This window comes from Ranitomeya imitator, chromosome 10, assembly GCF_032444005.1.
Source record: "Ranitomeya imitator isolate aRanImi1 chromosome 10, aRanImi1.pri, whole genome shotgun sequence".
Taxonomy (NCBI): Eukaryota; Metazoa; Chordata; class Amphibia; order Anura; family Dendrobatidae; genus Ranitomeya; species Ranitomeya imitator.
In genome coordinates this window covers 146,465,862-146,717,814 of record NC_091291.1, presented here as the reverse complement: position 1 = coordinate 146,717,814, position 251,953 = coordinate 146,465,862, and the positions used below count along the sequence as shown (strand labels likewise).

General features: G+C 51.8%; 3 protein-coding genes across 27 annotated transcripts; 1 reads left to right on the top strand and 2 right to left on the bottom strand.

The window, feature by feature from the left end:
* The first annotated feature begins 9,240 nt into the window (after window positions 1–9,240).
* On the top strand, window positions 9,241–226,457 carry ARHGAP32 (Rho GTPase activating protein 32). Of its 25 annotated transcripts, XM_069742872.1 has the most exons (25): window positions 87,538–87,772; window positions 99,736–99,850; window positions 122,374–122,480; window positions 126,527–126,614; window positions 163,949–164,035; window positions 166,530–166,667; window positions 167,952–168,044; window positions 168,124–168,246; window positions 168,317–168,394; window positions 172,283–172,364; window positions 179,991–180,041; window positions 181,962–182,036; window positions 187,249–187,398; window positions 189,468–189,570; window positions 189,653–189,797; window positions 190,053–190,135; window positions 210,845–210,973; window positions 211,459–211,604; window positions 212,114–212,315; window positions 212,664–212,818; window positions 212,896–212,970; window positions 213,552–214,480; window positions 214,523–214,586; window positions 222,535–222,950; window positions 224,087–226,457. In XM_069742872.1, exons 1-25 carry the CDS (start codon window positions 87,678–87,680, stop codon window positions 226,322–226,324), a joined length of 5,967 nt encoding a protein of 1,988 aa, XP_069598973.1. In that variant the 5' UTR covers window positions 87,538–87,677; the 3' UTR covers window positions 226,325–226,457. The 25 variants fall into 25 exon arrangements, with proteins under 25 accessions (XP_069598982.1, XP_069598976.1, XP_069598984.1 ...); XM_069742875.1 differs by lacking the exon at window positions 87,538–87,772 and adding an exon at window positions 9,247–9,439 and having other exon boundaries at window positions 210,845–210,952; window positions 213,552–214,586; XM_069742876.1 differs by lacking the exon at window positions 87,538–87,772 and adding an exon at window positions 9,309–9,439 and having other exon boundaries at window positions 126,530–126,614; window positions 210,845–210,952; window positions 213,552–214,586.
* On the bottom strand, window positions 19,863–21,917 carry LOC138652275 (protein starmaker-like). Its single transcript, XM_069743044.1, has one exon. It carries the CDS (start codon window positions 21,915–21,917, stop codon window positions 19,863–19,865), a length of 2,055 nt encoding a protein of 684 aa, XP_069599145.1.
* Window positions 22,428–24,641, bottom strand: LOC138652274 (fibril-forming collagen alpha chain-like). Its single transcript, XM_069743043.1, has one exon. The coding sequence runs from the start codon at window positions 24,639–24,641 to the stop codon at window positions 22,428–22,430; it is 2,214 nt and encodes a 737-aa protein (XP_069599144.1).
* Window positions 226,458–251,953: the final 25,496 nt, after the last annotated feature.

The window sequence follows — 251,953 nt, the reverse complement described above, 5'->3', positions numbered from 1 at the left end:
GGGGTGATGATGGAGGTGGTGGTACATTATATACAGGGGTGATGATGGGGGTGGTGGTACATTATATACAGGGGTGATGATGGAGGTGGTGGTACATTATATACAGGGGTGATGATGGGGGTGGTGGTACATTATATACAGGGGGTGATGATGGGGGTGGTGGTACATTATATACAGGGGTGATGATGGGGGTGGTGGTACATTATATACAGGGGTGATGATGGAGGTGGTGGTACATTATATACAGGGGTGATGATGGGGGTGGTGGTACATTATATACAGGGGTGATGATGGAGGTGGTTGTACATTATATACAGGGGTGATGATGGGGGTGGTGGTACATTATATACAGGGGTGATGATGGAGGTGGTGGTACATTATATACAGGGGTGATGATGGGGGTGGTGGTACATTATATACAGGGGTGATGATGGGGGTGGTGGTACATTATATACCGGGGTGATGATGGAGGTGGTGGTACATTATATACAGGGGTGATGATGGGGGTGGTGGTACATTATATACAGGGGTGATGATGGGGGTGGTGGTACATTATATACAGGGGTGATGATGGGGGTGGTGGTACATTATATACAGGGGTGATGATGGGGGTGGTTGTACATTATATACAGGGGTGATGATGGGGGTGGTTGTACATTATATACAGGGGTGATGATGGAGGGTGGTGGTACATTATATACAGGGGTGATGATGGGGGTGGTTGTACATTATATACAGGGGTGATGATGGAGGTGGTGGTACATTATATACCGGGGGTGATGATGGAGGGTGGTGGTACATTATATACAGGGGGTGATGATGGGGGTGGTTGTACATTATATACAGGGGTGATGATGGAGGTGGTGGTACATTATATACCGGGGTGATGATGGAGGTGGTGGTACATTATATACAGGGGTGATGATGGGGGTGGTGGTACATTATATACAGGGGTGATGATGGGGGTGGTTGTACATTATATACAGGGGTGATGATGGGGGTGGTTGTACATTATATACAGGGGTGATGATGGGGGTGGTGGTACATTATATACAGGGGTGATGATGGGGGTGGTGGTACATTATATACAGGGGTGATGATGGAGGTGGTGGTACATTATATGCCGGGGGTGATGATGGGGGTGGTGGTACATTATATACAGGGGTGATGATGGGGGTGGTTGTACATTATATACAGGGGTGATGATGGGGGTGGTGGTACATTATATACAGGGGGTGATGATGGGGGTGGTGGTACATTATATACAGGGGTGATGATGGGGGTGGTTGTACATTATATACAGGGGTGATGATGGGGGTGGTTGTACATTATATACAGGGGTGATGATGGGGGTGGTGGTACATTATATACAGGGGTGATGATGGAGGTGGTGGTACATTATATACAGGGGTGATGATGGGGGTGGTGGTACATTATATAGCAGGGGGTGATGATGGGGGTGGTGGTACATTATATACAGGGGTGATGATGGGGGTGGTTGTACATTATATACAGGGGTGATGATGGGGGTGGTTGTACATTATATACAGGGGTGATGATGGGGGTGGTTGTACATTATATACAGGGGTGATGATGGGGGTGGTGGTACATTATATACAGGGGTGATGATGGGGGTGGTTGTACATTATATACAGGGGTGATGATGGGGGTGGTGGTACATTATATACAGGGGTGATGATGGGGGTGGTTGTACATTATATACAAGGGTGATGATGGGGGTGGTTGTACATTATATACAGGGGTGATGATGGGGGTGGTTGTACATTATATACAGGGGGTGATGATGGGGGTGGTGGTACATTATATACAGGGGTGATGATGGGGGTGGTTGTACATTATATACAGGGGTGATGATGGGGGTGGTGGTACATTATATACAGGGGTGATGATGGGGGTGGTTGGTACATTATATACAGGGGTGATGATGGGGGTGGTGGTACATTATATACAGGGGGTGATGATGGGGGTGGTGGTACATTATATACAGGGGTGATGATGGGGGTGGTTGTACATTATATACAGGGGTGATGATGGGGGTGGTGGTACATTATATACAGGGGTGATGATGGGGGTGGTTGTACATTATATACAGGGGTGATGATGGGGGTGGTGGTACATTATATACAGGGGTGATGATGGGGGTGGTGGTACATTATATACAGGGGTGATGATGGGGGTGGTTGTACATTATATACGGGGGTGATGATGGGGGTGGTGGTACATTATATACAGGGGTGATGATGGGGGTGGTGGTACATTATATACAGGGGGTGATGATGGAGGTGGTGGTACATTATATACAGGGGTGATGATGGGGGTGGTGGTACATTATATACAGGGGTGATGATGGGGTGGTTGTACATTATATACAGGGGTGATGATGGGGGTGGTTGTACATTATATACAGGGGTGATGATGGGGGTGGTGGTACATTATATACAGGGGGTGATGATGGGGGTGGTGGTACATTATATACAGGGGTGATGATGGGGGTGGTGGTACATTATATACAGGGGTGATGATGGAGGTGGTTGTACATTATATACCGGGGGTGATGATGGGGGGTGGTGGTACATTATATACAGGGGTGATGATGGGGGTGGTGGTACATTATATACCGGGGTGATGATGGAGGTGGTGTACATTATATACCGGGGGTGATGATGGGGGTGGTGGGTACATTATATACCGGGGGTGATGATGGGGGTGGTGGTACATTATATACCGGGGGTGATGATGGGGGTGGTGGTACATTATATACAGGGGTGATGATGGGGGTGGTGGTACATTATATACAGGGGTGATGATGGAGGTGGTTGTACATTATATACCGGGGGTGATGATGGGGTGGTGGTACATTATATACAGGGGTGATGATGGGGGGTGGTTGGTACATTATATACCGGGGTGATGATGGAGGTGGTGGTACATTATATACAGGGGTGATGATGGGGGTGGTTGTACATTATATACCGGGGGTGATGATGGGGTGGTGGTACATTATATACAGGGGTGATGACGGGGTGGTGGTACATTATATACCGGGGGTGATGATGGGGGTGGTGGTACATTATATTCCGGGGGTGATGATGGGGGTGGTGGTACATTATATACAGGGGGTGATGATGGGGGTGGTGGTACATTATATACCGGGGGTGATGATGGGGGTGGTTGTACATTATATACAGGGGTGATGATGGGGGTGGTGGTACATTATATACAGGGGTGATGATGGAGGTGGTTGTACATTATATACCGGGGGTGATGATGGGGGTGGTGGTACATTATATACAGGGGTGTTGATGGAGGTGGTTGTACATTATATACCGGGGGTGATGATGGGGGTGGTGGTACATTATATACAGGGGTGATGACGGGGTTGGTGGTACATTATATACCGGGGGTGATGATGGGGGTGGTGGTACATTATATACCGGGGTGATGATGGGGGTGGTGGTACATTATATACAGGGGGTGATGATGGGGGTGGTGGTACATTATATACCGGGGGTGATGATGGGGGTGGTTGTACATTATATACAGGGGTGATGATGGGGGTGGTGGTACATTATATACAGGGGTGATGATGGAGGTGGTTGTACATTATATACCGGGGGTGATGATGGGGGTGGTGGTACATTATATACAGGGGTGTTGATGGGGGTGGTGGTACATTATATACAGGGGGTGATGATGGAGGTGGTTGGTACATTATATACAGGGGTGATGATGGGGGTGGTGGTACATTATATACCGGGGGTGATGATGGGGGTGGTGGTACATTATATACAGGGGTGATGATGGGGTGGTGGTACATTATATACAGGGGTGATGATGGGGGTGGTGGTACATTATATACAGGGGTGATGATGGAGGTGGTGGTACATTATATACAGGGGTGATGATGGGGGTGGTGGTACATTATATACAGGGGTGATGATGGAGGTGGTGGTACATTATATACAGGGGTGATGATGGGGGTGGTTGTACATTATATACAGGGGTGATGATGGGGGTGGTGGTACATTATATACAGGGGTGATGATGGAGGTGGTTGTACATTATATACAGGGGTGATGATGGGGGTGGTTGTACATTATATACAGGGGTGATGATGGGGGTGGTGGTACATTATATACAGGGGTGATGATGGGGGTGGTTGTACATTATATACAGGGGTGATGATGGGGGTGGTGGTACATTATATACAGGGGTGATGATGGAGGTGGTTGTACATTATATACAGGGGTGATGATGGGGGTGGTTGTACATTATATACAGGGGTGATGATGGGGGTGGTGGTACATTATATACAGGGGTGATGATGGGGGTGGTGGTACATTATATACAGGGGTGATGATGGGGGTGGTGGTACATTATATACAGGGGTGATGATGGGGGTGGTTGTACATTATATACAGGGGTGATGATGGGGTGGTTGTACATTATATACAGGGGTGATGATGGGGTGATTGTACATTATATACAGGGGTGATGATGGGGGTGGTTGTACATTATATACAGGGGTGATGATGGGGGTGGTGGTACATTATATACAGGGGTGATGATGGGGGTGGATTGTACATTATATACAGGGGTGATGATGGGGGTGGTTGTACATTATATACAGGGGTGATGATGGGGGTGGTGGTACATTATATACCGGGGTGATGATGGGGTGGTGGTACATTATATACAGGGGTGATGATGGGGGTGATTGTACATTATATACAGGGGTGATGATGGGGGTGGTTGTACATTATATACAGGGGTGATGATGGGGGTGGTGGTACATTATATACCGGGGGTGATGAGGGGTGGTGGTACATTATATACCGGGGGTGATGATGGGGTGGTGGTACATTATATACAGGGGTGATGATGGGAGGTGGTGGTACATTATATACAGGGGTGATGATGGAGGGTGGTGGTACATTATATACAGGGGTGATGATGGGGGTGGTGGTACATTATATACAGGGGTGATGATGGGGTGGTAGGTACATTATATACAGGGGTGATGATGGGGGTGGTGGTACATTATATACAGGGGGTGATGATGGGGGTGGTGGTACATTATATACCGGGGGTGATGATGGGGGTGGTGGTACATTATATACAGGGGTGATGATGGGGGTGGTGGTACATTATATACCGGGGTGATGATGGGGTGGTGGTACATTATATACAGGGGTGATGATGGGGGTGGTGGTACATTATATACAGGGGTGATGATGGGGGTGGTGGTACATTATATACAGGGGTGATGATGGAGGTGGTTGTACATTATATACAGGGGTGATGATGGGGGTGGTGGTACATTATATACCGGGGGTGATGATGGGGGTGGTGGTACATTATATACAGGGGTGATGATGGGGGGTGGTGGTACATTATATACAGGGGTGATGATGGAGGTGGTTGTACATTATATACAGGGGTGATGATGGGGGTGGTGGTACATTATATACAGGGGGTGATGATGGGGGTGGTTGTACATTATATACAGGGGTGATGATGGGGGTGGTGGTACATTATATACCGGGGGTGATGATGGGGGTGGTGGTACATTATATACAGGGGTGATGATGGGGTGGTTGTACATTATATACAGGGGTGATGATGGGGGTGGTGGTACATTATATACCGGGGTGATGATGGGGGTGGTGGTACATTATATACAGGGGTGATGATGGGGGTGGTGGTACATTATATACAGGGGTGATGATGGGGTGGTGGTACATTATATACAGGGGTGATGATGGAGGTGGTTGTACATTATATACAGGGGTGATGATGGGGGTGGTGGTACATTATATACAGGGGTGATGATGGGGGTGGTTGGTACATTATATACAGGGGTGATGATGGGGGTGGTGGTACATTATATACAGGGGTGATGATGGGGGTGGTGGTACATTATATACAGGGGTGATGATGGAGGTGGTTGTACATTATATACAGGGGTGATGATGGGGGTGGTGGTACATTATATACCGGGGTGATGATGGGGTGGTGGTACATTATATACAGGGGTGATGATGGGGGTGGTGGTACATTATATACAGGGGTGATGATGGAGGTGGTTGTACATTATATACAGGGGTGATGATGGGGGTGGTGGTACATTATATACCGGGGGTGATGATGGGGGTGGTGGTACATTATATACAGGGGTGATGATGGGGGTGGTGGTACATTATATACAGGGGTGATGATGGGGGTGGTGGTACATTATATACAGGGGTGATGATGGGGGTGGTGGTACATTATATACAGGGGTGATGATGGGGGTGGTGTACATTATATACAGGGGTGATGATGGGGGTGGTGGTACATTATATACCGGGGGTGATGATGGGGGTGGTGGTACATTATATACAGGGGTGATGATGGGGGTGGTGGTACATTATATACAGGGGTGATGATGGGGGTGGTGGTACATTATATACCGGGGGTGATGATGGGGGGTGGTGGTACATTATATACAGGGGTGATGATGGGGGTGGTGGTACATTATATACAGGGGTGATGATGGGGGTGGTGGTACATTATATACAGGGGTGATGATGGGGTGGTTGTACATTATATACAGGGGTGATGATGGGGGTGGTGGTACATTATATACCGGGGGTGATGATGGGGGTGGTGGTACATTATATACAGGGGTGATGATGGGGGTGGTGGTACATTATATACAGGGGTGATGATGGAGGTGGTTGGTACATTATATACAGGGGTGATGATGGGGGTGGTGGTACATTATATACCGGGGGTGATGATGGGGGTGGTGGTACATTATATACAGGGGTGATGATGGGGTGGTGGTACATTATATACAGGGGTGATGATGGGGGTGGTGGTACATTATATACAGGGGTGATGATGGGGGTGGTGGTACATTATATACAGGGGTGATGATGGGGTGGTTGGTACATTATATACAGGGGTGATGATGGGGGTGGTGGTACATTATATACAGGGGTGATGATGGGGGTGGTGGTACATTATATACAGGGGTGATGATGGGGGTGGTGGTACATTATATACAGGGGTGATGATGGAGTGGTTGTACATTATATACAGGGGTGATGATGGAGGTGGTTGTACATTATATACAGGGGTGATGATGGAGGTGGTGGTACATTATATACCGGGGGTGATGATGGGGGTGGTGGTACATTATATACAGGGGTGATGATGGGGGTGGTGGTACATTATATACAGGGGTGATGATGGAGGTGGTTGTACATTATATACAGGGGTGATGATGGGGGTGGTGGTACATTATATACCGGGGTGATGATGGGGGTGGTGGTACATTATATACAGGGGTGATGATGGGGGTGGTGGTACATTATATACAGGGGTGATGATGGGGGTGGTGGTACATTATATACAGGGGTGATGATGGGAGGTGGTTGTACATTATATACAGGGGTGATGATGGGGGTGGTGGTACATTATATACTGGGGGTGATGATGGGGGTGGTGGTACATTATATACAGGGGTGATGATGGGGGTGGTGGTACATTATATACAGGGGTTGATGATGGGGGTGGTTGTACATTATATACAGGGGTGATGATGGGGGTGGTGGTACATTATATGCCGGGGGTGATGATGGGGGTGGTTGTACATTATATACAGGGGTGATGATGGGGGTGGTGGTACATTATATGCCGGGGGTGATGATGGGGGTGGTGGTACATTATATACAGGGGTGATGATGGGGGTGGTTGTACATTATATACAGGGGTGATGATGGGGGTGGTGGTACATTATATACAGGGGTGATGATGGAGGTGGTGGTACATTATATACCGGGGGTGATGATGGGGGTGGTTGTACATTATATACAGGGGTGATGATGGAGGTGGTGGTACATTATATACCGGGGGTGATGATGGGGGTGGTGGTACATTATATACAGGGGTGATGATGGGGGTGGTGGTACATTATATACAGGGGTGATGATGGAGGTGGTGGTACATTATATACCGGGGGTGATGATGGGGGTGGTGGTACATTATATACAGGGGTGATGATGGGGGTGGTGGTACATTATATACAGGGGTGATGATGGAGGTGGTGGTACATTATATACAGGGGTGATGATGGAGGTGGTGGTACATTACATACGGGGGTGATGATGGGGGTGGTGGTACATTATATACAGGGGTGATGATGGGGGTGGTGGTACATTATATACAGGGGTGATGATGGGGGTGGTGGTACATTACATACGGGGGTGATGATGGGGGTGGTGGTACATTATATACAGGGGTGATGATGGGGGTGGTGGTACATTATATACGGGGGTGATGATGGAGGTGGTGGTACATTACATACGGGGGTGATGATGGGGGTGGTGGTACATTATATACAGGGGTGATGATGGAGGTGGTTGTACATTATATACAGGGGTGATGATGGGGGTGGTGGTACATTACATACGGGGGTGATGATGGGGGTGGTGGTACATTATATACAGGGGTGATGATGGGGGTGGTGGTACATTATATACGGGGGTGATGATGGGGGTGGTGGTACATTATATACAGGGGTGATGATGGGGGTGGTGGTACATTATATACAGGGGTGATGATGGGGGTGGTGGTACATTATATACAGGGGTGATGATGGGGGTGGTGGTACATTATATACCGGGGTGATGATGGAGGTGGTGGTACATTATATACAGGGGTGATGATGGGGGTGGTTGTACATTATATACAGGGGTGATGATGGGGGTGGTGGTACATTATATACAGGGGTGATGATGGGGGTGGTGGTACATTATATACAGGGGTGATGATGGAGGTGGTTGTACATTATATACAGGGGTGATGATGGGGGTGGTTGTACATTATATACAGGGGTGATGATGGAGGTGGTGGTACATTATATACAGGGGTGATGATGGGGGTGGTGGTACATTATATACAGGGGTGATGATGGGGGTGGTGGTACATTACATACAGGGGTGATGATGGGGGTGGTGGTACATTACATACAGGGGTGATGATGGGGGTGGTGGTACATTATATACAGGGGTGATGATGGGGGTGGTGGTACATTATATACAGGGGTGATGATGGAGGTGGTGGTACATTATATACAGGGGTGATGATGGGGGTGGTGGTACACTATATGCCGGGGGTGGTCTTTATCCTTGTTGCTAGGTTACCGCCTCGGCCCCCGCAGGTGACGCTGTAGGGGGCGGGGATTGTGGCCGCAGTGAAGCCTCCGGTGCCCGGTGCTGCCTCTTCCCCGCTCCGGTGCTGCTGTGGGAGTGTCCCGGATTGTGGCCGCTCCCGGGGGCGGATTTGGCCCGGACCCTCCTTCCTCCGAGCCGCGGGCTCCGTCATCGTGTGACCTGAGGGAGCGGAGATGAGGCGGTGACTGCGGGGCCAGGTGAGGAGCGGGGCGGCCGCAGGTGAACGATGGGCCCCGGTCTGGGCCCTACAAGGGCGAGTCACAGGGGCCAGAACCGGGGTCTGTATGGAAGAGGCGTGCTATCTGTGCTCTTACATGGGACTGCGGGTTGTATCTATTACACTGTGTGCTGTTACATGGGACTGCTGGTAGTATATATTACATTGTGGTGTTACATGGGACTGCTGGTAGTATATATTACATTGTGGTGTTACATGGGACTGCGGGTTGTATCTATTACACTGTGTGCTGTTACATGGGACTGCTGGCAGTATCTATTACATTGTGGTGTTACATGGGACTGCGGGTAGTATCTACTGCATTGTGTGATGTTACATGGGACTGCGGGTTGTATCTACTACACTATCTGTGCTCTTACATGGGACTGCGGGTTGTATCTATTACACTGTGTGCTGTTACATGGGACTGCTGGTAGTATCTATTACATTGTGGTGTTACATGGGACTGCGGGTTGTATCTATTACACTGTGCTGTTACATGGGACTGCTGGTAGTATCTATTACATTGTGGTATTACATGGGACTGCTGGCAGTATCTATTACCTTGTGGTGTTACATGGGACTACGGGTAGTATCTACTACACTATCTGTGCTCTTACATGGGACTGCGGGTAGTATCTATTACACTGTGGTGTTACATGGGACTGCGGGTAGTATCTACTGCATTGTGTGATGTTACATGGGACTGCAGGTCTGCTACATCTGTCTGTCAGTGGGAGTAGTGGCGGAGGCTGTAGTGGCGGAGGCTGTAGTGGCGGAGGCTGTAGTGGCGGAGGCTGTAGTGGCGGAGGCTGTAGTGGCGGAGGCTGGAGGCTGTAGTGGCGGAGGCTGTAGTGGCGGAGGCTGGAGGCTGTAGTGGCGGAGGCTGGAGGCTGTAGTGGCGGAGGCTGGAGGCTGTAGTGGCGGAGGCTGTAGTGGCGGAGGCTGGAGGCTGTAGTGTCGGAGGCTGTAGTGGCGGAGGCTGTAGTGGCGGAGGCTCCCTTCCTGTGGAGCAGAGGTGCGGCACTGACGGTACACAGAGGTGCGGAGCGTTTGCTTTCTCCTTCCCCTAAGAACGTGCAGCAGGTCCGTGGCTCGGCCATTGTTTGCCTTCTGGTCCAGCTGTGACGTGGTGGAGGCCACGGATTATGGGCTTGTCTGTGGGGAATGGGGGCGGTGTAGGGCGCTATGTAGGATGCTGTGATGGGACACTGGGGGGACGGTGAGGGGCGTTGTGTGGGGGCACTGTATGGAGGTGCGGTGTGGGGACAATTTTGGGTGCTGTGTGGAGGTGCGGTGTGGGGACACTGGGGGGACGGTGAGGTGCGGTGTGCGGGGCTCTGTGTGGAGGCGTGGTGTGGGGACACTTTTGGGTGCTGTGTGGAGGTGCGGTGTGGGGGGGCTCTGTGTGGAGGTGTGGTGTGGGGACACTGGGGGGACGGTGAGGTGCGGTGTGGGGGGCTCTGTGGAGGCGTGGTGTGGGGACACTTTTGGGTGCTGTGTGGAGGTGCGGTGTGGGGACACTTTTGGGTGCTGTGTGGAGGCGTGGTGTGGGGACACTTTTGGGTGCTGTGTGGAGGTGCGGTGTGGGGACACTTTTGGGTGCTGTGTGGAGGTGCGGTGTGGGGGGGCTCTGTGTGGAGGTGCGGTGTGGGGACACTTTTGGGTGCTGTGTGGGGACACTTTTGGGTGCTGTGTGGAGGTGCGGTGTGGGGGGCTCTGTGTGGAGGCGCGGTGTGGGGACACTTTTGGGTGCTGTGTGGGGACACTTTTGGGTGCTGTGTGGAGGTGCGGTGTGGGGGGCTCTGTGTGGAGGCGCGGTGTGGGGACACTTTTGGGTGCTGTGTGGAGGTGCGGTGTGGGGGGGGTTCTGTGTGGAGGCGCGGTGTGGGGACACTTTTGGGTGCTGTGTGGAGGTGCGGTGTGGGGACACTTTTGGGTGCTGTGTGGAGGCGCGGTGTGGGGACACTTTTGGGTGCTGTGTGGAGGCGCGGTGTGGGGACACTTTTGGGTGCTGTGTGGAGGTGCGGTGTGGGGGGGGTTCTGTGTGGAGGCGCGGTGTGGGGACACTTTTGGGTGCTGTGTGGAGGTGCGGTGTGGGGACACTTTTGGGTGCTGTGTGGAGGCGCGGTGTGGGGACACTTTTGGGTGCTGTGTGGGGACACTTTTGGGTGCTGTGTGGAGGTGCGGTGTGGGGGGGGTTCTGTGTGGAGGCGCGGTGTGGGGACACTTTTGGGTGCTGTGTGGAGGTGCGGTGTGGGGACACTTTTGGGTGCTGTGTGGAGGCGCGGTGTGGGGACACTTTTGGGTGCTGTGTGGAGGTGCGGTGTGGGGGGGCTCTGTGTGGAGGCGCGGTATGGGGACACTTTTGGGTGCTGTGTGGAGGCGTGGTGTGGGGACACTTTTGGGTGCTGTGTGGAGGCGTGGTGTGGGGGGGCTATGTGTGGAGGTGCGGTGTGGGGACACTTTTGGGTGCTGTGTGGAGGCGTGGTGTGGGGACACTTTTGGGTGCTGTGTGGAGGTGCGGTGTGGGGGGGCTATGTGTGGAGGCGCGGTGTGGGGACACTTTTGGGTGCTGTGTGGAGGTGCGGTGTGGGGGGGCTCTGTGTGGAGGCGCAGTGTGGGGACACTTTTGGGTGCTGTGTGGAGGTGCGGTGTGGGGGGGCTCTGTGTGGAGGTGCGGTGTGGGGACACTTTTGGGTGCTGTGTGGAGGCGTGGTGTGGGGACACTTTTGGGTGCTGTGTGGAGGTGCGGTGTGGGGGGGCTATGTGTGGAGGCGCGGTGTGGGGACACTTTTGGGTGCTGTGTGGAGGTGCGGTGTGGGGGGGCTCTGTGTGGAGGCGCGGTATGGGGACACTTTTGGGTGCTGTGTGGAGGCGCGGTATGGGGACACTTTTGGGTGCTGTGTGGAGGTGCGGTGTGGGGGGGCTATGTGTGGAGGCGCGGTATGGGGACACTTTTGGGTGCTGTGTGGAGGTGCGGTGTGGGGGGCTCTGTGTGGAGGCGCGGTGTGGGGACACTTTTGGGTGCTGTGTGGGGGGGCTCTGTGTGGAGGCGCGGTGTGGGGACACTTTTGGGTGCTGTGTGGGGGGCTCTGTGTGGAGGCGCGGTGTGGGGACACTTTTGGGTGCTGTGTGGGGGGCTCTGTGTGGAGGCGTGGTGTGGGGACACTTTTGGTGGCTGTGCAGGACCTCTCTGCTGCCAGAGCTGGTTTTCTAGCAGCGTGTACAATGTGAGGCTGGAAGAATATGGAAGTGTCAGGCGTGGATTTCCTGGTTACAGGTGCATCACCTGTGACAGGGCTCTGTGACACTATGGATCTACGAGCCGGCGATGGCACGTGGTCTGTGGTGGTTGTTTCTGAGCAGTGGTAACTCCTGACCCGTCCCCCGTGGCTTATGTCCTGTGATGTCCCCGTGGCCCCAGGCTCTGTGACACTGTGGAGCTACGAGCCGGCGATGCTGCGTGGTCTGACGGTGGTGGTTGTTTCTGAGCAGTGGTAACTCCTGACCCGTCCCCCGTGGCTTATGTCCTGTGATGTCCCCAGGCTCTGTGACACTATGGATCTACGAGCCGGCGATGCTGCGTGGTCTGTGGTGGTTGTTTCTGAGCAGAGGTAACTCCTGATCCGTCCCCGTGGTTTGTGCTCTGTGGTGGGCCCGGGCTCTGTGACACTATGGATCTATGAGCTGGCGATGCTGCGTGGTCTGTGGTGGTTGTTTCTGAGCAGTGGTCACTCCTGATCCGTCCCCGTGGTTTGTGTCCTGTGGTGGCCCCGGGCTCTGTGACACTATGGATCTACGAGCCGGCGATGCTGCGTGGTCTGTGGTGGTTGTTTCTGAGCAGAGGTAACTCCTGATCCGTCCCCGTGGTTTGTGCTCTGTGGTGGCCCCGGGCTCTGTGACACTATGGATCTACGAGCCGGTGATGCTGCGTGGTCTGTGGTGGTTGTTTCTGAGCAGAGGTAACTCCTGATCCGTCCCCGTGGTTTGTGCTCTGTGGTGGCCCCGGGCTCTGTGACACTATGGATCTACGAGCCGGTGATGCTGCGTGGTCTGTGGTGGTTGTTTCTGAGCAGTGGTCACTCCTGATCCGTCCCCGTGGTTTGTGTCCTGTGGTGGCCCCGGGCTCTGTGACACTATGGATCTACGAGCCGGTGATGCTGCGTGGTCTGTGGTGGTTGTTTCTGAGCAGAGGTAACTCCTGATCCGTCCCCGTGGTTTGTGCTCTGTGGTGGCCCCGGGCTCTGTGACACTATGGATCTACGAGCTGGCGATGCTGCGTGGTCTGTGGTGGTTGTTTCTGAGCAGAGGTAACTCCTGATCCGTCCCCGTGGTTTGTGCTCTGTGGTGGCCCCGGGCTCTGTGACACTATGGATCTACGAGCCGGCGATGCTGCGTGGTCTGGGGTGGTTGTTTCTGAGCAGAGGTAACTCCTGATCCGTCCCCGTGGTTTGTGCTCTGTGGTGGCCCCGGGCTCTGTGACACTATGGATCTACGAGCCGGCGATGCTGCGTGGTCTGTGGTGGTTGTTTCTGAGCAGAGGTAACTCCTGATCCGTCCCCGTGGTTTGTGTCCTGTGATGTCCCCGTGGCCCCAGGCTCTGTGACACTATGGAGCTACCAGCCGGCGATGCTGCGTGGTCTGGGGTGGTTGTTTCTGAGCAGAGGTAACTCCTGATCCGTCCCCGTGGTTTGTGCTCTGTGGTGGGCCCGGGCTCTGTGACACTATGGATCTATGAGCTGGCGATGCTGCGTGGTCTGTGGTGGTTGTTTCTGAGCAGTGGTCACTCCTGATCCGTCCCCGTGGTTTGTGCTCTGTGGTGGGCCCGGGCTCTGTGACACTATGGATCTATGAGCTGGCGATGCTGCGTGGTCTGTGGTGGTTGTTTCTGAGCAGTGGTCACTCCTGATCCGTCCCCGTGGTTTGTGTCCTGTGGTGGCCCCGGGCTCTGTGACACTATGGATCTACGAGCCGGCGATGCTGAGTGGTCTGTGGTGGTTGTTTCTGAGCAGAGGTAACTCCTGATCCGTCCCCGTGGTTTGTGTCCTGTGATGTCCCCGTGGCCCCAGGCTCTGTGACACTATGGATCTACGAGCCGGCGATGCTGCGTGGTCTGTGGTGGTTGTTTCTGAGCAGAGGTAACTCCTGATCCGTCCCCGTGGTTTGTGCTCTGTGGTGGCCCCGGGCTCTGTGACACTATGGATCTACGAGCCGGTGATGCTGCGTGGTCTGTGGTGGTTGTTTCTGAGCAGAGGTAACTCCTGATCCGTCCCCGTGGTTTGTGCTCTGTGGTGGCCCCGGGCTCTGTGACACTATGGATCTACGAGCCGGCGATGCTGCGTGGTCTGGGGTGGTTGTTTCTGAGCAGAGGTAACTCCTGATCCGTCCCCGTGGTTTGTGCTCTGTGGTGGCCCCGGGCTCTGTGACACTATGGATCTACGAGCCGGCGATGCTGCGTGGTCTGGGGTGGTTGTTTCTGAGCAGAGGTAACTCCTGATCCGTCCCCGTGGTTTGTGTCCTGTGATGTCCCCGTGGCCCCAGGCTCTGTGACACTATGGATCTACGAGCCGGCGATGCTGCGTGGTCTGGGGTGGTTGTTTCTGAGCAGAGGTAACTCCTGATCCGTCCCCGTGGTTTGTGCTCTGTGGTGGCCCCGGGCTCTGTGACACTATGGATCTACGAGCCGGCGATGCTGCGTGGTCTGGGGTGGTTGTTTCTGAGCAGAGGTAACTCCTGATCCGTCCCCGTGGTTTGTGTCCTGTGATGTCCCCGTGGCCCCAGGCTCTGTGACACTATGGATCTACGAGCTGGCGATGCTGCGTGGTCTGTGGTGGTTGTTTCTGAGCAGAGGTAACTCCTGATCCGTCCCCGTGGTTTGTGTCCTGTGATGTCCCCGTGGCCCCGGGCTCTGTGACACTATGGAGCTACCAGCCGGCGATGCTGCGTGGTCTGGGGTGGTTGTTTCTGAGCAGAGGTAACTCCTGATCCGTCCCCGTGGTTTGTGTCCTGTGATGTCCCCGTGGCCCCAGGCTCTGTGACACTATGGATCTACGAGCTGGCGATGCTGCGTGGTCTGTGGTGGTTGTTTCTGAGCAGAGGTAACTCCTGATCCGTCCCCGTGGTTTGTGTCCTGTGATGTCCCCGTGGCCCCGGGCTCTGTGACACTATGGATCTACGAGCTGGCGATGCTGCGTGGTCTGTGGTGGTTGTTTCTGAGCAGAGGTAACTCCTGATCCGTCCCCGTGGTTTGTGCTCTGTGGTGGGCCCGGGCTCTGTGACACTGTGGACCTACAGATGAGACGCCAGCAGGTAGTGGAGAGGCTGTGACCTTAGTGCGGGGCCGTATGTCGCAGGCCGTGGACCTTATACATGGAGGCTGTGGATGTTATATGTGGGGTCCGGCTCTGGTGCCAAGACCTCGATGTTCTGCTCCGCGCCATTCTTACCCCTTGCTCAGTGTCCTCCAGTTTGTGGCATCATGTTTTGTACTCTAGTCACATCCAGAGCTGCGGGTTCGGCCTCTTTCGGCGGCTCTCCCAGTCCTGCCGTGCTGCGGTTGGGAATCTTCTTGCTTTCTTTGGTTGCCTCCTCTTGTTTTGTGAGCGGTTTGTGGGAATCTTTCACTGCTGCCTGTTCCCAGCATTTTCTTCTCTGCAGACCCCATTGTGTCGCGCCCCCCTCCTCGTATCGGCTTTCTCTTCTGGGCTCCTCTCACTGAAAAGCATTCAGAGACCCCATAATAAAGCGTGATGGCAGCAGCTGAATGCAGCACTCTGGACAGAGGCGGCGGGCGCAGGGGCAGGCGGGCGCAGGGGCAGGCGGGCGCAGAGCGTTAGGCACGCTGCCTGCTCCTGAGATCTGGGCAGTGGGGTGGCTGATCTGCTATTGGGATGTGCCCTGGTGGGCGTCTGGCCCTGGTGGGCTGGGATTTCCCGCACCTCTGGCTCCTGCTTGTCACTGGTGGGCACTGATGACCTGCTGCGCAATACCTGCTGAGATCTGCACAGCCGGAGGATCGTGGTCTCAGCGGGTGACACAGTATTTTTTAATTAAACCAAAAATTAAGAATTTATTAGAAAACGCTTCTCAGTGGGGAGCGGGGAAGTGAAGGGGCGCAGGGGCAGCGCTTCTCCCAGCGCCGGCGTGTCCTTCGCTCCTCCGCAGAGTGACCCGGACCGGATACTCCCGGACCCTGCTTCTCCTCTCAGACCCTGCCGTTCCCACGCTCCTTTCTCCCCTTCCTCCTGCCTTTTCTTCCTCCTCCTATCACAGCCCCAGGGTTTCTTGGTGCTGGAGGTCTCTACCTTTGCTCCCTCCGTCCTCTGCTGCCGACCACCTCTGCGGTCCTGACAGACATGGAGTCAGAGCAGCTGACGGTCCGGCTGGTCTGTCACACTTCTTTTGAGGCGGACGTCTGCAGACAATCTCATCATATCTGGCTCTTTACCTTCTCTGTCCTCAAAGCCTTCCTGTGTGGGATTTCTGGTGCTGGCCATACACTGCTGCGTCTCCCCTAGCCCCCCATGCACACTTGTCTCAGCTGAGCGAGGGAGGAATGTGAATAATCAAGTTATTATTATTTTTTCCATTCACCTCCCAGATTCTTTCTTCTCAGCTGTGTACAGGGGTCTGGAGCTGCACACAACTTGGGGTGTCATGATGCGGATGAGGCCTCAGTCAAACATCTGGAAGTCATGTATGTGACACATTATACATTGGTCGTGTATGCGCCATGTATTTCTTTAGTCCTCCTGGCAGTGGCAGTGTCGCCGTCATGCTTTTCTTTAGTCCTCCTGGCAGTGGCAGTGTCGCCGTCATGCTTTTCTTTAGTCCTCCTGGCAGTGTCCGTGTTGCTGTCATGCTTTTCTTTAGTCCTCCTGGCAGTGGCAGTGTCTCCGTCATGCTTTTCTTCAGTCCTCCTGGCAGTGTCGCCGTCATGCTTTTCTTTAGTCCTCCTGGCAGTGGCAGTGTCTCCGTCATGCTTTTCTTCAGTCCTCCTGGCAGTGTCGCCGTCATGCTTTTCTTTAGTCCTCCTGGCAGTGGCAGTGTCGCTGTCATGCTTTTCTTTAGTCCTCCTGGCAGTGGCAGTGTCTCCGTCATGCTTTTCTTTAGTCCTCCTGGTAGTGGCAGTGTCGCCGTCATGCTTTTCTTCCGTCCTCCTGGCAGTGTCGCCGTCATGCTTTTCTTTAGTCCTCCTGGTAGTGGCAGTGTCGCTGTCATGCTTTTCTTTAGTCCTCCTGGCAGTGTCGCTGTCATGCTTTTCTTTAGTCCTCCTGGCAGTGTCGCCGCCATGCTTTTCTTTAGTCCTCCTGGCAGTGGCAGTGTCTCCGTCATGTGTTTCTTTAGTCCTCCTGGCAGTGGCAGTGTCTCCGTCATGTGTTTCTTTAGTCCTCCTGGCAGTGGCAGTGTCTCCGTCATGTGTTTCTTTAGTCCTCCTGGCAGTGGCAGTGTCTCCTTCTTGTGTTTCTTTAGTCCTCCTGGCAGTGGCAGTGCCGCTATCATGCTTTTCTTTAGTCCTCCTGGCAGTGGCAGTGTCGCTATCATGCTTTTCTTTAGTCCTCCTGGCAGTGTCTCCGTCATGCTTTTCTTTAGTCCTACTGGCAGTGTCAGTGTCGCTATCATGCTTTTCTTTAGTCCTCCTGGCAGTGTCTCCGTCATGCTTTTCTTTAGTCCTCCTGGCAGTGGCAATGTCGCCGTCATGCTTTTCTTTAGTCCTCCTGGCAGTGGCAGTGTCGCTATCATGCTTTTCTTTAGTCCTCCTGGCAGTGACAGTGTCGCCGTCATGCTTTTCTTTAGTCCTCCTGGCAGTGTCTCCGTCATGCTTTTCTTTAGTCCTCCTGGCAGTGGCAGTATCGCCGTCATGCTTTTCTTTAGTCCTCCTGGCAGTGTCAGTGTCGCCGTCATGCTTTTCTTTAGTCCTCCTGGCAGTGTCGCCGTCATGCTTTTCTTTAGTCCTCCTGGCAGTGGCAGTGTCGCCGTCATGCTTTTCTTTAGTCCTCTTGGCAGTGTCTCCGTCATGCTTTTCTTTAGTCCTCCTGGCAGTGTCCGTGTTGCTGTCATGCTTTTCTTTAGTCCTCCTGGCAGTGTCGCCGTCATGCTTTTCTTTAGTCCTCCTAGCAGTCGCAGTGTCACCGTCATGCTTTTCTTTAGTCCTCCTGGCAGTGACAGTGTCGCCGTCATGCTTTTCTTTAGTCCTCCTGGCAGTGGCAGTGTCGCCGTCATGCTTTTCTTTAGTCCTCCTGGCAGTGTCGCCGTCATGCTTTTCTTTAGTCCTCCTAGCAGTCGCAGTGTCACCGTCATGCTTTTCTTTAGTCCTCCTGGCAGTGGCAGTGTCTCCGTCATGCTTTTCTTTAGTCCTCCTGGCAGTGTCGCCGTCATGCTTTTCTTTAGTCCTCCTGGCAGTGGCAGTGTCGCCGTCATGCTTTTCTTTAGTCCTCCTGGCAGTGTCTCCGTCATGCTTTTCTTTAGTCCTCCTGGCAGTGTCCGTGTTGCTGTCATGCTTTTCTTTAGTCCTCCTGGCAGTGTTGCCGTCATGCTTTTCTTTAGTCCTCCTAGCAGTCGCAGTGTCACCGTCATGCTTTTCTTTAGTCCTCCTGGCAGTGTCTGTGTTGCTGTCATGCTTTTCTTTAGTCCTCCTGGCAGTGTCGCCGTCATGCTTTTCTTTAGTCCTCCTGGCAGTGGCAGTGTCGCCATCATGCTTTTCTTTAGTCCTCCTGGCAGTGCCAGTGTCGCTATCATGCTTTTCTTTAGTCCTCCTGGCAGTGACCGTGTCGCCTTCATGCTTTTCTTTAGTCCTCCTGGCAGTGTCTCCGTCATGCTTTTCTTTAGTCCTCCTGGCAGTGGCAGTGTCGCCGTCATGCTTTTCTTTAATCCTCCTGGCAGTGACAGTGTCGCTGTCATGCTTTTCTTTAGTCCTCCTGGCAGTGACAGTGTCGCTGTCATGCTTTTCTTTAGTCCTCCTGGCAGTGTCTCCGTCATGCTTTTCTTTAGTCCTCCTGGCAGTGGCAGTGTCGCCGTCATGCTTTTCTTTAGTCCTCCTGGCAGTGTCTCCGTCATGATTTTCTTTAGTCCTCCTGGCAGTGTCGCCGTCATGCTTTTCTTTAGTCCTCCTGGCAGTGTCAGTGTCGCCGTCATGCTTTTCTTTAGTCCTCCTGGCAGTGTCTCCGTCATGCTTTTCTTTAGTCCTCCTGGCAGTGTCGCCGTCATGCTTTTCTTTAGTCCTCCTGGCAGTGGCAGTGTCTCCGTCATGCTTTTCTTTAGTTCTCCTGGCAGTGTCGCCGTCATGCTTTTCTTTAGTCCTCCTGGCAGTGGCAGTGTCTCTGTCATGCTTTTCTTTAGTCCTCCTGGCAGTGGCAGTGTCGCCATAATGCTTTTCTTTAGTCCTCCTGGCAGTGTCGCCGTCATGCTTTTTCTTTAGTCCTCCTGGCAGTGGCAGTATCGCAGTCATGCTTTTCTTTAGTCCTCCTGGCAGTGTCAGTGTCGCCGTCATGCTTTTCTTTAGTCCTCCTGGCAGTGTCTCCGTCATGCTTTTCTTTAGTCCTCCTGGCAGTGGCAGTATCGCCGTCATGCTTTTCTTTAGTCCTCCTGGCAGTGGCAGTGTCGCCATCATGCTTTTCTTTAGTCCTCCTGGCAGTGCCAGTGTCGCCGTCATGCATTTCTTTAGTCCTCCTGGCAGTGGCAGTGTCTCCTTCACGCTTTTCTTTAGTCCTCCTGGCAGTGGCAGTGTCGCTATCATGCTTTTCTTTAGTCCTCCTGGCAATGGCAGTGTTGCCGTCATGCTTTTCTTCAGTCCTCCTGGCAGTGTCAGTGTTGCTGTCATGCTTTTCTTTAGTCCTCCTGGTAGTGTCAGTGTCGCCGCCATGCTTTTCTTTAGTCCTCCTGGCAGTGGCAGTATCGCAGTCATGCTTTTCTTTAGTCCTCCTGGCAGTGTCAGTGTCGCCGTCATGCTTTTCTTTAGTCCTCCTGGCAGTGTCTCCGTCATGCTTTTCTTTAGTCCTCCTGGCAGTGGCAGTATCGCCGTCATGCTTTTCTTTAGTCCTCCTGGCAGTGGCAGTGTCGCCATCATGCTTTTCTTTAGTCCTCCTGGCAGTGCCAGTGTCGCCGTCATGCATTTCTTTAGTCCTCCTGGCAGTGGCAGTGTCTCCTTCACGCTTTTCTTTAGTCCTCCTGGCAGTGGCAGTGTCGCTATCATGCTTTTCTTTAGTCCTCCTAGCAGTGTCAGTGTCGCCGTCATGCTTTTCTTTAGTCCTCCTGTCAGTGGCAGTGTCGCCGTCATGTTTTTCTTTAGTCCTCCTAGCAGTGTCGCCGTCATGCTTTTCTTTAGTCCTCTTGGCAGTGTCAGTGTCGCCGTCATGCTTTTCTTTAGTCCTCCTGTCAGTGGCAGTGTCGCCGTCATGCTTTTCTTTAGTCCTCCTGGTAGTGGCAGTGTCGCCGTCATGTTTTTCTTTAGTCCTCCTGGCAGTGTCAGTGTCGCCGTCATGCTTTTCTTTAGTCCTCCTAGCAGTGTCAGTGTCGCCGTCATGCTTTTCTTTAGTCCTCCTGTCAGTGGCAGTGTCGCCGTCATGCTTTTCTTTAGTCCTCCTGGCAGTGTCAGTGTCGCCGTCATGCTTTTCTTTAGTCCTCCTGGTAGTGGCAGTGTCGCCGTCATGCTTTTCTTTAGTCCTCCTGGCAGTGGCAGTGTCGCCGTCATGCTTTTCTTTAGTCCTCCTGGCAGTGGCAGTGTCGCCGTCATGCTTTTCTTTAGTCCTCCTGGTAGTGGCAGTGTCGCCGTCATGCTTTTCTTTAGTCCTCCTGGTAGTGGCAGTGTCTCCGTCATGCTTTTCTTTAGTCCTCCTGGCAGTGTCGCCGTCATGCTTTTCTTTAGTCCTCCTGGTAGTGGCAGTGTCTCCGTCATGCTTTTCTTTAGTCCTCCTGGTAGTGGCAATGTCGCCGTCATGCTTTTCTTTAGTCCTCCTGGTAGTGGCAGTGTCTCCGTCATGCTTTTCTTTAGTCCTCCTGGCAGTGGCAGTGTCGCCGTCATGCTTTTCTTTAGTCCTCCTGGTAGTGGCAGTGTCGCCGTCATGCTTTTCTTTAGTCCTCCTGGCAGTGGCAGTGTCGCCGTCATGCTTTTCTTTAGTCCTCCTGGTAGTGTCAGTGTCGCCGTCATGCTTTTCTTTAGTCCTCCTGGCAGTGTCGCCCTCATGCTTTTCTTTAGTCCTCCTGGCAGTGTCGCCGTCATGCTTTTCTTTAGTCCTCCTGGTAGTGGCAGTGTCGCCGTCATGCTTTTCTTTAGTCCTCCTGGCAGTGTCGCCCTCATGCTTTTCTTTAGTCCTCCTGGCAGTGTCGCCGTCATGCTTTTCTTTAGTCCTCCTGGCAGTGTCGCCGTCATGCTTTTCCTCCTTCGTGAACAGATTGGTTAGGTTAATGACGTGATGGTAATGGTGGACGAGGAGGAGGAGCGGCGACATCTGCCCCATCATGGCCGCCCTGCACAGCAATCACACGGACGGATCTGTGACCCCAGTGTGCCAGGTCCAGGGCGTCTCTGCTGAGGTTCAGCCTCCATCCTGGAGGGGACGCTCTGGTCTGCTGCTGCTGGTAGCCCTGATGGATCCTCTGCTCGGGGGGCTGTGTGTGATGTTCCAGCTTCTGATCCTCTGGGGATATTTTGTGGACCCCCGCAGGGCCGTGGAGGGAGGATGGCGGCTTCTTCCTGGCAGCCCTCCAGCCTCCGCTTTTGCTGATGTGATATTTTCTCCTTGCAGAGCATCATGTAGTAATTGCTGCAGAGCCGCTGCGCCTTTCTCACCTCGGAGCCGCAGTTTGTTGACCGCTCATTTACTTGCATTGACTGTTAATAGTCAGAAGTGTCTCAGACTGGTGGGAAGATTCCCCAGAAGCCCCTGCCGTATCCTCCGCAGAACCTCTTGGCTGATCAGGTTTATAGTCGGCAGTGCTCCCCACATTCTGATATACGATGGCGTCGTTTATGGCAGCGCTGTGTGTGACTGTGTGAACTGTGCCGGTGAGAGACGAGTGGGATCAGTCGCTGAAAAGCCCCCACTATAGCGGCGGACGCCCCCCAGCCCCGGTCTGTCTCTGCGGCCCCCCAGCCCCGGTCTGTCTCTGCGGCCCCCCAGCCCCGGTCTGTCTCTCCGGCCCCGGTCTGTCTCTGCGGCCCCCCGGCCCCGGTCTGTCTCTGCGGCCCCCCAGCCCCGGTCTGTCTCTCCGGCCCCGGTCTGTCTCTGCGGCCCCCCAGCCCTGGTCTGTCTCTGCGGCCCCCCAGCCCCGGTCTGTCTCTGCGGCTCCCCAGCCCCGGTCTGTCTCTGTGGCCCCGGTCTGTCTCTGCGGCCCCCCAGCCCTGGTCTGTCTCTGCGGCTCCCCAGCCCCGGTCTGTCTCTGTGGCCCCGGTCTGTCTCTGCGGCCCCCCAGCCCTGGTCTGTCTCCGGCCCCGGTCTGTCTCTGCGGCCCCCCAGCCCCGGTCTATCTCTGCGGCCCCCCAGCCCCGGTCTGTCTCTGTGGCCCCGGTCTGTCTCTGCGGCCCCCCAGCCCTGGTCTGTCTCCGGCCCCGGTCTGTCTCTGCGGCCCCCCAGCCCCGGTCTATCTCTGCGGCCCCCCAGCCCCGGTCTGTCTCTGTGGCCCCGGTCTGTCTCTGCGGCCCCCCAGCCCTGGTCTGTCTCTGCGGCTCCCCAGCCCCGGTCTGTCTCTGTGGCCCCGGTCTGTCTCTGCGGCCCCCCAGCCCTGGTCTGTCTCCGGCCCCGGTCTGTCTCTGCGGCCCCCCAGCCCCGGTCTATCTCTGCGGCCCCCCAGCCCCGGTCTGTCTCTGCGGCCCCCCAGACCCGGTCTGTCTCTGCGGCCCCCCGGCCCCTGTCTGTCTCTGCGGCCCCCCGGCCCCTGTCTGTCTCTGCGGCCCCCCGGCCCCGGTCTGTCTCTGCGGCCCCCCGGCCCCGGTCTGTCTCTGCGGCCCCCCGGCCCCGGTCTGTCTCTGCGGCCCCCCGGCCCCGGTCTGTCTCTGCGGCCCCGGTCTGTCTCTGCGGCCCCCCGGCCCCGGTCTGTCTCTGCGGCCCCCCGGCCCCGGTCTGTCTCTGTGGCCCCGGTCTGTCTCTGTGGCCCCGGTCTGTCTCTGTGGCCCCGGTCTGTCTCTGTGGCCCCGGTCTGTCTCTGTGGCCCCGGTCTGTCTCTGTGGCCCCGGTCTGTCTCTGTGGCCCCGGTCTGTCTCTGTGGCCCCGGTCTGTCTCTGTGGCCCCGGTCTGTCTCTGTGGCCCCGGTCTGTCTCTGTGGCCCCGGTCTGTCTCTGTGGCCCCGGTCTGTCTCTGTGGCCCCGGTCTGTCTCTGTGGCCCCGGTCTGTCTCTGTGGCCCCGGTCTGTCTCTGTGGCCCCGGTCTGTCTCTGTGGCCCCGGTCTGTCTCTGTGGCCCCGGTCTGTCTCTGTGGCCCCGGTCTGTCTCTGTGGCCCCGGTCTGTCTCTGTGGCCCCGGTCTGTCTCTGTGGCCCCGGTCTGTCTCTGTGGCCCCGGTCTGTCTCTGTGGCCCCGGTCTGTCTCTGTGGCCCCGGTCTGTCTCTGCGGCCCCCTGGCCCCGGTCTGTCTCTGCGGCCCCCTGGCCCCGGTCTGTCTCTGTGGCCCCGGTCTGTCTCTGTGGCCCCGGTCTGTCTCTGTGGCCCCGGTCTGTCTCTGTGGCCCCGGTCTGTCTCTGTGGCCCCGGTCTGTCTCTGTGGCCCCGGTCTGTCTCTGTGGCCCCGGTCTGTCTCTGTGGCCCCGGTCTGTCTCTGTGGCCCCGGTCTGTCTCTGTGGCCCCGGTCTGTCTCTGTGGCCCCGGTCTGTCTCTGTGGCCCCGGTCTGTCTCTGTGGCCCCGGTCTGTCTCTGTGGCCCCGGTCTGTCTCTGTGGCCCCGGTCTGTCTCTGTGGCCCCGGTCTGTCTCTGTGGCCCCGGTCTGTCTCTGTGGCCCCGGTCTGTCTCTGTGGCCCCGGTCTGTCTCTGTGGCCCCGGTCTGTCTCTGTGGCCCCGGTCTGTCTCTGTGGCCCCGGTCTGTCTCTGTGGCCCCGGTCTGTCTCTGTGGCCCCGGTCTGTCTCTGTGGCCCCGGTCTGTCTCTGTGGCCCCGGTCTGTCTCTGCGGCCCCCTGGCCCCGGTCTGTCTCTGCGGCATGGCGTCGGTGACGCTGGGGCTGCTGTGGGGCGAGCTCGTGTACGTTCTGGGTGACATTGGGGATGCGCAGGGCATAATATGGCTAGGCCTCATGCAGTGCGGGTAGTCTCTCTGCCCTAAATTTGCTGGCTCGTCCTCCAGTCCCGTGGCTTGTCTTATGTGGGGGTCTTGTGAACTACCCGGTATTTTTTTTCCTCCTAACTATTGCCATTTTATTGGGAATTGATGAGTGGACTCTCCATCTGCTCTGCTGCCTTCTATCCTCATTGCTAATGAGGGGAACCCCCAGTGGAGACCCCGATAATTGCCTGTAATTACCATCACGGAGTCCTGGAATCAGGGGAAATCTCCTGTGTTTTATCAGTGAGGTTCCAGGATAATGTGTGATATTGATTTCTGCTCTCGTGGATCCATTTCACTCATTGATCTTAGCGGATGTCCCGGCGGCTGCTCGCCCCGGCCATCACGTGATGCATCCTGGTCATGTATTCATCACCGTGTACAGTGGCATCAAATCATCTCTATAAGTCCTAGCGTTACAGCATTTCATCCTCAGCTTGCTTAACTGTAACAGTAAATGTGACCAGGGGTGCCCAAACTTTTACATGCCACTATACTTAAAAGGTCCAGTGTGATGGATCGTACAGGGGATGGGGTGTGTCGACCTCACTGGGGAGGGGAGAGAATGACCCAGCAAGGATCGGCTCTCTGGCGCCACCACTTACCCCAGGTCAGTCAGGGGACCGCACCGACGGCAAATAGTCACCGGAGAAGCTTCCCTTATAGGTACGAGTTACTGAGGTGCTCCCAGTGAGGGGGGATATATATCACCAGTCCAGGCTGGGGATACATATATAAGCCTCCCAGCTGTCACTGTCACAGTTCTTCGCTAACACAGTACGGTATGCTGCCACCAGTTCCTTGTTAGATATCAGCCCCATCCGACAACAGGCTTGTATCGGGTCAGAAACCAACCCCGGGTAGCGTATAATATCCAGCCGAGCGTGCGGATTCGTGAATCGAGAAAAAAGAGCAGCCCAAGACTAATTTTGTATTTAATCGCCGAAAGGCGCACTAGAAAGATAGAGGTATATATATGCTAGAACCATATACAAGTTTACAATCTGGAGTGTAGTACAAGGGTAGGATACAGATACATTACAATTACAGTGTTATGTAGCATGTGACCACAGGGAGGCGCTGATGAATTACAGGTCCAAATCTTTGTTACGTAATTCTCTGACTGCATCAGCTAACGGGCCTTCTGCCAGTAGGAAACTTGAGTCCAAAATGAGGAGCTGCCTATTATTATGCTCCCTCCCACACGCTGTGCCAACCCCTATGGATATCCATAACTTTCCACCCAAAGCTCTAAGTGGGTCGGTGGCGGCGTTACTGGGTTCTGCTGGATTTTATTTGTTCAGGGAGACCAAATACAGCTACCGTATTTAATTTCTGGTAGCTATGCTTTATAACTCAATAACGCAGAGTTCTAGATGTGGCTGCATGGTATGGGCTTGTGGGGAAAGAAATGCAGATTCCGATTACCGGTATGTGCTCGGCTAGGTTCATAGATATTGCATTCTTTTATTGTAGCCAATTTTCTAGATTCAATATCTCAGGGCCTTGTGCTGTTGAGCGTGGAATCTGCGGTGCCAATATGTCAGCCTGAGTCCATCAAAGGAAGCCAGTGGGCCGGTAACTGCACAAGAGTTCACTCCCCTGTGATAATTGCTGGACTTGGTCCTGGGGGACACAGGGCCTATGCCTTTTGGCCCCCCGGGGAGAGTTTCAAAGGCCTTTTTGTTTGAGCTAATTAAAAAAAACCCATTGGTCTGCACTGTCCAAGACAAGTGCCTTCCCTGGATATGAGGTCCCAATGTTTGATGTGTATTTGACTTCCCTTTTGGCCTGGGGGGGAATGCCAAAGGTGGCGGCTGAGTTTGGGAGCAAGGATTTTGGGCCAAACTGTATCTGATAGGGAATTCCATCATCTGATATCAGTTAGATATCATTTTCCCATATCTTACATCCTGTCCAGACAGAAAGCTGAATAATGTTAGACCTGATGAAGCTGTGATACTTACTGTGCCAATCCGTATCAAAATATCTGTATAATACTTTGTGAAAGTTTCCTATCCGATATTGAAGATTGGCTCCTGTACGATAGAGAACATTGTGCAGCTTGTGATCCGACTTGTTAAAGTGGAAGGTCGTGGGCATTTGGGGTGTCGGCGGTGGGCACCTGGCCATCAGCCCCTGGTACATGACCTTGCCCTACGTGTGCGTGTCCCTCCTGCCTTTCCCAGCAGAGGTTTGGGTACGTACACTGCTGACCCCTGGGCTGGGAATTGATGACGGCTGTGAATAATTAATAAGTCTCTTACATTACAGGAGTCATCAGTATATAATACGAGGGCGGCTCTCGGGCATCCGAACTACAAGGCTCAGCCAGCACTCTGCATTGTGTTACTATACAATCCCGTGACAACAGCGCAGAGATGTATAATAATGAGTCTGACCAGCCTTCAGATGTGAAGAGCCTGAGAAATCCCTCTCAGAAGGAAACTAGTAAATGTTCAGCAATGTGAGAGAGACAATAACCCCCCGTAATTCTCATAAGCCCCCCGGATCGCTCCATGGCCGGCTTCACATTGGAGTAGTGTTGTCCCAGTGTGCGGAGCGCCGGCTGTGTCTCCAGCCACAATGATGGTATTGAGAATGAGGGGCCCTGGCCGGATAATGAGCTATTGACAGTGGTGCCCCCCGCTTCTACCAGCCTGGACCCTCATTTACATGTTTGCTTTTCAGCTTCACATCTGACACACAGCAATGAGACCTCATTGTCCTAGTGCAAGAAAGAGTGAGCCAGACTGTGCGAACGTGAAAGAGGATCCGTCGGTCGCCGTGTCCGGGAGCGTCGGGATCCGTGTCCGGGAGCGTCGGGATCCGTGTCCGGGAGCGTCGGTCGCCGTGTCCGGGAGCGTCGGGATCCGTGTCCGGGAGCGTCGGGATCCGTGTCCGGGAGCGTCGGGATCCGTGTCCGGGAGCGTCGGGATCCGTGTCCGGGAGCGTCGGGATCCGTGTCCAGGATCCGTGTCCAGGAGCGTCGGTCGCCGTGTCCGGGAGCGTCGGTCGCCGTGTCCGGGAGCGTCGGTCGCCGTGTCCGGGAGCGTCGGGATCCGTGTCCGGGAGCAGGAGGACGACGACGACAGAGGAGCCTGGAGGAGGAGGAGGACGACGACAGAGGAGCCTGGAGGAGGAGGACGACGACAGAGGAGCCTGGAGGAGGAGGAGGACGAAGACGACAGAGGAGCCTGGAGGAGGAGGAAGACGACAGAGGAGCCTGGAGGAGGAGGAGGCCGACAGAGGAGCCTGGAGGAGGAGGAGGCCGACAGAGGAGCCTGGAGGAGGAGGAGGCCGACAGAGGAGCCTGGAGGAGGAGGAGGCCGACAGAGGAGCCTGGAGGAGGAGAGGACTGGACCTCTAGCGCAACCTGAATATCGGCCCTTTAACAAGCCATGTCGCATGACTTAGGATAAAAGCCAAACCAGAATCTCCATTTACAGACATGTTTCTGGGGCACTGCCCCTCATCAGTGCACAGCAGAAGATGTGATTGGGCTGTATGAGATGCCTCTGACAGGAGTCTAAGGGTCTGTGGAGAGTGACATGGCGGTCGGTGTAAGGAGACTTCTAGGCCGTGCAATGCTCCACTGGGAATGTACAAATACAAATATGCTGCTCACAGGGTAATTTGTGGGATCTATTAGGATCCTCTGGGATCTTCTCCGCATGTTCTCATCTCTGTCATAGGTGAAGGCTCTCGGTCACCTCTGACTCCCGGATTTTGTCTTTCAGGTTCAGCGTTAAATTAGTCAGTGGATAGGAAAGTGCCGGAAGCCATTTCTGCTCTCATTTAGCGTCTCCCACAGGAACTGTCTTAATTGGATCTTTCTTACCCGTCCGCCTCTGATCCGCATTCACACAGCTGCTTACAGGAGTTTCTAGGACGGCGCTCCCGGGAAGCTTTTGTTTCTTTCATGTAAAAGGTACAAACGGATTTGACCTTTTATAAAACCTATTTTTGAGAAACTGCAGATTGTGGATGATGGGAGTGATATATCTCAAAGATTGTAAGCAGGATACAAGGCGTATGCTTCACCTTATATACAGAGGGATACAGGGCGTATGCTTCACCTTATATACAGAGGGATACAGGGCGTATGCTTCACCTTATATACAGAGGGATACAGGGCGTATGCTTCACCTTATATACAGAGGAATACAGGGCGTATGCTTCACCTTATATACAGAGGGATACAGGGCGTATGCTTCACCTTATATACAGAGGGATACAGGGCGTATGTTTCACCTTATATACAGCCGGATACAGGGCGTATGCTTCACCTTATATACAGCGGGATACAGGGCGTATACTTCACCTTATATATAGCGGGATACAGGGCGTATGCTTCACCTTATATACAGCCAGATACAGGGCGTATGCTTCACCTTATATACAGAGGGATACAGGGCGTATGCTTCACTTTATATACAGCCGGATACAGGGCGTATACTTCACCTTATATACAGCCAGATACAGGGCGTATGCTTCACCTTATATACAGAGGGATACAGGCCGTATGCTTCACCTTATATACAGCCAGATACAGGGCGTATACTTCACCTTATATACAGAGGGATCCAGGTGCGTATGTTTCACCTTATATACAGAGGGATACAGGGCGTATGCTTCACCTTGTATACAGCCGGATACAGGGCGTATGCTTCACCTTATATACAGAGGGATACAGGGCGTATGTTTCACCTTATATACAGAGGGATACAGGGCGTATGCTTCATCTTATATACAGAGGGATACAGGGCGTATGCTTCATCTTATATACAGAGGGATACAGGGCGTATGCTTCACCTTATATACAGAGGGATACAGGGCGTATGTTTCACCTTATATACAGAGGGATACAGGGCGTATGTTTCACCTTATATACAGAGGGATACAGGGCGTATGTTTCACCTTATATACAGAGGGATACAGGGCGTATGTTTCACCTTATATACAGAGGGATACAGGGCGTATACTTCACCTTATATACAGAGGGATACAGGGCGTATGCTTCACCTTATATACAGCCGGATACAGGGCGTATGCTTCATCTTATATACAGAGGGATACAGGGCGTATGCTTCACCTTATATACAGAGGGATACAGGGCATATGTTTCACCTTATATACAGAGGGATACAGGGCGTATGCTTCACCTTATATACAGCCGGATACAGGGCGTATGTTTCACCTTATATACAGAGGGATACAGGGCGTATGCTTCACCTTATATACAGAGGGATACAGGGCGTATGTTTCACCTTATATACAGCCGGATACAGGGTGTATGCTTCACCTTATATACAGCCGGATACAGGGCGTATGCTTCATCTTATATACAGAGGGATACAGGGCGTATGCTTCACCTTATATACAGAGGGATACAGGGCGCATACTTCACCTTATATACAGAGGGATACAGGGCGTATGCTTCACCTTATATACAGAGGGATACAGGGCGTATGCTTCACCTTATATACAGAGGGATACAGGGCGTATGCTTCACCTTATATACAGCCGGATACAGGGCGTATGCTTCACCTTATATACAGAGGGATACAGGGCGTATGCTTCACCTTATATACAGAGGGATACAGGGCGTATGTTTCACCTTATATACAGAGGGATACAGGGCGTATGCTTCACCTTATATACAGAGGGATACAGGGCGTATGTTTCACCTTATATACAGAGGGATATGTGACGCCCAGGAGACCGGGATACCCAGCACCGGACCAATGGAGTCTGTCTCTTGAGGGGGATGTCACGGGTGGCTTGACCCGGTGCTGTGGCCTCAGGCAATGCACAGTGTAAGGGGTATCGTGAGGGGACAGGCACTTACTTGATCAGCAGCAGGTTCTCCCAGCGGTGACGATCCCGATCCTGGATAGATGGCTATTGTCCAAATGAAAGGCTGAGGCACTGAAACGTTTAACCAGTTTACTTTAACATAAAAGGATTTACAACCAGTCCTGTCACCGGAGTCTGTATGGGAACTCTGAGTTACTTTGACCCTGCCGGGGTCTTCGCCTCTTATTGTGCGCAATTTCTGTGTGGCCCTGCTGCTGTATGTGAACTGGCTGCCAGCCCAATCTGTCCCCTCCGGGTCCTGGTTCGACGGGCAACCCGAGTCTTATTATCGGCTTACCCCCTCCGGGAGTACCGCTGAACTCTGTGTCTGTTGCTGCGTCCGGCCCTAGTGAAGCTGATATCGCCTCACGTTTTTCCGGTTGCTGTATTATATGTAATGAATACAGCCACGGATCCGGTATCCGTCTTTGCGCCTGTTCTGGGTAGTGATTAATGCTACCCGGTTCTCACAATGTCCCTTTTCTCTATCCCTCTTCTCCTCAGGCCGGTGATTTAGGCCTGGTAACAGTCACAGGGCTGTTAGAGATTCAACTGTATGACCTCTCACTTTCAGCTCCTTGGCCCAACTGCCATTTCTTCTCTCAGACCAGAATGGATCAAGGGGAGTCTCTGGAGCTCCCCCTTCTGGCCGGAGGTGGTAGTGCAGTTTTGCTAGCTCAGTATTTGTATTTATTGTCAGTAACTATTTTTGTGGCAAATACCCCTAGGGGTGCCACATTCCCCCTTAGTTAAGAACAGTACTCCGGGACTGTGGGACAATAACATTTTGAAATAACAATTAATATGTACAGAGTCTTAAAAATGAAAAGTTACAAAAATCACTCAAAGAAACAAAAATAGAGTTCTGTAAAAAGTCACTTCAAATAGCGTCCATTAATACAGTCCTATCCTTGAAGGTACTAGGAAAGGCACTGCACTTTGTGTCCAGGAATTTAGTTCCATTTTTCCAACGGAGTTGCCAATATAAAGTCTAAAGAAAGTTCAAAAAGAGCAAAAAGCAAAGTTCAAAAAGCAGTCTTTCCGGAGCTTTGATTTAGTGCCTCCGGGCTGATAAAAAGTTCAAGAATATGCAATAAGTTCATACAGACAAGTCTCTGTAGGTACTGGGCTTAAACATTGCAGACTGATAACAATGACTATACTACACTTTCTGTTTAACTATATACGGCATAACATATATACAATTCACATTATGAGCTTTATAGTTGGTAATCTGCATACCTGGCCGGTAATTGACCCTGGGTATTACGCTGTGATCTACGTAATAGCGGTGTCTCTTCATGTGGTGTACTACTGTCTACTGCGGATGTAGTATCTGCCCGCTCTGCTAAAGATAATTCCACGACTATGGAGTTGGCAAGTCCACCGTGAATGGGATTACTCTGACCAGGAATCTGTTCTTCCTGGCCTGGAACCTCCTGTAGTACGGGGTCAGCCTCTTCCTGTCTTGGGACTTCTGGTATTGGGTTCGGTGTTGGGTAAAAGGCCACCATGGGAACCACTACTGCACCATGGTATGTTAGTAGGGTTTTGGGAAAGTCTCCTATACAGGTGTGATACACTTCCTCTTCTTTTTCCTTTACTGGTTGAACCTGTATGGGTTGAATAACTTCTGGTTCTGGCTGGACAACGTCTGGCTCTTTCAATGCTTCCGGACATAATTTAAGATTGTCTCTTGACACTAGTACAGATGTTAAGCCTCCGTTTTTGCTAATGAGACACATTTTAGGATTATCCACTCTTGTTGGTAAAACTGTGTAGGGTACGGCTTCCCACTGATTGTCCAGTTTATTGGTTCGACGATTTCTCTTGAGCACTTGGTCACCCGGTCTTAATGGGGTCGCTAGAGCATTCTGGTTGAAAGTTCACTCTTGTCTTTCTCTAGTTTGCTGAAGGCTTCTTTCCACACTCTCTTGCACTTGGCGATACTGCTTTTGCCGTATGATATCCCAATTGGAGTCTTGAACTTCTGCGTCTGGTTTCAGAATTCCCATTTCTAGATCGATTGGTAATTGGCCGGGTCTTGCACGCATAAGGTAAGCTGGGGTGCAGTTGGTGGAGCTCACCGGGACATGATTATACAGATCCACCAAGTCAGGCAATTTCTCTGGCCATTGATTCCTTTCTGTCTCAGGTAAAGTCTTTAGTAGGTCTATTACAATATGGTTCATCTTCTCGCATAAGCCGTTTGTTTGTGGATGATAGGCCGACGTCCGGATCTTTTTGCAACCATACATATTACAGAATTCTCTGAAGATCTCTGATTCAAAGGCTGTACCTTGGTCGGTGAGAACCTGTTCCGGATATCCATGGAGTCTACAAAAGTACGTTTGGAATGCTTTGGCTGCTGTTTTTGCTGTCAGATCTTTTACGGGTACTACTACCAAGAAGCGTGAATAATGGTCCACGATGGTCAAGGCATAGACATAGCCGGACCGGCTTGGTATTAACTTCACGTGGTCTATGGCTACAAGTTCAAGTGGTTGTTTGGTGATTATGGGCTGCAGTGGTGCTCTTTGGTTCTTTTGATCGTTTCTTCTGAGGTTGCACGGGCCACAATTTCTGCACCACTGTTCGATTGATTTTCTCATCCCGACCCAATAAAATCTTTCTCTTAGAAGTACTTCTAACTTTTTCCAACCGAAGTGACCAGCACCATTATGGTAAGCTTCGAGGACCATCTTCACATCTTGTTTAGGCACGATAATCTGCCAAACCAATTCATGTGTTTTCGGATTGGTGTACCTTCTACAGAGCTTCCCTTGATACAGGAACATTTTTCCTCTCTCTTTCCAGAGTTGATGTGTCTCTTCTGGGGCATCCTCATCGGGATATGCACTTTGCTCAGTTAACAGTTCCTTCACCAACTTCACAGCCGGATTGCTGTCTTGGGTGTCAGCCCATCTATGGTGTGCTAACAGATTAAAATTCACCTCTTGTTGTTTCTGATAGGTACTTGACTGATGATGTTTTGCCTTGGGATGATGGAAGGCTGGTAGTTCAATTTCTTCAAGCTCCCCCATTTCTTCTTCTACATCTCTCAAGTGTGGCATCCGGGATAGGGCATCAGCATTTCCATTCTTGCGACCTGCTCGATACTTGATCTTGAAGTTGTAATTAGATAACCGGGCTATCCATCGCTGTTCTAACGCACCTAATTTGGCTGTGTCCAGGTGGGTCAACGGATTGTTGTCAGTATAGACAATAAATTCTGCAGCGGCCAGATAGTGTTTGAAACGTTCAGTCACAGCCCAAACTACTGCCAGTAGTTCCAATTTGAAGGAGCTATAATTTTCTGGATTTCTTTCAGTAGGCCGGAGCTTTCTACTTGCAAAGGCGATGACTTTCTCCCGACCTTCTTGCTTTTGTGACAGCACCGCTCCTAGTCCCACATTACTGGCATCGGTGTAGAGGATGAAAGGTTGATGGTAATCTGGGTATGCCAGAACCTCTTCTCCGGTTAGTGCCTTCTTTAGTTGTTCAAAGGAGTCTTCCCTTTCGTCGTTCCACTGGAAAGGAGGGTTTCGGTTTGAAGGTTTCTTCGTCTGCCCTACCAAGGTGTCTTGCAAGGGTGCTGCCAACTTGGTAAATCCTTTTATAAATCTGCGATAGTAACCCACCAATCCCAGGAATTGCCTCACTTCTTTTGCGCTGGTAGGTCTCGGCCAATCCCTTATGGCGGTTATTTTCTCGGGATCCGGTGCTACTCCCTCCGAACTCACGATGTGTCCCAGGTACTGTACCTTTGGCTTGAGAAGGTGACATTTGGATGGCTTGATTTTCATGCCATACCTGGATAAGGCTTCGAACACTTCTGCCAGGTCTATTAAGTGTTGTTCGTAAGTCTTTGAGTAGACGATCACATCATCTAGGTACAGGAGGACGGTCTCGAAGTTCTTGTGTCCGAGGCAGCATTCCATCAGCCGCTGGAAGGTACAGGATGCGTTGCAGAGTCCGAACGGCATGCGATTAAATTCACTTAGACCCATTGGTGTGGTGAATGCCGTCTTTTCCTTATCTCTCTCAGCCACAGGGACTTGCCAATACCCGCTTGTTAAGTCTAAGGTGGAAAAATAATTAGCAGATTTCAAAGCAGTCAAGGACTCTTCTATCCTAGGCAAGGGGTAGGCGTCTTTATGGGTGATGTTATTAATCTGCCGGTAGTCTACGCACATTCTCATGGTTCCGTCTTTTTTTTTGACAATCACCAGAGGGGCCGCCCAGGGGCTACAGCTGTCTCTTATTACCCCGGCCTGTTTCATCTCCCTCAGCATATCTTTTGCACATTGATAGTGAGCGGGCGGTATGGGTCTATATCTTTCTTTTATTGGGGGATGGTCACCGGTGGGGATTGTGTGTTCTACCCCTTCTATCCGTCCGAAGTCCAATGGGTGTTTACTGAAGACTTGTTCATATTCCATCACTAGCCTATACACCCCTTGTTTTTGATGGGTAGGTGTTGAATTTATGCCCACGTGTAGCTGTTGGCACCAATCCTCCATTTCTCCACCTGAGCCATTGCCTTCCACCTGACAGGTTGGTTCTAAGGGCTCAATGGTTGTGATGGCATTGTTGTCAACAGTATATAGCTTTGCCACTGTAGCATACCTTGGCAAAGTGACACCTTCCTCTCCACAGTTCAAAAGTCGTACCGGCACTCGTCCCCGGTGTACCTCGACTATCCCTCGTGCTGTGAGTATAGTGGGCCTGCTGTCGGTGTACACTGGTTCTATTATGGCTTGATAATCTCGTCCCTTAGTACCAATGGCTGCTCTACACCATACCAGCATTTCTGTTTTTGGTGGGATTACAATAGACGTTGGATCACTTACCCTCACACTGCCGATTTCTCCACCTGCAACTTCTACCTGTTGCCTTAACATCAATACTTTTATTTCCCTCCGGAGAACTCTCTGCTGGCAGGATTGGGCAGTTTCAGCAATTTGCTGTAAGACAGAAATGACTTCGGAAAAGCAGTTCTCTAACACATTCATTCCTATCAATACAGTTGGTTCACAGTTCCGCCGGTCAACATCAACAACAATTATACCCTGCTTCTTCAATTCTACTTTACCAATCTTTATGTTCATCTCCCTGAATCCTAGTTTCGGTACCAACTTACCATTACTGGCCCATATATCTAGTTCAACATCAGAGGGCCCTTTATCAATATCTGCATCAGCCCAGTACCTCTTATAAAGGATATACGGTATAGATGAAATCTGGGAACCTGTGTCCAGCAAAGCGTTGAGGGGAATTCCGTCCAGCACGATCGGGATAATGGGTCGTCCTCCGATGTACCTGTCGTGCCAGGGTGTTGGGCCTTGAAAGTTCATTCCTGCGAAGCGGCCCGCATTCCCAGGGGATTCCCGTTTAAATCACAATCTCGTGCAAAGTGGCCCGGCTGCTGGCAACGGCGGCAAATGGGCTGTCCATCCGGTTGGTAGCGGTCGCGGGGTCGTCCTCTCCATGTCGGGTATCTCCGGGGTCTCATCCATGGAACATCTTCTCTACGGTTTGCCAACTCCATCTTGGGTCCTCTCATCTCCTGCATGGTTTTAGCCATTGAAGCAACAACATCAGTTAGAGTCAAGCTTTTGTTGAAGAGCCTCATTAGTACTGGGCCCCAGGGGCTTAGCAATGGCCCCAGACATAGCTGATGTCACTGGCACTCCCTGTTGTTGAGGTGCCTCTGCCATGGGTTGCGCAGGATCCTGATCCCGAGGTGCCTCTGCCAGCTGGAGACGTATAGCGCTCTCCTTTAATTGGGCAAATGTCAATTCAGGGTTCTTAAAAACAAGCATGCTCACATGCCCCCGGTGAGAAGGGGTGTAGAGTCCCTCAATAAATTGATCTCTTAGCAGTTTATCCGCTCCGGTGTTAAAAATGGGTTCAGCCAGTGTAAGTGATTTAAGGGCTTCCTGCAGGTTTAAGGCAATTTCACGCCCTCATTAGCTTTTTGTTTGCAACTAAAGAATCGTATTTTAGCTTTGCTGCTGGCAGTGGTTTCAAATGTAGCTTTTAATCCAGCAAATATGCGTTCAACAGTGCCTTTTAGATCAGCTGCCCATGCTGTGACTTCTCGCTTAGCATGGCCACTTAACTGCATCATCAGGAGACTAACACGCTGAACTTCACCGACAGGGAACATGTCAAAATGGGCCAGCATCTTTTCTCTGAAATCGTCAAGGGTATTAGGCTCACCTTCATACATTGGAAGCCATGGGCCACCCGGGGTATATGGCATCAGCACCGGCATGATGGGCACCACTCCTTGCACCGCTGCGCTACCGGACTCTCTATCGACACTCTGTCTTTCAGCTGCATTAACGTTGCCGGGTGCTGCGGCGTCTCCGTGCTGCGACATACTGTGCCCCCTTAGTTAATCCGGACCCTTCCGGTCCTCCGCTTCCGTCGGGATAGTGTAGATTCGTTCCGCTGTGCAGCAGGATCGGTTTTCCCCTTGATCTGACGTCAGAGCGCTCAGCTTGGTGCCGCCCACAATGACACGCCCCCTGCTGCTCCCACCCACCGCGCTCTGTAATGGCGGATTCTGAAGTTTTTCAGTTAGACTGGGGCTCAGGTGATGGCGTAGCTCAATTAACAGTCTCGTGCCTAACGGTTATGAAGTGATTACCTCAGGGGATGGCGGCGATCTTTACTCCATTATAACCAATGGGGAAAAGTCACTTTCAATAGTTTTCAATGGAGAATGGATTTTTCTTTAATAAAGTCAATTTTCAAGATTTTTCATCCAAGTTTTCACAATTTTGGACTCCAATCATGGCACACAATACCCGGTATACGGGCTGGCTGAATCCTGTTCGTGACGCCAATTGTGACGCCCAGGAGACCGGGATACCCAGCACCGGACCAATGGAGTCTGTCTCTTGAGGGGGATGTCACGGGTGGCTTGACCCGGTGCTGTGGCCTCAGGCAATGCACAGTGTAAGGGGTATCATGAGGGGACAGGCACTTACTTGATCAGCAGCAGGTTCTCCCAGCGGTGACGATCCCGATCCTGGATAGATGGCTATTGTCCAAATGAAAGACTGAGGCACTGAAACGTTTAACCAGTTTACTTTAACATAAAAGGATTTACAACCAGTCCTGTCACCGGAGTCTGTATGGGAACTCTGAGTTACTTTGACCCTGCCGGGGTCTTCGCCTCTTATTGTGCGCAATTTCTGTGTGGCCCTGCTGCTGTATGTGAACTGGCTGCCGGCCCAATCTGTCCCCTCCGGGTCCTGGTTCGACGGGCAACCCGAGTCCTTTTATCGGTTTACCCCCTCTGGGAGTACCGCTGAACTCTGTGTCTGTTGCTGCGTCCGGCCCTAGTGAAGCTGATATCACCTCACGTTTTTCCGGTTGCTGTATTATATGTAATGAATACAGCCACGGATCCGGTATCCGTCTTTGCGCCTGTTCTGGGTAGTGATTAATGCTACCCGGTTCTCACAATGTCCTTTTTCTCTATCCCTCTTCTCCTCAGGCCAGTGATTTAGGCCTGGTAACAGTCACAGGGCTGTTAGAGATTCAACTGTATGACCTCTCACTATCAGCTCCTTAGCCCAACTGCCATTTCTTCTCTCAGACCAGAATGGATCAAGGGGAGTCTCTGGAGCTCCCCCTTCTGGCCGGAGGTGGTAGTGCAGTCTTGCTATCTCAGTATTTGTATTTATTGTCAGTAACTATTTTTGTGGCAAATACCCCTAGGGGTGCCACAGATACAGGGCGTATACTTCACCTTATATACAGCCGGATACAGGGCGTATGCTTCATCTTATATACAGAGGGATACAGGGCGTATGCTTCACCTTATATACAGAGGGATACAGGGCGTATGTTTCACCTTATATACAGAGGGATACAGGGCGTATACTTCACCTTATATACAGAGGGATACAGGGCGTATGCTTCACCTTATATACAGCCGGATACAGGGCGTATGCTTCATCTTATATACAGAGGGATACAGGGCGTATACTTCACCTTATATACAGAGGGATACAGGGCGTATGCTTCACCTTATATACAGCCGGATACAGGGCGTATGCTTCACCTTATATACAGCCGGATACAGGGCGTATGCTTCACCTTATATACAGAAGGATACAGGGCGTATGTTTCACCTTATATACAGAGGGATACAGGGCGTATACTTCACCTTATATACAGAGGAATACAGGGCGTATGCTTCACCTTATATACAGCCGGATACAGGGCGTATGCTTCATCTTATATACAGAGGGATACAGGGCGTATGTTTCACCTTATATACAGAGGGATACAGGGCGTATACTTCACCTTATATACAGAGGGATACAGGGCGTATGTTTCACCTTATATACAGAGGGATACAGGGCGTATGCTTCACCTTATATACAGCCGGATACAGGGCGTATGTTTCACCTTATATACAGAGGGATACAGGGCGTATGCTTCACCTTATATACAGAGGGATACAGGGCGTATGCTTCACCTTATATACAGAGGGATACAGGGCGTATGCTTCACCTTATATACAGAGGGATACAGGGCGTATGCTTCACCTTATATACAGCCGGATACAGGGCGTATGCTTCACCTTATATACAGCCGGATACAGGGCGTATGCTTCACCTTATATACAGAGGGATACAGGGCGTATGCTTCACCTTATATACAGAGGGATACAGGGCGTATGCTTCACCTTATATACAGCCGGATACAGGGCGTATGTTTCACCTTATATACAGAGGGATACAGGGCGTATACTTCACCTTATATACAGAGGGATACAGGGCGTATACTTCACCTTATATACAGAGGGATACAGGGCGTATGTTTCACCTTATATACAGAGGGATACAGGGCGTATACTTCACCTTATATACAGAGGGATACAGGGCGTATGCTTCACCTTATATAGAGCCGGATACAGGGCGTATGCTTCACCTTATACACAGCGTTATCTTGTTCTCTCATCACACGGTATTTATATGCTGGGTATACATGTTGTTATATAAGGTATATATTGTGCAGTACATGGACCCCCTGTTTTTGGGCAGGGTGCCCCCGCGGACGCTGTCTTGCTCGGCCTCGTGCTGTAATGGGGCTGAGTGTATGAATATTACATGATGTTGTGACCTAATCTCTCACATCGCTCTCTGCTGTTTACAAGCCCCCAGTCCGGTCTGGCGGCCATTAGATAGAGCTTTGTAGCCTAGTGGCCATCACCTGTGGCCCCGTAAGGGCAGTTCTCATTATCGGAGGGCCGCTATGTGCAGCATAGATGTGGTTCTGCTCATTTTGGACCCTACGTAAGACCGAAACAACCTGAACATATTCCCTGCTGTAAGTAAAAGCAATGGTGCGTAAAAAGAACACGTAGTAAACATTGTGTCTGATCAAAAACCATAAAATCCCTCGCACCCTACGAGGTCCTGGCCTCTAATATTAAAGGGATTAGAATATTAACAGGGCAGACAAAGTACACCTGCCCTGGAGCCGCAGCGTGAAGACGAGAAGAGGCCGTGATCGTAAGAAGATGGGACGCCCGGACCGGACCGCCCATCAGACCGGACCGCCCCTGGGTGAGTATAATCTAACCTCTTTCAGGTAACATCGGGGGTTTATCTGCAGCATTACAGAATGCATTACAGAATGCTGGAGATAAGCCCTGATGCCGGTGGGCTTAGCTCACCTTCGATTTATTTTGGGGGTGACAGGTTCCCTTTAAAGCCTTACTGCCGGTATTGCAGTGCACTATTGCCTATACTTCCAGCTGTATTTGTGTCTCCGGTTCTGTCTGGCCAGTGTGAACACGCTCCTGCACGCTGGATATATACCAGCCTGTACTCCCCATCATTTGTTTTGCTTTTAAATTTTGGACCTTGCAGACCTGCATGAAGATCTAGCGTCATAAGTTTTAGATTCCAGTTTTCTGCCCCCATTTGGTGACTGTATACAGTTGTGTGACAGTGTTTGCTCCCTCCCTATTCTTGTACATTTTACCTTTTTTTTTTTCTCCACAAATTTTACTTCAGACCCCATTTTTTTTGCAAAGGTAACAGGAGAAAATAGACCCCAAAATTTATTGTGCAATTTTTCTTGAGTATGCCGATACCCCATATGTGGAGGAAATCTACTGATTGGGCTTATGTCAGGTAGCTTTACCCTTTTTTCTCAGCGCCGTTAAAAAGCGTATCCACAGTCAAGGGGTGAAATGTCTCAGATCTCCAAACAAATGTAAATATTAGACAAAGATAATACAAGTAATCACACAATGCATTTTAGAAATGAAGGTTTTATTTAAGGGAAAAAAATCCAAACCTACAGGGCCCTGTGTAAAAAAAATAAAATAAATAAATAAAAAGTGCGTGCACCCCCCTGTCACGATAATGTATAAAATTGAGTAGGATTTTTCATTTTTCCTGTTAGCACACATGCTGTGGGCTCTGACCCCCTTTCTCTCTGTGCTTCTGCCTTGTGATATATGTGTCTGTGGGTGAACCCTAAACCTCTCATTCCCTCTCCCCACAAGAATTTTTACGACCTCTGAAGCTGCAGTAGACAATCCTCCCATCTAGTACCAGCTGGAACTAGTATAGTCTCTCTCTCTATCTTTTCTATTATAGTGAAATATTGGGCCACCGACTTAGGCTAGAAAAATAAGAAGTCCATATTGCGAATTTCCATCGGTAGATCTGTCAACCACTGTAAGCGCTAGCAGCTAAACACAACAAGTACAAAGTGCGGATTTCTCCGAAACCGTGTGGAACAACTTGTATGAATTTGATATCAATAGAAAGCTAATTTCAATATCAGATGAATGATACATGTGTTGTGACTCTGCTAGATTCGCGAGCCAAGCTATGAGAATTGTAAGTATTGCTGGTACAATCTGTAACTTTGAGGAGAGGGGAGGGAGCAGACAAACCAGCCCCTTTAGTGATGTCACAAGCCCGCAGGTATAAGTTACTGCACTCAACCCAGCCTTCTTTCTTGCCTGGGATTTCACTACAGAAAGACCTCTGATGCACTGGGATATTTGGCTCCGCCTACCAGCATGGTTATATAGGATGATCTGAGCGCATGTAACTTAATTTCTGTTTTAATCCCTGTTTATTTTGTGATTGCCTTGTACATATTTTGTCTCACATTGTAAAATCTTTCTAAATCTTTTATAAACACTGCCTAATCTTTTGGATTAAACTATAAAACTACTAGTTCGTATTCATGTTCTATGCAAATTTTTCACGTACCTGAAGTAATTACGCTACTAATTTGGGTTGGCTCGAACCTTTCTCTTTGAGAAATCTGAGCTGGTGGCAGCGAAGTGTGTTCTGGGCTAGGCAGGTGAGCTGGCAGCGACGGAACGGGGTTTATAAGCTATTGTCTGGCTGAGGCCTGAGCATTTATAATTCCCTCGCTGCAGCGTGCCTGCTAGCCAGTCCACAGGGAAGCGCCCCGTCTGGCAACTAATTATCCGAGGCGTAGGTCCCTGACTGATACAACCTACAAAGGAGTCCTTCGAGCCACCAAAGGACATCCCCCCCCTAAGGAGCTGAGACCATATGAACCGAACACAACAACGGGTAAGATAAGGTACAGAATTATACCATTAGATAGAAGGTCATAATTCATTAAAGTGACAATGCACAATAATCCATACCGAACAGGGGAGAGCTATAAATCCGTAATCTTATTTAGGAAAACATCACAAAAGATTAAATACACATAAGAGACAGCAGCAATAAATGGTGAAATAGCAGCTAAAAGATGGGCGCCTCAGATGGTATAAAAGGCGCTAGAAGATAACACATATATCGCTGTTGCAGACCCCACTACAACATATGCACCAATGCCATGAATGGACAAAACAGCGAAAAATAATCGCTCCCATATAGTACTGAGTATATGAGCTGACACTTTATGGCGCTGAACATCCCAGGTCCTAAGTGGATGTGATATTGTACAATAGTATACAAGGAAGGTGATAGACGTTATGCCAAAACTGGCTCATAACCATTACCTTGGGCTGTCATGGCAGAGGAGTGCGGGCGTGCAGCAGGATGTGGAGAGCCTCGACGCGCGTTTCACCGCCTTGGCTTCGTCAGGAGGTGTGGGTCCCTGACTGACCTGAGGGTAAGGCGGGCACCGGAGAGCTGCAAGTTTCGAAGCAGAACTGGAAAGAGGGATATGCATAAATCCCTGCAGTTTGTGATATTGTAGCAGCAGTGGGATAACTAAAATAAACCCTTGCGGTAAATTGATAGGTCAATAGCATTGTTTGTGTTTTAATCACAATGTAGCAGTGGAGGGATAACTAAGATAAGCCCCCTGCACATGTGATAGCCGTGTGCTGGCCAAAGGTCGCCCACGATCCGTGACCTATTGGTGTCAGCACGGTGGGAATTGTGACACCCCCATCTCTCCCTTTAATACATACATTAACTGTGGTCTATCACATCTTTGGGAAGCGGAGATCTGTTTCTCTAGCCACACCCAGGCCTAATTACTGCCACACCTGTTCACAATCAAGAAATCCCTTAAATAGGACCTTCTTGAGAAAGTGAAGTAGACCAAAAAATCCTAAAAAGCTAGACATTCATGCAAAGAAATTGTGGAACAAATGAGCAGCAAAGTAAAAAAAAAAAATGTATTAGTCTGTACAAGGTTATGAAGCCATTTCTAAAAGTTTGGAACTCTAGTGAACAACAGTGATAGCTATTATCTACAAATGACAAAAACATAAAACAGTGGTGAACCTTCCCAGGAGTGGCCGGACAACCAAAATTACCCCAAGAGCGCAGCAACGACTCATCCAAGAGGCCACACTAACCCGCAGGACAATGATCCAAAACACACAAGCAAGTCCACCTCTGAATAGATTAAGAAAAGCAAACTTAAGACTTTGGAGTGGCCTAGTCAATGTCCCGACCATAATCCAATTGAGATGCTGTCCTGACCTTAAAATGGCGGTTCATTCTCGGAGACTCTCCAATGGGGCTGAATTACAACAATTCTGTAAAGATGAGCGACCGCAATCCCCCCAGAGCGTTGTGAAGACTCATTGCCGGTTATCACAGACGCTGGATTGCAGTTGTTGCTGCTAAGGGCCCAACCAGTTATTAGGTTTAGGGGGCAATCACTTTTTTTTCACACAGGGCCCTATAGGTTTGGATTTCTTTTTCTCTTAATAATAAAGACCTTCATTTATAAACTGCATTTTGTGATTACTTGTCTTTGTCTAATATTTACATTTGTTTGGTGAACGGAAACATTTAAGAGTGAGAAACATGCAAAAGAATAGGAAATCAGGAAGGGGTGAATACTTTTTCACACAGCTGTACTCTTTTTCCTGTTGTTTATTATATTCAACTAGACTGTGGCCCGATTCTAACGCATCGGGTATTCTAGAATATGCATGTCCCCATAGTATATGGACAATGATGATTCCAGAATTCGCGGCAGACTGTGCCCATCGCTGATTGGTCGAGGCAACCTTTATGACATCATCGTCGCCATGGCAACCATTATGACATCTACGTCGATACTGTGCCCGTCGCTGAATCAGAAACGTGAGATGTCTACGTCCTTTATGACATCATCGTCGCTGTGCCCGTTGCTGATTGGTCGAGGCCTGGCGGCCTCGACCAATCAGAGACGCGGGATTTCTATGTCGATGCTGTGCCGGTCTCTGATTGGTCGAGGCCTGGTGGCCTCAACCAATCAGAGACGCAGGATTTCCAGGACAGACAGACAGACGGAAAAACCCTTAGACAATTATATATATAGATGTATTTTGTACTGTTATTTTAACTAATAAATGATGTTTATATTGGAAACTTCACCTCCGAATGTTTCTCTATTGGTATATATGCGTATGCGGAGGATTCTATTTCCCTTCTTTATCTTGGTTGTTTTGATTTGTATATGAGGGGTTCTCTTTCAGTGTATACCTATCCACACAGAGCCTATCCACTGCATTGACCCTTAAGGGGGTTGTCCCACAAATGAAGTAGATTTTAATTGATCTTAGAATAAAAATAAGTACCGTGACACAATTGGATGTGTTTAACAAAAAAAAAAATCTCTTGGGTGTGTGCCTGCTTTGTCCTGTGTAATGGCTGTGTCTGACCCTGCAAAGCTGCTCCAGTCCATGGTGTGAACACAATGCCGCTCTGGGCTAGGCTTCATTTACATGATTATTTCAGAACAGTGACATTTTTACCCAGCTCCCTCGATGCTTCCTCTCAGCGTCGCTGCTTGTCCTGTATGAGCGGTCACGTGGTGCCGCTTATTACAGTGATGAATATGCGGCTCCACCTCTCATAGGGCTGGAGCCACATATTCATCACTGTAATAAGCAGCACCACGTGACGGCTCATACAGGAAGAGCTGCGACGCTGAGAAGAAGCATCGAGGGAGCTTGGTAAGTATTTTAATGCCAGCAGGCGGGCGCACAGGGGGAGCGAGGGGGGAGATTACTGGGAACTTTATTTTAACAAAAAAAAAAAAAGATTTTTCATTCCTTCGCTCCAGCGAACGCTGCTGGGAAGAAGGAATGAATTCTGGATTCAGCACCCAAAGCAGGGGACAGCGCTTACTGTAGTGCTGTCTCCTGCACTGTGCATGTGGTACCCAGTCGGCACACGGACGGCACACGGCTGCCGCACGTGTGCCACACTGATGTGCCACGTGAGGACACGGACACGGATAACTCCGGTACCGGAATTATCTGGACGTGTGGGACAGGCCTTATTGTGTCTGTTTGGTTTTGCCTCTACCATCCTCCCTCTCTGATATTATGGTATCTCGGAAGCACCTGATTACCAATATGTGGTACCTCATTGGTCTTTTTGCGCCCTGTGTATCTTTATAGGGTCATTTAGGGAGAGGGGATCGCCATCTGAGTGTGCAGGATTGAGGGGGCCAACCTCCGCTGCTAGGCAGAAAGGCAATAGGAACATACTAGGGATTGTTTTCTCTTCTCCTTCCCCCACCCATACTAATAAACACAGACTTTTTGTTTTTTTGTTGGGGTAAAACTATACTGTGCTATTATGCAAATTTTATTATTGTATTAAAAGTTGTCTTATAGGAGCTATTTATAATTTGGTGCTATTCGGTCATTTGATTTCATCATCATTCTGCCAGCACTATAGAAGCTGGAACTTACTTTTCAATATTCATTTTTTTTTTTTTTTTTGTACAACTGCCTTGCATGGAATGAATATCCACCTCTGTTCTGTGACTGTATGCTGATCGACAGACCGCAGAGCGGAGACACAAAGCCCTGCCCCCAAATCCTATATTTGGACAAGGCCCCACCCTCACTTACTATATTTGGACAAGGCCCCACCCTCACTTACTATATTTGGACAAGGCCCCACCCCCACATCCTATATTCAGACAAGGCCCCACCCTCACTTACTATATTTGGACAAGGCCCCACCCTCACTTACTATATTTGGACAAGGCTTCACCCTCACTTACTATATTTGGACAAGGCCCCACCCTCACTTACTATATTTGGACAAGGCTTCACCCTCACTTACTATATTTGGACAAGGCCCCACCCTCACTTACTATATTTGGACAAGGCCCCACCCTCACTTACTATATTTGGACAAGGCCCCACCCTCACTTACTATATTTGGACAAGGCCCCACCCCCACATCCTATATTCAGACAAGGCCCCACCCTCACTTACTATATTTGGACAAGGCCCCACCCTCACTTACTATATTTGGACAAGGCTTCACCCTCACTTACTATATTTGGACAAGGCCCCACCCTCACTTACTATATTTGGACAAGGCTTCACCCTCACTTACTATATTTGGACAAGGCCCCACCCTCACTTACTATATTTGGACAAGGCCCCACCCTCACTTACTATATTTGGACAAGGCCCCACCCTCACTTACTATATTTGGACAAGGCTTCACCCTCACTTACTATATTTGGACAAGGCTTCACCCTCACTTACTATATTTGGACAAGGCCCCACCCTCACTTACTATAGTGTGACATGGCTCCACCCCCACATCCTATATTCAGACAAGGCCCCACCCCCACCTCGTATATTGGAACAAGATCTCACCCCCACATCCTATATTGGGACAAGGCCCCGCCCCCACATCCTATATTCAGACAAGGCCCCGCCCCCACCTCCTATATTGGAACAAGATCTCACCCCCACATCCTATATTGGGACAAGGCCCCGCCCCCACATCCTATATTCAGACAAGGCCCCACCCCCACCTCCTATATTGGAACAAGATCTCACCCCCACATCCTATATTGGGACAAGGCCCCGCCCCCACATCCTATATTCAGACAAGGCCCCGCCCCCACCTCCTATATTGGGACAAGGCCCCGCCCCCACCTCCTATATTCAGACAAGGCCCCGCCCCCACCTCCTATATTCAGACAAGGCACCGCCCCCACATCCTATATTGGGACAAGGCCCCGCCCCCACCTCCTATATTCAGACAAGGCCCCGCCCCCACATCCTATATTCAGACAAGGCCCCGCCCCCACCTCCTATATTGGGACAAGGCCCCGCCCCCACCTCCTATATTCAGACAAGGCACCGCCCCCACATCCTATATTGGGACAAGGCCCCGCCCCCACATCCTATATTGGGACAAGGCCCCGCCCCCACATCCTATATTCAGACAAGGCCCCACCCCCACCTCCTATATTGGAACAAGATCTCACCCCCACATCCTATATTGGGACAAGGCCCCGCCCCCACATCCTATATTCAGACAAGGCCCCGCCCCCACCTCCTATATTGGGATGGGGTCCAGCCCTCAATTCCTGCTGTCAGATCACACTTGATACCAGGCAGTGAACAGTGATGTACACAGAAGGGAGCCACCTAGTGGCTGGTTTTCTTGGAGTTCTTTCTATAGATTGTCCTGTCAGGGACCGTGGTGCAGGGCAGTCTGGGCCTCTTGTGGCGCCATATCTTTGGTATTTTCCCGCCGTGGGTGCTGCTGCCTTGCTTGGCATTTCTGCCCTTTCTGCAGTTGTGATGTCCTCCATACTCTGTTACCTGCAGAACATCGCGGGCTTGATCAACCTGTGCTAACCTGTGTGGCAGCATTGTAGTTCTTTCACTACACAGTAATGTCGGCAGTCCCCATGGAGGGTCCTTGGCCTGATTAGACTCCAGCCCCTGTTCCCGCTCCTCCCTCCATGAATTAATCTCCATTTCATGCTTGACATCGTGTTGTCATTCTGCACAGTGTAAGCTGCACTCTCTGTGCACCGTGTCACCCCGTGCCGTGTAAGCTGCACTCTCTGTGCACCGTGTCACCCCGTGCCGTGTAATCTGCACTCTCTGTGCACCGTGTCACCCCGTGCCGTGTAATCTGCACTCTCTGTGCGCCGTGTCACCCCGTGCCGTGTAATCTGCACTCTCTGTGCACCGTGTCACCCCGTGCCGTGTAATCTGCACTCTCTGTGCACCGTGTCACCCCGTGCCGTGTAAGCTGCACTCTCTGTGCACCGTGTCACCCCGTGCCGTGTAAGCTGCACTCTCTGTGCACCGTGTCACCCCATGCCGTGTAAGCTGCACTCTCTGTGCACCGTGTCACCCCGTGCCGTGTAAGCTGCACTCTCTGTGCACCGTGTCACCCCGTGCCGTGTAAGCTGCACTCTCTGTGCGCCGTGTCACCCCGTGCCGTGTAAGCTGCACTCTCTGTGCACCGTGTCACCCCGTGCCGTGTAAGCTGCACTCTCTGTGCACCGTGTCACCCCGTGCCGTGTAAGCTGCACTCTCTGTGCACCGTGTCACCCCGTGCCGTGTAAGCTGCACTCTCTGTGCACCGTGTCACCCCGTGCCGTGTAAGCTGCACTCTCTGTGCACCGTGTCACCCCGTGCCGTGTAAGCTGCACTCTCTGTGCACCGTGTCACCCCGTGCCGTGTAAGCTGCACTCTCTGTGCACCGTGTCACCCCGTGCCGTGTAAGCTGCACTCTCTGTGCGCCGTGTCACCCCGTGCCGTGTAAGCTGCACTCTCTGTGCACCGTGTCACCCCGTGCCGTGTAAGCTGCACTCTCTGTGCACCGTGTCACCCCGTGCCGTGTAAGCTGCACTCTCTGTGCACCGTGTCACCCCGTGCCGTGTAATCTGCACTCTCTGTGCACCGTGTCACCCCGTGCCGTGTAAGCTGCACTCTCTGTGCGCCGTGTCACCCCGTGCCGTGTAAGCTGCACTCTCTGTGCACCGTGTCACCCCGTGCCGTGTAAGCTGCACTCTCTGTGCACCGTGTCACCCCGTGCCGTGTAAGCTGCACTCTCTGTGCACCGTGTCACCCTGTGCCGTGTAAGCTGCACTCTCTGTGCGCCGTGTCACCCCGTGCCGTGTAAGCTGCACTCTCTGTGCACCGTGTCACCCTGTGCCGTGTAAGCTGCACTCTCTGTGCACTGTCGCCCCGTGCCGTGTAAGCTGCACTCTCTGTGCACCGTGTCACCCCGTGCCGTGTAAGCTGCACTCTCTGTGCGCCGTGTCACCCAGTGCCGTGTAAGCTGCACTCTCTGTGCACTGTCACCCCGTGCCGTGTAATCTGCACTCTCTGTGCACCGTGTCACCCCGTGCCGTGTAAGCTGCACTCTCTGTGCACCGTGTCACCCCGTGCCGTGTAAGCTGCACTCTCTGTGCGCCGTGTCGCCCCGTGCCGTGTAAGCTGCACTCTCTGTGCGCCGTGTCGCCCTGTGCCGTGTAATCTGCACTCTCTGTGCACCGTGTCACCCCGTGCCGTGTAAGCTGCACTCTCTGTGCACCGTGTCACCCCGTGCCGTGTAAGCTGCACTCTCTGTGCACCGTGTCACCCCGTGCCGTGTAAGCTGCACTCTCTGTGCACCGTGTCGCCCCGTGCCGTGTAAGCTGCACTCTCTGTGCACCGTGTCACCCTGTGCCGTGTAAGCTGCACTCTCTGTGCACCGTGTCGCCCCGTGCCGTGTAAGCTGCACTCTCTGTGCGCCGTGTCACCCCGTGCCGTGTCGCCCCGTGCCGTGTAATCTGCACTCTCTGTGCACCGTGTCACCCCGTGCCGTGTAAGCTGCACTCTCTGTGCGCCGTGTCGCCCTGTGCCGTGTAATCTGCACTCTCTGTGCACCGTGTCACCCCGTGCCGTGTCACCCCGTGCCGTGTAATCTGCACTCTCTGTGCACCGTGTCACCCCGTGCCGTGTAAGCTGCACTCTCTGTGCACCGTGTCACCCCGTGCCGTGTAAGCTGCACTCTCTGTGCGCCGTGTCACCCCGTGCCGTGTAATCTGCACTCTCTGTGCACCGTGTCACCCCGTGCCGTGTAAGCTGCACTCTCTGTGCACCGTGTCACCCCGTGCCGTGTAAGCTGCACTCTCTGTGCGCTGTCACCCCGTGCCGTGTAAGCTGCGCTCTCCATGCCCCGTGTCGCCTTGTACCGTGTAAGCTGCGCTCTCTATGTACCATGTAAGCTGTGCTCTGTGCGCCGTGTCGCCCCCTACTGTGTAAGCTGCGCTTTCCGTGTGCCATGTAAGCTGTGCTCTGTGCACTGTCGCCCCGTACCATGTAAGCTGCGCTCTGTGCTCCGTGTCGCCCCGTACTGTGTAAGCTGCGCTCTGTGCGCTGTCGCCCCGTACTGTGTAATCTGCGCTCTGTGCGCTGTCGCCCCGTACTGTGTAAGCTGCGCTCTGTGCGCTGTCGCCCAGTACTGTGTAAGCTGCGCTCTCCGTGCGCCGTGTCGCCCCGTACCATGTAAGCTGCTCTCTGTGCACTGTTTCCTCGTGCCGTGTAAGCTGTGCTCTCCGTGTGCCGTGTTGTACCATGCCATGTAAGCTGCGCTCAGTCTGCCGTGTTTCCCTGTGCCGTGTAAGCTGTGCTCTCCGTGCGCCGTGTAAGCTGCGCTCTCCGTTTGCCATGTTGCACCGTGCCGTGTAAGCTGTGCTCTCCATACACCGTTTCGCCCCGTGCCGTGTAAGCTGCGCTCTGTCTGCCGTATTGCCTGTGCCGTGTAAGCTGCTCTCTCTGTGCCGTGTCGCCCCGTACTGTGTAAGCTGCGCTCTCTGTGCACCGTGTCGCCCCGTACTGTGTAAGCTGCGCTCTCTGTGCGTCGTGTCGCCCCGTACTGTATAAGCTGCGCTCTGTGCGCCGTGTCGCCCAGTACCGTGTAAGCTGCTCTCTGTGCACTGTTTCCTTGTGCCGTGTAAGCTGCGCTCTCCGTGCGCCGGGTAAACTGCGCTCAGTCTGCCATGTTGCCTCTTGCCGTGTAAGCTGCGCTCTCCATGCACCGTTTCGCCCTGTGCCGTGTAGGCTGCGCTCTCTGTCTGCCGTGTTGCCCCGAGCCGTGTAAGCGGTGCTCTCCATGGGCTGTGATGCTCCGCACAGCCATGATTGCGGCAGAGAAGCGGAATCTCGCTGTTGTTCTGAAAACTTCCTATGTTTCTTGGTCATATCCGCTCTTACAGCAGCGGCTGCATCCTCAGTGGGTTCATATGAGCTTCATCAGTCCACAAAATGGGAGCCGTGCCCGTCTATGCAGTCATGTGAGGAGCGGCAATAGCACCGAGGCCACCACAGATGATGGAGGTGTAATCGCATGACGGGAGGACATCACCGAGACGCTCTGGACAGAGCGTACATTACCGATCTCTAACCACGTCTTTCATGCCGTGGTTCCTGTTTTAGCGCAATGTTACTGCAAACTGATTTTTTTTCTTTTTTTTTTATTCTCTGCATTTTTGTTTTTCCCAGAAAATAAAAAATAAAAAGCTGAGTAGCATCATGAGCAAAGCGTCCCAAATCCAGGAAGCGACCATCACACATCTGCACTTGTCTGAGCATTTGCATAAAGCGACAATGTAACTAATTAGACATCTGCTGGGAAATAAGCAACAATTCATACGCACCATAGAGTTACAGCTCATGAAGCAACATTCTGCATTTCATCATCAATTAGAGCACAAGTCCTGCCTGTCCTTCTAATGCTTCACGTTAGTGTAGGAGAGACGTGTGGTTACAGTCACCTTTCATCTCAATGTTACAAAATGTATTCATAATTCTTATAATATTCTCATTCTTAGTTACCTCCTGTACTATACCGCAGAGCTGTGCTCACTATTCACCAGGAAAGGAGATGACCAGACTAGGGCACCCTAAAAGAAAAGCTCTCCAGAGGAGAGCGGCCCTCCGTGCGCCCAGTCTCCCATTCCGCATAGGAGAGACCGGCCAGCCGAGACCAGCCAATGAAGGCGCCCACCCTGTTGTACACCTCTGTGTTGAAGGGACAATGAAATGGGAAGTGGTCCATGCTTTCCAGCACGGTAATACAATGCTCCCGGGGACCTTTCCTGTCCTCAGATCTACTACACTTCAGATTGTCCCTCACACACAGTTTCCCATGGGTCAGCGCCAAGCCAAGTTCTAAAACTTCAAGGGTATCGTGATAGAATTAAAAAAACGCAAACCCACTCCAAGATCCCAACTTGGGCAATCCCTGAACGCCAGAGGCCTCTGAAAATTGGTCAACAGAATCCTATTATCAAGGAGTTTCCTTGGAAGAGTCCTGATCTCCCACATCCCCAGACCCCACCGATGAATTACCTTCAGAAACAAGGTAGCGTAAGCCGGAAGATGTCCATGCGGTGTGCGAAGATCCTTCACTTGCCCTCCTGTCTCCCATTCCTGGAAGAAAGGCTGAAACCATCCCCTACAAGAGAATACCCACGGAGGAGCCCTCTCTTTCCAGAGGTTTGCAATATTGATCTTAATGAAGGTATCCACAAGGAATACCACAGGGTTGACCATACCCAACCCTCCTAGTCTCCTCGTACGGTAAGTAACCTCCCTCTTGACCAGGTTCAGTCTATTCCCCCATAACAGTTGGAAGAACAAACTGTAGACCCGAGTCCAGAGAGATTCCGGCAAGATGCACACACTGCCCAAATAAATCCGTAACGGGAGCAGGTACGTTTTGATGAGGTTTACTCTTTCCCTTAGGATCAAAGACCAACCCTTCCATTGGTTCACCTTCTGAGTGGCGATCTCTAGCCTGCTGTCCAAATTTTGTTTGGTTTAATCTCTTTGGCCAAATTTGATGCCAAGGACTTTTGCAGAGACTTTGGGTCCTGGAAGGGTGTCCGGGAGATCAAAACCAGGATCTCCTCCTCCCAGCCAGAGAATCTCACGCTTATCCTGGTTGATCTTGGACCCGGATGTCTCTGAGTAGCATCTACCTCTGACATTGCCACCCTGTCTCCTCACGAGAGGAAACAAAAACAGTGACATCATCGGTGTACACCACCACCCTCCAGAGTGGCTTCCAATGCTGCATGGTCCATCCCGATCCAACCCAATGGTCTACGTTCCATCCTCCTAAGAAGTGGGTCACTCGCAAACATGTACAGCAGCGGGCTCAAAAACGATCCTGGCAAACACCAGACCCAACCTCAAAAGAGCTGCCAATCCAACCATTCACAAGCGGGAAACTCTGCCCCACCGTACAAGGTCTTAAGCCAATCAACAAACCCCCCCGGGCAGGCCATATGTTGTGAGTTCTGTTTTTGGGCTCCCTCTGGTGGTTACTGATGGTACTGGGTGACTTGTCTTTCCTGGGTTTCTGGGTTCCACCTGTTCCATCAGCATATGGGAGTTTCCTATTTAACCTGGCTTTGCTGGCATTTCCTCGCCGGTTATCAATGTATCCAGTGTGTCTTGTTACCTCTGCTCCCTGCTCCTAGAACCTTCTGGACAAGCTAAGTTTGGTTTTTCCTGTTTTGTGTTTTGCTTAATTTGGTTTTTAGTCCAGCCTGCAGATATGTGATTCTCTGCTGCTGGTTGCTCTAGTGGGCTGAAATTGCTTTTCATGTACCATGAGTTGGCACATGAGTTCAAGTAATTTCAGGATGGTTTTTTGAAGGGTTTTTCGCTGACCGCGCAGTTCACTTTTGTATCCTCTGCTATCTAGCTTTAGCGGGCCTCATTTTGCTGAAACTGTTTTCATACTACGTATGTGCTTTCCTCTCATTTCACCGTCATTATATGTGGGGGGCTGCTATTTGCTGTGGGGTATTTCTCTGGAGGCAAGAGAGGTCTGTGTTTCTTCTGATAGGGGAAGTTAGATCTTCGGCTGGAGCGAGACGTCTAGGATCATCGTAGGCACGTTCCCCGGCTACTTTTATTTGTGTGTTAGGTTCAGGGTCGCGGTCAGCTCAGGTTCCATCGCCCTAGAGCTTGTTTGTATCTGTGCTTGTCCTTTTTGTGATCCCCTGCCATTGGGATCATGACAGTATAACCGGCCCACAAAGTGTTAATTGTATTGGCTGAAGTAGGAGGATAAGTAGTCTGAGGAAGTTTTTTTTTTTTTTTTCCCCCTCAGAGTTTGCTGCCTAGCCTTATTGCAGCCTGGCTACTTCCTCCTCCTCTTAATCTTTGAATGGCTCTGATCTCAGCTGTTTATCATGGACGTCCAGAGTTTGGCTTCCAGCCTGAATAATCTTGCCACTAAGGTTCAAAATATACAGGATTTTGTTGTACATGCTCCTATGTCTGAACCTAGAATTCCTGTCCCAGAGTTTTTTTCTGGAGATAGATCTCGTTTTCTGAATTTTAGGAACAATTGCAAGTTGTTTCTTTCTTTGAAATCTCGCTCCTCTGGAGACCCTGCTCAGCAAGTCAAGATAATTATATCTTTCCTGCGGGGTGACCCTCAGGATTGGGCATTTGCATTGGCACCAGGGGACCCTGCGTTGCTTAATGCAGATGCGTTTTTTCTGGCATTGGGTTTGCTCTATGAGGAACCTAACCAAGAGATTCAGGCTGAAAAAGCTTTGTTGGCCCTCTCTCAGGGGCAAGATGAAGCAGAAATTTATTGTCAAAAATTTCGGAAGTGGTCGGTACTTACTCAGTGGAATGACTGCGCTCTGGCTGCAAAGTTTAGAGATGGCCTTTCTGAGGCCATTAAAGATGTTATGGTGGGGTTCCCTGCGCCTGCTGGTCTGAATGAGTCTATGACTATGGCTGTTCAGATTGATCGGCGTTTACGGGAGCGCAAACCTGTGCATCATTTGGCGGTGTCGTCTGAACCGTCACCTGAGATAATGCAATGTGATAGAATTCAGTCCAGAAGTGAACGGCAAAAGTATAGGCGGAAAAAAGGGTTGTGCTTTTATTGTGGTGATTCAGCTCATGTTATATCAGCATGCTCTAAACGCACAAAAAAGGTTGATAAGTCTGTTGCCATTAGTACTTTACAGTCTAAGTTCATTCTGTCTGTGACTCTGATTTGTTCATTATCATCCATTTCCGTCGATGCCTATGTGGATTCAGGCGCTGCCCTGAGTCTTATGGATTGGTCATTTGCCAATCGCTGTGGGTTTAGTCTGGAGCCTCTGGAAGTCCCTATTCCTTTGAAGGGAATTGACTCTACACCTTTGGCTATGAATAAACCTCAGTACTGGACACAAGTGACCATGCGTATGACTCCCGTTCATCAGGAGGTGATTCGCTTCCTGGTACTGTATAATTTGCATGATGTTCTAGTACTTGGTCTGCCATGGTTACAAACTCATAATCCAGTCCTTGACTGGAAATCAGTGTCTGTGTTAAGCTGGGGTTGTCAGGGGGTTCATGATGATGCACCTCCGATTTCTATCGCTTCATCTACTCCTTCTGAGATTCCTGTGTTTTTGTCTGACTATCGGGATGTTTTTGAGGAGCCTAAGCTCAGTTCGCTTCCTCCTCACAGGGATTGCGATTGTGCTATAAATTTAATTCCGGGCAGTAAATTTCCTAAAGGTCGTTTGTTCAATCTGTCAGTGCCAGAGCATACTGCTATGCGGGATTATGTTAAGGAGTCCTTGGAAAAGGGACATATCCGTCCATCTTTGTCCCCTTTGGGAGAAGGTTTTTTTTTCGTGGCCAAGAAAGATGGTTCCTTGAGGCCTTGTATAGATTATCGTCTTTTGAATAAGATTACCGTAAATATCAGTATCCTTTGCCATTGTTGACTGGTTTGTTTGCTCGCATTAAGGGGGCTAAATGGTTCACTAAGATTGATCTTCGGGGTGCGTATAATCTTATACGAATAAAGCAAGGTGATGAGTGGAAAACCGCATTTAATACGCCTAAGGGCCATTTTGAGTATTTGGTAATGCCTTTTGGACTTTCTAATGCTCCTTCAGTCTTCCAGTCCTTTATGCACGATATTTTCCATGAATATCTGGATAAATTTATGATTGTGTATTTGGATGATATTTTGGTTTTTTCTGATGACTGGGAGTCTCATGTTCAGCAGGTCAGGAAGGTGTTTCAGGTGCTGCGGGCCAATTCCTTGTTTGTAAAAGGCTCAAAGTGTCTCTTTGGAGTCCAGAAGATTTCTTTCTTGGGGTATATTTTTTCCCCTTCTACTATTGAGATGGATCCCGTCAAGGTTCAGGCTATTTGTGACTGGACGCAGCCTACATCTCTTAAGAGTCTACAGAAGTTCTTGGGCTTTGCTAATTTCTATCGTCGTTCTATAACTAATTTTTCTAGTGTTGTTAAGCCTTTGACGGATTTGACTAAGAAGGGTGCTGATGTTGCTGATTGGTCTCCTGCGGCTGTGGAGGCCTTTCAGGAACTTAAACGCCGGTTTTCTTCTGCTCCTGTGTTGTGTCAGCCAGATGTTTCGCTCCCTTTTCAGGTTGAGGTTGATGCTTCCGAGATTGGAGCGGGGGCGGTTTTGTCACAGAGAAGCTCCGATGGCTCAGTGATGAAGCCATGCGCGTTTTTTTCTAGAAAGTTTTCGCCGGCTGAGCGGAATTATGATGTTGGTAATCGGGAACTTTTGGCCATGAAGTGGGCATTTGAGGAGTGGCGTCATTGGCTAGAGGGTGCTAGACATCGTGTGGTGGTCTTGACTGATCACAAAAATTTGATTTACCTTGAGTCTGCCAGGCGTCTGAATCCTAGACAGGCTCGTTGGTCACTGTTTTTCTCTCGTTTCAATTTTGTGGTTTCATACCTGCCAGGTTCAAAGAATGTGAAGGCGGATGCTCTTTCTAGGAGTTTTGTGCCTGACTCCCTTGGAAATTCTGAGCCCTCTGGTATCCTTAGGGATGGGGTGATTTTGTCTGCTGTCTCCCCAGACTTGCGACGTGCTTTGCAGGAGTTTCAGGTGGCTAAACCTGATCGTTGTCCGCCTGAGAGACTGTTTGTTCCGGATAATTGGACCAGTAGAGTCATCTCCGAGGTCCATTCTTCTGCGTTGGCAGGTCATCCTGGAATATTTGGTACTAGAGACTTGGTGGCCAGGTCTTTTTGGTGGCCTTCCTTGTCGAGGGATGTGCGTTCTTTTGTGCAGTCTTGTGAGGTTTGTGCTCGGGCTAAGCCTTGCTGTTCTCGGGCCAGTGGATTGTTGTCACCTTTGCCTATCCCGAAGAGGCCTTGGACGCACATTTCCATGGACTTTATTTCGGATCTCCCTGTCTCTCAAAAAATGTCCGTCATCTGGGTTGTGTGTGATCGCTTTTCTAAAATGGTTCATCTGGTACCCTTGCCTAAGTTGCCTTCCTCCTCTGAGTTGGTCCCTCTGTTTTTTCAGAATGTGGTTCGTTTGCATGGGATTCCTGAGAACATCGTTTCTGACAGGGGATCCCAGTTTGTGTCTAGATTTTGGCGGACTTTCTGTGCTAAGATGGGCATTGATTTGTCCTTTTCGTCTGCATTCCATCCTCAGACGAATGGCCAGACTGAACGAACTAATCAGACCTTGGAAACTTATTTAAGGTGTTTTGTTTCTGCTGATCAGGATGACTGGGTTACCTTTTTGCCGCTGGCCGAGTTTGCGCTTAATAATCGGGCTAGTTCTGCTACCTTGGTTTCTCCTTTCTTTTGTAATTCGGGGTTTCATCCTCGTTTTTCCTCTGGTCAGGTGGAACCTTCTGATTGTCCTGGAGTGGACATGGTGGTGGATAGGTTGCATCGGATTTGGAGTCATGTGGTGGACAATTTGAAGTTGTCCCAGGAGAAGGCTCAGCAGTTTGCTAATCGCCGTCGCCGCGTGGGTCCTCGACTTCTTGTTGGTGACTTGGTGTGGTTGTCTTCTCGTTTTGTTCCTATGAAGGTCTCTTCTCCTAAGTTCAAGCCTCGGTTCATCGGTCCCTATAGGATCTTGGAAATTCTTAACCCTGTGTCGTTTCGTTTGGATCTCCCGGCATCGTTTGCTATTCATAATGTGTTTCATCGGTCGTTGTTGCGGAAGTATGAGGTACCTGTTGTTCCTTCTCTTGAGCCTCCTGCTCCAGTGCTGGTGGAGGGAGAATTGGAGTATGTTGTGGAGAAGATCTTGGATTCTCGTGTTTCCAGACGGAAACTCCAGTATTTGGTCAAGTGGAAGGGTTATGGTCAGGAGGATAATTCTTGGGTGGTTGCCTCGGATGTTCATGCTGATGATGTGGTTCGCGCTTTTCATAGGGCTCATCCTGGTCGCCCTGGTGGTTCTTGTGAGGGTTCGGTGACCCCTCCTCAAGGGGGGGGTACTGTTGTAAGTTCTGTTTTTGGGCTCCCTCTGGTGGTTACTGATGGTACTGGGTGACTTGTCTTTCCTGGGTTTCTGGGTTCCACCTGTTCCATCAGCATATGGGAGTTTCCTATTTAACCTGGCTTTGCTGGCATTTCCTCGCCGGTTATCAATGTATCCAGTGTGTCTTGTTACCTCTGCTCCCTGCTCCTAGAACCTTCTGGACAAGCTAAGTTTGGTTTTTCCTGTTTTGTGTTTTGCTTAATTTGGTTTTTAGTCCAGCCTGCAGATATGTGATTCTCTGCTGCTGGTTGCTCTAGTGGGCTGAAATTGCTTTTCATGTACCATGAGTTGGCACATGAGTTCAAGTAATTTCAGGATGGTTTTTTGAAGGGTTTTTCGCTGACCGCGCAGTTCACTTTTGTATCCTCTGCTATCTAGCTTTAGCGGGCCTCATTTTGCTGAAACTGTTTTCATACTACGTATGTGCTTTCCTCTCATTTCACCGTCATTATATGTGGGGGGCTGCTATTTGCTGTGGGGTATTTCTCTGGAGGCAAGAGAGGTCTGTGTTTCTTCTGATAGGGGAAGTTAGATCTTCGGCTGGAGCGAGACGTCTAGGATCATCGTAGGCACGTTCCCCGGCTACTTTTATTTGTGTGTTAGGTTCAGGGTCGCGGTCAGCTCAGGTTCCATCGCCCTAGAGCTTGTTTGTATCTGTGCTTGTCCTTTTTGTGATCCCCTGCCATTGGGATCATGACAGCCATATCTCTGAAGGATGGAGGAGAGGTACTTGTGATTAACCCGATCCAATGCTTTTGTCTGGTCCAGTGGCAGCATGTATCCCTTCCAGTGACCAGCCCTACCCTGCTCCACTGCCTCTCGGACACAGACACAGCACTAAATGTGCTTAGGTCTGGAATAGAGAAATGCTGGGCCTCCGAAAGGCGTCAGGGTGCAAATTTCACCAGCCGATTAAACAGCACCTTTGTCAGAACCTTCCTGTCTACATTGAGAAGTGCTATGGGATGCCAATTCTCAATGCAAGATGGGTCCTTACCCTTTGACAAGATGATCAGAGCAGACCTCCTCATTGACTTCGGCAGAGTGCCCGAGGAAAGACACTCATTGAATACCTCAGTCAAGAGGGGAACCAAAACGTCCTTAAAGGTCTTATAGAATTCAGATGTTAAGCCATCTGGACCGGGCGATTTATTTGGGGCAAGCCCTTCAATCGCCAACTTAACTTCTCTTCCCTGATCATCTCTGTCAAGAGAGGGGTCTACCCCTGCTTCGGGGACTGCTTCAGCCAGGAAAGCCAACATCTCATCCCAATCAAGATCCCTCTTCCCCAAGAGGTGCGAGTAGAAGGATCTGACAACCTCTAGGATCCCTGATCTGGATCGCCTCAGGGACCCCGTAGTGTCGACCAGTCCTGTAACCACTTTACTATTCACTGACATCTTGCAGTTTCTGTAAAGGTCGGGTGAGAGGTACTTCCCGTAATCCCTCTCAAAAACCAAATATGCATGTCTACTTGTGAGATGTCAGTACGATAAAGATTTCACTGTGGAGATCTCTTCGCGGCTACCTTCAGTTGAGACAAGACGCTTGAGTTTCCTCCTCAGACCCTAATACAGGCGGTACCTGCTCAGACTCCTGAGGCTCGAGGGCTGACCGAAGAATCTTGACACTTCTTCCTTGAATATCCCCATCACTCTGATTTACTAAAACAAAGATCCAGTAATGGTACCTGGCTCTGAAGAAAATCCTCAAAGGACTGTCTTATCTCCGCTTCTTCCAAGAGAGACGAATTGAGCCTCCAAAAGCCTCTTCCCATCCAGAACAGTGGTCGGAGAACTCCACCTCAACAACAGACACTGCTGAAGAGACAGCTTCCTCCTTTAAATAATACCTGTCTATTTTATGCCTACAGTTACCTGTATGATAGGTGTGTCTGCATGCAAATTGAGATTCTGGTTTGACTATTATCCTCAGTCATGTGACAAGGCTCGTTAAAGGGTCGACATTGACTGTTAAGATTAGTGCCACCTATTGGAAGTAGCAGAGTTCTAGTCCTCTTCCTCTCTGAAGAGACAATTTGCATATTTCCCAGAGGAGCATTGCGGCTTTAAGTCTCCTCACCTCGACATGCTTAACATGTCACTCTCCGCAAGGAGAAACGATACTTCTTGGATCCCTGTATGATAGGTGAAACCCTCCTGGTCTGGTGTGTGTCGAATGTGGATATCCACCAGGCGAGCCTCACTAGCTATACTATTAAGGGGCGATGCAATCGTAAGTCAGCTTGTCTCTGGAACCTCCTCTATCTCGAGGCCTCTTGACAGTGTTTAAGTCCCCTCCAAAGAAAACCTGTCGACTTGTAAAAAGGTAGGGCTTGATCCTCATAAAGAGACACTTCCTGTCCCACTTAGATTGGGGACCATAGATGTTAATGAGCCGGAGCTCTTGTCCCTTCATGAGGACATCTAAGATCAGGCACCTCCCCATTTCTAACTCAATAACCCGTCGGCATTCCACCGATGTGGTAAAAAGGACCGCCACTCCGCTATACGGCTCGGCCGCAAGAGACCAATAAGAGGGCACTCTCTTAGGTTTAAACACATCTGCCATGTTTGGCTGCCTGGTCTCTTGCAAAAACAAAATGTCAGCCTGAACCTGGCTAAGAAAATCAAAGGCCACAAATCTAGCTGTATTTGACTTTATGCTGACGACATTCATGGATGCCAGCGTCAACGGAGTGGGTACCGCCATCATTGGCGATTGAGTTAGATGGCTTTCTTCTTCCAACTCCCCTTATCCTCTGCCTCAGAGGAGGACTCCTTCCCCCTCTTTAACAACACAGAGGTGTCCATTCCCACATGTTTTTTTCTTTTATATCATCCTTGTGATCCTGTGTGAGCCCAGCCGAAGCTGGAACCTCCTCCTCCGCTCCCTCCTCAGAGGAAGAGATCTTCTCAAGGGCTTCGAACTGGTTAGAAAGACCAACCAGAGTGGAGTCAGTTTTTCATTCCTTAGGTACCTTGGTCAGAGCAGGGGAATCCTCCCTTCTTTCTCTTCTTTTTGGTGTCGAGCTTACGCTTGTCCTCTAGCTACTGCTTGTTATCCTCATGCTTATTTTCATAATGGAAGGACTGTGAGGAAGTGGTGCTTACCTCCCTGTGGATTCTTCTGACCTCCTCATCCAACTCATCATCCCTCGGGGCCCCAGCAGCAGGACTGGCGCTCAGGACAGGGGCTGCCCCAGTAGCCCGGGGCGTCGCTCGGCTCCCTTTCCTGTCTGCGCTTGTCTAGATGTCTCAGCTGGGCAGGCAACTTTTTATTGCTTTTCCTCCCTGGCCATTCAGCTCCCTCACCCCTGCTAGTCCCTTCCCCAGCATAATCAACCTCACGGCTTTCACCCATCGGAGTCACACGACTGCATTAGCGAAGGAGCAAGGGCAACGGCTGTATGGGTGACCTAACGCACCACACAGGTGGCACCTAATCTCCACACAAGATGCAGCAAGATCGCCGATATCCCCACACAATGCACATTTTTGCGCTGTGCAGTTTGCACTTGTGTGGGGTCGCCGCATCTGTGACAGAACTTTGGTTGCCCCTTGTAGAAGACAAGGATATAATCCCTACCCAGGAAGGCAGTTGATGGAATGTGGGCAACTGTACCACCTGAACGCTTAAGTTTTACCATAAACGTCCAGGCCCCTATACCTAACTTTTCGCAGTTTTTCTTTGGCACTTCTACCACGTCTCCATAGCGGCCAAGCCACGTCTTGATATCGTTACAAGTCATCACGGTCACTTTCTTGACTTGGTTTTGGCGAGACACCACCTGAATGGCAAAATCTTGCCAGCCGGGCTCATTTTTTGCCAACTCCTAGTTCGACCAGAAGAGCTCAAGCCCCTCCGGCCGAACAAAGCTGACATCAAACTCAGGTGTGGAATAGGGATGTATCAAGGTGTAGATGTCAATCGCCTTGAAGCCCATCCTCAGCAGGAACTCCACAACTTTAGACCTTGGAGGACGCGCATCACTGCCCCTCCACTGAAGACGGACCACATTCCTACGCACACTACCCGGCCCGGCTATTGGGAGGGTCCACACTGTATCCCCCCTCTTTGCTCTCGGAAAGCCCCGAGGCCATGCCTCTCTATCCAGAAGGATAGATCAACCTCTCAACCCTCTACCATTAGTGATCTCTCCCCCTTCTTTAGAGCCTCCAAAAGACGCCGCTGCAACATGCCATCCCCAGAGCCCGGAGACTAGGAGTACACCCTATTTTCCCCAGAGGTGACAGTGGCATAACTCTTTACTGGTGCTGCCACCATTGGGGGGGGGGGGGGGGGCAACTAGACCATTGACCACATCAACACCAACAGTATCACTATTACCCACCTCCATAACACCCTCACCAAACCAGCAACCACACCACTAGACAAAGAATTTTCCTCATCCATACCCACCACCACATTTACTCCTGCTGGACATATGTCATCAGGGGGTGACGTTTTGACCACCGCATCATCAGGCACAAGGGGCTGAGTCTCCACAGCACTGTAGGCGACCTCACCCCTGGTTTTGTGTGTCCTCCGCATCCACCTGGCTCTCAGGCTGCAGCCCCATCTGCCTTTGCTCTCTGTTATCAACCATTTCGCTAAATCTGTCCTCATTCATTAGTTTTTTTTTCTTGAAAGGACCACTCTTCTCTCTTATGAAGGCTTTTCTTACCTCCAATTAATTTATTTTATGTTTTAGTCTCCTTACGTCTTCCTGGGTTTGGAGGCACTTGCAGCTTTAGCACTTGTGCAGCGCAGCTCCTCCCGGAGCCTTCTCAGTTTCTTACTCGCCTCTTCATACTCATGGAGGTGGCTCATGACCCGGGAGGCATAGGTGGACACAGACTCCCGGGGTCTCTGCAGCGCCCAACCCTCCTCAGTGAGGTCGGCTTCACCTCCGTGAGCGCTCAGATTTCCTCCGGAAGGACCGCTATCTTGCACGCTAGCAGGCGTCTCCTGCATGATGGAAGCCTTGCGGCTCATCTGGGTCTCTGAAGACCTGGGGGGAATAGGAGCCACATTGCTGCGACTCCTGGTGAAGCGTCTCACCCCCGAATCTTCTGATGTGCAGGCTGGTTGCTGGTTCCTTCTGCCCCCCGCCAGCCTGGTCCGGGAAGCAGAAGCCTGGGACTTGGCTCCATCGCTCATACCAGGAAACCCACTTCCTCTCTGGGTAAGGCTGGGTTCCCATTGCGTTATGGGATCGCGTTTAACGGACAGCGTTGCATGGCGAAATTAACGCCGTGCAACGCGTCCGTTAGCGCGCCCATTCAAGGCAGTGGGAACGCGCATCGCTAGCGCGTGCCATTTTCGGCACGCGCTAGCGATGTGCCGGTGTTTTGTAGCGCGCCGCGGACGCTGCTTGCAGCGTCCGCGGCGCGCCCGAGGTCCGTTCCCCGCTCTGGCAGATCAGGGATCTGTGAGAGCGGGGACGTTAAACGCGACCCCGAAAATCACATTGCGTTAGCGCAACCCGCTAGCGCTTAGCGCTAAACGGATTGCTCTAACGCAATCTGAACCTAGCCTAAGAAAGAGAGCAGGTCCCCAGGCAAGAGGTAGTGGTTCTATGGAGCTCAGGAGCAGACAGCAGGTTCAGTGGCGAATGCTCCCACAATTACCACATTGAGCAGCAGCTGAGCAGACCTGCACTCACTATTCTGCTGTTGCAGTCACTGTGTACATACATTACATTACTGATCCTGAGTTACTTCCTGTATTATACTCCAGAGCTGTACTCACTATTCTGCTGGTACAGTCACTGTGTACATACATTACATTACTGATCCTGAGTTATAGCCTGTATTATACTCCAGAGCTGCACTCACTATTCTGCTGGTGCAGTCACTGTGTACATACATTACATTACTGTTCCTGAGTTACCTCCTGTATTATACCCCAGAGCTGCACTCACTATTCTGCTGGTGCAGACAATGTGTACATTACATTACTGATCCTGAGTTACATCCTGTATTATACCCCAGAGCTGCACTCACTATTCTGCTGGTGCAGTCACTGTGTACATACATTACATTACTGATCCTGAGTTACTTCCTGTATTATACTCCAGAGCTGTACTCACTATTCTGCTGGTACAGTCACTGTGTACATACATTACATTACTGATCCTGAGTTACCTCCTGTGTTATACCCCAGAGCTGCACTCACTATTCTGCTGGTGCAGTCACTGTGTACATACATTACTGATCCTGAGTTACATCCTGTATTATACCCCAGAGCTGCACTCACTATTCTGCTGGTGCAGTCACTGTGTACATACATTACATTACTGATCCTGAGTTACCTCCTGTATTATACTCCAGAGCTGCACTCACTATTCTGCTGGTGCAGTCACTGTGTACATACATTACATTACTGATCCTGAGTTACCTCCTGTATTATACTCCAGAGCTGCACTCACTATTCTGCTGGTGCAGTCACTGTGTACATACATTACATTACTGATCCTGAGTTACCTCCTGTATTATACTCCAGAGCTGCACTCACTCTTCTGCTGGTGCAGTCACTGTGTACATACATTACATTACTGATCCCGAGTTACATCCTGTATTATACTCCAGAGCTGCACTCACTATTCTGCTGGTGTAGTCACTGTGTACATACATTACATTACTGATCCTGAGTTACATCCTGTATTATCCTCCAGAGCTGCACTCACTATTCTGCTGGTGCAGTCACTGTGTAACATAGTAACATAGTAACATAGTAACATAGTTAGTAAGGCCGAAAAAAGACATTTGTCCATCCAGTTCAGCCTATATTCCATCATAATAAATCCCCAGATCTACGTCCTTCTACAGAACCTAATAATTGTATGATACAATATTGTTCTGCTCCAGGAAGACATCCAGGCCTCTCTTGAACCCCTCGACTGAGTTCGCCATCACCACCTCCTCAGGCAAGCAATTCCAGATTCTCACTGCCCTAACAGTAAAGAATCCTCTTCTATGTTGGTGGAAAAACCTTCTCTCCTCCAGACGCAAAGAATGCCCCCTCGTGCCCGTCACCTTCCTTGGTATAAACAGATCCTCAGCGAGATATTTGTATTGTCCCCTTATATACTTATACATGGTTATTAGATCGCCCCTCAGTCGTCTTTTTTCTAGACTAAATAATCCTAATTTTGCTAATCTATCTGGGTATTGTAGTTCTCCCATCCCCTTTATTAATTTTGTTGCCCTCCTTTGTACTCTCTCTAGTTCCATTATATCCTTCCTGAGCACCGGTGCCCAAAACTGGACACAGTACTCCATGTGCGGTCTAACTAGGGATTTGTACAGAGGCAGTATAATGCTCTCATCATGTGTATCCAGACCTCTTTTAATGCACCCCATGATCCTGTTTGCCTTGGCAGCTGCTGCCTGGCACTGGCTGCTCCAGGTAAGTTTATCATTAACTAGGATCCCCAAGTCCTTCTCCCTGTCACATTTACCCAGTGGTTTCCCATTCAGTGTGTAATGGTGATATTGATTCCCTCTTCCCATGTGTATAACCTTACATTTATCATTGTTAAACCTCATCTGCCACCTTTCAGCCCAAGTTTCCAACTTATCCAGATCCATCTGTAGCAGAATACTATCTTCTCTTGTATTAACTGCTTTACATAGTTTTGTATCATCTGCAAATATCGATATTTTACTGTGTAAACCTTCTACCAGATCATTAATGAATATGTTGAAGAGAACAGGTCCCAATACCGACCCCTGCGGTCCCCACTGGTCACAGCGACCCAGTTAGAGACTATACCATTTATAACCACCCTCTGCTTTCTATCACTAAGCCAGTTACTAACCCATTTACACACATTTTCCCCCAGACCAAGCATTCTCATTTTGTGTACCAACCTCTTGTGCGGCACGGTATCAAACGCTTTGGAAAAATCGAGATATACCACGTCCAATGACTCACCGTGGTCCAGCCTATAGCTTACCTCTTCATAAAAACTGATTAGATTGGTTTGACAGGAGCGATTTCTCATAAACCCATGCTGATATGGAGTTAAACAGTTATTCTCATTGAGATAATCCAGAATAACATCCCTCAGAAACCCTTCAAATATTTTACCAACAATAGAGGTTAGACTTACTGGACTATCATTTCCAGGTTCACTTTTAGAGCCCTTTTTGAATATTGGCACCACATTTGCTATGCGCCAATCCTGCGGAACAGACCCTGTCGCTACAGAGTCCCTAAAAATAAGAAATAATGGTTTATCTATTACATTACTTAGTTCTCTTAGTACTCGTGGGTGTATGCCATCCGGACCCGGAGATTTATCTATTTTAATCTTATTTAGCCGGTTTCGCACCTCTTCTTGGGTTAGATTGGTGACTCTTAATATAGTACATACATACATACATTAATATTATAATATAGTACATACATACATACATTACATTACTGATCCTGAGTTACATCCTGTATTATCATCCAGAGCTGCACTCACTATTCTGCTGGTGCGGTCACTGTGTACATACATTACATTACTGATCCTGAGTTACCTCCTGTATTATCCTCCAGAGCTGCACTCACTATTCTGCTGGTGCAGTCACTGTGTACATACATTACTGATCCTGAGTTACATCCTGTATTATACCCCAGAGCTGCACTCACTATTCTGCTGGTACAGTCACTGTGTACATACATTACATTACTGATCCTGGGTTACATCCTGTATTATACCCCAAAGCTGCACTCACTATTCTGCTGGTGCAGTCACTGTGTACATACATTACTGATCCTGAGTTACCTCCTGTATTATACTCCAGAGCTGCACTCACTATTCTGCTGGTGCAGTCACTGTACATACATTACATTACTGATCCTGAGTTACCTCCTGTATTATACTCCAGAGCTGCACTCACTATTCTGCGGGTTCAGTCACTGTGTACATACATTACATTACTGATCCTGAGTTACCTCCTGTATTATACTCCAGAGCTGCACTCACTATTCTGCTGGTGCAGTCACTGTGTACATACATTACATTACTGATCCTGAGTTACATCCTGTATTATACCCCAGAGCTGCACTCACTATTCTGCTGGTGCAGTCACTGTGCACATACATTACATTACTGATCCTGAGTTACATCCTGTATTATACTCCAGAGCTGCACTCACTATTCTGCTGGTGCAGTCACTGTACATACATTACATTACTGATCCTGAGTTACATCCTGTATTATACCCCAGAGCTGCACTCACTATTCTGCTGGTGCAGTCACTGTGTACATACATTACATTACTGATCCTGAGTTACCTCCTGTATTATACTCCAGAGCAGCACTCACTATTCTGCTGGTGCAGTCACTGTGTACATACATTACATTACTGATCTTGAGTTACCTCCTGTGTTATACTCCAGAGCTGCACTCACTATTCTGCTGGTGCAGTCACTGTGTACATACATTACATTACTGATCCTGAGTTACCTCCTGTGTTATACCCCAGAGCTGCACTCACTATTCTGCTGGTGCAGTCACTGTGTACATACATTACTGATCCTGAGTTACATCCTGTATTATACTCCAGAGCTGCACTCACTATTCTGCTGGTGCAGTCACTGTGTACATACATTACATTACTGATCCTGAGTTACCTCCTGTATTATACTCCAGAGCTGCACTCACTATTCTGCTGGTGCAGTCACTGTGTACACACATTACATTACTGATCCTGAGTTACCTCCTGTATTATACTCCAGAGCTGCACTCACTCTTCTGCTGGTGCAGTCACTGTGTACATACATTACATTACTGATCCCGAGTTACATCCTGTATTATACTCCAGAGCTGCACTCACTATTCTGCTGGTGCAGTCACTGTGTACATACATTACATTACTGATCCTGAGTTACATCCTGTATTATACCCTAGAGCTGCACTCACTATTCTGCTGGTGCAGTCACTGTGTACATACATTACATTACTGATCCCGAGTTACCTCCTGTATTATACTCCAGAGCTGCACTCACTCTTCTGCTGGTGCAGTCACTGTGTACATACATTACATTACTGATCCCGAGTTACCTCCTGTATTATACTCCAGAGCTGCACTCACTATTCTGCTGGTGCAGTCACTGTGTACATACATTACATTACTGATCCTGAGTTACCTCCTGTATTATACTCCAGAGCTGCACTCACTATTCTGCTGGTGCAGTCACTGTGTACATACATTGCATTACTGATCCTGAGTTACCTCCTGTGTTATACCCCAGAGCTGCACTCACTATTCTGCTGGTGCAGTCACTGTGTACATACATTACATTACTGATCCTGAGTTACCTCCTGTATTATACTCCAGAGCTGCACTCACTATTCTGCTGGTGCAGTCACTGTGTACATACATTACATTACTGATCCTGAGTTACATCCTGTATTATACCCCAGAGCTGCACTCACTATTCTGCTGGTGCAGTCACTATACATACATTACATTACTGATCCTGAGTTACATCCTGTATTATACCCCAGAGCTGCACTCACTATTCTGCTGGTGCAGTCACTGTGTACATACATTACATTACTGATCCTGAGTTACCTCCTGTATTATACTCCAGAGCAGCACTCACTATTCTGCTGGTGCAGTCACTGTGTACATACATTACATTACTGATCTTGAGTTACCTCCTGTGTTATACTCCAGAGCTGCACTCACTATTCTGCTGGTGCAGTCACTGTGTACATACATTACTGATCCTGAGTTACCTCCTGTGTTAAACTCCAGAGCTGCACTCACTATTCTGCTGGTGCAGTCACTGTGTACATACATTACATTACTGATCCTGAGTTACCTCCTGTGTTATACCCCAGAGCTGCACTCACTATTCTGCTGGTGCAGTCACTGTGTACATACATTACTGATCCTGAGTTACCTCCTGTATTATACTCCAGAGCTGCACTCACTATTCTGCTGGTGCAGTCACTGTGTACATACATTACATTACTGATCCTGAGTTACCTCCTGTATTATACCCCAGAGCTGCACTCACTATTCTGCTGGTGCAGTCACTGTGTACATACATTACATTACTGATCCTGAGTTACCTCCTGTATTATACTCCAGAGCTGCACTCACTATTCTGCTGGTGCAGTCACTTTGTACATACATTACATTACAGATCCTGAGTTACCTCCTGTATTATACCCCAGAGCTGCACTCACTATTCTGCTGGTGCAGTCACTGTGTACATACATTACATTACTGATCCTGAGTTACCTCCTGTATTATACTCCAGAGCAGCACTCACTATTCTGCTGGTGCAGTCACTGTGTACATACATTACTGATCCTGAGTTACATCCTGTATTATACCCCAGAGCTGCACTCACTATTCTGCTGGTGCAGTCACTGTGTACATACATTACATTACTGATCCTGAGTTACCTCCTGTATTATACCCCAGAGCTGCACTCACTATTCTGCTGGTGCAGTCACTGTGTACATACATTACATTACTGATCCTGAGTTACCTCCTGTATTATACTCCAGAGAAGCACTCACTATTCTGCTGGTGCAGTCACTGTGTACATACATTACATTACTGATCCTGAGTTACCTCCTGTATTATACCCCAGAGCTGCACTCACTATTCTGCTGGTGCAGTCACTGTGTACATACATTACATTACTGATCCTGAGTTACCTCCTGTATTATACTCCAGAGCAGCACTCCCTATTCTGCTGGTGCAGTCACTGTGTACATACATTACATTACTGATCCTGAGTTACCTCCTGTATTATACCCCAGAGCTGCACTCACTATTCTGCTGGTGCAGTCACTGTGTACATACATTACATTACTGATCCTGAGTTACCTCCTGTATTATACTCCAGAGCTGCACTCACTATTCTGCTGGTGCAGTCACTGTGTACATACATTACTGATCCTGAGTTACCTCCTGTATTATACCCCAGAGCTGCACTCACTATTCTGCTGGTGCAGTCACTGTGTACATACATTACATTACTGATCCTGAGTTACCTCCTGTATTATACCCCAGAGCTGCACTCACTATTCTGCTGGTGCAGTCACTGTGTACATACATTACATTACTGATCCTGAGTTACCTCCTGTATTATACCCCAGAGCTGCACTCACTATTCTGCTGGTGCAGTCACTGTGTACATACATTACATTACTGATCCTGAGTTACCTCCTGTATTATACCCCAGAGCTGCACTCACTATTCTGCTGGTGCAGTCACTGTGTACATACATTACATTACTGATCCTGAGTTACCTCCTGTATTATACTCCAGAGCTGCACTCACTATTCTGCTGGTGCAGTCACTGTGTACATACATTACTTCTCCTGAGTTACATCCTGTATTATACCCCAGAGCTGCACTCACTATTCTGCTGGTGCAGTCACTGTGTACATACATTACATTACTGATCCTGAGTTACATCCTGTATTATACCCCAGAGCTGCACTCACTATTCTGCTGGTGCAGTCACTGTGTACACACATATATCTTTTTATGTATAATTTCTGTGTTGATGTGATGAGCCCCTGTAAAGTCGCTGCTGAGCTGTTCTTTTTCCCTCTGTGGGAATCCTGAATATCGTAGACATGTGTTAACACGATCATGAGGCTTCGCGCACTTTTTGATTTCCGTGAGATTGTAGACTTGCTGGTCGGTGAGACTCCATATTGCAGAGATCTGTGTGTTGGAGAGTGGAGTGAATGTGACCCCGTGATATAGGATGAAGCGTTAGGCTACTTTCACACTAGCGTTAACTGCAATCCGTCACAATGCGTCGTTTTGCGGAAAAAACGCATCCTGCAAAAGTGTTTGCAGGATGCGTTTTTTCTCCATTGACTAACATTATGCGTGTTGTGGCGGACCGTCGGCCGTAAAAAACGTTCTGCCCTTGCTTCCCCGCACCTCACAATGGGGCAGCGGATGCGCTGAAAAGCAGCATCCGCTGCACCCGTTGTGCGGCGGAGACAACGCTAGTGTCGGTAACCTCGGCCCGACGCACTGCGACGGGCCGAGCCCGACGCTAGTGTGAAAGAAGCCTTATTCATCTTAGTTTTTCTTCGTCCTCCAATCAGAGCTGCAGTCAGTGTAAATGTTGTGCTTGGTCTGGGGTTGCCATAGAATCGTCAACAATCCAGCAGATTTGTGCTTGGCCGTGTCATGTGACCCCTGGTCAAGGGAACAGTGCCACATATGCTACCATGGCAACCCCAGAGCAGGCATGGTATCGCCAAGGATTCGTAGGATCAGTCGGGTGCATCCCTGAGTGGTCAGGAGATCCGCTGAGTGGTCAGGAGATCCGCTGAGTGGTCAGGAGATCCGCTGTCCGTGATCGTTCCCATTTCACACCTTTCTTCTCGCTGCTGACGCCACAGATTTGTATCTCCGTCTTGACTTCTTATTATCTCGCCAGAACCAAGGCTCTCCCTCGATTTCCTGTCACATCCGCCTTTTTTTTTCATTATTTTAGCATCTCCTCGTTTTCCTGTCAACAATTATTAGGATTCTCATCATCTCGTGCCCGTTCTCCGCGGCTTCATCCAAGTGGAGCAGAGGAACAGATCAGGATGGATTAATTCATGGGACGCTGTCTCCGATCCTGGTGACGTGCAGATGCGCCGCGTGTGATGATCTGATAAATCATTGTGTCTGGACCGTCCCTGCCGGCAGTCGGGCGATGAGCCGCTTTTTTTATTATTTTTTTTAAGTATCATTTTGTTTTTTTGTTTTTTAACATGCAGCAACAATAAGACAATTCATTGCCAATGTCTGTCCGTGATATGGTAACACATGAAAGCAGAATGTGTATGAGGCGCACAGCCGCCCGTCACCTTGTGGATCTTGTACCATGTGTGGTGTCTTCTTGGCCCTATAGTATCTCTGCGCTGTGCTCTCGGCCCTGTAGTATCTCTGCGCTGTGCTCTCGGCCCTGTAGTATCTCTGCGCTGTGCTCTCACCCCTGTAGTATCTCTGCGCTGTGCTCTCGGCCCTGTAGTATGTCTGCGCTGTGCTCTGGGCCCTGTAGTATCTCTGCGCTGTGCTCTCGGCCCTGTAGTATCTCTGCGCTGTGCTCTCACCCCTGTAGTATCTCTGCGCTGTGCTCTCACCCCTGTAGTATCTCTGCGCTGTGCTCTCGGCCCTATAGTATCTCTGCGCTGTGCTCTCGGCCCTGTAGTATCTCTGCGCTGTGCTCTGGGCCCTGTAGTATCTCTGCGCTGTGCTCTGGGCCCTGTAGTATCTCTGCGCTGTGCTCTCGGCCCTGTAGTATCTCTGCGCTGTGCTCTCGGCCCTGTAGTATCTCTGCGCTGTGCTCTCACCCCTGTAGTATCTCTGCGCTGTGCTCTGGGCCCTGTAGTATCTCTGCGCTGTGGTCTGGGCCCTGTAGTATCTCTGCTCTGTGCTCTGGGCCCTGTAGTATCTCTGCGCTGTGCTCTGGGCCCTGTAGTATCTCTGCGCTGTGCTCTGGGCCCTGTAGTATCTCTGCGCTGTGCTCTGGGCCCTGTAGTATCTCTGCGCTGTGCTCTGGGCCCTGTAGTATCTCTGCTCTGTGCTCTGGGCCCTGTAGTATCTCTGCGCTGTGCTCTGGGCCCTGTAGTATCTCTGCGCTGTGCTCTGGGCCCTGTAGTATCTCTGCGCTGTGCTCTGGGCCCTGTAGTATCTCTGCGCTGTGCTCTGGGCCCTGTAGTATCTCTGCGCTGTGCTCTGGGCCCTGTAGTATCTCTGCGCTGTGCTCTGGGCCCTGTAGTATCTCTGCGCTGTGCTCTGGGCCCTGTAGTATCTCTGCGCTGTGCTCTGGGCCCTGTAGTATCTCTGCGCTGTGCTCTGGGCCCTGTAGTATCTCTGCGCTGTGCTCTGGGCCCTGTAGTATCTCTGCGCTGTGCTCTGGGCCCTGTAGTATCTCTGCGCTGTGCTCTGGGCCCTGTAGTATCTCTGCGCTGTGCTCTGGGCCCTGTAGTATCTCTGCGCTGTGCTCTGGGCCCTGTAGTATCTCTGCGCTGTGCTCTGGGTTCTGTAGTATCTCTGCGCTGTGCTCTGGGCCCTGTAGTATCTCTGCGCTGTGCTCTGGGCCCTGTAGTATCTCTGCGCTGTGCTCTGGGCCCTGTAGTATCTCTGCGCTGTGCTCTGGGCCCTGTAGTATCTCTGCGCTGTGCTCTGGGCCCTGTAGTATCTCTGCGCTGTGCTCTCACCCCTGTAGTATCTCTGCGCTGTGCTCTCGGCCCTGTAGTATCTCTGCGCTGTGCTCTCGGCCCTGTAGTATCTCTGCGCTGTGCTCTCGGCCCTGTAGTATCTCTGCGCTGTGCTCTGGGCCCTGTAGTATCTCTGCGCTGTGCTCTGGGCCCTGTAGTATCTCTGCGCTGTGCTCTCGGCCCTGTAGTATCTCTGCGCTGTGCTCTCACCCCTGTAGTATCTCTGCGCTGTGCTCTCGGCCCTGTAGTATCTCTGCGCTGTGCTCTCACCCCTGTAGTATCTCTGCGCTGTGCTCTCACCCCTGTAGTATCTCTGCGCTGTGCTCTCGGCCCTGTAGTATCTCTGCGCTGTGCTCGCGGCCCTGTAGTATCTCTGCGCTGTGCTCTCGGCCCTGTAGTATCTCTGCGCTGTGCTCTCGGCCCTGTAGTATCTCTGCGCTGTGCTCTCACGCCTGTAGTATCTCTGCGCTGTGCTCTCACCCCTGTAGTATCTCTGCGCTGTGCTCTCGGCCCTGTAGTATCTCTGCGCTGTGCTCGCGGCCCTGTAGTATCTCTGCGCTGTGCTCGCGGCCCTGTAGTATCTCTGCGCTGTGCTCTCGGCCCTGTAGTATCTCTGCGCTGTGCTCGCGGCCCTGTAGTATCTCTGCGCTGTGCTCTCGGCCCTGTAGTATCTCTGCGCTGTGCTCGCGGCCCTGTAGTATCTCTGCGCTGTGCTCGCGGCCCTGTAGTATCTCTGCGCTGTGCTCGCGGCCCTGTAGTATCTCTGCGCTGTGCTCTCGGCCCTGTAGTATCTCTGCGCTGTGCTCTCGGCCCTGTAGTATCTCTGCGCTGTGCTCTCACGCCTGTAGTATCTCTGCGCTGTGCTCTCACCCCTGTAGTATCTCTGCGCTGTGCTCTCGGCCCTGTAGTATCTCTGCGCTGTGCTCTCGGCCCTGTAGTATCTCTGCGCTGTGCTCTCGGCCCTGTAGTATCTCTGCGCTGTGCTCTCACCCCTGTAGTATCTGCGCTGTGCTCTCACCCCTGTAGTATCTCTGCGCTGTGCTCTGGGCCCTGTAGTATCTCTGCGCTGTGCTCTGGGCCCTGTAGTATCTCTGCGCTGTGCTCTGGGCCGTGTAGTATCTCTGCGCTGTGCTCTGGGCCCTGTAGTATCTCTGCGCTGTGCTCTGGGCCCTGTAGTATCTCTGCGCTGTGCTCTGGGCCCTGTAGTATCTCTGCGCTGTGCTCTGGGCCCTGTAGTATCTCTGCGCTGTGCTCTGGGCCCTGTAGCATCTCTGCGCTGTGCTCTCGGCCCTGTAGCATCTCTGCGCTGTGCTCTCACCCCTGTAGTATCTCTGCGCTGTGCTCTGGGCCCTGTAGTATCTCTGCGCTGTGCTCTGGGCCCTGTAGTATCTCTGCGCTGTGCTCTGGGCCCTGTAGTATCTCTGCGCTGTGCTCTGGGCCCTGTAGTAGAACTGTTTTTTGACAATGTTTAATGGCTTTAGAAATGTTCTTGCCTATGTTAGTGCGACCTCTAAAACATGATGGATGTCAGATATTATGTGGCATTTATTAATACAAGCATGAATGATGGGAGTGATGGGGAGATTAGATTGTGAGCACCTAAGGACGAGGATAATGGGAGTGATACATGATGGGATGTGGATGACTCGAGCGATGCATGATGGGATGTGGATGATTTGAGTGATGCATGATGTGATGCATGATGGGATGTGGATGATTTGAGCGATGCATGATGGGATGTGGATGATGGGAGTGATGTGTAGAAGTTGTTAGTAATTGGGATATGCCTGAGACTGGCCGGTGCCCCTCCCCCGGTGTCAGGTGGGTGTAATGCGGGGGGCACAGCGTGGCCCCTTTGCAGTCAGGTAGCTGACCGTGGTGCATCCCGTTCCTCCTGGGCCTCCTGCTTGCACCAGTGCTGGCTGTAACCTTCCTGATCTGACATGTCCCCTAGACTTCGGCCGCACTTTTCCACCTCTTGGGCTCATTTTGCCCGGGTCCTCGTTTTGTTGCCAGAGCCCACACAGATATTGCCATCGTCATAGTGACGGGCTGTTTGGCGCGGGAGGACTGCCGGGGCTGACGCTTCATTAGGCCGTGGGTGTCCGGTGGGGTGCGATGGATTCGCGGATGAATCAGCAGCCTCGTATATCCAGGCTCACTGTGCTGCTGCTTTCACTCGTTCTTCATCTTTCACGTTTTTTTTTGCTCATTAAATCTGTTCCAGGTTGTAATGAATGGCGGAGACGTCTCATCCGTGGTGTTACTATGTGTAGGACGCGGTGTCGCTGTGCTCTTGCCTGCCTCCAGTGCGCCTTCCTGCACTTATCTGATCAGCTGTGCATGGTCAGTGGTGGACAGCGGTAGGGTCCTCGTGTAGCGCCCACTATAGACGTGTCGTGCCTCGCCCTAGATGGTGGCGAGAAGCCGAGTCGCCTCTTCCAGGTTGTAGCGAGGTGCAGAGATGTTCATCTTCCTCTGTTTAGCTCTGGTGGTGGTGTCGCAGGCTGGAGGGTTGTTGCAGGCTGGCAGTGGTGGGGTCGCAGGCTGGCGGGATGTCGCAGGCTGGCGGGTTGTCGCAGGCTGACAGTGGTGGGGTCGCAAGCTGGAGGGTTGTCGCAGGCTGGCAGTGGTGGGGTCGCAGGCTGGCGAGGTGTCGCAGGCTGGCAGGTTGTTGCAGGCTGGCAGTGGTGGGGTCGCAGGCTGGCGGGATGTCGCAGGCTGGCGGGTTGTCGCAGGCTGACAGTGGTGGGGTCGCAAGCTGGAGGGTTGTCGCAGGCTGGCAGTGGTGGGGTCGCAGGCTGGCGAGGTGTCGCAGGCTGGCAGGTTGTCGCAGGCTGGCAGTGGTGGGGTCGCAGGCTGGCGAGGTGTCGCAGGCTGGCAGGTTGTTGCAGGCTGACAGTGGTGGGGTCGCAGGCTGGCGAGGTGTCGCAGGCTGGAGGGTTGTTGCAGGCTGACAGTGGTGGGGTCGCAAGCTGGAGGGTTGTCGCAGGCTGGCAGTGGTGGGGTCGCAGGCAGGCAGGTTGTTGCAGGCTGACAGTGGTGGGGTCGCAGGCTGGCGAGGTGTCGCAGGCTGGAGGGTTGTTGCAGGCTGACAGTGGTGGGGTCGCAAGCTGGAGGGGTGTCGCAGGCTGGCGGGGTGTCACAGCTGGCAGTGGTGGGGTCGCAGGCTGGCGAGATGTCGCAGGCTGGAGGGTTGTCGCAGGCTGGCAGTGGTGGGGTCGCACGCTGGTGGGGTGTCGCAGGCTGGCGGGGTGTCGCAGGCTGGAGGGTTGTTGCAGGCTGACAGTGGTGGGGTCGCAAGCTGGAGGGGTGTCGCAGGCTGGCGGGGTGTCGCAGCTGGCAGTGGTGGGGTTGCAGGCTGGCGAGATGTCGCAGGCTGGAGGGTTGTCGCAGGCTGGCAGTGGTGGGGTCGCAGGCTGGCAAGGTGTCGCAGGCTGGAGGGTTGCAGGCTGGCAGTGGTGGGGTCGCAGGCTGGCTGGTTGTCGCAGGCTGGCAGTGGTGCGGTCGCATGCTGGCGGGGTGTCGCATGCTGGCGGGTTGTCGCAGGGTGGCGGGGTTTCGCAGGCTGGCGGGGTGTCACAGGCTGGTGGAGTATCACAAGCTGGCGGGGTGTCGCAGGCTGGAGGGTTGTTGCAGGCTGGCAGTGGTGGGGTCACAGGCTGGCGGGGTGTCGCAGGCTGGCGAGGTGTCGCAGGCTGAAGGGTTGTTGCAGGCTGGCAGTGGTGGGGTCACAGGCTGGCGGGGTGTCGCAGGCTGAAGGGTTGTTGCAGGCTGGCAGTGGTGGGGTCACAGGCTGGCGGGGTGTCGCAGGCTGGTAGTGGTGGGGTCACAGGCTGGCGGGGTGTCGCAGGCTGGTAGTGGTGGGGTCACAGGCTGGCGGGGTGTCGCAAGCTGGTAGTGGTGGGGTCACAGGCTGGCGGGGTGTCGCAGGCTGGTAGTGGTGGGGTCACAGGCTGGCGGGGTGTCGCAGGCTGGAGGGTTGTTGCAGGCTGGCAGTGGTGGGGTCACAGGCTGGCGGGGGGTCGCAGGCTGGAGGGTTGTTGCAGGCTGGCGGGGGGTCGCAGGCTGGAGGGTTGTTGCAGGCTGGAGGGTTGTTGCAGGCTGGCGGGTTGTTGCAGGCTGGCGGGTTGTTGCAGGCTGGCGGGGGGTCGCAGGCTGGAGGGTTGTTGCAGGCTGGCAGTGGTGGGTCACAGGCTGGCGGGGTGTCGCAGGCTGGTAGTGGTGGGGTCACAGGCTGGCGGGGTGTCGCAGGCTGAAGGGTTGTTGCAGGCTGGCAGTGGTGGGGTCACAGGCTGGCGGGGTGTCGCAGGCTGGTAGTGGTGGGGTCACAGGCTGGCGGGGTGTCGCAGGCTGGTAGTGGTGGGGTCACAGGCTGGCGGGGTGTCGCAGGCTGGTAGTGGTGGGGTCACAGGCTGGCGGGGTGTCGCAGGCTGGTAGTGGTGGGGTCACAGGCTGGCGGGGTGTCGCAGGCTGGTAGTGGTGGGGTCACAGGCTGGAGGGTTGTTGCAGGCTGGAGGGTTGTTGCAGGCTGGCGGGTTGTTGCAGGCTGGCGGGGGGTCGCAGGCTGGAGGGTTGTTGCAGGCTGGCAGTGGTGGGGTCACAGGCTGGCGGGGTGTCGCAGGCTGGTAGTGGTGGGGTCACAGGCTGGAGGGGTGTCGCAGGCTGGAGGGTTGTTGCAGGCTGGCAGTGGTGGGGTCACAGGCTGGCGGGTTGTTGCAGGCTGGCGGGTTGTTGCAGGCTGGAGGGTTGTTGCAGGCTGGCGGGGGTCGCAGGCTGGCAGTGGTGGGGTCACAGGCTGGCGGGGGGTCGCAGGCTGGAGGGTTGTTGCAGGCTGGCGGGGGGTCGCAGGCTGGCGGGTTGTTGCAGGCTGGCGGGTTGTTGCAGGCTGGCGGGTTGTTGCAGGCTGGTGGGTTGTTGCAGGCTGACAGTGGTGGGGTCGCAGGCTGGAGGGTTGTTGCAGGCTGGAGGGTTGTTGCAGGCTGGCGGGTTGTTGCAGGCTGGCGGGTTGTTGCAGGCTGGCGGGTTGTTGCAGGCTGGCGGGTTGCAGGCTGGCGGGTTGTCGCAGGCTGGCGGGTTGTCGCAGGCTGGCGGGTTGTCGCAGGCTGGAGGGTTGTCGCAGGCTGGCGGGTTGTCGCAGGCTGGCGGGTTGTTGCAGGCTGGCGGGTTGTTGCAGGCTGGCGGGTTGTTGCAGGCTGGCGGGTTGTTGCAGGCTGGCGGGTTGTTGCAGGCTGGCGGGTTGTTGCAGGCTGGCGGGTTGTTGCAGGCCAGCGGGGTGTCTGAGTTCTCATTTCTACCTTTATGAAAGCCGCATCAGGTGGGATAAGTGGTCTCACATGTCGGGGGCTCATCCTTTATCTGCACACTGCAGCTTTCCCGTAAGCGATCAGTAGACGGCCCCTCCACCATCCATCCCGCCACCTTCCCTCCTGCACCGATGGAGGGTCCCCGATAATGTTTTCTGCCTGGCACTTGTATCGGTTTCTGGGAAAGCTGGGTGGTCTTCCCATAGAGATGGTCGTTGATTCCACGAGCGCCATCTCCTGGTGTCTCATAAGCAGAGGATATTGGGGCTTCTCCCAGCCGTTCATCCTCCTCTTCTGCATCTCGGTGCTCGTCCCTGAGACAAATCTGCCAGTCTTTGCTCTTATTTTATTCCCGCTCCTCCCGATTATTCCGGGGCTTTTTATGGTCCTGAGCGTCCCTCCTTGTTATCTATGCAGAGCAGCTTAGGACGCCCCCAGACAATCCTGTGGCCCCAGCGCCTTGGTGACCCCAGTGCCTCGGTGACCCCAGTGCCTCGGTGACCCCAGTGCCTCGGTGACCCCAGCGCCTCGGTGACCCCAGCGCCTCGGTGACCGGACTCGTATGTGCCTTCCACACCCAGCAGCTCAGGCTGCAGATTTCAGGTAGTGCTGCCCTAGGCAACATCACTGTCCTGCCTGTAGGGGGCGCTCTGGAGAACAGGGGTGATCAGCACTGAAATGTTAATGCTCCTCCTGCATGTAGTGTATTATGGTGTCACCGCCTCGCCCTGGTGTCCGACATGTCCTGGGCCGCCCGCTGAACCCGGCCGGGGGGGAAGACAATTGCCACTTAGGTTTAATACAAGTAAATTGCTCTGAAATGAACGTAAATGGAGGTGTAATTTGTACAGAGGCGGCCGCTCCCCGTCATTCTGAGTCAGTGCAGATCTGTACTGTCAGCACGGATCACGGCCTGGATCCCTCCATAACGACCACATGATTGAGTCATGGCCTGATCCCATCACTACGACTGATCCCGGATCACAGCCTGGACCCCTCCATAACAACCACATGATCACTACGACTGATCCCAGATCACAGCCTGGACCCCTCCATAACAACCACATGATCACTACGACTGATCCCAGATCACAGCCTGGACCCCTCCATAACAACCACATGATTGAGTCACCGCCTGATCCAATCACTACGACTGATCCCAGATCACAGCCTGGACCCCTCCATAACGACCACATGATCACTACGACTGATCCCAGATCACAGCCTGGACTCCTCCATAACAACCACATGAGCACTGAGCTCCTCTCTCCTGCAGCCCCCTGAGCACTGAGCTCCTCTCTCCTGCAGCCCCCCGTACACTGAGCTCCTCTCTCTGCAGCCCCCAGTGCACTGAGCTCCTCTCTCTCCTGCAGCCCCCCATACACTGAGCTCCTCTCTGCAGCCCCCCATGCACTGAGCTCCTCTCTTCTGCAGCAGCCCCAAACACTGAGCTCCTCTTCTGCAGCCCCCCATACACTGAGCTCCTCTCTCTCCTGCAGCCCCCCATACACTGAGCTCCTCTCTCTCCTGCAGCCCCCATACACTGAGCTCCTCTCTCTGCAGCCCCCCATACACTGAGCTCCTCTCTCTGCAGCCCCCCATACATTGAGCTCCTCTCTTCTGCAGCCCCCCATACACTGAGCTCCTCTCTTCTGCAGACCCCCATACACTGAGCTCCTCTTCTGCAGCCCCCCATACACTGAGCTCCTCTCTGCAGCCCCCCATACACTGAGCTCCTCTCTGCAGCCCCCATACACTGAGCTCCTCTCTATGCAGCCCCCGTGCACTGAGCTCCTCTCTGCAGCCCCCCGTACACTGAGCTCCTCTCTCTCCTGCAGCCCCCCGTACACTGAGCTCCTCTCTCTGCAGCCCCCCATACACTGAGCTCCTCTGCAGCCCCCCATGCACTGAGCTCCTCTCTGCAGCCCCCCATACACTGAGCTCCTCTCTGCAGCCCCCTGTACACTGAGGTCCTCTCTCTGCAGCCCCCCGTACACTGAGCTCCTCTCTGCAGCCCCCCGTACACTGAGCTCCTCTCTCTGCAGCCCCCCATGCACTGAGCTCCTCTCTCTGCAGCCCCCCATACACTGAGCTCCTCTCTGCAGCCCCCTGTACACTGAGGTCCTCTCTCTGCAGCCCCCCGTACACTGAGCTCCTCTCTGCAGCCCCCCGTACACTGAGCTCCTCTCTCTGCAGCCCCCCGTACACTGAGCTCCTCTCTCTGCAGCCCCCCGTACACTGAGCTCCTCTCTCTGCAGCCCCCCATGCACTGAGCTCCTCTCTCTGCAGCCCCCCATGCACTGAGCTCCTCTCTCTGTAGCCCCCATACACTGAGCTCCTCTCTCTGCAGCCCCCCATACACTGAGCTCCTCTCTGCAGCCCCCGTACACTGAGCTCCTCTCTGCAGCCCCCCGTACACTGAGCTCCTCTCTGCAGCCCCCATACACTGAGCTCCTCTCTCCTGCAGCCCCCCGTACACTGAGCTCCTCTCTGCAGCCCCCCATACACTGAGCTCCTCTCTGCAGCCCCCCATACACTGAGCTCCTCTCTGCAGCCCCCCGTACACTGAGCTCCTCTCTGTAGCCCCCCGTACACTGAGCTCCTCTCTGCAGCCCCCCGTACACTGAGCTCCTCTCTCTGCAGCCCCCCGTACACTGAGCTCCTCTCTCTGCAGCCCCCCGTACACTGAGCTCCTCTCTCTGCAGCCCCCCATGCACTGAGCTCCTCTCTGCAGCCCCCCATGCACTGAGCTCCTCTCTGCAGCCCCCCATGCACTGAGCTCCTCTCTCTGCAGCCCCCCATACACTGAGCTCCTCTCTGCAGCCCCCCGTACACTGAGCTCCTCTCTGCAGCCCCCATACACTGAGCTCCTCTCTCCTGCAGCCCCCCGTACACTGAGCTCCTCTCTGCAGCCCCCCATACACTGAGCTCCTCTCTGCAGCCCCCCGTACACTGAGCTCCTCTCTGTAGCCCCCCGTACACTGAGCTCCTCTCTGCAGCCCCCCGTACACTGAGCTCCTCTCTGCAGCCCCCCGTACACTGAGCTCCTCTCTGCAGCCCCCCGTACACTGAGCTCCTCTCTGCAGCCCCCCATACACTGAGCTCCTCTCTGCAGCCCCCCATACACTGAGCTCCTCTCTGCAGCCCCCCATACACTGAGCTCCTCTCTGCAGCCCCCCGTACACTGAGCTCCTCTCTGCAGCCCCCCGTACACTGAGCTCCTCTCTGCAGCCCCCCATACACTGAGCTCCTCTCTGCAGCCCCCCATACACTGAGCTCCTCTCTGCAGCCCCCCGTACACTGAGCTCCTCTCTGTAGCCCCCCGTACACTGAGCTCCTCTCTGCAGCCCCCCGTACACTGAGCTCCTCTCTCTGCAGCCCCCCGTACACTGAGCTCCTCTCTCTGCAGCCCCCCGTACACTGAGCTCCTCTCTCTGCAGCCCCCCATGCACTGAGCTCCTCTCTGCAGCCCCCCATGCACTGAGCTCCTCTCTGCAGCCCCCCATGCACTGAGCTCCTCTCTCTGCAGCCCCCCATACACTGAGCTCCTCTCTGCAGCCCCCCGTACACTGAGCTCCTCTCTGCAGCCCCCATACACTGAGCTCCTCTCTCCTGCAGCCCCCCGTACACTGAGCTCCTCTCTGCAGCCCCCCATACACTGAGCTCCTCTCTGCAGCCCCCCGTACACTGAGCTCCTCTCTGTAGCCCCCCGTACACTGAGCTCCTCTCTGCAGCCCCCCGTACACTGAGCTCCTCTCTGCAGCCCCCCGTACACTGAGCTCCTCTCTGCAGCCCCCCGTACACTGAGCTCCTCTCTCTCCTGCAGCCCCCCGTACACTGAGCTCCTCTCTCTGCAGCCCCCCGTACACTGAGCTCCTCTCTCTGCAGCCCCCCATACACTGAGCTCCTCTCTGCAGCCCCCCATACACTGAGCTCCTCTCTCTCTGCAGCCCCCCATACACTGAGCTCCTCTCTCTGCAGCCCCCCGTACACTGAGCTCCTCTCTCTGCAGCCCCCCGTACACTGAGCTCCTCTCTCTGCAGCCCCCCATACACTGAGCTCCTCTCTCTGCAGCCCCCATACACTGAGCTCCTCTCCTGCAGCCCCCATACACTGAGCTCCTCTCTCTGCAGCCCCCCATACACTGAGCTCCTCTCTGCAGCCCCCCATACACTGAGCTCCTCTCTCTCTGCAGCCCCCCATACACTGAGCTCCTCTCTCTGCAGCCCCCCATACACTGAGCTCCTCTCTCTGCAGCCCCCCATGCACTGAGCTCCTCTCTCTGCAGCCCCCCATACACTGAGCTCCTCTCTCTGCAGCCCCCATACACTGAGCTCCTCTCCTGCAGCCCCCCGTACACTGAGCTCCTCTCTCTTGCAGCCCCCATACACTGAGCTCCTCTCTCCTGCAGCCCCCCATACACTGAGCTCCTCTCTCTGCATCCCCCTGTACACTGAGCTCCTCTCTCCTGCAGCCCCCATACACTGAGCTCCTCTCTCCTGCAGCCCCCCATACACTGAGCTCCTCTCTCTTGCAGCCCCCATACACTGAGCTCCTCTCTCCTGCAGCCCCCATACACTGAGCTCCTCTCTCTGCAGCCCCCCATACACTGAGCTCCTCTCTGCAGCCCCCCATACACTGAGCTCCTCTCTCTGCAGCCCCCCGTACACTGAGCTCCTCTCTGCAGCCCCCCGTACACTGAGCTCCTCTCTCTGCAGCCCCCCATACACTGAGCTCCTCTCTCTGCAGCCCCCCGTGCACTGAGCTCCTCTCTCTGCAGCCCCCCATACACTGAGCTCCTCTCTCTGCAGCCCCCCGTGCACTGAGCTCCTCTCTCTGCAGCCCCCCATACACTGAGCTCCTCTCTCTGCAGCCCCCCATACACTGAGCTCCTCTCTGCAGCCCCCCATACACTGAGCTCCACTCTCTCTCTGCAGCCCCCCGTGCACTGAGCTCCTCTCTCTCTCTGCAGCCCCCCGTGCACTGAGCTCCTCTCTCTCTCTGCAGCCCCCCATACACTGAGCTCCTCTCTCTCTGCAGCCCCCATACACTGAGCTCCTCTCTCTGCAGCCCCCCCGTGCACTGAGCTCCTCTCTGCAGCCCCCCATACACTGAGCTCCTCTCTCTGCAGCCCCCCATACACTGAGCTCCTCTCTCTGCAGCCCCCCGTACACTGAGCTCCTCTCTGCAGCCCCCCATACACTGAGCTCCTCTCTCTCTGCAGCCCCCCGTGCACTGAGCTCCTCTCTCTCTGCAGCCCCCCATACACTGAGCTCCTCTCTCTTCTGCAGCCCCCCATACACTGAGCTCCTCTCTCTGCAGCCCCCCGTACACTGAGCTCCTCTCTGCAGCCCCCGTACACTGAGCTCCTCTCTGCAGCCCCCCGTACACTGAGCTCCTCTCTGCAGCCCCCCATACACTGAGCTCCTCTCTCTCTGCAGCCCCCCGTGCACTGAGCTCCTCTCTGCAGCCCCCGTACACTGAGCTCCTCTCTGCAGCCCCCCCGTACACTGAGCTCCTCTCTGGAGCCCCCCGTACACTGAGCTCCTCTCTCTCTCTGCAGCCCCCCGTGCACTGAGTTCCTCTCTGCAGCCCCCCGTGCACTGAGCTCCTCTCTCTGCAGCCCCCCGTGCACTGAGCTCCTCTCTGCAGCCCCCCGTACACTGAGCTCCTCTCTGCAGCCCCCCGTACACTGAGCTCCTCTCTCTCTCTGCAGCCCCCCGTACACTGAGCTCCTCTCTCTGCAGCCCCCCGTACACTGAGCTCTCTGCAGCCCCCCGTACACTGAGCTCCTCTCTCTGCAGCCCCCCGTACACTGAGCTCCTCTCTCTGCAGCCCCCCGTATACTGAGCTCTCTGCAGCCCCCCGTACACTGAGCTCCTCTCTCTGCAGCCCCCCATACACTGAGCTCCTCTCTCTGCAGCCCCCCATACACTGAGCTCCTCTCTCTGCAGCCCCCCATGCACTGAGCTCCTCTCTCTGCAGCCCCCCGTACACTGAGCTCCTCTCTGCAGCCCCCCGTGCACTGAGCTCCTCTCTCTGCAGCCCCCCATACACTGAGCTCCTCTCTCTGCAGCCCCCCGTGCACTGAGCTCCTCTCTCTGCAGCCCCCCATACACTGAGCTCCTCTCTCTGCAGCCCCCCATACACTGAGCTCCTCTCTGCAGCCCCCCATACACTGAGCTCCACTCTCTCAGCAGCCCCCCGTGCACTGAGCTCCTCTCTCTCTCTGCAGCCCCCCGTGCACTGAGCTCCTCTCTCTCTCTGCAGCCCCCCATACACTGAGCTCCTCTCTCTCTGCAGCCCCCATACACTGAGCTCCTCTCTCTGCAGCCCCCCCGTGCACTGAGCTCCTCTCTGCAGCCCCCCATACACTGAGCTCCTCTCTCTGCAGCCCCCCATACACTGAGCTCCTCTCTCTGCAGCCCCCCATACACTGAGCTCCTCTCTGCAGCCCCCCATACACTGAGCTCCTCTCTCTGCAGCCCCCCATACACTGAGCTCCTCTCTCTGCAGCCCCCCGTACACTGAGCTCCTCTCTGCAGCCCCCCATACACTGAGCTCCTCTCTCTCTGCAGCCCCCCATACACTGAGCTCCTCTCTCTCTGCAGCCCCCCGTGCACTGAGCTCCTCTCTCTCTGCAGCCCCCCATACACTGAGCTCCTCTCTCTTCTGCAGCCCCCCATACACTGAGCTCCTCTCTCTGCAGCCCCCCGTACACTGAGCTCCTCTCTGCAGCCCCCGTACACTGAGCTCCTCTCTGCAGCCCCCCGTACACTGAGCTCCTCTCTGCAGCCCCCCATACACTGAGCTCCTCTCTCTCTGCAGCCCCCCGTGCACTGAGCTCCTCTCTGCAGCCCCCGTACACTGAGCTCCTCTCTGCAGCCCCCCCGTACACTGAGCTCCTCTCTGGAGCCCCCCGTACACTGAGCTCCTCTCTCTCTCTGCAGCCCCCCGTGCACTGAGCTCCTCTCTGCAGCCCCCCGTGCACTGAGCTCCTCTCTCTGCAGCCCCCCGTGCACTGAGCTCCTCTCTGCAGCCCCCCGTGCACTGAGCTCCTCTCTCTGCAGCCCCCCGTACACTGAGCTCCTCTCTGCAGCCCCCCGTACACTGAGCTCCTCTCTCTCTCTGCAGCCCCCCGTACACTGAGCTCCTCTCTCTCTCTGCAGCCCCCCGTGCACTGAGCTCCTCTCTGCAGCCCCCGTACACTGAGCTCCTCTCTGCAGCCCCCCCGTACACTGAGCTCCTCTCTGGAGCCCCCCGTACACTGAGCTCCTCTCTCTCTCTGCAGCCCCCCGTGCACTGAGCTCCTCTCTGCAGCCCCCCGTGCACTGAGCTCCTCTCTCTGCAGCCCCCCGTGCACTGAGCTCCTCTCTGCAGCCCCCCGTACACTGAGCTCCTCTCTGCAGCCCCCCGTACACTGAGCTCCTCTCTCTCTCTGCAGCCCCCCGTACACTGAGCTCCTCTCTCTCTCTGCAGCCCCCCGTACACTGAGCTCCTCTCTCTCTCTGCAGCCCCCTGTACACTGAGCTCCTCTCTCTCTCTGCAGCCCCCCGTACACTGAGCTCCTCTCTCTGCAGCCCCCCGTACACTGAGCTCTCTGCAGCCCCCCGTACACTGAGCTCCTCTCTCTGCAGCCCCCCGTACACTGAGCTCCTCTCTCTGCAGCCCCCCGTACACTGAGCTCCTCTCTCTGCAGCCCCCCATACACTGAGCTCCTCTCTCTGCAGCCCCCCATGCACTGAGCTCCTCTCTCTGCAGCCCCCCGTACACTGAGCTCCTCTCTGCAGCCCCCCATACACTGAGCTCCTCTCTCTGCAGCCCCCCGTGCACTGAGCTCCTCTCTCTGCATCCCCCCATACACTGAGCTCCTCTGCAGCCCCCCGTACACTGAGCTCCTCTCTCTGCAGCCCCCCGTACACTGAGCTCCTCTCTGCAGCCCCCCATACACTGAGCTCCTCTGCAGCCCCCCGTGCACTGAGCTCCTCTCTCTGCAGCCCCCCATACACTGAGCTCCTCTCTGCAGCCCCCCGTACACTGAGCTCCTCTCTGCAGCCCCCCGTGCACTGAGCTCCTCTCTCTGCAGCCCCCCGTACACTGAGCTCTCTGCAGCCCCCCATACACTGAGCTCTCTGCAGCCCCCCGTACACTGAGCTCTCTGCAGCCCCCCGTACACTGAGCTCCTCTCTCTGCAGCCCCCCATACACTGAGCTCTCTGCAGCCCCCCGTACACTGAGCTCTCTGCAGCCCCCCGTACACTGAGCTCTCTGCAGCCCCCCGTGCACTGAGCTCCTCTCTCTGCAGCCCCCCGTACACTGAGCTCCTCTCTCTGCAGCCCCCCGTGCACTGAGCTCCTCTCTCTGCAGCCCCCCGTACACTGAGCTCTCTGCAGCCCCCCGTGCACTGAGCTCCTCTCTGCAGCCCCCCGTGCACTGAGCTCCTCTCTGCAGCCCCCCGTACACTGAGCTCCTCTCTGCAGCCCCCCGTGCACTGAGCTCCTCTCTCTGCAGCCCCCCATACACTGAGCTCCTCTCTCTCTCTGCAGCCCCCCGTACACTGAGCTCCTCTCTCTCTCTGCAGCCCCCCGTACACTGAGCTCTCTGCAGCCCCCCGTGCACTGAGCTCCTCTCTGCAGCCCCCCGTGCACTGAGCTCCTCTCTCTGCAGCCCCCCGTACACTGAGCTCCTCTCTGCAGCCCCCCATACACTGAGCTCTCTGCAGCCCCCCGTGCACTGAGCTCCTCTCTGCAGCCCCCGTTATCCCGGCGGGAGGGGTTCTGCCGGAGCCGCCTGTGCCTGCCTGGGCTTGCCGCGTTGTGGGCAGGTATGTGACGGAGGGGCAGAGCCAGGAAAGCGCAGGATCCCGCTCGGCCGCCGCCGTGTCTGTGCTGCCCGGTGTGGACGCGCGGTGCTCGGTGTCGCTGGAGACGTCGGTGCCTCCTCCGCCCGGACCGGGAGCCGCTGAGCGCCCGACCCTGGATGCCCGGCAGACGGCGGCGCGGCATGAGCGGCCCCGGGGGATAGTGGCCGGCAGCATGGAGGGAGGGACCGGAGCCTTCCTGGCGCTCCCCGCTCTGCAGGCGGCCCCGTCCTCGGTGGGCAGGATGGCATCGGGCGAGGAGCTGGAGAGGTGAGCGCTGGAGCCGCACATGGACCCCCAGTCATAGAGTAACGGGGGGCTGCACCTGACGGTGACACCGCGATCTCTGCTGCGGGGAGCCAGGGACTGTACCTGTGTAATGATACGGGAGGGGGCAGTATGGGGGTCAGAAATGGGTGTAATGATGGCTGGGGGCAGTATGGGGGTCAGAAATGGGTGTAATGACGGCCAGGGGGCAGTATGGGGGTCTGAAAGGGGTGTAATGACGGCCAGGGGGCAGTATGGGGGTCAGAAAGGGGTGTAATGGTGGCTGGGGGCAGTATGGGGGTCAGACATGGGTGTAATGACGGCCAGGGGGCAGTATGGGGGTCAGACATGGGTGTAATGGTGGCTGGGGGCAGTATGGGGGTCAGACATGGGTGTAATGACGGCCAGGGGGCAGTATGGGGGTCTGAAAGGGGTGTAATGACGGCCAGGGGGCAGTATGGGGGTCAGAAAGGGGTGTAATGGTGGCTGGGGGCAGTATGGGGGTCAGACATGGGTGTAATGATACGGGAGGGGGCAGTATGGGGGTCAGAAATGGGTGTAATGATGGCTGGGGGCAGTATGGGGGTCAGAAATGGGTGTAATGACGGCCAGGGGGCAGTATGGGGGTCTGAAAGGGGTGTAATGACGGCCAGGGGGCAGTATGGGGGTCAGAAAGGGGTGTAATGGTGGCTGGGGGCAGTATGGGGGTCAGAGATGGGTGTAATGACGGCCAGGGGGCAGTATGGGGGTCAGACATGGGTGTAATGACGGCCAGGGGGCAGTATGGGGGTCAGAAAGGGGTGTAATGACGGCCAGGGAGCAGTATGGGGGTCAGAAAGGGGTGTAATGGTGGCTGGGGTCAGTATGGGGGTCAGACATGGGTGTAATGACGGCCAGGGGGCAGTATGGGGGTCAGAAAGGGGTGTAATGGTGGCTGGGGGCAGTATGGGGGTCAGACATGGGTGTAATGACGGCCAGGGGGCAGTATGGGGGTCAGAAAGGAGTGTAATGGTGGCTGGAGGCAGTATGGGGGTCAGACATGGGTGTAATGATGGTCAGGGGGCAGTATGGGGGTCAGAAATGGGTGTAATGATGGCTGGGGGCAGTATGGGGGTCAGACATGGGTGTAATGGTGGCTGAGGGCAGTATGGGGGTCAGAAATGGGTGTAGTGACGGCCATGGGGCAGTTTGGGGGTCAGAAAGGGGTGTAATGGTGGCTGGGGGCAGTATGGGGGTCAGATATGGGTGTAATGACGGCCAGGGGGCAGGATGGGGGTCAGAAAGGGGTGTAATGGTGGCTGGGGGCAGTATGGGGTCAAAAATGGGTGTAATGACGGCCAGGGGGCAGTATGGGGGTCAGACATGGGTGTAATGGTGGCTGGGGGCAGTATGGGGGTCAGAAATGGGTGTAATGACGGCCAGGGGTCAGTATGGGGGTCAGAAAGGGGTGTAATGGTGGCTGGGGGCAGTATGGGGGTCAGACATGGGTGTAATGACGGCCAGGGGGCAGTATGGGGGTCAGAAAGGGGTGTAATGGTGGCTGGGGTCAGTATGGGGGTCAGACATGGGTGTAATGACGGCCAGGGGGCAGTATGGGGGTCAGACATGGGTGTAATGGTGGATGGGGGCAGTATGGGGGTCAGACATGGGTGTAATGACGGCCAGGGGCAGTATGGGGGTCTGAAAGGGGTGTAATGGTGGCTGGGGGCAGTATGGGGGTCAGACATGGGTGTAATGGTGGCTGAGGGCAGTATGGGGGTCAGAAATGGGTGTAGTGACGGCCATGGGGCAGTTTGGGGGTCAGAAAGGGGTGTAATGGTGGCTGGGGGCAGTATGGGGGTCAGATATGGGTGTAATGACGGCCAGGGGGCAGGATGGGGGTCAGAAAGGGGTGTAATGGTGGCTGGGGGCAGTATGGGGTCAAAAATGGGTGTAATGACGGCCAGGGGGCAGTATGGGGGTCAGACATGGGTGTAATGGTGGCTGGGGGCAGTATGGGGGTCAGAAATGGGTGTAATGACGGCCAGGGGTCAGTATGGGGGTCAGAAAGGGGTGTAATGGTGGCTGGGGGCAGTATGGGGGTCAGACATGGGTGTAATGACGGCCAGGGGGCAGTATGGGGGTCAGAAAGGGGTGTAATGGTGGCTGGGGTCAGTATGGGGGTCAGACATGGGTGTAATGACGGCCAGGGGGCAGTATGGGGGTCAGACATGGGTGTAATGGTGGATGGGGGCAGTATGGGGGTCAGACATGGGTGTAATGACGGCCAGGGGCAGTATGGGGGTCTGAAAGGGGTGTAATGACGGCCAGGGGGCAGTATGGAGGTCAGAAAGGGGTGTAATGGTGGCTGGGGTCAGTATGGGGGTCAGACATGGGTGTAATGACGGCCAGGGGGCAGTATGGGGGTCAGAAAGGGGTGTAATGGTGGCTGGGGGCAGTATGGGGGTCAGACATGGGTGTAATGGTGGCTGGGGGCAGTATGGGGATCAGATATGGGTGTAATGATGGCTGGGGGCAGTATGGGGTCAAAAATGGGTGTAATGACGGCCAGGGGGCAGTATAAGGGTCAGAAAGGGGTGTAATGGTGGCTGGGGGTAGTATGGGGATCAGGCATGGGTGTAATGACGGCCAGGGGGCAGTATGGGGGTCAGATAGGGGTGTAATGGTGGCTGGGGGCAGTATGGGGGTCAGACATGGGTGTAATGATGGCCAGGGGGCAGTATGGGGGTCAGAAAGGGATGTAATGGTGGCTGGGGGCAGTATGGGGGTCAGACATGGGTGTAATGATGGTCAGGGGGCAGTATGGGGGTCAGAAATTGGTGTAATGACGGTCAGGGGGCAGTATGGGGGTCAGACATGGGTGTAATGATGGCTGGGGGCAGTATGGGGTCAGAAATGGGTGTAATGACGGCCTGGGGGCAGTATGGGGGTCAGAAAGGGGTGTAATGGTGGCTGGGGGCAGTATGGGGGTCAGACATGGGTGTAATGACGGCCAGGAGGCAGTATGGGGGTCAGAAAGGGGTGTAATGGTGGCTGGGGGCAGTATGGGGGTCAGACATGGGTGTAATGATGGTCAGGGGGCAGTATGGGGGTCAGAAATTGGTGTAATGACGGTCAGGGGGCAGTATGGGGGTCAGAAATGGGTGTGATGACAGTCAGTGGGGCAGTATGGGGGTCAGAAAGGGGTGTAATGGTGGCTGGGGGCAGTATGGGGGTCAGACATGGGTGTAATGGTGGCTGGGGGGCAGTATGGGGATCAGATATGGGTGTAATGATGGCTGGGGGCAGTATGGGGGATAGAAATGGGTGTTATGATGGCTGGGGGCAGTATGGGGGTCAGACATGGGTGTAATGATGGCTGGGGGCAGTATGGGGTCAGAAATGGGTGTAATGGCTGCCAGGGGGCAGTATGGGGGTCAGAAAGGGGTGTAATGGTGGCTGGTGGCAGTATGGGGGTCAGACATGGGTGTAATGACGGCCAGGGGGCAGTATGGGGGTCAGAAAGGGGTGTAATGGTGGCTGGGGGCAGTATGGGGGTCAGACATGGATGTAATGACGGCCAGGGGGCAGTATGGGGGTCAGAAAGGGGTGTAATGGTGGTTGGGGGCAGTATGGGGATCAGACATGGGTGTAATGATGGTCAGGGAGCAGTATGGGGGTCAGGAATTGGTGTAATGACGGTCAGGGGGCAGTATGGGGGTCAGAAATGGGTGTAATGACAGTCAGTGGGGCAGTATGGGGGTCAGAAAGGGGTGTAATGGTGGCTGGGGGCAGTATGGGGGTCAGACATGGATGTAATGACGGCCAGGGGGCAGTATGGGGGTCAGAAAGGGGTGTAATGGTGGTTGGGGGCAGTATGGGGATCAGACATGGGTGTAATGATGGTCAGGGAGCAGTATGGGGGTCAGGAATTGGTGTAATGACGGTCAGGGGGCAGTATGGGGGTCAGAAATGGGTGTAATGACAGTCAGTGGGGCAGTATGGGGGTCAGAAAGGGGTGTAATGGTGGCTGGGGGCACTATGGGGTCAGACATGGGTGTAATGATGGCTGGGGGCAGTATGGGGATCAGATATGGGTGTAATGATGGCTGGGGGCAGTATGGGGGTCAGAAATGGGTGTAATGATGGCTGGGGGAAGTATGGGGGTCAGAAATGGGTGTAATGATGGCTGGGGGCAGTATGGGGATCAGATATGGGTGTAATGATGGCTGGGGGCAGTATGAGGGCCAGAAATGGGTGTAATGATGGCTGGGGGAGTATGGGGGTCAGAAATGGGTGTAATGATGGCTGAGGGAGTATGGGGGTCAGAAATGGGTGTAATGATGGCTGGGGGCAGTAGGGGGTCAGATATGGGTGTAATGACGGCCAGGGTGCAGTATGGGGGTCAGATATGGGTTTAATGATGGTCAGGGGGCAGTATGAGGGTCAGCCATGGGTGTAATAAAGGTCAGGAGGCATTATGGGGGTCAGACTTTGGTGTAATGATGGTCAGGGGCAACATGGGGGTCAGACTTTAGTGTAATGATAGTCAGGAGCAGTATGAGGGTCAAACATGGGTGTAATGATGGCCAGGAGGCATTGTGGAGATAAGATATGGGTGTGATGGTGAACGGGACATTATGGGGGTCAAACATGGATGTAATGATGGTCAGGGGCAGTATGGGGGTCATACATGGGTGTGATGATGTACAGGGGGCAGTATGGGGGTCAGATATGGGTGTGATGATGAACGGGGCAGTATGGGGGTCAAGCATGGGTGTAATGACGGTCAGGGGGCAGTATGGGGGTCATACATGGGTGCAATGATGAACAGGGGGGTTATACATGGGTGTGATGATTGTCAGAGGGCAGTATGGGGAACATACATGGGTGTGATGGTCAGGGAGTCAGTATGGGGGTCAGGTATGGGTGTGATGATGAACGGGGAGTCAGTATGGGGGTCATACATGGGATTTATGATGGTCAGAGGCAGTATGGTGGTCAGATATGGGTGTGATGATGAACAGGGGGCAGTATGTGGGTCAGATATGGGTGTGATGATGAACAGGGAGTTAGTATGGGGGTCAGATATGGGTGTAATGATGGTCAGGGGCAGTATGTGGGTCAGATATGGGTGTGATGATCAACAGGGAGTCAGCATGGGGGTCATACATGGGATTTATGATGGTCAGGGGCAGTATGGTGGTCAGATATGGGTGTGATGGTGAACAGGGGGCGTTATGGGGGTCAAGCATGAGTGTAATTTTGAACAGGGGGTCTGACATGGGTTCATGCCTGTAGGGGCAGTGTGAGGGTCTGCCACGGTTGGCCAGTTCAGTCAGTGCTGATGTTTCTGATGTAGCTGCAGGATATGGGGCGAGGGCGGTGTGTGGCCCCGTTCTCCACGGTGCAGAGCGCCAGTGAGCTCCTCCGCTGTGCCAGTCCTCCTGGTAGGCAGCGCCATTCACAGTGATAATTGGGTCTGGTAATTCATCAGTGCGGCCCCCTCAAGCAGGAAGGTGAATGGGACCCTTTTTTCTTTGGTGCCCCCTTGTGTCACCTGTGTGGGGTGTCGTCTCTTGGCGTTTTCTGTCTCCGTGTGGCCGCGGAGTCGTTCATTGTGACTAATAGATGATGAGTCTGTAATTAGTGGTTTCCTGTAAGAATAGCGGCAGCGTGTCGGCACATGAGAGGGGAGCGCAGGAGCTGCCAGCACTGAGGATCCCGCTGTGTCCGGACCCCTGGGTATCTCTGACCCCCTGGTGTGTGATCTCGGAGAGGCCTGTGGATACCCGCCACTGTCTGCCAGCGGGGTGGCATGTCCTAGTTATGACTGTTCTGAGTATTTTGGGCTTTTGCCTCGCCCTGAGGTTGGTCGGGGGGATTCTGTCCTGTCCTCTGCACATGGTGGGCTTGGATCTTTGTCAGGAAAGTGACTAATGGTGTGTGACTTGTGGAGCGCTTGTCTGTGCGGTCACTTTCCTAATTATCTGGGCCCCTCTGCAGCATAACCCGACCTCCCAGTGCAGATGCCCCTGCCAGTCTCTGGGCCTTCCCTCAGGTCATGGGGTACCCGGAGGTTTCTAGGGTTATTCTCACCTAATGTTACATTTTATCTCTTATTAAATAACTGTTCTGTTCTCAATTATGGAAGGATTTGCAATTTTATAATTTAGGACTTGTTACCTAGGTTACCGGCCACTTCAGTCTCAGTGATGGCTAGTCTCAGAGCTGCTCCCCGGCAGGCAGGATGATGGGCGCCAGTGTGATCCTGAAGATCCGACAACCATCTATATTCACTTCCCGCTGCCGCGACGTTTTAGTCAAGTCAGTGCTGCTGATGTTGTCACGTGACCGCTGCAGCCAATCAGTGGCATCTCTCATCAATATTCCATCAGAGTGGGCGATCGATTAGAGTGCTTGTGTAAAAGGGGCTCTGATCCTGGCTGTCTCGAGACCCCCAGCATGAAGCTGTTATTGTGAGTGCCCACCATGTAATACCCGTGAAATCAGCTGTTTGCCAGGAGAAAGTGTCCGTCCACGAGGCCGTCCAGGCCCAAAGCCCGAGGCTGCACTACTGCAGGCGGCCGTGAGGAGCAGCTCCGCAGCCTCATCAGTATCTTCCTAGCGGTGGCAGCGCGGGTTACTGTGCGGACTGTGATGGGTTTGTGACGTCGCTCTGCAGCACAGATGTCCTGTGTATGTGGCAGCGGGTGACATGATTGCCCGGGTACTGGGCTGCAGGGTCTGTGTCCATGGCTCTGTCCTCCTGGTACATGGGGACCCTCCGGTGGTCCGGACACTGGCAGCGGGTGACATGATTGCCCGGGTACTGGGCTGCAGGGTCTGTGTCCATGGCTCTGTCCTCCTGGTACATGGGGACCCTCCGGTGGTCCGGATGCTGGCAGCGGGTGACATGATTGCCCGGGTACTGGGCTGCAGGGTCTGTGTCCATGGCTCTGTCCTCCTGGTACATGGGGACCCTCCGGTGGTCCGGACGCTGGCAGCGGGTGACATGATTGCCGGGTACTGGGCTGCAGGGTCTTTGTCCATGGCTCTGTCCTCCTGGTACATGGGGACCCTCGGGTGGTCCGGACGCTGGCAGCGGGTGACATGATTGCCCGGGTACTGGGCTGCAGGGTCTGTGTCCTTGGCTCTGTCCTCCTGGTACATGGGGACCCTCCGGTGGTCCGGATGCTGGCAGCGGGTGACATGATTGCCCGGGTACTGGGCTGCAGGGTCTTTGTCCATGGCTCTGTCCTCCTGGTACGCGGGGACCCTCGTCCGGACGCTGGCAGCGGGTGACATGATTGTCCGGGTACTGGGCTGCAGGGTCTGTGTCCTTGGCTCTGTCCTCCTGGTACATGGGGACCCTCCGGTGGTCCGGATGCTGGCAGCGGGTGACATGATTGCCCGGGTACTGGGCTGCAGGGTCTTTGTCCATGGCTCTGTCCTCCTGGTACATGGGGACCCTCCGGTGGTCCGGATGCTGGCAGCGGGTGACATGATTGCCCGGGTACTGGGCTGCAGGGTCTTTGTCCATGGCTCTGTCCTCCTGGTACGCGGGGACCCTCGTCCGGACGCTGGCAGCGGGTGACATGATTGTCCGGGTACTGGGCTGCAGGGTCTGTGTCCATGGCTCTGTCCTTCTGGTACATGGGGACCCTCCGGTGGTCCGGACACTGGCAGCGGGTGACATGGTTGCCCGGGTACTGGGCTGCAGGGTCTGTGTCCATGGCTCTGTCCTTCTGGTACATGGGGACCCTCCGGTGGTCCAGACACTGGCAGCGGGTGACATGGTTGCCCGGGTACTGGGCTGCAGGGTCTTTGTCCATGGCTCTGTCCTCCTGGTACATGGGGACCCTCGGGTGGTCCAGACACTGGCAGCGGGTGACATGGTTGCCCGGGTACTGGGCTGCAGGGTCTGTGTCCATGGCTCTGTCCTTCTGGTACATGGGGACCCTCGGGTGGTCCGGACGCTGGCAGCGGGTGACATGATTGCCCGGGTACTGGGCTGCAGGGTCTGTGTCCTTGGCTCTGTCCTCCTGGTACATGGGGACCCTCGGGTGGTCCGGACGCTGGCAGGGTGCCACAGCAGAGTGCTGGCATTCTGGCCATTATGAGGCTTGCGGTAAGTGCCAGTGTCTGTGCCCTCTTGCTGCTTTGTCCTGGTGCATTGTAGCTGGAGGCCCATGGGGCAGCTGTGACGGGCGGCACATAACGGCCTCATCCAGCTGCTGCTCTCCAGATCTGCTGTCCCCAGAATGCAGCGTCCAACAATGGGGCCTTGTTCACACACAATGTGGAAGGAATGTGAGGAGGAGACGCAGGAATCTGTACAAAAGCCATTCACAGGGGAGAACAAAGGCGGCTCCACGGTCCTCATAATGGAGCCACGTCCTGATCATTTGTTTCTGTGGATGTGTGAGCCTGTGCAGGCACACCGTGGGGGGTACGAGGCACACCGTGGGGGGGTACGAGGCACACCGTAGGGGGTGCGAGGCACACCGTAGGGGGTGCGAGGCACACCGTGGGGGGTGCGAGGCACACCGTGGGGGGTGCGAGGCACACCGTAGGGGGTGCCAGGCACACCGTGGGGGGTGCGAGGCACACCGTAGGGGGTGCTAGGCACACCGTGGGGGGTGCGAGGCACACCGTAGGGGGTGCTAGGCACACCGTAGGGGGTGCGAGGCACACCGTGGGGGGTGCGAGGCACACCGTGGGGGGTGCGAGGCACACCGTGGGGGGTGCGAGGCACACCGTGGGGGGTGCGAGGCACACCGTGGGGGGTAGGAGGCACACCGTGGGGAGTAGGAGGCACACCGTGGGGGGTACGAGGCACACCGTGGAGGGTACGAGGCACCTGCAGCCTCCATCCGCTGAGGGGGTCACCTGGCAAATACAACCTGCGATTATTGGCTGCTTTTGTTTTGCACCAATTAGATTCCTCCCTTCATTCAGAAAAGGTCTTATAAAGAACACAAGAAGCCTCGTGATTGGCTGCCGGCACAGTGCTCGCTTCACCTCTCCTCGGGTTTTAGTCTGCTTCTGTAGTTTTCGGGATTTGTCGTCTCTAAAAAGAAGCGAATTGCGACATTCTGGAGCTTGTGCTGCGGAGCGGAGACCAGGCAGCGACTGACGGAAACGCGCCTTATCCACACTGGTAAAGGCTTTGGCTACAAATGATTTTTCAGCTCCATCCGTTTTTCCCTTACACAAGTGTCAACTGCATAAAGTAGTGAGCTGCAGTCACAAGTCTGGAGGCTTCAGAGCTGAAATCTCCCACATTCCTTACTTATTCAATTTCTATATCATAAGTGACTCACAGGAGCAAAGTTTTTTGAGGTTTATGTTCACAAATGATTGGAATAGTTTTAATTACAACCAGCAGAATAGTGAGTGCAGCTCTGGAGTATAATACAGGATGTAACTTAGGATCAGTAATATAATGTATGTACACAGTGACTGCACCAGCAGAATAGTGAGTGCAGCTCTGGGGTATAATACAGGATGTAACTCAGGATCAGTACTGTTACTATAATGTATGTACACAGTGACTGCACCAGCAGAATAGTGAGTGCAGCTCTGGAGTATAATACAGGATGTAACTCAGGATCAGTAATGTAATGTATGTACACAGTGACTGCACCAGAATAGTGAGTGCAGCTCTGGAGTATAATACAGGATGTAACTCAGGATCAGTAATGTAATGTATGCACACAGTGACTGCAGCAGCAGAATAGTGAGTGCAGCTCTGAGGTATAATACAGGATGTAACTCAGGATCAGTAATGTAATGTATGTACACAGTGACTGCACCAGCAGAATAGTGAGTGCAGCTCTGGGGTATAATACAGGATGTAACTCAGGATCAGTAATGTAATGTATGTACACAGTGACTGCACCAGCAGAATAGTGAGTGCAGCTCTGGAGTATAGTACAGGAGGTAACTCAGGATCAGTAATGTAATGTATGTACACAGTGACTGCACCAGCAGAATAGTGAGTGCAGCTCTGGAGTATAATACAGGATGTAACTCAGGATCAGTAATGTAATGTATGTACACAGTGACTGCACCAGCAGAATAGTGAGTGCAGCTCTGGGGTATAATACAGGATGTAACTCAGGAGCAGTAATGTAATGTATGTACACAGTGACTGCACCAGCAGAATAGTGAGTGCAGCTCTGGAGTATAATACAGGAGGTAACTCAGGATCAGTAATGTAATGTATGTACACAGTGACTGCACCAGCAGAATAGTGAGTGCAGCTCTGGAGTATAATACAGGATGTAACTCAGGATCAGTAATGTAATGTATGTACACAGTGACTGCACCAGCAGAATAGTGAGTGCAGCTCTGGAGTATAATACAGGATGTAACTCAGGATCAGTAATGTAATGTATGTACACAGTGACTGCACCAGCAGAATAGTGAGTGCAGCTCTGGGGTATAATACAGGATGTAACTCAGGATCAGTAATGTAATGTATGTACACAGTGACTGCACCAGCAGAATAGTGAGTGCAGCTCTGGAGTATAATACAGGATGTAACTCAGGATCAGTAATGTAATGTATGTACACAGTGACTGCACCAGCAGAATAGTGAGTGCAGCTCTGGGGTATAATACATGATGTAACGCAGGATCAGTAATGTAATGTATGTACACAGTGACTGCACCAGCAGAGTAGTGAGTGCAGCTCTGGGGTATAATACAGGAGGTAACTCAGGATCAGTAATGTAATGTATGTACACAGTGACTGCACCAGCAGAATAGTGAGTGCAGCTCTGGAGTATAATACAGGATGTAACTCAGGATCAGTAATGTAATGTATGTACACAGTGACTGCACCAGCAGAATAGTGAGTGCAGCTCTGGAGTATAATACAGGAGGTAACTCAGGATCAGTAATGTATGTACACAGTGACTGCACCAGCAGAATAGTGAGTGCAGCTCTGGGGTATAATACAGGATGTAACGCAGGATCAGTAATGTAATGTATGTACACAGTGACTGCACCAGCAGAATAGTGAGTGCAGCTCTGGAGTATAATACAGGATGTAACTCAGGAGCAGTAATGTAATGTATGTACACAGTGACTGCACCAGCAGAATAGTAAGTGCAGCTCTGGAGGATAATACAGGATATAACTCAGGATCAGTAATGTAATGTATGTACACAGTGACTGCACCAGCAGAATAGTGAGTGCAGCTCTGGAGTATAGTATAGCATGTATCATAGGGCATAAATAGTGACTCTTCTAGGGAGAGCTGCAGCCATGGTGTTCCCTTCACTCCTCTTTTTTGGTGGTCTCGGCGTTTCTTGCTCCTGGAGGGGCTTCACCTGTGTGAATGCCGGTAATTGTCCGATATTCGGGGCGCTGTGCCGTCTCTGACCTGATGATAATGAGGCAGACTGGACCGGGTGCAGTGGAGCGCAGCCTTAGACCTGGCTCAGCCGCACTGCATCTTGCGCCCATCCAGGGGGTCTTCGTGCTCTACATGACTGTGGGGGGCGTCTTTTGGAAGCAGCAGGTTTCCATCATGTTGGGGTCTGCGTACATGGACGTTTTTCTCTTATTTTCTACCTGACATCTGCATGTTTTGGAGTCTTTTTTCTTGTCATTCATTGATGTGTTGTAGTGAGGGAAGTCGTGCAATCTGCAGTGAGCCGCAGACGAGGCAGCGGGGGGATTTTGGGTTGTAGCCCCCTTCCGTCATGTGCTGGTAGCAGCCATGTCCGGCGTGGCACAAATGTTCCTTTCTGATCCTCGGAGTAGACTATGGTTTATCTCCATGCGTGTTGGAGCTGACAGTGAGGGGCCATAAGTCGGGTCCTCGCCCCCAGTCCGTGTGTGTGTGCGGCCCATGTGCTGCAGAGCGGCCCATGTGCTGCAGAGCGGCCCATGTGCTGCAGAGCGGCCTATGTGCTGCAGAGCCGCGACCTGTCATCATCTCCTGTTACTGATCAGCCGTCTCTTCTCCTACAGAATAATGAAGTCCTCGCTGCACTTAGAGGAGGAGGACGACGACTTTGTGCCGGAGCTGCCCCGCAGTATTCACCCCCGGGAGAGGCCGGACTGGGAGGAGACCATCAGCGCTATGGTGAGTCCATCATCCACGGCCATTATTATTCCCCCGGAGATTGGGAGCAGGAAGCTGGCGGGAAGAGACGGCCATCGCCCCGGGGACATTGTTCAGATTCTCCTGTGCTGCCCGGAAATGAGATGTTTCTCCATGAGCAATACACCGGGCATAATGTACCCCCTACTGCCCGCCTGTGATACATTGTACCCCCTACTGCCCGCCTGTGATACATTGTACCCCCTACTGCCCGCCTGTGATACATTGTACCCCCTACTGCCCGCCTGTGATACATTGTACCCCCTACTGCCCGCCTGTGATACATTGTACCCCCTACTGCCCGCCTGTGATACACTGTACCCCCTACTGCCCGCCTGTGATACATTGTACCCCCTACTGCCCGCCTGTGATACATTGTACCCCCTACTGCCCGCCTGTGATACATTGTACCCCCTACTGCCCGCCTGTGATACATTGTACCCCCTACTGCCCGCCTGTGATACATTGTACCCCCTACTGCCCGCCTGTGATACATTGTACCCCCTACTGCCCACCTGTGATACATTGTACCCCCTACTGCCCGCCTGTGATACATTGTACCCCCTACTGCCCGCCTGTGATACATTGTACCCCCTACTGCCCGCCTGTGATACATTGTACCCCCTACTGCCCGCCTGTGATGCATTGTACCCCCTACTGCCCGCCTGTGATGCATTGTACCCCCTACTGCCCGCCTGTGATACATTGTACCCCCTACTGCCCGCCTGTGATACATTGTACCCCCTACTGCCCGCCTGTGATACATTGTACCCCCTACTGCCCGCCTGTGATACATTGTACCCCCTACTGCCCGCCTGTGATACATTGTACCCCCTACTGCCCGCCTGTGATACATTGTACCCCCTACTGCCCGCCTGTGATACATTGTACCCCCTACTGCCCGCCTGTGATACATTGTACCCCCTACTGCCCGCCTGTGATACATTGTACCCCCTACTGCCCGCCTGTGATACATTGTACCCCCTACTGCCCGCCTGTGATACATTGTACCCCCTACTGCCCGCCTGTGATACATTGTACCCCCTACTGCCCGCCTGTGATACATTGTACCCCCTACTGCCCGCCTGTGATACAATGTACCCCCTACTGCCCGCCTGTGATACAATGTACCCCCTACTGCCCGCCTGTGATACAATGTACCCCCTACTGCCCGCCTGTGATACATTGTACCCCCTACTGCCCGCCTGTGATACAATGTACCCCCTACTGCCCGCCTGTGATACATTGTACCCCCTACTGCCCGCCTGTGATACATTGTACCCCCTACTGCCCGCCTGTGATACATTGTACCCCCTACTGCCCGCCTGTGATACATTGTACCCCCTACTGCCCGCCTGTGATACATTGTACCCCCTACTGCCCGCCTGTGATACATTGTACCCCCTACTGCCCGCCTGTGATACATTGTACCCCCTACTGCCCGCCTGTGATACATTGTACCCCCTACTGCCCGCCTGTGATACATTGTACCCCCTACTGCCCGCCTGTGATACATTGTACCCCTCTCCGTGTAGCTGAGCCGCCTGTGATACATTGTTCCCCTCTCCGTGTAGCTGAGCCGCCTGTGATACATTGTTCCCCTCTCCGTGTAGCTGAGCCTCCTGTGATACATTGTTCCCCTCTCCGTGTAGCTGAGCCGGCTGTGATACATTTTACCCCTCTCCGTGTAGCTGAGCCGGCTGTGATACATTGTTCCCCTCTCCGTGTAGCTGAGCCGGCTGTGATACATTTTACCCCTCTCCGTGTAGCTGAGCCTCCTGTGATACATTGTTCCCCTCTCCGTGTAGCTGAGCCTCCTGTGATACATTGTACCCCTCTCCGTGTAGCTGAGCCGGCTGTGATACATTGTACCCCTCTCCGTGTAGCTGAGCCTCCTGTGATACATTGTACCCCTCTCCGTGTAGCTGAGCCGGCTGTGATACATTGTACCCCTCTCCGTGTAGCTGAGCCTCCTGTGATACATTGTACCCCTCTCCGTGTAGCTGAGCCGCCTGTGATACATTGTTCCCCTCTCCGTGTAGCTGAGCCGCCTGTGATACATTGTACCCCTCTCCGTGTAGCTGAGCCGCCTGTGATACATTGTACCCCTCTCCGTGTAGCTGAGCCGGCTGTGATACATTTTACCCCTCTCCGTGTAGCTGAGCCGCCTGTGATACATTGTTCCCCTCTCCGTGTAGCTGAGCCTCCTGTGATACATTGTACCCCTCTCCGTGTAGCTGAGCTTCCTGTGATACATTGTACCCCTCTCCGTGTAGCTGAGCCTCCTGTGATACATTGTACCCCTCTCCGTGTAGCTGAGCCGCCTGTGATACATTGTACCCCTCTCCGTGTAGCTGAGCCGCCTGTGATACATTGTACCCCTCTCCGTGTAGCTGAGCCGGCTGTGATACATTTTACCCCTCTCCGTGTAGCTGAGCCGCCTGTGATACATTGTTCCCCTCTCCGTGTAGCTGAGCCTCCTGTGATACATTGTACCCCTCTCCGTGTAGCTGAGCCTCCTGTGATACATTGTACCCCTCTCCGTGTAGCTGAGCCGGCTGTGATACATTGTTCCCCTCTCCGTGTAGCTGAGCCTCCTGTGATACATTGTACCCCTCTCCGTGTAGCTGAGCCTCCTGTGATACATTGTACCCCTCTCCGTGTAGCTGAGCCTCCTGTGATACATTGTTCCCCTCTCCGTGTAGCTGAGCCGGCTGTGATACATTGTTCCCCTCTCCGTGTAGCTGAGCCTCCTGTGATACATTGTACCCCTCTCCGTGTAGCTGAGCCTCCTGTGATACATTGTACCCCTCTCCGTGTAGCTGAGCCTCCTGTGATACATTGTACCCCTCTCCGTGTAGCTGAGCCGCCTGTGATACATTGTACCCCTCTCCGTGTAGCTGAGCCGCCTGTGATACATTGTACCCCTCTCCGTGTAGCTGAGCCGGCTGTGATACATTTTACCCCTCTCCGTGTAGCTGAGCCGCCTGTGATACATTGTTCCCCTCTCCGTGTAGCTGAGCCTCCTGTGATACATTTTACCCCTCTCCGTGTAGCTGAGCCTCCTGTGATACATTTTACCCCTCTCCGTGTAGCTGAGCCTCCTGTGATACATTGTACCCCTCTCCGTGTAGCTGAGCCGCCTGTGATACATTGTTCCCCTCTCCGTGTAGCTGAGCCGCCTGTGATACATTGTTCCTCTCTCCGTGTAGCTGAGCCTCCTGTGATACATTGTACCCCTCTCCGTGTAGCTGAGCCTCCTGTGATACATTGTACCCCTCTCCGTGTAGCTGAGCCTCCTGTGATACATTGTACCCCTCTCCATGTATACGTTGCCCCGTCCCCTCCGCCCAGTTTGCGGCCCGTGCAGGACGTGGCTGTGGTGTCGGCTTTCTGGTCCATGATGGCGCACGCGGCTCTTGGATGTAATGTCGGCCTGTGCACACACCGCATCGCTTCTTCTCTCCGCTCACTTCTAGAGCTGCGTTCACCGGCCGCTGGGGCGCAGTGCATTGTGGGAGCACAGCTTACATCGGCCTTCTCGGTGCGGCGGCCATTTACTAGATCCCCGGGACGACCTGTAATAACTGGGATCAGGTGGAATCCTTTTTCCATTCACCGTAACTGCGGCTGCAGGAGGGAAAGTGCCACCAACATTGGTAAAGTCACCGGTATGGAAGGTGGACAGAGATTACTGGTTTTACCGGTTTCATTTTTTTTCTTTGGAAAAAGTAAATTTGTTGCTTTGTCAGTTCAGTCTCTGGATCCAGTGTGTGTGATCCGGTCTTTGTAGAACCAGCCAATCAGGGGCATTTACAGTGTGGTGACTCGGTGATGCCACAAGCACGGCACAGGACCATGGAGACCACGCACGCAGCAGCTACGCTGGACCATCGGCTCTGGATTTGGGGGTGGGGTGTAAACTTTTTTTTTTTTTTTTTTTTTTAACCACACATCCGCCTGTGATGAACGTGAAAATATTCTTTCTACTCCCTTTAAGCAGTTGTTGCTTCATTTCCAGCCGCTGCACGGGGCGTTCACTGCACTGTACATCCATACAGATGTGGCCAAAAGTATTGACACCCCTGCCATTCTGTCAGATAATACTCCGTTTCTTCCTGAAAATGATTGCAATCACAAATTATTTGTTATTATCTTCATTTAATTTGTCTTAAATGAAAAAAACACAATAAGAATTGTCCTAAAGCCAAATTGGATATAGTAACATAGTAACATAGTAACATAGTTAGTAAGGCCGAAAAAAGACATTTGTCCATCCAGTTCAGCCTATATTCCATCATAATAAATACCCAGATCTACGTCCTTCTACAGAACCTAATAATTGTATGATACAATATTGTTCTGCTCCAGGAAGACATCCAGGCCTCTCTTGAACCCCTCGACTGAGTTCGCCATCACCACCTCCTCAGGCAAGCAACTCCAGACTCTCACTGCCCTAACAGCAAAGAATCCTCTTCTATGTTGGTGGAAAAACCTTCTCTCCTCCAGACGCAAAGAATGCCCCCTTGTGCCCGTCACCTTCCTTGGTATAAACAGATCCTCAGCGAGATATTTGTATTGTCCCCTTATATACTTATACATGGTTATTAGATCGCCCCTCAGTCGTCTTTTTTCTAGACTAAATAATCCTAATTTCGCTAATCTATCTGGGTATTGTAGTTCTCCCATCCCCTTTATTAATTTTGTTGCCCTCCTTTGTACTCTCTCTAGTTCCATTATATCCTTCCTGAGCACCGGTGCCCAAAACTGGACACAGTACTCCATGTGCGGTCTAAGTAGGGATTTGTACAGAGGCAGTATAATGCTCTCATCATGTGTATCCAGACCTCTTTTAATGCACCCCATGATCCTGTTTGCCTTGGCAGCTGCTGCCTGGCACTGGCACTGGTCAGATTCTCTGGTCAGATGAGACAAAAGTAGAGCTTTTTGGGCAAAGGCATCAACATAGAGTTTACAGGAGAAAAAAAGAGGCATTCAAAGAAAAGAACACAGTCCCTACAGTCAAACATGGCGGAAGTTCCCTGATGTTTTGGGGTTGCTTTGCTGCCTCTGGCACTGGACTGCTTGACCGTGTGCATGGCATTATGAAGTCTGAAGACTACCAACACATTTTGCAGCATAATGTAGGGCCCAGTGTGAGAAAGCTGGGTCTCCCTCAGAGGTCATGGGTCTTCCAGCAGGACAATGACCCAAAACACACTTCAAAAAGCACTAGAAAATGGTTTGAGAGAAAGCACTGGAGACTTCTAAGGTGGCCAGCAATGAGTCCAGACCTGAATCCCATAGATCGCCTGTGGAGAGATCTAAAAATGGCAGTTTGGAGAAGGCACCCTTCAAATATCAGGGACCTGGAGCAGTTTGCCAAAGAAGAATGGTCTAAAATTCCAGCAGAGCATTGTAAGAAACTCATTGATGGTTACCGGAAGCGGTTGGTCGCAGTTATTTTGGCTAAAGGTTGTGCAACCAAGTATTAGGCCGAGGGTGCCAATACTTTTGTCTGGCCCATTTTTGGAGTTTTGTGTGAAATGATCAATGTTTTGCTTTTTGCTTCATTCTCTTTTGTGTTTTTTCATTTAAGACAAATTAAATGAAGATAATAAATAATTTGTGATTGCAATCATTTTCAGGAAGAAACTGAGTATTATCTGACAGAATTGCAGGGGTGTCGATACTTTTTGCCACAACTGTAGCTGTCCGGACACACTGAGAGCGGAGCCTTCAGCCTCGATCGTGTCATGTAGGCGCCGGCCAGGAGGTCACGCTTGTGACCCTGCAGTGGACACCCTGCCGCCATCTCTACCGCTCTGGTCTGACGATTGGTGCGGCACGATGGGACCTGGGTTCCCGCTTCTTCTGCTCCTTCCATAGTCTCCTTTGTGGCTTTGGCTGTCGCTTGTTTAACCGTGAAATCTGGGACAAGCGTCTGCTCCTGAGCGACATCTCCTGCGTCCTGCTGTAATAATGTATAATGATGGGCGCCGCTGTGTGCCCCGCACTGTCCGCCACCTCCCTGCAGCTTCAGCGTGCGTCTGCTCCTGAGCGACATCTCCTGCGTCCTGCTGTAATAATGTATAATGATGGGCGCCGCTGTGTGCACCGCACTGTCCTCCACCTCCCTGCAGCTTCAGCGTGCGTCTGCTCCTGAGCGACATCTCCTGCGTCCTGCTGTAATAATGTATAATGATGGGCGCCGCTGTGTGCACCGCACTGTCCTCCACCTCCCTGCAGCTTCAGCGTGCGTCTGCTCCTGAGCGACATCTCCTGCGTCCTGCTGTAATAATGTATAATGATGGGCGCCGCTGTGTGCACCGCACTGTCCTCCACCTCCCTGCAGCTTCAGCGTGCGTCTGCTCCTGAGCGACATCTCCTGCGTCCTGCTGTAATAATGTATAATGATGGGCGCCGCTGTGTGCCCCGCACTGTCCGCCACCTCCCTGCAGCTTCAGCGTGCGTCTGCTCCTGAGCGACGTCTCCTGCGTCCTGCTGTAATAATGTATAATGATGGGCGCCGCTGTGTGCCCCGCACTGTCCGCCACCTCCCTGCAGCTTCAGCGTGCGTCTGCTCCTGAGCGAAGTCTCCTGCGTCCTGCTGTAATAATGTATAATGATGGGCGCCGCTGTGTGCCCCGCACTGTCCGCCACCTCCCTGCAACTTCAGCGCGCGTCTGCTCCTGAGCGACGTCTCCTGCGTCCTGCTGTAATAATGTATAATGATGGGCGCCGCTCTGTGCCCCGCACTGTCCGCCACCTCCCTGCAACTTCAGCGCGCGACTGCTCCTGAGCGACGTCTCCTGCGTCCTACTGTAATAATGTATAATGATGGGCGCCGCTCTGTGCCCCGCACTGTCCACCACCTCCCTGCAGCTTCAGCGCGCCTCTGCTCCTGAGCGACGTCTCCTGCGTCCTGCTGTAATAATGTATAATGATGGGCGCCGCTGTGTGCCCCGCGCTGTCCGCCACCTCCCTGCAGCTTCAGCGCGCGTCTGGGGACCAGGAGGACGGAGTTTGGTGCTGGCATTCGCTTTTCCCACTTTAAGATGAGATGCAAGTTTATGAAGGAAAGGAAAATATGGTAAAAACAGCCGACTGCCAATAGAATGTGGGCTTTTTTGAGCGTGTGGAGATTTTGGGGCATATTCACTGTGCACTTTGTCACCTAATGATGATTTGGACACTTTTCGCTGCTCATTTTGAGGGGATTATACAACCCGTCTGTCAAACCCAATTCCTCATTGTGAAAAGTCGGAGAAAGCACAAATATAATCGATTTTATAATAGGTAATTATTTATTAAATATTCAATGAAGGCAAAAATAATGAAACTCAAAGTAACCTCTGATGTGAGACACATTTTGTTACAGACTCCATTAATCACACCCAGTCCATATACTACATATTTAATAGTAAATCCATGAAGCATATTGCCCCTGAAGAAGTGTGGACAAAACGTGCGTCGGGGTGGAGGGACACTGCACGGACGCCACTCACCCAGTAAGTATACACATTGAGGTTCATGGCTTGCATTCTAGCGAGTTGTGGCGTTATGCCGTTATAATAGTAGCGCCTGCTGACCCATAGACCTCATATTGTGAGCAGTTTAGGTGTAATACCATTCTGTCCGTTATTTGTGGACTTGGGTTTATAGTGGTTTCCTTTCCTCAGCACTTGCGCTTTATTTCAGTGTAGTTCCATCTGTTTCTAGCTCATTTTATCCAATTTCGGCTGCTTTCCTCCCTTAGAAATGTATGCAATATGCTGCATGGATTTTTTGTATACGGACTGGGTGTGATTAATGGAGTCTGTAACAAAATGTTTGTCTCACATCACAGGTTACTTTGATTTTCATTATTTTTGCTTTCATTGAATATTAATAAAGAATTACCTATTCTAAGATCGATTATTGTGTTTGTGCTTTCTCTGACATTTCACAGCCGGGTTATATAATTGCACGCTGAGCACATGACCATTTATTTGGATCTTTGATTGATATAGCCCATTTTGAGGGGATGTAGAAAAGAGGCGTCGGAAATGAGTGACTTAAAATGGCATCAATGCGGCAATGGCCGAACTTCAGTGCAAAAATAAGTCAAACCGTGAGTGGTGTAAGGTGTCTGGTCACTGCTCACTGCCCCATGCACATCGGCGGGCACAGAGGAGAGAGGCGCTGGGATGGCGGAGCGACGGACGGGCATTTCGTGTGGTGGGAGACAAATGATCAATGTGTCGTCCTGCCGGCTCCGCGGTGATACATTTCTGCTGGTTTGTACGGTCTGGGATCTCTGGGAGGTTTCCTGGGCTGAGCAGCAGTGGACAGCAACCCCCATCCTCCGCCTTGTCATGTATTGGGTACACTGTTACACTTTGTTCTCTGTCCTCCATTATTTGCATGTCCAGCTTCAGGGTCCTCCGTCGCTGCCCTTCATCCCCGCTCCAGTCCGCCGTCGCTGCCCTTCATCCCCGCTCCAGTCCGCCGTCGCTGCCCTTCATCCCCGCTCCAGTCCGCCGTCGCTGCCCCTCATCCCCGCTCCAGTCCGCCGTCGCTGCCCCTCATCCCCGCTCCAGTCCGCCGTTGCTGCCCTTCATCCCCGCTCCAGTCCGCCGTCGCTGCCCTTCATCCCCGCTCCAGTCCGCCGTCGCTGCCCTTCATCCCCGCTCCAGTCCGCCGTCGCTGCCCTTCATCCCCGCTCCAGTCCGCCGTCGCTGCCCTTCATCCCCGCTACAGTCCGCCGTCGCTGCCCTTCATCCCCGCTCCAGTCCGCCGTCGCTGCCCCTCATCCCCGCTCCAGTCCGCCGTCGCTGCCCCTCATCCCCGCTCCAGTCCGCCGTTGCTGCCCTTCATCCCCGCTCCAGTCCGCCGTCGCTGCCCTTCATCCCCGCTCCAGTCCGCCGTCGCTGCCCTTCATCCCCGCTCCAGTCCGCCGTCGCTGCCCTTCATCCCCGCTCCAGTCCGCAGCCGCTGCCCTTCATCCCCGCTCCAGTCCGCCGTCGCTGCCCTTCATCCCCGCTCCAGTCCGCCGCCGCTGCCCTTCATCCCCGCTCCAGGCTGCATGGACCCTACAGGCTTATGTGTGGGGTGTACTAGATTTGTGTTATGAGAATCCAAAAAATTGTGGCGCTGTGTAGAAAAAACAGTTACACAAGGTGAAATAAAACCCCGGTCCGTCAAGTTCAACTTTTCTCCACCAATTATACAATTTTTTCACTAAATTAACTACAACCCACAAAGGCACAGAGAACAGATTACCGCCTGTAGAAGTCGGTGGTGGCATCACCAAACCTTTGTGCACGGCCCGTGTCCCACCACATTGTACCCGGGTTGTGGCGCATTATGTAGCATCGTCTCTTCTCACCACAGTCTGTAAACGTCGGGGAAGTGAGCGGACAATTGCTGGGGACGATTGCTGGCGTTTTGGGAGAGGAAAGCTGTCCTGTTGGTGAAAGGTCTGGACTGCTGTGGAGCCGTGCGGCTGTGATGGGGCGGTATGGGGTTCACAATCCTGCACCCGGGATGGTATGGACCCATATGTGGGGTCTTCCCTGAAATAGACATTGGCTGGATGGAGCAGATGTCATTCTATCACCTGTACTGTATATAACGCTCAGCATTAATGTCCCTTCTCATGTATGTGCTGCCCCTGCCATAGGCACTCATGCCCCCGATACATCAGAGATGTGAACTGTGTGCTGATATCAAGATTGATAGTCCCTCTCCCTCTCCTCCATAACAAGCTGGATGGTCCCGCTCCTCCATAACCAGCTGGGTGGTCCCTCTCTCTCATCTATAGAAAGCTGGGTGGTCCCAGTCTCTCCTCTATAACAAGGTGGGTGGTCCCTGTCTCTCTCATCTATAGCAAGCTGGGTGGTCCCTGTCTCTCCTCTATAACAAGGTGGGTGGTCCCTGTCTCTCTCATCTATAGCAAGCTGGGTGGTCCCTGTCTCTCCTCTATAACAAGCTGGGTGGTCCCTATCTCCTCTATAACAAGGTGGGTGGTCCCTGTCTCTTCTCTATAACAAAGTGGGTGGTCCCTGTCTCTCCTCTATAACAAGCTGGGTGGTCCCTGTCTCTCCTCTATAACAAGCTGGGTGGTCCCTGTCTCTTCTCTATAACAAGGTGGGTGGTCCCTGTCTCTCCTCTATAACAAGCTGGGTGGTCCCTGTCTCTCCTCTATAACAAGCTGGGTGGTCCCTGTCTCTCCTCTATAACAAGCTGGGTGGTCCCTGTCTCTCCTCTATAACAAGCTGGGTGGTCCCTGTCTCTCCTCTATAACAAGCTGGGTGGTCCCTGTCTCTCCTCTATAACAAGGTGGGTGGTCCCTGTCTCTCCTCTATAACAAGGTGGGCGGTCCCTGTCTCTCTCATCTATAGCAAGCTGGGTGGTCCCTGTCTCTCCTCTATAACAAGCTGGGTGGTCCCTGTCTCTCCTCTATAACAAGCTGGGTGGTCCCTGTCTCTCCTCTATAACAAGCTGGGTGGTCCCTGTCTCTCCTCTATAACAAGGTGGGTGGTGCCTGTCTCTCCTCTATAACAAGGTGGGTGGTCCCTGTCTCTCCTCTATAACAAGGTGGGTGGTCCCTGTCTCTCATCTATAGCAAGCTGGGTGGTCCCTGTCTCTCCTCTATAACAAGGTGGGTGGTCCCTGTCTCTCCTCTATAACAAGCTGGGTGGTCCCTGTCTCTCCTCTATAACAAGCTGGGTGGTCCCTGTCTCTCCTCTATAACAAGGTGGGTGGTGCCTGTCTCTCCTCTGTAACAAGGTGGGTGGTCCCTGTCTCTCTATAACAAAGTGGGTGGTCCCTGTCTCTCCTCTATAACAAGGTGGGTGGTGCCTGTCTCTCCTCTATAACAAGGTGGGTGGTCCCTGTCTCTCTATAACAAGGTGGGTGGTCCCTGTCTCTCCTCTATAACAAGGTGGGTGGTGCCTGTCTCTCCTCTGTAACAAGGTGGGTGGTCCCTGTCTCTCTATAACAAAGTGGGTGGTCCCTGTCTCTCCTCTATAACAAGGTGGGTGGTGCCTGTCTCTCCTCTATAACAAGGTGGGTGGTCCCTGTCTCTCTATAACAAGGTGGGTGGTCCCTGTCTCTCCTCTATAACAAGGTGGGTGGTCCCTGTCTCTCTATAACAAAGTGGGTGGTCCCTGTCTCTCCTCTATAACAAGGTGGGTGGTCCCTGTCTCTCTGTAACAAAGTGGGTGGTCCCTGTCTCTCCTCTATAACAAGGTGGGTGGTGCCTGTCTCTCCTCTATAACAAGGTGGGTGGTCCCTGTCTCTCTATAACAAGCTGGGTGGTCCCTGTCTCTCTCATCTATAGCAAGCTGGGTGGTCCCTGTCTCTCCTCTATAACAAGCTGGGTGATCCCTGTCTCTCCTCTATAACAAGCTGGGTGATCCCTGTCTCTCCTCTATAACAAGCTGGGTGGTCCCTGTCTCTCCTCTATAACAAGGTGGGTGGTCCCTGTCTCTCCTCTATAACAAGGTGGGTGGTCCCTGTCTCTCTATAACAAGCTGGGTGGTCCCTGTCTCTCCTCTATAACAAGCTGGGTGGTCCCTGTCTCTCCTCTATAACAAGCTGGGTGGTCCCTGTCTCTCCTCTATAACAAGGTGGGTGGTCCCTGTCTCTCCTCTATAACAAGGTGGGTGGTCCCTGTCTCTCCTCTATAACAAGCTGGGTGGTCCCTGTCTCTCTCATCTATAGCAAGCTGGGTGGTCCCTGTCTCTCTCATCTATAACAAGCTGGGTGGTCCCTGTCTCTCCTCTATAACAAGGTGGGTGGTGCCTGTCTCTCCTCTGTAACAAGGTGGGTGGTCCCTGTCTCTCTATAACAAAGTGGGTGGTCCCTGTCTCTCCTCTATAACAAGGTGGGTGGTGCCTGTCTCTCCTCTATAACAAGGTGGGTGGTCCCTGTCTCTCTATAACAAGGTGGGTGGTCCCTGTCTCTCCTCTATAACAAGGTGGGTGGTCCCTGTCTCTCTATAACAAAGTGGGTGGTCCCTGTCTCTCCTCTATAACAAGGTAGGTGGTGCCTGTCTCTCCTCTATAACAAGGTGGGTGGTCCCTGTCTCTCTATAACAAGGTGGGTGGTCCCTGTCTCTCCTCTATAACAAGGTGGGTGGTCCCTGTCTTTCTATAACAAGGTAGGTGGTCCCTGTCTCTCCTCTATAACAAGGTGGGTGGTCCCTGTCTCTCCTCTATAACAAGGTGGGTGGTCCCTGTCTCTCCTCTATAACAAGCTGGGTGGTCCCTGTCTCTCCTCTATAACAAGCTGGGTGGTCCCTGTCTCTCCTCTATAGCAAGCTGGGTGGTCCCTGTCTCCTCTATAACAAGCTGGGTGGTTCCTCTACTTCTGAGGCTGCAGGACACGGTGTCTTTCGTTTCCATAAAGGATTTCATTGTTTCCTCTGACCACAGAACAGTTCTCCGTTTTGCCTCCATCCATTATAAATGAGCTGTGGCCAGAGAGGACTGCAGCATCTCTGGATTGTGCTGATATTCGGCTTCTTCGTTACATGATGCAGGTTTCTATTACATTTGTGGATTGTTCACGGACCATGATTTCGGGATTGTTCCTGAGCCCATGCAGTGATTCGTGCCTGGATTTGGCCCAGTATGGCCTTAGGACCATTAGATCACGAGCCTCTCCTACTAAGCGTCGTCTGTTCTCCCTTCTGCACACGGATTTCCCAGAATATCTGAATTTTTGGTGGGGTATTAAGTGCTGTAGATGGGGATATTCACTTTTCTGAAATCGTTCCACTGTTTTTAGCCGCAGTTCACAGATCGGTCACCTCTGACCATTTTGGCTTCGGAGAGACTGACTCTCACCGTGACTTGCCCCGCCGGCTGTAGTTCGTTGGCGCCATTTACTTTTCCAACCTTTCGTTATCCTGTCAATACTCTGAGATGTATCTCCGCCATTGGTTTCTGAATGACTCATTTATCAGGCGTCCGATCTGTTCGGTGTGATAAGATGTGAACATTATACTGGTTTTCTCTACATTTTCACAGAGGAAGAACTGATTAGGAATTGGGATTGTGAGATGTTGGGGGTTGTGATGTTCTGTGTAATGTTTTATGATGCTGCATGAGTAGTAGTTCCGCTTGGGTGTTGTGGTTCTTGTGTGGTTGTGTCTCTCATCTCCCGTCCTTTATTTGTTGTGATGATATAATTAGCGTTTCCTCGCCCTGTGTGGTTTATTGGTAGGTGGGACGGGCGATGATGCCGCAGTTCACGCACCATGGGTTTGTATCTGCTTTTATTGGCATCAGGAGCTGTTGATGGCGACGCTGGGAAGGTCCTGATGGTTCGGGCTTCGTCCTGTGCTGTGAATGTCTTCATGGTGACGGTGTACCCGTAGCGGTGCAGAGATCTGTTCACGGAAACTTTACATGGCGCTCGTGAGGAATCTGCCGCCTCTGCAAATAATACCAAGGAGGCTACATGTGCCCTATATTCACCAGCCACAAGTGCAGCATTACTGACGATCATTTCATTAATAAGAGGTCGCTGACATCTGCTGCTGCTCTGGGCTGTAATAAGAGGTCGCTGACATCTGCTGCTGCTCTGCGCTGTAATAAGAGGTCGCTGACATCTGCTGCTGCTCTGGGCTGTAATAAGAGGTCGCTGATATCTGCTGCTGCACTGGGCTGTAATAAGAGGTCGCTGACATCTGCTGCTGCTCTGCACTGTAATAAGAGGTCGCTGATATCTGCTGCTGCTCTGCGCTGTAATAAGAGGACGCTGATATCTGTTGTTGCTCTGGGCTGTAATAAGAGGTCGCTGATATCTGCTGCTGCACTGGGCTGTAATAAGAGGTCGCTGACATCTGCTGCTGCTCTGGGCTGTAATAAGAGGTCGCCGATATCTGCTGCTGCACTGGGCTGTAATAAGAGGTCGCTGACATCTGCTGCTGCTCTGGGCTGTAATAAGAGGTCGCCGATATCTGCTGCTGCACTGGGCTGTAATAAGAGGTCGCTGACATCTGCTGCTGCTCTGCACTGTAATAAGAGGTCGCTGACATCTGCTGCTGCTCTGCACTGTAATAAGAGGTCGCTGACATCTGCTGCTGCTCTGCACTGTAATAAGAGGTCGCTGACATCTGCTGCTGCTCTGGGCTGTAATAAGAGGTCGCTGACATCTGCTGCTGCTCTGGGCTGTAATAAGAGGTCGCTGATATCTGCTGCTGCTCTGGGCTGTAATAAGAGGTCGCTGATATCTGCTGCTGCACTGGGCTGTAATAAGAGGTCGCTGACATCTGCTGCTGCTCTGCACTGTAATAAGAGGTCGCTGATATCTGCTGCTGCTCTGCGCTGTAATAAGAGGACGCTGATATCTGTTGTTGCTCTGGGCTGTAATAAGAGGTCGCTGATATCTGTTGTTGCTCTGGGCTGTAATAAGAGGTCGCTGATATCTGTTGTTGCTCTGGGCTGTAATAAGAGGACGCTGATATCTGTTGTTGCTCTGGGCTGTAATAAGAGGTCGCTGATATCTGTTGTTGCTCTGGGCTGTAATAAGAGGTCGCTGATATCTGTTGTTGCTCTGGGCTGTAATAAGAGGTCGCTGATATCTGTCGTTCTGGACTGTAATAAGAGGACGCTGATATCTGTTGTTGCTCTGGGCTGTAATAAGAGGTCGCTGATATCTGTCGTTCTGGACTGTAATAAGAGGTCGCTGATATCTGTTGTTGCTCTGGGCTGTAATAAGAGGACGCTGATATCTGTTGTTGCTCTGGGCTGTAATAAGAGGACGCTGATATCTGTTGTTGCTCTGGACTGTAATAAGAGGACGCTGATATCTGTTGTTGCTCTGGACTGTAATAAGAGGACGCTGATATCTGTTGTTGCTCTGGGCTGTAATAAGAGGTCGCTGATATCTGTCGTTCTGGACTGTAATAAGAGGTCGCTGATATCTGTTGTTGCTCTGGGCTGTAATAAGAGGACGCTGATATCTGTTGTTGCTCTGGGCTGTAATAAGAGGACGCTGATATCTGTTGTTGCTCTGGACTGTAATAAGAGGACGCTGATATCTGTTGTTGCTCTGGACTGTAATAAGAGGACGCTGATATCTGTTGTTGCTCTGGACTGTAATAAGAGGACGCTGATATCTGTCGTTGCTCTGGACTGTAATAAGAGGACGCTGATATCTGTCGTTGCTCTGGGCTGTAATAAGAGGATGCTGATATCTGTCGTTGCTCTAGACTGTAATAAGAGGACGCTGATATCTGTCGTTGCTCTGGGCTGTAATAAGAGGATGCTGATATCTGTCGATGCTCTGGGCTGTAATAAGAGGACGCTGATATCTGTTGTTGATCTGGACAGTAATAAGAGGACGCTGATATCTGTTGTTGATCTGGACAGTAATAAGAGGACGCTGATATCTGTCGTTGCTCTGGACTGTAATAAGAGGACGCTGATATCTTTCGTTGCTCTGGACAGTAATAAGAGGACGCTGATATCTGTCGTTGCTCTGGACAGTAATAAGAGGACGCTGATATCTGTCGTTGCTCTGGACTGTAATAAGAGGACGCTGATATCTGTTGTTGCTCTGGGCTGTAATAAGAGGACGCTGATATCTGTCGTTGCTCTGGGCTGTAATAAGAGGATGCTGATATCTGTCGTTGCTCTGGGCTGTAATAAGAGGACGCTGATATCTGTTGTTGCTCTGGACTGTAATAAGAGGACGCTGATATCTGTTGTTGCTCTGGACTGTAATAAGAGGACGCTGATATCTGTCGTTGCTCTGGGCTGTAATAAGAGGACGCTGATATCTGTCGTTGCTCTGGGCTGTAATAAGAGGTCGCTGATATCTGTCGTTGCTCTGGACTGTAATAAGAGGACGCTGATATCTGTTGTTGCTCTGGACTGTAATAAGAGGACGCTGATATCTGTTGTTGCTCTGGACTGTAATAAGAAGACGCTGATATCTGATGTTGCTCTGGGCTGTAATAAGAGGACGCTGATATCTGTTGTTGCTCTGGGCTGTAATAAGAGGTCGCTGATATCTGTTGTTGCTCTGGGCTGTAATAAGAAGACGCTGATATCTGTTGTTGCTCTGGGCTGTAATAAGAGGACGCTGATATCTGATGTTGCTCTGGGCTGTAATAAGAGGACGCTGATATCTGTTGTTGCTCTGGGCTGTAATAAGAGGTCGCTGATATCTGTTGTTGCTCTGGGCTGTAATAAGAGGTCGCTGATATCTGTTGTTGCTCTGGGCTGTAATAAGAGGTCGCTGATATCTGTTGTTGCTCTGGGCTGTAATAAGAGGTCGCTGATATCTGTTGTTGCTCTGGGCTGTAATAAGAGGTCGCTGATATCTGTTGTTGCTCTGGGCTGTAATAAGAGGACGCTGATATCTGTCGTTGCTCTGGGCTGTAATAAGAGGACGCTGATATCTGTCGTTGCTCTGGACTGTAATAAGAGGACGCTGATATCTGTTGTTGCTCTGGACTGTAATAAGAGGACGCTGATATCTGTCGTTGCTCTGGGCTGTAATAAGAGGTCGCTGATATCTGTCGTTGCTCTGGACTGTAATAAGAGGACGCTGATATCTGTTGTTGCTCTGGACTGTAATAAGAGGACGCTGATATCTGTTGTTGCTCTGGACTGTAATAAGAGGACGCTGATATCTGTCGTTGCTCTGGGCTGTAATAAGAGGACGCTGATATCTGTTGTTGCTCTGGGCTGTAATAAGAGGACGCTGATATCTGTTGTTGCTCTGGACTGTAATAAGAAGACGCTGATATCTGTTGTTGCTCTGGACTGTAATAAGAGGACGCTGATATCTGTCGTTGCTCTGGGCTGTAATAAGAGGACGCTGATATCTGTTGTTGCTCTGGACTGTAATAAGAGGACGCTGATATCTGTTGTTGCTCTGGACTGTAATAAGAGGTCGCTGATATCTGTCGTTGCTCTGGACTGTAATAAGAGGACGCTGATATCTGTCGTTGCTCTGGGCTGTAATAAGAGGACGCTGATATCTGTCGTTGCTCTGGGCTGTAATAAGAGGTCGCTGATATCTGTTGTTGCTCTGGGCTGTAATAAGAGGACGCTGATATCTGTCGTTGCTCTGGACTGTAATAAGAGGACGCTGATATCTGTTGTTGCTCTGGACTGTAATAAGAGGACGCTGATATCTGTCGTTGCTCTGGGCTGTAATAAGAGGTTGCTGATATCTGTCGTTGCTCTGGACTGTAATAAGAGGACGCTGATATCTGTTGTTGCTCTGGGCTGTAATAAGAGGACGCTGATATCTGTTGTTGCTCTGGACTGTAATAAGAAGACGCTAATATCTGTTGTTGCTCTGGGCTGTAATAAGAGGACGCTGATATCTGTTGTTGCTCTGGGCTGTAATAAGAGGACGCTGATATCTGTTGTTGCTCTGGGCTGTAATAAGAAGACGCTGATATCTGTCGTTGCTCTGGGCTGTAATAAGAGGACGCTGATATCTGTCGTTGCTCTGGACAGTAATAAGAGGACGCTGATATCTGTTGTTGCTCTGGGCTGTAATAAGAGGACGCTGATATCTGTTGTTGCTCTGGGCTGTAATAAGAGGTCGCTGATATCTGTCGTTGCTCTGGACTGTAATAAGAGGACGCTGATATCTGTCGTTGCTCTGGGCTGTAATAAGAGGACGCTGATATCTGTTGTTGCTCTGGGCTGTAATAAGAGGACGCTGATATCTGTTGTTGCTCTGGACTGTAATAAGAAGACGCTAATATCTGTTGTTGCTCTGGGCTGTAATAAGAGGACGCTGATATCTGTTGTTGCTCTGGGCTGTAATAAGAGGACGCTGATATCTGTTGTTGCTCTGGGCTGTAATAAGAAGACGCTGATATCTGTTGTTGCTCTGGGCTGTAATAAGAGGACGCTGATATCTGTCGTTGCTCTGGGCTCTCTGCACGCTTCCCTCCGAATAGCGCGATGCGATCACGTTGTTCTGATGGTCTCCATGGAGACCCCTGGCACCAAGATGGCCGCCGGGTCCTGCAGGGAAGGTGGCTTGTGATTGGTCGCCGGCATGTCTCCCTCCCGGCCGGTCAGATCCTGATATGATGCTCTGCGGTGCAGTGTTGGATCAGGATCTCATGTTATGCAGCGATGTCCCATTGTACGGTAATAAAGTAAAAAAAAAAAAATTATAATGTGTAAAAATATATTTTTTTAAAAGATCCCCAAATAAAGAAAAACAAAGTAAATATTTTACCAATAAATACATTAATGTAAATAAAAAACAATAGAAGTACACATATTTAGTATCGCCGCGTCTGTAACAACAACCCGACCTATAAAATTGTCCCACTAGTTAACTCCTTCAGTGAACACCGTAAAAAAATAAATAAAAAATGAGGCAAAAAACAACGCTTTATCATCATACCGCCAAAGAAAAAGTGCAATAAAACGCGATAAAAAAGACAGATGTAAATAAAAATTACAGCCGAAAACGTCATTTTGTCCTGCAAAAAACAAGCCGCCATACAGCTTCATCAGCATAAAAATAAAAAAAGGTATAGCTGTTAGAGCGATGCAAAATAATTTTTCTATAAAATCATTTTTGTGTTAAAGCACCAAAACATAAAATAATGATGTAAATGTATCGCTGTAACCGTACTGACCTGAAGAATAAAGCTGCCCTATTAATTTTACCACACGCGGAACGGCATCAAAACAAAAAACAATTCCTGAATTGCTGTTTTTTGTTCATTCTGTCTCCCAAAAATTGGAATAGAAAGAGACCAGAAAGTGTCATGTGCCTGAAAATGGTACCAATAAAAACGTCAGCTCGTCCCGCATAAAAGAAGCCATAACACGGCTCTGTCGGCCGAAATATGAAATAATTATATCTCTCAAAATACGGTGATGCGCAATAAAAAGCGTCTTTTAGTGTGTGACAGCAGCCAAACATAAAAACCCGATATAAATCTGGTATCGCTGTAATCGCACCGACCCGAAGAATAAAGTCGACTAATCACTTATACCGCATGAGGAACGGCGTAAAAAATAAAACCAATTCTCACATGCTGTTGATGTTTTAATTCTGCCTCCCAAAGATCGCAATAAGGCTCGGCGCACATCTATCCTGCGCTCTGCGCTTACACCGGGTTTCCGTGTAAATCTCAGAAATACGTGATTCAGACAGAACCTCTGGCGGAAGATTCCCTATAATGAGGCAGATGGGGGCACTGTGGGCGCCATGTGCATGCTCAGGAGAAATTGCACAACAAATTATATGGTCCATTTTCCTTTGCAAAAGTAAAAAAAATAAAATAAATTAGGTCTAAAGGAAAATTTTTGTGAAACAAAAGTAAATGTTTATTTTTTCCTTCCACATTCCAAATATTCCTGTGGAGCACCTGAAGGGTTAATAAACTTTGTGAATGTGGTTTTGAGCACCTTGAGGGGTGCAGTTTTTAGAATGGGGTCACTTATGGGTATTTTCTATCATATAGACCCCTCAAAGTCACTTCAAATGTGAGGTGGTCCCTAAAAACATGGTGTTGTAAAAATGAGAAATCGCTGGTCAACTTTTAACTCTGCTGAGTTCCTAAGAAACAATCGTTTCCCAAATTGCGCTGATGCAAAGTAGACATGTGGGAAAAGTTATTTATTAACTATTTTGTGTGATATAACTATCTGTGTGATTTAAAGGAAAAAAAATTCAAAGTTTGAAAATTGTGAAATTTTTGCCAAATTTTGCGTATATTTGTGAACAAAATAAAGTAATATCAAAGAATGTGACAAGAAGTAATTCTCAGAATCATCAGGATCCAGAGTTATTACCTCATAATGGGACAGTGGTCAGAATTGTAAAAATTGGGCCGGTCAGGAGGTGAAAACCGTTTAGGTCTCAAAGGGTTAAAGAAACCACATTTCCAACTGGGGGAAATAGTGATTGGAGCTGCAGCAATGGAGGATGATGGTGGGGCTGTATTGTAAGGTCACCACTGGAGGAAGCTCACCGAGGCGGACATTAACCTGCAGCGTCCATAGTCCGATGAGAAGCCGCCTGTGACCCCCTCGGCTTGGCTGAGCAGTCGCCCCAGACCCAGTATCACTCTCCCCATAGGAACCCATGATCTCACTGCAGCCTGTCACACTGCCCTGGTGGAGGTCTGCTGCCCCCTGCTGGCGAGTGATCACCACTGACCTGGTGGAGGCCTGCTGCCCCCTGCTGGCGAGTGATCACCACTAACCTGGTGGAGGTCTGCTGCCCCCTGCTGGCGAGTGATCACCACTGACCTGGTGGAGGTCTGCTGCCCCCTGCTGGCGAGTGATCACCACTGCCCTGGTGGAGGTCTGCTGCCCCCTGCTGGTGTGTGATCACCACTGACCTGGTGGAGGTCTGCTGCCCCCTGCTGGCGAGTGATCACCACTGCCCTGGTGGAGGCCTGCTGCCCCCTGCTGGCGAGTGATCACCACTGACCTGGTGGAGGTCTGCTGCCCCCTGCTGGCGAGTGATCACCACTGACCTGGTGGAGGTCTGCTGCCCCCTGCTGGTGTGTGATCACCACTGACCTGGTGGAGGTCTGCTGCCCCCTGCTGGCGAGTGATCACCACTAACCTGGTGGAGGTCTGCTGCCCCCTGCTGGCAAGTGATCACCACTGCCCTGGTGGAGGCCTGCTGCCCCCTGCTGGCGAGTGATCACCACTGCCCTGGTGGAGGTCTGCTGCCCCCTGCTGGTGAGTGATCAGCACTGACCTGGTGGAGGTCTGCTGCCCCCTGCTGGCGAGTGATCACCACTAACCTGGTGGAGGTCTGCTGCCCCCTGCTGGCGAGTGATCAGCACTGACCTGGTGGAGGTCTGCTGCCCCCTGCTGGCGAGTGATCACCACTGACCTGGTGGAGGCCTGCTGCCACCTGCTGGCGAGTGATCACCACTGCCCTGGTGGAGGTCTGCTGCCCCCTGCTGGTGAGTGATCAGCACTGACCTGGTGGAGGTCTGCTGCCCCCTGCTGGTGTGTGATCACCACTGACCTGGTGGAGGTCTGCTGCCCCCTGCTGGTGTGTGATCACCACTGACCTGGTGGAGGTCTGCTGCCCCCTGCTGGTGTGTGATCACCACTGACCTGGTGGAGGTCTGCTGCCCCCTGCTGGCGAGTGATCACCACTGCCCTGGTGGAGGTCTGCTGCCCCCTGCTGGCGAGTGATCACCACTGACCTGGTGGAGGTCTGCTGCCCCCTGCTGGTGTGTGATCACCACTGACCTGGTGGAGGTCTGCTGCCCCCTGCTGGCGAGTGATCAGCACTGACCTGGTGGAGGTCTGCTGCCCCCTGCTGGTGTGTGATCACCACTGACCTGGTGGAGGTCTGCTGCCCCCTGCTGGCGAGTGATCACCACTGACCTGGTGGAGGTCTGCTGCCCCCTGCTGGTGTGTGATCACCACTGACCTGGTGGAGGTCTGCTGCCCCCTGCTGGCGTGTGATCACCACTGCCCTGGTGGAGGTCTGCTGCCCCCTGCTGGTGAGTGATCAGCACTGACCTGGTGGAGGTCTGCTGCCCCCTGCTGGCGAGTGATCACCACTGCCCTGCTCTCATCTTCTCCCATGGGCTGTGCGATGGACGGGGGTTCATCTGTTGTCGCACATTGGGCTGTCATGGCTTCCCTTATTAAAGCATTACTATCTTTTAGTTCATGGTTGATAGAGTAGTCAGATGGAAAATACGCTGGAGGCGAGGAACTTCATACAGAACTCTGTACCGTATATGTGGACTGTACTAATCCTATATGCCGTGAGGAATACATCGGGGTATGTTCACACAAGGTTTCTGATATGGAAAATATTCTGTGTCATAAAAAGGAAGGAAAAAAAGTTTCAGATTTCAAAAGTTTTAATCACAAGTTTTTATATGTTTTTTTTAAAGGATTTTGCTCCAGGAAAGCATAGTAACCCGCACCGCACCTTCCATGATATTATTATCGCGTCATCCGCCACGTGGTTTGATTAGATGTTTTTAGACTTGGATGTTTTAACTTGTGAAGGACCATTAGTGTTCAGCGCCTCCTCTCAAACAAGAAAGAGGCCGGTGCCCCCGACTCCAGAGGGGTCCGCGGGGTCCTATGTGTTGGACATAGGGTGGAGCAGTGGTCAGGGGCCCGTGCTCCGCTCCTCGTCTGCATTACTTTGCTGCTGGTCACCTTTTGCTATACTGGGTTTATTTATTTTTTTTGTCACGTTCTTCAACCATTATTGAGCTGATAGTGTTGGACCTCAGGCCCGGTGCGGAGCGGTGCACGTCAGGGCAATGTGCTGTGTGCGGTCAGGTCCTGCCCACGGTGTACATGGTGCTGGCCGGAGCAGCACTCGTGGCGTGGATCTCGATTCCTTTGTGATTACAGATCCTATTGTTCCCTTTAACCACGTGACACACGATGGCCTCGTCCCATCTCAGCCATAATCTCTCCTGGTGTCGGCGTGTTTCCAAAACCACAAGTGCTGGTCTGTTAATTAGCAGATATTAAGTGGTTTCTAATGACGCGGTTTCTTCTTCCTGGCAGGCACGAGGAGCTGACATTCCGGTTCCTGGAGACCTTCCCATTGCCACGGAGCTCCCGACCAGATCCGGCAGTCACACCGCAAGCATGAAAGTCAAGAACGTGAAGAAGTGAGTTGTGTGTGTAATGCTGCGACGGCTTCGATGGCGGCATGTACAGTGTGCCCCGGAGGACGGTGGTCTATGAGGGCACAGTACGGGCCAGTACGCAGCGACTGAGCGGCCTCCATGTGGCGGGGGCAGAGTGACGGTCACCTAAGAGCTCGTTCACATGTTGCGTTTTTGCTGCTTTTTTTTGTGTGCGTTCTTCAGTCTAAAACCCCCCAGCGTTTTACAATAACTGCAAAATAAGAGATTTCTAAATTCTCATTCACTTGGTGCATTTTTTTTCACCCATTCAGTTGAATGTATATGATAAACACATCGGAGACGCAGGTAATGCACGCAGTGGTGCTGCTGCCGAAGAAAAGGCTGCCGAAAAGCAACGTGTGAACATCTGTAAATTGGGGTCTGCTAAACTCTGTGGCGTACAGTGATTATTGCCATGTAAGCCCTAAGCTGGCCAGTGGCGCCCCCTGTTGGTGCCAACTCAGCGTTTCATAATTTCTTTAACCCCTTTCTGACATCAGACGTAATATTCTGTCCATGTCACCTGAGACAGTTCGACCATGGGCAGAATATTACGTCACTGCAATCACCCGCGGTCACGGGGGCCCGTGGACGATCACCGCCGCGTGTCAGATGATTCTGACAGCTGACACCCAGCAAACCGGCTCTGCATGCATGTGCTATGACTGTGACACGCCGCGATACATGCAGCTGCGGCACCCATCAGCTGATCGAGCGGCGCGATCCAGGAAGCCAGGTTTCCTCTGCAGCTTATTTGGCAAGAGTTATAGTTTGAAGAATAAGAGGGAACCTGAGCATCTCTAATGAATACTCCCATCCGCCGCTCCTGCTGTCACTGTTATTAGCAGCAGGGGTAGGCTGATGGGAGAAATAGTCCCGTCAGCTGCCGCCTGCTGTCTCTTTTATCACTTAAATGTAACTCTCATCATTCTCCCCTGCTCGCACTGATCGCCGGCAGAGCAGAATGATGAGAGCCGTGTTCAGCACCCGGCACCGGGGAACAGCGCTTACTGTAACGCTTCTTCCCCGGCGCCGATGCGCGTCACACAGATGACATCCATGTGTTATGTGTATGCACGTGTGCTGGATGTTTTTTTGCCCGTGCTGACATTAAAAAAGCGGACATGTCAGCGTATTTTGCCCTCGGACACACGGTCCATGGAAACACACACACATGTGCACAGACCCATTTACTTGAATAGGGAAGTATCGCTCCGTTCCTCCCGAGTCTCTCAGTATGGCTAAGTAATACTGTACAGCTACATATGGGGTATTGCCACGTTCAGTAGAAATTATGGGACAAATTTTGGTGCCATTTTTTTACCCACTTCTTGTGTAAAAATGTAAGATCTGGGGCTAAAAGAAAATGTTGGTGGTAAAATGTAGTTATTTTGTCTTCACTGCCCAATGGTATAAAATTCTGTGACACACATGGTGTCAATATGATGACTGCACCCCTAGATGAATTCATTGAGAGTAGTTAGTAAAGCGGGGTCACTTATGGGGGGGGGTTCTGCTGTTCTGGCACCTCATGGGCTCGACCAGTGGGTCATGGCACCTGCAAACCGTGACAGTAAAATCTGACGCTCCTTGCCCTCTGAGCTTTGCACTGTGCCCGAAAAATATTTCCCAATTAGATGTAGGATATTGGCGCACTCAGGAAAAAATGGACCTCAGTTTGTTGTAACAAAAATTCCTATTAGCCATTAGAAAAATTTAAAAATTAGGGCTAAAATAACATTTTAGTGGTAAACATGTAATTTATTCTTTCTTCACCGCACAATGGTATAAAATTCTGTGAGGCACATGTGGTGTCAATATGATCACTGCACCCCTAGATGAATTCATTGGGGAGTGTAGTTTGTATAATGAGTTCACATATGGGGGGTTTCTGTTCTGGCCCCTCAGGGGGCTCTGCCAGTGTGACATGGCACCATCAATCCAAACCAGCAAAATCTGACCTCCAATATGGCCTCTCTTCTCTTCTGAGCTTTGCACTGTGCCTCAAAAGTAGTATTCCCCCACATATGGGGTATCAACGTACTCAGGAGAATTGCTCCGCAATGTTTGGGGTCCAATTTCTCTTGTTACCCTTGGTGAAATAAAAAATAGGGGGCGAAAAGATAATTTTTGTGGAAAAAATATGATTTTTTTTTATTGTTACGGCTCTACATTATAAACTTCTTTGAAGCACTTGGGGGTTCAAAGTTCTCACCACACATCTAGATAAGTTCCTTGGGGGGGTCTACTTTCCAAAATGGTGTCACTTGTGGGGGGTTTCAATGTTTAGGCACATCAGGGGCTCTGCAAACGCAACATGGCGTCCGATCTCAATTCCAGTCAATTTTGCATTGAAAAGTCAAACGGCGCTCCTTCCCTTCCGAGCTCTCCCATGCGCCCAAACAGTGGTTTACCCCCACATATGGGGTATCAGCGTACTCAAGACAAATTGTACAACAACTTTTGGGGTCCATTTTCTCCTGTTACCCTTGGGAAAATAAAACAAAGTGGATCTGAAGTAAATTTTTTGTGAAAAAAAAAAAAAAAGTTAAATGTTCATTTTTTTTTTTTAAACATTCCAAAAATTCCTGTGAAGCACCTGAAGGGTTAATAAACTTCTTGAATATGGTTTTGAGCACCATGAGGGGTGCAGTTTTTAGAATGGTGTCACACTTGGGTATTTTCTATCATATAGACCCCTCAAAATGACTTCAAATGAGATGTGGTCCCTAAAAAGAAATGGTGTTGTAAAAATGAGAAATTGCTGGTCAACTTTTAACCCTTATAACTTCCTAACAAAAAAAGGTTCCAAAATTGTGCTGATGTAAAGTAGACGTGGGAAATGTTATTTATTAAGTATTTTGTGTGACATATTTCTGTGATTTAAGGGCAAAAAAATTCAAAGTTGGAAAATTGTAACATTTTAAAATTTTCGACAAATTTCAGTTTTTTCCACAAATAAACGCAGGGAATATCAAAGACGTTTTACCACTATCATGAAGCCCACACCATAAGGACTCAGCCTTCCCAAAACCTGTGTGATAACAAGTGCTCGAGCACACGTACCTATATGACTGGCGTTCTACTCCAGCCCTGTGTGTGTGTGGCCCCTCCACAATGTGCTGGGTGTGGGGGCTCATCAGTAGTTTGCCGCCGCGCTGCCCTTGCCTGTACCTGTGGGGGCTGTGCTCATCAGTAGTTTGCCCCCCCGCGCTGCCCTTGCCTGTACCTGTGTGACTGGCGTTCTGCTCCAGCCCTGTGTGTGTGCGGCCTTTGCACAATGTGCTGGGTGTGGGGGCTGTGCTCATCAGTAGTTTGCCACCGCGCTGCCCTTGCCTGTACCTGTGTGACTGGCGTTCTACTCCAGCCCTGTGTGTGTGCGCGGCCCCTGCACAATGTGCTGGGTGTGGGGGCTGTGCTCATCAGTAGTTTGCCACCGCGCTGCCCTTGCCTGTACCTGTGTGACTGGCATTCTACTCCAGCCCTGTGTGTGTGCGGCCCCTGCACAATGTGCTGGGTGTGGGGGCTGTGCTCATCAGTAGTTTACCCCCGCGCTGCCCTTGCCTGTACCTGTGTGACTGGCGTTCTACTCCAGCCCTGTGTGTGTGCGGCCTTTGCACAATGTGCTGGGTGTGGGGGCTGTGCTCATCAGTAGTTTGCCCCCGCGCTGCCCTTGCCTGTACCTGTGTGACTGGCGTTCTACTCCAGCCCTGTGTGTGTGCGGCCCCTGCACAATGTGCTGGGTGTGGGGGCTGTGCTCATCAGTAGTTTGCCCCCGCCTGTACCTGTGGGGCTGCTGCATCCTGCTCGTGCATTTGTCGCACAGGTTTTGGGGGAAGGCTCCATCCTTGTGGTATGTGTTGTTGTTATTTTTTCTATATTAGCTGTTTTTGACCCTAACATGAAGTACAATATGTCGGGATCCGTGGAAGCTCCAGAGTTATAACCTCATAAAGGACAGTGGTCAGAAGTGTGAAGGGTCCGAGCGGTCAGGACGTCACTCACTGTTCTCCTTTGTCTCCTCCAAGCAGAATATCCTTCACTAAGGGACACTTCCCGAAACTGGCCGAGTGCGCTCACTTCCACTACGAGAACGTCGACTTCGGCAGCATTCAGGTAAAACTCTCATCCTCCACTTATATTTCAGTTATATTTGCATTGCTCCGAAAACACATTGATTGTTACACTGGCTTCAGGGTCTGTGTGATAAATTACTTTGTGATCTCCCGGGGTCGGGGATGATGGGAGTAGCTATATACTGTGAGCTCCCGGGGTTATGGATGATGGGAGTAGTTATATACTGTGAGCTCCCGGGGTCCGGGATGATGGGAGTAGCTATATACTGTGAGCTCCCGGGATCGGGGATGATGGGAGTAGTTATATACTGTGATCTCCCGGGGTCGGGGATGATGGGAGTAGTTATATACTGTGAGCTCCCGGGGTCAGGGATGATGGGAGTAGTTATATACTGTGAGCTCCCGGGGTCAGGGATGATGGGAGTAGTTATATACTGTGAGCTCCTGGGGTCGGGGATGATGGGAGTAGTTCTATGCTGTGAGCTCCCGGGGTCAGGGATGATGGGAGTAGTTATATACTGTGAGCTCCCGGGGTCGGGGATGATGGGAGTAGTTATATACTGTGAGCTCCTGGGGTCGGGGATGATGGGAGTAGTTATATACTGTGAGCTCCTGGGGTCGGGGATGATGGGAGTAGTTATATACTGTGAGCTCCCGGGGTCGGGGATGATGGGAGTAGTTATATGCTGTGAGCTCCCGGGGGTTATGGATGATGGGAGTAGTTATATACTGTGAGCTCCCGGGGTTATGGATGATGGGAGTAGTTATATACTGTGAGCTCCTGGGGTCGCGGATGATGGGAGTAGTTCTATGCTGTGAGCTCCTGGGGTCGCGGATGATGGGAGTAGTTCTATGCTGTGAGCTCCCGGGGTCGCGGATGATGGGAGTAGTTCTATGCTGTGAGCTCCTGGGGTCGGGGATGATGGGAGTAGTTCTATGCTGTGAGCTCCTGGGGTCGCGGATGATGGGAGTAGTTATATACTGTGAGCTCCTGGGGTCGCGGATGATGGGAGTAGTTCTATGCTGTGAGCTCCTGGGGTCGGGGATGATGGGAGTAGTTCTATGCTGTGAGCTCCTGGGGTCGCGGATGATGGGAGTAGTTCTATGCTGTGAGCTCCCGGGGTCGCGGATGATGGGAGTAGTTCTATGCTGTGAGCTCCTGGGGTCGGGGATGATGGGAGTAGTTCTATGCTGTGAGCTCCCGGGGGTTATGGATGATGGGAGTAGTTATATACTGTGAGCTCCTGGGGTCGGGGATGATGGGAGTAGTTATATGCTGTGAGCTCCCGGGGTTATGGATGATGGGAGTAGTTCTATGCTGTGAGCTCCCGGGGGTTATGGATGATGGGAGTAGTTCTATACTGTGAGCTCCCGGGGTCGCGGATGATGGGAGTAGTTCTATACTGTGAGCTCCCGGGGTCGGGGATGATGGGAGTAGTTATATACTGTGAGCTCCTGGGGTCGGGGATGATGGGAGTAGTTATATGCTGTGAGCTCCCGGGGTCGCGGATGATGGGAGTAGTTCTATGCTGTGAGCTCCCGGGGGTTATGGATGATGGGAGTAGTTCTATGCTGTGAGCTCCCGGGGGTTATGGATGATGGGAGTAGTTCTATGCTGTGAGCTCCTGGGCTCGGGGATGATGGGAGTGTACAGCAGTGGATCGCCATCATGGTGAGGATGGGTGCTCGGCGTTGTGATCTCGCGGATCTCCCTGTATGGATCCTGTGATCGCTCTCGTCCCTCCCTGTGCTGCCATCTTGTATGTATTGGGTGCGCAGACGGGTTGTGCCCCCCGAGCCCGGCAGCTGGCGCCCCCATATCTAGTGAATGCCATAGGTCATTGCACCGGGCGGCTTCTCTATAAGAAACTGATCTGATGAAGAGCAGGAAGTTCTGTGTCCGGGCGCTCGGCCCTAGTGGCCGATTACTGGGGATGTACTAGAAATCCCAGCATGTGGCTCTGGAACCACTGCCCCTGCCGAAGAGCAGACGAGCCCTCAGATACCATCAGAGCGTCCTATAATTGGAGCAATGGCTGCAGATGACAGGACATGCTGGGAGTTGTAGTTTCATAGAGGCTGTACAGAAGGCAGGTGGGGACATTGAGGTGGAGCGTGTGGTTCGGTGGGGGGCTCCTGCTGCCCCGATACCTGCTCTATGTACGTACATGATGGGCCGGACTCATACTGACACTCCTCTGCTCTCTGTGGCCATTTAATGCTTTGGATGATGTCATGATGCTGCAGTTTCACTTGCGACCATTAGGGGGCAGTATAAGAACACAGAACTGATGATTAACTCTTTCTGTGTGACTGGATGGAAGAGCTGAATGATGTCATACAGAGAACGTGGAGTGACTGTCACCATGACAGCAGAGTTCACACCTGAGGACGCTCATATGCTGGGGTCTCACAGGGGCCCCTCCTGGATAATCCATCACTGGGCGCCTATCAGCTCTGCATTGTCCCCAGAGACACGTGAAGTGAGCTCTATACTGTAAGAGCGGTCACACTATAGAGCTCTGTACTGTAAGAGCGGTCACACTATAGAGCTCTATACTGTAAGGGCGGTCACACTATAGAGCTCTGTACTGTAAGAGCGGTCACACTAAAGAGCTCTGTACTGTAAGGGCGGTCACACTATAGAGCTCTGTACTGTAAGAGCGGTCACACTATAGAGCTGTGTACTGTAAGAGCGGTCACACTATAGAGCTCTGTACTGTAAGAGCGGTCACACTGTAGAGATCTGTACTGTAAGAGCGGTCACACTATAGAGCTCTGTACTGTAAGAGCGGTCACACTATAGAGCTCTGTACTGTAAGAGCGGTCACACTTTAGAGCTCTGTACTGTAAAAGCGGTCACACTATAGAGCTCTGTACTGTAAGAGCGGTCACACAATAGAGCTCTGTACTGTAAGAGCGGTCACACTATAGAGCTGTGTACTGTAAGAGCAGTCACACTATAGAGCTCTGTACTGTAAGAGCGGTCACACTATAGAGCTGTGTACTGTAAGAGCGGTCACACTATAGAGCTCTGTACTGTAAGAGCGGTCACACTATAGAGCTCTGTACTGTAAGAGCGGTCACACTATAGAGCTCTGTACTGTAAGAGCGGTCACACTATAGAGCTCTGTACTGTAAGAGCGGTCACACTATAGAGCTCTGTACTGTAAGAGCGGTCACACTATAGAGCTGTGTACTGTAAGAGCGGTCACACTATAGAGCTCTGTACCGTAAGAGTGGTCACACTATAGAGCTGTGTACTGTAAGAGCGGTCACACTATAGAGCTCTGTACTGTAAGAGCGGTCACACTATAGAGCTGTGTACTGTAAGAGCGGTCACACTATAGACCTCTGTACTGTAAGAGCGGTCACACTATAGAGCTGTGTACTGTAAGAGCGGTCACACTATAGAGCTCTGTACCGTAAGAGTGGTCACACTATAGAGCTCTGTACCGTAAGAGTGGTCACACTATAGAGCTCTGTACTGTAAGAACGGTCACACTATAGAGCTCTGTACTGTAAGAGCGGTCACACTATAGAGCTCTGTACTGTAAGAGCGGTCACACTATAGAGCTCTGTACTGTAAGAGCGGTCACACTATAGAGCTGTGTACTGTAAGAGCGGTCACACTATAGAGCTCTGTACTGTAAGAGCGGTCACACTATAGAGCACTGTACTGTAAGAGCGGTCACACTATAGACCTCTGTACTGTAAGAGCGGTCACACTATAGAGCTGTGTACTGTAAGAGCGGTCACACTATAGAGCTCTGTACCGTAAGAGTGGTCACACTATAGAGCTCTGTACTGTAAGAACGGTCACACTATAGAGCTCTGTACTGTAAGAACGGTCACACTATAGAGCTCTGTACTGTAAGAGCGGTCACACTATAGAGCTCTGTACTGTAAGAGCGGTCACACTATAGAGCTCTGTACTGTAAGAGCGGTCACACTATAGAGCTCTGTACTGTAAGAGCGGTCACACTATAGAGCTCTGTACTGTAAGAGCGGTCACACTATAGAGCTCTGTACTGTAAGAGCGGTCACACTATAGAGCTGTGTACTGTAAGAGCGGTCACACTATAGAGCTCTGTACTGTAAGAGCGGTCACACTATAGAGCTCTGCACTGTAAGAGCGGTCACACTATAGAGCTCTGTACTGTAAGAGCGGTCACACTATAGAGCTCTGTGCTGTAAGAGAGGTCACACTATAGAGCTCTGTACTGTAAGAGCGGTCACACTATAGAGCTCTGTACCTTACTGTTCTCCTGATTGATGCATCTCTCCTTCGTGTTCCTCTGATATTGGCATCTCTCCTTCGTGTTCTTCTCATATTGGCATCTCTCCTTCGTGTTCTTCTGATATTGGCATCTCTCCTTCGTGTTCTTCTGATATTGGCATCTGTCCTTCGTGTTCTTCTGATATTGGCATCTGTCCTTCGTGTTCTTCTGATATTGGCATCTCTCCTTCGTGTTCGTCTGATATTGGCATCTCTCCTTCGTGTTCTCCTGATATTGGCATCTCTCCTTCGTGTTCCTCTGATATTGGCATCTCTCCTTTGTGTTCTGATATTGGCATCTCTCCTTTGTGTTTTTCTGATATTGGCATCTCTCCTTCGTGTTCTTCTGATATTGGCATCTCTCCTTCGTGTTCTTCTGATATTGTCCTCTCTCCTTCGTGTTCGTCTGATATTGGCATCTCTCCTTCGTGTTCTTCTGATATTGTCCTCTCTCCTTCGTGTTCGTCTGATATTGGCATCTCTCCTTCGTGTTCTCCTGATATTGCCCCCGCTATTCCCCGGCCTCTCCCCTCTGTCAATCCCTGCACTGGCTCCCCATCACCCAGAGACTCCAGTACAAAAGCCTAACCATGACATATAAAGCCATCCACAACCTGTCTCCTCCATACATCTGTGACCTCGTCTCCCGGTACTTTCCCGCACGCAACCTCCGATCCTCACAAGATCTCCTTCTCTACTCCCCTATTATCTCCTCTTCCCACAATCGCATACAAGATTTCTCTCGTGCATCCCCCCTACTCTGGAATGCTCTACCACAACATATCAGACTCTCGCCTACCATCGAAACCTTCAAAAAGAACCTGAAGACCCACCTCTTCCGACAAGCCTACAACCTGCAGTAACCACCGATTGACCAAACCGCTGCACGGCCAGCTCTACCCTCACCTACTGTATCCTCACCCATCCCTTGTAGATTGTGAGCCCTCGCGGGCAGGGTCCTCTCTCCTCCTGTACCAGTTGTGACTTGTATTTTTCAAGATTATTGTACTTGTTTTATTATGTATACCCCTCCTCACATGTAAAGCGCCATGGAATAAATGGCGCTATAATAATAAATAATAATAATAATAATAATATTGGCATCTCTCCTTCGTGTTCTTCTGATATTGGCATCTCTCCTTTGTGTTCTTCTGATATTGGCATCTCTCCTTCGTGTTCTGATATTGGCATCTCTCCTTCGTGTTCGTCTGATATTGGCATCTCTCCTTCGTGTTCTCCTGATATTGGCATCTCTCCTTCGTGTTCCTCTGATATTGGCATCTCTCCTTCGTGTTCTCCTGATATTGGCCTCTCTCCTTCGTGTTCCTCTGATATTGGCATCTCTCCTTTGTGTTCTGATATTGGCATCTTTCCTTTGTGTTTTTCTGATATTGGCATCTCTCCTTCGTGTTCTTCTGATATTGTCCTCTCTCCTTCATGTTCGTCTGATATTGGCATCTCTCCTTCGTGTTCTCCTGATATTGGCATCTCTCCTTCGTGTTCTGATATTGGCATCTCTCCTTTGTGTTTTTCTGATATTGGCATCTCTCCGTGTTCTTCTGATATTGGCTTCTCTCCTTCGTGTTCTCTTGATATTGGCATCTCTCCTTCGTGTTCCTCTGATATTGGCATCTCTCCTTCGTGTTTTCCTGATATTGGCATCTCTCCTTCGTGTTCTCCGGATATTGGCATCTCTCCTTCATGTATGTCTGATATTGGCTTCTCTCCTTCGTGTTCTCTTGATATTGGCATCTCTCCTTCGTGTTCTCCTGATATTGGCCTCTCTCCTTCGTGTTTTCCTGATACTGGCATCTCTCCTTCGTGCTCGTCTGATATTGGCATCTCTCCTTCGTGTTCCTCTGATATTGGCATCTCATCTTCGTGTTCTTCTGATATTGGCATCTCTCCTTCGTGTTTTCCTGATACTGGCATCTCTCCTTCGTGTTCTTCTGATATTGGCATCTCTCCTTCGTGTTTTCCTGATACTGGCATCTCTCCTTCGTGTTCTTCTGATATTGGCATCTCTCCTTCGTTTTCTTCTGATATTGGCATCTCCTTCCTGTTCTTCTGATATTGGCATCTCTCCTTCGTGTTCTCCTGATATTGGCATCTCTCCTTCGTGTTCCTCTGATATTGGCATCTCTCCTTCGTGTTCCTCTGATATTGGCATCTCTCCTTCGTGTTCCTCTGATATTGGCATCTCTCCTTCGTGTTCTCCTGATATTGGCATCTCTCCTTCGTGTTCGTCTGATATTGGCATCTCTCCTTCGTGTTCGTCTGATATTGGCATCTCTCCTTTGTGTTTTCCTGATATTGGCATCTCTCCTTCCTGTTCTTCTGATATTGGCATCTCTCCTTCGTGTTCCTCTGATATTGGAATCTCTCCTTTGTGTTCGTCTGATATTGCCATCTCTCCTTCGTGTTCCTCTGATATTGGCATCTCCTTCTTGTTATTCTGATATTGGCATCTCTCCTTCCTGTTCTTCAGATTTTGGCATCTCTCCTTCGTGTTCGTCTGATTTTGGAATCTCTCCTTTGTGTTCGTCTGATATTGCCATCTCTTCTTCGTGTTCGTCTGATATTGGCATCTCTCCTTCGTTTTCCTCTGATATTGGCATCTCTCCTTCGTGTTCCTCTGATATTGGCATCTCTCCTTCGTGTTCTCCGGATATTGGCCCCTCTCCTTCGTGTTCATCTTATATTGACATCTCTCCTTCTTGTTCTCCTGATATTGGCATCTCTCCTTTGTGTTTTCCTGGTATTGGCCATCTCTTCTTCGTGTTCGTCTGATATTGGCATCTCTCCTTCGTGTTCTCCTGATATTGGCATCTCTCCTTCGTGTTCGTCTAATATTGGCATCTCTCCTTTGTGTTTTCCTGATTTTGGCATCTCTCCTTTGTGTTCACCTGATATTGGCATTTCTCCTTCGTGTTTTCCTGATATTGGCATCTCTCCTTCGTGTTCGTCTGATATTGGTATTTCTCCTTCGTGTTTTCCTGATATTGGCATCTCTTCTTCGTGTTTGTCTGATATTGGCATCTCTCCTTCGTGTTCTTCTGATATTGGCATCTCTCCTTCGTGTTCTCCTGATATTGGCCTCTCTCATTCCTGTTCTCCTGATATTGGCATCTCTCCTTTGTGTTTTCCTGATATTGGCATCTCTCCTTCGTGTTCTTCTGATATTGGCATCTCTCCTTCGTGTTCTCCTGATATTGGCCTCTCTCATTCCTGTTCTCCTGATATTGGCATCTCTCCTTTGTGTTTTCCTGATATTGGCATCTCTCCTTCGTGTTCGTCTGATATTGCCATCTCTCCTTCGTGTTCCTCTGATATTGGCATCTCCTTCTTGTTGTTCTGATATTGGCATCTCTCCTTCGTGTTCTTCTGATTTTGGCATCTCTCCTTCGTGTTCGTCTGATATTGCCATCTCTCCTTCGTGTTCGTCTGATATTGCCATCTCTCCTTCGTGTTCGTCTGATATTGGCATCTCTCCTTCGTGTTCGTCTGATATTGGCATCTCTCCTTCGTGTTCCTCTGATATTGGCATCTCTCCTTCGTGTTCCTCTGATATTGGCATCTCTCCTTCTTGTTCTCCGGATATTGGCCCCTCTCCTTCGTGTTCATCTTATATTGGCATCTCTCCTTCGTGTTCCTCTGATATTGGCATCTCCTTCTTGTTGTTCTGATATTGGCATCTCTCCTTCGTGTTCCTCTGATATTGGCATCTCCTTCTTGTTGTTCTGATATTGGCATCTCTCCTTCGTGTTCTTCTGATTTTGGCATCTCTCCTTCGTGTTCGTCTGATATTGCCATCTCCTTGTTATTCTGATATTGGCATCTCTCCTTCGTGTTCGTCTGATTTTTGAATCTCTCCTTCGTGTTCGTCTGATATTGCCATCTCTCCTTCGTGTTCGTCTGATATTGCCATCTCTCCTTCGTGTTCCTCTGATATTGGCATCTCCTTCTTGTTGTTCTGATATTGGCATCTCTCCTTCCTGTTCTTCTGATTTTGGCATCTCTCCTTCGTGTTCGTCTGATTTTGGAATCTCTCCTTCGTGTTCGTCTGATATTGCCATCTCTCCTTCGTGTTCGTCTGATATTGGCATCTCTCTTTCGTGTTCCTCTGATATTGGCATCTCTCCTTCGTGTTCTCCTGATATTGGCATCTCTCCTTCGTGTTCATCTTATATTGACATCTCTCCTTCATGTTCCTCTGATATTGGCATCTCTCCTTCGTGTTCTCCGGATATTGGCCTCTCTCCTTCGTGTTCCTCTGATATTGGCATCTCTCCTTCGTGTTCTCCTGTTATTGGCATCTCCTTTGTGTTCATCTTATATTGACATCTCTCCTTCATGTTCCTCTGATATTGGCATCTCTCCTTCGTGTTCTCCGGATATTGGCCTCTCTCCTTCATGTTCCTCTGATATTGGCATCTCTCCTTCGTGTTCTCCTGTTATTGGCATCTCCTTTGTGTTCATCTTATATTGACATCTCTCCTTCATGTTCCTCTGATATTGGCATCTCTCCTTCGTGTTCTCCGGATATTGGCCTCTCTCCTTCGTGTTCTTCTGATATTGGCATCTCTCTTTTGTGTTCTCCTGATATTGGCATCTCTCCTTTGTGTTTTCCTGGTATTGGCATCTCTCCTTCATGTTCGTCTAATATTGGCATCTCTCCTTTGTGTTTTCCTGATATTGGCATCTCTCCTTTGTGTTCGTCTGATATTGGCATTTCTCCTTTGTGTTCTCCGGATATTGGCATCTCTCCTTTGTGTTTTTTTCTGGTATTGGCCATCTCTTCTTCGTGTTCGTCTGATATTGGCATCTTTCCTTCGTGTTCTCCTGATATTGGCATCCCTTCTTCGTGTTTGTCTGATATTGGCATCTCTCCTTCGTGTTCTCCTGATATTGGCATCTCTCCTTCGTGTTCGTCTGATATTGGCATCTCTCCTTTGTGCTTTCCTGATATTGGCATCTCTCCTTCGTGTTCGTCTGATATTGGCATCTCCTTCGTGTTCGTCTGATATTGGCATCTCCTTCTTGTTGTTCTGATATTGCCATCTCTCCTTCGTGTTCGTCTGATATTGGCATCTCTCCTTTGTGTTTTCCTGATATTGGCATCTCTCCTTTTGTGTTCGTCTGATATTGGCATCTCTCCTTTTGTGTTCGTCTGATATTGGCATTTCTCCTTCGTGTTCTCCGGATATTGGCATCTCTCCTTCGTGTTCTCCTGATATTGGCATCTCTTCTTCGTGTTTGTCTGATATTGGCATCTCTCCTTTGTGTTCTGATATTGGCATCTCTCCTTTGTGTTCTGATATTGGCATCTCTCCTTCGTGTTCGTCTGATATTGGCCTCTCTCCTTTGTGTTTTCCTGATATTATAATAATAATAATAATAATAATTTTTATTTATATAGCGCCAACATATTCCGCAGCGCTTTACAAATTATAGAGGGGACTTGTACAGACAATAGACATTACAGCAATATATTGGCATCTCTCCTTCGTGTTCTCCTGATATTGGCCTCTCTCCTTCGTGTTCTCCGGATATTGGCATCTCTCCTTCATGTTCTCCGGATATTGGCATCTCTCCTTTGTGTTCTGATATTGGCATCTCTCCTTTGTGTTCTGATATTGGCATCTCTCCTTCGTGTTCGTCTGATATTGGCCTCTCTCCTTTGTGTTTTCCTGATATTGGTATCTCTCCTTCGTGTTTTTCTGATATTGGCATTTCTCCTTCGTGTTCTCCTGATATTGGCATTTCTCCTTCGTGTTCTCCTGATATTGGCCCCTCTCCTTCATGTTCTCCTGATATTGGCATCTCTCCTTTGTGTTCCTCTGATATTGGCCCCTCTCCTTCATGTTCTCCTGATATTGGCATCTCTCCTTTGTGTTCCTCTGATATTGGCCCCTCTCCTTCGTGTTCTCCTGATATTGGCATTTCTCCTTCGTGTTCTCCTGATATTGGCCCCTCTCCTTCATGTTCTCCTGATATTGGCATCTCTCCTTTGTGTTCCTCTGATATTGGCATCTCTCCTTCGTGTTCTTCTGATATTGGCATCTCTCCTTCGTGTTCTTCTGATATTGGCATCTCTCCTTCGTGTTCTTCTGATATTGGCCTCTCTCCTTTGTGTTCCTCTGATATTGGCCTCTCTCCTTTGTGTTCCTCTGATATTGGCCTCTCTCCTTTGTGTTCCTCTGATATTGGCATCTCTCCTTCGTGTTCCTCTGATATTGGCATCTCTCCTTCGTGTTCCTCTGATATTGGCATCTCTCCTTCGTGTTCTTCTGATATTGGCATCTCTCCTTCGTGTTCTCCTGATATTGGCATCTCTCCTTTGTGTTCGTCTGATATTGGCATCTCTCCTTCGTGTTCTGATATTGGCCTCTCTCCTTCGTGTTCTTCTGATATTGGCATCTCTCCTTCGTGTTCTCCTGATATTGGCATCTCTCCTTCGTGTTCTTCTGATATTGGCATCTCTCCTTCGTGTTCTCCTGATATTGGCATCTCTCCTTTGTGTTCGTCTGATATTGGCATCTCTCCTTCGTGTTCTCCTGATATTGGCATCTCTCCTTCGTGTTCGTCTGATATTGGCATCTCTCCTTCGTGTTCTCCTGATATTGGCCTCTCTCCTTCGTGTTCTTCTGATATTGGCATCTCTCCTTCGTGTTCTCCTGATATTGGCATCTCTCCATTGTGTTTTCCTGGTTATTGGCAACTTTCCGTCTTGTTTTTCTGATATTGTCGCCTCCCTCAGTGTCATCCACATATGATCCTCGGTGCTAGAGATTTCCATGTTATAACTGATGGCATCAGTAGCTTATATGAAGGTAAATGTGAGCAATAATTTGTTATTTTGGACAATGCAGATGTTACGTGCTTTTCCCGGAAATGATTTGTAGACTAGTTAATACCATTGTTTTAATTTCTGTGACACAATATTGCAAGTTGGAGCTACATTGTCTGTAATCCAGAATCCTGGGGCTTATTTTGCAGAATAGTGTCAGATCTGTGACGTCCGGCAGATGAGCCCCTTCCACCGCACAAGTGACACTTGTGTTACTACAGTGATTTGTAACTTGATATATAGAAATGGAGAAATAAAACCTCTGAAACCAAACTGTTTGCCCCAACACCGTCTGCATCTAATGCTTTCTCTGATTTTTCCTTCATGTTGTTTTTTTTGTTGCTGCTGTAATAAGGCACTTCGGCAGGGTTTGTCTATGAGCGGCTGGTTTACTATAGATTTGCTGTGTGGGGCTTATTTTATCTTTACAGAAGCGTTATTGTTGTTTCACCCTTTGCTTTTTGTGATGCTTTTTGTCTGGTCCACATGGTTCGGTTTTCTCTCTGGTCCGGGTTAGTCGTGACTCGGGAGATATGGAAGACTCGTCTGTTTCATACCAGGCAGTGAGTGAATGGGAGAAGCCGGGAGTGGCTCCGGCCAGGAAAGGGAAGTATTTCACAGTGAAAAGGTTTCCGTGCTTGATGCCAGGGAATTCCGGTTTCCTTCTCCACTATTGCTGTTGTGAAGCCTCGCTGACTAACTGCTGCATGGCCATTAACTCTATCAGTGAACCACAGCTCCGCTCCATCTCATGGAAGTAGAGAATTTTCAGCCATATGTGATTCTTACCAGGACGTTTTGCCCCACTATGTGCTGCATATTTCCTTAGTCCTTCGCCGCTCTGCCTCTCCTCCACATAGTAGTCATTTTACACAGTGTGTGGCCACGTGGCAGGCGAACAGCAAGGTTATGTGCATTATAAAAAATATGCGTCATTGTTACTCTCATTCCATGACTCATGCCACAGATGGGACATAACAAGTGGCAGAATATTAGTGTAGATGTATACCAGCCATGGAGAAGCAGTATATGGCTGCAGGATGCTTAGAGTTGTGACACATGCATAAGGGGAATACAGAGCAAATGATTGATCACTTAACTGTATTTATGCTGGTTTATTAATCCGGAATCTTTCTCCCCTCCCCCGTACATTCTGGCTGTGATATTAATCTCGAATAATCACTTTTTTTTTTAAACTGTACACTGGAATATTCCAGCACCAAGCTACCACCATGCTTCACTATAGGCCTCACCGAGTCTCCACTGTAGGCACCCCTGTCGTGCTTCATTTTAGATACCACTGAGCTCCTGCTGTGCTTCACTGTAGACATCACCGAGCCTCCACCATGCTCCACTGTAGACATCACCGTGCCTCTACCATGCTTCACTGTAGGCAGGGTGTTCCTTTCAGCATTTTCTGCACTCTTCCTCCTCATGACATATCTCTGATGAAGCCCCAGAATATGATCCCAGGACTTGTGTGGTTATTTCCTTGGTTCTGTGTATATTGAAGGTGTCGTTTTTTTTATGCTTTTGTGTCAGTAGAGGTGATGTCATGGAAGTCTGGCATGGAGACCTTCAGAATCCACCTGATTGTGCAAACTCAGACATTGGTGCCCACTGCCACTAAATCTCACTGCATGCGTTTTGCAGTCACGTGTGGATTTTCGATCAGCTACCTCCTCAGGACTCTGGTGACGGTCTCTTCTTTCTAGCGTGTCCAGGTTGTGTAGCTGGTGCTCCTGTAACGTTGCTTCCAGCAGTATCTCCAGGAACCAGGACTGTGGAGGCGACATAAAATGGAGCGACTCCCGACTCACAAAATATATAATAAATTGGGTTCAGTGGTTCAGTGCAGGATGTGCTGTAAATGTTTTCATAATAATTTGGGAAAGTTCTGAAATGTCCTATAAATGTTCTGTCCTGTTCCTGAGCTCGGCCTGTAGTTGAGATGAATCTTTATGTACATGCTCAGTAATGAGGCAGTGCTATGGAGTTGGAAGTCGGGGAAACTGAGGAGTCAGAGTGGTGGTTTGGCTCACGGCCTCCACAGCTCTGCTAGGAACAGTCACTGATTTTGTGTTCTTCTTCAGGTTTGTGCTCAGGAGTTCTTGAGAAGCAGCGCCATGAATTTGTTTCTTTACATAAGTATATATGTGCATGTAGTGTAGTCTTGAGTGTATTGATATTCTCGCCTACCACCACCGTCTCCGGTATCCAGCGCCGTTGTGCGCCTCTTCTCGGTGATGTCACCGCGCATCAGACTGTACGTCTCGCTCCACATTGGACCTGGAAGTCTCTTTTACACTTACAATGTAGGTCTATGGAGTCTCGTTGCTCCATAGACTTATGCTATGTTCACACTTTGCATTTTTGCTGCATTTTTTTGTGTGCAACGTTTAAGCTGCTTGCAAAAAGCAGATTTTCCTTAGTTTTTGTCAGGGTACATTTGTCTCTTGTGCGTGCTGGTAAATTTTAGTGCATAAAAAAAATCTGATTCAACTTCATAAGATTGTGTCTCTGAAAATGCAGCAATAAAATAACTGCCTTTTTGCACTTGCCCATTGCTTTCAATGGGTGAAAAATTCTGAAAGTGGTGACATTCTGCATTCTGCAAAACCAAGCTCTGCATGATATTTCTGAAATCTCATAGACTTTGCTGGCTCTGTGAAACACAGTTGAAAATTTGCATAAAAAATATGCAGCAAAAAAACGCAGCGTGTGAACATAACTTTGTATTGTAAAAGCCACTTCTGGGTCACGCAGAGAACAGCGCGGGATCCGGAGAGCGGTGGTAGAGGAGTATATTAATAAGCTCACACTTCACACCATAAAAATACACACATTTAATGAAAACATTATCTTGGGGGCTTCTTTACTTTTTGGACCACTCTCTTGTCAACCCAAGAGTTTTGGTGATCTGGAGACTATGCATCATGTTTTCAGCAGGTCATAACAGCCAGACGGCTCTATTAATTAGTAAAGACCCTATAATGATGAAGCATTGAATAATTATGTGGTCCCTGAAGTGATGATGCAGGTCAGCCGTTGTATGTGGAATCCCACCCCCTGTAATAATGTAGAATAGCCGCCATAGTCTCTGTAGGCTGGCAGTGATCCAGAATGCCGGCGTAATCCATACACTCTGTCTAGCATGGTGGTGGTACTCCTCATATCCCGGACCCCCTCCTCAGCCTCTCTGTAGGTGCAGGGACACTCGGGATCATTGCATTTTCATCCCTTTGTGGATGCAGGGGGTCTGCGCCCACATCATGTCTGCACACCGGGGGCCTGACACAGTGGTCTCGTACTGTGTCCATGTCTGGTCTCTAGACTGTTCCATCTCCTATTCCAGATGCCCCCTCTGAGACCGGTCTGGAACGTGTTGCCATTAATGGTGTCCCCGATACTGGACTGGGAGGACGGGTTTCCGAGGGTCCGTCTACTCTGTGCACTCCATGGACTCTCCAGCGCCTCTCTCCATTACCAGCTCCAGTTTCATGTTTTTGGAGGGGCAACTCATGATCTTGGGCTCATGTTGTACCAAGTAGTAAAACAATTACATGGTTACAACAGATTTGTTTTCCCCTCTGTCCTCAATGATCATTCCCTCACAGGAGGCAGAAACCTCTGTCTACAAATCTCTGACGTGAAGAAAAAAGACCGATCAAGGAAGACGTCAAAAATACTCATATGAAGCAGTTTTGTCAGCTGTCATGGTGTGCAGACTCCGTAGCACCTTAACCTGCTCCCAGAGGCTCTGCTGCGGGGAGCGGACTTTGCTGCGGGGAGCGGACTGTTATGATCCAGTGACCTTGGAGCCGCATGGAACTTTCTCTGGAGTTAGTGTAACTGTACTGACCGCAAATCCTGAACTTAGCACCGCAACTAGAAGTAGCCGTGGGGTGTGCCTAACAAATCCTAGACACCTCGACACAGCCGGAGGACTAAATACCCCTATAGATGGAAATAGGAATTTCTACCTTGCCTCAGAGCAGAACCCCAAAGGATAGGCAGCCCCCCACAAATATTGACTGTGAGTAGCAGGGGAAAAGACACACGCAGGCAGGAAACAGGATTTCGCAAAAGAGGCCACTCTAGCTAAAATAGAAAAGGATAGGACAGAATACTAAGCGGTCAGTATTAAAATCCTTCCAAAAATATCCACAGCAGAAAATACAAAAAACTCCACCATCTAACTAAAGATGTGGAGCGTATATCTGCAACTCCAGAGAATCCAACAAGACTGAGAAAACACTGACACAGTCTAAGCTGGACAAGAGAAAACAAATGAATAGCACAGAATTATTAAGCACACAGCATGTGTGCCACAGAAACAAAAACCAGACACTTATCTTTGCTGAATTGGCAGCAAGGTAGGAGCCAGACAAAGATCCAAAACCTCCCAGAACCATGGATAACTGGCAAGGACTAATGAATCCTGCAAACCTAAATACCCCAGTCAGAACTGCAATCAGCAGAAACACCTGATCAGGACTGCAACTCAGGGACAACTGCATTACCACCTACAACCACTGGAGGGAACCCAAAAGCAGAATTCACAACAGTACCCCCCCTTGAGGAAGGGTCACCGAACCCTCACCAGGGCCCCCAGGACGATCAGGACGAGCCAGATGAAAGGCACGAACCAAATCAGCAGCATGGACATCAGAGGCAAAAACCCAAGAATTATCCTCCTAGCCATAACCCCTTCATTTGACAAGGTACTGAAGCCTCCGCCTCGAAAAACGAGAATCCAAAATCTTCTCAACCACATACTCCAACTCTCCATCAACCAACAAAGGGGCTGGAGGATCAACAGAGGGAATAACGGGCACCACATATGTCCGCAATAAAGATCTATGGAAGACATTATGGATAGCAAAAGAGGCCGGAAGCGCCAGACGAAAAGACACCGGATTAATAATCTCAGAAATCCTATAAGGACCAACAAACCGAGGCTTAAACTTAGGGGAAGAAACCTTCATAGGAACATGACCGGAAGACAACCAGACCAGATCCCCGACCCGAAGCCGGGAACCAACACACCGACAACGGTTAGCAAAACGTTGAGCCTCCTCCTGAGACAACACCAAATTGTCCACCACATGAGCCCAAATCTGCTGCAACCTCTCAACCACAGAATCCACACCAGGACAGTCAGAAGGCTCAACTTGCCCAGAAAAAAAACGAGGATGAAAACCAAAATTACAAAAGAAAGGCGAAACCAAAGTAGCCGAACTAGCCCAATTATTAAGGGCAAACTCGGCCAATGGCAAGAAGGCCACCCAATCATCCTGATCAGCAGACACAAAGCATCTCAAATAAGTCTCCAAAGTCTGATTAGTTCGCTCGGTCTGGCCATTTGTCTGAGGATGAAAAGCAGAAGAAAAAGACAAATCAATGCCCAGCCTAGCACAAAAGGCCCGCCAAAACCTAGAAACAAACTGGGAACCTCTGTCGGACACAATATTCTCCAGAATACCATGCAGACAAACCACATGCTGAAAAAACAAAGGAACCAAATCAGAAGAGGAAGGCAATTTAGGCAAAGGCACCAAATGAACCATCTTAGAGAACCGGTCACAAACAACCCAGATAACCGACATTTTCTGGGAAACCGGAAGATCAGAAATAAAATCCATAGAAATATGCGTCCAGGGCCTCTCGGGGACTGGCAATGGCAAAAGCAACCCACTAGCACGGGAACAACAAGGCTTGGCCCGCGCACAAGTCCCACAGGACTGCACAAGAGAACGCACATCACGTGACAAAGAAGGCCACCAAAAGGACCTACCAACCAAATCTCTGGTACCAAAAATACCAGGATGACCAGCCAACACAGAACAGTGAACCTCAGAAATCACTCTACTAGTCCATCTGTCAGGAACAAACAGTTTCCCCACTGGACAGCGGTCAGGTCTGTCAGCCTGAAATTCCTGAAGAACCCGTCGTAAATCAGGGGAAATGGCAGAAAGGACCACCCCTTCTTTCAGAATGCCGACCGGTTCAAGGACCTCAGGAGAATCAGGCAAAAAACTCCTAGAGAGGGCATCAGCCTTAATATTCTTAGAACCAGGAAGATACGAAACTACGAAATCAAAACGGGAAAAAACAAGGACCATCGAGCCTGTCTAGGATTCAACCGTTTGGCAGACTCGAGGTAAATCAGATTCTTATGATCGGGCAAGACCACGATACGGTGCTTAGCTGCCTCAAGCCAATGTCGCCACTTCTCAAACGCCCACTTCATAGCCAACAACTCCCGATTGCCGACATCATAATTTCGTTCAGCAGGCGAAAACTTACGGGAAAAGAAGGCACACGGTTTCATCAAGGAACCAACAGGATCCCTCTGAGACAAAACGGCCCCTGCCCCAATCTCGGAAGCGTCAATCTCAACCTGAAACGGAAGAGAAACATCCGGTTGGCGCAACACCGGAGCAGAAGTAAATCGGCGTTTAAGCTCCTGAAAGGCAGTGACAGCCGCAGAGGACCAATTCGCCACATCAGCGCCTTTCTTCATCTAAATCGGTCAAGGGTTTAACCACGCTGGAAAAATTAGCAATGAAATGGCGATAAAAATTTGCAAAACCCAAAAATTTCTGAAGGCTCTTCACGGATGTGGGCTGAATCCAATCATGAATGGCCTGAACCTTAACCGGGTCCATCTCCATAGATGAGGGAGAAAAAATGAAGCCCAAAAAAGAAACCTTCTGCACCCCAAAGAGACACTTAGACCCTTTCAGAAACAGGGCATTGTCACGAAGGATCTGAAATACCATCCTGACCTGTTGCACATGAGACTCCCAATCATCGGAAAAAATCAAAATATCGTCCAAATATACAATCAAGAATTTATCAAGATAAGTCCGGAAGATATCATGCATGAAGGACTGAAAAACAGATGGAGCATTAGTGAGCCCGAATGGCATCACAAGATATTCAAAATGACCTTCAGGCGTATTAAACGCAGTTTTCCATTCATCACCCTGCTTAATACGAACAAGATTATATGCCCCTCGAAGGTCAATCTTAGTAAACCAACTAGCCCCCTTAATCCTAGCAAACAAATCAGAAAGCAAAGGTAAAGGGTATTGAAACTTGACCGTGATCTTATTCAAGAGGCGATAATCAATACAGGCTCTCAAGGAGCCATCCTTCTTAGCAACAAAAAAAAATCCCGCTCCCAACGGTGAAGAAGATGGCCGAATATGCCCTTTCGCCAAAGACTCCTTAATATAATTCCGCATGGCGGTATGTTCAGGTACAGACAGGTTGAAAAGTCGGCCCTTAGGAAACTTACAGCCTGGAATCAAGTCAATAGCACAATCACAGTCCCTGTGCGGTGGAAGGGAACTGGACTTGGGCTCATCAAATACATCCTGAAAATCAGACAAAAACTTAGGAATTTCAGAAGAGGAAGAAGAGGAGATTGACATCAATGGAACATCAATATGAATCCCCTGACAACCCCAACTAGTCACAGACATAGACTTCCAGTCCAACACAGGATTATGTACCTGCAACCACGGAAAACCCAGCACAATAGCATCATGCAAATTATGCAACACCAGAAATCGACAATCTTCCTGATGGGCTGGCGCCATGCGCATGGCCACCCATGTCCAAAACTGGGGCTTATTTTTAGCCAAGGGTGTAGCATCAATGCCCCTTAAAGGAATAGGGTTCTGCAAAGGCTGCAAGGGAAAACCACAACGCCTGGCAAACTCAAAGTCCATTAAGTTCAAGGCGGCGCCTGAATCCACAAACGCCATGACAGAAAATGATGACAATGAGCAGATCAAGGACACCGATAACAGAAATTTAGGTTGTACAGTACTGATGGTAAATGAACTGGCGATCCTCTTTGTCCGCTTAGGGCAGACAGAAATGACATGAGAAGCGTCGCCACAATAATAACACAACCTATTCTGACGTCTGAAACCTTGTCGTTCCGTTCTAGACAGAATTCTATCACACTGCATTGGCTCAGGAATTTGCTCTGAGGACAACGCCACAGCGCGCACAGTTCTGCGCTCCCGCAAGCGCCGATCAATCTGAATGGCCAGAGACAGAATCACTCAGACCGAAAGGCGTGGGAAACCCCACCATAACATCTTTAACGGATTCAGAAAGACCCTTTCTGAAAATTGCTGCCAAAGCATCATAGTAACATACATAGTAACATAGTAAGGCCGAAAAAAGACATTTGTCCATCCAGTTCAGCCTATATTCCATCATAATAAATCCCCAGATCTACGTCCTTCTACAGAACCTAATAATTGTATGATACAATATTGTTCTGCTCCAGGAAGACATCCAGGCCTCTCTTGAACCCCTCGACTGAGTTCGCCATCACCACCTCCTCAGGCAAGCAATTCCAGATTCTCACTGCCCTAACAGTAAAGAATCCTCTTCTATGTTGGTGGAAAAACCTTCTATCCTCCAGACGCAGAGAATGCCCCCTTGTGCCCGTCACCTTCCTTGGTATAAACAGATCCTCAGCGAGATATTTGTATTGTCCCCTTATATACTTATACATGGTTATTAGATCGCCCCTCAGTCGTCTTTTTTTCTAGACTAAATAATCCTCATTCCATTTAGTCATTCCATTTAGTCAACACAGACCATTTTCTAAATTTCTGACAATACAATTCTGCTGCCTCTTGACCCTGAGACAGGGCCAACAAGGTCTTCTCCGCTTGATCCACAGAATTAGGTTCATCATATAATAAACCTAAAGCCTGAAAAAAGGAGTCTACATTAAGCAAAGCCGGATTCCCAGATTCCAAGGAAAATACCCAATCCTGTGGATCGCCACGCAGCAGGGAGATGATCATTTTAACCTGCTGAATGGAATCACCAGAGGATCGAGGTCTCAGAGCAAAAAGCAGTTTACAGTTGTTTTTAAAACTCAAAAATTTGGACCTGTCACCAAAAAACAAATCAGGAGTAGGAATCTTCGGTTCTAAAACAGGAGTCTGAACAATATAATCAGAAATACCCTGTACCCTAGCAGCAAGCTGGTCCACACGAGAAGCTAATTCCCGAATATCCATGCTAGTACAAGACTCCTCAGCCACCCAGAGAAAAAGAGGAAAGAGAAGACAAAACAGAGTGCGGAAAAAAAAAATGGCTCAACCCCTTTCTTCCCTTCTTCTGAGATGCATTTTTAGCTCATTATTGGCCAGTTGTACTGTTATGATCCGGTGACCTTGGAGCCGCATGGAACTTTCTCTGGAGTTAGTGTAACTGTACTGACCGCAAATCCTGAACTTAGCACCGCAACTAGAAGTAGCCGTGGGGTGTACCTAACACACCTAGACACCTCGTCACAGCCGGAGGACTAAATACCCCTATAGATGGAAATAGGAATTTCTACCTTGCCTCAGAGCAGAACCCCAAAGGATAGGCAGCCCCCCACAAATATTGACTGAGTAGTAGAGGAAAAGACACACGCAGGCAGGAAACAGGATTTCGCAAAAGAGGCCACTCTAGCTAAAATAGGAAAGGATAGGACAGAATACTAAGCGGTCAGTATTAAAATCCTTCCAAAAATATCCACAGCAGAAAATACAAAAAACTCCACCATCTAACTAAAGATGTGGAGCGTATATCTGCAACTCCAGAGAATCCAACAAGACTGAGAAAACACTGATACAATCTAAGCTGGACAAGAGAAAACAAATGAATAGCACAGAATTATTAAGCACACAGCATGTGTGCCACAGAAACAAAAACCAGACACTTATCTTTGCTGAATTGGCAGCAAGGCAGGAGGAACCAGACAAAGATCCAAAACCTCCCAGAACCATGGACAACTGGCAAGGACTAATGAATCCTGCAAACCTAAATACCCCAGTCAGAACTGCAATCAGCAGAAACACCTGACCAGGATTGCAACTCAGGGACAACTGCATTACCACCTATGACCACTGGAGGGAACCCAAAAGCAGAATTCACAACAGCGGACTCTGCTGCGGGGAGCGGAGACTGCTGCGGAGAGCGGACTCTGCTGTGGGGAGCGGACTCTGCTGTGGGAAGCGGCCTCTGCTGTGGGAAGCGGCCTCTGCTGTGGGAAGCGGCCTCTTCTGCAGGGAGCGGACTCTGCTGTGGGGAGCGGACTCTGCTGTGGGGAGCGGACTCTGCTGTGGGGAGTGGACTCTGCTGTGGGGAGCGGCCTCTGCTGTGGGGAGCGGACTCTGCTGTGGGGAGCGGACTCTGCTGTGGGGAGTGGACTCTGCTGCAGGGAGCGGCCTCTGCTGTGGGGAGTGGACTCTGCTGTGGGGAGCGGCCTCTGCTGTGGGGAGCGGACTCTGCTGCGGGGATCGGACTTTGCTGCAGTAGGTCCATCCGCGTCTTGATATTTGCTGCCATGTAGATAGAGCGGCCCTGCTCTGATCACGAGGATTTTGGAGCGACTCTCTACTGGTTGTAGAGTAACGTCATTGTACTCCTGAGGATGAAACCACCAGAGCTGACATGGCACGAAGAATGGAAACTTGGCTGCCAGGAGCTGACTCACCCACTGGCCACACATCTACACCCGCCCTTGGGGGCATCGCTCGGCTGCTCCGTCACAATGCAGCTGCTTACGTTGAGGGTTTTTTGCTCTGGATCCAGCAATAGTTATAAACGAATACTTTTTCCTTCTCTCCTCTTCCTCCCTAACCCCTTTCTTCTCTTCCTGTGTTCGGTTACCTTCCTTTCCCTTCATTGCTGTCCTGTCCCATTACCCCCTATACTGTAAAAATCCACTAATAAAAGAATACTTTGGTTTTATGTAGCACAATTATTTTCTTAATTCTCAGACTTGTAGCGTTGACCTCCTGGACCATCTTAAAGGGAACCTGTCACCCCCAATATCGAGGGTGAGCTAAGCCCACCGTCATCAGGGGCTTATCTCCAGCATTCTGTACTGCATTCTGTAATGCTGTAGATAAGCCCCCGATGTATCCTGAAAGAGGAGAAAAAGAGGTTAGATTATACTCAGCCAGGGGCGGTCCAGTCCGATGGGTGTCTCAGGTCCGCTCCGGCACCTCCAATCTTCATTCCATGACGTCCTCTTCTTGTTTTCACGCCGCGGCTCCGGCCCGGGAGTACTGATCTGTCCTGTTGAGGGCAGAGCAAAGTACCGCAGTGCTCAGGCATCGGAAAGGTCAGAGAGGCCCAGCTCCTGCGCACTGCAGTACTTTGCTCTGCCCTCAACAGGGAGATAAAGTACCCCTGCGCCGGAGCCGCAGCGTGAAGACCAGAAGAGGACGTCATTGTAAAAAGATTGGAGGTGCCGGAGCGGACCTGAGACACCCATCAGACCGGACCGCCCCTGGGTGAGTATAATCTAACCCCTTTTTCTCCTCTTTCAGGTTACATCGGGGGGCTTATCTACAGCATTACAGAATGCTGGAGATAAGCCCCTGATGCCGGTAAGCTTACCTCACCCGCGATTTTGGGGGTGACAGGTTCCCCTTAATGGTTGGATGAGATCCATGTGGAGGGTCCTTGTCAACTACTGGGGACAATAAAGAACCATTTTAGAAAACCAGGCTTGTCCTTTACTGCAGCCCGTTCAGCGTGATGGCGTCCTCTACTACTAGTGTCTCTGCATGTATAGTATGGAGACAATAAGCATTTGATGGACCTGTCCTGCGCCCAGACTGTCCAGGTAACGATGAGCTGATGGTCCAGGAGCAGTAGACCTCCAATGCAGCCATCCTTATCTGTGCTCCTAAAACGCATCCATGCCACTTACTAATGTACGTCCAGATTCTCCGCCATAAGGGTGGTCCGGCAGGTCCTCTTCTGGCCTAAGCTTCACACAGAGGAGCGTTTCATGTCAGCAGTGATGTGTCTGAGGGGGCTGGCTGACTGCACATCTCAGTAGCTAAACCAGCCCCCTCCACACACAGCCCTGCTCACTGCCAGCACTGGAAAACGCTCCCGTCTTCTGAAGCTGTTGGAACCAATACCGAGCGTTAAAGATGGGCGCAACTTTAGAAATACAAATATATGTAAGTTGTTACATCATTGCCCCCCGCAAACAGACGAGCTCTCGTTTCAGCTGCTCCCATCTTCTATGCTGCCAAAGACGTCCCCTGTGCGCATCTCCCTACTATGCATCCTAACATGACGGAGCGGAGCAGCCTCCTCACTACGGCTCCTGCCTCCTCCATGGTGGGCTCTGCTCCTATCCTGCATCCTAACATGACGGAGCGGAGCAGCCTCCTCACTACGGCTCCTGCCTCCTCCATGGTGGGCTCTGCTCTGCTCCTATCCTGCATCCTAACATGACGGAGCGGAGCAGCCTCCTCACTACGGCTCCTGCCTCCTCCATGGTGGGCTCTGCTCCTATCCTGCATCCTAACATGACGGAGCGGAGCAGCCTCCTCACTACGGCTCCTGCCTCCTCCATGGTGGGCTCTGCTCCTATCCTGCATCCTAACATGATGGAGCGGAGCAGCCTCCTCACTACGGCTCCTGCCTCCTCCATGGTGGGCTCTGCTCCTATCCTGCATCCTAACATGACGGAGCGGAGCAGCCTCCTCACTACGGCTCCTGCCTCCTCCATGGTGGGCTCTGCTCCTATCCTGCATCCTAACATGATGGAGCGGAGCAGCCTCCTCACTAGCTCCTGCCTCCTCCATGGTGGGCTCTGCTCCTATCCTGCATCCTAACATGACGGAGCGGAGCAGCATCCTCACTACGGCTCCTGCCTCCTCCATGGCTCTGCTCTGCTCCTATCCTGCATCCTAACATGATGGAGCGGAGCAGCATCCTCACTACGGCTCCTGCCTCCTCCATGGTGGGCTCTGCTCCTATCCTGCATCCTAACATGACGGAGCGGAGCAGCATCCTCACTACGGCTCCTGCCTCCTCCATGGTGGGCTCTGCTCCTATCCTGCATCCTAACATGACGGAGCGGAGCAGCATCCTCACTACGGCTCCTGCCTCCTCCATGGTGGGCTCTGCTCCTATCCTGCATCCTAACATGACGGAGCGGAGCAGCCTCCTCACTATGGCTCCTGCCTCCTCCATGGTGGGCTCTGCTCTGCTCCTATCCTGCATCCTAACATGACGGAGCGGAGCAGCCTCCTCACTACGGCTCCTGCCTCCTCCATGGTGGGCTCTGCTCCTATCCTGCATCCTAACATGACGGAGCGGAGCAGCCTCCTCACTACGGCTCCTGCCTCCTCCATGGTGGGCTCTGCTCCTATCCTGCATCCTAACATGATGGAGCGGAGCAGCCTCCTCACTACGGCTCCTGCCTCCTCCATGGTGGGCTCTGCTCCTATCCTGCATCCTAACATGACGGAGCGGAGCAGCCTCCTCACTACGGCTCCTGCCTCCTCCATGGTGGGCTCTGCTCCTATCCTGCATCCTAACATGATGGAGCGGAGCAGCCTCCTCACTAGCTCCTGCCTCCTCCATGGTGGGCTCTGCTCCTATCCTGCATCCTAACATGACGGAGCGGAGCAGCATCCTCACTACGGCTCCTGCCTCCTCCATGGCTCTGCTCTGCTCCTATCCTGCATCCTAACATGATGGAGCGGAGCAGCATCCTCACTACGGCTCCTGCCTCCTCCATGGTGGGCTCTGCTCCTATCCTGCATCCTAACATGACGGAGCGGAGCAGCATCCTCACTACGGCTCCTGCCTCCTCCATGGTGGGCTCTGCTCCTATCCTGCATCCTAACATGACGGAGCGGAGCAGCATCCTCACTACGGCTCCTGCCTCCTCCATGGTGGGCTCTGCTCCTATCCTGCATCCTAACATGATGGAGCGGAGCAGCATCCTCACTACGGCTCCTGCCTCCTCCATGGTGGGTTCTGCTCCTATCCTGCATCCTAACATGACGGAGCGGAGCAGCATCCTCACTACGGCTCCTGCCTCCTCCATGGTGGGCTCTGTTCCTATCCTGCATCCTAACATGATGGAGCGGAGCAGCCTCCTCACTACGGCTCCTGCCTCCTCCATGGTGGGCTCTGCTCCTATCCTGCATCCTAACATGACGGAGCGGAGCAGCATCCTCACTACGGCTCCTGCCTCCTCCATGGTGGGCTCTGCTCCTATCCTGCATCCTAACATGATGGAGCGGAGCAGCATCCTCACTACGGCTCCTACCTCCTCCATGGTGGGCTCTGCTCCTATCCTGCATCCTAACATGACGGAGCGGAGCAGCCTCCTCACTACGGCTCCTGCCTCCTCCATGGTTCTGCTCTGCTCCTATCCTGCATCCTAACATGATGGAGCGGAGCAGCATCCTCACTACGGCTCCTGCCTCCTCCATGGTGGGCTCTGCTCCTATCCTGCATCCTAACATGACGGAGCGGAGCAGCCTCCTCACTACGGCTCCTGCCTCCTCCATGGTGGGCTCTGCTCCTATCCTGCATCCTAACATGATGGAGCGGAGCAGCCTCCTCACTACGGCTCCTGCCTCCTCCATGGCTCTGCTCTGCTCCTATCCTGCATCCTAACATGATGGAGCGGAGCAGCCTCCTCACTACGTCTCCTGCCTCCTCCATGGTGGGCTCTGCTCCTATCCTGCATCCTAACATGACGGAGCGGAGCAGCCTCCTCACTACGTCTCCTGCCTCCTCCATGGTGGGCTCTGCTCCTATCCTGCATCCTAACATGACGGAGCGGAGCAGCCTCCTCACTACGGCTCCTGCCTCCTCCATGGTGGGCTCTGCTCCTATCCTGCATCCTAACATGACGGAGCGGAGCAGCCTCCTCACTACGGCTCCTGCCTCCTCCATGGTGGGCTCTGCTCCTATCCTGCATCCTAACATGATGGAGCGGAGCAGCCTCCTCACTACGTCTCCTGCCTCCTCCATGGTGGGCTCTGCTCCTATCCTGCATCCTAACATGATGGAGCGGAGCAGCCTCCTCACTACGGCTCCTGCCTCCTCCATGGCTCTGCTCTGCTCCTATCCTGCATCCTAACATGATGGAGCGGAGCAGCCTCCTCACTACGTCTCCTGCCTCCTCCATGGTGGGCTCTGCTCCTATCCTGCATCCTAACATGATGGAGCGGAGCAGCATCCTCACTATCGCCTCCCATCCTCCCTCCCTCCCTGATTCTCCTCCGCTCCTGAGAGTGTCCTCCGGGACCCCCGCTGCCAGCTAGAGAGGGAGCGAGTAGAAGAGAAAAGGATCACTGCTGATTTTCTGTAGTAGAAATTGAGCATGAAATTGCCGGTGTGCAGGCAGCAGACAGGACGCAGGAGGCTCGGAGCCCGGAGCTGCCGGCCATTTGTATGGAGGGGATAACGCAGCGGAAGATTCGTGACTTCCATATGGTCTCTGCTTTCTCCAATGTCTTCTGCAGCCGGGACTCGGACACCAGAGCGTAGACCCGGGCCCTGCACAAGGTGCCCCCATCTCTGTGCCGGAGGTGAGTGACATCCCTCGCAGCCTTTGTTTTTATCTGTAATGATCAGATGCTATACACCTCCTTCCAGCAGGATGCAGATCCCGGGAAACAAAGGATCCATCTCCAGGGCTCCGGCTCGGCACAATGCACCCAGCGGGCGCTCTGCCCTCTTAGGCGGTGTGTGTAGACCGTGCAGATCCCAGAAATCCTCTCGGGATCCGGGAGAGATCGCACATGTGTCTGATTATCTGTTACCCCGGAGACCTGTGTGGAATGTGAGGGAATGTGCTCATTTCTTTGCAGCCACAAAAGGGTTAAACAATTTAGTCATCATTTCCTGTGCTTCAGACTGGAAGTTTAGACCAAGTGCTGCCATATGGATCTCTGATCCTGTGCCATCTTACTCTCCCCACCCCGCACATTCTCCCGCTGCCGACTCTCGGAGGTGTCCTCTTATCCTTCTCGTACCCTTATTTATATTAGTCCTATAGGGATTCATGGATCCCGCATCTTGTGGATGATCTCCAGGCAGTCGCAGGCCTGATCTGACTTGTGTGGAGTGATGGATGCATTGTACATGATGTGCATGGCCGGGTTCATCAGGAATCTTGTGGGATCCATTGATTGCAGCCGCCGTCCGTCGGGGCTATTTATTCACCTAATACCACAGTAAGGAGGCAATATCTGGAGCAGTGAGCGCGGTCAGAGGACGGCTCCGAGGTTCAGCAGACCCGGTCGGCCGTTTTTTGCTGGTGCAGAGAAGTGATGCTTTGTGTCTGAGGCCGGTTATCACCGCTCTCCTTCTTACCGTCTGGTGTCGGTGATTGGTATTCGTCTTCTGGACGGCTCAGGTAAAGGTGGAAATCTGCCAGCTGCTTCTGCCATCAGAGGATTCAGGACATCACAGGTTAATTGTGTAACGCGGGGATTTCTAGAGGCAGCTCCTACCATTGAGGACAAACCTGATCTGCTTAATCCACTTACCCACCTGCCCGGTCACAGCGCCCTTCTTCATGGGCCAGAACGCCAGTGCTGTCAGGATCCTGATACACAATGGCGTCTGCACTTCATCCGCCATGAAAATGCCGGATTTCTTGGTCGGTGGCATAGAATAAAAGATTAAGTTGACCCTCTGCTGGTGTCATCAGTCTGAAATGGCTGGAAAAAGGCTGATGGACATGGATTGAAGGGCTAATAGATCGATACATGACCCCAAGCGGTTTCCATGTTTGCAGGTTTTGGGCTCCTGGTCCCCAGATGTTCAGGTTCTTGTTTGATGGTGGCTGTGGGTCCACTCCTGATTACCGGTGCCCATGTGAACATGTAATGTGCCCCGCTCCTGGCTGCCGCTTTCCAGGTGACTGGTGCAGTGACGTTAGTGACGAGAGGACCCCAGAGATGGCGATTACTCATCAAAGGTGTGAAGTGTGTGGAGCGGAGGTGGTGAGAACATCTGCGATTCATGTATCTCACCCGCCACCTGTAAAGATGGATCCCTGCCACTCGGTGCTGGAGTGTGGCACGGCCTGTTTCTTACAGACTAGGCTCCGATCTCTTGACATTACGGTGTATGTTCAGCGTGTGCGTCTACACGCCCATAGACTGGTGCAGGCCATTAGTGTTTGACGCCTCTGGCACACTGGCCTGCTTGTCGGCCATTGTTCTACTATGGGAGTGAATGGTCATTGTATGTATAGGTGTAGGGCGATATCATATATAAAATAACGGCTGTGGGTAGAAAGCTTCCTGCTTCTGTGACTGATGGCGCCATGTGCAGGAGATGCTGTACGTTGAGGTCACATATACAAGAAGCAGTGGGATTTCCTCCGTTCTGGCTCTCTCGCGCAGTCCACACCATTCACTGGCAGATGTTGCCCCCCATTGTCCCCACGTTCAGGCTTGTTCCCTTCTCCCTGATGCCTCCATAGTGGAAGTTTGTCGTGGGCTCAGAGCTTTGTGTTGATTTTTCGCCTGTTTGTCCGGCTCACGGCTCATACTTCTTGGCTCCTTACTTCATTAGTCTCCGCAGCTCTGTGAACACATTTGTATGGAGATTTGGTAATTTAATATTAAACATTCGTTGGCCGTTCCCTATGCGAGGTCTCAAGTTGGGGAAGTTCTCAGATCAACATCGGTCACGTCCCTGCAGACGGCATTACCAGTGGTAACATTATTAGGGAGTCATGTACACCAGTATGTGCCGAGGACAGACCTGCCCCTGTCACACATCAGCCGGATTATCAGAGATGGCCGATGACTGTAACATCGCTCGATATATAGAAAGAACATTGAGCGTTCACGTGGGGGCTTCCAGTCATCGGAGCCCTGAGCAGTGTTTGATATGAGCCTGGTCGCCCTCCGCAGATGAAGGCTCCATCAGGGACTGTCAGCATCTGGTCAGCAGCTGCATCCAAACAATTGTAACAGTCAGATCGGTACGTTTGTATCAAGGCCGGAAATTAGCTCCTCGTCATCCTCGGTGCGGCCTCTGATGTCCTGACACTAATGGACGATGTGTACGAGCTCCTCTGTGCGGCCTCCGATGTCCTGACACTAATGGACGATGTGTACGAGCTCTTCGGTGCGGCCTCCGATGTCCTGACACTAATGGACGATGTGTACGAGCTCCTCTGTGCGGCCTCTGATGTCCTGACACTAATGGACGATGTGTACGAGCTCTTCGGTGCGGCCTCCGATGTCCTGACACTAATGGACGATGTGTACGAGCTCCTCGTCATCCTCGGTGCGGCCTCTGATGTCCTGACACTAATGGACGATGTGTACGAGCTCCTCGGTGCGGCCTCCGATGTCCTGACACTAATGGACGATGTGTACGAGCTCCTCGGTGTGGCCTCCGATGTCCTGACACTAGTGGACGATGTGTACAAGCTCCTCGGTGCGGCCTCCGATGTCCTGACACTAATGGACGATGTGTACGAGCTCCTGGTCCTTCTCGGTGTGGCCTCCGATATCCTTACACTAATGGACGATGTGTACGAGCTCCTGGTCCTCCTCGGTGTGGCCTCCGATGTCCTTACACTAATGGACGATGTGTTTGAGCTCCTGGTCCTCCTCGGTGTGGCCTCCAATGTCCTGACACTAATGGACGATGTGTACGAGCTCCTCGGTGCGGCCTCCGATGTCCTGACACAAATGGACGATGTGTACGAGCTCCTCGTCATCCTCGGCCTCCAATGTCCTGACACTAATGGACGATGTGTACGAGCTCCTCGTCATCCTCGGTGCTGCCTCCGATGTCCTGACACTAATGGACGATGTGTACGAGCTCCTCGGTGTGGCCTCCGATGTCCTGACACTAATGGACGATGTGTGCGAGCTCCTCGGTGCGGCCTCCAATGTCCTGACACTAATGGACGATGTGTACGAGCTCCTTGGTGCGGCCTCCAATGTCCTGACACTAATGGACGATGTGTGCGAGCTCCTCGGTGCGGCCTCCGATGTCCTAATACTAATGGACGATGTGTACGAGGTCCTCGGTGCGGCCTCCGATGTCCTGACACTAATGGATGATGTGTACGAGCTCATTGGTGCGGCCTCCGATGTCCTAACTCTAATGGACGATGTGAGCTCCTCGTCATCCTCGGCCTCCAATGTCCTGACACTAATGGACGATGTGTACGAGCTCCTCGATGTGGCCTCCGATGTCCTCACACTAATGGACGATGTGTACGAGTTCCTGGTCCTCCTCGGTGTGGCCTCCGATGTCCTGACACTAATGGACGATGTGTACGAGCTCCTCGTCATCCTCGGCCTCAAATGTCCTGACACTAATGGACGATGTGTACGAGCTCCTCGTCATCCTCGGCCTTCAATGTCCTGACACTAATGGACGATGTGTACGAGCTCCTCGATGTGGCCTCCGATGTCCTTACACTAATGGACGATGTGTACGAGTTCCTGGTCCTCCTCGGTGTGGCCTCCGATGTCCTGATACTAATGGACGATGTGTACGAGCTCCTGGTTCTCCTCGGTGCGGCCTCCGATGTCCTGACACTAATGGACGATGTGTACTAGTTCCTCGGTGCGGCCTCCGATGTCCTGACACTAATGGACGATGTGTACGAGCTCCTCGGTGTGGCCTCCGATGTCCTGACACTGATGGACGATGTGTACGAGCTCCTGGTTCTCCTCGGTGCGGCCTCCGATGTCCTGACACTAATGGACGATGTGTACTAGTTCCTCGGTGCAGCCTCCGATGTCCTGACACTAATGGACAATGTGTACGAGCTCCTGGTTCTCCTCGGTGTGGCCTCCGATGTCCTGACACTAATGGACGATGTGTACTAGTTCCTCGGTGCAGCCTCCGATGTCCTGACACTAATGGACGATGTGTATGAGCTCCTCGTCATCCTTGGCCTCCAATGTCCTAACACGAATGGACGATGTGTACGAGCTCCTCGGTGCGGCCTCCAATGTCCTAACACTAATGAACGATGTGTACTAGTTCCTCGGTGCGGCCTCCGATGTCCTGACACTAATGGACGATGTGTACGAGCTCCTCGGTGTGGCCTCCGATGTCCTGACACTAATGGACAATGTGTACGAGCTCCTGGTTCTCCTCAGTGCAGCCTCCGATGTCCTGACACTAATGGACGATGTGTACGAGCTCCTGGTTCTCCTCGGTGCAGCCTCCGATGTCCTGACACTAATGGACAATGTGTACGAGCTCCTGGTTCTCCTCGGTGCGGCCTCCGATGTCCTGACACTAATGGACGATGTGTATGAGCTCCTGGTTCTCCTCGGTGCAGCCTCCGATGTCCTGACACTAATGGACAATGTGTACGAGCTCCTGGTTCTCCTCGGTGCGGCCTCCGATGTCCTGACACTAATGGACGATGTGTACTAGTTCCTCGGTGCAGCCTCCGATGTCCTGACACTAATGGACGATGTGTACGAGCTCCTGGTTCTCCTCGGTGCGGCCTCCGATGTCCTGACACTAATGGACGATGTGTACTAGTTCCTCGGTGCAGCCTCCGATGTCCTGACACTAATGGACGATGTGTACGAGCTCCTCGTCATCCTTGGCCTCCAATGTCCTAACACGAATGGACGATGTGTACGAGCTCCTCGGTGCGGCCTCCAATGTCCTAACACTAATGGACGATGTGTACTAGTTCCTCGGTGCGGCCTCCGATGTCCTGACACTAATGGACGATGTGTACGAGCTCCTCGGTGTGGCCTCCGATGTCCTGACACTAATGGACGATGTGTACGAGCTCCTGGTTCTCCTCGGTGCAGCCTCCGATGTCCTGACACTAATGGACGATGTGTACGAGCTCCTGGTTCTCCTCGGTGCAGCCTCCGATGTCCTGACACTAATGGACAATGTGTACGAGCTCCTGGTTCTCCTCGGTGCGGCCTCCGATGTCCTGACACTAATGGACGATGTGTACGAGCTGCTGGTTCTCCTCGGTGCAGCCTCCGATGTCCTGACACTAATGGACAATGTGTACGAGCTCCTGGTTCTCCTCGGTGCGGCCTCCGATGTCCTGACACTAATGGACGATGTGTACTAGTTCCTCGGTGCAGCCTCCGATGTCCTGACACTAATGGACGATGTGTACGAGCTCCTGGTTCTCCTCGGTGCGGCCTCCGATGTCCTGACACTAATGGACGATGTGTACGAGCTCCTCGTCATCCTTGGCCTCCAATGTCCTAACACTAATGGACGATGTGTACTAGTTCCTCGGTGCAGCCTCCGATGTCCTGACACTAATGGATGATGTGTACGAGCTCCTCGTCATCCTTGGCCTCCAATGTCCTAACACTAATGGACGATGTGTACGAGCTCCTCGGTGCGGCCTCCAATGTCCTGACACTAATGGACGATGTGTACGAGCTCCTCGTCATCCTTGGCCTCCAATGTCCTAACACTAATGGACGATGTGTACTAGTTCCTCGGTGCAGCCTCCGATGTCCTGACACTAATGGACGATGTGTACGAGCTCCTCGTCATCCTTGGCCTCCAATGTCCTAACACTAATGGACGATGTGTACGAGCTCCTCGGTGCGGCCTCCAATGTCCTGACACTAATGGACGATGTGTACGAGCTCCTGGTTCTCCTCGGTGCAGCCTCCGATGTCCTGACACTAATGGACGATGTGTACTAGTTCCTCGGTGCAGCCTCCGATGTCCTGACACTAATGGACGATGTGTACGAGCTCCTGGTTCTCCTCGGTGCGGCCTCCGATGTCCTGACACTAATGGACGATGTGTACTAGTTCCTCGGTGCAGCCTCCGATGTCCTGACACTAATGGACGATGTGTACGAGCTCCTCGTCATCCTTGGCCTCCAATGTCCTAACACTAATGGACGATGTGTACGAGCTCCTCGGTGCGGCCTCCAATGTCCTGACACTAATGGACGATGTGTACGAGCTCCTGGTTCTCCTCGGTGCGGCCTCCGATGTCCTGACACTAATGGACGATGTGTACTAGTTCCTCGGTGCAGCCTCCGATGTCCTGACACTAATGGACGATGTGTACGAGCTCCTGGTTCTCCTCGGTGCGGCCTCCGATGTCCTGACACTAATGGACGATGTGTACTAGTTCCTCGGTGCAGCCTCCGATGTCCTGACACTAATGGACGATGTGTACGAGCTCCTCGTCATCCTTGGCCTCCAATGTCCTAACACTAATGGACGATGTGTACTAGTTCCTCGGTGCAGCCTCCAATGTCCTGACACTAATGGACAGTGTACGAGCTCCTCGTCATCCTTGGCCTCCAATGTCCTAACACTAATGGACGATGTTTACGAGCTCCTCGGTGCGGCCTCCAATGTCCTGACACTAATGGACGATGTGTACGAGCTCCTCCGGGAGTCGTGTAGTGGGGTCTCATGTATGATCAGTGGTCTGTGCACGTCCTCTGGATTCTGCAGTGACTCAGCTTCTCATATTTATTCATCATACATCTGTAATCCACTCTGTGGTCTGTGTTTTTAATATTCACGGTCATATTTCGGTAATATTTGTTCGTTGTTTGAGCTCAGTCAGCTGAGACGTTACATAAGATGTGTCTTCCTCACTAGGATCAAGGCTGCCCTTCAAGACTCCTTGCACCTCCAGTAATTGATGGCTGGAGGCTCGTCCTTGCTCCTTCGCTGCTCAGCATTAATGTCCCTGTGCCTGAGCTGCTGCATGTCGTCCCTGATTCACCCAATGTATAATCAGAATCCACCGGGCATTGGTGGCTTATTGTACGGGCTGTGGGCCACACCGGGTGACTTGTAGAAGTCACTCCAGTCATTAACTAAAAGAGGGGCCCAAACACGATGGACTAAAGCCATGGAAGAAAGTCACGTGTGCAGACCTTTACCATCAGATGGAGGGTGTGACGAACAACGTCCACTCGCTGCACACGTGGCTCGACTGCAGGGCCGGACTGCGACAAACATCAGCCGTGGCACACAAACCCCACCAGCCCACGTTCTGTAACAACCACCCCCGCCATCAAGTTGCTTTTCAGGGTTACATGGTCGTACCCCTCACCACTCTCATATTTAAGAAATCACGTGTGAATGGAGCAGCCGTTCACAAGATCGACCACCGCTCCATTCACAGGCATCAGAACCCTGGTTCTCGATCGGTGGGCTTCCCAGGAGTCGGACCCCGGCAATTGGAAAGTGATCCCCTAATCCAACCACTTAAAAAATTGGAATTGGCTCATGGGATCGCGGTCAGATGGGCGCTTAAGGCACAGTCCGGTTTGGTATAACTGGTTGTAACTGGTTTTATTGGTTCTGTACAACAACAAAAATACAAAGTGCCCAATTCATCTAGACTGGTGACTTTTCATGAACCGGGAGCAGTGTGCACCTCTGGGTGCAGTCCCTGCTGGAGTACGATTTGTTGTAGTGAACGCTGCCACCCATCAGGAACCTGACGAGTGGCGGTTGTGACACCTCCGTCTCACTATGTCGGAGCTAAGTAAGAAATGCGTGAAAACATCAAGTGTAGGACCCCTCTGACGAAGAACAGGTTCTGAAATGCACGTCGGGGTGTGCTCCGCACAGTGATCACTACACCCAGATAGCACATTGCTCCTTCACTGGTTGAGTTAACATATTTTATTTACTGGCGGCTAATATTGGCTATACTTCTGCAATATAATCATTGATTTGTTCCCCCATTCACTATACTGCATGTGCGGGATCTATAGGACCCTGGTCCAGCCAGTTGAGTACATATTGTAAACAGTCATTTATTTTACGCCCCTCCCTTTTTTTGCACTCACACTTTATTTTTGAGACGCTAATCGTGTAATATTTATTATCAGCATTATTTTCTGTAATACATACCGTATATTTTTTTTAATGCAAGTTTCTTTAAAACCGTCCTGCTATTGTTCTCTATTTTCACTTTTTGCACTTGCACCTTATTGCGTGACACAGTTTTGGTTATTCTTGATTATTTTATCAAATTTTGCTATTTTTGCACACTTTTTTATACTATATTAGTGTCTCTTACATTGTTTGCACATATATTTTTTGTCTGCGCGTATACGATATAGGTTTTTTCAGCGCTTCTTGCCTGTCTACGCTGAGTTCAGTGACATCACCTTCTCGTGGCTTCAGCATATACAGTCATTGGTGCTGGACCTCATCTGAACATACACTTCACCCATTTATTAAAAAAAGACATGTTTAATGATGGGTTTAGTGACTTTTGCACAGCACTCATTTTGTGCTGTACAGGCCATGTTCATAGGTGCCATCAAAGATTTTTTTTTTTGGAAACGTGGGCATGTCTGTGCCTTCCGACCAGTCCATGAAGTAATATATTTACTGATGATCGTCACCGGACTTTCTGAGTCTTCAGTACGTTTTGCTTTGGGCTTTGGTCGTCCGTTCACTTTGTGTCAGGTTGTTTGACCTACTTGATGGGATGGGGTTTAATGAGGCGCGCGGGATGCGATCAGGCCATTGCTGCACGGTGGAGATGTCAAGTCTACTTCACTGTGATGTCCTTACTGAGAGGTAAATGGAGTATAAAGCGTTGCTAGAAATGACACGTTCTCCGAGCGCTTAACAGGGAACATTCCACGATTTTCTCATGTCATCTGAGTAGCACTCGAGTCCGGCAGGTGTAGATGTCCGTGCCGCATACATATTGTATATTATAGGTAGTGGTCCAACCCGGGGGACGCCATGTTGTGACATACCAGCTTGTAACAGCAGGTTTATACTGTCTAACCTGACATCGGTCAACTTTCATTAAACTCTCCATCCCTGCTGCTTCCTCCAACACCGCGGCCGGGGAGCCTTCATGTTCTGGTTGCGTCATCCATTATTATGTGGTGTTCTTCCTGCCTCTTATAGTAGTCTCTTATTGTCTTTTTTTGTTGCCTCTTATCATTTTCTCTTCTTGTCGCCCCCTCTCTTTGTTGCATCTTATTGTCGCCTATTCTTGTCGCCCCGCTCTTCTTATTGCCCCCTCTTTTTGTTGCATCCTCTTGTTGCCCCCCTCTTGTTGTCGCCCCCCTCTTGTTGTCGCCCCCCTCTTCTTGTCGCTCCCCTCTTCTTGTCGCCCCCTCTTATTTCCCCCTCATTTGTTGCATCTTGTCGCCGCCTCTTCTGGTCACCGCCCCTTCATGTCGCCGCCCCTTCTTGTCGCCGCGTCGTCTTGTCGCCGCGTCTTCTTGTCACCGCCTCCTCTTTTTGTTGCATCTTGTCGTCCCCCTCTTGTCGCCCCCTCTTCTTGTTGTCCCCTCTTCTTGTCGCCCCTCTTTTTGTTGCATCTTCTTGTCGCCCCTCTTTTTGTTGCCTCTTCTTGTCACCGCTTCCTCTTATCACCCCCTCTTTTTGTTGCCTCTTATTGTCGCCCCCTCTTCTTATCGCCCCCTCTTTTTGTTGCATCTTCTTGTCGCCCCCTCTTCTTGTCGCCCCCTCTTTTTGTTGCATCTTCTTGTCGCCCCCTCTTCTTGTCGCCCCCCCTTCTTGTCGCCTCCTCTTGTCACCTCCTCTTCTTGTCACCTCCCCCTCTTCTTGTCACCGCCTCCTATCACCCCCTCTTTTTGTTTCATCTTCTTGTCGCCCCCTCTTCTTGTCGCCCCGCTCTTCTTATTGCCCCCTCTTTTTTTGCATCTTGTCTCCGCCTCTTCTTGTCACCGCCTCTTATTGCCCCCTTTTTTTGTTGCATCTTCTTGTCGCCCCCCCTCTTCTTGTTGCCGCCTCTTCTTGACACCTCCCCCTCTTGTCATCGCCTCTTATTGCCCCCTCTTTGTGTTGCATCTTCTTCTCGCCGCCTCTTCTTGTCGCCCCCTCTTCTTGTCACCTCCCCCTTTTGTCACCACCTCTTATTGCCCCCTCTTTGTGTTGCATCTTCTTGTCGCCCCCTCTTATTGTCGCCGCCTCTTATTGTAGCCCCCTCTTCTTGTCGCCTCTTTTTGTTGCATCTTCTTGTCGCTGCCTCTTCTTGTCGCCGCCTCTTCTTGTCACCTCCCCCTCTTCTTGTCACCCCCTCCTCTTATCACCCCCTCTTTTTGTTGCTTCTTCTTGTCGCCGCCTCTTCTTGTCACCGCCTCTTCTTGTCACTTCCCCCTCCTCTTATCACCCCCTCCTCTTATCACCCCCTCTTTTTGTTGCATCTTCTTGTCGCCGCCTCTTCTTGTCACCTCCCCCTCTTCTTGTCACCCCCTCCTCTTATCACCCCCTCTTTTTGTTGCTTCTTGTCGCCGCCTTTTCTTGTCACCGCCTCCTGTTCTTATCACCCCCTCTTTTTGTTGCATCTTCTTGTCGCCCCCTCTTATTGTCGTCGCCTCTTATTGTAGCCCCCTCTTCTTGTCGCTTCTTTTTGTTGCATCTTCTTGTTGCCGCCTCTTATTGTCGCCTTTCATGTTTTTCAGCTCACACTGACCGAGGAGCAGAGTGAACAAAGCAGAAACGGCTGTGAATCTAAGGAGCTGGTCTTCCTGGTACAAGTGGCATGTCAGGTAAGGGTGGACGTGCTGCAGAGAGCGCCCCAATCTGGTCTGTATCCTCATTTAGCTTAGTTGTTCCACTAAAAAAAGCAGCGTATGCCACTTCACAGAAAAGGACATCCAATCCAAAACATTACAGGAAAAATGTGGCCAGACTTGACAAAACTTGGAAACAACGCCGGTGTCCGCAGGATGCGTCAAACCCCAAAGTACATGTGATGATGGCCACCACATCTACCATCCATGAGGAGGGTGGGTGCCCAATGCACACAGATAAGGCTCGTATTGGGTGCCAGTCACACAGACGTGTAGTGCACCGCGCCGGCTAACAGCCTATAGGCCATACGGTTATATCAGGAGGGCTGCCAGCTATGTACAAGTGCACCCCTCAAGGCCAGACACCCCTATCCCCCCAACCCAGCAGAGCCTGTCTACGTCCTGCCAACATGAAGACTGGTGTTGGTGACTGCGGCCTCCTCTATTTTTTTGTGATGTTTAGTTGAACATATTTGGTCTCTGCTCATTTATTGGAAACAGCAGAGGAGATGCAAAGGAAATACGTCACCACATTGCCCTGAGTATTCAGAAAGTCACCAGTAATCCCCAAGATGGCGGGTCACAGTGACTTCATGAAAGACCAGATCAATACGTCTCCGGTAACGCGGGAGCACGACATGAGGCGACCCAGCTTCAATTTACTGAAGAGGACTTCTCCAATCTCCTAATTTCTTATTTGACTTCTATTCAACATTCAGGTGTCTGGAAAACCGCAGCGCCCCTCGCGCTGCACAGGCCAGCCCCTCTCGCTGCACAGGCCGACCCCTCTCGCTGCACAGGCCGGCCCCTCTCGCCTCACAGGCCGGCCCCTCTCGCTGCACAGGCCGGCCCCTCTCTCTGCCAGGCCAGCCCCTCTCGCTGCACAGGCCTTCCCCTCTGGCTGCACAGGCCTTCCCCTCTGGCTGCACAGGCCTTCCCCTCTGGCTGCACAGGCCGGCCCCTCTGGCTGCACAGGCCTTCCCCTCTGGCTGCACAGGCCTTCCCCTCTGGCTGCACAGGCCTTCCCCTCTGGCTGCACAGGCCTTCCCCTCTGGCTGCACAGGCCTTCCCCTCTGGCTGCACAGGCCGGCCCCTCTCGCCTCACAGGCCGGCCCCTCTCGCTGCACAGGCCGGCCCCTCTCGCTGCACAGGCCGGCCCCTCTCTCTGCCAGGCCGGCCCCTCTCGCTGCACAGGCCTTCCCCTCTCGCTGCACAGGCCGGCCCCTCTCTCTGCCAGGCCGGCCCCTCTCGCTGCACAGGCCTTCCCCTCTGGCTGCACAGGCCTTCCCCTCTGGCTGCACAGGCCTTCCCCTCTGGCTGCACAGGCCGGCCCCTCTGGCTGCACAGGCCGGCCCCTCTGGCTGCACAGGCCGGCCCCTCTGGCTGCACAGGCCGGCCCCTCTGGCTGCACAGGCCGGCCCCTCTGGCTGCACAGGCCGGCCCCTCTGGCTGCACAGGCCGGCCTTTCTGGCTGCACAGGCCGGCCCCTCTGGCTGCACAGGCCGGCCCCTCTGGCTGCACAGGCCGGCCCCTCTGGCTGCACAGGCCGGCCCCTCTGGCTGCACAGGCCTTCCCCTCTGGCTGCACAGGCCGGCCCCTCTGGCTGCACAGGCCGGCCCCTCTGGCTGCACAGGCCGGCCCCTCTGGCTGCACAGGCCGGCCCCTCAGCCACTTACATTCGCAGGAAGACTGTAAACAGGTCGTTAGATGCTCTGTAATCTAGAAGTGAAGGCAATGTCTTTATACAAGTGGAAAATGAGCACAAGTCCTGCTACCATAGAGAAACTCACGGAAGAGGTAGTGCCATAAATGTGCCCCAGACTGATGCAATTCTACATGCCGTCCCCCAAAACTGATGTGATTGTGTACGCCGTCCCCCCAACTAATGCACACTCTGTCACGTGTGTGTATGGCTTTTAGCAGAGCTAGTGTATAGTGACCGCTCCGTGTGAGGGGCATGATTTCCCAGAGGCCTCTCCGGTTCTGAGTTTTTCCCATCCTGCCGTTCATCCTGTTAACCAGTTCAGTAGATGGCGTCCGTCTTTCCCCCGCTGTTCCCGCGACCCCTGCGTGGGTCAGTCACTTCAGCAGAGGTGAGAAGATTGGACGTCTTCCCGGCTGTCTCCACGTGTGACGCAGGCGATGGTTCACCGTCAGTTGTGCTGAGTGCTGCAGATCTTTCTGACATTTTCCCTATTACTTCTGTTACGGACAATGAGACTGTGGCGTTTCCACCTGCGGAGAACAGCCGACCGCGCTCTGACGATGGCGACCTGTCCCTGAGAAAGCGCTGCACATACCGCCGTCCACCCAGCAGACGCCACACCGACCAGATGGGGAAGCAATAAAGAGTTTTATATGGCCGATTGGGGGTGGGCTAGTATCTGCCGCTTCCCAACTATGGATTTTAACCCATAATGCTCCAGTCAGGCACCACAAGTCTCAGAATACTTTATCATTTGTCACCCAGGGCCGCAGCTGGATAGTAAAACGAAGTTATGAAGATTTTCGGGTGCTGGACAAACACCTTCATCTGTGTATATATGACCGCCGCTTCTCTCAGCTCTCAGAGCTGCCCCGGGCCGACTCCGTGAAGGACTGTCCAGAGGTAAGAAGATCGTCCGCAGATGGGGCATCCTATACCTTACAGCCGACGCGTCATGTAGGAAGGTGTCTGTACCTTACAGCCGGCGCATCATGTAGGGAGGTGTCTGTACCTTACAGCCGGCGCATCATGTAGGGAGGTGTCTGTACCTTACAGCCGACACATCATGTAGGGAGATGTCTGTACCTTACAGCCGACACATCAGGTAGGGAGGTGTCTGTACCTTACAGCCGGCGCATCATGTAGGGAGGTGTCTGTACCTTACAGCCGACACATCATGTAGGGAGATGTCTGTACCTTACAGCCGTCACGTCATGTAGGGAGATGTCAGTACCTTACAGCCGACGCGTCATGTAGGGAGGTGTCTGTACCTTACAGCCGGCGCATCATGTAGGGAGGTGTCTGTACCTTACAGCCGACACATCATGTAGGGAGATGTCAGTACCTTACAGCCGACGCGTCATGTAGGGAGGTGTCAGTACCTTACAGCCGACGCGTCATGTAGGGAGATGTCTGTACCTTACAGCCGTCACGTCATGTAGGCAGGTGTCTGTACCTTACAGCCGGCGCATCATGTAGGGAGATGTCTGTAACTTACAGCCGACACATCATGTAGGGAGATGTCAGTACCTTACAGCCGACACATCATGTAGGGAAGTGTCTGTACCTTACAGCCGACGCGTCATGTAGGGAGATGTCTGTACCTTACAGCCGTCACGTCATGTAGGCAGGTGTCTGTACCTTACAGCCGGCGCATCATGTAGGGAGGTGTCTGTACCTTACAGCCGTCACGTCATGTAGGCAGGTGTCTGTACCTTACAGCCGGCGCATCATGTAGGCAGGTGTCTGTACCTTACAGCCGACACATCATGTAGGGAAGTGTCTGTATCTTACACAGCCGACACGTCATGTAGGGAGATGTCTGTACCTTACAGCCGACACATCATGTAGGGAGATGTCTGTACCTTACAGCCGACACATCACGTAGGGAGATGTCTGTACCTTACAGCCGACACATCACGTAGGGAGGTGTCTGTACCTTACAGCCGACACATCATGTAGGGAGGTGTCTGTACCTTACAGCCGACACATCACGTAGGGAGGTGTCTGTACCTTACAGCCGACACATCACGTAGGGAGGTGTCTGTACCTTACAGCCGACATATCATGTAGGGAGGTGTCTGTACCTTACAGCCGACACGTCATGTAGGGAGGTGTCTGTACCAATATAGACGGAGACTGATGAGTCCGTGCCCCCCGTTACGTCATGTTCTTGTCTCATTTCAGCTGGTCAAGCAGATGCTGATGGCTTACTTGTCACGACTGTCAGCCATCGCCGGGAACAAGATCAACTGTGGACCTGCTCTGACGTGGATGGAGGTAAGAAGTCTGAGATCCAGGAGCCGATGTTTGCATAAAGCTTTCTGTTGATTACACTGCAATCCCTTCTCTTCAATAGATCGATAATAAAGGGAACCACTTACTTGTGCACGAAGAATCGTCCATCAATGTCCCGGCCATCGCGGCCGCTCACGTCATCAAACGCTACAACGCACAAGCTGCTGATGAGCTGTCCTTTGAGGTAAAATAATGTGGCCGATGCTATTACACCTGGACTGTCATGTGGCTCTAAAGTCTCCATTCTTCTAAAGGTTGGAGATATCGTATCTGTTATTGATATGCCGCCAAAAGAGCTGACCACGTGGTGGAGGGGAAAGCATGGATTCCAGGTAAGAGACAGCCACAGCTCCATTTATACTTCTCGTCATTATATCATACACCCTGTGTAGGGAATTATTTATCAGGTGTGTACATACATTACATCACCGGTCCTGGGTTACACCCTGTATTACACTCCAGAGCTGCACTCACTATTCTGCTGGTGCAGTCACTGTGTACATACATTACATCACCGGTCCTGGGTTACACCCTGTATTACACTCCAGAGCTGCACTCGCTATTCTGCTAGTGCAGTCACTGTGTACATACATTACTGATCCTGAGTTACCTCCTGTATTATACTCCAGAGCTGCACTCACTATTCTGCTGGTGCAGTCACTGTGTACATACATTACATTACTGATCCTGAGTTACCTCCTGTATTATACCCCAGAGCTGCACTCACTATTCTGCTGGTGCAGTCACTGTACATACATTACATTACTGATCCTGAGTTACATCCTGTGTTATACCCCAGAGCTGCACTCACTATTCTGCTGGTGCAGTCACTGTGTACACACATTACATTACTGATCCTGAGTTACATCCTGTATTATACTCCAGAGCTGCACTCACTATTCTGCTGGTGCAGTCACTGTGTACACACATTACATTACTGATCCTGAGTTACATCCTGTATTATACTCCAGAGCTGCACTCACTATTCTGCTGGTGCAGTCACTGTGCACATACATTACTGATCCTGAGTTACCTCCTGTATTATACCCCAGAGCTGCACTCACTATTCTGCTGGTGCAGTCACTGTGTACATACATTACATTACTGATCCTGAGTTACATCCTGTATTATACTCCAGAGCTGCACTCACTATTCTGCTGGTGCAGTCACTGTGTACATACATTACATTACTGATCCTGAGTTACGTCCTGTATTATACTCCAGAGCTGCACTCACTATTCTGCTGGTGCAGTCACTGTGTACATACATTACATTACTGATCCTGAGTTACGTCCTGTATTATACCCCAGAGCTGCACTCACTATTCTGCTGGTGCAGTCACTGTGTACATACATTACATTACTGATCCTGAGTTACATCCTGTATTGTACCCCAGAGCTGCACTCACTATTCTGCTGGTGCAGTCACTGTGTACATACATTACTGATCCTGAGTTACATCCTGTATTATACTCCAGAGCTGCACTCACTATTCTGCTGGTGCAGTCACTGTGTACATACATTACTGATCCTGAGTTACATCCTGTATTATACCCCAGAGCTGCACTCAATATTCTGCTGGTGCAGTCACTGTGTACATACATTACATTACTGATCCTGAGTTACCTCCTGTATTATACTCCAGAGCTGCACTCACTATTCTGCTGGTGCAGTCACTGTGTACATACATTACATTACTGATCCTGAGTTACCTCCTGTATTATACCCCAGAGCTGCACTCACTATTCTGCTGGTGCAGTCACTGTACATACATTACATTACTGATCCTGAGTTACATCCTGTGTTATACCCCAGAGCTGCACTCACTATTCTGCTGGTGCAGTCACTGTGTACACACATTACATTACTGATCCTGAGTTACATCCTGTATTATACTCCAGAGCTGCACTCACTATTCTGCTGGTGCAGTCACTGTGTACACACATTACATTACTGATCCTGAGTTACATCCTGTATTATACTCCAGAGCTGCACTCACTATTCTGCTGGTGCAGTCACTGTGCACATACATTACTGATCCTGAGTTACCTCCTGTATTATACCCCAGAGCTGCACTCACTATTCTGCTGGTGCAGTCACTGTGTACATACATTACATTACTGATCCTGAGTTACATCCTGTATTATACTCCAGAGCTGCACTCACTATTCTGCTGGTGCAGTCACTGTGTACATACATTACATTACTGATCCTGAGTTACGTCCTGTATTATACTCCAGAGCTGCACTCACTATTCTGCTGGTGCAGTCACTGTGTACATACATTACATTACTGATCCTGAGTTACGTCCTGTATTATACCCCAGAGCTGCACTCACTATTCTGCTGGTGCAGTCACTGTGTACATACATTACATTACTGATCCTGAGTTACATCCTGTATTGTACCCCAGAGCTGCACTCACTATTCTGCTGGTGCAGTCACTGTGTACATACATTACTGATCCTGAGTTACATCCTGTATTATACTCCAGAGCTGCACTCACTATTCTGCTGGTGCAGTCACTGTGTACATACATTACTGATCCTGAGTTACATCCTGTATTGTACCCCAGAGCTGCACTCACTATTCTGCTGGTGCAGTCACTGTGTACATACATTACTGATCCTGAGTTACATCCTGTATTATACTCCAGAGCTGCACTCACTATTCTGCTGGTGCAGTCACTGTGTACATACATTACATTACTGATCCTGAGTTACATCCTGTATTATACGCCAGAGCTGCACTCACTATTCTGCTGGTGCAGTCACTGTGTACATACATTACTGATCCTGAGTTACATCCTGTATTATACCCCAGAGCTGCACTCACTATTCTGCTGGTGCAGTCACTGTGTACATACATTACATTACTGATCCTGAGTTACCTCCTGTATTATACTCCAGAGCTGCACTCACTATTCTGCTGGTGCAGTCACTGTGTACATACATTACTGATCCTGAGTTACATCCTGTATTATACCCCAGAGCTGCACTCACTATTCTGCTGGTGCAGTCACTGTGTACATACATTACATTACTGATCCTGAGTTACCTCCTGTATTATACTCCAGAGCTGCACTCACTATTCTGCTGGTGCAGTCACTGTGTACATACTTTACATTACTGATCCTGAGTTACATCCTGTATTATACCCCAGAGCTGCGCTCACTATTCTGCTGGTGCAGTCACTGTGCACATACATTACTGATCCTGAGTTACCTCCTGTATTATACCCCAGAGCTGCACTCACTATTCTGCTGGGGCAATCACTGTGTACATACATTACATTACTGATCCTGAGTTACATCCTGTATTATACTCCAGAGCTGCACTCACTATTCTGCTGGTGCAGTCACTGTGAACATACATTACATTACTGATCCTGAGTTACATCCTGTATTATACCCCAGAGCTGCACTCACTATTCTGCTGGTGCAGTCACTGTGTACATACATTACATTACTGATCCTGAGTTACATCCTGTATTATACTCCAGAGCTGCACTCACTATTCTGCTGGTGCAGTCACTGTGTACATACATTACATTACTGATCCTGAGTTACGTCCTGTATTATACTCCAGAGCTGCACTCACTATTCTGCTGGTGCAGTCACTGTGTACATACATTACATTACTGATCCTGAGTTACGTTCTGTATTATACCCCAGAGCTGCACTCACTATTCTGCTGGTGCAGTCACTGTGTACATACATTACATTACTGATCCTGAGTTACATCCTGTATTGTACCCCAGAGCTGCACTCACTATTCTGCTGGTGCAGTCACTGTGTACATACATTACTGATCCTGAGTTACATCCTGTATTATACTCCAGAGCTGCACTCACTATTCTGCTGGTGCAGTCACTGTGTACATACATTACATTACTGATCCTGAGTTACCTCCTGTATTATACTCCAGAGCTGCACTCACTATTCTGCTGGTGCAGTCACTGTGTACATACTTTACATTACTGATCCTGAGTTACATCCTGTATTATACCCCAGAGCTGCGCTCACTATTCTGCTGGTGCAGTCACTGTGTACATACATTACATTACTGATCCTCAGTTACCGCCTGCATTATATTTCAGAGCTGCACTCACTAATAGCTGGTTCTTATTGGAGCTGCTATTAAGCTTGTGTTCAGAGATCTGTGCTGGGAGATGTAGTGCCCGGTGCCTATGGCCTCAGCTGACATGCTCCTTTCTTCCACAGGTCGGCTTTTTCCCCAGTGAATGTGTGGAATTAATCAATGATAAGGTTCCGCAGTCAATGACCAACTCTGTCCCCAAACCAGGTGAGCGGAGATGGAACTACCCAGCGTGTTGTGTGGATTCATGCTCCTGTCCTATAACCTGTCCGTCACTGTCCTGTCTTCAGCCAGTCGGTGCCCTGTACTCCTAAGTGTGGAGATGTAGCAGGGCTGACACCGCGAGTCATGTATGTTTGTGGTGTAGTGTGATGTTGTGTGTTCTTACAAATGTATAGTGCTAACAGATCACAAACCTCATCTTGCAGTGTCCGACCTCCAGCCTGAGTGTCAGCAGGGAATGTGGGTGGTCCGGGCCCCGTCATTCCGCAGCTACCAGTCCACGTTTCATCTCGTCCCTGTAGACTGGCCATGATGTGGGGTTAGATTTGGTGCTTGGATCTTTGTACATGAGAATTAAAAGTATATTGTATGTGACGGAGGACAAGTGGCGTAAACCGGAGTTAGTGTTACCTACACTTTGTGACTTGCTTCAGCTTTCATGTTCTGTTTTCAAGATCTCTGCTTTCTGTCAGTGAAGCAGTCACTGTAGGACAAGGGCGGTCATGTGACAAGACGGCGACCTGGCTTTGCAGCGTCTAATGATTGTCATTGTGGTCAGAGTTGTTACTTCATAACCTTTTACGTTTTTTGGTAGCACATTATACGCAATTTTGCTGTCATAAATCGTTGTGTAAGTCACGTGAGGCTTCATGAGACCTGAATGCAATGTGCAAATCCTTACTATGAAACCTTGGCCGGCCAGGAAGGAGCGGACATTCTGCACACATATTGTGCCCTGCCAGGAAGGAGCGGACACTCTGCACAAATATCGTGCCCTGCCAGGAAGGAGCGGACACTCTGCACAAATATCGTGCCCTGCCAGGAAGGAGCGGACACTCTGCACACATATCGTGCCCTGCCAGGAAGGAGCGGACACTCTGCACACATATCGTGCCCTGCCAGGAAGGAGCGGACACTCTGCACACATATCGTGCCCTGCCAGGAAGGAGCGGACACTCTGCACACATATCGTGCCCTGCCAGGAAGGAGCGGACACTCTGCACACATATCGTGCCCTGCCAGGAAGGAGCGGACACTCTGCACAAATATCGTGCCCTGCCAGGAAGGAGCGGACACTCTGCACACGTATCGTGCTCTGCCAGGAAGGAGCGGACACTCTGCACACATATCGTGCTCTGCCAGGAAGGAGCGGACACTCTGCACACATATCGTGCTCTGCCAGGAAGGAGCAGACACTCTGCACACATATCGTGCCCTGCCAGGAAGGAGCGGACACTCTGCACACATATCGTGCCCTGCCAGGAAGGAGCGGACACTCTGCACACATATCGTGCCCTGCCAGGAAGGAGCGGACACTCTGCACACGTATCGTGCCCTGCCAGGAAGGAGCGGACATTCTGCACACGTATCGTGCCCTGCCAGGAAGGAGCGGACATTCTGCACACGTATCGTGCTCTGCCAGGAAGGAGCAGACACTCTGCACACATATCGTGCCCTGCCAGGAAGGAGCGGACACTCTGCACACATATCGTGCTCTGCCAGGAAGGAGCGGACACTCTGCACAAATATCGTGCCCTGCCAGGAAGGAGCGGACACTCTGCACACATATCGTGCCCTGCCAGGAAGGAGCGGACACTCTGCACACATATCATGCTCTGCCAGGAAGGAGCGGACATTCTGCACACATATCGTGCCCTGCCAGGAAGGAGCGGACACTCTGCACACATATCGTGCTCTGCCAGGAAGGAGCGGACACTCTGCACACATATCGTGCCCTGCCAGGAAGGAGCAGACACTCTGCACACGTATCGTGCTCTGCCAGGAAGGAGCGGACACTCTGCACACGTATCATGCCCTGCCAGGAAGGAGCGGACACTCTGCACACATATCGTGCCCTGCCAGGAAGGAGCGGACACTCTGCACACATATCGTGCCCTGCCAGGAAGGAGCAGACACTCTGCACACGTATCGTGCTCTGCCAGGAAGGAGCGGACACTCTGCACACGTATCGTGCCCTGCCAGGAAGGAGCGGACACTCTGCACACATATCGTGCCCTGCCAGGAAGGAGCGGACACTCTGCACACATATCGTGCTCTGCCAGGAAGGAGCGGACACTCTGCACACGTATCGTGCTCTGCCAGGAAGGAGCAGACACTCTGCACACATATCGTGCTCTGCCAGGAAGGAGCAGACACTCTGCACACATATCGTGCCCGGCCAGGAAGGAGCGGACACTCTGCACACATATCGTGCCCTGCCAGGAAGGAGCGGACACTCTGCACACATATCGTGCCCTGCCAGGAAGGAGCGGACACTCTGCACACGTATCGTGCTCTGCCAGGAAGGAGCAGACACTCTGCACACATATCGTGCTCTGCCAGGAAGGAGCAGACACTCTGCACACATATCGTGCTCTGCCAGGAAGGAGCAGACACTCTGCACACATATCGTGCTCTGCCAGGAAGGAGCGGACACTCTGCACACATATCGTGCCCTGCCAGGAAGGAGCGGACACTCTGCACAAATATCGTTCCCTGCCAGGAAGGAGCGGACACTCTGCACACATATCGTGCCCTGCCAGGAAGGAGCGGACACTCTGCACAAATATCGTTCCCTGCCAGGAAGGAAAACATAGGAGGACCACAGGAGTATATAGGAAGATATAAAGTTTATTATAGAAAAAACATTAAAAACTACACATTAAAAGACACCAAATGAAAACACCAGGGACACCCAAGCACAAATAACATCAATTAATATACTATGTGTAATATAGCAATTGTGCCTTGTTATTATAAATTGATATAAAAAATGGAAGATCCGTGGCCCCCACACCACCTCACAGTACGGCAATAACGTCCGATCCACCTATATTAGTACTCAGTGTAACTAAACAAGCTCCATTGCTCCAGACCGGACTCTCATGCGCCATGTTAAGGCTAAGATGTGAGCAATGTCACAGGAGAGACATATAATAGTAAATTGCCGACCAGCGTGACCAAAAGTCCCTCCAGACATAGAACAAACCCGGATCTTACCATGCAGGAGGGGTCCCTGGATAGAGCGCAACCCCCGACGTGCGTTTCGCCGCTCCTATACTAGGCTTTCTCAAGGGGAGTCACCTAGTCTAGTATAGGAGCGGCGAAACGCGCGTCGGGGGTTGCGCTCTATCCAGGGACCCCTCCTGCATGGTAAGATCCGGGTGTGTTCTATGTCTGGAGGGACTTTTGGTCACGCTGGTCAGCAATTTACTATTATATGTCTCTCCTGTGACATTGCTCACATCTTAGCCTTAACATGGCGCATGAGAGTCCGGTCTGGAGCAATGGAGCTTGTTTAGTTACACTGAGTACTAATATAGGTGGATCGGACGTGAATTGGTTAGATTCTGCATCAGGCGCAGGGAATTCTGCAATCCTTGCTCAGAAGAATGAAATTTCTGGAACAAGCCTCTTGCCCTCTGAGTAGACCTCAGGGGTCTTGGAAATGGTGTGGAGTAACACAAAAATACTAGAATTCCAAGACACGGTAATAATTGTCACCGTGCGATCAGTCTGTGTTCTTGCCGGGAGTGTTGCCTTGTGCATGGTACAGACATTGGAGCTGCTGTTCTTCTCACTACACGGAGCGCAGCCATCATCCTACATTACACATTAACATGAGGCTCAGCAGCTTCTGATCTAGAGGGAGTGATTTGGATGGGAGCTATGAAATAATTTCCCTCTTTTGTTTCCCCAAAAACCAGGGATTGTAGATGTTGGACCCACCAATTGCATTAAACTGGGGATCGCAGATGCTGGTTTTTAGCCAAAGTCCAGAGTTAGCAGCACAAATGAATAGGAAATGTAAGGAAACCCTGCTCCTTCCATCTCCAACAAACTGCATGCAGGTTTCCAGACCAATGACCGACCGCCCGAGGAGGAGACCCCAATATTGAGTTGGGGAGGAAGCTGCTGTGTTTCTCTGAGGATAGGGAAATGTCCAGGTTTGTGGAGGAGAAGCCGGCACCAGGAGGCTCATCAGACCTTGAGGGGATGAGTGTTCCGCTTTGCATATGCTCGTCTCCCCAGATAAGTCGCTGCAGATGGACAGCAGCGTTCCATGGGGTGGATACTACAGGGCCCTGGACATGAGATCTGGGGTGGATTCTCAGCTGTAGTGTGTACGGGTCACTGGACGTGATGAGATCTGGGGTGGATTCCCACCTGTAGTGTGTATGGGGCACTGGACGTGATGAGATCTGGGGCGGATTCCCAGCTGTAGTGTGTACAGGGCCCTGCACGTGATGAGATCCATGGGGTGGATTCCCAGCTGTAGTGTGTACGGGGCCCTGCACGTGATGAGATCCATGGGGTGGATTCTCAGCTGTAGTGTGTACGGGGCCCTGCACGTGATGAGATCCATGGGGTGGATTCCCAGCTGTAGTGTGTACGGGGCCCTGGACGTGATGAGATCTGGGGTGGATTCCCAGCTGTAGTGGTTATGGGGCACTGGACGTGATGAGATCTGGGGCGGATTCCCAGCTGTAGTGTGTACAGGGCCCTGCACGTGATGAGATCCATGGGGTGGATTCCCAGCTGTAGTGTGTACGGGGCCCTGCACGTGATGAGATCCATGGGGTGGATTCCCAGCTGTAGTGTGTACGGGGCCCTGCACGTGATGAGATCCATGGGGTGGATTCCCAGCTGTAGTGTGTACGGGGCCCTGGACGTGATGAGATCTGGGGTGGATTCCCAGCTGTAGTGTGTACGGGGCACTGGACGTGATGAGATCTGGGGCGGATTCCCAGCTGTAGTGTGTACGGGGCCGTGGACGTGATGAGATCTGGGGCGGATTCCCAGCTGTAGTGTGTACGAGGCCGTGAACGTGATGAGATCTGGGGTAGATTCTCAGCAGTAGTGTGTACGGGGCCGTGGACGTGATGAGATCTGGGGCGGATTCCCAGCTGTAGTGTGTACGGGGCCGTGGACGTGATGAGATCTGGGGTGGATTCCCAGCTGTAGTGTGTACGGGGCCCTGGACGTGATGAGATCTGGGGCGGATTCCCAGCTGTACGTGATGAGATCTGGGTTGGATTCCCAGCTGTAGTGTGTACGGGGCCGTGGACGTGATGAGATCTGGGGTGGATTCTCAGCTGTAGTGTGTACGGGGCCCTGGACGTGATGAGATCTGGGGCGGATTCCCAGCTGTAGTGTGTACGGGGCCGTGGACGTGATGAGATCTGGGGTAGATTCTCAGCTGTAGTGTGTACGGGGCCCTGGACGTGATGAGATCTGGGGCGGATTCCCAGCTGTAGTGTGTACGGGGCCGTGGACGTGATGAGATCTGGGGTAGATTCTCAGCTGTAGTGTGTACGGGGCCCTGGACGTGATGAGATCTGGGGCGGATTCCCAGCTGTAGTGTGTACAGGGCCCTGGACGTGATGAGATCCTGGGGTGGATTCTCAGCTGTAGTGTGTACGGGGCCCTGGACGTGATGAGATCTGGGGTAGATTCCCAGCTGTAGTGTGTACGGGGCCGTGCACGTGATGAGATCCTGGGGTGGATTCCCAGCTGTAGTGTGTACAGGGCCCTGGACGTGATGAGATCCTGGGGTGGATTCTCAGCTGTAGTGTGTACGGGGACCTGGACGTGATGAGATCTGGGGTCGATTCCCAGCTGTAGTGTGTACGGGGTCCGTGGACGTGATGAGATCTGGGGTAGATTCCCAGCTGTAGTGTGTACAGGGCCCTGCACGTGATGAGATCTGGGGTGGATTCCCAGCTGTAGTGTGTACAGGGCCCTGGACGTGATGAGATCTGGGGTGGATTCTCAGCTGTAGTGTGTACGGGGCCCTGGACATGAGATCTGGGGTAGATTCCCAGCTGTAGTGTGTATGGAGCCCTGGTGAGATGAGATCCTGGGGTGGATTCCCAGCTGTAGTGTGTACGGGGGCCGTGGACGTGATGAGATCTGGGGTGGATTCCCAGCTGTAGTGTGTACAGGGCCCTGCACGTGATGAGATCTGGGGTGGATTCCCAGCTGTAGTGTGTACAGGGCCCTGCACGTGATGAGATCTGGGGTGGATTGTCAGCTGTAGTGTACAGGGCTCTGGATGTGATGAGATCTGGGGTGGATTTTCAGCTGTAGTGTGTACAGGGCCCTGGACGTGATGAGATCTGGGGTGGATTCTCAGCTGTAGTGTGTACAGGGCCCTGGACGTGATGAGATCTGGGGTGGATTCTCAGCTGTACGTGATGAGATCTGGGGTGGATTCCCAGCTGTAGTGTGTACGGGGCCCTGGATGTGATGAGATCTGGGGTGGATTCTCAGCTGTACGTGATGAGATCTGGGGTGGATTCCCAGCTGTAGTGTGTACGGGGCCCTGGATGTGATGAGATCCTGGGGTGGATTCCCCGCTGTACGTGATGAGATCTGGGGTGGATTCTCAGCTGTACGTGATGAGATCTGGGGTGGATTCTCATCTGTACGTGATGAGATCTGGGGTGGATTCTCAGCTGTAGTATGTACGGGTCCCTGGACGTGATGAGATCTGGGGTGGATTCTCATCTGTACGTGATGAGATCTGGGGTGGATTCCCAGCTGTACGTGATGAGATCTGGGGTGGATTCTCAGCTGTACGTGATGAGATCTGGGGTGGATTCTCATCTGTACGTGATGAGATCTGGGGTGGATTCTCAGCTGTACGTGATGAGATCTGGGGTGGATTCCCAGCTGTAGTGTGTACGGGGCCCTGGATGTGATGAGATCTGGGGTGGATTCCCCGCTGTACGTGATGAGATCTGGGGTGGATTCTCAGCTGTACGTGATGAGATCTGGGGTGGATTCTCAGCTGTAGTATGTACGGGTACCTGGACGTGATGAGATCTGGGGTGGATTCTCATCTGTACGTGATGAGATCTGGGGTGGATTCCCAGCTGCAGTGTGTACGGGTCCCTGGACGTGATGAGATCTGGGGTGGATTCTCATCTGTACGTGATGAGATCTGGGGTAGATTCTCATCTGTACGTGATGAGATCTGGGGTGGATTCTCAGCTGTACGTGATGAGATCTGAGGTGGATTCTCAGCTGTACGTGATGAGATGCTGGGGTGGATTCCCAGCTGTACGTGATGAGATCTGGGGTGGATTCTCATCTGTACGTGATGAGATCTGGGGTGGATTCTCATCTGTACGTGATGAGATCTGGGGTGGATTCTCAGCTGTACGTGATGAGATCTGAGGTGGATTCTCAGCTGTACGTGATGAGATGCTGGGGTGGATTCCCAGCTGTAAGTGATGAGATCTGGGGTGGATTCCCAGCTGTAAGTGATGAGATCTGGGGTGGATTCCCAGCTGCAGTGTGTACGGGGCCCTGGACGGTGTCGTGCTGTGTTGTCGGTCTCTCATCTCATCGTACTAACACAGGGGTCATGCAGTGCTCCCGCCGCTGCCTGCAGGACACATTTGTGCTGTTTCTGTTCTTCGCTCCTGAGCGCTGTCGTCCTGTCCCTCTGTGTTGTCTGTAGATGTTTCTTCAGGTGTCGTCTTTTGCTTGTTCCATTAATGTCAGTAAATGATATGATTCTGAGGGAAAACTACAGTAGGAAAGGTTAAAGTTGTGCTTTGCTTGTTTGCCTTTTAATCCTTTGTTGTGATCTGTTCCCTCCAGTCTCCCCTGCACACGGAATGAGGCCGGCGTCCTGGAGCTACTTCCCCCCATGTACGGTTCCATGTCTTCTTTCTCTCCCTTCCCCTTTCTCTCTCATGCATTTGCTACAGTATACAGGGTAAGGCTACTGCATATAGAGGGGACATTAAGAGGTCGGAGCCAGAATGTAGGATCTGGAGCAGGCTACGTGGCCGACTGATTATAGACTGTTCCTGCGAGCCGCCTCCACACCTCAGGATATCCACAATATTGCAGATTCTCACACACAAAGACCCCAGTGTAGCTGAGCAGACCCTGCAGGTTGCACTCAGATATAGCAGCAGTCGTACCCTAAAGAGCCCCAATCATTGGGCAGTGTTGATCGCCCTCGTTATACACAGCAATGATTGTGTGATCATTAGTCCCCTCTCCTGATACACTGTGGCCATTGGATTGTTAGATGGGCAGTGATGGGGAACCGAGGCCTCAGTGCTCATAGCTGACGTTCTGCAGCCGTGGTCCATCACACCACCCTAGTATCACATGGTCAGGCTGTCCTCAGCACTGTGTCCTCAGCACTGTCATGCCCTCAGTCTGTTTCTGCACACCACCATAGTATCACATGGTTAGGCTGTCCTCAGCACTGTGTCCTCAGCACTGTCATGCCCTCAGTCTGTTTCTGCACAGCACCATAGTATCACACGGTCAGGCTGTCCTCAGCACTGTGTCCTCAGCACTGTCATGCCCTCAGTCTGTTTCTGCACAGCACCATAGTATCACACGGTCAGGCTGTCCTCAGCACTGTGTCCTCAGCACTGTCATGCCCTCAGTCTGTTTCTGCACAGCACCATAGTATCACACGGTCAGGCTGTCCTCAGCACTGTGTCCTCAGCACTGTCATGCCCTCAGTCTGTTTCTGCACACCACCATAGTATCACATGGTTAGGCTGTCCTCAGCACTGTCATGCCCTCAGTCTGTTTCTGCACAGCACCATAGTATCACACGGTCAGGCTGTCCTCAGCACTGTGTCCTCAGCACTGTCATGCCCTCAGTCTGTTTCTGCACACCACCATAGTATCACATGGTTAGGCTGTCCTCAGCACTGTCATGCCCTCAGTCTGTTTCTGCACACCACCATAGTATCACATGGTTAGGCTGTCCTCAGCACTGTCATGCCCTCAGTCTGTTTCTGCACAGCACCATAGTATCACACGGTCAGGCTGTCCTCAGCACTGTGTCCTCAGCACTGTCATGCCCTCAGTCTGTTTCTGCACAGCACCATAGTATCACACGGTCAGGCTGTCCTCAGCACTGTGTCCTCAGCACTGTCATGCCCTCAGTCTGTTTCTGCACAGCACCATAGTATCACACGGTCAGGCTGTCCTCAGCACTGTGTCCTCAGCACTGTCATGCCCTCAGTCTGTTTCTGCACACCACCATAGTATCACATGGTTAGGCTGTCCTCAGCACTGTCATGCCCTCAGTCTGTTTCTGCACACCACCATAGTATCACATGGTTAGGCTGTCCTCAGCACTGTCATGCCCTCAGTCTGTTTCTGCACAGCACCATAGTATCACACGGTCAGGCTGTCCTCAGCACTGTGTCCTCAGCACTGTCATGCCCTCAGTCTGTTTCTGCACAGCACCATAGTATCACACGGTCAGGCTGTCCTCAGCACTGTGTCCTCAGCACTGTCATGCCCTCAATCTGTTTCTGCACAGCACCATAGTATCACACGGTCAGGCTGTCCTCAGCACTGTGTCCTCAGTCTGTTTCTGCACACCACCATAGTATCACACGGTCAGGCTGTCCTCAGCACTGTGTCCTCAGTCTGTTTCTGCACACCACCATAGTATCACATGGTCAGGCTGTCCTCAGCACTGTGTCCTCAGCACTGTCATGCCCTCAGTCTGTTTCTCCGCTTTTCTTCATGTTCCTTATCCTTCCTGATCTCATGTGTCTTCCCTCTCCCTTCCCCACACCATCGCAGATTTGGAGATGGATAGTGTAAGGCCAGGGCCAGCATGCGTTTCTGAGGTTCCCAGCCCCTACAAGCTCAGCTCAGGTATCGCTTCCATGTATGTCCTTGTATCTTCAGCTAGCTCCTGTGCCAGAGAGTCCTGGGGGATTCATCTAGAGCTAGAAATGGCGCCCATCCCCGCTGAGCCAGGTGTACTAACCGCTTACACCCAGCGGTCACAGACGACTGCAGCGAATAGGATCATATGTACGGGAACCTTTTCACCCCGCTATGATGTCAGCAGGGGTCCATCATGTGGGATCTGATGGATTACTAGACCGATGCGTTCCCCGCAGGACTCTGCACAGGGCCTGGCTTTCTAACTCCGATGTAGCCTAGATCTAGAATTTTTACTAACCAGTGTCCTCCCATGTGGGGCATGATGACGAGATGTCAGTCTGCCCTTGTGTGTTATTCATTCTGGGTTTTATAAGAAATGATAAATGCCGGAGCTATCCACATCCACGCTGCGCCACAGAGCAGGACGCCGATCTCATTCATAAGGCGGCCCATGATTCGCACCCTCACTGCTTCTTATGATTACCGGGCTGCTTTCTTCACCATATATTCATCATATCAGTTCGGAATCATTCACTGGATGTTATAAATGTACTACGGACACGTAATAATACTGGCAACCATTATTACCAGAAGGGGGAAACTGTCACCAAAGCAAATAATGGAACAAACATCGAAAGCCACAAGACCCAGTAATAAATGTTCTTTGAGTTCCCAATGGGAGAGTTGTAGGGTTAATTTGAGGCTTTCATTGTATGGAGCAGAGGTAGGAATGTCAGGCATCTGCCAGGAGGACAATAGGAGGCGCAGGCAGACGATCAGCCGCTGACTGATGGTACAGTGGTCCTCTGTTACTGCCATACAGCAGGGAGGGGTGGGCTGTGCAGGGAGGGGTGGGCTGTGCAGGGAGCACACAGCCAGACCGGGGCGGGGGTGGTTCCAGACAGTGCACCTGGGAAAGAAAGGCAGGAGCCTGAAACTGAGGTGTGACTGCAGGAGGGCCGAGGAGGAGCAATTACCTGAGCCGAGTGCAGCAGAGAAACAGGAAAATGCAGTGGAAGTGATCAGTCAGGGACAGGAGGAGCCGCCGTGGATAGAGGGTCCGGAGTGCACTTATGGTCAGGGTCCATGAGGGCTGTGCTGTTTAGTAGAAGACGCGGGCAGTAGAGACCTGGGGCAGCGTACAGTGCGAGCTCCTCAGCCATCCACAGGTCTGCGCAGTTCACTTACAAAAGGAAAGCCGATGGTGACAGTCTGTGCAGTCGACGAGGGGCAGTCACCTGTGGGACTCGGCTCACAAAGGCCCAGGTAAGAACACACGATTGTGTACGAACACTATTTCCAAGTGGCTGGGACGGATCCGCTTTCCTTCCTCTTAACAAGGTTTGAAGCAGATAGGGGTGAGAGGTGGGCACAAAAGCGGAGAGCACAGGTGCGGGCACTTCCAGGAAAGGTCTAGATCCTCATGATCCAGTGAGACATGATCACCGAGTTTAGGATATTTGGTTTCTTTAGCTGTGGACAGAGAATTTCCCAGGTCATAACTAGAACCACTAGTGCAGGATGTAAAGACTTCTAGATTTCTTTCTCTCTGACCGTGAGTAGATTTTGTGTCTTCATCCATATTCCACTGTCTCAGCTGTCAAGCTCAGGAGAGGTCCCTTTTAGTGATGGGCTTGTAGATCTGAGAGGCGCAGTAGGATTAGGTGATTGCGTTACTCGTCTATTTGTCACAGCGAGCGCAGATCCCTCCTGTATGTAGGATTAGGTGATTGCGTTACTCGTCTATTTGTCACAGCGAGCGCAGATCCCTCCTGTATGTAGGATTAGGTGATAGCGTTACTCGTCTATTCCACAGTGTGCAGCTCCGGTGACAGCGAGCACAGATCCCTCCTGTATGTAGGATTAGGTGATAGCGTTACTCGTCTATTCCACAGTGTGCAGCTCCTGTCACAGCGAGCACAGATCCCTCCTATGTAGGATTAGGTGATTGCGTTACTCATCTATTTGTCATAGCGAGCACAGATCCCTCCTGTATGTAGGATAAGGTGATTGCATTACTCGTCTATTCCAGAGTGTGCAGCTCCCGTCACAGCGAGCGCAGATCCCTCCTGTATGTAGGATTAGGTGATAGGGTTACTCGTCTATTTGTCATAGCGAGCACAGATCCCTCCTGTATGTAGGATTAGGTGATTGCATTACTCGTCTATTCCAGAGTGTGCAGCTCCCGTCACAGCGAGCGCAGATCCCTCGTGTATGTAGGATTAGGTGATAGGGTTACTCGTCTATTCCAGAATGTGCAGCTCCCGTCACAGCGAGCGCATATCCCTCGTGTATGTAGGATTAGGTGATAGCATTACTCGTCTTTTCCAGAGTGTGCAGCTCCCGTCACAGCGAGCGCAGATCCCTCGTGTATGTAGGATTAGGTGATAGCATTACTCGTCTATTCCAGAGTGTGCAGCTCCCGTCACAGCGAGCGCAGATCCCTCGTGTATGTAGGATTAGGTGATAGCATTACTCGTCTATTCCAGAGTGTGCAGCTCCCGTCACAGCGAGCGCAGATCCCTCGTGTATGTAGGATTAGGTGATATGGTTACTCGTCTATTCCAGAATGTGCAGCTCCCGTCACAGCGAGCGCAGATCCCTCGTATATGTAGGATTAGGTGATAGCATTACTCATCTATTCCAGAGTGTGCAGCTCCCGTCACAGCGAGCGCAGATCCCTCCTGTATGTAGGATTAGGTGATGGCGTTACTCGTCTATTCCAGAATGTGCAGCTCCCGTCACAGCGAGCGCAGATCCCTCGTGTATGTAGGATTAGGTGATAGCATTACTCGTCTATTCCAGAGTGTGCAGCTCCCGTCACAGCGAGCGCAGATCCCTCGTGTATGTAGGATTAGGTGATAGCATTACTCGTCTATTCCAGAGTGTGCAGCTCCCGTCACAGCGAGCGCAGATCCCTCGTGTATGTAGGATTAGGTGATAGCATTACTCGTCTATTCCAGAGTGTGCAGCTCCCGTTACAGCGAGCGCAGATCCCTCCTGTATGTAGGATTAGGTGATAGGGTTACTCGTCTATTCCAGAATGTGCAGCTCCCGTCACAGCGAGCGCAGATCCCTCCTGTATGTAGGGTTAGGTGATAGCGTTACTCGTCTATTCCACAGAGTGTGCAGCTCCCGTCAAATCTGCTGGATTTCAGTTTTATTGAATCCTTGGTGTGATGCCTGCGGTTGTGGTGAGTTCTGTGTTGGCTCTTACACCATGGTGCTTTCTGCAGTGCCGGTCTGATCTGTGACTGTGGCACCTGGATATAAATGAGATGATTGTATACAGCGAGCGCTGGGTAAGATTCCGAGATGAAGAGGATGGCTTCGCTCCAGCTTCTGTGATGGCAGTTGCCTGCCGATCCTCGGGGGACATAGCACTTACAGAACATTTCATGTGTCACTGGCCTGCAACTGATTTATCAGAATTATCTTATTTCATGTTTAAGGGGATGGAGTTTACTAGCTTTAATCCCACCTATAATTATGAGTAGATCAATGGTGTATTGGCAGAATGTGTGGAGCTTATACTCTGGCACGTCTCATGGCGACCCTCCTCCACAGATAAACTCAGCCATTGTTGTGTGGTCAGTGTCCACCTCTGTGAGATGATCAGGTGATGAGCGAGCAAAAATACATAAGCACCAAGGACAAGCTCTCCCCACTATTAAGCCTAATTACACATACTGCAAAAACAGACCCAACAGAGATTAACAAGGAGATAAGTCAGAGGCCGCGTAGCAGGGTACAGTCATGGTGGCATTGCTGAGCACACGGGGCTGCAGGGTACAGTCATGGTGGCATTACTGAGCACACGGGCAGCAGGGTACGGTCATGGAGACATTACTGAGCACACGGGGCAGCAGGGTACGGTCATGGTGGCATTGCTGAGCACACGGGCAGCAGGGTACGGTCATGGAGACATTACTGAGCACACGGGCAGCAGGGTACAGTCATGGCGGCATTGCTGAGCACACGGGGCAGCAGGGTACAGTCATGGTGGCATTACTGAGCACACGGGCAGCAGGGTACGGTCATGGTGGCATTACTGAGCACACGGGCAGCAGGGTACAGTCATGGTGGCATTGCTGAGCACACAGGGCAGCAGGGTACGGTCATGGTGGCATTACTGAGCACACGGGCAGCAGGGTACGGTCATGGAGACATTACTGAGCACACGGGGCAGCAGGGTACGGTCATGGTGGCATTGCTGAGCACACGGGGCAGCAGGGTAAGGTCATGGCGGCATTGCTGAGCACACAGGGCAGCAGGGTACAGTCATGGCGGCATTGCTGAGCACACGGGGCAGCAGGGTACGGTCATGGCGGCATTGCTGAGCACATAAAGCAGCATTCCGGTCCTAATCCATAAAAATGTGATGCAAAAATGTTCGTAATGCAGCAAGGGTTAGATAAACATGTAAGACGTGGAGAGTGCACATCCGCTCCGGCGACATATCACCGCCATAGGGAAGCTCTGGCTTCTAGTCAGGAAAGATGAGCACCATCAGCTGTTACAGATCTTTATTACACTGTGTAAGGTGAGCATAGTGTCTCCTATTGTGCTATGGAAACCACCAGCAAGTTGCTGTGTATAGATCTGTTATGTGACGGCTTTCCATTTTATGAACATGATGGTGTCTGGCTGTAATTAGGCCGTGGCTCCACATCCAGTGCAGGGATATTACCTAAATGTATAAGTGGCTCCTCACTAGCCTGCTTGCTGACAGTTTCCAGGTAGCAGTACAATGTATTTCTGTGATCAGGATATTACATACGGAGCTGTTCTGGGTAGAGTCATCCATCCCTTGCCGGGCTCTGTGTGACCGGGCTCTGATAATGAGCTTGTAGCTCTCTTCATTATAGTAATTGGTAGTGACATGCTTGGGGTCGCCTCCTGCTCTCTGTGCTTTGTACCCAGACGCAGATTTGGGTAATGAATGGATTTGGAAAGCTCTGAATGGCGGTTTCTTCCTCCATGTGCAGTGCTGTGTGCGGCCATCAGAGATATCCCTGATTCAGCCAAATAATGAGATGTGCCGGGTCCTCGGCTCTGGAATCATTGACTCTTCATACACTGATCCATAATGGGGGGTGTTGTCCATTCATCCGCACAATGTCTGTCTGTGTCTGTAACATTCGAGAACAATTGTGTTTGTTTTTTAACTAATGTGGATTTCATACTTTGTGCGCAGTGTCCCGGAAACACGGCAAGCTCATCACATTCCTCAGGACCTTCATGAAGTCCAGACCCAGCAAGCAGAAGCTGAAGCAGCGAGGGATCCTGAGGGAACGTGTGTTCGGCTGCGACCTTGGAGAGCATCTGCTGAACTCTGGCCAGGATGGTAAGACCCCTGGGGTGCTGGAGTCCCAATATTTGGGCATTGCTTCCATCTGTCTTCCTAAGTGTGGGGGGTGGGCTTCTCCTCTGTAGATGGTGAACCGGTCCTGCAAGGAATGCTGTGAGCTCCGCTGGTGGGAAAGTGCTCGCTCCTATTGCCAGCTCTCTGCAGGAAGCCAGCAGAGATCAGATAGTGATCTGGTAAAGCAAACCTGTGCCCTGATTGGGTCTGGTCTTGTTTTCTGGATCTTCTAACCTTGTTTTCTCTGACACACCAGAGCATACCTGGCTGCCCTCCTGCTGCCTGCAGTTTGGGCGCTATGAATCAGGTGATGGCTTCCTTTTAGGAACTTCATCCAGATTAATAATCTTTCTGTAATGGGACGTTGTGCTTGGTGTCAGAGGCTGGAAGCTTCGGCCCTGCAGCCGAGGACGGAAAGAAACTAAAATGCTTCCATTCACTGACCAGCAGAGATCTCCAGCAATGGCTAAAATGGCAATGGAGTAACGAGTTAGTGAGGGACGGTGGAGTGCGGTAATCCGGTAATGGCCGACTCACTAAGTGGATTTAGAAGGCAGAGTCCCGATAATTAGTAACAATGGAGATTGATGATCCCGTCATTTGTCCCTCCGCTTCTTTCTCCTATGGAGGCTCCATTGTCTGATCCCTCACCATGCTTTGTGTCAGGACACCGTGATGGGGCAGTAGTGGAGACCAGACAGGCTGTAACAATGTGATGAGCACGGAGAGCCGCACGTGTGTGAGCTAATTACAGGGCAGAGCTGCCGGGACGGGTGTGACCCCTGGGAACAATCACTGGATACACTCAGAAAACCTGAAACCAGGTGTGAGAGTTACACCTGGAAGGAAAACGTCTCCTCCTGCCGCCAGTATTGTCAGCTCTTCCTGGGTGACGGGAGGGATCGTCAGCGCCTGTTTACCGCGGTGCACTGGAGCATGCGGCTCAGTGTCACGGTTTATCCTGTTCTCTACAGGTTTGTCCACTCCTATGTGACAGGAATGGCAGATAGTTTGTTACAATGTATCGGGAGACTGAGATCTTCAGACTTTCTGCCACTTGATCTGATAATGACGACCTGGGACCTGTGGCCAGGACAGTAAGGAGACATTGCTCCCCGGCTTATGACCCTGGGTGAGGAATGAATAGGGGATTTTACAGAATTGCCGGTTTATTCTTCTGAGTAGAGATAATGGTCATCTGAGGCTATGTGCACACGTCTGGAATTTCCGCAACTGTGCCGCGGATAAAACATGCGGAATTGGCATTTTCCAAGCGCTCTGTAGCATCACTTGGAAAACATAGTGTTTGACAAGTGTGGCCAACTTTTTACTATTGATGTTGCCTATGCAGCATCAATAGTAAAAAGATAGAATGTTAAAAATAATTAAAATAAATAATAATCGTGATATTCTCACCTTCCGGCGTCCCCCGCAGGGTTCCCGATCCCCCCCCCGGCAGCTCCCATTCCCAGTAATGCCTCGCGGCAGTGACCCCAGATGACGTAGCATCACGCGATACCACTCGTCATCACAGGTCATTGCCGGGAACGGGAGCATCGCGAGGAGCAGGAACCCTGCGGGGGCCGCCAGAAGGTGAGAATATCACAATTTATTATTTTAATTCTTTTTTTGTTTTACAATTATATGGTTCCCAGGGCCTGGAGGAAAGTCTCCTCTCCTCCACCCTGGTTGCCAACCACACATGATCCGCTTACTTCACGCAGGGTGGGTATAGCGGATCAATGCATTCCTATGTGTGTGGAATCCCCATGAATGTTTTTTTTCCGTAATGCGATTCCGCCGCAGAAAAAAAACATGTGCACAAAGATTGTGGATTGCATTCTAATAATAGAATGCTTAATGTATGCGGTTTTTTCCGCGGTTTTATTTCGTTTTTATAGCGAAAAAATGCGAAAAATCCTGAACGAGTGCGCACAGCCTTAATGTATACTTGTGAGTTCTCCTTTAAGGCTGCGGAGTAAAGATCTGCAGATCGGTCTGCTGGGCAGTCATGGTGGTCTTGGTCTTCTAACATCTTGTCCTCTGTGAAGTCCCCCAGGTCCTCCGGAGCTGCACAGAGTTTATAGAGAAGCATGGGATTGTGGATGGGATCTATCGCCTGTCGGGGATCGCCTCCAATATTCAGAAGTTGCGGTCAGTCCTAGTCACGGTGTAACGTGTGGAGCGTGGTGGGAGCGGCCGATGATCACGTCACACATCTGCTTTTCCTTTCTAGACACGAGTTTGACTCTGAGCAGATCCCAGACCTGACTAAAGATGTGTATATCCAGGACATTCACTGTGTGGGATCCCTCTGTAAACTCTACTTCCGCGAGTTGCCCAATCCTCTCCTCACTTACCAGCTGTATGAGAAGTTCTCTGTAAGTATTTGCATCCCGAACCTGATCTGCTCCATCCAAAACAAAGGTTTCCAGATGGCGACTAAATGGTGACGACCGGCATGGCCGCAGAAACTGATGTCACATATCTGTGCAAGTAAAGGAGCCTAATGATCGGGAAGCACAGGCCGCCAACTGTGGTCCTGATAGAGAGGGGTTCATTCATTATTACCAACTGCTGGAAGGCTCCAGGTTAGGTATTGTTAATATCTCATCCTCTGATCTGTTTGGTCACAGGACGCCGTCTCTGCCGCCACAGATGAAGAACGCCTGGTGAAGATCCATGACGTCATCCAGCAGCTTCCTCCTCCGCATTACAGGTCATTATCGCTGATGTCACATCACAGTATAGTCACAGGAATCAGATTGTTGCAGCTTTCATCGGAGTGAGGGTTGCAAACGTCAAAATAAACCAATGTACAAATGTGGAGCCGAAGGCAAATCACAGAAATGTCCTAAAGACATCTGCCCTGTGCACACACCCTATCCCTGTGCTATGGTACGACCTGGGGCTGCCCTGTGCACACACCCTATCCCTGTGCTATGGTACGACCTGGGGGATCCCGGGGTCTGCCCTGTGCACACACCCTATCCCTGTGCTATGGTATGACCTGGGGCTGCCCTGTGCACACACCCTATCGCTGTGCTATGGTATGACCAGGGGGGTCCCGGGGTCTGCCCTGTGCACACACCCTATCCCTGTGCTATGGTATGACCTGGGGCTGCCCTGTGCACACACCCTATCGCTGTGCTATGGTATGACCAGGGGGGTCCCGGGGTCTGCCCTGTGCACACACCCTATCCCTGTGCTGTGGTATGACCTGGGGCTGCCCTGTGCACACACCCTATCGCTGTGCTATGGTATGAGCTGGGGTCTCCCTGTGCACACACCCTATCCCTGTGCTATGGTACGACCTGGGGCTGCCCTGTGCACACACCCTATCCCTGTGCTATGGTATGACCAGGGGGGTCCCGGGGTCTGCCCTGTGCACACACCCTATCCCTGTGCTATGGTATGACCTGGGGCTGCCCTGTGCACACACCCTATCGCTGTGCTATGGTATGACCAGGGGGGTCCCGGGGTCTGCCCTGTGCACACACCCTATCCCTGTGCTGTGGTATGACCTGGGGCTGCCCTGTGCACACACCCTATCGCTGTGCTATGGTATGACCTGGGGGGTCCCGGGGTCTGCCCTGTGCACACACCCTATCCCTGTGCTATGGTATGACCAGGGGGGTCCCGGGGTCTGCCCTGTGCACACACCCTATCCCTGTGCTATGGTACGACCTGGGGCTGCCCTGTGCACACACCCTATCCCTGTGCTATGGTATGACCTGGGGTCTCCCTGTGCACACACCCTATCCCTGTGCTGTGGTATGACCTGGGGGGTCCCGGGGTCTGCCCTGTGCACACACCCTATCCCTGTGCTGTGGTATGACCTGGGGGGGTCTCGGGGTCTCCCTGTGCACACATCCTATCCATGTGCTATGATATGACCTGGGGGGGTCCCGGGGTCTGCCCTGTGCACACACCCTATCCCTGTGCTATGGTATGACCTGGGGGGGTCCCGGGGTCTGCCCTGTGCACACACCCTATCCCTGTGCTATGGTATGACCAGGGGGTCCCGGGGTCTGCCCTGTGCACACACCCTATCCCTGTGCTATGGTACGACCTGGGGCTGCCCTGTGCACACACCCTATCCCTGTGCTATGGTATGACCTGGGGCTGCCCTGTGCACACACCCTATCCCTGTGCTATGGTATGACCTGGGGCTGCCCTGTGCACACATCCTATCCATGTGCTATGGTATGACCTGGGGGGGTCCCGGGGTCTGCCCTGTGCACACACCCTATCCCTGTGCTATGGTATGACCTGGGGGGGTCCCGGGGTCTGCCCTGTGCACACACCCTATCCCTGTGCTATGGTATGACCAGGGGGGTCCCGGGGTCTGCCCTGTGCACACACCCTATCCCTGTGCTATGGTACGACCTGGGGCTGCCCTGTGCACACACCCTATCGCTGTGCTATGGTATGACCTGGGGCTGCCCTGTGCACACACCCTATCCCTGTGCTGTGGTATGACCTGGGGGGGTCCCGGGGTCTCCCTGTGCACACATCCTATCCATGTGCTATGGTATGACCTGGGGGGGTCCCGGGGTCTGCCCTGTGCACACACCCTATCCCTGTGCTATGGTATGACCTGGGGCTGCCCTGTGCACACACCCTATCGCTGTATTTATTATGATGGAATATAGGCTGAACTGGATGGACAAATGTCTTTTTTCGGCCTTACTAACTATGTTACTATGTTACTATGCTGTGCTATGGTATGACCTGGGGTCTCCCTGTGCACACACCCTATCGCTGTGCTATGGTATGACCTGGGGTCTCCCTGTGCACACACCCTATCCCTGTGCTATGGTATGACCAGGGGGGTCCCGGGGTCTGCCCTGTGCACACACCCTATCCCTGTGCTATGGTATGACCTGGGGGGGTCCCGGGGTCTGCCCTGTGCACACACCCTATCCCTGTGCTGTGGTATGACCTGGGGGGGTCCCGGGGTCTGCCCTGTGCACACACCCTATCCCTGTGCTGTGGTATGACCTGGGGGGGGTCCCGGGGTCTGCCCTGTGCACATATCCTATCCCTGTGCTGTGGTATGACCTGGGGGGGTCCCGGGGTCTGCCCTGTGCACATATCCTATCCCTGTGCTGTGGTATGACCTGGGGGGTCCCGGGGTCTGCCCTGTGCACACACCCTATCCCTGTGCTATGGTATGACCTGGGGGGGTCCCGGGGTCTCCCTGTGCACACATCCTATCCCTGTGCTATGGTATGACCAGGGGGGTCCCGGGGTCTGCCCTGTGCACACACCCTATCCCTGTGCTATGGTATGACCAGGGGGGTCCTGGGGTCTCCCTGTGCACACATCCTATCCCTGTGCTATGGTATGACCTGGGGGGTCCCTGGGGCTGCCCTGTGCACACATCCTATCCCTGTGCTATGGTATGACCTGGGGGGTCCCTGGGGCTGCCCTGTGCACACACCCTATCCCTGTGCTATGCTATGACCTGGGGGGTCCCGGGGTCTGCCCTGTGCACACACCCTATCCCTGTGCTATGGTATGACCTGGGGGGTCCCTGGGGCTGCCCTGTGCACACACCCTATCCCTGTGCTATGGTATGACCTGGGGGGTCCCGGGGTCTCCCTGTGCACACATCCTATCCCTGTGCTATGGTATGACCAGGGGGGTCCCGGGGTCTGCCCTGTGCACACACCCTATCCCTGTGCTATGGTATGACCTGGGGGGTCCCGGGGGCTAACCTGTGCACATACCTGGGGGGTCCCTGGGGCTGCCCTGTGTACATACCCTATCCCTGTGGTATGGTATGACCTGGGGGGTCCCTGGAGGTGCACGCACTGTCGTCATGCTGTGGATAATATACAGTGCAGTATTATAGTCATGGGCTCTAGCATAGAAAGTTTAATAAGAAATGATGAGGCTGTATAGGACCTCATCCCCTTCCCATGTGTCAGCTGGCCCCTCAGCATGGAGGAATGTGGGGGAGGGCGGTGGTGATGGGACATGTCCTCGCCTTGTGTCTGTCGGGAGATGTTGTGACTACTCTGCTCCACAAATACAGCAAATTCCTCGGAGCAGCCGGGTGGATTCATCCTTTAGCATTGGCTGAAGCCCCCCAAGTGGCCTGTGCAGCCCCTCCAGAAGGACAGTTTGAGGATACTACTGCCCTGCACTATAGATTCCAGCATCGCCGTATCCTGAAATTACATAGCCGCAGTTCCCGGACTGAGAGAGACATTGCTGGTTACTTGTAGGAAAAGGACTACCTGAAACGTGAAGGGCACCATAAGCATTAAGAGCCGCACAATCTACAGTAAATGTCCAAAGATAAAATGTGAAATCCACGTCTGTTATGAGCAAACCTAGATTAGTGCTAGAATTTGCACACGTTTCTGTCTCTTACAATCCTAAATCTGTTGGACCTTAATGGGCCCATCCTGACTCATTCTGCCCGATTCCAAAAAAAGAGGAAAAAGGTGGAGAAAGTTGCAAAACATTGTGCAAATATGACATCATTTATGACTTTCTATATAGACAACAGCGGAAAACATTGTAACTTGTTTCTATTGATTTCATCTCGGCCGTTGTAGACGTGCTGCCCACTATGAACAATTCCTTCATCATAATCCAGACGTCTAACCTAAAGCTGCTTCTTTGTTACAAATGTCCTTTGTTACTGGTATTAATGTATTTGTAAGCTCTAGTTACAGGCGCTGATAAATCCATGTAGAATAATTGGTCAATAACACGTCCGATCCTAATGATAATGATCTGCCGTTCTTCATAATCGTCTACTGCAAATGGGTTGAATGAACAATTAGCCCAAAAACATTTGTTTACAGTGTGAGAAATTAATTTACCCAAGTAACAAAAAAAATCTTGTTCAACTCAAAAAAATTGTGTAAATGATCACTCGTTCCTGCATTAGGCCGATAAATAGGAAAGTGGCAACTCAAGTCCTAAATTGGGCTACGGTGTCACAAGGCCATCGGTCAGCAGCAGAATTGGAGCGAGCGCAGACGGTGAACACTGAATTCACTAACATGTGCCCTGTACAGTGTAAGGGGGAATGGTTGTACACTGGTATCATTGGTTGTACACTAGGATCACTGGTTGTACACTAGGATCACTGGTTGTACACTAGGATCACTGGTTGTACACTAGGATCACTGGTTGTACACTAGGATCACTGGTTGTACACTAGGATCACTGGTTGTACACTAGGATCACTGGTTGTACACTAGGATCACTGGTTGTACACTAGGATCACTGGTTGTACACTAGGATCATTGGTTGTACACTAGGATCACTGGTTGTACATTAGTATCACTGGTTGTACACTGGTATCACTGGTTGTACACTGGTATCATTGGTTGTACACTGGTATCATTGGTTGTACGTTGGGATCACTGGTTGTACACTAGGATCACTGGTTGTACACTAGGATCACTGGTTGTACACTAGGATCACTGGTTGTACGTTAGGATCATTGGTTGTACACTAGTATTATTGGTTGTACACTAGTATCATTGGTTGTACACTGGTATCATTGGTTGTACACTGGTATCATTGGTTGTACGTTAGGATCACTGGTTGTACACTAGGATCACTGGTTGTACACTAGGATCACTGGTTGTACACTAGGATCACTGGTTGTACACTAGGATCACTGGTTGTACGTTAGGATCATTGGTTGTACACTAGTATTATTGGTTGTACACTAGTATCATTGGTTGTACATTAGGATCATTGGTTGTACACTAGTATCATTGGTTGTACATTAGGATCATTGGTTGTACACTAGTATCATTGGTTGTACATTAGGATCATTGGTTGTACACTAGTATCATTGGTTGTACACTGGTATCATTGGTTGTACACTAGGATCATTGGTTGTACATTAGGATCATTGGTTGTACACTAGTATCATTGGTTGTACACTGGTATCATTGGTTGTACACTAGGATCATTGGTTGTACACTGGTATAATTGGTTGTACACTGGTGTCACGATATGGTATGAAATATCATAAGTAGTTCTTTTGCTAGCCTGAGTGGGCTAAGCCCCCTTCTTGGAGTAACAGTTGTAGCTGCAAATTCCTGGCTTTCCTTCTCAGAGAGTGTGGGGGTTAGAAGTTTTATGGCCGAACGGAATTTACGACTGGCATTTCCTGTGTAAGCTCTTGTCCAGCTAGAACAGGAAAAATGGCTCCAAAAATCCATGAAAGATTCTTTGTTTAGTTTTTGTTAGATATTAGGCAAACGATTTAAGCTAGAAATACGAAAATATATATTCGTAGTCCCACTCGGTGTAGCTACACATCTCATGACACTCGGGTTTCTAACTCCATCTGGTAAAGAAGTAGGGTTTTCTCTGTAAATATGTATCCCAGATAGGACATATTTGATCTCATTAGAATGCTCACGTTAATCCGAGATGAATTAGGGGTTTGGTATGACTCTGTCATGTTTTGTAGTGAAGTTATAGAAATTAGAGAGAATAGTTTAAAGTTTAGGCAGAATGTAGAGAGTGGAGGGTCTGGATAAGCCAGCCTTTCTGTGATGTCACAGCCTTAATGTTTTAAGTGTCTGGCAGGCTCTGAGGAGTCACTTTTTGCTGATTTCTCCTTCTGGACTGCTTTGTCCTATTGTCCTGGAAGAGCTGGTACATCCCATGGACTGGGATGTATGGAAACTGCACTAGCCTGGATGCCTGCAATGCTTTTAATATGTGAGTGTTATCTTTTCTCATTTATTCCCTTTATGTTATAATTACCCTTGTACATATTTGCAATTGTCTCATGTATAACATCTTTATAAACTATTTTTAATAACGCACTGCCTAGTTATTTTGAATGGGATATACTATTATATATTAGTTCGTTCTCCTGCTCTAAACCGTACCCTAAGTCTCTTGAAGGGAAAATACGCTACTGTTACTGTTGTGTTGGGTTAGCTTCGGACCCGTTTAATCGAAGCTGGTGGCAGCGAAAGTGTGCTGACGGTTGGATTATGCTGAAGCAACTGCGGGTTTGATAATTATTGTTCCTGCCTGTGTGGGAGTAGTTATCGCGTCGCTGCAGCGTGCCCAATAGCCAGTACATAGCAGGCAGCCTTTCTGGCGACTAATTACCCAGGGTGCAGTACCTAATCTGACCTGAGAGTAAGGGGGCGCCAGAGAGCTGCAAGTGTTAAGTGGAACTGTAAGCGGGATATACATAAATCCCTGCAGTTCGTGGTATATAGAAAAGCAGTGGGATACCTAGAATAAGCCCCTGCTGTAAACTAAGAGGTCAATAGCCTTGTGTGTGGTTTTTCATCACATTGTTAGCAGTGGAGGGATAACTAAGATAAGCCCCCCTGCACATGTGATAGCCGTCTGTTGGCCTAAAGTCACCCTGATCCGTGACGTAGGGGTGACGGTCACGGTGTGAATCCTGACCCATTGGTGACAGCGGTCAGGGGGAATCGTGACAATTGGTGGCAAGGCGGTGGGATGTGTTAGAGCATTAGTGATTTGGTTTGAGTAATCATTCCTCTCACTAAAAACTTGCAGAAAGTTCTTGCGAGGACTCTGCGCAAATAAGTTTGGAGAACGAACTCAGTGCTTTTTAGTTGTGAGACAATTGCGTACTGGTAATTATCCCCTCCCTTTCTCTTCGTTTTTCTATCCTATCTTTTATTTGGCAACCATGGTTGTGCTGGGAGAAACCTTCTATGAGCAGCAGACCAGAGACACCCTTGTCGCCTTATGCAAGTCACAGCACATTGACTCTGCAAGCAAAAACAAAGCCCAACTGGTCGCAGATCTGGTGCAATGGGAAGCCGCTCGAGACCAATCTCAGAGCTCAGAGGCCGCAGAAGCCAGCACCAGCGAACATGGTGCTGCAGCAGAGGTCCAACCACTGAATGCTGGCCCTGTTAGCGATCCGGGCGAATTGGACCCCCACCTGCAGGCGGCCTTGAAAGAATTCCCCACTGACGACCATGAGGGACGTCGGCAGCTGATTCAGCAATACCGGCAAGAGGCCCGAGCTGAGAGAGAGGCCCGAGCTGAGAGAGAGGCCCAGCGAGCCGAGCGGCAAGCTGAGCGGGAGTACCAGCTGCAGATGGCCCGGCTGCAAATGCAGGGGTCGTCCCAGTCCAGCCGTGAGCACAGCAGCGCTCAGATACCTAAGCCCCGACCCGATCACTTTCCTGTTATGGAGAAGGACGGGGACTTGGACACTTTTCTGCGGGCCTTTGAGAAAGCTTGCAGACAGTACCGGCTGCCTACAGATGAATGGGCCCGATACCTGACACCAGGGCTGAAAGGTAAAGCTCTGGAGGCGTTTGCTGCCCTCCCTCAAGAACAAGATGGAGACTATGAGGCCATCAAGCAGGCTCTGATAGCCAAGTACCAGCTTACACCCGAGGTGTACCGTAGAAAGTTCCGGACCCTCCAACGTGGCCCACACGACAGTTACAGTGATGTGGTGCATGGACTGGGGACCCACTTTGACCAGTGGACCCAAGGACTGTCAGTGACCACCTTTGCGCAGCTGCGAGACCTGATGATCAAAGACCAGTTCTTTCATCTTTGCCCAGCTGAGGTGCGACAGTTCGTGATGGACAGAGAACCCAAAGACGTGACGAAAGCAGCGCAGATTGCCGATGCCTATGAGGCCAACCGTAGATCGGAAGTGCGGAAGCCAGTCACCACCAGCTGGAGAGGGGGTAAGCCTGCAACCAACGCCAGTACCCCTGCCAGCCAACACACCCGAGGTCCTGGCCCTGTGGCCAACAGCACCAGACCTTCCACCGAACCTCGTGCGTGTTACACCTGCAAGCGGCCTGGGCATATCAGTACCTTCTGTCCAGACAGGCCGAAGAACCCCCCAGCCAAGGCCCCAGGGCCTAATGCAGCAGTTCTTTTGGTGGGTGGTGTGGTTGGGAGGGTGTGTGACAACGTACAGCCCGTCACTGTGGGAGGCCATGTTGCTACAGGCCTCAAGGACACCGGGGCTGAACGAACCCTCATCCGACCCGAACTGGCGGCCCCTGAAGAAATCATTCCGGGGAAAACCCTAACTGTCACTGGGATTGGGGGCATCAGCTGTCCCTTACCGATGGCCCGGGTTTTTATTGATTGGGGTGCTGGGAGCGGGGTGAAGGAAGTGGGGCTGTCGGATAATTTGCCCACTGATGTTTTGTTGGGAACTGATTTGGGGAGGATGTTTGCATACTACGTCCCTGACACCCCTCCCCAATCTACTAATAAGGGTGACGTTAACCCTGATGATGATGATGATGATGGGAAATCGCATGTGTTACCTGACCATGCTTTATCTTGTAATGATGCATCTAATAACCATTTTTTCCCTAGGATTGAGGGTGAAAATGTTGTACCTGTGCCAGCGGAACCTGATAATGATTTTTCTGTGAAGGTTAATGTGTCCATAGGTACAGGCGTGCCCAGCCACGTCGCTCTGCGGAGTGAGACGGCTGAGGAACCCCTAACAGGGGCAAGTGTCGGTGCTACAGGAAATGGGGAGATGCATGGGAACCGTGAGGAAGGTGACGCCATGAAAGTGACCAGTGCCACCGAGGAAGGTAACTGGCCCATAAGTAGCACTGCCCCTGGAGTGTTGGGGGTGGATGGGGAGGTAGAGCCCATAGCAGCGCCGGCTGATGGGCCTGTAGAAACCCCCGGGGAGACAGCCTATGTAGCTGCTGTCACCCGCAGTCAGAGTGCCCGGAACGCAGATAACTGTCTGCCTTCCGGACCCTCCTCAGTCATCACTGTGACTGAACCAGAGGTGGACCCAGAGCAGGTCCAAGAGGGTTCCCGTGGGGAAGGGACCCTGACGTCGCTTCTGGCTTCCCCTAGCCAGGAGTTTCAGGCCGCTCTGCACACAGATGCGAGCCTAGAGAGTTTGAGACAACTCGCCGGGACGCGCTTCTCCGAGACTGATAAGGAGAAGGTGTTCTGGGAACAAGGAAGGTTGTACCGGGAGACAGTACCCGGAGAATCACAAAAGGAGTGGTTGAGGGAAAGACAGCTGGTCGTCCCGCAGCAATTCCGGGGTGAGTTGTTGCGGATTGCCCATGAGATCCCGCTAGCTGGACACTTGGGGATCAGCAAAACTAAGGCCCGGCTGTCTCAACACTTCTATTGGCCTAAGATGGGGACAGATGTGTCAAACTACTGCCGCTCCTGTGTCACCTGTCACAGAGTGGGGAAGGCGGGGCCTGCTCTTAAGGCTCCCCTGATCCCTTTGCCAGTGATAGAGGAGCCTTTCCAGAGGATCGCGGTGGACATTGTGGGCCCGCTGGCCGTCCCCAGCAGCTCTGGAAAGCAATACATCCTTACTGTGGTAGACTATGCTACCCGGTACCCAGAGGCAGTAGCTCTGTCGTCAACTAGGGCAGATAAGGTGGCGGATGCCCTGTTGGCCATCTTTTCACGTGTAGGATTTCCCAGGGAAATGCTTACTGATCAAGGGACCCAATTTATGTCTCGCCTAATGGAGGCTCTCTGTAAGAAAATGCAGGTGAAGCACCTGGTATCGAGTGCGTACCACCCACAGACCAATGGCTTGTGTGAACGCTTCAATGGTACCCTCAAACAGATGCTACGCATGCTGGTTGAGACTCAAGGGCGCGACTGGGAGCGGTACCTCCCACACCTGCTGTTCGCTTACCGAGAGGTTCCGCAGGCCTCGACGGGGTTCTCCCCCTTCGAGCTCCTGTACGGCAGGCGAGTTCGGGGACCCCTTGGGTTGGTAAGAGAATCCTGGGAAGAGGAGCCGAACCCTTCTGAAGTGTCCATAGTGGAGTATGTCATGCGCTTCCGTGACAAGATGCAGACCTTGACGCAGTTGGTGCATGACAACATGACGCAGGCTCAGGCTGATCAGAAGCACTGGTACGACCAGAACGCCCGGGAGCGGACCTACCACGTGGGTCAAAAGGTGTGGGTGCTGGTCCCCGTACCAACGGATAAGCTTCAGGCAGCCTGGGAGGGCCCGTACGTCGTCCACCAACAGCTCAACCCGGTCACGTACGTGGTCACGCTTGACCACGCTCGGGGTAGGCGAAAGGCCTTTCACGTCAACATGATGAAGGCTCATCACGAACGTGAACCTTTCGTCCTACCGGTCTGCAGCTTGCCCGAAGACGGTGGGGAAGACACCCTCCTGGACTTGCTGGCCCAAGCCAAGGCCAATGGGTCCATCGAGGATGTGGAGGTAAGCGCCTCGTTAACTGAACCCCAGCGGGTGCAGTTGCAAACCACCCTGGAACCTTTCCGGGTCGTGTTCTCCAACCGACCTGGGAGGACTGAGTTAGCAGTCCACGAGGTGGACACCGGGAATCACGCCCCACTACGGCGAACACCCTATCGAATCTCTGACCAGGTGCAGCAGACTATGCGCCAAGAGATCGATGAGATGTTACAGCTGGGGGTGATTCGGCGGTCAAAGAGCGCGTGGGCATCACCTGTAGTTCTCGTGCCAAAGAAGGACCGGACCACCCGGTTCTGCGTGGACTACAGGGGGCTCAACGCCATCACAGCCTCGGATGCGCACCCAATGCCGCGCATGGAGGACCTGCTTGAGAAGTTAGCTGTCGCAGATTATCTAACAATAATGGATCTGAGTCGAGGATACTGGCAGATTCCCCTGAGCCCCGAGGCGCAGGAAAAGTCCGCCTTTATCACACCCTTTGGACTGTACGAGTCCACGGTCATGCCCTTCGGCATGAAGAATGCCCCTGCCACTTTCCAGCGGATGGTCAACCGCCTGCTTCAGGGACTGGAGACGTACGCCGTGGCGTACTTGGATGACATTGCCATCTTCAGTCCCTCCTGGAAGGAACACCTGCAGCATCTCGAGGAGGTGCTCAGGCGGATTCACCAAGCAGGACTGACTATCAAGCCGGGGAAGTGTCAGATGGGCAAGAGGGAGGTTCACTACCTAGGACACCGGGTAGGCGGAGGCACCCTGAAGCCAGAGCCGGAGAAAGTGGGCGCGATCGTGAACTGGCCCACTCCCGTGACCAAGAAACAGGTGATGTCCTTCTTGGGCACTGCAGGGTACTATAGGCGCTTCGTACAGCACTATAGTAGCCTGGCAAAACCTTTGACGGACCTCACCCGGAAGAAGCTACCCCACATCGTCAACTGGACAGATGGCTGTGAGGGGGCTTTCAAGGCGTTGAAAACCGCACTGTGCAACGCCCCTGTGTTGAAAGCAGTCGACAGCAGTCGACTGTTCTTGGTGCAGACCGACGCCAGCGAGTTTGGCCTTGGTGCTGTACTCAGCCAGGTTGACTCGGAGGACCAAGAGCACCCCGTGTTATACCTGAGTCGGAAACTTTTGCCGAGGGAAGTGGCCTACTCCACCATCGAGAAGGAGTGCCTGGCCATAGTCTGGGCCCTGCAGCGCTTGCAGCCCTACTTGTACGGTCACACCTTCACTGTGGTGACCGACCACAACCCTCTGCGCTGGCTAAACGCCATGTGTGGAACCAACGGCAGGTTGCTACGCTGGAGCCTTGCCCTTCAGCAGTTTGACTTCACCATTGAACATAAAACGGGCAAAGAGCATGGGAATGCAGATGGACTCTCCCGCCAGGGTGAACCTACTGAGGTGCCCATGGAGGCATACCGTGGGGTACTGCCTCCCTAGCGCACACCAAAAGGGGGAGGTGTCACGATATGGTATGAAATATCATAAGTAGTTCTTTTGCTAGCCTGAGTGGGCTAAGCCCCCTTCTTGGAGTAACAGTTGTAGCTGCAAATTCCTGGCTTTCCTTCTCAGAGAGTGTGGGGGTTAGAAGTTTTATGGCCGAACGGAATTTACGACTGGCATTTCCTGTGTAAGCTCTTGTCCAGCTAGAACAGGAAAAATGGCTCCAAAAATCCATGAAAGATTCTTTGTTTAGTTTTTGTTAGATATTAGGCAAACGATTTAAGCTAGAAATACGAAAATATATATTCGTAGTCCCACTCGGTGTAGCTACACATCTCATGACACTCGGGTTTCTAACTCCATCTGGTAAAGAAGTAGGGTTTTCTCTGTAAATATGTATCCCAGATAGGACATATTTGATCTCATTAGAATGCTCACGTTAATCCGAGATGAATTAGGGGTTTGGTATGACTCTGTCATGTTTTGTAGTGAAGTTATAGAAATTAGAGAGAATAGTTTAAAGTTTAGGCAGAATGTAGAGAGTGGAGGGTCTGGATAAGCCAGCCTTTCTGTGATGTCACAGCCTTAATGTTTTAAGTGTCTGGCAGGCTCTGAGGAGTCACTTTTTGCTGATTTCTCCTTCTGGACTGCTTTGTCCTATTGTCCTGGAAGAGCTGGTACATCCCATGGACTGGGATGTATGGAAACTGCACTAGCCTGGATGCCTGCAATGCTTTTAATATGTGAGTGTTATCTTTTCTCATTTATTCCCTTTATGTTATAATTACCCTTGTACATATTTGCAATTGTCTCATGTATAACATCTTTATAAACTATTTTTAATAACGCACTGCCTAGTTATTTTGAATGGGATATACTATTATATATTAGTTCGTTCTCCTGCTCTAAACCGTACCCTAAGTCTCTTGAAGGGAAAATACGCTACTGTTACTGTTGTGTTGGGTTAGCTTCGGACCCGTTTAATCGAAGCTGGTGGCAGCGAAAGTGTGCTGACGGTTGGATTATGCTGAAGCAACTGCGGGTTTGATAATTATTGTTCCTGCCTGTGTGGGAGTAGTTATCGCGTCGCTGCAGCGTGCCCAATAGCCAGTACATAGCAGGCAGCCTTTCTGGCGACTAATTACCCAGGGTGCAGTACCTAATCTGACCTGAGAGTAAGGGGGCGCCAGAGAGCTGCAAGTGTTAAGTGGAACTGTAAGCGGGATATACATAAATCCCTGCAGTTCGTGGTATATAGAAAAGCAGTGGGATACCTAGAATAAGCCCCTGCTGTAAACTAAGAGGTCAATAGCCTTGTGTGTGGTTTTTCATCACATTGTTAGCAGTGGAGGGATAACTAAGATAAGCCCCCCTGCACATGTGATAGCCGTCTGTTGGCCTAAAGTCACCCTGATCCGTGACGTAGGGGTGACGGTCACGGTGTGAATCCTGACCCATTGGTGACAGCGGTCAGGGGGAATCGTGACAATTGGTGGCAAGGCGGTGGGATGTGTTAGAGCATTAGTGATTTGGTTTGAGTAATCATTCCTCTCACTAAAAACTTGCAGAAAGTTCTTGCGAGGACTCTGCGCAAATAAGTTTGGAGAACGAACTCAGTGCTTTTTAGTTGTGAGACAATTGCGTACTGGTAATTATCCCCTCCCTTTCTCTTCGTTTTTCTATCCTATCTTTTATTTGGCAACCATGGTTGTGCTGGGAGAAACCTTCTATGAGCAGCAGACCAGAGACACCCTTGTCGCCTTATGCAAGTCACAGCACATTGACTCTGCAAGCAAAAACAAAGCCCAACTGGTCGCAGATCTGGTGCAATGGGAAGCCGCTCGAGACCAATCTCAGAGCTCAGAGGCCGCAGAAGCCAGCACCAGCGAACATGGTGCTGCAGCAGAGGTCCAACCACTGAATGCTGGCCCTGTTAGCGATCCGGGCGAATTGGACCCCCACCTGCAGGCGGCCTTGAAAGAATTCCCCACTGACGACCATGAGGGACGTCGGCAGCTGATTCAGCAATACCGGCAAGAGGCCCGAGCTGAGAGAGAGGCCCGAGCTGAGAGAGAGGCCCAGCGAGCCGAGCGGCAAGCTGAGCGGGAGTACCAGCTGCAGATGGCCCGGCTGCAAATGCAGGGGTCGTCCCAGTCCAGCCGTGAGCACAGCAGCGCTCAGATACCTAAGCCCCGACCCGATCACTTTCCTGTTATGGAGAAGGACGGGGACTTGGACACTTTTCTGCGGGCCTTTGAGAAAGCTTGCAGACAGTACCGGCTGCCTACAGATGAATGGGCCCGATACCTGACACCAGGGCTGAAAGGTAAAGCTCTGGAGGCGTTTGCTGCCCTCCCTCAAGAACAAGATGGAGACTATGAGGCCATCAAGCAGGCTCTGATAGCCAAGTACCAGCTTACACCCGAGGTGTACCGTAGAAAGTTCCGGACCCTCCAACGTGGCCCACACGACAGTTACAGTGATGTGGTGCATGGACTGGGGACCCACTTTGACCAGTGGACCCAAGGACTGTCAGTGACCACCTTTGCGCAGCTGCGAGACCTGATGATCAAAGACCAGTTCTTTCATCTTTGCCCAGCTGAGGTGCGACAGTTCGTGATGGACAGAGAACCCAAAGACGTGACGAAAGCAGCGCAGATTGCCGATGCCTATGAGGCCAACCGTAGATCGGAAGTGCGGAAGCCAGTCACCACCAGCTGGAGAGGGGGTAAGCCTGCAACCAACGCCAGTACCCCTGCCAGCCAACACACCCGAGGTCCTGGCCCTGTGGCCAACAGCACCAGACCTTCCACCGAACCTCGTGCGTGTTACACCTGCAAGCGGCCTGGGCATATCAGTACCTTCTGTCCAGACAGGCCGAAGAACCCCCCAGCCAAGGCCCCAGGGCCTAATGCAGCAGTTCTTTTGGTGGGTGGTGTGGTTGGGAGGGTGTGTGACAACGTACAGCCCGTCACTGTGGGAGGCCATGTTGCTACAGGCCTCAAGGACACCGGGGCTGAACGAACCCTCATCCGACCCGAACTGGCGGCCCCTGAAGAAATCATTCCGGGGAAAACCCTAACTGTCACTGGGATTGGGGGCATCAGCTGTCCCTTACCGATGGCCCGGGTTTTTATTGATTGGGGTGCTGGGAGCGGGGTGAAGGAAGTGGGGCTGTCGGATAATTTGCCCACTGATGTTTTGTTGGGAACTGATTTGGGGAGGATGTTTGCATACTACGTCCCTGACACCCCTCCCCAATCTACTAATAAGGGTGACGTTAACCCTGATGATGATGATGATGATGGGAAATCGCATGTGTTACCTGACCATGCTTTATCTTGTAATGATGCATCTAATAACCATTTTTTCCCTAGGATTGAGGGTGAAAATGTTGTACCTGTGCCAGCGGAACCTGATAATGATTTTTCTGTGAAGGTTAATGTGTCCATAGGTACAGGCGTGCCCAGCCACGTCGCTCTGCGGAGTGAGACGGCTGAGGAACCCCTAACAGGGGCAAGTGTCGGTGCTACAGGAAATGGGGAGATGCATGGGAACCGTGAGGAAGGTGACGCCATGAAAGTGACCAGTGCCACCGAGGAAGGTAACTGGCCCATAAGTAGCACTGCCCCTGGAGTGTTGGGGGTGGATGGGGAGGTAGAGCCCATAGCAGCGCCGGCTGATGGGCCTGTAGAAACCCCCGGGGAGACAGCCTATGTAGCTGCTGTCACCCGCAGTCAGAGTGCCCGGAACGCAGATAACTGTCTGCCTTCCGGACCCTCCTCAGTCATCACTGTGACTGAACCAGAGGTGGACCCAGAGCAGGTCCAAGAGGGTTCCCGTGGGGAAGGGACCCTGACGTCGCTTCTGGCTTCCCCTAGCCAGGAGTTTCAGGCCGCTCTGCACACAGATGCGAGCCTAGAGAGTTTGAGACAACTCGCCGGGACGCGCTTCTCCGAGACTGATAAGGAGAAGGTGTTCTGGGAACAAGGAAGGTTGTACCGGGAGACAGTACCCGGAGAATCACAAAAGGAGTGGTTGAGGGAAAGACAGCTGGTCGTCCCGCAGCAATTCCGGGGTGAGTTGTTGCGGATTGCCCATGAGATCCCGCTAGCTGGACACTTGGGGATCAGCAAAACTAAGGCCCGGCTGTCTCAACACTTCTATTGGCCTAAGATGGGGACAGATGTGTCAAACTACTGCCGCTCCTGTGTCACCTGTCACAGAGTGGGGAAGGCGGGGCCTGCTCTTAAGGCTCCCCTGATCCCTTTGCCAGTGATAGAGGAGCCTTTCCAGAGGATCGCGGTGGACATTGTGGGCCCGCTGGCCGTCCCCAGCAGCTCTGGAAAGCAATACATCCTTACTGTGGTAGACTATGCTACCCGGTACCCAGAGGCAGTAGCTCTGTCGTCAACTAGGGCAGATAAGGTGGCGGATGCCCTGTTGGCCATCTTTTCACGTGTAGGATTTCCCAGGGAAATGCTTACTGATCAAGGGACCCAATTTATGTCTCGCCTAATGGAGGCTCTCTGTAAGAAAATGCAGGTGAAGCACCTGGTATCGAGTGCGTACCACCCACAGACCAATGGCTTGTGTGAACGCTTCAATGGTACCCTCAAACAGATGCTACGCATGCTGGTTGAGACTCAAGGGCGCGACTGGGAGCGGTACCTCCCACACCTGCTGTTCGCTTACCGAGAGGTTCCGCAGGCCTCGACGGGGTTCTCCCCCTTCGAGCTCCTGTACGGCAGGCGAGTTCGGGGACCCCTTGGGTTGGTAAGAGAATCCTGGGAAGAGGAGCCGAACCCTTCTGAAGTGTCCATAGTGGAGTATGTCATGCGCTTCCGTGACAAGATGCAGACCTTGACGCAGTTGGTGCATGACAACATGACGCAGGCTCAGGCTGATCAGAAGCACTGGTACGACCAGAACGCCCGGGAGCGGACCTACCACGTGGGTCAAAAGGTGTGGGTGCTGGTCCCCGTACCAACGGATAAGCTTCAGGCAGCCTGGGAGGGCCCGTACGTCGTCCACCAACAGCTCAACCCGGTCACGTACGTGGTCACGCTTGACCACGCTCGGGGTAGGCGAAAGGCCTTTCACGTCAACATGATGAAGGCTCATCACGAACGTGAACCTTTCGTCCTACCGGTCTGCAGCTTGCCCGAAGACGGTGGGGAAGACACCCTCCTGGACTTGCTGGCCCAAGCCAAGGCCAATGGGTCCATCGAGGATGTGGAGGTAAGCGCCTCGTTAACTGAACCCCAGCGGGTGCAGTTGCAAACCACCCTGGAACCTTTCCGGGTCGTGTTCTCCAACCGACCTGGGAGGACTGAGTTAGCAGTCCACGAGGTGGACACCGGGAATCACGCCCCACTACGGCGAACACCCTATCGAATCTCTGACCAGGTGCAGCAGACTATGCGCCAAGAGATCGATGAGATGTTACAGCTGGGGGTGATTCGGCGGTCAAAGAGCGCGTGGGCATCACCTGTAGTTCTCGTGCCAAAGAAGGACCGGACCACCCGGTTCTGCGTGGACTACAGGGGGCTCAACGCCATCACAGCCTCGGATGCGCACCCAATGCCGCGCATGGAGGACCTGCTTGAGAAGTTAGCTGTCGCAGATTATCTAACAATAATGGATCTGAGTCGAGGATACTGGCAGATTCCCCTGAGCCCCGAGGCGCAGGAAAAGTCCGCCTTTATCACACCCTTTGGACTGTACGAGTCCACGGTCATGCCCTTCGGCATGAAGAATGCCCCTGCCACTTTCCAGCGGATGGTCAACCGCCTGCTTCAGGGACTGGAGACGTACGCCGTGGCGTACTTGGATGACATTGCCATCTTCAGTCCCTCCTGGAAGGAACACCTGCAGCATCTCGAGGAGGTGCTCAGGCGGATTCACCAAGCAGGACTGACTATCAAGCCGGGGAAGTGTCAGATGGGCAAGAGGGAGGTTCACTACCTAGGACACCGGGTAGGCGGAGGCACCCTGAAGCCAGAGCCGGAGAAAGTGGGCGCGATCGTGAACTGGCCCACTCCCGTGACCAAGAAACAGGTGATGTCCTTCTTGGGCACTGCAGGGTACTATAGGCGCTTCGTACAGCACTATAGTAGCCTGGCAAAACCTTTGACGGACCTCACCCGGAAGAAGCTACCCCACATCGTCAACTGGACAGATGGCTGTGAGGGGGCTTTCAAGGCGTTGAAAACCGCACTGTGCAACGCCCCTGTGTTGAAAGCAGTCGACAGCAGTCGACCGTTCTTGGTGCAGACCGACGCCAGCGAGTTTGGCCTTGGTGCTGTACTCAGCCAGGTTGACTCGGAGGACCAAGAGCACCCCGTGTTATACCTGAGTCGGAAACTTTTGCCGAGGGAAGTGGCCTACTCCACCATCGAGAAGGAGTGCCTGGCCATAGTCTGGGCCCTGCAGCGCTTGCAGCCCTACTTGTACGGTCACACCTTCACTGTGGTGACCGACCACAACCCTCTGCGCTGGCTAAACGCCATGTGTGGAACCAACGGCAGGTTGCTACGCTGGAGCCTTGCCCTTCAGCAGTTTGACTTCACCATTGAACATAAAACGGGCAAAGAGCATGGGAATGCAGATGGACTCTCCCGCCAGGGTGAACCTACTGAGGTGCCCATGGAGGCATACCGTGGGGTACTGCCTCCCTAGCGCACACCAAAAGGGGGAGGTGTCACGATATGGTATGAAATATCATAAGTAGTTCTTTTGCTAGCCTGAGTGGGCTAAGCCCCCTTCTTGGAGTAACAGTTGTAGCTGCAAATTCCTGGCTTTCCTTCTCAGAGAGTGTGGGGGTTAGAAGTTTTATGGCCGAACGGAATTTACGACTGGCATTTCCTGTGTAAGCTCTTGTCCAGCTAGAACAGGAAAAATGGCTCCAAAAATCCATGAAAGATTCTTTGTTTAGTTTTTGTTAGATATTAGGCAAACGATTTAAGCTAGAAATACGAAAATATATATTCGTAGTCCCACTCGGTGTAGCTACACATCTCATGACACTCGGGTTTCTAACTCCATCTGGTAAAGAAGTAGGGTTTTCTCTGTAAATATGTATCCCAGATAGGACATATTTGATCTCATTAGAATGCTCACGTTAATCCGAGATGAATTAGGGGTTTGGTATGACTCTGTCATGTTTTGTAGTGAAGTTATAGAAATTAGAGAGAATAGTTTAAAGTTTAGGCAGAATGTAGAGAGTGGAGGGTCTGGATAAGCCAGCCTTTCTGTGATGTCACAGCCTTAATGTTTTAAGTGTCTGGCAGGCTCTGAGGAGTCACTTTTTGCTGATTTCTCCTTCTGGACTGCTTTGTCCTATTGTCCTGGAAGAGCTGGTACATCCCATGGACTGGGATGTATGGAAACTGCACTAGCCTGGATGCCTGCAATGCTTTTAATATGTGAGTGTTATCTTTTCTCATTTATTCCCTTTATGTTATAATTACCCTTGTACATATTTGCAATTGTCTCATGTATAACATCTTTATAAACTATTTTTAATAACGCACTGCCTAGTTATTTTGAATGGGATATACTATTATATATTAGTTCGTTCTCCTGCTCTAAACCGTACCCTAAGTCTCTTGAAGGGAAAATACGCTACTGTTACTGTTGTGTTGGGTTAGCTTCGGACCCGTTTAATCGAAGCTGGTGGCAGCGAAAGTGTGCTGACGGTTGGATTATGCTGAAGCAACTGCGGGTTTGATAATTATTGTTCCTGCCTGTGTGGGAGTAGTTATCGCGTCGCTGCAGCGTGCCCAATAGCCAGTACATAGCAGGCAGCCTTTCTGGCGACTAATTACCCAGGGTGCAGTACCTAATCTGACCTGAGAGTAAGGGGGCGCCAGAGAGCTGCAAGTGTTAAGTGGAACTGTAAGCGGGATATACATAAATCCCTGCAGTTCGTGGTATATAGAAAAGCAGTGGGATACCTAGAATAAGCCCCTGCTGTAAACTAAGAGGTCAATAGCCTTGTGTGTGGTTTTTCATCACATTGTTAGCAGTGGAGGGATAACTAAGATAAGCCCCCCTGCACATGTGATAGCCGTCTGTTGGCCTAAAGTCACCCTGATCCGTGACGTAGGGGTGACGGTCACGGTGTGAATCCTGACCCATTGGTGACAGCGGTCAGGGGGAATCGTGACAACTGGTATCATTGGTTGTACGTTAGGATCACTGGTTGTACACTAGGATCACTGGTTGTACACTAGGATCACTGGTTGTACACTGGTATCATTGGTTGTACGTTAGGATCATTGGTTGTACACTAGTATCATTGGTTGTACATTAGGATCATTGGTTGTACACTAGTATCATTGGTTGTACACTAGTATCATTGGTTGTACATTAGGATCATTGGTTGTACACTAGTATCATTGGTTGTACATTAGGATCATTGGTTGTACACTAGTATCATTGGTTGTACATTAGGATCATTGGTTGTACACTATGATCACTGGTTGTACATTAGTATCATTGGTTGTATTGTACACTAGTATTATTGGTTGTACACTAGTATTATTGGTTGTACGTTAGGATCATTGGCTGTACGTTAGGATCATTGGCTGTACGCTAGTGTCATTGGTTGTACATTAGGATCATTGGTTGTCACAAATTACAATCACATTGTTCATCATCTAAACGATGATCTGCTCATGTCGATGAATCTTGAGAGCCACTGGGCCTGACGCACGTACTGCTCATTGGATACTTTTCGGCTAACGTCCCGGTCCCTTGTGTTACTTGCAGGACTCTGGAGTTTCTCATGCGACACCTTTCCCGTCTGGCAACCTACTGCTCCATCACCAACATGCATACCAAGAACCTGGCCATCGTCTGGGCGCCCAACCTGCTCCGGTATGGGACCGTTATTTCCCGGTATGGTACATGCAGAATGGTCTCTCCCTTGTCTCAGAACTTTACCTCCTGTTTTCTTCTTGCTATCCTTTCATATCTGATGTGTCCTGACTTGTGGTAACGGTCTCCGTGGCCAGTAGCACGGTGGGCCGGGTCTGCGGCACGTGTCACATTACAGTGGCTGCTGATCCATAACAATTAACATCTGTGTCGCTCCTCTAAATTATGAGGGAAGTGGTTATGGCGGGGATGACAATGATTACTGCCGAGAGCCGACCTCACCGCGGCTGCAGCCAAACACAATAATTAGATCTCGGCTTCCTGTGGTGTTGGGAGCGTTTCTCTGGTTTTCTGGAACATTAATAATCTTTAGTAATGAATTATATAAGGGTTGGCCGCTGATACGATGCCACACAGATCCTTTTCTATGACTCTTCCCCCACAGGACAGTCTGTGGATCTCACCTGCGGTTTAGATTCTCCGTTTATATGCTTTTTATCCTTTAGATCGAAGCAGATTGAGTCGGCGTGCTTCAGTGGGACGGCCGCCTTCATGGAGGTGCGGATCCAGTCTGTGGTTGTGGAGTTCATCCTGAACCATGTGGAAGTGCTGTTCAGCCCCAAGCTGAGCTCTGTGATCCGCGAAGGAGCAGGTGATGATTGCGGGGCCCTGCGGTCCCATATATACATACATACATACATACATACATACATACATGTAAATGTCAGGTGTTGTCCGTGGCTAGAGAAACACTTCGCCGGTCCTGTAGGACATACTCTGCCGCTTTTTAGCTCAGTTTTACAGTGGTACAGCTATTATCAGCGGCTCCAGCTGAGCTGCATCGTCTACTGGAGCTTGAGGTAGTCCATCCCTAATCCTCTAACCCAAGATTCAGGCTGCTCTTCTCTTCTTCCCCATGCTTTACACTGCAGCTCTGCTTGCTTGTAGCGTCACTTTTGTTCATGTTTACCTTAAAATGTTACTTCCTTGCCTAACAGAATAAAGCTGCGAAGGAAAAAAAATATTTTGCTGAAAACTTGATATTTGGCTCCCTCCGAGGTTCATGCTGAGCATTTGTGCCCCGTGTGGACCCGCTGCTGATCCTCCACGGGACGATCACCGCCCGCATTATCTGAACTCTACTTTTCCTCTCGTTATTAGGCCACACTTCTCTGTCGCGGCCAAAGTCTCTCCTTGTGTCTTCACCGTCCACGAAGCTGCTCAGCCTTGAAGAAGCCCAGGCCCGGACACAGGCTCAGATAAACTCTCCAGTTGTGGCAGACAGTAAATACATAGAGGTGGGAGAAGGGCCGGCCGCTCTGCAGGGGAAGTTCCACACAGTCATTGACTTTCCATCCGAGAGGTGAGAACACGGTGGGTCGGGGTCCATGTGTAGTGCGCCACCTAGTGGGAGGAGGAGCTAGCAGCCAATGCTCTGCACAAAGTATTCCGCAACTTGTGGCCTGTTCTAGACTACAACACCCAGCATCCTCAGACAGTTGGCGCTTTCACAGCAGGACACAAGTTGCTGACTACTAGTTCATGGAGCAGGATTGTCCGGACAGGCTTTGGCGATCATTCCTCCATGCATACATAATTATTACGTTATAGCAATGTCAGAAATACAAGCGTCCATTGAGCGCAGTGCTTGTCCTGAAATGTCAACTTCTCGTTTGTAAAACATCAATCGTGTATTTACCTTATCTGCAAGAAAAAGGCCGCCCCCCAAGATGAAGAAGTCTCCGGTGGGCAGCTGGCGCTCTTTCTTCAACCTCGGGAAGTCATCATCGTCGTCTTCAATGTCTAAAAGGAAACTAACCCGGAACCCCAGTGAACCCTCCGAGATGAAGGCCATGGCATTAGCGGGTGAGGAGTGGGCGCTCATGACGTTCCACATGATGGGAATCGCTGATCAGTTTTATGGATTGTGGATATTTCTGCAGGTGGAAGAGGAGACACCGGGACCATGCGCTCGGCTAAGAGCGAGGAGTCGCTGAGCTCGCTGCACGCTACCGATGGTACGTCACCCTGACCTGTCCGTACTCCCAGCATAGACGTCACCCTGACCTGTCTGTACTCCCAGCATACACGTCACCCTGACCTGTCCGTACTCCCAGCATACACGTCACCCTGACCTGTCCGTACTCCCAGCATAGACGTCACCCTGACCTGTCCGTACTCCCAGCATACGCGTCACCCTGACCTGTCCGTACTCCCAGCATAGACGTCACCCTGACCTGTCCGTACTCCCAGCATAGAAGTCTTGTGACCTCTCGGGGTATTCTGCACTAAAGTTACCACTCACCGTCTACACAGTGGGGTCAGGAGGAGATGAGCGGCAGCTCACACATCCCGCTGCTTTATTTAGAGTCTGTAGTTTTGAATATACACCGATGGCCCACCCCTGGCTTATAACCAAGAGGTTACAATGGGTGGGTTTTTAGCTTCTGCAACCAACAAGGTTTTATTTACCTAACTAAATAGTGGGTGGATGAGGGCTTGACAATCGAGCCCTGGCTTAGGACCTCGCAGTGACAGATGGAGTAGATGACGAGTTGCCGTTGTTTGGTCTAACCATGGTTGCCTCTTTATCTTGCAGTGGAGTCCAAGCTTTTCCGACCTCGGCGCCCGCGCTCCAGTAGTGACGCTCTTTCTGCTTCATATAACGGGGATTTACTGGAAAGCTGTAATCGCTGCAATTCCTATGATAATCTGCCTCATGATCCAGACAGCGATGGGGATGAAGGATTGATCCATGTGCCCGCCATGTTATCTACACGGTCTCACGAAGATGAGGATCTCAGTCCGCCCGATATTGGGGTGGCCAGTTTAGATTTTGACCCAATGTCTTTTCAGTGCAGCCCACTAAAACTAGACAGTGAATGTCTGGATAGTCGCAGTATTTTCCTCCTGGACGCCTCCCTGATCAGCAGCAAAGAGAAGCCACAATGTGGACCTCAACCCTCCGCCAGCGGCCATGGTTCTGAGCCTATGTCCCCATACCAGGAGCGGATCACTAGTCCCTTCCTAACACCGGACCGTAGTCCCAGTGCCGACAAGAGTCCAAAATCCTCGTCTTTTGCAGAAAAGGTGGTACAAGCCTTCTCGCCAAAAGTGGTCCGAAAAGCAATCAGATCTCCTCCATTAACTATTTCAGAACCAGTGACTGTCTCACTGCCTAGCCGCGTATCAGAAATGATTGAAAGTATGCAGGGAGGTGGTGGAGCGGCCCCATCTCTGGTGTGGTGTAAGGATGGCCTCTCCAGAGACCTGGTGACTGTTCCAGCTGTTTCCTGCAGATCCTTGGATTTGGGCCCTGGAGACTTTTTTATATCTACAGCTGCAGAATCGGCCCAGACTGTGGACTCAGTCATAATGTGTCAGTGGAACGGCCCTGGCTATGAGACAGAAGACACTGCAGGAAATGTTTCCCCAGGAATCCCCCATGCTGCCTGTAGCACCGAGCTCTCGTTCACCCACAGCTGCATCCAGGAGTTCGGCAGCAGCCACCAAGCCGGATCTTCTCCGTGTCAGGAGTTTGGCAGCAGCCACCAAGCCGGATCTTCTCCGAAGGAGGACACGGACTTATCAGCAGCAGAGAACGTGTGTGTCCCGGCTCTGCCTACACCCCCAGGTATGTAGCAATCCACGCACCCAACCGGCTGGGCCACTGTGCATAATTAGTGTATTATGTAAGTGTGTTATTAGGACGCTGATACAGACGAGAAACCTTCTGTACCCGCTGCGGCATCCAGTCCACACCATGTAAACGGGAATCAGGGGCAAGTCAGGGTCACGTAACTAAAAGGACAAACCTCACCAGCGCCCCCTGTGATTCCGGAGGGCTTCACTAATCTATTATATCGCCCCATACAGCAGTTAATCTTAAATGATCCGTCATTTTCATTTTAAATATTTTTTATTTAAATCAATAGTACAAATGAAGATCAGCAACTTTGTAATAAATCTTATTGGCGGAATCTCTGGACTGATCCTTCTCATATGTCAGGGGTGAAATCTGTCTTCGGTGAATGCAGATTTCCGCTTAGGGGTACGTGCACACAACGTCCTTTTCAGGCAGTCGTCATGCAAAAAGTGGGTAAAAAAAAACTGCTAAAGAGAATTAAGAATGCATCACTGCTGTGTTTCACCTCATCAGACTTCTGTGGCCCGACCAATCTTTACGGGGGACGTTCACTGGTTTATATAGTTACAACGCTGACGTGTGCACATAACGTATGGAGGTTGGAGACGACATTGCTGCTCATAAGAGTCTATGGAGAGGAGCTAGACGCTGACATTCTGCTACAATGCCTTTACTCTAGCATTGATCCTAGGGTCAGCCTTCTGTTAGTTACTCTTAATTTAACCCCTTCACTACATCCGCCATACATGGGCGCATTTATGGAGCGATACGCCATGGAGGTGCTGGCCATTCTGTTTTTTAGCATTTTGCATTTATGGAGCTGATCACTGCTGTTTCACCAATTAATGTTGATGTTGGAGACTGTGACACGATTGTGGGGTGCAGATCGGTTGCCAAGCAAGCGGTGGTCTTGAAAGTCGCCTCCTTTCTTTTTTCCTGTCCCCATGAAGCTCCACTTGTAGCTCAGCATCGTAGGAGATTGCTAACGGCACAGCATAGTGCAAGTGATCAGGTGAAATAAGTTCACTTGGAAGAATAAAAAAAAGTTTGGATCATCAGCCTTTTCCTAATGTATAAAGAAATAAATGGTATTCACACATCTGCCAAAGTCTGCTCTGTTAGGGTTAAATAATTGTATATTCTAAGGGAAATACTAGGGTTGAGTGAAACCCGACCCGATCCTAGCGTGGGATCGGCCATGAGGTCGGCGATCTGCGCGCCAAAGTCGCATTTCGTATGACGCTTTCAGCGCCATTTCTCAGCCAATGAAGGTGGACGCAGAGTGTGGGCAGCGTGATGACATAGGTCTCGGTCCCCACCATCTTAGAGAAGGGCATGGCAGTGATTGGCTTGCTGGCTGCGGCGTCACAGGGGCTATAAAGGGGCGTGCACGCCGACCGCCATCTTACTGCTGCCGATCGTAGCATAGGGAGAGGTTGCTGCCGCTTCATCAGAAGCAGGGATAGCGTTAGGGAGGGAAGATTAACCCCCAAACCGCTTGTGCTGTAGCGATTTCCACTGTCCAACACCACCTTTTCTTTGCAAGGACAGTGGAGATTATATTTCTGTGCATCAGCGCTGTAGCTTATTGGGCTGCCTTATAAGGCTCCCTGATAGCTGCATTGCTGTGTGTACGCCGCTGTGCAAACCAACTGCTTTTTTAATAGCAAAAATCCTGTTGCTCCTTTCTGCACAGTTCTCTTGTTTCTTTGTCCACACTTTTCTGTGCAGCAGTCCTTTTTATTGCTGCCATACTTGTCCTCAGATCTTTGTAGGGAGATTGACATTGTACTATAGTCCTTATATTTTTTCATATATCTTCCAGCCACTTAGATTGTGTTGTTATATACACTGGGCCTGAGTTTTGGTTCAGTCTCCTCCCAAAAAAGTGAGATTTAGATTCTCACAAAGTGGATCTACTTCTGTCCTGTTAGTTTGGTGTATGTCAGCCAGCCACTTTCTGCCAATTACATTGTGTTATATACACTGAGCCTGAGTTTTGTTGCAGTCTAAGCCCCCCCACCCACTATAAAAAAGGGGAGATTTAAATTCTCCACAAGTTTTTATACACCTTCTACCTTGTTTTACAGTACCATATAATGGTTATTATTTTGGTTAGATTTTCCAAAAAATGAGGAAGTCTGGTGGAAGAGGCCGTGGGCGGTGGTTGCCAGCTGGTACTGATGGTGATGGTGGTGGTGAAGGTGCATCTGGTGGTAGTGGGAAAAGCACAATAGCACCTAAGGCTGGAGGTCAAATTATTTTGCCCCACCTTCCCCTGCTGACACGTAGCTTGCCTGAAAAATGTCTTGCTTTTGGCCTCCTCTTACTGACTTCTCCAATTCCTCCATTTGCAGCTGCTGAATGTCCACCATAGGCCATTTTTATAGCTCCCTAAATGGGCTGACTCCCCGCACAGGGCCGTGGTCACCACTTGGCGCAAGCACCCGTGCGAGTGCCGTTTGCCTGGACAGGTGGGTGCTCCCACTCTGGGGCGACGGCACTGGCACAGGGTCCCTCATAGTACGCAAAAGTGTCGCTGCCGGTGGGAGGCGCCCCTGCCGTCAAACACACCGTCGTACTATGAGGGGCCCTGTGCCAGTGCCAACTAGTGGGCCCTCCCTGCTTGCTCTGGATCACAGCACTTGCAAAGTTGAAATACTTACCGTATATACTTGAGTATAAGCCGAGATTTTCAGCACAAATTTTTGGGCTGAAAGTTCCCCTCTCTGCTTATACTCGAGTCACGGTGGGTGGCAGGGTCGGCGGGTGAGGGGGAGAGGGCGCTGAGGCATACTTACCTAGTCCCGGCGCTCCCCCTGCCGTCCCACGGTCTTCGGGTGCTGCAGCTCTTCCCCTGTTCAGCGGTCACGTGGGACCGCTCATTAGAAAAATGAATATGGACTCCACTCCCATAGGGGTGGAGCCGCATATTCATTTCTCTAATCAGCGGTAACGGTGACCGCTGATAGAGGAAGAGGCTGCGGCACCGAAGACCAGCTGTCCGGGGGAAGGATCAGGACGCCGGGAGCAGGTAAGTATCGCATATTCACCTAACCCCGTTCCACACGCCGGGCGTCGCTCCATCTTCCCGGCGTCTCTGCGCTCTGACTGTTCAGGTCACAGGGCGCGATGACGCATATAGTGTGCGCAGCGCCCTCTGCCTGATCAGTCAGTGCGGAGAGACGCCGGGAAGATGGAGCGGCGCCGGGAGCTGCAAGCAAGAAAGATGAGTATTCGTTTTTGTTTTTTTTTATTGCAGCAGCAGCAGCAGCAATGGCGGAGCTTTATAAGGAGCATCTATAGGGCAATAATGAACGGTGCAGAGCACTATATGGCACAGCTATGGGGCAATAATGAACGGTGCAGAGCACTATATGGCACAGCTATGGGACAATAATGAACGGTGCAGAGCACTATATGGCACAGCTATGGGGCAATAATGAACGGTGCAGAGCACTATATGGCACAGCTATGGGACAATAATGAACGGTGCAGAGCACTATATGGCACAGCTATGGGGCAATAATGAACGGTGCAGAGCACTATATGGCACAGCTATGGGGCAATAATGAACGGTGCAGAGCACTATATGGCACAGCTATGGGGCAATAATGAACGGTGCAGAGCACTATATGGCACAGCTATGGGGCAATAATGAACGGTGCAGAGCACTATATGGCACAGCTATGGGGCAATAATGAACGGTGCAGAGCACTATATGGCACAGCTATGGGGCAATAATGAACGGTGCAGAGCACTATATGGCACAGCTATGGGGCAGTAATGAACGGTGCAGAGCACTATATGGCACAGCTATGGGACAGTAATGAACGGCGAAGAGCACTATATGGCACAGCTATGGGGCAGTAATGAACGGCGCAGAGCACTATATGGCACAGCTATGGGGCAATAATGAACGGCGCAGAGCACTATATGGCACAGCTATGGGGCAATAATGAACGGCGCAGAGCACTATATGGCACAGCTATGGGGCAATAATGAACGGCGCAGAGCACTATATGGCACAGCTATGGGGCAGTAATGAACGGCGCAGAGCACTATATGGCACAGCTATGGGGCAGTAATGAACGGCGATGGGCACTATATGGCACAGCTATGGGGCAGTAATGAACGGCGCAGAGCACTATATGGCACAGCTATGGGGCAGTAATGAACGGCGCAGAGCACTATATGGCACAGCTATGGGGCAGTAATGAACGGCGATGGGCACTATATGGCACAGCTATGGGACAGTAATGAACGGCGCAGAGCACTATATGGCACAGCTATGGGACAGTAATGAACGGCGCAGAGCACTATATGGCACAGCTATGGGGCAATAATGAACGGCGCAGAGCTATGGAGCAATAATGAACGGCGCAGAGCACTATATGGCACAGCTATGGGGCAATAATGAACGGTGCAGAGCATTGTATGTGGGGCACAGCTTTATATGGAGCATCTATGGGGCGGAGACTCTCCCACCGAAGGAGTAAATTAGTTGATGGGGTCTTTCGAAAAATAGTATTACTCAAACACCCATCTTCTGCTTTGTGATTCATAGATGAAGGAATAGTGGTTGTATCTGTGCCGACCGGCAGGATCAGATCACCAAAACTCAAACAACAATAGCAGAGTGAAGTATATTTTCACTGCACGTTTTTCCGTATTATATGTGAATTGGACCATTCACAACTACAACTGTTCACACAAAAAGCAAGTCTCAATCAGATGTGAAAAAAAAACAACTAAGTTTTGGCCACTGAAAGTGGGGAGGGAAAGTAAACTGCCTGCAGTTTTGGCCGATATAAGATACGGCTACTGCCTTTCAGGGCTGATATACGGCATTCTATAATACTGTAGATAAGCCCCCGAGAAAAAAAAGTTGTTATATTCACCCCCGGTGGGGGTGGGAGGGGTGGGCGCGCTAGTGGTCCAATGGGTGTTGCAGGTCCGTTGCTTCCCATCTTCTCGCGACGTCGCCCTCCTGCTTTCCTGCGCACTACAGTACTTAACTCTGCCGACAACAGCGCAGATAAGTCCGCCTGTGCAGGAGCACCGATGCCGGGGAGCGATGAAGAAGCAGGAGGGCGTCGCAAGAAGATGGGGGGCGCCGAACCTGCGACCCCCCCCCCCCGGTGAGTATAATATCTCGTAACTGATGGCCGAGATGCCTTTTCTTCCTCCTTTTTAATGGTGGGAAGTGCTGGGCACTGGTTTCTTGGTGTTGCTGTGATCTTTTTCAGTCACAGCTTTGAACACTTCTGGGTGTAAGCGTTGTAAATGTCTTTTTAGATTGGACGCTCTCGTAGCAGCATTGGTTTTTTACCACTGCTTGAGTATGCAGTGATTGTGAGCTCACAGCTTTTTGTAATCATATGAAATCAATGGAATCATGTATAATTTTGGATAGAAATAAAACAATCTTTGCATAAATCAATAGTACAGATGATGACCAATGGAACATTTGTGATGCATATTATTTATTATTCTGAACTTTCAGTCTGTCCTTTCTCAGGGTACAGCTCAGTAAATGTTTCACATCATGATGCTTCACAGTCTGTGAAGAGGAGAGGAGGGAGCAAGTTTGTGCTGAATCATACCCCAGAAAGAACCTGAAACTGCCATCATAGCTAATAACATGAAGAGCATCAGATCAGCTAACCTCTCCGAACATTAGCTCAGAGGAAAAGCAAACTAAAACATGAAGCATACAGACAAAACATACACTGGACTATTGATATATGCAGTTTATTGAAAGTTTAGATATGCTTTAAGAAGTATTTGCCTTAAGGTACCTTCACACATAACGATATCGTTAACGATATCGTTGCTTTTTGTGACGTAGCAACGATATCGTTAAGGAAATCGTTATGTGTGACAGCGACCAACGATCAGGCCCCTGCTGGGAGATCGTTGGTCGCTGAACAAAGTCCAGAACTTTATTTCGTCGCTGGATCTCCCGTGGACATCGCTGGATCGGCGTGTGTGACACCGATCCAGCGATGTCTTCACTGGTAACCAGGGTAAACATCGGGTAACTAAGCGCAGGGCCGCGCTTAGTAACCCGACGTTTACCCTGGTTACCAGCGTAAAAGTAAAAAAAAAAAAAAACACTACATACTTACCTACCGCTGTCTGTCCCCGGCGCTGTGCTCTGTGCTCCTCCTGTACTGGCTGTGAGCGTCGGTCAGCCGGAAAGCAGAGCGGTGACGTCACCGCTCTGCTTTCCGGCCGCAGTGCTCACAGCCAGTACAGGAGGAGTGCAGAGAAGCAGAGCGCCGGGGACAGACAGCGGTAGGTAAGTATGTAGTGTTTTTTTTTTTTTACTTTTACGCTGGTAACCAGGGTAAACATTGGGTTACTAAGCGTGGCCCTGCTCTTAGTAACCCGATGTTTACCCTGGTTACCCGGGGACTTTGGGATCGTTGCTGCTCTCCAGCGACCAAACAGCGACGCTGCAGCGATCCGGATCGTTGTCGGTATCGCTGCAGCGTCGCTTAATGTGAAGGGGCCTTTAATCCTGTTTTTGCTCGCAGTTCTTGAGATAAGGCATGCCTGCAGCCCTGCACTCATCAGTGTCTTTTAGCTCTGATTTGTAGAGGAGGAACTTTACTACTGAGCATGGACATAAAGTGCAGCACAGATTCATCTTAATTTAATGCCAAGATCCTTAGATCAGGAATAGAGCAGACATTTATTCAGCACATACCGTATTTTTCGCTTTAGAAGACGCACCCCAAATTTTGAGGAGAAAAAACTTTTTTTTTTTTAAATAAATGGTGGTGTTTCTTATAATTCATGCGTCTTATTGCTTCCTGGGGGTGGTGGCTGCGGTGAAGCGGGGACCCAGGGTCGCTGCTGGAGGAGGCAGAAGTGTGGGGATGCTGCAGGCCACAGGCTAGGATGAAGGGGTGACCGGCAGTGCTGCTGGTGTCTGGCGCCTGCTGCCCAGTGCTCTGCGGGTGTCCCCGATGCTGCTGCGGCGGTCTCCGATGCTGCCGGGGCTCTGCCGACATTTTGTGAAAGGCCAAAGCCCCGGCAGTCCCATGATTTCCTGTGCGGTGGACTCCAGGAAAATGGCTGCCGGGGGAGCAGCGCATGCGCAGATGGAGATCTCGGGAGATGAGATTACAGCGCCAAAATCTCATCTCCCGAGATTTCCATATGTGCTGCTCACCTGGCGGCCATTTTCCAGGAGTCCACCGCACAGGAATCCATGGGACTGCCGAGGTTGGCCCCGGCAGCCCCGGAGACCGCCGCAGCAGCATCAGGCAGTGCCGGGTGCGCACCTGGAGCATCGGAGACACCGCAGAGCACTGGGTAGCAGCCCCACCAGACACCCCTTCATCCCAGCCTGCAGCAACGATACTGGCAAGGTACATTCGCATTATAAGGTCACGCACCCCCATTTCCCCCCCAAATTTGGGGGAAAAAAAGTGTCTTATATTCCAAAAAATACAGTATGTTATCACGCCCACAGGGACATAGCATGCTAAGTGTGCCGACTTATGAACTAGCCATAGCCCTCATTTACATATCATAAATGGCCTTTAGAAATACTTTTTGCACAGATCTGTTTGTGTGTAATGTACAGGGACGGTTCGGCAGGGAATTTTATATATGCGGACACAACTGCAGTTGGCTCTCGGGGACTCGACAGGTTCCCTAATCATAAATGAGGTTTTCCTGACATTGCTCTGCCATCCAACAGCGCGTCCTACCATGATTTTACTGCCTCTATTCACTGTGACATTAGAGAAGGTCTATAACTTCAGACCAATCCCGTCAGCATTGAGCCCTACTGGAGCGAGCGCAGTCCACGAGAGGACTGCTCTGATGGATTTGGTTGGGTTATGTGCCGTAGGAGACGAAGGTACTGCAGAATTTTACTGGTTTAGAAACATTAAACATTTTTCTTTCCATTACACAGGATTATCGGCCGTGGAGTCTCCACTTGATCATGTCCCGGTTACCAGCGTTTCCTTCATTCCTCCTCCACCCCCTCCCAAAAACGCTGCCCGTATCCTGGCGTTGGCACTAGCAGAGTCTGCTCAACAAGCTTCCAGTCAAAAGCGACCCCCCTACATGCAGTTCATGGAGCTCCCACTGCCTCCCCCACCGGAAGAGGAGCCGCTGCCCGAACTCCCACCCCAGACCCTATTCCCGGTACTAATGCCGACAGCGGCTGAATCTCCCGAGAGAAGTCCCGTCTTTTCTACAGTGACCACCCCCATCCCATCGTCCTTATCCATCAGCACCATCCAGTACAGTCCAGTGAGAAGTCCCAACACTCTGCCAGGACCAAGCCCGTCTGCTGTGACGCCCGGACTCAGCCCCTCATCCCAGGTACAGACACTTACATCATTGGTTTTGGGTTGTATTCACACTCTGTAGGGAATCCATGGCAAATATGGCTGAAACCCCCAACCGATCACACATTGTTATTATGGGGTAAGAATGACTTATCAGCATACACTTTCCTGACCGCCACAATTACGATGATGATAAACTTGTATATTTTATTTTTATTCAAGAGGCAAAAAATGTCATAAAACAAAAAAAAAAAATGAGGCACCGGTGCATATGACACCGGCCACCAAGCAATCTAAATGCCACGGGCAATGAATACTGCGGTGATGGACAGTGGCATTTCAGAGGTTAAACATGTTAAGGCTACGTTCACACTAGCGTTATGCTAGTTTGTGTCGGATTTACGTCGGGCGACGCAGCGGCGACGCATGCGTCATGCGCCCCTATATTTAACATGGGGGACGCATGCGTTTTTGTTTGTTGCGTTGTGCGACGCATGCGTCTTTTTTGCCGCAAGCGTCGGACCAAGAAAACGCAACAATTTGCATTTTTCTTGCGTCCAAATTTCGGCAAAAAATGACGCATGCGTCGCAAAACGCGTTTTTGCGTGCGCTGTGTCGCCGACGCAGCGGCGCACAACGCTAATGTGAACGTAGCCTAAGTCCATGGAGTTGAACCTATAGCTTAGGTCTACCTTCAGCCTTGGGGTGCTTTCACATTGTGTTGTGGGTGCCCAACATGGCATATGTCCAAAATCTCCCACAAAACTGTCCACATGCACGGGCCGACGGGGCCAATAGACTAATGTGGGCAAGGCTGTGGGCTTTTTCCGGAGTGTCCTACAGGAGGACTGCAGCCGAGTGTCCACCTCATGTATGAATACATTCCCGGAAAAAGTGCACGGCCCATCTCACGTTCGCTCTACTAAAGTCCACTGGCCCCGTCGGCCCATGTATCTGGACCCAGTTTTGTGGGGGGATTTCAGACGTGTGTGTGAAAGCACCATTATATTTATGAAACTGCTCCTGTCAGTGCGGTTACAGGCAGATGATGGGTTTGGCGCAGGCTCCGCTCTACAACCACAACCGGTACCAAGACTTGTGGCTTTGTCGGTGGATGTAAATCTCTATTTCATACAAATAATTTTGTTTTCTGGATTTTTTGTGTTCTAGTTTCCTGGATCGATTCCTCCTGAGGAGCTGCCTTCTGGACCATGTGAAGTAAACACCATCCACCCCATTGAATTGTGTTCTCCACCCCCTTCCTTGGATAGACCCAGTGCACGGCCTCATTTTCACCAGCGCTCGGAGTCTTTTCCCTCCCATCCTACACATAGCAGCGGACCACCAGCCCCACCAGTCAGAACCATGGAGAGTCGTCTGGCCACCGCCCTACACTCCAACTATAACGATGCAATCACAGCGAGCAATTACCACTCGTTCCTGAGTACCATCACGCTGCCATCATCTCTGGAGGATGCACTGCCCAGACAAAAGTATTCTACCAATGTGAAGTCTGAGAGCCTGATGGAGCAAGGTGCCAGCTACAGACATCCCCATCCTTCCCAGCCCAAAGCTGAAGAGAATATTGAAATTGGGGAGGGATACCAACACTCATGTCAGTCCTCCTCCAAGCCAGAGAACGTAGAGCTCTCCTACAGAAATCCATATCCTCCTCAAATGGAACCAGACCATCTTAATGAGGCATTTGATGCTTTTGTGCACCCTAAGCCATCTTTAGTCCCCAAGTCTTACAAGGCGGACAGTGCTCCACTTCATATGCCAACACAACCATATGTGTCCCGCTGTGAAACGCCATCCTCAAATTCTACACTTTATGGCACCTACATCAACCAAGCCAAGCACCCTGGACTACAGCATTCTCGCACAAGGAGTCGACCTGATTATATGTCATCCTTGAGTCCAAGTCTACGTACCTACTCGGAGGAAGCGCCACCATATCCTACAATAAGACGGGTCCAGTCCTTGCACGTGCCTATGCAACCTCCACCACCTCCAATGCGCACAGTTCCTATTTCCAGAACAGAGGTCCCTCCTGATGATGAGCCGGCGTACTGCCCACGCCCGGTCTACCAGTACAAAGCATGCCCACCCTTCAGTTCTTCCTCAGATTATCACGTCACTCAGCTGCAGCCTTACTTTGAGAATGGAAGGGTACATTATCGATACAGTCCCTTCTCGGGCAGCACCACATACTACTCTGCAGATGGCACCTTCTATGATATGGACCCTTACAGCACACTGCGTTTGCGGCAGTACCACCTCTATCCCAGTCGTGACTTTGCATCTTACACTACAAGACTGCAGCCCAAGTCCACGTATCGGTCACAGGCGTTGGCACCGTACCCCAGAGGAAGTCTGCGGGAGCACAATTTCATTAGCAGGGATGTCCCACCTGCGTTACCCCCTGAACACCCGAGACCTATTCACATCTCCTGGGATATGGAGGATATGGACAGGTATAGATTACAGTCTTTGAGACGCGAGAACAGAACACGTCAAAGACCTAAGGGACCAGTTATGTCTCAGTATGATAACGTTACCCCATCCTTAGGGGAGGATATAGCTGGACTGGATGTCATACATCTGAGAAGCAGGTCCGACCCAGGGAAAACACCAGGACTTCTCAGTGTCGCCGAATCTAAAGATGTCCGCTATGCTGGAAGGGCAGAAGCTGATGAACGTCTACCACATCCGCTCCCATTTTATGGAAACGGGTCCCAGGATAAACCATCCCTTCCCCAGAAGCAAAATGGGGGGACTAGGAATCGTATACAGCACGACTTTACCTCTGAGCATCGGCCTCCAGCCCAGCAGGATGCTGGACACAGACCGTCCGCTGATGGACGCAACGGCCCCCCATTCCCACCTGCTGAATACAGCTCCAAGACATTGCCACTGCCTTCTGAAAGCCAATACAAGTCCTCACACACTAAATACAATGTGAATCCCCAGGAACCAATAAGACTGAATCACAAGGAAATGAGACTGTCCGAGGACAAGGAGCGGTCACTTGCCAGACCGCCCGACAGCTCACACCGAGACTGTTACAGAGAGGACACGGCTCAGTATGTCACCGCTCCACCCAAACCAGAGAGGAGCCACAGCCTCAGGGGCCACAACCCAGAGCTTCTGGAGAGAGACCCTGCCATCTTCTACCCCTACCAAACACTCCATGGAAAGCTGCACAGCTCCATCGGGGCACTGTCCCAGTACGATAACGTGGCAGATTACCATTCCATACCCCACCATCGCTCAACAGGCCAATCTAACCCTACTGCCTTCCCGCTGGCCCATGGCCGGACCTATGCGACTGCACTGGGCCAGGGAGCTTTCCTAGCGGCAGAGTTGTCCCTGCAGAGGCCGGAAGGCAGAGTCCATGCGGAGTGAGGTGCTGCCAGGGATACGGGCGGGTTCACGGTGGGAAGAGAACTTCATTCTTATTAGGCAGACCCCTGCTGGACAGTGGACTGTTTTATTTTTGCAAATGACAAAATGAAAAAAAAAAAAAAAAAATTGAAAACCAAATCCTAGTAGAGACACGATATTGTGAGTACACACACAACTAGCAATACACACTGACACGACACTCCTGCTCTCCATCGTTAGACGACCGTTTCCTGTTGTTAACAGTGATGTCACAATCCTGTACCGTTCGTCCCCATTGGTGTCCTTCCTAAATGTGAGGAACGCAGAGGAATAAAGATCTGCTATGTAATCCATATTGGGTTTGTGGCCATTTATAACCATGTTCCTTAACGCTGTGATAACCACTTATCGCCTCTTCACGTGGCTCCTTCCTCTTAGATTCTATTTGTCACCTATGTAAAGGTTTAGTTATGAACGGTGGTCTCTGGATGGGTATGGTACCCGCTCTCATGCATGTGTACCCCAACATGTATTATACAGAATAAAGTCGCATGCCCTGTGACCACGGACGATGGCTTCCTTTGCGACCAGGAGCCGCCATCACTAATCTGACACGAGCAGCCCCTTCCCTTATCTTCCACATAAAGGTAACAGCCATAACTAACAAGTCATAGAAACGTCCTGTGCATTATTATTATTACTGTGTCTGAGCGCCATTTATTAGTGACCATTTTTTTCTCTTAGGGATCAGGATTGCAGAAAGTCTATATTTTGTTGTATTCTTGGAATAAAGTTCTCCTCATTGTAGAGTGTCGCAATTATTACATCCGCAATTCGCCCGAATCACCTGCTATATTGTCGGCCTCCGTGCTCAAAGTGATGGGAAATGACTGTCCTTACCAGGAGGTGCAGAGCAGAACCCTCTCAGGGTGGCTGGTGGGGAAGGGGGAGCAGAACCCTCTCGGGGTGGCGGGGGAGCGGGGGAGCAGAGCCCTCTCGGGGTGGCTGGTGGGGGAGCAGAACCCTCTCGGGGTGGCGGGGGAGCAGAGCCCTCTCGGGGTGGCTGGTGGGGGAGCAGAACCCTCTCGGGGTGGTGGGGGAGCAGAGCCCTCTCGGGGGGGTGGGGAGGGAGGGAGGGAGGGAGGAGCAGAGCCCTCTCGGGGGGGTGGGGAGGGAGGGAGGGAGGGAGGAGCAGAGCCCTCTCGGGGGGGTGGGGAGGGAGGGAGGGAGGGAGGAGCAGAGCCCTCTCGGGGGGGTGGGGAGGGAGGGAGGGAGGGAGGAGCAGAGCCCTCTCGGGGGGGTGGGGAGGGAGGGAGGGAGGGAGGAGCAGAGCCCTCTCGGGGGGGTGGGGAGGGAGGGAGGGAGGGAGGAGCAGAGCCCTCTCGGGGGGGTGGGGAGGGAGGGAGGGAGGGAGGAGCAGAGCCCTCTCGGGGGGGTGGGGAGGGAGGGAGGAGCAGAGCCCTCTCGGGGGGGTGGGGAGGGAGGGAGGAGCAGAGCCCTCTCGGGGGGGTGGGGAGGGAGGGAGGAGCAGAGCCCTCTCGGGGGGGTGGGGAGGGAGGGAGGAGCAGAGCCCTCTCGGGGGGGTGGGGAGGGAGGGAGGAGCAGAGCCCTCTCGGGGGGGTGGGGAGGGAGGGAGGAGCAGAGCCCTCTCGGGGGGGTGGGGAGGGAGGGAGGAGCAGAGCCCTCTCGGGGGGGTGGGGAGGGAGGGAGGAGCAGAGCCCTCTCGGGGGGGTGGGGAGGGAGGGAGGAGCAGAGCCCTCTCGGGGGGGTGGGGAGGGAGGGAGGAGCAGAGCCCTCTCGGGGGGGTGGGGAGGGAGGGAGGAGCAGAGCCCTCTCGGGGGGGTGGGGAGGGAGGGAGGAGCAGAGCCCTCTCGGGGGGGTGGGGAGGGAGGGAGGAGCAGAGCCCTCTCGGGGGGGTGGGGAGGGAGGGAGGAGCAGAGCCCTCTCGGGGGGGTGGGGAGGGAGGGAGGAGCAGAGCCCTCTCGGGGGGGTGGGGAGGGAGGGAGGAGCAGAGCCCTCTCGGGGGGGTGGGGAGGGAGGGAGGAGCAGAGCCCTCTCGGGGGGGTGGGGAGGGAGGGAGGAGCAGAGCCCTCTCGGGGGGGTGGGGAGGGAGGGAGGAGCAGAGCCCTCTCGGGGGGGTGGGGAGGGAGGGAGGAGCAGAGCCCTCTCGGGGGGGTGGGGAGGGAGGGAGGAGCAGAGCCCTCTCGGGGGGGTGGGGAGGGAGGGAGGAGCAGAGCCCTCTCGGGGGGGTGGGGAGGGAGGGAGGAGCAGAGCCCTCTCGGGGGGGTGGGGAGGGAGGGAGGAGCAGAGCCCTCTCGGGGGGGTGGGGAGGGAGGGAGGAGCAGAGCCCTCTCGGGGGGGTGGGGAGGGAGGGAGGAGCAGAGCCCTCTCGGGGGGGTGGGGAGGGAGGGAGGAGCAGAGCCCTCTCGGGGGGGTGGGGAGGGAGGGAGGAGCAGAGCCCTCTCGGGGGGGTGGGGAGGGAGGGAGGAGCAGAGCCCTCTCGGGGGGGTGGGGAGGGAGGGAGGAGCAGAGCCCTCTCGGGGGGGTGGGGAGGGAGGGAGGAGCAGAGCCCTCTCGGGGGGGTGGGGAGGGAGGGAGGAGCAGAGCCCTCTCGGGGGGGTGGGGAGGGAGGGAGGAGCAGAGCCCTCTCGGGGGGGTGGGGAGGGAGGGAGGAGCAGAGCCCTCTCGGGGGGGTGGGGAGGGAGGGAGGAGCAGAGCCCTCTCGGGGGGGTGGGGAGGGAGGGAGGAGCAGAGCCCTCTCGGGGGGGTGGGGAGGGAGGGAGGAGCAGAGCCCTCTCGGGGGGGTGGGGAGGGAGGGAGGAGCAGAGCCCTCTCGGGGGGGTGGGGAGGGAGGGAGGAGCAGAGCCCTCTCGGGGGGGTGGGGAGGGAGGGAGGAGCAGAGCCCTCTCGGGGGGGTGGGGAGGGAGGGAGGAGCAGAGCCCTCTCGGGGGGGTGGGGAGGGAGGGAGGAGCAGAGCCCTCTCGGGGGGGTGGGGAGGGAGGGAGGAGCAGAGCCCTCTCGGGGGGGTGGGGAGGGAGGGAGGAGCAGAGCCCTCTCGGGGGGGTGGGGAGGGAGGGAGGAGCAGAGCCCTCTCGGGGGGGTGGGGAGGGAGGGAGGAGCAGAGCCCTCTCGGGGGGGTGGGGAGGGAGGGAGGAGCAGAGCCCTCTCGGGGGGGTGGGGAGGGAGGGAGGAGCAGAGCCCTCTCGGGGGGGTGGGGAGGGAGGGAGGAGCAGAGCCCTCTCGGGGGGGTGGGGAGGGAGGGAGGAGCAGAGCCCTCTCGGGGGGGTGGGGAGGGAGGGAGGAGCAGAGCCCTCTCGGGGGGGTGGGGAGGGAGGGAGGAGCAGAGCCCTCTCGGGGGGGTGGGGAGGGAGGGAGGAGCAGAGCCCTCTCGGGGGGGTGGGGAGGGAGGGAGGAGCAGAGCCCTCTCGGGGGGGTGGGGAGGGAGGGAGGAGCAGAGCCCTCTCGGGGGGGTGGGGAGGGAGGGAGGAGCAGAGCCCTCTCGGGGGGGTGGGGAGGGAGGGAGGAGCAGAGCCCTCTCGGGGGGGTGGGGAGGGAGGGAGGAGCAGAGCCCTCTCGGGGGGGTGGGGAGGGAGGGAGGAGCAGAGCCCTCTCGGGGGGGTGGGGAGGGAGGGAGGAGCAGAGCCCTCTCGGGGGGGTGGGGAGGGAGGGAGGAGCAGAGCCCTCTCGGGGGGGTGGGGAGGGAGGGAGGAGCAGAGCCCTCTCGGGGGGGTGGGGAGGGAGGGAGGAGCAGAGCCCTCTCGGGGGGGTGGGGAGGGAGGGAGGGAGGGAGGGAGGAGCAGAGCCCTCTCGGGGGGGTGGGGAGGGAGGGAGGGAGGGAGGGAGGAGCAGAGCCCTCTCGGGGGGGTGGGGAGGGAGGGAGGGAGGGAGGGAGGAGCAGAGCCCTCTCGGGGGGGTGGGGAGGGAGGGAGGGAGGGAGGGAGGAGCAGAGCCCTCTCGGGGGGGTGGGGAGGGAGGGAGGGAGGGAGGGAGGAGCAGAGCCCTCTCGGGGGGGTGGGGAGGGAGGGAGGGAGGGAGGGAGGAGCAGAGCCCTCTCGGGGGGGTGGGGAGGGAGGGAGGGAGGGAGGGAGGAGCAGAGCCCTCTCGGGGGGGTGGGGAGGGAGGGAGGGAGGGAGGGAGGAGCAGAGCCCTCTCGGGGGGGTGGGGAGGGAGGGAGGGAGGGAGGGAGGAGCAGAGCCCTCTCGGGGGGGTGGGGAGGGAGGGAGGGAGGGAGGGAGGAGCAGAGCCCTCTCGGGGGGGTGGGGAGGGAGGGAGGGAGGGAGGGAGGAGCAGAGCCCTCTCGGGGGGGTGGGGAGGGAGGGAGGGAGGGAGGGAGGAGCAGAGCCCTCTCGGGGGGGTGGGGAGGGAGGGAGGGAGGGAGGGAGGAGCAGAGCCCTCTCGGGGGGGTGGGGAGGGAGGGAGGGAGGGAGGGAGGAGCAGAGCCCTCTCGGGGGGGTGGGGAGGGAGGGAGGGAGGGAGGGAGGAGCAGAGCCCTCTCGGGGGGGTGGGGAGGGAGGGAGGGAGGGAGGGAGGAGCAGAGCCCTCTCGGGGGGGTGGGGAGGGAGGGAGGGAGGGAGGGAGGAGCAGAGCCCTCTCGGGGGGGTGGGGAGGGAGGGAGGGAGGGAGGGAGGAGCAGAGCCCTCTCGGGGGGGTGGGGAGGGAGGGAGGGAGGGAGGGAGGAGCAGAGCCCTCTCGGGGGGGTGGGGAGGGAGGGAGGGAGGGAGGGAGGAGCAGAGCCCTCTCGGGGGGGTGGGGAGGGAGGGAGGGAGGGAGGGAGGAGCAGAGCCCTCTCGGGGGGGTGGGGAGGGAGGGAGGGAGGGAGGGAGGAGCAGAGCCCTCTCGGGGGGGTGGGGAGGGAGGGAGGGAGGGAGGGAGGAGCAGAGCCCTCTCGGGGGGGTGGGGAGGGAGGGAGGGAGGGAGGGAGGAGCAGAGCCCTCTCGGGGGGGTGGGGAGGGAGGGAGGGAGGGAGGGAGGAGCAGAGCCCTCTCGGGGGGGTGGGGAGGGAGGGAGGGAGGGAGGGAGGAGCAGAGCCCTCTCGGGGGGGTGGGGAGGGAGGGAGGGAGGGAGGGAGGAGCAGAGCCCTCTCGGGGGGGTGGGGAGGGAGGGAGGGAGGGAGGGAGGAGCAGAGCCCTCTCGGGGGGGTGGGGAGGGAGGGAGGGAGGGAGGGAGGAGCAGAGCCCTCTCGGGGGGGTGGGGAGGGAGGGAGGGAGGGAGGGAGGAGCAGAGCCCTCTCGGGGGGGTGGGGAGGGAGGGAGGGAGGGAGGGAGGAGCAGAGCCCTCTCGGGGGGGTGGGGAGGGAGGGAGGGAGGGAGGGAGGAGCAGAGCCCTCTCGGGGGGGTGGGGAGGGAGGGAGGGAGGGAGGGAGGAGCAGAGCCCTCTCGGGGGGGTGGGGAGGGAGGGAGGGAGGGAGGGAGGAGCAGAGCCCTCTCGGGGGGGTGGGGAGGGAGGGAGGGAGGGAGGGAGGAGCAGAGCCCTCTCGGGGGGGTGGGGAGGGAGGGAGGGAGGGAGGGAGGAGCAGAGCCCTCTCGGGGGGGTGGGGAGGGAGGGAGGGAGGGAGGGAGGAGCAGAGCCCTCTCGGGGGGTGGGGAGGGAGGAGGAGCAGAGCCCTCTCGGGGGGAGGGAGGGAGGGAGGAGCAGAGCCATTGGGGTGGTGGTGGAGGAACAGAGCCCTCTCAGGTGGGGGGCACACATTGTGGATTTGTCTGGAAACTCTGCAGCATGTTACCATTTATCTCCACCCAGCACACAATATCTGAGGACATTGCTCTGCAGTGCAGCCTTTACTATACGCAGCGTGTCCATTACTTGTATGGAATTTACAATGCATTTTATCCATTACACTGAAATCTGTGAAGAATCCACATGTGACATGTGCACTATGGAAAAATCAGCTGAAAATTGTCTGTTTGTAGAAAGGTAAAAGCGTATTAAAATTGTAGTGAAATGCAGTTTAGATCTTGCACTAAACCTCCCCTACCAGAGTGGAGCTTCTGGGGTCCTGGCCCGGACCCAGGTGCCCTGTTTGGGGTCCTTTGTGCTTGTGTCGAGCTCCCAGATCCTGCACCAGACACTCACTATTACGTTCATGCAGCTGATGGGTTGTTACCGTGTAGTGGGGGCCGGGGTCCGTGTAGTGGGGGTCCGGGGTCCGTGTAGTGGGGGTCCGGGGTCCGTGTAGTGGGGGTCCGGGGTCCGTGTACGGCCGAGGTGCAGCAGTCCTCCTCCTATTACACATAATTATGCTGCGTTCATACCATGAGCTTTTAGTGAGTTTTTGTTGCTGCAGAATTTCTGCACCTACTAAGTAAAATAGGTTACTTACATTTTTTTTTTAAAAATGCGCAGAGTGAAGGGAAAAAAAAGTCACCAAAAACTCATTGTGGGAACGTGGCCTTAGAGGAGGCGCAGCAATTAGCGATTGTAATCCAGCAGAAGGACGCGGCCTCTAGTGCGACCTCTGCTGCACATTGTCCACTACTGGTGACCTGGAGAAGGATTTTGCAGAGTTGGAGATGTGTTCTTTGACCATAACACAAATGAATCACAGCAATTTCCACTAACTCGCTATATATATATATATATATATATATATATATATTCAAGACTTTTAAAATGCTATATTGATCAATGTTTACATGGAATCTGTCAGCAGGGTTTTACCACTGAATCCAAGAGCAGCAAAATATAGAGATAGAGACCCTGGGGAAAAAAAGTGTCAGTGTCCGTGAAAGTAAACACTATCATCTATGCTTCAACCATATGGCGGCTTTTTTCAACTGTTTAATAAGTAGGAAAAACTTGCAGTTTTTATGTATACTTGAAAAACGGGAAACCCCAATGGTAAAAACTAAACACCAACTATCAGTTTGTTTTCCAAAAAAAAGATAGACCTCTTAATGAGTCTGTAAAAGGGGTGGAAATGTATCCATATCTCCTTAATGCTCTGAACTATTGTGCGCTGACCTGAGGAGGCGATAGCTGTGTTACTGGCTGCCATGGAGCATGTTATAGGGGTGGTTTGGGCACATGGAGCCCCCATAAACCAGTTTTGTTTTTGCTTTGGTGGCCAGATGGAAACACTGAGCGCAGCTCAATTCACATTGTTTAAGCAAAAGAATAAAGCTGTGCTGCAGCAGCTGCTACACTGAGTACACAAAGTATACATCCGGCCACCTCTAGAAGGAAAAAATAAGAAAAAGAGCTGGTCAGAAGGGGGTGCTGGGGGTAACAGAGGACCCATCCTGTAAATATCCCTATGCCCGTTTAGGGGCCTCTATAATGGTTATGAATCCCGTCATGTGGGGGGCAGGGTGTCTATGTACACCACAAGGTGGATGGGGGATAATGCCATGGATGCATCGATCAGTACTAAGAAATTGGCTTAGAAAGTGGAAACCCTCTCAAATATCTGTTATTATGTCAGTATTGATAAGCCAAAACATCAAAAAGTAGATCCAAAAAACCAGAAGACGTGCAGATCTCTCCATTCTCCACCATTTTGCTGGTTTTCCTGATCGCTGACCCCGGCACTGCTTTAGGCCGGTTTCACACGTCAGTGGCTCCGGTACGTGAGGTGACAGTTTCCTCACGTACCGGAGCCACTGACTCACGTAGACACATAAAAATCAATGCATCTGTGCAGAGGTCATTGATTTTTTGCGGACCGTGTCTCCATGAGTCAAACACTGAGACATGTCAGTGTTCGTGGGAGCGCATGGATTACACGAACCCATTAAAGTCAATGGTTCCGTGTAAAACACGTACCGCACACGGACGTTGTCCGTGTGCAGTCCGTGTGCCGTGCAGGAGACAGCGCTACAGTAAGCGCTGTCCCCCCAGCGTGGTGCTGAAGCCGCGATTCATATCTTCCCTGCAGCAGCGTTTGGTGGAGAGAAGATATGAATAATAGTGTTTAAAATAAAGATCTATAAAGATAACAAAAGCAACAAATAGACAAAGACATTTTAAATATATATAATATATAAAAGCCGCTAATAAGGGGGAAGGGTATGTCCAAGAGATCCTAAATTCACCACTCCAATGATATATGCCTCCACAATGAATGCACAAGTGGCTCAGTATACACAGGTATAAATAGTTATAAGTGTGCAATGACAGACGTAATAAATATCAACGTGCATATAAATTAATAATGATAAGCACATAACCCAGCATAAGGTAATAAATACTTAGGACATAAAATCACCATCCTAGATAATATATACAAAGTGCAATTTATGTAGTAAATGACAGAGCTAATTGCTGAGAGGGCAGGGTGGGTAATTATAAGAAAAACCGTGGATAAAATGCCATAAGCAATATATGCAAGGACATACCCCCGCCGTGTTACATTTATAATCTCTTGAACATACCCTTCCCCCCTCCGAGCTGTTTTTTTTATACATTTTGACTATATCCTTGTCTATTTGTTGTTTTTATGCTGTCAGTAAATATAGTATTTACTGTGAATATTTGCATTGTTTCGTTAATAAAGGTTCTTCACAGCAGAGTGCATGTTGTAGGATGACACTGAGCTTAAAGCGACCTGTCACCAGTACACTGCAGACACTGTCAGGTTGGCGCCGTTACCCTGATTAACATCATATGGTTTGCTGAAATCTGTTTTGTGGTTGCTGATTAATCTTTATTTGCAGTTAATGAGATTCTCGTGCTTCAGGGTGGGCTGCGGGGGGGATTTTTTTGCGGCTAATTTTTTTCCTCCAAAAAAAATGGTGGTGCATGCGGAGTAGCATCTATTGCCGAGACTTGCTACTGCCATCGTGCTGGCGCCACATAGCTTCAGCCAAAAAAATTTTTTTCCCCTCTAATAAAATGGTGGCGCATGCACAGATGCCATTTTGCTGTAGATTATTTAAAATAGGGGGCAGGTCCCAAAGTTCAGTGTCCTGCCATTTAAGCCCATAAGGATGAATATGTGACCATGGCACCAAAAAAGCCCACAGGCCGCCCTGAAGCACGAGAATCTCATTAACTGAAAACTGCAAATACAGATTAAACAGCCACAAGACGGCGTCCACCAGCCCAGGTGTGGGTTTAATCAGTGTAACAGCACCAACCTGACAATGCCTGTAGTTTACCTAGGGAAATCCTAATCACAGTACAGTGGCATCTGGTATAGCAGCTAGAACACGACTGCCCCAAAAGTAAATACATAGTGTAATGCTGGGGTCTGAGCACTCCGCCTGTAGTGTATGGGGGAACTGTTCCTGTAACGGGCACATAGCCCCCCAGGTCTCCAGGTGAAGGCTAAAAGCCGACGTTCTGCCTCCGTCTGACAGTGAATGTCTCAGTTTTGCACCTTCCAAACCAAGGGACAACTGCAAAGATAAAGGTTCAAGATTCTTTACAATGGTGGACCGAAAAACAAGACTCTGTAAAGAACGAAAAGTCTTTGCCTGTAGCCAGTGCCAGGAGTTTACCCCAGAGTACAGAAGGAGCACTTCGCATACATCGGCTGAAGCGCGATCCCCATCATCATCTTCATATCCTGTTCCAGCTCATCACAGACTGATCGTCAATCAGAAGAAACTGCTCTCCCATCAATGTAACTAATTGTAGGGTTATACAGCTTCTTAGCGAACCGAGAAAAGGAATGATAAAAGAAATGGCTTCTACCGATTATAGTTTTATCACCCCTGGTTCCAAATCTTGGTACAGCTGTAACATCTCTGGAAATTCCATTAATGGTATCAACTGGCTTGTGATTTACAGTGCTCTAGCACCACCTCCTGGCCACAATGCAGAATCACAGGGCCTGGTTCTAGTCAATTCTATAAACATATTGACCAATCACAACTGAAGCTCCACACCCGGGCCTCACACTGGGCAGGGGCCCCAGCCATAATGTGCCGGGATTTGGGCAAGCCTGCATTGTTGCTTACACAATTCCATATAAATTGCATCAAAACCACAACGTATTTCCCTTCATACACATGACAAAAGTCTTGTACCAGATGTTGAAAAGGGTGCGGGTTAGATTAGAGGTCAGGAAAGGCTCAACCTCTAATAATGCCTAGAGAATGGGGAAAAAGAGCATTAAAAAAACAATGATACTGGGAGCTGATCCGCATGGACGTTCAGGAAACTTCTAACCAGAGAGCAGTGTAAGAGAAGGGGAACCTGGGGGGCACAGTATAAGAGAGGTACCGTGGGGGCAAAGTGTAAGAGGAGGAAAGAAGAGGAACCACGGAGGGCACAATATAAGAGAGAGGTACCGTGGGGGGCACAGTGTAAGAGGAGGAACCATGGGGGCACAGTATAAGAGAGGTACCGTGGGGGCAAAGTGTAAGAGGAGGAAAGAAGAGGAACCACGGAGGGCACAATATAAGAGAGAGGTACCGTGGGGGGCACAGTGTAAGAGGAGGAACCATGGGGGCACAGTATAAGAGAGAGGTACCGTGGGGGTACAGTGTAAGAGGAGGAAAGAAGAGGAACCGTGGGGGCAGTGTAAGAAGAGGAACCATGGGGGCACAGTATAAGAGAGAGGTACCGTGGGGGCAAAGTGTAAGAGGAGGAAAGAAGAGGAACCACGGAGGGCACAATATAAGAGAGAGGTACCGTGGGGGGCACAGTGTAAGAGGAGGAACCATGGGGGCACAGTATAAGAGAGAGGTACCGTGGGGGCAAAGTGTAAGAGGAGGAAAGAAGAGGAACCATGGAGGGCACAATATAAGAGAGAGGTACTGTGGGGGGTACAGTGTAAGAGGAGGAACCATGGGGGCACAGTATAAGAGAGAGGTACCGTGGGGGTACAGTGTAAGAGAGAGGTACCGTGGGGGCAAAGTGTAAGAGGAGGAAAGAAGAGGAACCATGGGGGCACAGTATAAGAGAGAGGTACCGTGGGGGCAAAGTGTAAGAGGAGGAAAGAAGAGGAACCATGGAGGGCACAATATAAGAGAGAGGTACCGTGGGGGGCACAGTGTAAGAGGAGGAACCATGGGGGCACAGTATAAGAGAGAGGTACCGTGGGGGTACAGTGTAAGAGAGAGGTACCGTGGGGGCACAGTGTAAGAGAGAGGTACCGTGGGGGCACAGTGTAAGAGAGAGGTACCGTGTGGGCAAAATGTAAGAGGAGGAAAGAAGAGGAACCATGGAGGGCACAATATAAGAGAGAGGTATCGTGGGGGCACAGTGTAAGAGGAGGAACCATGGGGGCACAGTATAAGAGAGAGGTACCGTGGGGGCAAAGTGTAAGAGGAGGAAAGAAGAGGAACCATGGAGGGCACAATATAAGAGAGGTACCGTGGGGGGCACAGTGTAAGAGGAGGAACCATGGGGGCACAGTATAAGAGAGAGGTACCGTGGGGGCAAAGTGTAAGAGGAGGAAAGAAGAGGAACCATGGAGGGCACAATATAAGAGAGAGGTACCGTGGGGGGCACAGTGTAAGAAGAGGAACCATGGGGGCACAGTATAAGAGAGGTACCGTGGGGGTACAGTGTAAGAGAGGTACCGTGGGGGCACAGTGTAAGAGGAGGAAAGAAGAGGAACAATGGGGGCACAGTGTAAGAGGAGGAACCATGGGGGCACAGTATAAGAGAGAGGTACCGTGGGGGTACAGTGTAAGAGAGAGGTACCGTGGGGGCACAGTGTAAGAGAGAGGTACCGTGGGGGCACAGTGTAAGAGAGAGGTACCGTGGGGGCAAAATGTAAGAGGAGGAAAGAAGAGGAACCATGGAGGGCACAATATAAGAGAGAGGTACCGTGGGGGCACAGTGTAAGAGAGAGGTACCGTGGGGGCACAGTGTAAGAGAGAGGTACCGTGGGGGCACAGTGTAAAAGAGAGGTACCGTGGGGGCACAGTGTAAGAGGAGGAAAGAAGAGGAACCGTGGGGGCACAGTGTAAGAGGAGGAAAGAAACATGGAGGGCATAGTGTAAGAGGAGGAACCATGGGGGCACAGTGTAAGAGAGGTACCATGGAGGGCACAGTAAAGAGGAGGAACCATGGGGGCACAGTGTAAGAGAGAGGTACCATGGAGGGCACAGTGTAAGAGGAGGAAAGAAACATGGAGGGCACAGTGTAAGAGGAGGAACCATGGGGGCACAGTGTAAGAGGAAAGAAACATGGAGAGCACAGTGTAAGAGAGAGGTACCGTGGGGGGCACAGTGTAAGAGGAGGAACCATGGGGGCACAGTATAAGAGGTACCGTGGGGGGCACAGTAAGAGAGAGGTACCGTGGGGGGCACAGTGTAAGAGGAACCATGGGGGCACAGTATAAGAGAGAGGTACCGTGGGGGGCACAGTGTAAGAGGAGGAACAATGGGGGCACAGTATAAGAGAGAGGTACCGTGGGGGCACAGTGTAAGAGAGGTACCGTGGGGGCACAGTGTAAGAGAGAGGTACCGTGGGGGCAAAATGTAAGAGGAGGAAAGAAGAGGAACCATGGAGGGCACAATATAAGAGAGAGGTACCGTGGGGGCACAGTGTAAGAGAGAGGTACCGTGGGGGCACAGTGTAAGAGAGAGGTACCGTGGGGGCACAGTGTAAAAGAGAGGTACCGTGGGGGCACAGTGTAAGAGGAGGAAAGAAGAGGAACCGTGGGGGCACAGTGTAAGAGGAGGAAAGAAACATGGAGGGCATAGTGTAAGAGGAGGAACCATGGGGGCACAGTGTAAGAGAGGTACCATGGAGGGCACAGTAAAGAGGAGGAACCATGGGGGCACAGTGTAAGAGAGAGGTACCATGGAGGGCACAGTGTAAGAGGAGGAACCATGGGGGCACAGTGTAAGAGAGAGGTACCATGGAGGGCACAGTGTAAGAGGAGGAAAGAAACATGGAGGGCACAGTGTAAGAGGAGGAACCATGGGGGCACAGTGTAAGAGGAAAGAAACATGGAGAGCACAGTGTAAGAGAGAGGTACCGTGGGGGGCAAAGTGTAAGAGGAGGAACCATGGGGGCACAGTATAAGAGGTACCGTGGGGGGCACAGTAAGAGAGAGGTACCGTGGGGGGCACAGTGTAAGAGGAGGAACCATGGGGGCACAGTATAAGAGGTACCGTGGGGGGCACAGTAAGAGAGAGAGATTTTTTTGAATTAAATCGAATTTTTTTCAATAAACTGCTTTTTGAGGAAAATATTTTACCATCCAAACGTTCTTCCATCATGAGATAAAGCGGAGTTGTTTAACTCAGTAGAATAAAGGCTGTATATGTGTAACATTCACAATGCCATGCTCTTCCAGAGGTTTCTGTAGGATTAGTGGGCAGTTTCTCTCCTATATTATCACAGACGCTCGCTTTACTTACGCAGTTCTCAAAACTGAATTTGACTCCGCAGAGCACAATACTGCAGCATAGCCACAGACAGACAAGTCTGGATCTGTTTGTGTGTATGATCTGAGGTTTATTACATTCTTTCCTTATAATGGCAGCACGCCGTAAAAGAGACCCAGTTTGGGAATATTTTAATGAAGCTCCTTCGCCTATCGGTAAGGCAGGCATGCGTGCAAAATGCAAACGATGCAACAAAGAAATGCAAGGCCTGGTGGCGCGAATGAGGCAACATCATGAGAAGTGCGGTGATGAAGATGACTCTGTGTCATCTGTGTTGTAACATTTTTGCCGTGAAGAAGAGGCTGGGACCTCTGCGGAGTCAAATTCAGTTAGGTAGAAACTTTATTTAAATCACTGATTTAAATCAAGCCTTACTGACTAGTGATTTAAATCAGTTAGATTTAAATCAAATCCACCCTGAAGAGGAGGAAAGAAACATGGAGGGCACAGTGTAAGAGAGAGAGAGAGAGAAAGAACGATGGAGGGCACAGTGTAAGAGAGAGAGAAAGAACCATGGAGGGCACAGTGTAAGAGAGAGAGAAAGAACCATGGAGGGCACAGTGTAAGAGAGAGAGAGAACGAACCATGGAGGGCACAGTGTAAAGCCCTCGTCACACTAAGCGAGGTTGCTAGCGAGATCGCTGCTGAGTCACAAGTTTTGTGACGCAACAGCGACCTCAGTAGCGATCTCGCTATGTTTGACACGTAGCAGCGACCAGGCCCCTGCTGTGAGATCACTGGTCGTGTCGGAATGGCCTGGACCTTTTTTTGATCGTTGAGGTTCCGCTGGGTAGCACACATCGCTGTGTTTGACACCTTACCAACGACCTCGTTGACGACTCAGACACCGACACATAGGCGTGCATTTGCGTTGCCTTTTCCGCACCCCTCCGCTCCGATTGGTGGTCGCTACTGCGTTCTGATTGGCGGTCATGCCTTCAACAGAAGGCCATCCCTCCCTCCAGAGCAATGATAGCAGATAATTAGTAGGTGCCCTATAAATTAAGGAAAAATGAAAACACATTTGAGACCCCAAACGATACCTACCTACCGTGCACAAAGTATAGGTGTCTGAAGAACCGTTGAAGAATAGATAAATTGAAGAGGAGTCGCAGGCAGCCAATCAGAACGCAGTAGCGACCACCAATCGGAACTGAATGGGCGCGGAAAAGGCAACGCAAATGCACGCCTGTGTGACTACAACGTCACACAGGACGTCCCTCATCGAGGTCTGAATCGTCAAAATAGCTGCCATGTGACAGGGTCACAACGACCAACGACATCGTTGTACAGGTCACCGCATCGCTGCTGCGTCGTTGGGAAGATCGCACTGTTTGACATCTCACCAGCGACCACATAGCGACGCAGCAACGATCCCTGCCAGGTCGTATCATTGTCGGGATCGCTTTAGCGTCGCTTAGTGTGACGGGGCCTTAAGAGAGAACAAGAGGAACCATGGAGGGCACAGTGTAAGAGAGAGAAAGAACCATGGAGGGCACAGTGTAATAGAGAGAGAAAGAACCATGGAGGGCACACAGTGTAAGAGAGAGAGAAAGAACCATGGAGGGCACACAGTGTAAGAGAGAGAGAAAGAACCATGGAGGGCAGAGTATAAGAGAGAGAAAGAACCATGGAGGGCAGAGTATAAGAGAGAGGTACCATGGAGGGCACAGTGTAAGAGAGAACAAGAGGAACCATGGAGGGCACAGTGTAAGAGAGAGAAAGAACAATGGAGGGCACAGTGTAAGAGAGAGAAAGAACCATGGAGGGCACAGTGTAAGAGAGAACAAGAGGAACCATGGAGGGCACAGTGTAAGAGAGAGAAAGAACCATGGAGGGCACAGTGTAAGAGAGAGAGAAAGAACCATGGAGGGCACACAGTGTAAGAGAGAGAGAGAGAGAGAAAGAACCATGGAGGGCACAGTGTAAGAGAGAACAAGAGGAACCATGGAGGGCACAGTGTAAGAGAGAGAAAGAACCATGGAGGGCAGAGTATAAGAGAGAGGTACCATGGAGGGCACAGTATAAGAGAGAACAAGAGGAACCATGGAGGGCACAGTGTAAGAGAGAGAGAGAGAAAGAACCATGGAGGGCAGAGTATAAGAGAGAGGTACCATGGAGGGCACAGTATAAGAGAGAACAAGAGGAACCATGGAGGGCACAGTGTAAGAGAGAGAAAGAACCATGGAGGGCAGAGTATAAGAGAGAGGTACCATGGAGGGCACAGTATAAGAGAGAACAAGAGGAACCATGGAGGGCACAGTGTAAGAGAGAACAAGAGGAACCATGGAGGGCAGAGTATAAGAGAGAGGTACCATGGAGGGCACAGTATAAGAGAGAACAAGAGGAACCATGGAGGGCACAGTGTAAGAGAGAACAAGAGGAACCATGGAGGGCACAGTGTAAGAGAGAGAAAGAACCATGGAGGGCAGAGTATAAGAGAGAGGTACCATGGAGGGCACAGTGTAAGAGAGAGGTACCATGGAGGGCACAGTGTAAGAGGAGGAAAGAAACATGGAGGGCACAGTGTAAAAGAGAGAAAGAACCATGGAGGGCACAGTGTAAGAGAGAGAGAAAGAACCATGGAGGGCACAGTGTAAGAGAGAACAAGAGGAACCATGGAGGGCACAGAGTAAGAGAGAACAAGAGGAACCATGGAGGGCACAGAGTAAGAGAGAACAAGAGGAACCATGGAGGGCACAGTGTAAGAGAGAACAAGAGGAACCATGGAGGGCACAGTGTAAGAGAGAACAAGAGGAACCATGGAGGGCACAGTGTAAGAGAGAACAAGAGGAACCATGGAGGGCACAGTGTAAGAGAGAACAAGAGGAACCATGGAGGGCACAGTGTAAGAGAGAGAAAGAACCATGGAGGGCACAGTGTACCATGGAGGGCACAGTGTAAGAGGAGGAAAGAACCATGGAGGGCACAGTATAAGACAGAGAAAGAACCATGGAGGGCACAGTGTAAGAGAGAACAAGAGGAACCATGGGGGCACAGTATAAGGCTGCCGTCACACTAGCAGTATTTGGTCAGTATTTTACATCAGTATTTGTAGCCAAAACCAGGAGTGGGTGATAAATGCAGAAGTGCTAAATATGTTTCTATTATACTTTTCCTCTAATTGTTCCACTCCTCGTTTTGGCTACAAATACTGATGTAAAATACTGACCAAATACTGATAGTGTGACGGCAGCCTGAGAGAGAGAAAGAACCATGGAGGACACAGTATAAGAGAGAAAGAACCATGGAGGGCACAGTGTAAGAAAAAAAGAACCATGGAGGGCACAGTGTAAGAGAGAGAGAAAGAACCATGGGGGCACAGTGTACGAGAGGAACCATTGGGGCACAATGTAAGCGATAAGAAGAGGAACCACGGGGGAACAATGCAAGAGAGGTGGGAACATGGGGGCACAGTGTAAGAGGAGGAACCATGGGTGGCTCAATGTAAGAGAGAGGAGGAACGAAGAGGAACCATGGAGGGCACAGTGTAAGAGAGGGGAAGAGGAACCATGGGGGCACAGTATAAGAGGGGAGGAGGAACTATGGGGCCACAGTATAAGAGGGGAGGAGGAACCATGGGGCACAGTGTAAGAGGGGGAGGAGGAACCTTGGGCGCACAGTATAAGAGAATGGAACAGGAACGATGGAGGGCACAGTAAAAGAGAGAGGAAGAGGAACCATGGGGGTACAGCGTAAGAGGAGGAATCATGGGGGCACAGCGAAAGAGGAGGAACCATGGGGGCACAGCGAAAGAGGAACCATGGGGGCACAGCGAAAGAGGAGGAACCATGGGGGCACAGCGTAAGAGGAGGAACCATGGGGGCACAGCGTAAGAGGAGGAACCATGGGGGCACAGCGTAAGAGGAGGAACCATGGGGGCACAGCGTAAGAGGAGGAACCATGGGGCACAGTGTAAGAGGAGGAACCATGGGGGCACAGTGTAAGAGGGGGAGGAGGAACCTTGGGGGCACAGTATAAGAGAATGGAACAGGAACGATGGAGGGCACAGTAAAAGCGAGAGGAAGAGGAACCATGGGGGTACAGCGTAAGAGGAGGAATCATGGGGGCACAGCGAAAGAGGAGGAACCATGGGGGCACAGCGAAAGAGGAACCATGGGGGCACAGCGAAAGAGGAGGAACCATGGGGGCACAGCGTAAGAGGAGGAACCATGGGGGCACAGCGTAAGAGGAGGAACCATGGGGGCACAGCGTAAGAGGAGGAACCATGGGGGCACAGCGTAAGAGGAGGAACCATGGGGGCACAGCGTAAGAGGAGGAACCATGGGGGCACAGCGTAAGAGGAGGAACCATGGGGGCACAGCGTAAGAGGAGGAACCATGGGGGCACAGCGTAAGAGGAAGAACCATGGGGGCACAGCGTAAGAGGAGGAACCATGGGGGCAAAGCGTAAGAGGAGGAACCATGGGGGCACAGCGTAAGAGGAGGAACCATGGGGGCACAGCGTAAGAGGAAGAACCATGGGGGCACAGCGTAAGAGGAGGAACCATGGGGGCACAGCGTAAGAGGAGGAACCATGGGGGCACAGAGTAGGAGAGAGAGGTAACCATGAAGGTACAGTCAGAGAGAGGGGGAACCATGGTGGCTCAGTTTATGAGAGGGAAATATGGGCGAACAGTCTATAAGAGGGAGAATGGGAAATATATGGGTGCAGTGTATGAAACGTGGGACCATGTGGGAGCAGAGAGAGGGCAGAAAGAAAAAAACTCCCCCCTGAGAGCAGTGTAGGAAGGACAGGGTGTGAACAGTGGAGGGGGGGGGGGGGGGGGGAGGGGGGTGCAGTGTAAAAGATAGATGGTGGGGAACAACAGTGCTGCAGAGTAGGGGCTTATTCACACATTAGTTTTCTTCATGTACAAGACAAATGATCCTCGTTTTAGCAGTGAATTTGTTCAGCATTTAATCAGATTTTCATCAGTGTTATCTGAGTTTTAAGTTTTATTGGATGAGAGAAAAAAAACAAACATTTTTTCTACCTTGTCCTAGCTAGTAGCACATAGAGAAATGCAAACAAAGACAAATGTAAAATGTTGCCGCTTTTATCATCATGAACTTGCCCTATGTAGGGGGTATTGTACAGGCTTCCTTACATCATATTGAGCTAGCAGCGCTGTGCTGCCATCTAGTGGTGATGTGCTGCATTCACCCATAGCTTCCCAATAAACTCACAAGTTCCTTGTGCACATTTCTCTAAATGCTCCTAGCTTCCCCATTGAGCTAACGTGTTTTGATTTGCCCTGCTGCACTATACATGCCTTATTTATTCTTCTGTTTCTTGCTAGATATTTGTCCCGGAGCTGCCACTTTTACATGTGTATGGGCTGTGATTTTATTGTTGTGTATTCTGTGAATGATCAGATTATCAGTGCAGACACTCTTACAACCTGTAATATCTCACATTGCTCAGTTAGTAGACCACAGCGATCTCCGCCTGACACATCACTGGTAGACACTGAGCTTAGTCCAGACCGTGCCCAGCATTTGTATAATGGCAGCATACCCAGGCCTCGGGCAGGTCTGCCATCATGTTTAGCCACTCATCAGTGGCTCCAAGGTTCAGGCTTAATGGCGCATCACTTTGTCCTCATTTTCAGCAGTGTCTGCTTTTTACAGGCGAGCTCAAAAACACGGATGCCCGTCTGAAAAAGGAAGGGTCAGAGACCCCATTAGATTGCATTAAAGGGAACCTGTCTCCCCCCCAGGGCCTAATAAAGTAAAAGAGCCGCCTCCAGCAGCTCTAAGGCTGCATTCTGTGAAGGTGGCTCTTATGTTTATTATCCCTAGGAACGCTGAAATAATGAGTTTTATAACTTTCCCGCCATACCTCTATTGAGTCAGGGAGGTAGGTTTTCTCCCCCTGACTCATCCGCCTCGCAGCCGTCCATCATCCAGCTCTGTCCTCCTTGCGCCGCCTCTTCCTTCTCCTGACGTCATCGGCGCCTGCGCTCTGCAATAAGTTCTCAGAAAGCTGAATGAAACGACACCTTTATTTCTGCGATCCATGGTTTTCTTATATGTAAATGAGCAGTTCAGGACTATGGGCGTGGCATAGATCTCACCAAGACTCCTCCTCCAGAGCTCACTTTATATGACAGGGAGTGTTACCAGTGTGAGTCGAGTAATAACCCAGGAGAACTGAACGTTGTCGCCATACAAACACATTTGTTGCAGCTCTCACAGCTCCGCTGTACGGGCTCCTGTGAGATGATGATCACACACAGCTCTGCAGTGAGAGGAGGAGAGCAGAGCGCGGACATCACAGGTTACACGGATAATGTAATAACCTCCGGGGGTGAAGATCTAGGACCTGCTCATTGTACTTAACAGCTCAGTTACATGCAACCTGGATTGTAGATGTCATTTTATTCAGCTTCCTATGACCCACATGCCCATATAGGCGGCTCAGGAGGGTTCATCCTTTAGGGTGCAGCAGCCCCCCAGCACCACAAAGGCTCCTGTTCATTGCCTGCTTGTCCTGCATTTAGTGAGCCAGCGCGGGAGCCAGATGGTTTCCATTTCTCGGTGGCAGTCACCTGTGCACGTTCATCAATCCCTGTCCCTTCACTATGACCTACACATGTACCAGCGCGGGCTTCATGTGATGAATGAGCATAGTACATACTGTAGTATTCCTGTATGTGTCGTGTTTCATCTCATCAATACACACATCAATCCGTAGCGCCCCTCTAAAGGTATAGTAATGGAGCACCATGGAGGGGAGCGCTGTACTGCTGCTTCAGACCAGTATCCACAGTGTGAGCTCCTGGGTGCAGGGATGATGGGAGTGATTCCAATTTGTGCTGTACAATACCGGAAGAGACAAGTGAACAATGGGTACAATTACCCCCAATGACTGCTCCGTCAGATGTGATCATTACAGTCAGGTTATTGATCCATCCCTGGTGGCCGTTCTGAACGCTTCTCGTCACACAGATGCATGGAATCCATTATCTTGGTTGCTGTCCATGGTTCTAGAGGAAGAAGGGGCCATATACAGAAAAGTGACAAACAGGAGTTATAGTAACAAAATCTCCATCTAATGCAGATGGGGGCTCCCAATCCTGGACACCGCCCCGTACAGCTCACATGGGGTCTAGGACTAGGCGCACCCTGGGATCTGGCGTACACCGCCCCGTACAGCTCACATGGGGTCTAGACTAGGCGCACCCTGGGATCTGGCGTACACCGCCCCGTACAGCTCACATGGGGTCTAGACTAGGCGCACCCTGGGATCTGGCGTACACCGCCCCGTACAGCTCACATGGGGTCTGGGACTAGGCGCACCCTGGGATCTGGCGTACACCGCCCCGTACAGCTCACATGGGGTCTAGGACTAGGCGCACCCTGGGATCTGGCGTACACTGCCCCGTACAGCTCACATGGGGTCTGGGACTAGGCGCACCCTGGGATCTGGCGTACACCGCCCCGTACAGCTCACATGGGGTCTAGACTAGGCGCACCCTGGGATCTGGCGTACACCGCCCCGTACAGCTCACATGGGGTCTAGACTAGGCGCACCCTGGGATCTGGCGTACACCGCCCCGTACAGCTCACATGGGGTCTGGGACTAGGCGCACCCTGGGATCTGGCGTACACCGCCCCGTACAGCTCACATGGGGTCTAGGACTAGGCGCACCCTGGGATCTGGCGTACACTGCCCCGTACAGCTCACATGGGGTCTGGGACTAGGCGCACCCAGGGATCTGGCGTACACCGCCCCGTACAGCTCACATGGGGTCTAGGACTAGGCGCACCCTGGGATCTGGCGTACACCGCCCCGTACAGCTCACATGGGGTCTAGGACTAGGCGCACCCTGGGATCTGGCGTACACCGCCCCGTACAGCTCACATGGGGTCTAGGACTAGGCGCACCCTGGGATCTGGTACAACGCCCCGTACAGCTCACATGGGGTCTGGGACTAGGCGCACCCTGGGATCTGGCGTACACCGCCCCGTACAGCTCACATGGGGTCTAGGACTAAGCGCACCCTGGGATCTGGCGTACACCGCCCCGTACAGCTCACATGGGGTCTAGGACTAGGCGCACCCTGGGATCTGGCGTACACCGCTCCGTACAGCTCACATGGGGTCTAGGACTAGGCGCACCCTGGGATCTGGCGTACACCGCCCCGTACAGCTCACATGGGGTCTGGGACTAGGCGCACCCTGGGATCTGGCGTACACCGCCCCGTACAGCTCACATGGGGTCTAGGACTAAGCGCACCCTGGGATCTGGCGTACACCGCCCCGTACAGCTCACATGGGGTCTAGGACTAGGCGTACCCTGGGATCTGGCGTACAACACCCCGTACAGCTCACATGGGGTCTAGGACTAGGCGCACCCTGGGATCTGGCGTACACCGCCCCGTACAGCTCACATGGGGTCTAGGACTAGGCGCACCCTGGGATCTGGTACAACGCAGACGCCGGTGGTGAATCCAGCTCAGAGAATCATTAATATAGGAGAGCTCCAACTTTGCAATCTTAAACCTGGTTAATGAAGAATTAGGCAGCGCCGAGCTCCGGCGGACAGACCCCACAGGACAAGGTCCCACGATACAGACTGTCCCATCTTATACGGCTATACGATGTCCAGTGAACGCACCAACTGGCTGATTCATGAAGGCGTCTTCCCCAGAATCCTGTCTTCTTCATAAATTGCAGCTTTCAGACTTTTTGTGCCTAAATGATCGAGTTTTGCCAATGTGCGGGAGCTGGGACAGGGAATGTTGAAGCCTGGACATCGAATTCATCAAAGTTACACCAGAAATGTTACTCGGGTGCCTGGCTCCAGGGCCGGCCTGGAGTAACATTGCGGGTGGAGGCATTCCCCAGTTGTAAGATGCACCTAGTTCATTAAGTGGCGGGCACAATGTAATGAAGGCCCTCCTTACTCCTGCAGCCCCATTTATTAACATTGGCGTACAAAGCCCTGAGTATCTGTATCCCCAAATACAGCACAGGGTGTACAAGGACTGAAGGTGTGCAGTCAGATGTGAAGAGAAGCCGCCGACATGTGCAGGGAATAGCAAGTGGTGGCACTGATGTACAGTCGTGTGGATAGGAGGCCAACTAAACGCTCAAAACAAGGGGCAGAACTGCTCAGCTCCTGTGTGAGCAGCATAGTGTAGAGGCTCAATAGGAGTCTACAGGACCATTGCTCAGCTCCTGTGTGATCAGAGAAGTGGAGAGGCTCAATGGGAGTCTACAGGTCCATTTCTCAGCTCCTGTGTGAGCAGAGTAGTGGATAGGCTCAATAGGAGTCTACAGGTCCATTGCTCAGCTCCTGTGTGATCAGAGTAGTGGAGAGGCTCAATAGGAGTCTACAGGTCCATTGCTCAGCTCCTGTGTTTGCAGAGTAGTGGAGAGGCTCAATAGGAGTCTACAGGACCATTGCTCAGCTCCTGTGTTTGCAGAGTAGTGGAGAGGCTCAATAGGAGTCTACAGGTCCATTGCTCAGCTCCTGTGTGATCAGAGCAGTGTAGAGGCTCAATAGGAGTCTACAGGTCCATTGCTCAGTTCCTGTGTGATCAGAGTAGTGTTTAGGCTCAATAGGAGTCTACAGGTCCATTGCTCAGCTCCTATGTGAGCAGCATAGTGGAGAGGCTCAATGGGAGTCTACAGGACCATTGCTCAGCTCCTGTGTGAGCAGCATAGTGGAGAGGCTCAATAGGAGTCTACAGGTCCATTGCTCAGCTCCTGTGTTTGCAGAGTAGTGGAGAGGCTCAATAGGAGTCTACAGGTCCATTGCTCAGCTCCTGTGTGAGCAGCGTAGTGGAGAGGCTCAATAGGAGTCTACAGGTCCATTGCTCATCTCCTGTGTGATCAGAGTAGTGTAGAGGCTCAATGGGAAGTCTATAGATCCATTGCTCAGCTCCTGTGTGAGCAGCATAGTGGAGAGGCTCAATAGGAGTCTACAGGTCCATTGCTCAGCTCCTGTGTGAGCAGAGTAGTGTAGAGTCTCAATAGGAGTCTACAGGTCCACTTCTCAGCTCCTATGTGAGCAGCATAGTGGAGAGGCTCAATGGGAGTCTACAGGACCATTGCTCAGCTCCTGTGTGATCAGAGCAGTGTAGAGGCTCAATAGGAGTCTACAGGTCCATTGCTCAGCTCCTGTGTGATCAGAGTAGTGTTTAGGCTCAATAGGAGTCTACAGGTCCATTGCTCAGCTCCTATGTGAGCAGCATAGTGGAGAGGCTCAATAGGAGTCTACAGGTCCATTGCTCAGCTCCTGTGTGAGCAGAGTAGTGTAGAGTCTCAATAGGAGTCTACAGGTCCATTTCTCAGCTCCTATGTGAGCAGCATAGTGGAGAGGCTCAATGGGAGTCTACAGGACCATTGCTCATCTCCTGTGTGATCAGAGTAGTGTAGAGGCTCAATGGGAAGTCTATAGATCCATTGCTCAGCTCCTGTGTGAACAGCATAGTGGAGAATAAGTAAAAAGGGCAGCACACTGCAGCGCCAAAATATGCAAACTTGAAAACACGAAATTTGAACTGCATTACTGCACTAGAAATATGAAAAATGAGAGCTTTTAGCGCATAAAAATGGCCATATTTATGTGTACCTCGTAGCCACTTTACGGCATCTCTCTTATACGAGGTCCTACGCTTGACCTACCTCACCGAGAATAAACGTCTCCATCTGAATGGGTACATGTGAAACCTCTTCTTGGACTCAAATTCTCTCTTTCTGTGGAGGGGCCACAGGTGTTTTAATTATAGTAGGTCCAATACCCCTCCACAGAAAGAGAGAATTTGAGTCCAAGAAGAGGTTTCACATGTACCCATTCAGATGGAGACGTTTATTCTCGGTGAGGTAGGTCAAGCGTAGGACCTCGTATAAGAGAGATGCCGTAAAGTGGCTACGAGGTACACATAAATATGGCCATTTTTATGCGCTAAAAGCTCTCATTTTTCATATTTCTAGTGCAGTAATGCAGTTCAAATTTCGTGTTTTCAAGTTTGCATATTTTGGCGCTGCAGTGTGCTGCCCTTTTTACTTAACTATATAAGAGTTGGCGACTCTGGGTTCAGCACCTGTTCACACTCAGTCTATGTTTGGATGTGCAGGTCAGGTTTTTGAAACAGCATAGTGGAGAGGCTCAATAGGAGTCTACAGGTCCATTGCTCATCTCCTGTGTGATCAGAGTAGTGTAGAGGCTCAATGGGAAGTCTATAGATCCATTGCTCAGCTCCTGTGTGAACAGCATAGTGTAGAGGCTCAATAGGAGTCTACAGGACCATTGCTCAGCTCCTGTGTGATCAGAGTAGTGGAGAGGCTCAATAGGAGTCTACAGGTCCATTGCTCAGCTCCTGTGTGATCAGAGTACTGGAGAGGCTCAATAGGAGTCTACAGGTCCATTGCTCAGCTCCTGTGTGATCAGAGTAGTGTAGAGGCTCAATAGGAGTCTACAGGACCATTGCTCAGCTCCTGTGTGATCAGAGTACTGGAGAGGCTCAATAGGAGTCTACAGGTCCATTGCTCAGCTCCTGTGTGAGCAGCATAGTGGAGAGGCTCAATAGGAGTCTACAGGTCCATTGCTCAGCTCCTGTGTGATCAGAGTAGTGGAGAGGCTCAATAGGAGTCTACAGGTCCATTGCTCAGCTCCTGTGTGATCAGAGTAGTGGAGAGGCTCAATAGGAGTCTACAGGTCCATTGCTCAGCTCCTGTGTGAGCAGAGTAGTGGAGAGGCTCAATAGGAGTCTACAGGTCCATTGCTCAGCTCCTGTGTGAGCAGAGTAGGGTAGAGGCTCAATAGGAGTCTACAGGTCCATTTCTCAGCTCCTGTGTGAGCGGCATAGTGGAGAGGCTCAATGGGAGTCTACAGGTCCATTTCTCAGCTCCTGTGTGAGCAGAGTAGTGGAGAGGCTCAATTGGAGTCTACAGGTCCATTGCTCAGCTCCTGTGTGAGCAGAGTAGGGTAGAGGCTCAATAGGAGTCTACAGGACCATTGCTCAGCTCCTGTGTGATCAGAGTAGGGTAGAGGCTCAATAGGAGTCTACAGGACCATTGCTCAGCTCCTGTGTGAGCAGAGTAGTGGAGAGGCTCAATAGGAGTCTACAGGACCATTGCTCAGCTCCTGTGTGATCAGAGTAGGGTAGAGGCTCAATAGGAGTCTACAGGTCCTTGCTCACACTTGAGGAAAAGTTGAGTGTTTTTGTGCCTTTTTGACAAAATTTTTGGAGTCTCGGGATCCAGATGGCCACAGATCAATTCCACTAAATTGGCTACAATAAATGAAAAACTACAAGTTTAGTCACATTACAAAGAAAAAAAGAAAAAATTGAATGGCACAAAGACAAAAAAAAAATCAACTTACTGGTGGAGATGATGGTCTC

Excerpts from the sequence above, each read along its gene's own strand:
- LOC138652275 (XM_069743044.1), bottom strand. The coding sequence starts at position 21,917 with ATGGGGCAGATGTCGCCGCTCCTCCTCCTCGTCCACCATTACCATCAC.
- LOC138652274 (XM_069743043.1), bottom strand. The coding sequence starts at position 24,641 with ATGTCACCCAGAACGTACACGAGCTCGCCCCACAGCAGCCCCAGCGTC.
- ARHGAP32 (XM_069742886.1), top strand. The coding sequence starts at position 87,678 with ATGGAGGGAGGGACCGGAGCCTTCCTGGCGCTCCCCGCTCTGCAGGCG. Across the intron at positions 166,668-167,951 it reads CCGTGAAGGACTGTCCAGAG|CTGGTCAAGCAGATGCTGAT; the intron begins GTAAGAAGATCG and ends GTCTCATTTCAG. Across the intron at positions 212,819-212,895 it reads GAAGGCCATGGCATTAGCGG|GTGGAAGAGGAGACACCGGG; the intron begins GTGAGGAGTGGG and ends ATATTTCTGCAG.